The following is a 288358-nucleotide window of genomic DNA, read 5'->3' on the forward strand; positions in this document are numbered from 1 at the left end:
TCGATCTGGTGGAGCAACGCTCTAGAGTGAAGCCTAGGTTGCCGGAACGTAGAAATGATCATAACTTTCACACTGGTTGCTATTACACGTTTTATACTATGGAAAAACTGTTCTATTTATTTTGTATTTTATGCTTCGGGTGTTGACTTCTAAGGAACTAACTGTTTGATCTGGTGGAGCAACGCCATAGAGTAAAGCCTAGGATACCCGGAACGTAGAAATGACCAGTACTTTCACACTGTTTGCAGTTATTCCTGCTATACGATGGAAAAACTGTTGCATCCTTATTGAATTTTATGCTTCTGGCGTTGACTTCTAAGGCCCTAACTATTCTATCTGGTGGATCAACGCCCTAGTGTGAAGCCTAGGTTGCCCGGAACGTAGAAATGACGTTAACTTTCATACTGGTTGCAATTATTCGTTTTATACGACGGAAAAACAGTTCTATTTATTTTGTATTTTATGCTTCGGCCGTGGACTTCTAAGGCACTAACTATTCGATCTTTTGGAGCAACGCCCTAGGGTGTAGCCTGGGTTGCCCGGAAAGTAGAAATGACCACAACTTTCATACAGGTTGCAATTACTCGTTTTATATGATGGAAAAACTGTTGTATTTATATTGTATTTTATGCTTCTGGCGTTCACTTCTTAGGCCCTAACTATTCGATCTGGTGGAACAACGCCCTAGGGTAAAGCCTAGGTTGCCCGGAACGTAGAAATGACCATAACTTTTACACTGGTAGCAAGTGTTCGTTTTATACCATGGAAAAACTGTTCTATTTATTTTGTATTTTATGCATCGGGCGTTGACTTCTAAGGCCCTAACTATTCAATCTGTTGGAGCAACGCCCTAGGGTGAAGCCTAGGTTGCCCGGACAGTAGAAATGACGTTAACTTTCACACTGGATGCTATTATTCGTTCTATACGATGGCAAAACTGTTATATTTATATTGTATCTTATGCTTCTGGCGTTGACTTCTTACGCCCTAACAATTCGATCTTGTGGAACAACGCCCTAGAGTGAAGCCTAGGTTGCCTGGAACGTACAAATGACCATCACTTTCACACGGGTTGCAATTATTCCAGTTATAGGATGGAAAGACTGTTGTATTTTTATTGTATTCTATGCTTCTGGCGTTCACTTCTTAGGCCCTAACTATACGATCTGGTGGAACAACGCCCTAGGGTGAAGCCTAGGTTGCCCGGAACGTAGAAATGACCATAACTTTTACACGGGTAGCAAGTGTTCGTTTTATACCATGGAAAAACTGTTCTATTTATTTTGTATTTTATGCTCCGGGCGTTGACTTCTTAGGCCCTAACTATTCGATCTGGTGGAATAACGCCCTATGGTGAAGCCTGGGTTGCCCGGAACGTAGAAATGACCATAACTTTCATACTGGTTGCAATTATTCGTTTTATATGGTGGAAAAACTGTTGTATTTATATTGTATTTTATGCTTCGGGCGTTGACTTCTAAGGCCCTAACTGTTTGATCTGGTGGAGCAACGCCCCAGGCGTGAAGCCTACGTTGCCCGGAAAGTAGAAATGACCATAACTTTCACACTGGTTGCTATTATTCGTTCTATACGATGGAAAAACTGTTATATTTATATTGCATCTTATGCTTCTGGCGTTGACTTCTTAGGCCATAACAATTCGATCTGGTGGAACAACGCCCTAGAGTGATGCCTAGGTTGCCTGGAACGTACAAATGACCATCACTTTCACAATGGTTGCAATTACTCCTGTTATAGGATGGAAAGACTGTCGTATTTTTATTGTATTTTATGCTTCGGCCGTGGACTTCTAAGGCACTAACTATTCGATCTTTTGGAGCAACGCCCTAGGGTGTAGCCTGGGTTGCCCGGAAAGTAGAAATGACCACAACTTTCATACTGGTTGCAATTATTCGTTTTATATGATGGAAAAACTGTTGTATTTATATTGTATTTTATGCTTCTGGCGTTGACTTCTAAGGCACTAACTATTCGATCTGGTGGAGCAACGCTCTAGAGTGAAGCCTAGGTTGCCGGAACGTAGAAATGATCATAACTTTCACACTGGTTGCTATTACACGTTTTATACTATGGAAAAACTGTTCTATTTATTTTGTATTTTATGCTCCGGGCGTTGACTTCTTAGGCCCTAACTATTCGATCTGGTGGAATAACGCCCTATGGTGAAGCCTGGGTTGCCCGGAAAGTAGAAATGACAACAACTTTCATACTGGTTGCAATTACTCGTTCTATATGATGGAAAAACTGTTGTACTTATATTGTATTTTATGCTTCTGGCGTTCACTTCTTAGGCCCAACTATTCGATCTGTTGGAGCAACGCCCTAGGCTGTAGCCAGGGTTGCCCGCAAAGTAGAAATTACCACAACTTTCATACTGGTTGCAATTACTCATTTCATATGATGGAAAAACTGTTGTATTTATATTGTATTTTATGCTTCTGGCGTTCACTTCTTAGGCCCTAACTGTTCGATCTGGTGGAACAACGCCCTAGGGTGAAGCCTAGGTTGCCCGGAACGTAGAAATGGCCATAACTTTCACACGGGTTGCAATTATTCCTGTTATAGGACGGAAAGACTGTTGCATTTTTATTGTATTTTATGCTTCAGGCGGTGACTTCTGAGGCCGTTGCTATTCGATGTCGTGGAAGAACGCCATAGAATGAAGCCTAGGTTGCCCGGAACGTAGAAATGACCATAACTTTAATGCTGGTTGCAATTATTCGTTTTATATGATGGAAAAACTGTTGCATTTATATTGTATTTTATGCCGCTGGCGTTCACTTCTTAGGCCCTAATTATTCAGTCTGGTGGAACAACGCGCTAGAGTGAGGCCTAGGTTGCCCGAACGTAGAAATGATCATAACTTTCACACTGGTTGCTATTATTCCTTTTATACTAAGGAAAAACTGTTCTATTTATTTTGTATTTTATGCTTCGGGCGTTGACTTCTAAGGAACTAACTGTTTGATGTGGTGGAGCAACGCCCTAGAGTGAAGCCTAGGTTGCCCGGAACGTAGAAATGACCATAACTTTCACACTGGATGCTATTATTCGTTCTATACGATGGCAAAACTGTTATATTTATATTGTATCTTATGCTTCTGGCGTTGACTTCTTACGCCCTAACAATTCGATCTTGTGGAACAGCGCCCTAGAGTGAAGCCTAGGTTGCCTGCAACGTACAAATAACCATCACTTTCACACGGGTTGCAATTATTCCAGTTATAGGATGGAAAGACTGTTGTATTTTTATTGTATTCTATGCTTCTGGCGTTCACTTCTTAGGCCCTAACTATTCGATCTGGTGGAACAACGCCCTAGGGTGAAGCCTAGGTTGCCGGGAACGTAGAAAAGACCATAACTTTTACACGGGTAGCAAGTGTTTGTTTTATACCATGGAAGAACTGTTCCATTTATTTTGTATTTTATGCTCCGGGCGTAGACTTCTTAGGCCCTATCTATTCGATCTGGTGGAATAACGCCCTATGGTGAAGCCTGGGTTGCCCGGAACGTAGAAATGACCATAACTTTCATACTGGTTGCAATTATTCGTTTTATATGATGGAAAAACTGTTGTATTTATATTGTATTTTATGCTTCTGGCGTTGACTTCTAAGGCACTAACTATTCGATCTGGTGGAGCAACGCTCTAGAGTGAAGCCTAGGTTGCCGGAACGTAGAAATGATCATAACTTTCACACTGGTTGCTATTACACGTTTTATACTATGGAAAAACTGTTCTATTTATTTTGTATTTTATGCTTCGGGTGTTGACTTCTAAGGAACTAACTGTTTGATCTGGTGGAGCAACGCCATAGAGTAAAGCCTAGGATACCCGGAACGTAGAAATGACCAGTACTTTCACACTGTTTGCAGTTATTCCTGCTATACGATGGAAAAACTGTTGCATCCTTATTGAATTTTATGCTTCTGGCGTTGACTTCTAAGGCCCTAACTATTCTATCTGGTGGATCAACGCCCTAGTGTGAAGCCTAGGTTGCCCGGAACGTAGAAATGACGTTAACTTTCATACTGGTTGCAATTATTCGTTTTATACGACGGAAAAACAGTTCTATTTATTTTGTATTTTATGCTTCGGCCGTGGACTTCTAAGGCACTAACTATTCGATCTTTTGGAGCAACGCCCTAGGGTGTAGCCTGGGTTGCCCGGAAAGTAGAAATGACCACAACTTTCATACAGGTTGCAATTACTCGTTTTATATGATGGAAAAACTGTTGTATTTATATTGTATTTTATGCTTCTGGCGTTCACTTCTTAGGCCCTAACTATTCGATCTGGTGGAACAACGCCCTAGGGTAAAGCCTAGGTTGCCCGGAACGTAGAAATGACCATAACTTTTACACTGGTAGCAAGTGTTCGTTTTATACCATGGAAAAACTGTTCTATTTATTTTGTATTTTATGCATCGGGCGTTGACTTCTAAGGCCCTAACTATTCAATCTGTTGGAGCAACGCCCTAGGGTGAAGCCTAGGTTGCCCGGAAAGTAGAAATGACGTTAACTTTCACACTGGATGCTATTATTCGTTCTATACGATGGCAAAACTGTTATATTTATATTGTATCTTATGCTTCTGGCGTTGACTTCTTACGCCCTAACAATTCGATCTTGTGGAACAACGCCCTAGAGTAAAGCCTAGGTTGCCTGGAACGTACAAATGACCATCACTTTCACACGGGTTGCAATTATTCCAGTTATAGGATGGAAAGACTGTTGTATTTTTATTGTATTCTATGCTTCTGGCGTTCACTTCTTAGGCCCTAACTATACGATCTGGTGGAACAACGCCCTAGGGTGAAGCCTAGGTTGCCCGGAACGTAGAAATGACCATAACTTTTACACGGGTAGCAAGTGTTCGTTTTATACCATGGAAAAACTGTTCTATTTATTTTGTATTTTATGCTCCGGGCGTTGACTTCTTAGGCCCTAACTATTCGATCTGGTGGAGCAACGCTCTAGAGTGAAGCCTAGGTTGCCCGGAACGTAGAAATGACCATCACTTTAAAACTGGTTGCTATTATTCCTGTTATATGATGGAAAGACTGTTATATTTATATTGTATTTTATGATTCAGGCGTTGACTCCTAAGGCCCTAACTATTCAATCTGTTGGACCAACGCCCTAGAGTGAAGCCTAGGTTGCTCGGAATGTAGAAATGACCATACCATTCACACTGGTTGAAATTATTCGTTTAATACGATGGAAAAGCAGTTGCATCTTTAATGTATTTTATGATTCTGGCGTTGACTTCTAAGGCCCTAACTATTCGATCTGGTGGAGCAACGCCCTAGGGTGTAGCCTGGGTTGCCCGGAAAGTAGAAATGATAACAACTTTCATACTGGTTGCAATTACTCGTTTTATATGATGGAAAAACTGTTGTATTTATATTGTATTTTATGCTTCTGGCGTTCACTTCTTAGGCCCTAACTATTCGATCTGTTGGAGCAACGCCGTAGGGCGTAGCCAGGGTTGCCCGGAAAGTAGAAATGACCACAACTTTCATACTGGTTGCAATTACACGTTTTATATGATGGAAAAACTGTTGTATTTATATTGTATTTTATGCTTCTGGCGTTCACTTCTTAGGCCCTAACTATTCGATCTGGTGGAACAACGACCTAGGGTGAAGCCAAGGTTTCCCGGAACGTAGAAATGACCATAACCTTTACACTGGTAGCAAGTGTTCGTTTTATACCATGGAAGAACTGTTCTATTTATTTTGTATTTCAAGCTTCGGGCGTTGACTTCTTAGGCCCTAACTATTCGATCTGGTGGAACAACGCCCTATGGTGAAGCCTAGGTTGACCGGAACGTAGAAATGACCATAACTTTCACACCGGTAGCAATTATTCGTTTTACACGATGGAAAAACTGTTCTATTTATTTTGTATTTTATGCATCGGGCGTTGACTTCTAAGGCCCTAACTATTCAATCTGTTGGAGCAACGCCCTAGGGTGAAGCCTAGGTTGCCCGGAAAGTAGAAATGACGTTAACTTTCACACTGGATGCTATTATTCGTTCTATACGATGGCAAATCTGTTATATTTATATTGTATGTTATGCTTCTGGCGTTGACTTCTTACGCCCTAACAATTCGATCTTGTGGAACAACGCCCTAGAGTGAAGCCTAGGTTGCCTGGAACGTACAAATGACCATCACTTTCACACGGGTTGCAATTATTCCAGTTATAGGATGGAAAGACTGTTGTATTTTTATTGTATTCTATGCTTCTGGCGTTCACTTCTTAGGCCCTAACTATTCGATCTGGTGGAACAACGCCCTAGGGTGAAGCCTAGGTTGCCCGGAACGTAGAAATGACCATAACTTTTACACGGGTAGCAAGTGTTCGTTTTATACCATGGAAAAACTGTTCTATTTATTTTGTATTTTATGCTCCGGGCGTTGACTTCTTAGGCCCTAACTATTCGATCTGGTGGAATAACGCCCTATGGTGAAGCCTGGGTTGCCCGGAACGTAGAAATGACCATAACTTTCATACTGGTTGCAATTATTCGCTTTATATGATGGAAAAACTGTTCTATTTATTTTGTATTTTATGCTTCTGGCGTTGACTTCTAAGGCACTACCTATTCGATCTGTTGGAGCAACGCCCTAGGGTGTAGCCTGGGTTGCCCGGAAAGTAGAAATGACCACAACTTTCATACAGGTTGCAATTACTCGTTTTATATGATGGAAAAACTGTTGTATTTATATTGTATTTTATGCTTCTGGCGTTCACTTCTTAGGCCCTAACTATTCGATCTGGTGGAACAACGCCCTAGGGTAAAGCCTAGGTTGCCCGGAACGTAGAAATGACCATAACTTTTACACTGGTAGCAAGTGTTCGTTTTATACCATGGAAAAACTGTTCTATTTATTTTGTATTTTATGCATCGGGCGTTGACTTCTAAGGCCCTAACTATTCAATCTGTTGGAGCAACGCCCTAGGGTGAAGCCTAGGTTGCCCGGAAAGTAGAAATGACGTTAACTTTCACACTGGATGCTATTATTCGTTCTATACGATGGCAAAACTGTTATATTTATATTGTATGTTATGCTTCTGGCGTTGACTTCTTACGCCCTAACAATTCGATCTTGTGGAACAACGCCCTAGAGTGAAGCCTAGGTTGCCTGGAACGTACAAATGACCATCACTTTCACACGGGTTGCAATTATTCCAGTTATAGGATGGAAAGACTGTTGTATTTTTATTGTATTCTATGCTTCTGGCGTTCACTTCTTAGGCCCTAACTATTCGATCTGGTGGAACAACGCCCTAGGGTGAAGCCTAGGTTGCCCGGAACGTAGAAATGACCATAACTTTTACACGGGTAGCAAGTGTTCGTTTTATACCATGGAAAAACTGTTCTATTTATTTTGTATTTTATGCTCCGGGCGTTGACTTCTTAGGCCCTAACTATTCGATCTGGTGGAATAACGCCCTATGGTGAAGCCTGGGTTGCCCGGAACGTAGAAATGACCATAACTTTCATACTGGTTGCAATTATTCGCTTTATATGATGGAAAAACTGTTCTATTTATTTTGTATTTTATGCTTCTGGCGTTGACTTCTAAGGCACTACCTATTCGATCTGTTGGAGCAACGCCCTAGGGTGTAGCCTGGGTTGCCCGGAAAGTAGAAATGACCACAACTTTCATACAGGTTGCAATTACTCGTTTTATATGATGGAAAAACTGTTGTATTTATATTGTATTTTATGCTTCTGGCGTTCACTTCTTAGGCCCTAACTATTCGATCTGGTGGAACAACGCCCTAGGGTAAAGCCTAGGTTGCCCGGAACGTAGAAATGACCATAACTTTTACACTGGTAGCAAGTGTTCGTTTTATACCATGGAAAAACTGTTCTATTTATTTTGTAGTTTATGCTTCGGGCGTTGACTTCTTAGGCCCTATCTATTCGATCTGGTGGAATAACGCCCTATGGTGAAGCCTAGGTTGATCGGAACGTAGAAATGACCATAACTTTCACACCGGTAGCAATTATTCGTTTTACACGATGGAAAAACTGTTCTATTTATTTTGTATTTTATGCATCGGGCGTTGACTTCTAAGGCCCTAACTATTCAATCTGTTGGAGCAACGCCCTAGTGTGAAGCGTAGGTTGCCCGGAAAGTAGAAATGACGTTAACTTTCACACTGGATGCTATTATTCGTTCTATACGATGGCAAAACTGTTATATTTATATTGTATGTTATGCTTCTGGCGTTGACTTCTTACGCCCTAACAATTCGATCTTGTGGAACAACGCCCTAGAGTGAAGCCTAGGTTGCCTGGAACGTACAAATGACCATCACTTTCACACGGGTTGCAATTATTCCAGTTATAGGATGGAAAGACTGTTGTATTTTTATTGTATTCTATGCTTCTGGCGTTCACTTCTTAGGCCCTAACTATTCGATCTGGTGGAACAACGCCCTAGGGTGAAGCCTAGGTTGCCCGGAACGTAGAAATGACCATAACTTTTACACGGGTAGCAAGTGTTCGTTTTATACCATGGAAAAACTGTTCTATTTATTTTGTATTTTATGCTCCGGGCGTTGACTTCTAAGGCCCTAACTATTCTATCTGGTGGATCAACGCCCTAGTGTGAAGCCTAGGTTGCCCGGAACGTAGAAATGACGTTAACTTTCATACTGGTTGCAATTATTCGTTTTATACGACGGAAAAACAGTTCTATTTATTTTGTATTTTATGCTTCGGCCGTGGACTTCTAAGGCACTAACTATTCGATCTTTTGGAGCAACGCCCTAGGGTGTAGCCTGGGTTGCCCGGAAAGTAGAAATGACCACAACTTTCATACAGGTTGCAATTACTCGTTTTATATGATGGAAAAACTGTTGTATTTATATTGTATTTTATGCTTCTGGCGTTCACTTCTTAGGCCCTAACTATTCGATCTGGTGGAACAACGCCCTAGGGTAAAGCCTAGGTTGCCCGGAACGTAGAAATGACCATAACTTTTACACTGGTAGCAAGTGTTCGTTTTATACCATGGAAAAACTGTTCTATTTATTTTGTATTTTATGCATCGGGCTTTGACTTCTAAGGCCCTAACTATTCAATCTGTTGGAGCAACGCCCTAGGGTGAAGCCTAGGTTGCCCGGAAAGTAGAAATGACGTTAACTTTCACACTGGATGCTATTATTCGTTCTATACGATGGCAAAACTGTTATATTTATATTGTATCTTATGCTTCTGGCGTTGACTTCTTACGCCCTAACAATTCGATCTTGTGGAACAACGCCCTAGAGTGAAGCCTAGGTTGCCTGGAACGTACAAATGACCATCACTTTCACACGGGTTGCAATTATTCCAGTTATAGGATGGAAAGACTGTTGTATTTTTATTGTATTCTATGCTTCTGGCGTTCACTTCTTAGGCCCTAACTATACGATCTGGTGGAACAACGCCCTAGGGTGAAGCCTAGGTTGCCCGGAACGTAGAAATGACCATAACTTTTACACGGGTAGCAAGTGTTCGTTTTATACCATGGAAAAACTGTTCTATTTATTTTGTATTTTATGCTCCGGGCGTTGACTTCTTAGGCCCTAACTATTCGATCTGGTGGAGCAACGCTCTAGAGTGAAGCCTAGGTTGCCCGGAACGTAGAAATGACCATCACTTTAAAACTGGTTGCTATTATTCCTGTTATATGATGGAAAGACTGTTATATTTATATTGTATTTTATGATTCAGGCGTTGACTCCTAAGGCCCTAACTATTCAATCTGTTGGACCAACGCCCTAGAGTGAAGCCTAGGTTGCTCGGAATGTAGAAATGACCATACCATTCACACTGGTTGAAATTATTCGTTTAATACGATGGAAAAGCAGTTGCATCTTTAATGTATTTTATGATTCTGGCGTTGACTTCTAAGGCCCTAACTATTCGATCTGGTGGAGCAACGCCCTAGGGTGTAGCCTGGGTTGCCCGGAAAGTAGAAATGATAACAACTTTCATACTGGTTGCAATTACTCGTTTTATATGATGGAAAAACTGTTGTATTTATATTGTATTTTATGCTTCTGGCGTTCACTTCTTAGGCCCTAACTATTCGATCTGTTGGAGCAACGCCGTAGGGCGTAGCCAGGGTTGCCCGGAAAGTAGAAATGACCACAACTTTCATACTGGTTGCAATTACACGTTTTATATGATGGAAAAACTGTTGTATTTATATTGTATTTTATGCTTCTGGCGTTCACTTCTTAGGCCCTAACTATTCGATCTGGTGGAACAACGACCTAGGGTGAAGCCAAGGTTTCCCGGAACGTAGAAATGACCATAACCTTTACACTGGTAGCAAGTGTTCGTTTTATACCATGGAAGAACTGTTCTATTTATTTTGTATTTCAAGCTTCGGGCGTTGACTTCTTAGGCCCTAACTATTCGATCTGGTGGAACAACGCCCTATGGTGAAGCATAGGTTGACCGGAACGTAGAAATGACCATAACTTTCACACCGGTAGCAATTATTCGTTTTACACGATGGAAAAACTGTTCTATTTATTTTGTATTTTATGCATCGGGCGTTGACTTCTAAGGCCCTAACTATTCAATCTGTTGGAGCAACGCCCTAGGGTGAAGCCTAGGTTGCCCGGAAAGTAGAAATGACGTTAACTTTCACACTGGATGCTATTATTCGTTCTATACGATGGCAAAACTGTTATATTTATATTGTATGTTATGCTTCTGGCGTTGACTTCTTACGCCCTAACAATTCGATCTTGTGGAACAACGCCCTAGAGTGAAGCCTAGGTTGCCTGGAACGTACAAATGACCATCACTTTCACACGGGTTGCAATTATTCCAGTTATAGGATGGAAAGACTGTTGTATTTTTATTGTATTCTATGCTTCTGGCGTTCACTTCTTAGGCCCTAACTATTCGATCTGGTGGAACAACGCCCTAGGGTGAAGCCTAGGTTGCCCGGAACGTAGAAATGACCATAACTTTTACACGGGTAGCAAGTGTTCGTTTTATACCATGGAAAAACTGTTCTATTTATTTTGTATTTTATGCTCCGGGCGTTGACTTCTTAGGCCCTAACTATTCGATCTGGTGGAATAACGCCCTATGGTGAAGCCTGGGTTGCCCGGAACGTAGAAATGACCATAACTTTCATACTGGTTGCAATTATTCGCTTTATATGATGGAAAAACTGTTCTATTTATTTTGTATTTTATGCTTCTGGCGTTGACTTCTAAGGCACTACCTATTCGATCTGTTGGAGCAACGCCCTAGGGTGTAGCCTGGGTTGCCCGGAAAGTAGAAATGACCACAACTTTCATACAGGTTGCAATTACTCGTTTTATATGATGGAAAAACTGTTGTATTTATATTGTATTTTATGCTTCTGGCGTTCACTTCTTAGGCCCTAACTATTCGATCTGGTGGAACAACGCCCTAGGGTAAAGCCTAGGTTGCCCGGAACGTAGAAATGACCATAACTTTTACACTGGTAGCAAGTGTTCGTTTTATACCATGGAAAAACTGTTCTATTTATTTTGTATTTTATGCTTCGGGCGTTGACTTCTTAGGCCCTATCTATTCGATCTGGTGGAATAACGCCCTATGGTGAAGCCTAGGTTGACCGGAACGTAGAAATGACCATAACTTTCACACCGGTAGCAATTATTCGTTTTACACGATGGAAAAACTGTTCTATTTATTTTGTATTTTATGCATCGGGCGTTGACTTCTAAGGCCCTAACTATTCAATCTGTTGGAGCAACGCCCTAGTGTGAAGCGTAGGTTGCCCGGAAAGTAGAAATGACGTTAACTTTCACACTGGATGCTATTATTCGTTCTATACGATGGAAGCACTGTTATATTTATATTGTATTTTATGCTTCGGGCGTTGACTTCTAACGCCCTAGCTGTTTGATCTGGTGGAGCAACGCCCTAGAGTGAAGCCTAGGTTGCCCGGAAAGTAGAAATAACGTTAACTTTCACACTGGTTGCTATTATTCGTTCTATACGATGGAAGAACTGTTATATTTATATTGTATTTTATGCTTCGGGCGTCGACTTCTAACGCCCTAGCTGTTTGATCTGGTGGAGCAACGCCCTAGAGTGAAGCCTAGGTTGCCCGGAACGTAGAAATGACAATAACTTTCACACTGGTTGCTATTATTCGTTTTATACAATGGAAAAAATGTTCTATTTATTTTGTGTTTTATGCTTCGGGCGATGACTTCTAAGGCCTTATCTGTTTGATCTGGTGGAGCAACTCCCTAGTGTGAAGCCTAGGTTGCCTGGAACGTAGAAGTGACCATAACTTTCACACTGGTTGCTATTATTCGTTCTATACGATGGAAAAACTGTTATATTTATATACTATCTTATGCTTCTGGCGTTGACTTCTTAGGCCCTAACAATTCGATCTGGTGGAACAACGCCCTAGAGTGAAGCCTAGGTTGCCTGGAACGTACAAATGACCATCACTTTCACACGGGTTGCAATTATTCCAGTTATAGGATGGAAAGGCTGTTGTATTTTTATTGTATTCTATGCTTCAGGCGTTGACTTCTGAGGCCGTAGCTATTCGATGTGGTGGAAGAACGCAATAGAGTGAAGCCTAGGTTGCCCGGAACGTAGAAATGACCATAACCTTCATACTGGTTGCAATTACCCGTTTTATATGATGGAAGAACTGTTGTATTTATATTGTATTTAATGCTGCTGGCGTTCACTTCTTAGGCCCTAACTATTCGATCTGCTGGAACAACTACCTGGGGTGAAGCCTAGGTTGCCCGGAACGTAGAAATGACCATAACTTTCACACTGGTTGCTATTATTCGTTTTATACGATGGAAAAACTGTTATATTTATATTGTATTTTATGCTTCTGGCGTTGCCTTCTAAGGCCCTAACTGTTCGATCTGGTGGAACAACGCCCTAGAGTAAAGCCTAGGATACCCGGAACGTAGAAATGACCAGTACTTTCACACTGTTTGCAGTTATTCCTGCTATACGATGGAAAAACTGTTGCATCCTTATTGAATTTTATGCTTCTGGCGTTGACTTCTAAGGCCCTAACTATTCTATCTGGTGGATCAACGCCCTAGTGTGAAGCCTAGGTTGCCCGGAACGTAGAAATGACGTTAACTTTCATACTGGTTGCAATTGTTCGTTTTATACGACGGAAAAACAGTTCTATTTATTTTGTATTTTATGCTTCGGCCGTGGACTTCTAAGGCACTAACTATTCGATCTTTTGGAGCAACGCCCTAGGGTGTAGCCTGGGTTGCCCGGAAAGTAGAAATGACCACAACTTTCATACAGGTTGCAATTACTCGTTTTATATGATGGAAAAACTGTTGTATTTATATTGTATTTTATGCTTCTGGCGTTCACTTCTTAGGCCCTAACTATTCGATCTGGTGGAACAACGCCCTAGGGTAAAGCCTAGGTTGCCCGGAACGTAGAAATGACGTTAACTTTCATACTGGTTGCAATTACTCGTTCTATATGATGGAAAAACTGTTGTACTTATATTGTATTTTATGCTTCTGGCGTTCACTTCTTAGGCCCAACTATTCGATCTGTTGGAGCAACGCCCTAGGCTGTAGCCAGGGTTGCCCGCAAAGTAGAAATTACCACAACTTTCATACTGGTTGCAATTACTCATTTCATATGATGGAAAAACTGTTGTATTTATATTGTATTTTATGCTTCTGGCGTTCACTTCTTAGGCCCTAACTGTTCGATCTGGTGGAACAACGCCCTAGGGTGAAGCCTAGGTTGCCCGGAACGTAGAAATGGCCATAACTTTCACACGGGTTGCAATTATTCCTGTTATAGGACGGAAAGACTGTTGCATTTTTATTGTATTTTATGCTTCAGGCGGTGACTTCTGAGGCCGTTGCTATTCGATGTCGTGGAAGAACGCCATAGAATGAAGCCTAGGTTGCCCGGAACGTAGAAATGACCATAACTTTAATGCTGGTTGCAATTATTCGTTTTATATGATGGAAAAACTGTTGTATTTATATTGTATTTTATGCCGCTGGCGTTCACTTCTTAGGCCCTAATTATTCAGTCTGGTGGAACAACGCGCTAGAGTGAGGCCTAGGTTGCCCGAACGTAGAAATGATCATAACTTTCACACTGGTTGCTATTATTCCTTTTATACTAAGGAAAAACTGTTCTATTTATTTTGTATTTTATGCTTCGGGCGTTGACTTCTAAGGAACTAACTGTTTGATGTGGTGGAGCAACGCCCTAGAGTGAAGCTTAGGTTGCCCGGAACGTAGAAATGACCATAACTTTCACACTGGATGCTATTATTCGTTCTATACGATGGCAAAACTGTTATATTTATATTGTATCTTATGCTTCTGGCGTTGACTTCTTACGCCCTAACAATTCGATCTTGTGGAACAGCGCCCTAGAGTGAAGCCTAGGTTGCCTGCAACGTACAAATAACCATCACTTTCACACGGGTTGCAATTATTCCAGTTATAGGATGGAAAGACTGTTGTATTTTTATTGTATTCTATGCTTCTGGCGTTCACTTCTTAGGCCCTAACTATTCGATCTGGTGGAACAACGCCCTAGGGTGAAGCCTAGGTTGCCGGGAACGTAGAAAAGACCATAACTTTTACACGGGTAGCAAGTGTTTGTTTTATACCATGGAAGAACTGTTCCATTTATTTTGTATTTTATGCTCCGGGCGTAGACTTCTTAGGCCCTATCTATTCGATCTGGTGGAATAACGCCCTATGGTGAAGCCTGGGTTGCCCGGAACGTAGAAATGACCATAACTTTCATACTGGTTGCAATTATTCGTTTTATATGATGGAAAAACTGTTGTATTTATATTGTATTTTATGCTTCTGGCGTTGACTTCTAAGGCACTAACTATTCGATCTGGTGGAGCAACGCTCTAGAGTGAAGCCTAGGTTGCCGGAACGTAGAAATGATCATAACTTTCACACTGGTTGCTATTACACGTTTTATACTATGGAAAAACTGTTCTATTTATTTTGTATTTTATGCTTCGGGTGTTGACTTCTAAGGAACTAACTGTTTGATCTGGTGGAGCAACGCCATAGAGTAAAGCCTAGGATACCCGGAACGTAGAAATGACCAGTACTTTCACACTGTTTGCAGTTATTCCTGCTATACGATGGAAAAACTGTTGCATCCTTATTGAATTTTATGCTTCTGGCGTTGACTTCTAAGGCCCTAACTATTCTATCTGGTGGATCAACGCCCTAGTGTGAAGCCTAGGTTGCCCGGAACGTAGAAATGACGTTAACTTTCATACTGGTTGCAATTATTCGTTTTATACGACGGAAAAACAGTTCTATTTATTTTGTATTTTATGCTTCGGCCGTGGACTTCTAAGGCACTAACTATTCGATCTTTTGGAGCAACGCCCTAGGGTGTAGCCTGGGTTGCCCGGAAAGTAGAAATGACCACAACTTTCATACAGGTTGCAATTACTCGTTTTATATGATGGAAAAACTGTTGTATTTATATTGTATTTTATGCTTCTGGCGTTCACTTCTTAGGCCCTAACTATTCGATCTGGTGGAACAACGCCCTAGGGTAAAGCCTGGGTTGCCCGGAACGTAGAAATGACCATAACTTTCATACTGGTTGCAATTATTCGTTTTATATGGTGGAAAAACTGTTGTATTTATATTGTATTTTATGCTTCGGGCGTTGACTTCTAAGGCCCTAACTGTTTGATCTGGTGGAGCAACGCCCCAGGCGTGAAGCCTACGTTGCCCGGAAAGTAGAAATGACCATAACTTTCACACTGGTTGCTATTATTCGTTCTATACGATGGAAAAACTGTTATATTTATATTGCATCTTATGCTTCTGGCGTTGACTTCTTAGGCCATAACAATTCGATCTGGTGGAACAACGCCCTAGAGTGATGCCTAGGTTGCCTGGAACGTACAAATGACCATCACTTTCACAATGGTTGCAATTACTCCTGTTATAGGATGGAAAGACTGTCGTATTTTTATTGTATTTTATGCTTCAGGCGTTGACGTCTGAGGCCGCAGCTATTCGATGTGGTTGAAGAACGCCATAGAGTGAAGCCTAGGTTGCCTGGAACGTACAAATGACCATCACTTTCACACGGGTTGCAATTATTCCAGTTATAGGATGGAAAGACTGTTGTATTTTTATTGTATTCTATGCTTCTGGCGTTCACTTCTTAGGCCCTAACTATTCGATCTGGTGGAACAACGCCCTAGGGTGAAGCCTAGGTTGCCCGGAACGTAGAAATGACCATAACTTTTACACGGGTAGCAAGTGTTCGTTTTATACCATGGAAAAACTGTTCGATTTATTTTGTATTTTATGCTCCGGGCGTTGACTTCTTAGGCCCTAACAATTCGATCTGGTGGAATAACGCCCTATGGTGAAGCCTGGGTTGACCGGAACGTAGAAATGACCATAACTTTCATACTGGTTGCAATTATTCGTTTTATATGATGGAAAAACTGTTCTATTTATTTTGTATTTTATGCTTCTGGCGTTGACTTCTAAGGCACTACCTATTCGATCTGTTGGAGCAACGCCCTAGGGTGTAGCCTGGGTTGTCCGGAAAGTAGAAATGACCATAACTTTTACACTGGTAGCAAGTGTTCGTTTTATACCATGGAAAAACTGTTCTATTTATTTTGTATTTTATGCTTCGGGCGTTGACTTCTAAGGCCCTAACTATTCAATCTGTTGGAGCAACGCCCTACGGTGAAGCCTAGGTTGCCCGGAAAGTAGAAATGACGTTAACTTTCACAATGGATGCTATTATTCGTTCTATACGATGGCAAAACTGTTATATTTATATTGTATCTTATGCTTCTGGCGTTGACTTCTTACGCCCTAACAATTCGATCTTGTGGAACAACGCCCTAGAGTGAAGCCTAGGTTGCCTGGAACGTACAAATGACCATCACTTTCACACGGGTTGCAATTATTCCAGTAATAGGATGGAAAGACTGTTGTATTTTTATTGTATTCTATGCTTCTGGCGTTCACTTCTTAGGCCCTAACTATTCGATGTGGTGGAACAACGCCCTAGGGTGAAGCCTAGGTTGCCCGGAACGTAGAAATGACCATCACTTTCACACTGGTTGAAATTATTCGCTTTATACGACGGAAAAACAGTTCTATTTATTTTGTATTTTATGCTTCGGCCGTGGACTTCTAAGGCACTAACTATTCGATCTGTTGGAGCAACGCCCTAGGGTGTAGCCTGGGTTGCCCGGAACGTAGAAATGACCATAACTTTCATACTGGTTGCAATTATTCGTTTTATATGATGGAAAAACTGTTGTATTTATATTGTATTTTATGCCGCTGGCGTTCACTTCTTAGGCCCTAATTATTCAGTCTGGTGGAACAACGCGCTAGAGTGAGGCCTAGGTTGCCGGAACGTAGAAATGATCATAACTTTCACACTGGTTGCTATTATTCCTTTTATACTAAGGAAAAACTGTTCTATTTATTTTGTATTTTATGCTTCGGGCGTTGACTTCTAAGGAACTAACTGTTTGATGTGGTGGAGCAACGCCCTAGAGTGAAGCCTAGGTTGCCCGGAACGTAGAAATGACCATAACTTTCACACTGGATGCTATTATTCGTTCTATACGATGGCAAAACTGTTATATTTATATTGTATCTTATGTTTCTGGCGTTGACTTCTTACGCCCTAACAATTCGATCTTGGGGAACAGCGCCCTAGAGTGAAGCCTAGGTTGCCTGCAACGTACAAATAACCATCACTTTCACACGGGTTGCAATTATTCCAGTTATAGGATGGAAAGACTGTTGTATTTTTATTGTATTCTATGCTTCTGGCGTTCAGTTCTTAGGCCCTAACTATTCGATCTGGTGGAACAACGCCCTAGGGTGAAGCCTAGGTTGCCGGGAACGTAGAAAAGACCATAACTTTTACACGGGTAGCAAGTGTTCGTTTTATACCATGGAAGAACTGTTCCATTTATTTTGTATTTTATGCTCCGGGCGTTGACTTCTTAGGCGCTAACTATTCGATCTGGTGGAATAACGCCCTATGGTGAAGCCTGGGTTGCCCGGAACGTAGAAATGACCATAACTTTCATACTGGTTGCAATTATTCGTTTTATATGAAGGAAAAACTGTTGTATTTATATTGTATTTTATGCTTCTGGCGTTGACTTCTAAGGCACTAACTATTCGATCTGGTGGAGCAACGCTCTAGAGTGAAGCCTAGGTTGCCCGGAACGTAGAAATGACCATCACTTTCAAACTGGTTGCTATTATTCCTGTTATATGATGGAAAGACTGTTATATTTATATTGTATTTTATGCTTCGGGCGTTGACTTCTAAGGCACTAACTATTCGATCTGGTGGAGCAACGCTCTAGAGTGAAGCCTAAGTTGCCCGGAACGTAGAAATGACCATCACTTTCAAACTGGTTGCTATTATTCCTGTTATATGATGGAAAGACTGTTATATTTGTATTGTATTTTATGCTTCGGGCGTTGACTGCTAAGGCCCTAACTATTCAATCTGTTGGATCAACGCCCTAGAGTGAAGCCTAGGTTGCTCGGAATGTAGAAATGACCATAACATTCACACTGGTTGAAATTATTCGTTTTACATGATGGAAAAACTGTTGTATTTATATTGTACTTTATGCTTCTGGCGTTCACTTCTTAGGCCCTAACTATTCGATCTGTTGGAGCAACGCCCTAGGGAGTAGCCAGGGTTGCCCGGAAAGTAGAAATGACCACAACTTTCATACTGGTTGCAATTACTCGTTTTATATGATGGAAAAACTGTTGTATATATATTGTATTTTATGCTTCTGGAGTTCACTTCTTAGGCCCTAACTATTCGATCTGGTTGAACAACGCCCTAGGGTGAAGCGTAGGTTGCCCGGAACGTAGAAATGGCCATAACTTTTACACTGGTAGCAAGTGTTCGTTTTATACCATGGAAAAACTGTTCTATTTATTTTGTATTTTATGCTTCGGGCGTTGACTTCTTAGGCCCTAACTATTCGATCTGGTGGAATAACGCCCTATGGTGAAGCCTAGGTTGGCCGGAACGTAGAAATGACCATAACTTTCACACCGGTAGCAATTATTCGTTTTACACGATGGAAAAACTGTTCTATTTATTTTGTATTTTATGCATCGGGCGTTGACTTCTAAGGCCCTAACTATTCAATCTGTTGGAGCAACGCCCTAGGGTGAAGCCTAGGTTGCCCGGAAAGTAGAAATGACCATCACTTTCAAACTGGTTGCAATTATTCCTGTTATAGGATGGAAAGACTGTTGTATTTTTATTGTATTTTATGCTTCAGGCGTTGACTTCTGAGGCCGCAGCTATTCGATGTGGTGGAAGAACGCCATAGAGTGAAGCCTAGGTTGCCCGGAACGTAGGAATGACCATAACTTTCATACTGGTAGCAATTATTCGTTTTATATGATGGAAGAACTGTTGTATTTATATTGTATTTTATGCTGCTGGCGTTCACTTCTTAGCCCCTAACTATTCGATCTGGTGGAACAACGCCCTGGGGTGAAGCCTAGGTTGCCGGAACGTAGAAATGATCATAACTTTCACACTGGTTGCTATTATACGTTTTATACTATGGAAAAACTGTTCTATTTATTTTGTATTTTATGCTTCGGGTGTTGACTTCTAAGGAACTAACTGTTTGATCTGGTGGAGCAACGCCCTAGAGTGAAGCCTATGTTGCCCGGAACGTAGAAATGACCATAACTTTCACACTGGATGCTATTATTCGTTCTATACGATGGCAAAACTGTTATATTTATATTGTATCTTATGCTTCTGGCGTTGACTTCTTAGGCCCTAACAATTCGATCTGGTGGAACAACGCCCTAGAGTGAAGCCTAGGTTGCCTGGAACGTACAAATGACCATCACTTTCACACTGGATGCTATTATTCGCTCTATACGATGGCAAAACTGTTATATTTATATTGTATCTTATGCTTCTGGCGTTGACTTCTTAGGCCCTAACAATTCGATCTGGTGGAACAACGCCCTAGAGTGAAGCCTAGGTGGCCTGGAACGTACAAATGACCATCACTTTCACACGGGTTGCAATTATTCCAGTTATAGGATGGAAAGACTGTTGTATTTTTATTGTATTCTATGCTTCAGGCGTTGACTTCTGAGGCCGTAGCTATTCGATGTGGTGGAAGAACGTAATAGAGTGAAGCCTAGGTTGCCCGGAACGTAGAAATGACCATAACCTTCATACTGGTTGCAATTACCCGTTTTATATGATGGAAGAACTGTTGTATTTATATTGTATTTTATGCTGCTGGCGTTCACTTCTTAGGCCCTAACTATTCGATCTGCTGGAACAACGACCTGGGGTGAAGCCTAGGTTGCCCGGAACGTAGAAATGACCATAACTTTCACACTGGTTGCTATTATTCGTTTTATACGATGGAAAAACTGTTATATTTATATTGTATTTTATGCTTCTGGCGTTGCCTTCTTAGGCCCTAACTGTTCGATCTGGTGGAACAACGCCCTAGAGTAAAGCCTAGGTTACCCGGAACGTAGAAATGACCAGTACTTTCACACTGTTTGCAGTTATTCCTGCTATACGATGGAAAAACTGTTGCATCCTTATTGAATTTTATGCTTCGGGCCTTGACTTCTTAGGCCCTAACTATTCGATCTGGTGGAATAACGCCCTATGGTGAAGCCTGGGTTGACCGGAACGTAGAAATGACCATAACTTTCACACCGGTAGCAATCATTCGTTTTACACGATGGAAAAACTGTTCTATCTATTTTGTATTTTATGCATCGGGCGTTGACTTCTAAGGCCCTAACTATTCAATCTGTTGGAGCAACGCCCTGGGGTGAAGCCTAGGTTGCCCGGAAAGTGGAAATGACCATCACTTTCAGACTGGTTGCAATTATTCCTGTTATAGGATGGAAAGACTGTTGTATTTTTATTGTATTTTATGCTTCAGGCGTTGACTACTGACGCCGCAGCTATTCGATGTGGTGGAAGAACGCCATAGAGTGAAGCCTAGGCTGCCCGGAACGTAGAGATGACCATAACTTTCATACTGGTTGCAATTATTCGTTTTATATGATGGAAGAACTGTTGTATTTATATTGTATTTTATGCTGCTGGCGTTCACTTATTAGCCCCTAACTATTCGATCTGGTGGAACAACGCCCTGGGGTGAAGCCTAAGTTGCCGGAACGTAGAAATGATCATAACTTTCACACTGGTTGCTATTATTCGTTTTATACGACGGAAAAACAGTTCTATTTATTTTGTATTTTATGCTTCGGCCGTGGACTTCTAAGGCACTAACTATTCGATCTGGTGGAACAACGCCCTAGGGTGAAGCCTAGGTTTCCCGGAACGTAGAAATGACCATAACTTTAACACTGGTTGGTATTATTCGTTCTATACGATGGAAAAACTGTTATATTTATATACTATCTTATGCTTCTGGCGTTGACTTCTTAGGCCCTAACAATTCGATCTGGTGGAACAACGCCCTAGAGTGAAGCCTAGGTTGCCTGGAACGTACAGATGACCATCACTTTCACACGGGTTGCAATTATTCCAGTTATCGGATGGAAAGACTGTTGTATTTTTATTGTATTCTATGCTTCAGGCGTTGACTTATGAGGCCGTAGCTATTCGATGTGGTGGAAGAACGCAATAGAGTGTAGCCTAGGTTGCCCGGAACGTAGAAATGACCATAACCTTCATACTGGTTGCAATTACCCGTTTTATATGATGGAAGAACTGTTGTATTTATATTGTATTTTATGCTGCTGGCGTTCACTTCTTAGGCCCTAACTATTCGATCTGCTGGAACAACTACCTGGGGTGAAGCCTAGGTTGCCCGGAACGTAGAAATGACCATAACTTTCACACTGGTTGCTATTATTCGTTTTATACGATGGAAAAACTGTTATATTTATATTGTATTTTATGCTTCTGGCGTTGCCTTCTTAGGCCCTAACTGTTCGATCTGGTGGAACAACGCCCTAGAGTAAAGCCTAGGTTGCCCGGAACGTAGAAATGGCCATCACTTTCAAACTGGTTGCAATTATTCCTGTTATATGATGGAAAAACTGTTGTAATTATATTGTATTTTATGCTTCAGGCGTTGACTTCTGAGCCCGCAGCTATTCGATGTGGTGGAAGAACGCCATAGAGTGAAGCCTAGGTTGCCCGGAACGTAGAAATGACCATAACTTTCATACTGGTTGCAATTATTCGTTTTATATGATGGAACAACTGATGTATTTATATTGTATTTTATGCTGCTGGCGTTGACTTCTAAGGAACTAACTGTTTGATCTGGTGGAGCAACGCCCTAGAGTGAAGCCTAGGTTGCCCGGAACGTAGAAATGACCATAACTTTCACACTGGATGCTATTATTCGTTCTATACGATGGCAAATCTGTTATATTTATATTGTATCTTATGCTTCTGGCGTTGACTTTTTAGGCCCTAACAATTCGATCTGGTGGAACAACGCCCTAGAGTGAAGCCTAGGTTGCCTGGAACGTACAAATGACCATCACTTTCACACGGGTTGCAATTATTCCAGTTTTAGGATGGAAAGACTGTTGTATTTATATTGCATTTTATGCTTCTGGCGTTGACTTCTAAGGCACTAACTATTCGATCTGGTGGAGCAACGCTCTAGAGTGAAGCCTAGGTTGCCCGGAACGTAGAAATGACCATCACTTTCAAACTGGTTGCTATTATTCCTGTTATATGATGGAAAGACTGTTATATTTATATTGTATTTTATGCTTCGGGCGTTGACTCCTAAGGCTCTAACTATTCAATCTGTTGGATCAACGCCCTAGAGTGAAGCCTAGGTTGCTCGGAATGTAGAAATGACCATAACATTCACACTGGTTGAAATTATTCGTTTAATACGATGGAAAAGCTGTTGCATCTTTAATGTATTTTATGATTCTGGCGTTGACTGCTAAGGCCCTAACTATTCGATCTGGTGGAGCAACGCCCTAGAGTGAAGCCTAGGTTGCCCGGAACGTAGAAATGACGTTAACTCTCATACAGGTTGCAATTATTCGTTTTATACGACGGAAAAACAGTTCTATTTATTTTGTATTTTATGCTTCGGCCGTGGACTTCTAAGGCACTAACTATTCGATCTGTTGGAGCAACGCCCTAGGGTGTAGCCTGGGTTGCCCGGAAAGTAGAAATGACAACAACTTTCATACTGGTTGCAATTACTCGTTTTATATGATGGAAAAACTGTTGTATTTATATTGTATTTTATGCTTCTGGCGTTCACTTCTTAGGCCCTAACTATTCGATCTGTTGGAGCAACGACCTAGGGGGTAGCTAGGGTTGCCCGGAAAGTAGAAATGACCACAACTTTCATACTGGTTGCAATTACTCGTTTTATATGATGGAAAAGCTGTTGTATTTATATTGTATTTTATGCTTCTGGCGTTCACTTCTTAGGCCCTAACTATTCGATCTGGTGGAACAACGCCCTAGGGTGAAGCCTAGGTTTCCCGGAACGTAGAAATGACCATAACTTTTACACTGGTTAGTATTATTCGTTCTATACGATGGAAAAACTGTTATATTTATATACTATCTTATGCTTCTGGCGTTGACTTCTTAGGCCCTAACAATTCGATCTGGTGGAACAACGCCCTAGAGTGAAGCCTAGGTTGCCTGGAACGTACAGATGACCATCACTTTCACACGGGTTGCAATTATTCCAGTTATAGGATGGAAAGACTGTTGTATTTTTATTGTATTCTATGCTTCAGGCGTTGACTTATGAGGCCGTAGCTATTCGATGTGGTGGAAGAACGCAATAGAGTGAAGCCTAGGTTGCCCGGAACGTAGAAATGACCATAACCTTCATACTGGTTGCAATTACCCGTTTTATATGATGGAAGAACTGTTGTATTTATATTGTATTTTATGCTGCTGGCGTTCACTTCTTAGGCCCTAACTATTCGATCTGCTGGAACAACTACCTGGGGTGAAGCCTAGGTTGCCCGGAACGTAGAAATGACCATAACTTTCACACTGGTTGCTATTATTCGTTTTATACGATGGAAAAACTGTTATATTTATATTGTATTTTATGCTTCTGGCGTTGCCTCCTTAGGCCCTAACTGTTCGTTCTGGTGGAACAACGCCCTAGAGTAAAGCCTAGGTTACCCGGAACGTAGAAATGACTAGTACTTTCATACTGTTTGCAGTTATTCCTGCTATACGATGGAAAAACTGTTGCATCCTTAGTGAATTTTATGCTTCTGGCGTTGACTTCTAAGGCCCTAACTATTCTATCTGGTGGATCAACGCCCTAGTGTGAAGCCTAGGTTGCCCGGAACGTAGAAATGGCCATCACTTTCAAACTGGTTGCAATTATTCCTGTTATATGATGGAAAAACTGTTGTAATTATATTGTATTTTATGCTTCAGGCGTTGACTTCTGAGGCCGCAGCTATTCGATGTGGTGGAAGAACGCCATAGAGTGAAGCCTAGGTTGCCCGGAACGTAGAAATGGCGTTAACTCTCATACTGGTTGCAATTATTCGTTTTATACGACGGAAAAACAGTTCTATTTATTTTGTATTTTATGCTTCGGACGTGGACTTCTAAGGCACTAACTATTCGATCTGTTGGAGCAACGCCCTAGGGTGTAGCCTGGGTTGCCCGGAACGTAGAAATGACCATAACTTTCACACTGGATGCTATTATTCGTTCTATACGATGGAAAAACTGTTCTATCTATTTTGTATTTTATGCATCGGGCGTTGACTTCTAAGGCCCTAACTATTCAATCTGTTGGAGCAACGCCCTGGGGTGAAGCCTAGGTTGCCCGGAAAGTAGAAATGACCATCACTTTCAGACTGGTTGGAATTATTCCTGTTATAGGATGGAAAGACTGTTGTATTTTTATTGTATTTTATGCTTCAGGCGTTGACTTCTGACGCCGCAGCTATTCGATGTGGTGGAAGAACGCCATAGAGTGAAGCCTAGGCTGCCCGGAACGTAGAGATGACCATAACTTTCATACTGGTTGCAATTATTCGTTTTATATGATGGAAGAACTGTTGTATTTATATTGTATTTTATGCTGCTGGCGTTCACTTCTTAGCCCCTAACTATTCGATCTGGTGGAACAACGCCGTGGGGTGAAGCCTAAGTTGCCGGAACGTAGAAATGATCATAACTTTCACACTGGTTGCTATTATTCGTTTTATACGACGGAAAAACAGTTCTATTTATTTTGTATTTTATGCTTCGGCCGTGGACTTCTAAGGCACTAACTATTCGATCTGGTGGAACAACGCCCTAGGGTGAAGCCTAGGTTTCCCGGAACGTAGAAATGACCATAACTTTAACACTGGTTGGTATTATTCGTTCTATACGATGGAAAAACTGTTATATTTATATACTATCTTATGCTTCTGGCGTTGACTTCTTAGGCCCTAACAATTCGATCTGGTGGAACAACGCCCTAGAGTGAAGCCTAGGTTGCCTGGAACGTACAGATGACCATCACTTTCACACGGGTTGCAATTATTCCAGTTATAGGATGGAAAGACTGTTGTATTTTTATTGTATTCTATGCTTCAGGCGTTGACTTATGAGGCCGTAGCTATTCGATGTGGTGGAAGAACGCAATAGAGTGAAGCCTAGGTTGCCCGGAACGTAGAAATGACCATAACCTTCATACTGGTTGCAATTACCCGTTTTATATGATGGAAGAACTGTTGTATTTATATTGTATTTTATGCTGCTGGCGTTCACTTCTTAGGCCCTAACTATTCGATCTGCTGGAACAACTACCTGGGGTGAAGCCTGGGTTGCCCGGAACGTAGAAATGACCATAACTTTCATACTGGTTGCAATTATTCGTTTTATACGATGGAAAAGCTGTTGTATTTATATCGTACTTTATGCTTCTGGCATTGACTTCTTAGGACGTAACTATTCGATCTGGTGGAGCAACGCCCTGGAGTGAAGCCTAGGTTGCCCGGAACGTAGAAATGACCATAACTTTCATGCTGGTTGCAATTATTCGTTTTATATGATGGAAAAACTGTTGTATTTATATTGTATTTTATGCTGCTGGCGTTCACTTCTTAGGCCCTAATTATTCAGTCTGGTGGAACAACGCGCTAGAGTGAGGCCTAGGTTGCCCGGAACGTAGAAATGACCATCACTTCCATACTGATAGCAATTATTCGTTTTATACGATGGAAAAACTGTTGTATTTATATTGTGTTTTATGCTTCTGGCGTTGACTTCTAAGGCACTAAGTATTCGATCTGGTGGAGCAACGCCCTAGAGTGAAGCCTCGGTTGCCCGGAACGTAGAAATGACCATCACTTTCACACCGGTAGCAATTATTCGATTTACACGATGGAAAAACTGTTCTATTTATTTTGTATTTTATGCATCGGGCGTTGACTTCTTAGGCCCTAACAATTCGATTTGGTGGAACAACGCCCTAGAGTGAATCCTAGGTTGCCTGGAACGTACAAATGACCATCACTTTCACACGGGTTGCAATTATCCCTGTTATAGGACGGAAAGACTGTTGTATTTTTATTGTATTTTATGCTTCAGGCATTAACTTCTGAGGCCGTTGCTATTCGATGTAGTGGAGGAACGCCATAGAGTGAAGCCTAGGTTGCCCGGAACGTAGAAATGACCATAACTTTCATACTGGTTGCAATTATTCGTTTTATACGTCGGAAAAACTGTTGTGTTTATATTGTATTTAATGCTTCTGGCGATGACTTCTAAGGCACTAACTATTCGATCTGGTGGAGCAACGCCCTAGAGTGAAGCCTAGGTTGCCCGGAACGTAGAAATGGCCATCACTTTCAAACTGGTTGCAATTATTCCTGTTATATGATGGAAAAACTGTTGTGTTTATATTGTATTTAATGCTTCTGGCGATGACTTCTAAGGCACTAACTATTCGATCTGGTGGAGCAACGCCCTAGAGTGAAGCCTAGGTTGCCCGGAACGTAGAAATGGCCATCACTTTCAAACTGGTTGCAATTATTCCTGTTATATGATGGAAAAACTGTTGTAATTATATTGTATTTTATGTTTCGGGCGTTGACTGCTAAGGTCCGAACTATTCAATCTGTTGGAGCAACGCCCTAGAGTGAAGCATAGGTTGCCCGGAACGTAGAAATGGCCATCACTTTCAAACTGGTTGCAATTATTCCTGTTATATGATGGAAAAACTGTTGTAATTATATTGTATTTTATGTTTCGGGCGTTGACTGCTAAGGTCCGAACTATTCAATCTGTTGGAGCAACGCCCTAGAGTGAAGCATAGGTTGCCCGGAACGTAGAAATGACCATCACATTCAAACTGGTTGCAATTATTCCTGTTATAGGAGGGAAAGGCTGTTGTATTTTTATTGTATTTTATGCATCAGGCGTTGTCTTCTGAGGCCGTAGCTATTCGATGTGGTGGAAGAACGCCATAGAGTGAAGCCTCGGTTTCCCGGAACGTAGAAATGACCATAACTTTCATACTGGTTGCAATTATTCGTTTTATATGATGGAAGAACTGTTGTACTTATATTGTATTTTATGCTTCTGGCATTGACTTCTTAGGACGTAACTATTCGATCTGGAGGAGCAACGCCCTGGAGTGAAGCCTAGGTTGCCCGGAACGTAGAAATGACCATAACTTTCATGCTGGTTGCAATTATTCGTTTTATATGATGGAAAAACTGTTGTATTTATATTGTATTTTATGCTGCTGGCGTTCACTTCTTAGGCCCTAATTATTCAGTCTGGCGGAACAACGCGCTAGAGTGAGGCCTAGGTTGCCCGGAACGTAGAAATGACCATCACTTCCATACTGGTAGCAATTATTCGTTTTATACGATGGAAAAACTGTTGTATTTATATTGTATTTTATGCTTCTGGCGTTGACTTCTTAGGCCCTAACAATTCGATCTGGTGGAGCAACGCCCTAGAGTGAAGCCTAGGTTGCCTGGAACGTAGAAATGACCATCACTTTCAAACTGGTCGCAATTATTCCTGGCATATGATGGAAAAACTGTTGTATTTATATTGTATCTTATGCTTCTGGCGTTGACTTCTTAGGCCCTAACAATTCGATCTGGTGGAGCAACGCCCTAGAGTGAAGCCTAGGTTGCCTGGAACGTACAAATGACCATCACTTTCACACGGGTTGCAATTATTCCTGTTATAGGATGGAAAGACTGTTGTATTTTTATTGTATTTTATGCATCAGGCGTTGTCTTCTGAGGCCGTAGCTATTCTGTGTGGTGGAAGAACGCCATAGAGTGAAGCCTGGGTTGCCCGGAACGTAGAAATGACCATAACCTTCATACTGGTTGCAATTACCCGTTTTATATGATGGAAGAACTGTTGTATTTATATTGTATTTTATGCTGCTGGCGTTCACTTCTTAGGCCCTAACTATTCGATCTGCTGGAACAACTACCTGGGGTGAAGCCTGGGTTGCCCGGAACGTAGAAATGACCATAACTTTCATACTGGTTGCAATTATTCGTTTTATACGATGGAAAAGCTGTTGTATTTATATCGTACTTTATGCTTCTGGCATTGACTTCTTAGGACGTAACTATTCGATCTGGTGGAGCAACGCCCTGGAGTGAAGCCTAGGTTGCCCGGAACGTAGAAATGACCATAACTTTCATGCTGGTTGCAATTATTCGTTTTATATGATGGAAAAACTGTTGTATTTATATTGTATTTTATGCTGCTGGCGTTCACTTCTTAGGCCCTAATTATTCAGTCTGGTGGAACAACGCGCTAGAGTGAGGCCTAGGTTGCCCGGAACGTAGAAATGACCATCACTTCCATACTGATAGCAATTATTCGTTTTATACGATGGAAAAACTGTTGTATTTATATTGTGTTTTATGCTTCTGGCGTTGACTTCTAAGGCACTAAGTATTCGATCTGGTGGAGCAACGCCCTAGAGTGAAGCCTAGGTTGCCCGGAACGTAGAAATGACCATCACTTTCACACCGGTAGCAATTATTCGATTTACACGATGGAAAAACTGTTCTATTTATTTTGTATTTTATGCATCGGGCGTTGACTTCTTAGGCCCTAACAATTCGATTTGGTGGAACAACGCCCTAGAGTGAATCCTAGGTTGCCCGGAACGTAGAAATGACCATAACTTTCATACTGGTTGCAATTATTCGTTTTATACGTCGGAAAAACTGTTGTGTTTATATTGTATTTAATGCTTCTGGCGATGACTTCTAAGGCACTAACTATTCGATCTGGTGGAGCAACGCCCTAGAGTGAAGCCTAGGTTGCCCGGAACGTAGAAATGGCCATCACTTTCAAACTGGTTGCAATTATTCCTGTTATATGATGGAAAAACTGTTGTAATTATATTGTATTTTATGTTTCGGGCGTTGACTGCTAAGGTCCGAACTATTCAATCTGTTGGAGCAACGCCCTAGAGTGAAGCATAGGTTGCCCGGAACGTAGAAATGACCATCACATTCAAACTGGTTGCAATTATTCCTGTTATAGGAGGGAAAGGCTGTTGTATTTTTATTGTATTTTATGCATCAGGCGTTGTCTTCTGAGGCCGTAGCTATTCGATGTGGTGGAAGAACGCCATAGAGTGAAGCCTCGGTTTCCCGGAACGTAGAAATGACCATAACTTTCATACTGGTTGCAATTATTCGTTTTATATGATGGAAGAACTGTTGTACTTATATTGTATTTTATGCTGCTGGCGTTCACTTCTTAGGCCCTAACAATTCGATCTGGTGGAACAACGACCTGTGGTGAAGCCTAGGTTGCCCGGAACGTAGAAATGACCATAACTTTCACACTGGTTGCAATTATTCGTTTTATACGATGGAAAAGCTGTTGTATTTATATCGTATTTTATGCTTCTGGCATTGACTTCTTAGGACGTAACTATTCGATCTGGAGGAGCAACGCCCTGGAGTGAAGCCTAGGTTGCCCGGAACGTAGAAATGACCATAACTTTCATGCTGGTTGCAATTATTCGTTTTATATGATGGAAAAACTGTTGTATTTATATTGTATTTTATGCTGCTGGCGTTCACTTCTTAGGCCCTAATTATTCAGTCTGGCGGAACAACGCGCTAGAGTGAGGCCTAGGTTGCCCGGAACGTAGAAATGACCATCACTTCCATACTGGTAGCAATTATTCGTTTTATACGATGGAAAAACTGTTGTATTTATATTGTATTTTATGCTTCTGGCGTTGACTTCTTAGGCCCTAACAATTCGATCTGGTGGAGCAACGCCCTAGAGTGAAGCCTAGGTTGCCTGGAACGTAGAAATGACCATCACTTTCAAACTGGTCGCAATTATTCCTGGCATATGATGGAAAAACTGTTGTATTTATATTGTATCTTATGCTTCTGGCGTTGACTTCTTAGGCCCTAACAATTCGATCTGGTGGAGCAACGCCCTAGAGTGAAGCCTAGGTTGCCTGGAACGTACAAATGACCATCACTTTCACACGGGTTGCAATTATTCCTGTTATAGGATGGAAAGACTGTTGTATTTTTATTGTATTTTATGCATCAGGCGTTGTCTTCTGAGGCCGTAGCTATTCTGTGTGGTGGAAGAACGCCATAGAGTGAAGCCTGGGTTGCCCGGAACGTAGAAATGACCATAACCTTCATACTGGTTGCAATTACCCGTTTTATATGATGGAAGAACTGTTGTATTTATATTGTATTTTATGCTGCTGGCGTTCACTTCTTAGGCCCTAACTATTCGATCTGCTGGAACAACTACCTGGGGTGAAGCCTGGGTTGCCCGGAACGTAGAAATGACCATAACTTTCATACTGGTTGCAATTATTCGTTTTATACGATGGAAAAGCTGTTGTATTTATATCGTACTTTATGCTTCTGGCATTGACTTCTTAGGACGTAACTATTCGATCTGGTGGAGCAACGCCCTGGAGTGAAGCCTAGGTTGCCCGGAACGTAGAAATGACCATAACTTTCATGCTGGTTGCAATTATTCGTTTTATATGATGGAAAAACTGTTGTATTTATATTGTATTTTATGCTGCTGGCGTTCACTTCTTAGGCCCTAATTATTCAGTCTGGTGGAACAACGCGCTAGAGTGAGGCCTAGGTTGCCCGGAACGTAGAAATGACCATCACTTCCATACTGATAGCAATTATTCGTTTTATACGATGGAAAAACTGTTGTATTTATATTGTGTTTTATGCTTCTGGCGTTGACTTCTAAGGCACTAAGTATTCGATCTGGTGGAGCAACGCCCTAGAGTGAAGCCTAGGTTGCCCGGAACGTAGAAATGACCATCACTTTCACACCGGTAGCAATTATTCGATTTACACGATGGAAAAACTGTTCTATTTATTTTGTATTTTATGCATCGGGCGTTGACTTCTTAGGCCCTAACAATTCGATTTGGTGGAACAACGCCCTAGAGTGAATCCTAGGTTGCCCGGAACGTAGAAATGACCATAACTTTCATACTGGTTGCAATTATTCGTTTTATACGTCGGAAAAACTGTTGTGTTTATATTGTATTTAATGCTTCTGGCGATGACTTCTAAGGCACTAACTATTCGATCTGGTGGAGCAACGCCCTAGAGTGAAGCCTAGGTTGCCCGGAACGTAGAAATGGCCATCACTTTCAAACTGGTTGCAATTATTCCTGTTATATGATGGAAAAACTGTTGTAATTATATTGTATTTTATGTTTCGGGCGTTGACTGCTAAGGTCCGAACTATTCAATCTGTTGGAGCAACGCCCTAGAGTGAAGCATAGGTTGCCCGGAACGTAGAAATGACCATCACATTCAAACTGGTTGCAATTATTCCTGTTATAGGAGGGAAAGGCTGTTGTATTTTTATTGTATTTTATGCATCAGGCGTTGTCTTCTGAGGCCGTAGCTATTCGATGTGGTGGAAGAACGCCATAGAGTGAAGCCTCGGTTTCCCGGAACGTAGAAATGACCATAACTTTCATACTGGTTGCAATTATTCGTTTTATATGATGGAAGAACTGTTGTACTTATATTGTATTTTATGCTGCTGGCGTTCACTTCTTAGGCCCTAACAATTCGATCTGGTGGAACAACGACCTGGGGTGAAGCCTAGGTTGCCCGGAACGTAGAAATGACCATAACTTTCACACTGGTTGCAATTATTCGTTTTATACGATGGAAAAGCTGTTGTATTTATATCGTATTTTATGCTTCTGGCATTGACTTCTTAGGACGTAACTATTCGATCTGGAGGAGCAACGCCCTGGAGTGAAGCCTAGGTTGCCCGGAACGTAGAAATGACCATAACTTTCATGCTGGTTGCAATTATTCGTTTTATATGATGGAAAAAGTGTTGTATTTATATTGTATTTTATGCTGCTGGCGTTCACTTCTTAGGCCCTAATTATTCAGTCTGGTGGAACAACGCGCTAGAGTGAGGCCTAGGTTGCCCGGAACGTAGAAATGACCATCACTTCCATACTGATAGCAATTATTCGTTTTATACGATGGAAAAACTGTTGTATTTATATTGTATTTTATGCTTCTGGCGTTGACTTCTAAGGCACTAAGTATTCGATCTGGTGGAGCAACGCCCTAGAGTGAAGCCTAGGTTGCCCGGAACGTAGAAATGACCATCACTTTCACACCGGTAGCAATTATTCGATTTACACGATGGAAAAACTGTTCTATTTATTTTGTATTTTATGCATCGGGCGTTGACTTCTTAGGCCCTAACAATTCGATTTGGTGGAACAACGCCCTAGAGTGAATCCTAGGTTGCCTGGAACGTACAAATGACCATCACTTTCACACGGGTTGCAATTATCCCTGTTATAGGACGGAAAGACTGTTGTATTTTTATTGTATTTTATGCTTCAGGCATTAACTTCTGAGGCCGTTGCTATTCGATGTAGTGGAGGAACGCCATAGAGTGAAGCCTAGGTTGCCCGGAACGTAGAAATGACCATAACTTTCATACTGGTTGCAATTATTCGTTTTATACGTCGGAAAAACTGTTGTGTTTATATTGTATTTAATGCTTCTGGCGATGACTTCTAAGGCACTAACTATTCGATCTGGTGGAGCAACGCCCTAGAGTGAAGCCTAGGTTGCCCGGAACGTAGAAATGGCCATCACTTTCAAACTGGTTGCAATTATTCCTGTTATATGATGGAAAAACTGTTGTAATTATATTGTATTTTATGTTTCGGGCGTTGACTGCTAAGGTCCGAACTATTCAATCTGTTGGAGCAACGCCCTAGAGTGAAGCATAGGTTGCCCGGAACGTAGAAATGACCATCACATTCAAACTGGTTGCAATTATTCCTGTTATAGGAGGGAAAGGCTGTTGTATTTTTATTGTATTTTATGCATCAGGCGTTGTCTTCTGAGGCCGTAGCTATTCGATGTGGTGGAAGAACGCCATAGAGTGAAGCCTCGGTTTCCCGGAACGTAGAAATGACCATAACTTTCATACTGGTTGCAATTATTCGTTTTATATGATGGAAGAACTGTTGTACTTATATTGTATTTTATGCTGCTGGCGTTCACTTCTTAGGCCCTAACAATTCGATCTGGTGGAACAACGACCTGGGGTGAAGCCTAGGTTGCCCGGAACGTAGAAATGACCATAACTTTCACACTGGTTGCAATTATTCGTTTTATACGATGGAAAAGCTGTTGTATTTATATCGTATTTTATGCTTCTGGCATTGACTTCTTAGGACGTAACTATTCGATCTGGAGGAGCAACGCCCTGGAGTGAAGCCTAGGTTGCCCGGAACGTAGAAATGACCATAACTTTCATGCTGGTTGCAATTATTCGTTTTATATGATGGAAAAAGTGTTGTATTTATATTGTATTTTATGCTGCTGGCGTTCACTTCTTAGGCCCTAATTATTCAGTCTGGTGGAACAACGCGCTAGAGTGAGGCCTAGGTTGCCCGGAACGTAGAAATGACCATCACTTCCATACTGATAGCAATTATTCGTTTTATACGATGGAAAAACTGTTGTATTTATATTGTATTTTATGCTTCTGGCGTTGACTTCTAAGGCACTAAGTATTCGATCTGGTGGAGCAACGCCCTAGAGTGAAGCCTAGGTTGCCCGGAACGTAGAAATGACCATCACTTTCACACCGGTAGCAATTATTCGATTTACACGATGGAAAAACTGTTCTATTTATTTTGTATTTTATGCATCGGGCGTTGACTTCTTAGGCCCTAACAATTCGATTTGGTGGAACAACGCCCTAGAGTGAATCCTAGGTTGCCTGGAACGTACAAATGACCATCACTTTCACACGGGTTGCAATTATCCCTGTTATAGGACGGAAAGACTGTTGTATTTTTATTGTATTTTATGCTTCAGGCATTAACTTCTGAGGCCGTTGCTATTCGATGTAGTGGAGGAACGCCATAGAGTGAAGCCTAGGTTGCCCGGAACGTAGAAATGACCATAACTTTCATACTGGTTGCAATTATTCGTTTTATACGTCGGAAAAACTGTTGTGTTTATATTGTATTTAATGCTTCTGGCGATGACTTCTAAGGCACTAACTATTCGATCTGGTGGAGCAACGCCCTAGAGTGAAGCCTAGGTTGCCCGGAACGTAGAAATGGCCATCACTTTCAAACTGGTTGCAATTATTCCTGTTATATGATGGAAAAACTGTTGTAATTATATTGTATTTTATGTTTCGGGCGTTGACTGCTAAGGTCCGAACTATTCAATCTGTTGGAGCAACGCCCTAGAGTGAAGCATAGGTTGCCCGGAACGTAGAAATGACCATCACATTCAAACTGGTTGCAATTATTCCTGTTATAGGAGGGAAAGGCTGTTGTATTTTTATTGTATTTTATGCATCAGGCGTTGTCTTCTGAGGCCGTAGCTATTCGATGTGGTGGAAGAACGCCATAGAGTGAAGCCTCGGTTTCCCGGAACGTAGAAATGACCATAACCTTCATACTGGTTGCAATTATTCGTTTTATATGATGGAAGAACTGTTGTACTTATATTGTATTTTATGCTGCTGGCGTTCACTTCTTAGGCCCTAACAATTCGATCTGGTGGAACAACGACCTGTGGTGAAGCCTAGGTTGCCCGGAACGTAGAAATGACCATAACTTTCACACTGGTTGCAATTATTCGTTTTATACGATGGAAAAGCTGTTGTATTTATATCGTATTTTATGCTTCTGGCATTGACTTCTTAGGACGTAACTATTCGATCTGGAGGAGCAACGCCCTGGAGTGAAGCCTAGGTTGCCCGGAACGTAGAAATGACCATAACTTTCATGCTGGTTGCAATTATTCGTTTTATATGATGGAAAAACTGTTGTATTTATATTGTATTTTATGCTGCTGGCGTTCACTTCTTAGGCCCTAATTATTCAGTCTGGCGGAACAACGCGCTAGAGTGAGGCCTAGGTTGCCCGGAACGTAGAAATGACCATCACTTCCATACTGGTAGCAATTATTCGTTTTATACGATGGAAAAACTGTTGTATTTATATTGTATTTTATGCTTCTGGCGTTGACTTCTTAGGCCCTAACAATTCGATCTGGTGGAGCAACGCCCTAGAGTGAAGCCTAGGTTGCCTGGAACGTAGAAATGACCATCACTTTCAAACTGGTTGCAATTATTCCTGGCATATGATGGAAAAACTGTTGTATTTATATTGTATCTTATGCTTCTGGCGTTGACTTCTTAGGCCCTAACAATTCGATCTGGTGGAGCAACGCCCTAGAGTGAAGCCTAGGTTGCCTGGAACGTACAAATGACCATCACTTTCACACGGGTTGCAATTATTCCTGTTATAGGATGGAAAGACTGTTGTATTTTTATTGTATTTTATGCATCAGGCGTTGTCTTCTGAGGCCGTAGCTATTCTGTGTGGTGGAAGAACGCCATAGAGTGAAGCCTGGGTTGCCCGGAACGTAGAAATGACCATAACTTTCATACTGGTTGCAATTATTCCTGTTATATGATGGAAAAACTGTTGTATTTATATTGCATTTTATGCTTCGGGCGTTGACTGCTAAGGCCCTAACTATTCAATCTGTTGGATCAACGCCCTAGAGTGAAGGCTAGGTTGCTCGGAATGTAGAAATGACCATAACATTCACACTGGTTGAAATTATTCGTTTAATACGATGGAAAACCTGTTGCATCTTTATTGTATTTTATGATTCTGGCGTTGACTTCTAAGGCCCTAGCTATTCGATCTGGTGGAGCAACGCCCTAGGGTGTAGCCTAGGTTGCCCGGAAAGTAGAAATGACCATAACTTTCACACTGGTTGCAATTATTCGTTTTATACGATGGAAAAGCTGTTGTATTTATATCGTATTTTATGCTTCTGGCATTGACTTCTTAGGACGTAACTATTCGATCTGGAGGAGCAACGCCCTGGAGTGAAGCCTAGGTTGCCCGGAACGTAGAAATGACCATAACTTTCATGCTGGTTGCAATTATTCGTTTTATATGATGGAAAAAGTGTTGTATTTATATTGTATTTTATGCTGCTGGCGTTCACTTCTTAGGCCCTAATTATTCAGTCTGGTGGAACAACGCGCTAGAGTGAGGCCTAGGTTGCCCGGAACGTAGAAATGACCATCACTTCCATACTGATAGCAATTATTCGTTTTATACGATGGAAAAACTGTTGTATTTATATTGTATTTTATGCTTCTGGCGTTGACTTCTAAGGCACTAAGTATTCGATCTGGTGGAGCAACGCCCTAGAGTGAAGCCTAGGTTGCCCGGAACGTAGAAATGACCATCACTTTCACACCGGTAGCAATTATTCGATTTACACGATGGAAAAACTGTTCTATTTATTTTGTATTTTATGCATCGGGCGTTGACTTCTTAGGCCCTAACAATTCGATTTGGTGGAACAACGCCCTAGAGTGAATCCTAGGTTGCCTGGAACGTACAAATGACCATCACTTTCACACGGGTTGCAATTATCCCTGTTATAGGACGGAAAGACTGTTGTATTTTTATTGTATTTTATGCTTCAGGCATTAACTTCTGAGGCCGTTGCTATTCGATGTAGTGGAGGAACGCCATAGAGTGAAGCCTAGGTTGCCCGGAACGTAGAAATGACCATAACTTTCATACTGGTTGCAATTATTCGTTTTATACGTCGGAAAAACTGTTGTGTTTATATTGTATTTAATGCTTCTGGCGATGACTTCTAAGGCACTAACTATTCGATCTGGTGGAGCAACGCCCTAGAGTGAAGCCTAGGTTGCCCGGAACGTAGAAATGGCCATCACTTTCAAACTGGTTGCAATTATTCCTGTTATATGATGGAAAAACTGTTGTAATTATATTGTATTTTATGTTTCGGGCGTTGACTGCTAAGGTCCGAACTATTCAATCTGTTGGAGCAACGCCCTAGAGTGAAGCATAGGTTGCCCGGAACGTAGAAATGACCATCACATTCAAACTGGTTGCAATTATTCCTGTTATAGGAGGGAAAGGCTGTTGTATTTTTATTGTATTTTATGCATCAGGCGTTGTCTTCTGAGGCCGTAGCTATTCGATGTGGTGGAAGAACGCCATAGAGTGAAGCCTCGGTTTCCCGGAACGTAGAAATGACCATAACTTTCATACTGGTTGCAATTATTCGTTTTATATGATGGAAGAACTGTTGTACTTATATTGTATTTTATGCTGCTGGCGTTCACTTCTTAGGCCCTAACAATTCGATCTGGTGGAACAACGACCTGGGGTGAAGCCTAGGTTGCCCGGAACGTAGAAATGACCATAACTTTCACACTGGTTGCAATTATTCGTTTTATACGATGGAAAAGCTGTTGTATTTATATCGTATTTTATGCTTCTGGCATTGACTTCTTAGGACGTAACTATTCGATCTGGAGGAGCAACGCCCTGGAGTGAAGCCTAGGTTGCCCGGAACGTAGAAATGACCATAACTTTCATGCTGGTTGCAATTATTCGTTTTATATGATGGAAAAAGTGTTGTATTTATATTGTATTTTATGCTGCTGGCGTTCACTTCTTAGGCCCTAATTATTCAGTCTGGTGGAACAACGCGCTAGAGTGAGGCCTAGGTTGCCCGGAACGTAGAAATGACCATCACTTCCATACTGATAGCAATTATTCGTTTTATACGATGGAAAAACTGTTGTATTTATATTGTATTTTATGCTTCTGGCGTTGACTTCTAAGGCACTAAGTATTCGATCTGGTGGAGCAACGCCCTAGAGTGAAGCCTAGGTTGCCCGGAACGTAGAAATGACCATCACTTTCACACCGGTAGCAATTATTCGATTTACACGATGGAAAAACTGTTCTATTTATTTTGTATTTTATGCATCGGGCGTTGACTTCTTAGGCCCTAACAATTCGATTTGGTGGAACAACGCCCTAGAGTGAATCCTAGGTTGCCTGGAACGTACAAATGACCATCACTTTCACACGGGTTGCAATTATCCCTGTTATAGGACGGAAAGACTGTTGTATTTTTATTGTATTTTATGCTTCAGGCATTAACTTCTGAGGCCGTTGCTATTCGATGTAGTGGAGGAACGCCATAGAGTGAAGCCTAGGTTGCCCGGAACGTAGAAATGACCATAACTTTCATACTGGTTGCAATTATTCGTTTTATACGTCGGAAAAACTGTTGTGTTTATATTGTATTTAATGCTTCTGGCGATGACTTCTAAGGCACTAACTATTCGATCTGGTGGAGCAACGCCCTAGAGTGAAGCCTAGGTTGCCCGGAACGTAGAAATGGCCATCACTTTCAAACTGGTTGCAATTATTCCTGTTATATGATGGAAAAACTGTTGTAATTATATTGTATTTTATGTTTCGGGCGTTGACTGCTAAGGTCCGAACTATTCAATCTGTTGGAGCAACGCCCTAGAGTGAAGCATAGGTTGCCCGGAACGTAGAAATGACCATCACATTCAAACTGGTTGCAATTATTCCTGTTATAGGAGGGAAAGGCTGTTGTATTTTTATTGTATTTTATGCATCAGGCGTTGTCTTCTGAGGCCGTAGCTATTCGATGTGGTGGAAGAACGCCATAGAGTGAAGCCTCGGTTTCCCGGAACGTAGAAATGACCATAACTTTCATACTGGTTGCAATTATTCGTTTTATATGATGGAAGAACTGTTGTACTTATATTGTATTTTATGCTGCTGGCGTTCACTTCTTAGGCCCTAACAATTCGATCTGGTGGAACAACGACCTGTGGTGAAGCCTAGGTTGCCCGGAACGTAGAAATGACCATAACTTTCACACTGGTTGCAATTATTCGTTTTATACGATGGAAAAGCTGTTGTATTTATATCGTATTTTATGCTTCTGGCATTGACTTCTTAGGACGTAACTATTCGATCTGGAGGAGCAACGCCCTGGAGTGAAGCCTAGGTTGCCCGGAACGTAGAAATGACCATAACTTTCATGCTGGTTGCAATTATTCGTTTTATATGATGGAAAAACTGTTGTATTTATATTGTATTTTATGCTGCTGGCGTTCACTTCTTAGGCCCTAATTATTCAGTCTGGCGGAACAACGCGCTAGAGTGAGGCCTAGGTTGCCCGGAACGTAGAAATGACCATCACTTCCATACTGGTAGCAATTATTCGTTTTATACGATGGAAAAACTGTTGTATTTATATTGTATTTTATGCTTCTGGCGTTGACTTCTTAGGCCCTAACAATTCGATCTGGTGGAGCAACGCCCTAGAGTGAAGCCTAGGTTGCCTGGAACGTAGAAATGACCATCACTTTCAAACTGGTTGCAATTATTCCTGGCATATGATGGAAAAACTGTTGTATTTATATTGTATCTTATGCTTCTGGCGTTGACTTCTTAGGCCCTAACAATTCGATCTGGTGGAGCAACGCCATAGAGTGAAGCCTGGGTTGCCCGGAACGTAGAAATGACCATAACTTTCATACTGGTTGCAATTATTCCTGTTATATGATGGAAAAACTGTTGTATTTATATTGCATTTTATGCTTCGGGCGTTGACTGCTAAGGCCCTAACTATTCAATCTGTTGGATCAACGCCCTAGAGTGAAGGCTAGGTTGCTCGGAATGTAGAAATGACCATAACATTCACACTGGTTGAAATTATTCGTTTAATACGATGGAAAACCTGTTGCATCTTTATTGTATTTTATGATTCTGGCGTTGACTTCTAAGGCCCTAGCTATTCGATCTGGTGGAGCAACGCCCTAGGGTGTAGCCTAGGTTGCCCGGAAAGTAGAAATGACCACAACTTTCATACTGGTTGCATTTACTCGTTTTATATGATAGAAAAACTGTTGTATTTATATTGTATTTTATGCTTCTGGCGTTCACTTCTTAGGCCCTAACTATTCGATCTGGTGGAACGACGACCTGGGGTGAAGCCTAGGTTGCCGGAACGTAGAAATGACCATAACTTTCACACTGGTTGCTATTATTCGTTTTATACGATGGAAAAACTGTTCTATTTATTTTGTATTTTATGCTTCGCGTGTTGACTTCTAAGGAACTAACAGTTTGATCTGGTAGAGCAACGCCCTAGAGTGAAGCCTAGGTTGCCCGGAACGTAGAAATAACCATAACTTTCACACTGGATGCTATTATTCGTTCTATACGATGGAAAAACTGTTATATTTATATTGTATTTTATGCTTTTGGCGTTGCCTTCTTAGGCCCTAACAATTCGATTTGGTGGAACAACGCCCTAGAGTGAAGCCTAGGTTGCCTGGAACGTACAAATGACCATCACTTTCACACGGGTTGCAATTATCCCTGTTATAGGACGGAAAGACTGTTGTATTTTTATTGTATTTTATGCTTCAGGCATTAACTTCTGAGGCCGTTGCTATTCGATGTAGTGGAGGAACGCCATAGAGTGAAGCCTAGGTTGCCCGGAACGTAGAAATTACCATAACTTTCATACTGGTTGCAATTATTCGTTTTATACGTTGGAAAAACTGTTGTGTTTATATTGTATTTTATGCTTGTGGCGATGACTTCTAAGGCACTAACTATTCGATCTGGTGGAGCAACGCCCTAGAGTGAAGCCTAGGTTGCCCGGAACGTAGAAATGGCCATCACTTTCAAACTGGTTGCAATTATTCCTGTCATATGATGGAAAAACTGTTGTAATTATATTGTATTTTATGTTTCGGGCGTTGACTGCTAAGGTCCGAACTATTGAATCTGTTGGAGCAACGCCCTAGAGTGAAGCCTAGGTTACCCGGAACGTAGAAATGACCATCACTTTCAAACTGGTTGCAATTATTCCTGTTATATGATGGAAAAACTGTTGTATTTATATTGTATCTTATGCTTCTGGCGTTGACTTCTTAGGCCCTAACAATTCGATCTGGTGGAGCAACGCCCTAGAGTGAAGCCTAGGTTGCCTGGAACGTACAAATGACCATCTCTGTCACACGGGTTGCAATTATTCCTGTTATAGGATGGAAAGACTTTTGTATTTTTATTGTATTTTATGCATCAGGCGTTGTCTTCTGAGGCCGTAGCTATTCGATGTGGTGGAAGAACGCCATAGAGTGAAGCCTAGGTTGCCCGGAACGTAGAAATGACCATAACTTTCATGCTGGTTGCAATTATTCGTTTTATATGATGGAAGAACTGTTGTATTTATATTGTATTTTATGCTGCTGGCGTTCACTTCTTAGGACCTAACTATTCGATCTGGTGGAACAACAATCTGGGGTGAAGCCTAGGTTGCCCGGAACGTAGAAATGACCATAACTTTCACACTGGTTGCAATTATTCGTTTTACACGATGGAAAAGCTGTTGTATTTATATCGTATTTTATGCTTCTGGCATTGACTTCTTAGGACGTAACTATTCGATCTGGTGGAGCAACGCCCTGGAGTGAAGCCTAGGTTGCCCGGAACGTAGAAATGACCATAACTTTCATGCTGGTTGCAATTATTCGTTTTATATGATGGAAGAACTGTTGTATTTATATTGTATTTTATGCTGCTGGCGTTCACTTCTTAGGCCCTAATTATTCAGTCTGGTGGAACAACGCGCCAGAGTGAGGCCTACGTTGCCCGGAACGTAGAAATGACCATCACTTCCATACTGATAGCAATTATTCGTTTTATACGATGGAAAAACTGTTGTATTTATATTGTATTTTATGCTTCTGGCGTTGACTTCTAAGGCACTAACTATTCGATCTGGTGGAGCAACGCCCTAGAGTGAAGCCTAGGTTGCCCGGAACGTAGAAATGACCATCACTTTCACACCGGTAGCAATTATTCGTTTTACACGATGGAAAAACTGTTCTATTTATTTTGTATTTTATGCATCGGGCGTTGACTTCTTAGGCCCTAACAATTCGATTTGGTGGAACAACGCCCTAGAGTGAATCCTAGGTTGCCTGGAACGTACAAATGACCATCACTTTCACACGGGTTGCAATTATCCCTGTTATAGGACGGAAAGACTGTTGTATTTTTATTGTATTTTATGCTTCAGGCATTAACTTCTGAGGCCGTTGCTATTCGATGTAGTGGAAGAACGCCATAGAGTGAAGCCTAGGTTGCCCGGAACGTAGAAATGACCATAACTTTCATACTGGTTGCAATTATTCGTTTTATATGATGGAAGAACTGTTGTACTTATATTGTATTTTATGGTGCTGGCGTTCACTTCTTAGGCCCTAACTATTCGATCTGGTGGAACAACGACCTGGGGTGAAGCCTAGGTTGCCCGGAACGTAGAAATGACCATCACTTCCATACTGGTAGCAATTATTCGTTTTATACGATGGAAAAACTGTTGTGTTTATATTGTATTTTATGTTTCTGGCGTTGACATCTAAGGCACAAACTATTCGATCTGGTGGAGCAACGCCCTAGAGTGAAGCCTAGGTTCCCCGGAACGTAGAAATGACCATCACTATCAAACTGGTTGCAATTATTCCTGTTATAGGATGGAAAGACTGTTGTATTTTTATTGTATTTTATGCTTCAGGCGTTGACTTCTGAGGCCGTAGCTATTCGATGTAGTGGAAGAACGCCATAGAGTGAAGCCTAGGTTGCCCGGAACGTAGAAATGACCATAACTTTCATACTGGTTGCAATTATTCGTTTTATACGATGGAAAAACTGTTGTATTTATATTGTATTTAATGCTTCTGGCGTTGACTTCTAAGGCACTAACTATTCGATCTGGTGGAGCAACGCTCTAGAGTGAAGCCTAGGTTGCCCGGAACGTAGAAATGACCATCACTTTCAAACTGGTTGCAATTATTCCTGTTATGTGATGGAAAAACTGTTGTATTTATATTGTATTTTATGCTTCGGGCGTTGACTGCTAAGGCCCTAACTATTCAATCTGTTGGATCAACGCCCTAGAGTGAAGGCTAGGTTGCTCGGAATGTAGAAATGACCATAACATTCACACTGGTTGAAATTATTCGTTTAATACGATGGAAAACCTGTTGCATCTTTATTGTATTTTATGATTCTGGCGTTGACTTCTAAGGCCCTAACTATTCGATCTGGTGGAGCAACGCCCTAGGGTGTAGCCTAGGTTGCCCGGAAAGTAGAAATGACCACAACTTTCATACTGGTTGCATTTACTCGTTTTATATGATAGAAAAACTGTTGTGTTTATATTGTATTTTATGCTTCTGGCGTTCACTTCTTAGGCCCTAACTATTCGATCTGGTGGAACGACGACCTGGGGTGAAGCCTAGGTTGCCGGAACGTAGAAATGACCATAACTTTCACACTGGTTGCTATTATTCGTTTTATACGATGGAAAAACTGTTCTATTTATTTTGTATTTTATGCTTCGCGCGATGACTTCATAGGAAGTAACAGTTTGATCTGGTGGAGCAACGCCCTAGAGTGAAGCCTAGGTTGCCCGGAACGTAGAAATAACCATAACTTTCACACTGGATGCTATTATTCGTTCTATACGATGGAAAAACTGTTATATTTATATTGTATTTTATGCTTCTGGCGTTGCCTTCTTAGGCCCTAACTGTTCGATCTGGTGGAACAACGCCCTAGAGTCAAGCCTAGGTTGCCCGGAACGTAGAAATGACCATAACTTTCATACTGGTTGCAATTATTCGTTTTATACGATGGAAAAACTGTTATATTTATATAATATTTTATGCTTCTGGCGTTGATTTCTTAGGCCCTAACTATTCAATCTGGTGGAACAACGCCCTAGAGTGAGGCCTAGGTTGCCCGGAACGTAGAAATGACCATCACTTCCATACTGGTAGCAATTATTCGTTTTATACGATGGAAAAACTGTTGTGTTTATATTGTATTTTATGCTTCTGGCGTTGACTTCTAAGGTCCTAACTATTCAATCTGTTGGAGCAACGCCCTAGGGTGAAGCCTAGGTTGCGCGGAAAGTAGAAATGACAATAACTTTCACCCTGGGTGCAATTATTCGTTTTATACGATGGAAAAGCTGTTGCATCTTTATTGTATTTTATGCTTCTGTCGTTGACGTCTAAGGCCGTAGCTATTAGATGTGGTGGAGCAACGCACTAGAGTGACGCCTAGGTTGCCCGGAACGTAGAAATGACCATCACTTTCAAACTGGTTGCTATTAATCCTTTTATACTATGGAAAAACTGTTGTATTTTTATTGCATTTTATGCTTCGGGCATTAACTTCTAAGGCCCTAGCTATTCAATCTGTTAGAGCAACGCCCTAGGGTGTAGCCTAGGTTGCCCGTAAAGTAGAAATGACCCTAGCTTTCATACTGGTTGCAGTTATTCGTTTTGTATGATGGAAGAACTGTTGTATTTATATTGTATTTTATGCTGCTGGCGTTCACTTCTTAGCCCCTAACTATTCGATCTGGTGGAACAACGCCCTGGGGTGAAGCCTAAGTTGCCGGAACGTAGAAATGATCATAACTTTCACACTGGTTGCTATTATTCGTTTTATACGACGGAAAAACAGTTCTATTTATTTTGTATTTTATGCTTCGGCCGTGGACTTCTAAGGCACTAACTATTCGATGTAGTGGAAGAACGCCATAGAGTGAAGCCTAGGTTGCCCGGAACGTAGAAATGACCATAACTTTCATACTGGTTGCAATTATTCGTTTTATATGATGGAAGAACTGTTGTACTTATATTGTATTTTATGCTGCTGGCGTTCACTTCTTAGGCCCTAACTATTCGATCTGGTGGAGCAACGCTCTAGAGTGAAGCCTAGGTTGCCCGGAACGTAGAAATGACCATCACTTCCATACTGGTAGCAATTATTCGTTTTATACGATGGAAAAACTGTTGTGTTTATATTGTATTTTATGTTTCTGGCGTTGACATCTAAGGCACAAACTATTCGATCTGGTGGAGCAACGCCCTAGAGTGAAGCCTAGGTTCCCCGGAACGTAGAAATGACCATCACTATCAAACTGGTTGCAATTATTCCTGTTATAGGATGGAAAGACTGTTGTATTTTTATTGTATTTTATGCTTCAGGCGTTGACTTCTGAGGCCGTAGCTATTCGATGTAGTGGAAGAACGCCATAGAGTGAAGCCTAGGTTGCCCGGAACGTAGAAATGACCATAACTTTCATACTGGTTGCAATTATTCGTTTTATACGATGGAAAAACTGTTGTATTTATATTGTATTTAATGCTTCTGGCGTTGACTTCTAAGGCACTAACTATTCGATCTGGTGGAGCAACGCTCTAGAGTGAAGCCTAGGTTGCCCGGAACGTAGAAATGACCATCACTTTCAAACTGGTTGCAATTATTCCTGTTATGTGATGGAAAAACTGTTGTATTTATATTGTATTTTATGCTTCGGGCGTTGACTGCTAAGGCCCTAACTATTCAATCTGTTGGATCAACGCCCTAGAGTGAAGGCTAGGTTGCTCGGAATGTAGAAATGACCATAACATTCACACTGGTTGAAATTATTCGTTTAATACGATGGAAAACCTGTTGCATCTTTATTGTATTTTATGATTCTGGCGTTGACTTCTAAGGCCCTAACTATTCGATCTGGTGGAGCAACGCCCTAGAGTGAGGCCTAGGTTGCCCGGAACGTAGAAATGACCATAACTTTCATACTGGTTGCAATTGTTCGTTTTATACGATGGAAAAGCTGTTGTATTTATATCGTATTTTATGCTTCTGGCGTTGTCTTCTTAGGCCGTAACTATTCGATCTGGTGGAGCAGCGCCCTGGAGTGAAGCCTAGGTTGGGCGGAACGTAGAATTGGCCATCACTTTCAAACTGGTTGCTATTATTCCTGTTATATGATGGAAACACTGTTGTATTTTTATTGCATTTTCTGCGTCGGGCGTTGACTTCTAAGGCCCTAACTATTCGATCTGGTGGAGCAACGCCCTAGAGTGAAGCCTAGGTTGCCCGGAACGTAGACATGACCATCACTTTCAAACTGGTTGCAATTATTCCTGTTATATGATGGAAAAACTGTTGTATTTTTATTGCATTTTATGCTTCGGGCATTGACTTCTAAGGTCCTAACTATTCAATCTGTTCGAGCAACGCCCTAGGGTGAAGGCTAGGTTGCGCGGAAAGTAGAAATGACAATAACTTTCACACCGGTAGCAATTATACGTTTTATACGATGGAAAAGCTGTTGCATCTTCATTGTATTTTATGCTTCTGTCGTTGACGTCTAAGGCCGTAGCTATTAGATGTGGTGGAGCAACGCACTAGAGTGACGCCTAGGTTGCCCGGAACGTGGAATGACCATTACTTTCGGAATGTTTGCAATTATTCATTTCATACGATGGATAAACTGTTGTACTTATATTGTATTTTATGCTTCTGGCGTTGATTTCTTAGGCCCTAACTATTCAATCTGGTGGAACAACGCCCTAGAGTGAGGCCTAGGTTGCCCGGAACGTAGAAATGACCATAACTTTCATACTGGTTGCAATTATTCGTTTTATACGATGGAAATCTGTTATATTTATATAATATTTTATGCTTCTGGCGTTGATTTCTTAGGCCCTAACTATTCAATCTGGTGGAACAACGCCCTAGAGTGAGGCCTAGGTTGCCCGGAACGTAGAAATGACCATCACTTCCATACTGGTAGCAATTATTCGTTTTATACGATGGAAAAACTGTTGTGTTTATATTGTATTTTATGCTTCTGGCGTTGACTTCTAAGGTCCTAACTATTCAATCTGTTGGAGCAACGCCCTAGGGTGAAGCCTAGGTTGCGCGGAAAGTAGAAATGACAATAACTTTCACACTGGGTGCAATTATTCGTTTTATACGATGGAAAAGCTGTTGCATCTTTATTGTATTTTATGCTTCTGTCGTTGACGTCTAAGGCCGTAGCTATTAGATGTGGTGGAGCAACGCACTAGAGTGACGCCTAGGTTGCCCGGAACGTGGAATGACCATTACTTTCGCAATGTTTGCAATTATTCATTTTATACGATGGAAAAACTGTTGTACTAATATTGTATTTTATGCTTCTGGCGTTGACTTCTAAGGCCCTAACTGTTCGATCAGGTGGAGCAACGCCCTAGAGTGAAGCCTAGGTTGCCCGGAACGTAGAAATGACCATCACTTTCAAACTGGTTGATATTAATCCTTTTATACGATGGAAAAACTGTTGTATTTTTATTGCATTTTATGCTTCGGGCATTAACTTCTAAGGCCCTAGCTATTCAATCTGTTAGAGCAACGCCCTAGGGTGTAGCCTAGGTTGTCCGTAAAGTAGAAATGACCCTAGCTTTCATACTGGTTGCAGTTATTCGTTTTGTATGATGGAAAAACTGTTGTATTTATATTGTATTTTATGCTTCTGGCGTTCACTTCATAGGCCCTAACTATTCAATCTGTTGGAGCAACGGCCTAGGGTGAAGCCTAGGTTGCCCGGAAAGTAGAAATGACGTTAACTTTCATACTGGTTGCAATTATTCGTTTTATACGTTGGAAAAACTGTTGTGTTTATATTGTATTTTATGCTTCTGGCGATGACTTCTAAGGCACTAACTATTCGATCTGGTGGAGCAACGCCCTAGAGTGAGGCCTACGTTGCCCGGAACGTAGAAATGACCATAACTTTCATACTGGTTGCAATTGTTCGTTTTATACGATGGAAAAGCTGTTGTATTTATATCGTATTTTATGCTTCTGGCGTTGTCTTCTTAGGCCGTAACTATTCGATCTGGTGGAGCAGCGCCCTGGAGTGAAGCCTAGGTTGGGCGGAACGTAGAATTGGCCATCACTTTCAAACTGGTTGCTATTATTCCTGTTATATGACGGAAACACTGTTGTATTTTTATTGCATTTTCTGCGTCGGGCGTTGACTTCTAAGGCCCTAACTATTCGATCTGGTGGAGCAACGCCCTAGAGTGAAGCCTAGGTTGCCCGCAACGTAGAAATGGCCATCACTTTCAAACTGGTTGCAATTATTCCTGTTATATGATGGAAAAACTGTTGTAATTATATTGTATTTTATGTTTCGGGCGTTGACTTCTTAGGCCCTAACAATTCGATCTGGTGGAGCAACGCCCTAGAGTGAAGCCTAGGTTGCCTGGAACGTACAAATGACCATCACTTTCACACGGGTTGCAATTATTCCTGTTATAGGATGGAAAGACTGTTGTATTTTTATTGTATTTTATGCATCAGGCGTTGACTTATAAGGCCCTAACTATTCAATCTGTTGGAGCAACGGCCTAGGGTGAAGCCTAGGTTGCCCGGAACGTAGAAATGACCATAACTTTCATACTGGTTGCAATTATTCGTTTTATACGATGGAAAAACTGTTGTATTTATATTGTATTTTATGCGTCTGGCGTTGACTTCTAAGGCACTAACTATTCGATCTGGTGGAGCAACGCTCTAGAGTGAAGCCTAGGTCGCCCGGAACGTAGAAATGGCCATCACTTTCAAACTGGTTGCAATTATTCCTGTTATATGATGGAAAAACTGTTGTAATTATATTGCATTTTATGCTTCCGGCGTTGACTTATAAGGCCCTAACTATTCAATCTGTTGGAGCAACGGCCTAGGGTGAAGCCTAGGTTGCCCGGAACGTAGAAATGACCATAACTTTCATACTGGTTGCAATTATTCGTTTTATACGATGGAAAAACTGTTGTATTTATATTGTATTTTATGCGTCTGGCGTTGACTTCTAAGGCACTAACTATTCGATCTGGTGGAGCAACGCTCTAGAGTGAAGCCTAGGTCGCCCGGAACGTAGAAATGACCATCATCTTCAAACTGGTTGCAATTATTCCTGTTATATGATGGAAAAACTGTTGTATTTATATTGTATTTTATGCTTCGGGCGTTGACTGCTAAGGCCCTAACTATTCAATCTGTTGGATCAACGCCCTCGAGTGAAGCCTGGGTTGCTCGGAATGTAGAAATGACCATAACATTCACACTGGTTGAAATTATCCGTTTAATACGATGGAAAAGCTGTTGTATATTTATTGTATTTTATGATTCTGGCGTTGACTTCTAAGGCCCTAACTATTCGATCTGGTGGAGCAACGCCCTAGAGTGAGGCCTAGGTTGCCCGGAACGTAGAAATGACCATAACTTTCATACTGGTTGCAATTGTTCGTTTTATACGATGGAAAAGCTGTTGTATTTATATCGTATTTTATGCTTCTGGCGTTGTCTTCTTAGGCCGTAACTATTCGATCTAGTGGAGCAGCGCCCTGGAGTGAAGCCTAGGTTGGGCGGAACGTAGAATTGGCCATCACTTTCAAACTGGTTGCTATTATTCCTGTTATACGATGGAAACACTGTTGTATTTTTATTGCATTTTCTGCGTCGGGCGTTGACTTCTAAGGCCCTAACTATTCGATCTGGTGGAGCAACGCCCTAGAGTGAAGCCTAGGTTGCCCGGAACGTAGACATGACCATCACTTTCAAACTGGTTGCAATTATTCCTGTTATATGATGGAAACACTGTTGTATTTTTATTGCATTTTATGCTTCTAGCGTTGACTTCTGCGGCCCCAACTGTTCGATCTGGTGGAACAACTCCCTAGAGTGAAGCCTAGGTTGCCCGGAACGTAGAAATGACCACAACTTTCACACTGGTTGCTATTATTCGTTTTATACGATGGAAAAACTGTTATATTTATATTGTATTTTATGCTTCTGGCGTTGACCTCTGAGGCCGTTGCTATTCGATGTGGTGGAAGAACGCCATAGAGTGAAGCCTAGGTAGCCCGGAACGTAGTAATGTCCATATCTTTCGCACTGTTTGCAATTATTCATTTTATACGATGGCAAGGCTGTTGTATTTATATTGTATTTTATGCTTCTGGCGTTGACTTCTTTGGCCCTAACTATTCGACCTGGTGGAGCAATGCCTCAGAGATAAGTCTAGGATGCACGAAACGCCGAAATGATCATTACTATCACGCTTGTTGCAATTATTCCTGTTATACGATGAAAAGACTGTTGTATTTTTATTGTATTTTATGCTTCAGTCGTAGACTTCTAAGGCCGTAGCTATTCGATATGTTGGAGCACCGCCCTAGAGTGAAGCCTAGGTTGCCCGGTACGTAGAAATGACCACTACTACCACACTGGTTGCAAATTATTCCTGCTATACGATGGAAAAACTGTTGCATCTTTATTGTATTTTATGCTTCTGGCGTTGACTTCTAAGGACCTCACTATTCGATCTGGTGGAGCAACGCCCTAGAGTGAAGCCTAGGTTGCTCGGTATGTAGAAATGACCATAACTTTCACACTGGTTGCAATTATTCGTTTTATACGATGGAAAAACTGTTGCATCTTTATCGTATTTTATGCTTCTGGCGTTGACTTCTTAGGCCGTAACTATTCGATGTGGTGGAGCAACGCCCTGGAGTGAAACCTATATTGCCCGGTACGTAGAAATGACCACTACTATCACACTGGTTGCAAATTATTCCTGTTATACGATGGAAAAACAGTTACATCTTTATTGTATTTTATGCTTCTGGCGATGACTTCTAAGGCCCTAACTATTCGATCTGGTGGAGCAACGCCCTAGAGTGAAGCCTAGGTTGCTCGGAATGTAGAAATGACCATAACTTTCACACTGGTAGCAATTACTCGTTTTATACGATGGAAAAACTGTTGTATTTATATTGTATTTTATGCTTCTGGCGTTCAGTTCTTAGGCCCTAACTATTCGATTTGGTGGATCAACGCCCTAGGGTGAAGCCTAGGTTGCCCGGAACGTAGAAATGACCATAACTTTTACACTGGTAGCAATTATTCGTTTTATACAATGGAAAAACCGTTCTATATATTTTGCGTTTTATGCTTCGGGCGTTGACTTCTAAGGCCCTAACTGTTTGATCTGGTGGAACAACGCCCTAGAGTGAAGCCTAGGTTGCCCGGAACGTAGAAATGACCACAACTTTCACACTGGATGCTATTATTCGTTTTATACGATGGAAAAACTGTTATATTTATATTGTATTTTATGCTTCTGGCGTTGACCTCTGAGGCCGTTGCTATTCGATGTGGTGGAAGAACGCCATAGAGTGAAGCCTAGGTAGCCCGGAACATAGAAATGTCCATATCTTTCGCACTGTTTGCAATTATTCATTTTATACGATGGCAAGGCTGTTGTATTTATATTGTATTTTATGCTTCTGGCGTTGACTTATTAGGCCCTAACTATTCGGCCTGGTGGAGCAATGCCTCAGAGATAAGTCTAGGATGCACGAAACGCCGAAATGATCATTACTATCACGCTTGTTGCAATTATTCCTGTTTTACGATGAAAAGACTGTTGTATTTTTATTGTATTTTATGCTTCAGTCGTAGACTTCTAAGGCCGTAGCTATTCGATATGTTGGAGCACCGCCCTAGAGTGAAGCCTAGGTTGCCCGGTACGTAGAAATGACCACTACTACCACACTGGTTGCAAATTATTCCTGCTATACCATGGCAAAACTGTTGCACCTTTATTGTATTTTATGCTTCTGGCGTTGACTTCTAAGGAACTCACTATTCCATCTGGTCGAGCAACGCCCTAGAGTGAAGCCTAGGTTGCTCGGTATGTAGAAATGACCATAACTTTCACACTGGTTGCAATTATTCGTTTTATACGATGGAAAAACTGTTGCATCTTTATCGTATTTAATGCTTCTGGCGTTGACTTCTTAGGCCGTAACTATTCGATGTGGTGGAGCAACGCCCTGGAGTGAAAGCTATATTGCCCGGTACGTAGAAATGACCACTACTATCACACTGGTTGCAAATTATTCCTGCTATACGATGGAAAAACAGTTACATCTTTATTGTATTTTATGCTTCTGTCGTTGACTTCTAAGGCCCTAACTATACGATCTGGTGGAGCAACGCCCTAGAGTGAAGCCTAGGTTGCTCGGAATGTAGAAATGACCATAACTTTCACACTGGTAGCAATTATTCGTTTTATACACAGGAAAAACTGTTCTATTTATTTTGTATTTAATGCTTCGGGCGTTGACTTCTAAGGCCCTAACTGTTTGATCTGGTGGAGCAACGCCCTAGGGTGAAGCCAAGCTGGCTCGGAGCGTAGGACATACCATTACCTTCACACTGGTTGCAATTATTCCTGTTATACGATGGATAAACTGTTGCATCTTTATTGTATTTTATGCTTGTGGCGTTGCCTTCTAAGGATCTATCTATTCGATCTGGTGGAGCAACGCCCCAGAGTGAAGCCTAGGTTGCCCGGAACGTTGAAATGACCATTTCTTTCACACTGGTTGCAATTATTCTTCTTATACGATGGAAAAACTGTTGTATTTTTATTGTATTTTATGCTTCTGGCGTTGAATTCTAAGACCATACCTATTCGATTTGGTGGAGCAACACCCTACAGTGAAGCCTAGGTTGTCAGAAACGTAGAAATGAAGATAACATTCACACTGGTAGCAATTATTCGTTTTATACAATGGAAAAACTGTTCTATTTATTTTGTATTTTATGCTTCGGGCGTTGACTTCTAAGGCCCTAACTATTCGATCTGGTGGAGCAACGCCCTAGAGTGAAGCCCAGGTTGCCCGGAACGTAGAAATGACCATAACTTTCACACCGGTAGCAATTATTCGTTTTATATGATGGAACAACTGTTCTATTTATTTTGTATTTCATGCTTCGGGCGTTCACTACTAAGGCCCTAACTATTCAATCTGTTGGAACAACGCCCTAGGGTGAAGCCTAGGTTGCCCGGAAAGTAGAAATGACTATGACATTAATACTGGTTGCAATTATTCGTTTTATACGATGGAAAAGCTGTTGTATTTATATTGTATTTTATGCTTCTGGCGCTGACTTCTAGAGCACTAACTATTCGATCTGGTGGAGCAACGCCCTAGAGTGAAGCCTAGGTTGCCCGGAACGTAGAATTGGCCATCACTTTCAAACTGGTTGCAATTAATCCTTTTATACGATGGAAAAACTGTTGTATTTTTATTGAATTTTATGCTTCCGGCGTTGACTTCTAAGGCCCTAACTATTCAATCTGTTGGAGCAACGCCCTAGGGTGAAGCCTAGGTTGCCCGGAACGTAGAAATGACCATAACTTTCACACTGATTGCAATTACTCGTTTTATACAATGGAAGACTGTTGTATCTATATTGTATTTTATGCATCGGGCGTTGACTTCTAAGGCCCTAACTATTCGATCTGTTAGAGCAACGCCCTAGAGTGAAGCCTAGGTTGCCCGGAACGTAGAATTGTCCATCACTTTCAAACTGGTCGCAATTATTCCTGTTATATGATGGAAACACTGTTGTATTTTTTTTGCATTTTATGGTTCGGGCGTAGACTTCTAAGGCCCTAACTGTTCAATCTGTCGGAGCAACGCCCTAGGGTGAAGCCTAGGTTGCTCGGAAAGTAGAAATGACCATAAGTTTCATTCTGGTTGCAATTATTCGTTTTAAACGATGGAAAAGCTGTTGTATTTATATTGTATTTTACGCTTCTGGCGTTGACTTCTAAGGCACTAACTATTCGATCTGGTGGAGCAACGCCCTAGAGTGAAGCCTAGGTTGCCGGGAACATAGAACTGGCCATCACTTTCCAAATTGGTTGCAATTATTCCTGTTATATTATGGAAACACTGTTGTATTTTTTTTGCATTTTATGGTTCGGGCGTTGACTTCTAAGGCCCTAACTATTCAATCTGTTGGGTCAACGCCCTAGAGTGAAGCCTAGGTTGTTCGGAATGTAGAAATGACCATAACATTCACACTGGTTGAAATTATTCGTTTTATACGATGGAAAAGCTGTTGCATCTTTATTGTATTTTATGCTTCTGGCGTTGACTTCTAAGGCCCTAACTATTCGATCTGGCGGAGCAACACCCTAGAGTGAAGCCTAGGTTGCCCGGAACGTAGAATTGGCCATCACTTTCAAACTGGTTGCAATTAATCCTTTTATACGATGGAAAAACTGTTGTATTTTTATTGAATTTTATGCTTCCGGCGTTGACTTCTAAGGCCCTAACTATTCAATCTGTTGGAGCAACGCCCTAGGGTGAAGCCTAGGTTGCCCGGAAAGTAGAAATGACGTCACCCTTCATACTGGTTGCAATTATTCGTTTTATACGATGGAAAAAATGTTGTATTTATATTGTTTTTTATGCTTCTGGCGTTGACTTCTAAGGCACTAACTATTCGATCTGGTGGAGCAACGCCCTAGAGTGAAACCGAGGTTGCCCGGAACGTAGAAATGACCATCACTTTCAAACTGGTTGCAATTATTCCGGTTATATGATGGAAAAGCTGTTGTATTTATATTGTACCTTATTCTTCTGGCGTTGACTTCTAACGCACTAACTATTCGATCTGGTGGAGCTACGCCCTAGAGTGAAACCTAGGTTACCCGGAACGTAGAAATGACCATTACTTTCACACTCTTTGCAATTATTCATTTTATACGATGGAAAAGCTGTTGCATTTATATTGTATTTTATGCTTCTGGCGTTGACTTCTTAGGCCCTAACTATTCGATCTGGTGGAGCAACGCCTTAGAGTGAAGCCTTGGTTTCCCGGAACGTAGAAATGACCATCACTTTCATACTGGTTGCAATTATTCGTTTTATACGATGGAAAAACTGTTGTACTTATATTGTATTTTATGCTTGTGGCGTTGACTTCCAAGGCCGTAACTGTCCAATCTGTTGGAGTAACGCCCTAGGGTGAAGCCTAGGTTGCCCGGAAAGTAGAAATGACCATAACTTTCAAACTGGTTGCAATTATTCCTGTTATACGATGGAAAAACTGTTGTATTAATATTGTATTTTAGGCTTCTGGCGTTGACTTCTATGGCAATAAGTATTCGATATGGTGGAGGAACGCCCTGGAGTGAAGCCTAGGGTGCCCGGAACATAGAAATGACCATAACCTTCACAGTGGTGGCTATTATTCGTTTTATTCGATGGAAAAACTGTTATATTTATATTGTATTTTATGCTTCGGGCGCTGACTTCTAAGCCCCTAACTATTCGATCTGGTGGAACAACGCCCTAGAGTGAAGTCTAGGTTGCTCGAAACGTAGAAATGACCATCACTTTCACACTGGTTGCAATTATTCATATTATATAATGGAAAACCTGTTGTATTTATATTGTATTTTATGCTCCTGGTGTTGACTTCTTAGGCCCTAACTATTCGATCTGGTGGAGCAACGCCCTAGAGTGAAGCCTACGTTGCCCAGGAACGTAGAAATCACCATCACTTTCAAACTGGTTACAATTATTCCTGTTATACGATGGAAAAACTGTTGTATTTTTATTGCATTTTATGCTTCGGGCGTTGACTTCTAAGGCCCTAACTATTCGATCTGTTGGAGCAACGCCCTAGAGTGAAGCCTATGTTGCCCGGAACGTAGAAATGCCCATAACTTTCACACTGGTTGCAATTATTCGTTTTATACGATGGAAAAACTGTTGTATTTATACTGTATTTTATGCTTCTGACGTTGACTTCTAACGCACTATCTATTCGATCTGGTGGAGCAACGCCCTAGAGTGAAACCTAGGTTGCCCGGAACGTAGAAATGACCATAACTTTCATACTGGTTGCAAGTATTCGTTTTATACGATGGAAAAACTGTTGTATTTATATTGTATTTTTTGCTTCTGACGTTGACTTCTAAGGCACCAACTATTCGATCTGTTGGAGCAACGCCCTAGAGTGATGCCTAGGTTGCCCGGAACGTAGAAATGCCCATAACTTTCACACTGGTTGCAATTATTCGTTTTATACGATGGAAAAACTGTTGTATTTATATTGTATTTTATGCTTCTGGCGTTCACTTCTTAGGCCCTAACTATTCGATCTGTTGGAGCAACGCCCTAGAGTGAAGCCTATGTTGCCCGGAACGTAGAAGTGCCCATAACTTTCACACTGGTTGCAATTATTCGTTTTATACGATGGAAAAACTGTTGTATTTATACTGTATTTTATGCTTCTGACGTTGACTTCTAACGCACTATCTATTCGATCTGGTGGAGCAACGCCCTAGAGTGAAACCTAGGTTGCCCGGAACGTAGAAATGACCATTACTTTCACCCTCTTTGCAATTATTCATTTTATACGATGGAAAAGCTGTTGCATTTATATTGTATTTTATGCTTCTGGCGTTGACTTCTTGGGCCCTAACTATTCGATCTGGTGGAGCAACGCCTTAGAGTGACGCCTAGGTTGCCCGGAACGTAGAAATGACCATCACTTTCAAACTGGTTGCAACTATCCCTGTTATATGGTGGAAAAGCTGTTGCATTTTTGTGGCATTTTATGCTTCGGGCGTTGACTTCCAAGGCCCTAACTGTCCAATCTGTTGGAGCAACGCCATAGGGTGAAGCCTAGTTTGCCCGGAAAGTAGAAATGACCATAACCTTCATACTCGTTGCAATTATACGTTTTATACGATGGAAAAGCTGTTGTATTTATATTGTATTTTATGCTTCTTGCGCTCACTTCTTAGGCCCTAACTATTCGATCTGGTGGAACATCGCCCTAGGGTGAAGCATAGGTTCCTGGAACGTAGAGATGATCATAACTTTCACAGTTGCAGCAATTATTCGATTTATACAACGGAAAAACTGTTCTATTAATTTTGTTTTTTATGTTTCGGGCGTTGACTTCTAAGGCACTATCTACTCGATCTGGTGGAGCAACGCCCTAGAGTGAAGCCTAGGTTGCCCGGAACGTAGAAATGACCATAACTTTCACACTGGTAGCAATTATTCGATTTATACGATGGAAAAACTGTTCTATTTATTTTGTGTTTTATGTTTCGCCCGTTGACTTCTAAGGCCCTAACAATTCGATCTGGTGGAGCATCGCCCTAGGGTGAAGCCTAGGTTGAACGGAAAGTAGAAATGTCCATAACTTTCATACTGGTTGCAATTATTCGTTTTATACGATGGAAAAACTGTTGTATTTATACTGTATTTTATGCTTCTGACGTTGACTTCTAACGCACTAACTATTCGATCTGGTGGAGCAACGCCCTAGAGTGAAACCTAGGTTGCCCGAAACGTAGAAATGACCATTACTTTCACCCTCTTTGCAATTATTCATTTTATACGATGAAAAAGCTGTTGCATTTATATTGTATTTTATGCTTCTGGCGTTGACTTCTTGGGCCCTAACTTTTCGACCTGGTGGAGCAACGCCTTAGAGTGACGCCTAGGTTGCCCGGAACGTAGAAATGACCATCACTTTCAAACTGGTTGCAACTATCCCTGTTATATGGTGGAAAAGCTGTTGCATTTTTGTTGCATTTTATGCTTCGGGCGTTGACTTCCAAGGCCCTAACTGTCCAATCTGTTGGAGCAACGCCCTAGGGTGAAGCCTTGTTTGCCCGGAAAGTAGAAATGACCATAACTTTCATACTCGTTGCAATTATACGTTTTATACGATGGAAAAGCTGTTGTATTTATATTGTATTTTATGCTTCTGGCGTTCACTTCTTAGGCGTTAACCATTCGATCTGGTGGAACAACGCACTAGAGTGAAGTGTAGATTGCCCGGAACGAAGAAATGACCATCACTTTCACACAGGTTGCAATTATTCATATTATAGGATGGAAAACCTGTTGTATTTATATTGTATTTTATGCTTCTGGCGCTGACTTCTTAGGCCCTAACTATTCGATCTGGTGGAGCAACGCCCTAGGGTGATGCCTTGGTTGCCCGGATAGTAGAAATGACCATAACTTTCATTGTGGTTGCAATTATTCGTTTCTTAGGATGGAAAAACTGTTGTATTTATATTGTATTTTATGCTTCTGGCGCTGACTTCTTAGGCCCTAACTATTCGATCTGGTGGAGCAACGCCCTAGGGTGATGCCTTGGTTGCCCGGATAGTAGAAATGACCATAACTTTCATTGTGGTTGCAATTATTCGTTTCTTAGGATGGAAAAACTGTTGTATTTTTATTGTATTTTATGCTTCTGGCGTTGACTTCTGTGGCCCTAACTATCCGATCTGTTGGAGCAACGCCCTAGAGTGAAGCCTTGGTTTCCCGGAACGTAGAAATGACCATCAGTTTCAAACTGGTTGCAATTATCCGGTTTATACGATGGAAAACCTGTTGTATTTATATTGTATTTTATGCGCCTGGTGTTGACTTCTTGGGCCCTAACTATTCGATCTGGTGGAGCAACGCCCTAGAGTGAAGACTAGGTTGCCCGGAACGTAGAAATGACCATCACTTTCAAACTGGTTACAATTATTCCTGCTTTACGATGGAAAAACTGTTGTATTTTTATTGCATTTTATGCTTCTGACGTTGACTTCTAAGGCACCAACTATTCGATCTGTTGGAGCAACGCCCTAGAGTGAAGCCTACATTGCCCGGAACGTAGAAATGACCATAACTTTCACACTGGTTGCAATTATTCGTTTTATACGATGGAAAAACTGTTGTATTTATATTGTATTTTATGCTTCTGGCGTTCACTTCTTAGGCCCTAACTATTCGATCGGGTGGAACAACGTCCTAGGGTGAAGCCTAGGTTGCCCGGAAAGTAGAAATGACCATAACCTTCATACTCGTTGCAATTATACGTTTCATACGATGGAAAAGCTGTTGTATTTATATTGTATTTTATGCTTCTTGCGCTCACTTCTTAGGCCGTAACTGTTCGATCTGGTGGAACATCGCCCTAGGGTGAAGCCTAGGTTTCCCGGAACGTAGAGATGACCATAACTTTCACAGTTGTAGCAATTATTCGATTTATACAATGGAAAAACTGTTCTATTAATTATGTTTTTTATGTTTCGGGCTTTGACTTCTAAGGCACTAACTACTCGATCTGGCGGAGCAACGCCCTAGAGTGAAGCCTAGGTTGCCCGGAACGTAGAAATGACCATAACTTTCACACTGGTAGCAATTATTCGATTTATACGATGGAAAAACTGTTCTATTTATTTTGTGTTTTATGTTTCGCCCGTTGACTTCTAAGGCCCTAAAAATTCGATCTGGTGGAGCATCGCCCTAGGGTGAAGCCTAGGTTGAACGGAAAGTAGAAATGTCCATAACTTTCATACTGGTTGCAATTATTCGTTTTATACGATGGAAAAGCTGTTGTATTTCTATTGTATTTTATGATTCTGGTGTTGACTTCTTAGGCCATATCTATTCGATCTGGTGGAGCAACGCCCTAGAGTGAAGCCTAGGTTGCCCGGAACGCAGAAATGACCTTCACTTTCAAACTGGTTACAATTATTCCTGTTATACGATGGAAAAACTGTTGTATTCTTATCGCATTTTATGCTTCGGGCGTTGACTTCTAAGGCCCTAACTATTCAATCTGTTGGAGCAACGCCCTAGGGTGAAGCCTAGGTTGCCCGGAAAGTAGAAATGTCCATAACTTTCATACTTGTTGCAATTATTCGTTTTATACGATGGAAAAACTGTTGTATTTATATTGTATTTTTTGCTTCTGGCGTTCACTTCTTAGGCCTTAGCTATTCGATCTGGTGGAACAATGCACTAGGGTGAAGCCTAGGTTGCCCGGAACGTAGAAATGACCATAACTTTCACACTGCTAGCAATTATTCGATTTATACAATGGAAAAACTGTTCTATTTATTTTGTGTTTTATGTTTCGCACGTTGACTTCTAAGGCCCTAACTATTCGATCTGGTGGAGCATCGCCCTTGGGTGAAGTCTAGGTTGCCCGGAAAGTAGAAATGTCCATAACTTTCATACTGGTTGCAATTATTCGTTTTATACGATGGAAAAGCTGTTGTATTTATACTATATTTTATGCTTCTGACGTTGACTTCTAACGCACTAACTATTCGATCTGGTGGAGCAACGCCCTAGAGTGAAACCTAGGTTGCCCGGAACGTAGAAATGATCATCACTTTCAAACTGGTTACAATTATTCCTGTTATTCGATGGAAAAACTGTTGTATTTTTATTGCATTTGATGCTTCGGGCGTTGACTTCTAAGGCACTAACTATTCAATCTGTTGGAGCAACGCCCTAGGGTGAATCCCAGGTTGCCCGGGAAGTAGAAATGACCATAACTTTCATACTGGTTGCAATTATCCGGTTTATACGATGGAAAAACTGTTGTATTTATATTGTATTTTATGCTTCTGGCGTTCACTTCTTAGGCACCAACTTTTCAATCTGTTGGAGCAACGCCCTAGAGTGAAGCCTTGGTTTCCTGGAACGTAGAAATGACCATGACTTTCAAACTGGTTGCAATTATTCGTTTTATACGACGGAAAAACTGTTGCATTTATATTGTATTTTATGCTTCTGGCGATGACTTCTAAGGCACTAACTGTTCGATCTGGTGGAGCAGCGCCCTAGGGTGACGCCTAGGTTGCCCGGAACGTAGAAATGACCATAACTTTCAAACTGGTTGCAATTATACCTGTTATACGATGGAAAAACTGTTGTAGTTATATTGTATTTTATGCTCCTGGTGTTGACTTCTTAGGCCCTAACTATTCAATCTGTTGGAGCAACGCCCTAGGGTGAAGCCTAGGTTGCACGGAAAGTAGAAATGTCCATAACTTTCATACTGGTTGCAATTATTCGTTTTATACGATGGAAAAACTGTTGTATTTATATTGTATTTTATGCTTCTGACGTTGACTTCTAAGGCACCAACTATTCGATCTGTTGGAGCAACGCCCTAGAGTGGAGCCTACATTGCCCAAAACGTAGAAATGACCATAACTTTCACACTGGTTGCAATTAATCGTTTTATACGATGGAAAAACTGTTGTATTTATATTGTATTTTATGCCTCTGGCTTTCACTTCTTAGGCCGTAACTATTCGATCGGGTGGAGCAACGCCTTAGAGTGACGCCTAGGTTGCCCGGAACGTAGAAATGACCATATCTTTCACACTGGTTGGTATTGTTCCTGTTATACGATGGAAAAGCTGTTGTATTTATATTGTACCTTATGCTTCTGGCGTTGACTTCTAAGGCCCTAACTATTCGATCTGGTGGAGCAACGCCCTAGGGTGAAGCCTTGGTTGCCCGTATAGTAGAAATGACCATAACTTTCATAGTGGTTGCAATTATTCGTTTTATAGGATGGAAAAACTGTTGTATTTATATTGTATTTTATGCTTCTGGCGTTGACTTCTGAGGCCCTAACTATCCGATCTGTTGGAGCAACGCCCTAGAGTGAAGCCTTGGTTTGCTGGAACGTAGAAATGACCATGACTTTCAAACTGGTTGCAATTATTCGTTTTGTACGATGGAAAAACTGTTGTATTTATATTGTATTTTATGCTTCTGGCGTTGACTTCTAAGGCACTAACTGTTCGATCTGGTGGAGCAACGCCCTAGAGTGAAGGTTAGGTTGCCCGGAACATAGAAATGACCATAACCTTCACACTGGTGGATATTATTCATATTATAGGATGGAAAACTTGTTGTATTTATATTGTATTTTATGCTCCTGGTGTTGACTTCTTAGGCCCTAACTATTCGATCTGGTGGAGCAACGCCCTAGAGTGAAGCCTAGGTTGCCCGGAACGTAGAAATGACCATCACTTTCAAACTGGTTACAATTATTCCTGTTATACGTGGAAAAACTGTTGTATTTTTATTGCATTTTATGCTTCGGGCGTTGGCTTCTAAGGCCCTAACTATTCAATCTGTTGCAGCAACGCCCTATAGTGAAGCCTAGGTTGCACGGAAAGTAGAAATGTCCATAACTTTCATACTGGTTGCAATTATTCGTTTTATACGATGGAAAAGCTGTTGTATTTATATTGTATTTTATGCTTCTTGCGCTCACTTCTTAGGCCCTAACTATCCGAACTGGTGGAACATCGCCCTAGGGTGAAGCATAGGTTTCCCGGAACGTAGAGATGACCATAACTTTCACAGTTGTAGCAATTATTCGATTTATACAACGGAAAAACTGTTCTATTAATTTTGTTTTTTATGTTTCGGGCGTTGACTTCTAAGGCACTAACTATTCGACCTGGTGGAGCAACGATCTAGAGTGAAGCCTAAGATGCCCGGGACGTAGAAATGACCATAACTTTCACACTGGTTGCAATTATTCGTTTTATACGATGGAAAAGCTGTTGTATTTCTATTGTATTTTATGATTCTGGTGTTGACTTCTTAGGCCATATCTATTCGATCTGGTGGAGCAACGCCCTAGAGTGAAGCCTAGGTTGCCCGGAACGCAGAAATGACCTTCACTTTCAAACTGGTTACAATTATTCCTGTTATACGATGGAAAAACTGTTGTATTCTTATCGCATTTTATGCTTCGGGCGTTGACTTCTAAGGCCCTAACTATTCAATCTGTTGGAGCAACGCCCTAGGGTGAAGCCTAGGTTGCCCGGAAAGTAGAAATGTCCATAACTTTCATACTTGTTGCAATTATTCGTTTTATACGATGGAAAAACTGTTGTATTTATATTGTATTTTTTGCTTCTGGCGTTCACTTCTTAGGCCTTAGCTATTCGATCTGGTGGAACTATGCACTAGGGTGAAGCCTAGGTTGCCCGGAACGTAGAAATGACCATAACTTTCACACTGCTAGCAACTATTCGATTTAAACAATGGAAAAACTGTTCTATTTATTTTGTGTTTTATGTTTCGCGCGTTGACTTCTAAGGCCCTAACTATTCGATCTGGTGGAGCATCGCCCTTGGGTGAAGCCTAGGTTGCCCGGAAAGTAGAAATGTCCATAACTTTCATACTGGTTGCAATTATTCGTTTTATACGATGGAAAAGCTGTTGTATTTATACTATATTTTATGCTTCTGACGTTGACTTCTAACGCACTAACTATTCGATCTGGTGGAGCAACGCCCTAGAGTGAAACCTAGGTTGCCCGGAACGTAGAAATGACCATCACTTTCAAACTGGTTACAATTATTCCTGTTATATGTTGGAAAAACTGTTGCATTTTTGTTGCATTTTATGCTTCGGGCGTTGACTTCCAAGGCCCTAACTGTCCAATCTGTTGGAGCAACGCCCTAGGGTGAAGCCTTGTTTGCCCGGAAAGTAGAAATGACCATAACTTTCATACTCGTTGCAATTAATCGTTTTATACGATGGAAAAACTGTTGTATTTATATTGTATTTTAAGCTTCTGGCGTTCACTTCTTAGGCCCTAACTATTCGATCTGTTGGAGCAACGCCCTAGAGTGAAGCCTAGGTTGCCCGGAACGTAGAAATGCCCATAACTTTCACACTGGTTGCAATTATTCGTTTTATACAATGGAAAAACTGTTGTATTTATACTGTATTTTATGCTTCTGACGTTGACTTCTAACGCACTATCTATTCGATCTGGTGGAGCAACGCCCTAGAGTGAAACCTAGGTTGCCCGGAACGTAGAAATGACCATTACTTTCACCCTCTTTGCAATTATTCATTTTATACGATGGAAAAGCTGTTGCATTTATATTGTATTTTATGCTTCTGGCGTTGACTTCTTGGGCCCTAACTATTCGATCTGGTGGAGCAACGCCTTAGAGTGACGCCTAGGTTGCCCGGAACGTAGAAATGACCATCACTTTCAAACTGGTTGCAACTATCCCTGTTATATGTTGGAAAAGCTGTTGCATTTTTGTGGCATTTTATGCTTCGGGCGTTGACTTCCAAGGCCCTAACTGTCCGATCTGTTGGAGCAACGCCATAGGGTGAAGCCTAGTTTGCCCGGAAAGTAGAAATGACCATAACTTTCATACTCGTTGCAATTATACGTTTTATACGATGGAAAAGCTGTTGTATTTATATTGTATTTTATGCTTCTGGCGTTCACTTCTTAGGCGTTAACCATTCGATCTGGTGGAACAACGCACTAGAGTGAAGTCTAGATTGCCCGGAACGAAGAAATGACCATCACTTTCACACAGGTTGCAATTATTCATATTATAGGATGGAAAACCTGTTGTATTTATATTGTATTTTATGCTTCTGGCGCTGACTTCTTAGGCCCTAACTATTCGATCTGGTGGAGCAACGCCCTAGGGTGATGCCTTGGTTGCCCGGATAGTAGAAATGACCATAACTTTCATTGTGGTTGCAATTATTCGTTTCTTAGGATGGAAAAACTGTTGTATTTTTATTGTATTTTATGCTTCTGGCGTTGACTTCTGTGGCCCTAACTATCCGATCTGTTGGAGCAACGCCCTAGAGTGAAGCCTTGGTTTCCCGGAACGTAGAAATGACCATCAGTTTCAAACTGGTTGCAATTATCCGGTTTATACGATGGAAAACCTGTTGTATTTATATTGTATTTTATGCTTCTGGCGTTCACTTCTTAGGCCCTAACTATTCGATCGGGTGGAACAACGTCCTAGGGTGAAGCCTAGGTTGCCCGGAAAGTAGAAATGACCATAACTTTCATACTCGTTGCAATTATACGTTTCATACGATGGAAAAGCTGTTGTATTTATATTGTATTTTATGCTTCTTGCGCTCACTTCTTAGGCCGTAACTGTTCGATCTGGTGGAACATCGCCCTAGTGTGAAGCCTAGGTTTCCCGGAACGTAGAGATGACCATAACTTTCACAGTTGTAGCAATTATTCGATTTATACAATGGAAAAACTGTTCTATTAATTATGTTTTTTATGTTTCGGGCTTTGACTTCTAAGGCACTAACTACTCGATCTGGCGGAGCAACGCCCTAGAGTGAAGCCTAGGTTGCCCGGAACGTAGAAATGACCATAACTTTCACACTGGTAGCAATTATTCGATTTATACGATGGAAAAACTGTTCTATTTATTTTGTGTTTTATGTTTCGCCCGTTGACTTCTAAGGCCCTAAAAATTCGATCTGGTGGAGTATCGCCCTAGAGTGAAGCCTACGTTGAACGGAAAGTAGAAATGTCCATAACTTTCAAACTGGTAGCAATTATTCCTGTTTTACGATGGAAAAACTGTTGCATTTATATTGTATTTCATGCTTCTGGCGTTGACTTCTTAGGCTCTAACTATTCGATCTGGTGGAGCAACGCCTTAGAGTGACGCCTAGGTTGCCCGGAACGTAGAAATGACCATATCTTTCACACTGGTTGGTATTGTTCCTGTTATACGATGGAAAAGCTGTTGTATTTATATTGTACCTTATGCTTCTGGCGTTGACTTCTAAGGCCCTAACTATTCGATCTGGTGGAGCAACGCCCTAGGGTGAAGCCTTGGTTGCCCGTATAGTAGAAATGACCATAACTTTCATAGTGGTTGCAATTATTCGTTTTATAGGATGGAAAAACTGTTGTATTTATATTGTATTTTATGCTTCTGGCGTTGACTTCTGAGGCCCTAACTATCCGATCTGTTGGAGCAACGCCCTAGAGTGAAGCCTTGGTTTCCTGGAACGTAGAAATGTCCATAACTTTCATACTTGTTGCAATTATTCGTTTTATACGATGGAAAAACTGTTGTATTTATATTGTATTTTTTGCTTCTGGCGTTCACTTCTTAGGCCTTAGCTATTCGATCTGGTGGAACTATGCACTAGGGTGAAGCCTAGGTTGCCCGGAACGTAGAAATGACCATAACTTTCACACTGCTAGCAACTATTCGATTTAAACAATGGAAAAACTGTTCTATTTATTTTGTGTTTTATGTTTCGCGCGTTGACTTCTAAGGCCCTAACTATTCGATCTGGTGGAGCATCGCCCTTGGGTGAAGCCTAGGTTGCCCGGAAAGTAGAAATGTCCATAACTTTCATACTGGTTGCAATTATTCGTTTTATACGATGGAAAAGCTGTTGTATTTATACTATATTTTATGCTTCTGACGTTGACTTCTAACGCACTAACTATTCGATCTGGTGGAGCAACGCCCTAGAGTGAAACCTAGGTTGCCCGGAACGTAGAAATGACCATCACTTTCAAACTGGTTACAATTATTCCTGTTATATGTTGGAAAAACTGTTGCATTTTTGTTGCATTTTATGCTTCGGGCGTTGACTTCCAAGGCCCTAACTGTCCAATCTGTTGGAGCAACGCCCTAGGGTGAAGCCTTGTTTGCCCGGAAAGTAGAAATGACCATAACTTTCATACTCGTTGCAATTATTCGTTTTATACGATGGAAAAACTGTTGTATTTATATTGTATTTTAAGCTTCTGGCGTTCACTTCTTAGGCCCTAACTATTCGATCTGTTGGAGCAACGCCCTAGAGTGAAGCCTAGGTTGCCCGGAACGTAGAAATGCCCATAACTTTCACACTGGTTGCAATTATTCGTTTTATACGATGGAAAAAACTGTTGTATTTATACTGTATTTTATGCTTCTGACGTTGACTTCTAACGCACTATCTATTCGATCTGGTGGAGCAACGCCCTAGAGTGAAACCTAGGTTGCCCGGAACGTAGAAATGACCATTACTTTCACCCTCTTTGCAATTATTCATTTTATACGATGGAAAAGCTGTTGCATTTATATTGTATTTTATGCTTCTGGCGTTGACTTCTTGGGCCCTAACTATTCGATCTGGTGGAGCAACGCCTTAGAGTGACGCCTAGGTTGCCCGGAACGTAGAAATGACCATCACTTTCAAACTGGTTGCAACTATCCCTGTTATATGTTGGAAAAGCTGTTGCATTTTTGTGGCATTTTATGCTTCGGGCGTTGACTTCCAAGGCCCTAACTGTCCGATCTGTTGGAGCAACGCCATAGGGTGAAGCCTAGTTTGCCCGGAAAGTAGAAATGACCATAACTTTCATACTCGTTGCAATTATACGTTTTATACGATGGAAAAGCTGTTGTATTTATATTGTATTTAATGCTTCTGGCGTTCACTTCTTAGGCGTTAACCATTCGATCTGGTGGAACAACGCACTAGAGTGAAGTCTAGATTGCCCGGAACGAAGAAATGACCATCACTTTCACACAGGTTGCAATTATTCATATTATAGGATGGAAAACCTGTTGTATTTATATTGTATTTTATGCTTCTGGCGCTGACTTCTTAGGCCCTAACTATTCGATCTGGTGGAGCAACGCCCTAGGGTGATGCCTTGGTTGCCCGGATAGTAGAAATGACCATAACTTTCATTGTGGTTGCAATTATTCGTTTCTTAGGATGGAAAAACTGTTGTATTTTTATTGTATTTTATGCTTCTGGCGTTGACTTCTGTGGCCCTAACTATCCGATCTGTTGGAGCAACGCCCTAGAGTGAAGCCTTGGTTTCCCGGAACGTAGAAATGACCATCAGTTTCAAACTGGTTGCAATTATCCGGTTTATACGATGGAAAACCTGTTGTATTTATATTGTATTTTATGCTTCTGGCGTTCACTTCTTAGGCCCTAACTATTCGATCGGGTGGAACAACGTCCTAGGGTGAAGCCTAGGTTGCCCGGAAAGTAGAAATGACCATAACTTTCATACTCGTTGCAATTATACGTTTCATACGATGGAAAAGCTGTTGTATTTATATTGTATTTTATGCTTCTTGCGCTCACTTCTTAGGCCGTAACTGTTCGATCTGGTGGAACATCGCCCTAGGGTGAAGCCTAGGTTTCCCGGAACGTAGAGATGACCATAACTTTCACAGTTGTAGCAATTATTCGATTTATACAATGGAAAAACTGTTCTATTAATTATGTTTTTTATGTTTCGGGCTTTGACTTCTAAGGCACTAACTACTCGATCTGGCGGAGCAACGCCCTAGAGTGAAGCCTAGGTTGCCCGGAACGTAGAAATGACCATAACTTTCACACTGGTAGCAATTATTCGATTTATACGATGGAAAAACTGTTCTATTTATTTTGTGTTTTATGTTTCGCCCGTTGACTTCTAAGGCCCTAAAAATTCGATCTGGTGGAGTATCGCCCTAGAGTGAAGCCTAGGTTGAACGGAAAGTAGAAATGTCCATAACTTTCAAACTGGTAGCAATTATTCCTGTTTTACGATGGAAAAACTGTTGCATTTATATTGTATTTCATGCTTCTGGCGTTGACTTCTTAGGCTCTAACTATTCGATCTGGTGGAGCAACGCCTTAGAGTGACGCCTAGGTTGCCCGGAACGTAGAAATGACCATATCTTTCACACTGGTTGGTATTGTTCCTGTTATACGATGGAAAAGCTGTTGTATTTATATTGTACCTTATGCTTCTGGCGTTGACTTCTAAGGCCCTAACTATTCGATATGGTGGAGCAACGCCCTAGGGTGAAGCCTTGGTTGCCCGGATAGTAGAAATGACCATAACTTTCATAGTGGTTGCAATTATTCGTTTTATAGGATGGAAAAACTGTTGTATTTATATTGTATTTTATGCTTCTGGCGTTGACTTCTGAGGCCCTAACTATCCGATCTGTTGGAGCAACGCCCTAGAGTGAAGCCTTGGTTTCCTGGAACGTAGAAATGTCCATAACTTTCATACTTGTTGCAATTATTCGTTTTATACGATGGAAAAACTGTTGTATTTATATTGTATTTTTTGCTTCTGGCGTCAACTTCTTAGGCCTTAGCTATTCGATCTGGTGGAACTATGCACTAGGGTGAAGCCTAGGTTGCCCGGAACGTAGAAATGACCATAACTTTCACACTGCTAGCAACTATTCGATTTAAACAATGGAAAAACTGTTCTATTTATTTTGTGTTTTATGTTTCGCGCGTTGACTTCTAAGGCCCTAACTATTCGATCTGGTGGAGCATCGCCCTTGGGTGAAGCCTAGGTTGCCCGGAAAGTAGAAATGTCCATAACTTTCATACTGGTTGCAATTATTCGTTTTATACGATGGAAAAGCTGTTGTATTTATACTATATTTTATGCTTCTGACGTTGACTTCTAACGCACTAACTATTCGATCTGGTGGAGCAACGCCCTAGAGTGAAACCTAGGTTGCCCGGAACGTAGAAATGACCATCACTTTCAAACTGGTTACAATTATTCCTGTTATATGTTGGAAAAACTGTTGCATTTTTGTTGCATTTTATGCTTCGGGCGTTGACTTCCAAGGCCCTAACTGTCCAATCTGTTGGAGCAACGCCCTAGGGTGAAGCCTTGTTTGCCCGGAAAGTAGAAATGACCATAACTTTCATACTCGTTGCAATTATTCGTTTTATACGATGGAAAAACTGTTGTATTTATATTGTATTTTATGCTTCTGGCGCTGACTTCTTAGGCCCTAACTATTCGATCTGGTGGAGCAACGCCCTAGGGTGATGCCTTGGTTGCCCGGATAGTAGAAATGACCATAACTTTCATTGTGGCTGCAATTATTCGTTTCTTAGGATGGAAAAACTGTTGTATTTTTATTGTATTTTATGCTTCTGGCGTTGACTTCTGAGGCCCTAACTATCCGATCTGTTGGAGCAACGCCCTGGAGTGAAGCCTTGGTTTCCCGGAACGTAGAAATGACCATCAGTTTCAAACTGGTTGCAATTATCCGGTTTATACGATGGAAAGCCTGTTGTATTTATATTGTATTTTATGCTCCTGGTGTTGACTTCTTAGGCCCTAACTATTCGATCTGGTGGAGCAACGCCCTAGAGTGAAGACTAGGTTGCCCGGAACGTAGAAATGACCATCACTTTCAAACTGGTTACAATTATTCCTGCTTTACGATGGAAAAACTGTTGTATTTTTATTGCATTTTATGCTTCCGACGTTGACTTCTAAGGCACCAACTATTCGATCTGTTGGAGCAACGCCCTAGAGTGAAGCCTACATTGCCCGGAACGTAGAAATAACCATAACTTTCACACTGGTTGCAATTATTCGTTTTATACGATGGAAAAACTGTTGTATTTATATTGTATTTTATGCTTCTGGCGTTCACTTCTTAGGCCCTAACTATTCGATCGGGTGGAACAACGTCCTAGGGTGAAGCCTAGGTTGCCCGGAAAGTAGAAATGACCATAACTTTCATACTCGTTGCAATTATACGTTTCATACGATGGAAAAGCTGTTGTATTTATATTGTATTTTATGCTTCTTGCGCTCACTTCTTAGGCCGTAACTGTTCGATCTGGTGGAACATCGCCCTAGGGTGAAGCCTAGGTTTCCCGGAACGTAGAGATGACCATAACTTTCACAGTTGTAGCAATTATTCGATTTATACAATGGAAAAACTGTTCTATTAATTATGTTTTTTATGTTTCGGGCTTTGACTTCTAAGGCACTAACTACTCGATCTGGCGGAGCAACGCCCTAGAGTGAAGCCTAGGTTGCCCGGAACGTAGAAATGACCATAACTTTCACACTGGTAGCAATTATTCGATTTATACGATGGAAAAACTGTTCTATTTATTTTGTGTTTTATGTTTCGCCCGTTGACTTCTAAGGCCCTAAAAATTCGATCTGGTGGAGCATCGCCCTAGAGTGAAGCCTAGGTTGAACGGAAAGTAGAAATGTCCATAACTTTCAAACTGGTAGCAATTATTCCTGTTATACGATGGAAAAACTGTTGCATTTATATTGTATTTCATGCTTCTGGCGTTGACTTCTTAGGCTCTAACTATTCGATCTGGTGGAGCAACGCTTTAGAGTGACGCCTAGGTTGCCCGGAACGTAGAAATGACCATATCTTTCACACTGGATGGTATTGTTCCTGTTATACGATGGAAAAGCTGTTGTATTTATATTGTACCTTATGCTTCTGGCGTTGACTTCTAAGGCCCTAACTATTCGATCTGGTGGAGCAACGCCCTAGGGTGAAGCCTTGGTTGCCCGGATAGTAGAAATGACCATAACTTTCATAGTGGTTGCAATTATTCGTTTTATAGGATGGAAAAACTGTTGTATTTATATTGTATTTTATGCTTCTGGCGTTGACTTCTGAGGCCCTAACTATCCGATCTGTTGGAGCAACGCCCTAGAGTGAAGCCTTGGTTTCCTGGAACGTAGAAATGACCATGACTTTCAAACTGGTTGCAATTATTCGTTTTGTACGATGGAAAAACTGTTGTATTTATATTGTATTTTATGCTTCTGGCGTTGACTTCTAAGGCACTAACTGTTCGATCTGGTGGAGCAACGCCCTAGAGTGAAGGTTAGGTTGCCCGGAACATAGAAATGACCATAACCTTCACACTGGTGGATATTATTCATATTATAGGATGGAAAACTTGTTGTATTTATATTGTATTTTATGCTCCTGGTGTTGACTTCTTAGGCCCTAACTATTCGATCTGGTGGAGCAACGCCCTAGAGTGAAGTCTAGGTTGCCCGGAACGTAGAAATGACCATCACTTTCAAACTGGTTACAATTATTCCTGTTATACGTGGAAAAACTGTTGTATTTTTATTGCATTTTATGCTTCGGGCGTTGGCTTCTAAGGCCCTAACTATTCAATCTGTTGGAGCAACGCCCTATAGTGAAGCCTAGGTTGCACGGAAAGTAGAAATGTCCATAACTTTCATACTGGTTGCAATTATTCGTTTTATACGATGGAAAAGCTGTTGTATTTATATCCTATTTTATGCTTCTTGCGCTCACTTCTTAGGCCCTAACTATCCGATCTGGTGGAACATCGCCCTAGGGTGAAGCATAGGTTTCCCGGAACGTAGAGATGACCATAACTTTCACAGTTGTAGCAATTATTCGATTTATACAACGGAAAAACTGTTCTATTAATTTTGTTTTTTAAGTTTCGGGCGTTGACTTCTAAGGCACTAACTATTCGACCTGGTGGAGCAACGATCTAGAGTGAAGCCTAAGATGCCCGGGACGTAGAAATGACCATAACTTTCACACTGGTTGCAATTATTCGTTTTATACGATGGAAAAGCTGTTGTATTTCTATTGTATTTTATGATTCTGGTGTTGACTTCTTAGGCCATATCTATTCGATCTGGTGGAGCAACGCCCTAGAGTGAAGCCTAGGTTGCCCGGAACGCAGAAATGACCTTCACTTTCAAACTGGTTACAATTATTCCTGTTATACGATGGAAAAACTGTTGTATTCTTATCGCATTTTATGCTTCGGGCGTTGACTTCTAAGGCCCTAACTATTCAATCTGTTGGAGCAACGCCCTAGGGTGAAGCCTAGGTTGCCCGGAAAGTAGAAATGTCCATAACTTTCATACTTGTTGCAATTATTCGTTTTATACGATGGAAAAACTGTTGTATTTATATTGTATTTTTTGCTTCTGGCGTTCACTTCTTAGGCCTTAGCTATTCGATCTGGTGGAACAATGCACTAGGGTGAAGCCTAGGTTGCCCGGAACGTAGAAATGACCATAACTTTCACACTGCTAGCAATTATTCGATTTATACAATGGAAAAACTGTTCTATTTATTTTATGTTTTATGTTTCGCGCGTTGACTTCTAAGGCCCTAACTATTCGATCTGGTGGAGCATCGCCCTTGGGTGAAGCCTAGGTTGCCCGGAAAGTAGAAATGTCCATAACTTTCATACTGGTTGCAATTATTCGTTTTATACGATGGAAAAGCTGTTGTATTTATACTATATTTTATGCTTCTGACGTTGACTTCTAACGCACTAACTATTCGATCTGGTGGAGCAACGCCCTAGAGTGAAACCTAGGTTGCCCGGAACGTAGAAATGACCATCACTTTCAAACTGGTTACAATTATTCCTGTTATTCGATGGAAAAACTGTTGTATTTTTATTGCATTTGATGCTTCGGGCGTTGACTTCTAAGGCACTAACTATTTAATCTGTTGGAGCAACGCCCTAGGGTGAATCCCAGGTTGCCCGGGAAGTAGAAATGACCATAACTTTCATACTGGTTGCAATTATCCGGTTTATACGATGGAAAAACTGTTGTATTTATATTGTATTTTATGCTTCTGGCGTTCACTTCTTAGGCACCAACTTTTCAATCTGTTGGAGCAACGCCCTAGAGTGAAGCCTTGGTTTCCTGGAACGTAGAAATGACCATGACTTTCAAACTGGTTGCAATTATTCGTTTTATACGATGGAAAAACTGTTGTATTTATATTGTATTTTATGCTTCTGGCGATGACTTCTAAGGCACTAACTGTTCGATCTGGTGGAGCAGCGCCCTAGGGTGACGCCTAGGTTGCCCGGAACGTAGAAATGACCATAACTTTCAAACTGGTTGCAATTATACCTGTTATACGATGGAAAAACTGTTGTAGTTATATTGTATTTTATGCTCCTGGTGTTGACTTCTTAGGCCCTAACTATTCAATCTGTTGGAGCAACGCCCTAGGGTGAAGCCTAGGTTGCACGGAAAGTAGAAATGACCATAACTTTCATACTGGTTGCAATTATTCGTTTTATACGATGGAAAAACTGTTGTATTTATATTGTATTTTATGCTTCTGACGTTGACTTCTAAGGCACCAACTATTCGATCTGTTGGAGCAACGCCCTAGAGTGAAGCCTACATTGCCCAAAACGTAGAAATGACCATAACTTTCACACTGGTTGCAATTAATCGTTTTATACGATGGAAAAACTGTTGTATTTATATCGTATTTTATGCCTCTGGCGTTCACTTCTTAGGCCCTAACTATTCGATCGGGTGGAGCAACGCCTTAGAGTGACGCCTGGGTTGCCCGGAACGTAGAAATGACCATATCTTTCACACTGGTTGGTATTGTTCCTGTTATACGATGGAAAAGCTGTTGTATTTATATTGTACCTTATGCTTCTGGCGTTGACTTCTAAGGCCCTAACTATTCGATCTGGTGGAGCAACGCCCTAGGGTGAAGCCTTGGTTGCCCGGATAGTAGAAATGACCATAACCTTCACACTGGTGGCTATTATTCGTTTTATTCGATGGAAAAACTGTTATATTTATATTGTATTTTATGCTTCCGGCGCTGACTTCTTAGGCCCTCACTATTCGATCTGGTGGAACAACGCCCTAGTGTGAAGTCTAGGTTGCCCGAAACGTAGAAATGACCATCACTTTCACACTGGTTGCAATTATTCATATTATGGGATGGAAAACCTGTTGTATTTATATTGCATTTTATGCTCCTGGTGTTGACTTCTTAGGCCCTAACTATTCGATCTGGTGGAGCAACGCCCTAGAGTGAAGCCTAGGTTGCCCGGAACGTAGACATGACCATCACTTTCAAACTGGTTACAATTATTACTGTTATACGATGGAAAAACTGTTGTATTTTTATTGCATTTTATGCTTCGGGCGTTGACTTCTAAGGCCCTAACTATTCAATCTGTTGGAGCAACGCCCTAGGGTGAAGCCTAGGTTGCACGGAAAGTAGAAATGTCGATAACTTTCATACTGGTTGCAATTATTCGTTTTATACGATGGAAAAAGTGTTGTATTTATATTGTATTTTATGCTTCTGACGTTGACTTCTAAGGCACAAACTATTCGATCTGTTGGAGCAACGCCCTAGAGTGAAGCCTACGTTGCCCGGAACGTAGAAATGACCATTACTTTCACACTCTTTGCAATTATTCATTTCATACGATGGAAAAGCTGTTGTATTTTTATTGTATTTTATGCTTCTGGCGTTGACTTCTTGGGCCCTAACTATTCGATCTGGTAGAGCTACGCCTTAGAGTGACGCCTAGGTTGCCCGGAACGTAGAAATGACCATATCTTTCACACTGGTTGCTATTGTTCCTATTATACGATGGAGAAGCTGTTGTATTCATATTGTACCTTATGCTTCTGGCGTTGACTTCTAAGGCCCTAACTATTCGATCTGGTGGAGCAACGCCCTAGGGTGAACCCTAGGTTGCCCGGATAGTAGAAATGACCATAACTTTCATAGTGGTTGCAATTATTCGTTTTATGCGATGGAAAAACTGTTGTATTTATACTGCATTTTATGCTTCTGGCGTTGACTTCTGAGACCATAACTATTCGATCTGTTGGAGCAACGCCCTAGAGTGAAGCCTTGGTTTCCCTGAACGTAGAAATGACCATGACTTTCGTACTGGTTGCAATTATTCGTTTTATACGATGGAAAAACTGTTGTATTTATATTGTATTTTATGCTTCTGGCGTTGACTTCTAAGGCACTAACTGTTCGATCTGGTGGAGCAACGCCCTAGAGTGAAGCTTAAGTTGCCCGGAACATAGAAATGACCATAACCTTCACACTGGTGGCTATTATTCGTTTTATTCGATGGAAAAACTGTTATATTTATATTGTATTTTATGATTCTGGCGCTGACTTCTTAGGCCCTAACTATTCGATCGGGTGGAACAGCGCCCTAGGGTGAAGCCTAGGTCGCCCGGAAAGTAGAAACGACAATAACTTTCAAACTGGTTGCAATTATTCCTGTTATACGATGGAAAAACTGTTGTATTTATATTGTATTTTATGCTTCTGGCGTTGACTTCTGAGGCACTAAGTATTCGATATGGTGGAGCAACGCCCTAGAGTGAAGCCTAGGGTGCCCGGAACGTAGAAATGACCATCACTTTCATACTGGTTGCAATTATTCGTTTTATACGATGGAAAAACTGTTGTATTTATATTGTATTTTATGCTTCTGACGTTGACTTCTAAGGCACCAACTATTCGATCTGTTGGAGCAACGCCCTAGAGTGAAGCCTAGGTTGCCCGGAACGTAGAAATGACCATAACTTTCACACTGGTTGCAATTATTCGTTTTATACGACGGAAAAACTGTTGTATTTATATTGTATTTTATGCTTCTGGCGTTCACTTCTTAGGCCCTAACTATTCGATCGGGTGGAACAACGCCCTAGGGTGAAGCCTAGATTGCCCGGAAAGTTGAAATGACCGTAACTTTCAAACTGGTTGCAATTATTCCTGTTATACGATGGAAAAACTGTTGTATTTATATTGTATTTTATGCTTCTGACGTTGACTTCTAAGGCACTAAGTATTCGATCTGTTGGGGCAACGCCCTAGAGTGAAGCCTAGGTTGCCCGGAACGTAGAAATGACCATAACTTTCACACTGGTTGCAATTATTCGTTTTATACGATGGAAAAACTGTTGTATTTATATTGTATTTTATGCTTCTGGCGTGCACTTCTTAGGCCCTAACTATTCGATCTGGTGGAGCATCGTCCTAGGGTGTAGCCTAGGTTGCCCGGAAAGTAGAAATGTCCATAACTTTCATACTGGTTGCAATTACTCGTTTTATACGATGGAAAAGCTGTTGTATTTATACTGTATTTTATGCTTCTGACGTTGACTTCTAACGCACTAACTATTCGATCTGGTGGAGCAACGCCATAGAGTGAAATCTAGGTTGCCCGGAACGTAGAAATGACCATTACTTTCACACTCTTTGCAATTATTCATTTTATGCGATGGAAAAGCTGTTGCATTTATATTGTATTTTATGCTTCTGGCGTTGACTTCTTGGGCCCTAACTATTCGATCTGGTGGAGCAACGCCCCAGGGTGAATCCTAGGTTGCCCGGGAAGTAGAAATCACCATTACTTTCATACTGGATGCAACTATCCGTTTTATACGATGGAAAAACTGTTGTATTTATATTGCATTTTATGCTTCTGGCGCTCACTTCCAAGGCCTTAACTATTCGATCTGGTGGAAGAACGCACTAGGGTGAAGCCTAGGTTGCCCGGAACGTAGAAATGACCATAACTTTCACACTGGTATCAATTATTCGATTTATACAACGGAAAAACTGTTCTGTTTATCTTGTGTTTTATGTTTCGCGCGTTGACTTCTAAGGCCGGGCAATCTGGGCTTCACCCTAGGGCGTTCCTCCACTAGATCGAATAGTTAGGGCCTTAAAAGACAACGCCAGAAGCATAAAATACAATAAAAATACAACAGTTTTTCCATCGTATAACAGGAATAATTGCAAGCAGCGTGAAAGTAATGGTTACTTCTACCTTCCGTGCAACCTAGGCTCCACTCTAGAGCGTTGCTCCACCAGATGGAATAGTTAGGGCCTTAGAAGTCAACGCACAAAGCATAAAATACAATAAAGATACAACAGCTTTTCCATCGTATAACTGGAATAATTCCAACCAGTGTGAATGTGATAGTCGTTTCCACGTTCCGGGCAGCCTAGGCTTCAATCTAGGTCGTTCTTCCACCAGATCGAATAGTTAGGGTCTAAGAAGTCAACGCCAGAAGCATAAAATACAATAAAGATTCAACAGTTTTTCCATCGTATAACCGGAGTAATTGCAGCCAGCGTGAAAGTTATGGTCATTTCTACGTTCCCGGCAACCTAGGCTACACTCTAGGGAGTTGTTCCACCAGATCGAATAGATACGGAGTTAGAAGTCAACGCCAGAAGCAAAAAACACAATGTAAATACAACAACTTTTCCATCGTATAAAATGAATAATTGCAAACAGTGTGAAAGTAATGGTCATTTCTACATTCCATGCAACCTAGGGCCCACTCTAGGGCGTTGCTCCACCAGATCGAATAGTTAGGACCTAAGAAGTAAACGCCAGAAGCATAAAATACAATAAAAATTCAACAGCTTTTCCATCGTATAACAGGAATAATTGCAACCACTGTGAAGCTAATGGTCATTTCTACGTTCCGAGCAACCGAGGCTTCACTCTAGGACGTTGCCCCACCAGATCGAATAGTTAGGGCCTTTGAAGTCAACGCCTGAAGCATAAAATACAATAAAGGTACAACAGCTATTCCATCGTATAACAGGGAATAACTGCATCCAGTGTGAAAGTGATGGTCATTTCTACGTTCCGGGCAACCTAGGCTTCACTATATGGCGTTGCTCCACCAGATAGAATTGTTAGGGCCTTAGAATCCACGCCAGCAGCATAAAATGTAATAAAAATACAACAGTTTTTCCATTGTATAAAAGGAATGATTGCCACCAGTGTGAACGTTATGATCATTTCTACGTTCTGGGCAACCTAGGCTTGACTCTTTGGCGTTGCTCCACCAGATCGAATATTTAGCGCTTCAGAAGTCAACGCCGGAGGCATAAAATACAAAATAAATAGAACAGTTTTTCCATTGTATAAAACGAATTATTGCAACCAGTGTGAAAGTTACGGTCATTTCTACGTTCCGTGCAACCTAGGCTTCACTCTACGGCGTTGGACCACCAGCTCGAATAGCAACGACCTTAGAACTCAACGCCAGAAGCATAAAATACAATATAAATACAACAGCTTTTCCATCGTATAAAATGAATAATTGCAATCTCAGTGATTGTAATGGTCATTTCTACGCTCCAGTCAACCTAGGCTCGACTCCAGGGCGTTGCTCCATCAGATCGCATAGCTATGGCCTAAGAGAGTCAGCGCCAGAAGCATAAAATACAAAATAAATAGAACAGTTTTTCCATCGTATAGAACGAATAATTGCATCCAGTGTGAAAGCAATGGCCATTTCTACGGTCCGGGTAACCTAGGCTTCACTCTAGTGCGTTGCTCCAAAAGATCGAATAGTTAGGGCCTTAGATGTCAACGCCCGAAGCATAAAATACAATAAAGATACAACAGTTTTTCCATCGTATAACAGGAGTAATTGCAACCAGTGTGAAAGGGATGGTCATTTCTACGTTCCGGGCAACCTACGCTTCACTCTATGGCGTTGTTCCACCAGATCGAATTGTTAGGGCCTTAGAAGTCAACGCCAGAAGTAGAAAATACAAAACAAGTACAACAGTCTTTCCAACGTATAGAACGAATAATTGCAACCAGTGTGAAAGTTATGGCCACTTCTACGTTCCGGGCAACCTAGGCGTCACTCTAGTGCGTTGCTCCAACACATCGAATAGTTAGGGCCTTAGAAGTCAAAGCTCGAAGCATAAAATACAATAAAGATACACAGTGTTTCCATCGTATAACAGGAGTAATTGCAACCAGTGTGAAATGGATGGTCATTTCTACGTTCCGAGCAACCTAGGCATCACTCTATGGCGTTGCTCCACCAGATCCAATTGTTAGGGCCTTAGAAGTCAATGCAAGAAGCATAAAATACAATATAAATACAACAGTTTGTCCATCGTATAGCATTAATAATTGCAACCAGTGTGAAGGTAATGGTCATTTCTACTATTCGGGCAACAGAGGCTTCACTCTATGGCGTTGTTCCACCAGATCGAATTGATAGGGCCTTAGAAGTCAACGCCAGAAATATAAAGTACAAAACAAATACAACAGACATTCCATCGTATAAATTGAATAATTGCAAACAGTGTGAAAGTACCGTTCATTTCTACGTTCCTGGCAACTTCTGCTTGACTCCAGGGCGTTGCTCCACCAGATCGAATAGTTAGGGCTTTAGAAGTCAACGCCAGAAGCATAAAATACAATATAAATACAACAGTTTTTCCATCGTATGAAACGAATAATTGAATCCAATGTGAACGTAATGGCCCTTTCTACGTCCCGGGCGACCTAGGCTTCAGCCTATTACGTGGCTCCGCCAGGTCGATTTGTTAGGGCCTAACATGTCAGCGCCAGAAGCATAAAATACAATATAAATACAACAGTTTTTCCATTGTATAAAACGAATAATTGCAACCAGTGTGAAAGTGATGGTCATTTCTACGTTTCGGGCAGCCTAGGCTTCACTCTAGGGCGTTGCTCCACCAGAAGAATAGATAGGGCCTAAGAAGTCAACGCTAGAAGCATAAAATACAATATAAATACAACAGATTTTCCATCGTATAAAACGAATAATAGCAACCAGTGAGAAAGTTATGGTCATTTCTACGGTCCTGGCCACCTAGGCTTCACTCTAGGGCGTTGCTCCGACAGATCGAATAGTTAGGGCCTCATAAGGCAACGCCCGAGGCATAAAATACAGAATAAATAGAACAGTTTTTCCATTGTATAAAACGAATAATTGCAACCAGTGTGAAGCTAATGGTCTTTTCTACGCTCCGGGCAACCTAGGCTTCACTCTAAGGCGTTGCCACACCAGATCGAATAGTTAGGGCCTAAAAAGTCAACGCCAGAAGCATAAAATACAATAAAAATACAACACTTTTTCCATCGTATAACAGGAATAATTGCAAGCAGCGTGAAAGTAATGGTTACTTCTACCTTCCGTGCAACCTAGGCTCCACTCTAGGGCGTTGCTCCACCAGATGGAATAGTTAGGGCCTTAGAAGTCAACGCACAAAGCATAAAATACAATAAAGATACAACAGCTTTTCCATCGTATAACTGGAATAATTCCAACCAGTGTGAATGTGATAGTCGTTTCCACGTTCCGGGCAGCCTAGGCTTCAATCTAGGTCGTTCTTCCACCAGATCGAATAGTTAGGGCCTAAGAAGTCAACGCCAGAAGCATCAAATACAATAAAGATTCAACAGTTTTTCCATCGTATAACCGGAGTAATTGCAGCCAGCGTGAAAGTTATGGTCATTTCTACGTTCCCGGCAACCTAGGCTACACTCTAGGGAGTTGTTCCACCAGATCGAATAGATACGGAGTTAGAAGTCAACGCCAGAAGCAAAAAACACAATATAAATACAACACCTTTTCCATCGTATAAAATGAATAATTGCAAACAGTGTGAAAGTAATGGTCATTTCTACATTCCATGCAACCTAGGGCCCACTCTAGGGCGTTGCTCCACCAGATCGAATAGTTAGGACCTAAGAAGTCAACGCCAGAAGCATAAAATACAATAAAAATTCGACAACTTTTCCATCGTATAACAGGAATAATTGCAGCCACTGTGAAGGTAATGGTCATTTCTACGTCCCGAGCAACCGAGGCTTCACTCTAGGACGTTGCTCCACAAGATCGAATAGTTAGGGCCTTTGAAGTCAACGCCTGAAGCATAAAATACAATAAAGGTACAACAGTTATTCCATCGTATAACAGGAATAACTGCATCCAGTGTGAAAGTGATGGTCATTTCTACGTTTCGGGCAGCCTAGGCTTCACCATAGGGCGTTGCTCCACCAGAAGAATAGATAGCTCCTAAGAAGTCAACGCTGGAAGCATAAAATACAATATAAATACAACAGATTTTCCATCGTATAAAACGAATAATAGCAACCAGTGAGAAAGTTATGGTCATTTCTACGGTCCGGGCCACCTAGGCTTCACTCTAGGGCGTTGCTCCGACAGATCGAATAGTTAGGGCCTCATAAGGCAACGCCCGAGGCATAAAATACAGAATAAATAGAACAGTTTTTCCATTGTGTAAAACGAATAATTGCAACCAGTGTGAAAGTAATGGTCATTTCTACGTTCCGTGCAACCTAGGCTCCACTCTAGGGTGTTGCTCCACAAGATCGAATAGTTAGTGCCTTAGATGTCAACGCACGAAGCATAAAATACAATTTAAATACAGCAGTTTTTCCATCGTATAACTGGAATAATTCCAACCAATGTGAATGTGATAGTCGTTTCCACGTTCCGGGCAACCTAGGCTTCAATCTAGGTCGTTGTTCCACCAGATCGAATAGTTAGGGCCTAAGACGTCAACGCCAGAATCATAAAATACAATGTATATACAACAGTTTTTCGATCGTATCAAACGAATAATTGCAACCAGTGTGAAGGTAATGGTCTTTTCTACGCTCCGGGCAACCTAGGCTTCACTCTAAGGCGTTGCCACACCAGATCGAATAGTTAGGGCCTAAAAAGTCAACGCCAGAAGCATAAAATACAATAAAAATACAACAGTTTTTCCATCGTATAACAGGAATAATTGCAGGCAGCGTGAAAGTAATGGTTACTTCTACCTTCCGTGCAACCTAGGCTCCACTCTAGGGCGTTGTTCCACCAGATCGAATAGATACGGAGTTAGAAGTCAAAGCCAGAAGCATAAAATACAATATAAATACAACAACTTCTCCATCGTATAAAATGAATAATTGCATCAACTGTGAAGGTAATGGTCATTTCTACGTTCCGGGCAACCTAGGCTTCACTCTGGGGCGTTGCTCCTCCAGATCGAATAGTTATGGCCTAAGAAGTCAGCGCCAGAAGCATAAAATACAAAATAAATGCAACAGTCTTTCCATCGTGTAAAACTAATAACAGCAACCAGTGTGAAACTTATTGACATATCTACGTTCCGGGCAACCTAGGCTTCACTGTAGAGCTTCGCTCCACCAGATCGAATGGGTAGGGCCTTAGAAGTCAACGCCAGAAGAATAAAATACAATATAAATACAAGAGTTTTTCCATTGTATAAAATGAATAATTGTAAACAGCGTGAAAGTGATGGTCATTTCTACGTTCCGTGCAACCTTGGCTTCGCTCTAGGGCGTTGGTCCACGAGATCGAATGGCTATGGACTTAGAATTCAACGCCAGAGGCAAAAAACACAATAAAAATACAACAGTCATTCCATCGTATGACAGGAATAATTGCAAACATTGTGAAGGTAATGATCATTTCTACGCTCCGGGCAACCTAGGCTTCACTCTAGGGTGTTGCTCCACCAGATCGAATAGTTGTGGCCTTAGAAGTCAACGCCCGAAGCATAAAATACAAAATAAATAGAACAGTTTTTCCATCGTATAAAACGAATAATAGCAATCAGTGTGAAAGTTATGGTCATTTCTACGTGCCGGGCAACCTAGGCTTCAGCCTAGTACGTGGCTCCACCATATCGAATTGTTAGGTCCTAAGAAGTAAGCGCCCGAAGCATAAAATACAATAAAGATACAACAGTTTTTCCATCGTATAACAGGAGTAATTGCAACCAGTGTGAAATGGATGGTCATTTCTACGTTCCGAGCTACCTAGGCATCACTCTATGGCGTTGCTCCACTAGATCGAATTGTTAGGGCCTTAGAAGTCAACGCAAGAAGCATAAAATACAATATAAATACAACAGTTTGTCCATCGTGTAACAGGAATAAATGCAACCAGTGTGAAGGTAATGGTCATTTCTACGTTCCGGGCAACCTAGGCTTCACTCGAGGGCGTTGGTCCACCAGATCGAATACCTACGACCTTAGAAGTCGACGCCAGAAGCATAAAATACAATGTAAATACAACAGCTTTTCCATCGTATAAAATTAATAATTGCAATCAGTGTGAATGTAATGGTCATTTCTACGCTCCGGTCAACCTAGGCTTCACTCTAGGGCGTTGCTCCACCAGATCGAAGAGCTAGGGCCTTAGAAGACAACGCCCGAAGCATAAAATACAAAATAAATAGAACAGTCTTTCCATCGTATAAAACGAATAATTGCAGACAGTGTGAAAGTTATGGTCATTTCTACGTCCCGGGCGACCTAGGCTTGAGCCTATTACGTGGCTCCGCCAGGTCGATTTGTTAGGGCCTAACAAGTCAGCGCCAGAAGCATAAAATACAATATAAATACAACAGTTTTTCCATTGTATAAAACGAATAATAGCAACCAGTGTGAAAGTGATGGTCATTTCTACGTTTCGGGCAGCCTAGGCTTCACTCTAGGGCGTTGTTCCACAAGATCGAATATTTAGGGCCTAAGAAGTTAACGCCAGAAGCATAAAATACAATATAAATAGAACAGTTTTTCCATTGTATAAAACGAATAATTGCAACCAGTGTGAAGGTAATGGTCTTTTCTACGCTCCGGGCAACCTAGGCTTCACTCTAAGGCGTTGCCACACCAGATCGAATAGTTAGGGCCTAAAAAGTCAACGCCAGAAGCATAAAATACAATAAAAATACAACAGTTTTTCCATCGTATAACAGGAATAATTGCAAGCAGCGTGAAAGTAATGGTTACTTCTACCTTCCGTGCAACCTAGGCTCCACTCTAGAGCGTTGCTCCACTAGATGGAATAGTTAGGGCCTTAGAAGTCAACGCACAAAGCATAAAATACAATAAAAATTCAACAACTTTTCCATCGTATAACAGGAATAATTGCAACCACTATGAAGGTAATGGTCATTTCTACGTCCCGAGCAATCGAGGCTTCACTCTAGGACGTTGCTCCACAAGATCGAATAGTTAGGGCCTTTGAAGTCAACGCCTGAAGCATAAAATACAATAAAGGTACAACAGTTATTCCATCGTATAACAGGAATAACTGCATCCAGTGTGAAAGTGATGGTCATTTCTACGTTTCGGGCAGCCTAGGCTTCACCCTAGGGCGTTGCTCCACCAGAAGAATAGATAGGGCCTAAGAAGTCAACGCTGGAAGCATAAAATACAATATAAATACAACAGATTTTCCATCGTATAAAACGAATAATAGCAACCAGTGAGAAAGTTATGGTCATTTCTACGTTCCGTGCAACCTAGGCTCCACTCTAGGGCGTTGCTCCACAAGATCGAATAGTTAGTGCCTTAGATGTCAACGCACGAAGCATAAAATACAATTTAAATACAGCAGTTTTTCCATCGTATAACTGGAATAATTCCAACCAATGTGAATGTGATAGTCGTTTCCACGTTCCGGGCAACCTAGGCTTCAATCTAGGTCGTTGTTCCACCAGATCGAATAGTTAGGGCCTAAGACGTCAACGCCAGAATCATAAAATACAATGTATATACAACAGTTTTTCGATCGTATCAAACGAATAATTGCAACCAGTGTGAAGGTAATGGTCTTTTCTACGCTCCGGGCAACCTAGGCTTCACTCTAAGGCGTTGCCACACCAGATCGAATAGTTAGGGCCTAAAAAGTCAACGCCAGAAGCATAAAATACAATAAAAATACAACAGTTTTTCCATCGTATAACAGGAATAATTGCAGGCAGCGTGAAAGTAATGGTTACTTCTACCTTCCGTGCAACCTAGGCTCCACTCTAGGGCGTTGTTCCACCAGATCGAATAGATACGGAGTTAGAAGTCAAAGCCAGAAGCATAAAATACAATATAAATACAACAACTTCTCCATCGTATAAAATGAATAATTGCATCAACTGTGAAGGTAATGGTCATTTCTACGTTCCGGGCAACCTAGGCTTCACTCTGGGGCGTTGCTCCTCCAGATCGAATAGTTATGGCCTAAGAAGTCAGCGCCAGAAGCATAAAATACAAAATAAATGCAACAGTCTTTCCATCGTGTAAAACTAATAACAGCAACCAGTGTGAAACTTATTGCCATATCTACGTTCCAGGCAACCCAGGCTTCACTGTAGAGCTTCGGTCCACCAGATCGAATGGGTAGGGCCTTAGAAGTCAACGCCAGAAGAATAAAATACAATATAAATACAAGAGTTTTTCCATTGTATAAAATGAATAATTGTAAACAGCGTGAAAGTGATGGTCATTTCTACGTTCCGTGCAACCTTGGCTTCGCTCTAGGGCGTTGGTCCACGAGATCGAATGGCTATGGACTTAGAATTCAACGCCAGAGGCAAAAAACACAATAAAAATACAACAGTCATTCCATCGTATGACAGGAATAATTGCAAACATTGTGAAGGTAATGATCATTTCTACGCTCCGGGCAACGTAGGCTTCACTCTAGGGTGTTGCTCCACCAGATCGAATAGTTGTGGCCTTAGAAGTCAACGCCCGAAGCATAAAATACAAAATAAATAGAACAGTTTTTCCATCGTATAAAACGAATAATAGCAATCAGTGTGAAAGTTATGGTCATTTCTACGTGCCGGGCAACCTAGGCTTCAGCCTAGTACGTGGCTCCACCATATCGAATTGTTAGGTCCTAAGAAGTAAGCGCCCGAAGCATAAAATACAATAAAGATACAACAGTTTTTCCATCGTATAACAGGAGTAATTGCAACCAGTGTGAAATGGATGGTCATTTCTACGTTCCGAGCTACCTAGGCATCACTCTATGGCGTTGCTCCACTAGATCGAATTGTTAGGGCCTTAGAAGTCAACGCAAGAAGCATAAAATACAATATAAATACAACAGTTTGTCCATCGTGTAACAGGAATAAATGCAACCAGTGTGAAGGTAATGGTCATTTCTACGTTCCGGGCAACCTAGGCTTCACTCTAGGGCGTTGGTCCACCAGATCGAATAGCTACGACCTTAGAAGTCGACGCCAGAAGCATAAAATACAATGTAAATACAACAGCTTTTCCATCGTATAAAATTAATAATTGCAATCAGTGTGAATGTAATGGTCATTTCTACGCTCCGGTCAACCTAGGCTTCACTCTAGGGCGTTGCTCCACCAGATCGAAGAGCTAGGGCCTTAGAAGACAACGCCCGAAGCATAAAATACAAAATAAATAGAACAGTCTTTCCATCGTATAAAACGAATAATTGCAGACAGTGTGAAAGTTATGGTCATTTCTACGTCCCGGGCGACCTAGGCTTGAGCCTATTACGTGGCTCCGCCAGGTCGATTTGTTAGGGCCTAACAAGTCAGCGCCAGAAGCATAAAATACAATATAAATACAACAGTTTTTCCATTGTATAAAACGAATAATTGCAACCAGTGTGAAAGTGATGGTCATTTCTACGTTTCGGGCAGCCTAGGCTTCACTCTAGGGCGTTGTTCCACAAGATCGAATATTTAGGGCCTAAGAAGTTAACGCCAGAAGCATAAAATACAATATAAATAGAACAGTTTTTCCATTGTATAAAACGAATAATTGCAACCAGTGTGAAGGTAATGGTCTTTTCTACGCTCCGGGCAACCTAGGCTTCACTCTAAGGCGTTGCCACACCAGATCGAATAGTTAGGGCCTAAAAAGTCAACGCCAGAAGCATAAAATACAATAAAAATACAACAGTTTTTCCATCGTATAACAGGAATAATTGCAAGCAGCGTGAAAGTAATGGTTACTTCTACCTTCCGTGCAACCTAGGCTCCACTCTAGAGCGTTGCTCCACTAGATGGAATAGTTAGGGCCTTAGAAGTCAACGCACAAAGCATAAAATACAATAAAAATTCAACAACTTTTCCATCGTATAACAGGAATAATTGCAACCACTATGAAGGTAATGGTCATTTCTACGTCCCGAGCAACCGAGGCTTCACTCTAGGACGTTGCTCCACAAGATCGAATAGTTAGGGCCTTTGAAGTCAACGCCTGAAGCATAAAATACAATAAAGGTACAACAGTTATTCCATCGTATAACAGGAATAACTGCATCCAGTGTGAAAGTGATGGTCATTTCTACGTTTCGGGCAGCCTAGGCTTCACCCTAGGGCGTTGCTCCACCAGAAGAATAGATAGGGCCTAAGAAGTCAACGCTGGAAGCATAAAATACAATATAAATAAAACAGATTTTCCATCGTATAAAACGAATAATAGCAACCAGTGAGAAAGTTATGGTCATTTCTACGGACCGGGCCACCTAGGCTTCACTCTAGGGCGTTGCTCCGACAGATCGAATAGTTAGGGCCTCATAAGGCAACGCCCGAGGCATAAAATACAGAATAAATAGAACAGTTTTTACATTGTATAAAACGAATAATTGCAACCAGTGTGAAAGTAATGGTCATTTCTACGCTCCGTACAACCTAGGCTTCACTCTAGGGCGTTGGTCCACCAGATCGAATAGTTATGGCCTAAGAAGACAACGCCAGAAGCATAAAATAAAATACTAATGGAACAGTTTTTCCATTGCATAGAACGAATAATTCCAACCAGTATGAACGTTATGGTCATTTCTACGTTCCGGGCCACCTAGGCTTCAATCTAGGGCGTTGCTCCACCATATCGAATAGTTAGGGCCTATTAAGTCAACGCCAGAAGCATAAAATACAAAATAAATTCAACAGTTTTTCCATCGTATAAAACGAATAATTGCAACCAGTGTGAAAGTGAAGGTCATTTCTACGTTTCGGGCAGCCTAGGCGTCACTCGAGGGCGATGCTCCACCAGAAGCATAGATAGGGCCTAAGAAGTCAACGCTAGAAGCATAAAATACAATATAAATATAACAGATTTTCCATCGTATAAATCGAATAATAGCAACCAGTGTGAAAGTTATGGTCATTTCTACGGTCCGGGCCACCTAGGCTTCACTCCAGGGCGTTGCTCCGACAGATCGAATAGTTAGGGCCTCATAAGGCAACGCCGGAGGCATAAAATACAAAATAAATAGAACAGTTTTTCCATTGTATAAAACGAATTATTGCAACCAGTGTGAAAGTTATGGTCATTTCTACGCTCCGTACAACCTAGGCTTCACTCTAGGGCGTTGGTCCACCAGATCGAATAGTTATGGCCTAAGAAGTCAGCGCCAGAAGCATAAAATACAATATAAATACAACAGTTTTTCCATTGTACAAAACGAATAATTGCAACCAGTATGAACGTTATGGTCATTTCTACGTTCTGGGAAACCTAGGCTTCACCCTAGGATGTGGCTCCACCATATCGAATATTCAGGGCCTTAGAAGTCAACGCCCGAAGCATAAAATACAATATAAATACAACAGCTTTTCCATCGTATAAAATGAATAATAGCAATCAGTTTGAATGTAATGGACATTTCTACACTCCGGTCAACCTAGGCTTCACTCTAGGGCGTTGCTCCACCAGATCGAAGAGTTAGGGCCTTAGAAGACAACGCCAGACGCATAAAATACAAAATAAATGGAACAGTCTTTCCATCGTATAAAACGAATAATTGCTGCCAGTGTGAAAGTTATGGTCATTTCTACGTTCTGGGCAACCTAGGCTTCAGCCTATTACGTGGCTCCACCATATCGAATTGTTAGGGCCTAAGAAGTCAGCGCCAGAAGCATAAAATACAATATAAATACAACAGTTTTACCATCGTATAAAACGAATAATTGCAACCAGTGTGAAGGTAATGGTCTTTTCTACGCTCCGGGTAACCTAGGCTACACTCTCGGGCGGTGCTCCACCAGATCAATTGGTTAGGGACTTAGAAGACAACGCCAGAAATATAAAATACAAAACAAATACAACAGTTTTTCTATCGTATAAAACGAATAATTGCAACCAGTGTGAAAGTTATGGTCATTTCTACGTTCCGTGCAACCTAGGCTACACTATAGGGCGTTGCTCCACCAGATGGAAATGTTAGGGCCTTCGAAGCAACGCAAGAAGCATAAAATACAATGTAAATACAACAGTTTGTCCATCGTATAACAGGTATAATTGCAACCAGTGTGAAGGTAATGGTCATTTCTACGTTCGGGGCAACCTAGGCTTCACTCTAGGGCGTTGCTCCACCAGATCGAATACCTAGGGACTTAGAAGTCGACGCCAGAAGCATACAATAAAATACAAATACAACAGTTTTTCATCGTATAACGGGAATAACTCCAAGCAGCGTGAAAGTAATGGCCACTTCTACCTTCCGTGCAACCTAGGCTCAACTCTAGGGCGTTGCTCCTCCAAATCGAATAGTTAGGGCCTTAGAAGTCAACGCACGAAGCATAAAATACAATAAAGATACAACAGTTTTACCACCGTATAACTTGAATAATTCCAACCAGTGTGAAGGGGATGGTCATTTCTACGTTCCGAGCAACCTAGGCTTCACTCTATGGCGCTGTTCCACCAGATCGAATTTTAGGGTCTTAGAAGTCAACGCCAGAAGTATAAATTTCAAAACAAGTACAACTGTTTTTACATCGTATAAAACGAATAATTGCAACCATTGCGAAAGTTGTGGTCATTTCTACGTTCCGGGCAGCCTAGGCTTCACTATAGGGCGTAGCTCCTCCACATCGAATAGCTACGGACTTAGAAGCCAACGCCAGAAGCAAAAAATACAATTTAAATACAACAGTTTTTCCATCGTATAGAACGAATAATTGCATCCAGTGTGAAAGCAATGGCCATTTCTACGATCCGGGCAACCTAGGCTTCACTCTAGTGCGTTGCTCCAACAGATCGAATAGTTAGGGCCTTAGAAATCAACGCCCGAAGCATAAAATACAATGAAGATACAACAGTTTTTCCATCGTATAACAGGAGTAATTGCAACCAGTGTGAAGGTAATGGTCATTTCTACGTTCCGGGCAACCTAGGCTTCACCCCAGGGCGTTGGTCCACCAGATCGAATAGCTACGACCTTAGAAGTCAACGCCAGAAGCATAAAATACAATGTAAATACAACAGCTTTTCCATCGTATAAAATGAATAATTGCAATCAGTGTGAATGTAATGGTCATTTCTACGCTCCGGTCAACCTAGGCTTCACTCTAGGGCGTTGCTCCACCAGATCGAAGAGCTAGGGCCTTATAAGACAACGCCCGAAGCATAAAATACAAAATAAATGGAACAGTCTTTCCACCGTATAAAACGAATAATTGCAGACAGTGTGAAAGTTATGGTCATTTCTACGTTCCGTGCAACCTAGGCTTCAATCCAGGGCGTTGCTCAACCGGATCGAATAGTTATGGCCTAAGAAGACAACGCCAGAAGCATAAAATACAATATTAATGGAACAGTTTTTCCATTGCATAGAACGAATAATTCCAACCAGTATGAACGTTATGGTCATTTCTACGTTCTGGGAAACCTAGGCTTCACCCTAGGATGTGGCTCCACCATATCGAATATTCTGGGCCTTAGAAGTCAACGCCCGAAGCATAAAATACAGTATAAATACAACAGCTTTTCCATCGTATAAAATGAATAATTGCAATCAGTGTGAATGTAATGGTCATTTCTACGCTCCGGTCAACCTAGGCTTCACTCTAGGGCGTTGCTCCACCAGATCGAAGAGCTAGGGCCTTATAAGACAACGCCCGAAGCATAAAATACAAAATAAATGGAACAGTCTTTCCATCGTATAAAACGAATAATTGCTGCCAGTGTGAAAGTTATGGTCATTTCTACGTTCCGGGCAACCTAGGCTTCAGCCTATTACGTGGCTCCACCATATCGAATTGTTAGGGCCTAAGAAGTCAGCGCCAGAAGCATAAAATACAATATAAATACAACAGTTTTACCATCGTATAAAACGAATAATTGCAACCAGTGTGAAGGTAATGGTCTTTTCTACGCTCCGGGTAACCTAGGCTACACTCTCGGGCGGTGCTCCACCAGATCAATTAGTTAGGGACTTAGAAGACAACGCCAGAAATATAAAATACAAAACAAATACAACAGTTTTTCTATCGTATAAAACGAATAATTGCAACCAGTGTGAAAGTTATGGTCATTTCTACGTTCCGTGCAACCTAGGCTACACTATAGGGCGTTGCTCCACCAGATGGAAATGTTAGGGCCTTCGAAGCAACGCAAGAAGCATAAAATACAATGTAAATACAACAGTTTGTCCATCGTATAACAGGTATAATTGCAACCAGTGTGAAGGTAATGGTCATTTCTACGTTCGGGGCAACCTAGGCTTCACTCTAGGGCGTTGCTCCACCAGATCGAATACCTAGGGACTTAGAAGTCGACGCCAGAAGCATACAATAAAATACAAATACAACAGTTTTTCATCGTATAACGGGAATAACTCCAAGCAGCGTGAAAGTAATGGCCACTTCTACCTTCCGTGCAACCTAGGCTCAACTCTAGGGCGTTGCTCCTCCAAATCGAATAGTTAGGGCCTTAGAAGTCAACGCACGAAGCATAAAATACAATAAAGATACAACAGTTTTACCACCGTATAACTTGAATAATTCCAACCAGTGTGAAGGGGATGGTCATTTCTACGTTCCGAGCAACCTAGGCTTCACTCTATGGCGCTGTTCCACCAGATCGAATTTTAGGGTCTTAGAAGTCAACGCCAGAAGTATAAATTTCAAAACAAGTACAACTGTTTTTACATCGTATAAAACGAATAATTGCAACCATTGCGAAAGTTGTGGTCATTTCTACGCTCCGGGCAACCTAGGCTTCACTCTAGGGTGTTGCTCCACCAGATCGAATAGTTGTGGCCTTAGAAGTCAACGCCCGAAGCATAAGATACAAAATAAATAGAACAGTTTTTCCATCGTATAAAACGAATAATAGCAATCAGTGTGAAAGTTATGGTCATTTCTACGTGCCGGGCAACCTAGGCTTCAGCCTATTACGTGGCTCCACCATATCGAATTGTTAGGGCCTATGAAGTCAACGCCAGAAGCATAAAATACAAAATAAATTCAACAGTTTTTCCATCGTATAAACGAATAATTGCAACCAGTGTGAAAGTGAAGGTCATTTCTACGTTTCGGGCAGCCTAGGCTTCACTCGAGGGCGTTGCTCCACCAGGTCGAACAGCTATGGCATCAGAAGTCAACGCCAGAAGCATAAAATACAATATAAATGAAACAGATTTTCCATTGTATAAAACGAATAATTGCAGCCAGTGTGAAAGTTATGGTCATTTCTACGTTCCGTGCAACCTAGGTTTCAATCTAGAGCGTTGCTCCACCAGGTCGAACAGCTATGGCATCAGAAGTCAACGCCAGAAGCATAAAATACAATATAAATGAAACAGATTTTCCATTGTATAAAACGAATAATTGCAAGCAGTATGAACGTTATGGCCATTTCTGCGTCCCGGGCCACCTAGGCTTCACACTAGGGCGTTGCTCCACCAGATCGAACAGCTATGGCCTAAGAAGTCAACGCCAGAAGCATAAAATACAAAATAAATACAACAGTTTTTCCATGGTGTAAAACGGATAATAACAACCAGTGTGAAAGTAATGATCATTTCGACGTTTCGGGCATCCTAGACTTAACTCTGGGGCATTGCTCCACCAGATCGAAGACTTAGGGCCTTAGAAGTCAACGCCAGAAGCATAAAATACAAAATAAATTGAACAGTTTTTCCATCGTATAAAACGAATGATTGCAACCAGTGTGAAAGTTATAGTCATTTCTACGTTCCGTGCAGCCTAGGCTTCACTCTAGGGCGCTGGTCCACCAGATCGAATATATAGGGCCTAAGAAGTCAACGCCAGAAGCATAGAATACAATATAAATACAACAGTTTTTCCATTGTATAAAACGAATAATTGCAACGAGTATGAACGTTATGGTCATTTCTACGTACCGGGCAACCTAGGCTTCACCCTAGGACGTGGCTCCACCATATCGAATAGTTAGGGCCTTAGAAGTAAACGCCCGAAACATAAAATACAATAAAAGTACAACAGTTTTTCCATCCTATAACAGGAATAATTGCAACCAGTGTGAAAGTAATGGTCGTTTCTACGTTCCCGCCAACATAGGCTTTACTCCAGGACGTGGCTCCACCATATCGAATAGTTAGGGCCTATGAAGTCAACGCCAGAACCATAAAATACAATATAAATTCAACAGTTTTTCCATCGTATAAAACGAATAATTGCAACCAGTGTGAAAGTGAAGGTCATTTCTGCGTTTCGGCAGCCTAGGCTTCACTCGAGGGCGTTGCTCCACCAGAAGAATAGATAGAGCCTAAGAAGTCAACGCTGGAGGCATAAAATACAATATAAATACAACAGATTTTCCATCGTATAAATCGAATAATAGCAACCAGTGTGAAAGTTATGGTCATTTCTACGGTCCGGGCCACCTAGGCTTCACTCCAGGGCGTTGCTCCGACAGATCGAATAGTTAGGGCCTCATAAGGCAACGCCCGAGGCATAAAATACAAAATAAATTCAACAGTTTTTCCATCGTATAAAACGAATAATTGCAACCAGTGTGAAAGTGAAGGTCATTTCTACGTTTCGGCAGCCTAGGCTTCACTCGAGGGCGTTGCTCCACCAGAAGAATAGATAGGGCCTAAGAAGTCAACGCTGGAGGCATAAAATACAATATAAATACAACAGATTTTCCATCGTATAAATCGAATAATAGCAACCAGTGTGAAAGTTATGGTCATTTCTACGGTCCGGGCCACCTAGGCTTCACTCCAGGGCGTTGCTCCGACGGATCGAATAGTTAGGGCCTCATAAGGCAACGCCCGAGGCATAAAATACAAAATAAATAGAACAGTTTTTCCATTGTATATAACGAAGTATTGCAACCAGTGTGAAAGTTATGGTCATTTCTACGCTCCGTACAACCTTGGCTTCACTCTAGGGCGTTGGTCCACCAGATCGAATAGTTATGGCCTAAGAAGTCAACGCCAGAAGCATAAAATACAATGTAAATACAACAGTTTTTCCATTGTACAAAACGAATAATTGCAACCAGTATGAACGTTATGGTCATTTCTACGTTCGGGGAAACCTAGGCTTCACCCTAGGATGTGGCTCCACCATATCGAATATTTAGGGCCTTAGAAGTCAACGCCCGAAGCATAAAATACAATATAAATACAGGGTGTAACAAAAATGTCGCAGTTCCTTAAAAGGGGTGATTCAGGGGGTGATTTGAAACAACTTTTTCCTTTGCGAAAATGTAAGATGAGGCTTGGTTAACGAGTTATTAATGAAAAACACCGGCCAATGAGAGCGCGAGTTTGCCGTCCGGGCGACTGCGGTAGCGTTGGGTACGCGCTGGGCGCTACGGTTGTACTCCGAACAAGAAAGTCGACATGCGTCGAAGGAAATAGCATTAGTGTGAAAATATTTGCATAACGTATAAACGAAAAAGCAATGCAACAAAAGAAATGAACGGAGAATTGGAGAATTAACGTTGAAGATAGAAACGTTGAAAGTAGTCTGCGTTAGATTTAGAAAATAATAATCATTAATGAATTAAATGCAATTCATCTATAGTTTGCAAATCTGTGTCACTGGGTCACTGTACCGATACTGGTCGTCGACCTCTGGAATGGTTTATGGCAGAGTAGAATTTTTCCAAAGAAGCTCCTTGTACCCCCCACGTAGTTTAAGCACCTCAGACCTTCTTTGTTCGGACACTCCGAGATCATGTCTCCTTCGAAACCAAAGCAATAAAGCCATAAATTACCTAAACACGTGCCCTAGCATAAACCATTTCGACGGTCGATGACCAGGATCGGTACAGTGACCCAGTGACACATGTTTACAAACTACAGGTGAAGTTTGTTCTCTTCTTCCTTTATTTTTCGTTGTATTACTTTTTCGTTTATACGTTATGCGAATAAGAGATTTACATATTCGTATCTTTGCGTTGCACGTAGTTTTCCTCGATTTTAAGTAATTATTCACTTCAAGTGATAAACAAAAAAAGGACTCGGTGTTATTTATTATGTCGCTTTCAGTTTTCATACTAATGCTATTTTCTTCGATGTATGACGACTTTCTTGTTCGGAGTACAACTGAAGCATCTAGCGCGCGTACCCAACGCTACCGCGGTCGCTCGGGCGGCAAACTCGCGCTCTCATTGGCTGGTGTTTTTCGTTAATAACTCGTTAACGAAGCCTCATCTCACATTTTCGCTAAGGAAAAAGTTGTTTCAAATCACCCCCTAAATCACCCCTTTTAAGGAACTGCGACATTTTTGTTACACCCTGTATAACAGCTTTTCCATCGTATAAAATGAATAATTGCAATCAGTTTGAATGTAATGGTCATTTCTACGCTCCGGTCAACCTAGGCTTCACTCTAGGGCGTTGCTCCACCAGATCGAAGAGTTAGAGCCTTAGAAGACAACGCCTGAAGCATAAAATACAAAATAAATAGAACAGTCTTTCCATCGTATAAAACGAATAATTGCAGCCAGTGTGAAAGTTATGGTCATTTCTATGTTCCATGCAACCTAGGTTTCAATCTAGAGCGTTGCTCCACCAGGTAGAACAGCTATGGCCTCAGAAGCCAACGCCAGAGGCATAAAATACAATATAAATGGAACAGATTTTCCATTGTATAAAACGAATAATTGCAACCAGTATGAACGTTATGGCCATTTCTACGTTCCGGGCCACCTAGGCTTCACACTAGGGCGTTGCTCCACCAGATCGAGCAGCTATGGCCTAAGAAGTCAACGCCACAAGCATAAAATACATTATAAATACAACAGTTTTTCCATGGTGTAAAACGGATAATAACAACCAGTGTGAAAGTAATGACCATTTCGACGTTTCGGGCATCCTAGACTTAACTCTGGGGCATTGCTCCACCAGATCGAAGACTTAGGGCCTTAGAAGTCAACGCCAGAAGCATAAAATACAAAATAAATTCAACAGTTTTTCCATCGTATAAAACGAATGATTGCAACCAGTGTGAAAGTTATGGTCATTTCTACGTTCCGTGCAACCTAGGCTTCAATCTAGGGCGTTGCTCAACCAGATCGAATAGTTATGGCCTAAGAAGACAACGCCAGAAGCATAAAATACAATATTAATGGAACAGTTTTTCCATTGCATAGAACGAATAATTCCAACCAGTATGAACCTTATGGTCATTTCTACGTTCCGGGACACCTAGGCTTCACCGTGGGACGTGGCTCCACCATATCGAATAGTTAGGGCCTCATAAGGCAACGCCCGAGGCATAAAATACAAAATAAATAGAACAGTTTTTCCTTTGTATAAAACGAATTATTGCAACCAGTGTGAAAGTTATGGTCATTTGTACGTTCCAGGCAACCTAGGCTTCACCCTAGGATGTGGCTCCACCATATCGAATAGTTAGGGCCTTAGAAGTCAACGCCCGAAGCATAGAATCCAATAAAAATACAACAGTTTTTCCATCGTATGACAAGAGTAATTGCAACCAGTGTCAAAGTGATGGTCATTTCTACGTTCCGGGCAACCTAGGCTTCACCCTAGGATGTGGCTCCACCATATCGAATAGTTAGGGCCTTAGAAGTCAACGCCCGAAGCATAAAGTACAATGAAAATACAACACTTTTTCCACCGTATAACAGGAATAATTGGAAACAGTGTGAAGGTAATGGTCATTTTACGCTCCGGTCAACCTAGGCTTCACTCTAGGGCGTTGCTCCACCAGATCGAAGAGTTAGGGCCTTAGAAGACAACGCCCGAAGCAAAAAATACAAAATGAATAGAACAGTTTTTCCATCGTATAAAACGAATAATTGCGGCCAGTCTGTAAGTTATGGTCATTTCTACGTTCCGTGCAACCTAGGCTTCAATCTAGGGCGTTGCTCCACCAGATCGAATCGTTATGGCCTAAGAAGAAAACGCCAGAAGCATAAAATACAATATAAATACAACAGTTTTTCCATTGTATAAAACGAGTAATTGCAACCAGTGTGAAAGTTATGGTCATTTCTACTTTCCCGGCAACCTAGGCTTCACCCTAGGGCGTTGCTCCACCAGGTCGAATAGCTAGGGCCTAAGAAGTCAACGCCAGAAGTATAAAATACGATATAAATAAAACAGCTTTTACTTCGTATAAAACGAATAATAGCAACGAGTGTGAAAGTTATGGTCATTTCAACGTTCCGGGCAATCTAGGCTTCACTCTAGGGCGTTGCTCCACCAGATCAATCAGTTAGGGCCTTAGAAGTCAACGCCAGAAGCTTAAAATACAATATAAATATAACAGTCTTTCCATCGTAAAAAACGAAAGATAGCAACCAGTGTGAAAGTTATGGTCATTTCTACGTTCCGGGCAACCTAGGCTTCACTCTAGGGCGTTGCTCCACCAGATCGAATAGTTAGGGCCTCAGAAGTCAACGCCCGAAGCATAAAATACGAAATAAATAAAACAGTTTTTCCATCGTATAAAACGAATAATTGCTACCAGTGTGAAAGTTATGGTCATTTCTACGTTCCGCGCAACCTGGGCTTTACCCTAGGGCGTTGTTCCACCAGATGGAATAGTTAGGGCCTAAGAAGTCAACGCCAGAAGCATAAAATACGATATAAATACAACAGCTTTTCCATCGTATTAAACGAATAATTGCAACCAGTGTGGAAGTTATGGTCATTTCTACGCTCCGGGCAACATAGGCTTCACTCTAGGGCGGTGCTCCACCAGATCAAATAGTTAGGGCCTAAGAAGTCAACGCCAGAAGCATAAAATACAACTTAAATACAACAGATTTTCCATCCTATATAATGTATATTTGCAAACAGTGTGAAAGTAATGGTCACTTCTACGTACCGGGCAACCTAGGCTCCACTCTAGGGCGTTGCTCCACCAGACCGAATAGCTTGGGCCTTAGAATTCAACGCCAGAAGGATAAAATACAATATAAGTACAACAGTTTTTCCATCGTATAAAATGAATAATTGCAACCAGAGTGAAACTTATGGTCATTTCTACATTCCGAGCCACCTAGGCTTCACTCTAGGGCGTTGCTCCACCTGATCGAATAGTTAGGGCGTAAGAAGTCAACGCCAGGAGCATAAACTACAATATAAATACAACAGCTTTTCCATCGTATATAATGTATATTTGCAAACAGTGTGAAAGTAATGGTCATTTCAACGTTCCGGGCAACGTTGGTTTCACTCTAGGGCGTTGATCCACCATAGGGAATAGTTAGGGCCTAAGAAGTCAACGCCAGAAGCATAAAATACAATATAAATACAACAGCTGTTCAATCGTATAAAACGAATAATTGCAACCAGTGTGAAAGTTATGGACATTTCTACATTCCGGCCAACCTAGGCTTCACTCTAGGGCGTTGCTCCACCAGTTCGAATAGCTACGGCCTGAGAAGTCAACGCGAGAGGCATAAAATACAATATAAATACAACAGCTTTTCCATCGTACAAAATGAATAATAGCAAACAGTGTGAAAGTAATTGTCATTTCTACGTTCCGGGCAACCTAGGCTTCACACTAGGTCGTTGCTCCACCTGATCAAATATCTAGCGACTTAGAATTAAACGCCAGAAGCATAGAATACAATAAAAATACAACAGTTTTTCCATCGTATAACAGGAATAATTGCAACCAGTGTGAATGTAATGGCCATTTCTACGTTCGGGGCAACCTAGGTTTCACCCTAGGCCGTTGTTCCACCAGATCGAATAGTTAGGGCCTAAGAAGTGAACGCCAGAAGCATAAAATGCAATAAAAATACAACAGTTTTTCCATCGTATAGCAGGAATAATTTGCAACCAGTGTGATAGTAGTGGTCATTTCTACGTTCCGGGCAACCTAGGCTTCACTCTAGGGCGTTGCTCCACCAGATCAAACAGTTAGGGCCTTAGATGTCAACGCCCGAAGCATTAAACACAAAATAAATAGAACAGTTTTTCCATTGTATAAAACGAATAATTGATACCAGTGTGAAAGTTATGGTCATTTCTACGTTCCGGGCAACCTAGGCTTCACCCTAGTCCGTTGTTCCACCAGATCGAATAGTTAGGGCCTAAGAAGTGAACGCCAGAAGCATAAAATGCAATAAAAATACAACAGTTTTTCCATCGTATAGCAGGAATAATTTGCAACCAGTGTGATAGTAGTGGTCATTTCTACGTTCCGGGCAACCCAGGTTTCACTCCAGGGCGTTGCTCCACCAGATCGAATGGTTACGGCCTAAGAAGTCAACGCCAGAAGCATAAAATACGATAAAGACGCAACGGTTTTTCCAGAGTATAAAACGAATAATTGCAATCAGTGTGAAAGTTATGGCCATTTCTACATTCCCAGCAACCTCGGCTTCACACTAGGGCGTTGCTCCACCAGATCGAATAGTTAGGTCCTTAGAAGTCAACGACAGAAGCATAAAATACGATATAAATACAACAGCTGTTCCATCGTATAAAAGGAATAATTGCAAACAGTGTGAAAGTAATGGTCATTTCTACGTTCCGTGCAACCTAGGCTTCACTCTAGGGCGTTGCTTCACCAGATCAAACAGTTAGGGCCTTAGAAGCCAACGCCCGAAGCATTAAACACAGAATAAATAGAACAGTTTTTCCTTTGTATAAAACGAATAATTGCTACCAGTGTAAAAGTTAAGGTCATTTCTACGTTCCGGGCAACCTAGGCTTCACCCTAGGCCGTTGTTCCACCAGATCGAATAGTTAGGGCCTAAGAAGTGAACGCCAGAAGCATAAAATGCAATAAAAATACAACAGTTTTTCCATCGCATAGCAGGAATAATTTGCAACCAGTGTGATAGCAGAGGTCATTTCTACGTTCCGGGCAACCTAGGTTTCACTCCAGGGCGTTGCTCCACCAGATCGAATAGTTACGGCCTAAGAGGTCAACGCCCGAAGCATAAAATACGATATAAATACAACAGCATTTCCATCGTATTAAATGAATAATTGCAAACAGTGTGAAAGTAGTGGCCATTTCTACGTTCCGGGCAACCTAGGCTTCACTGTATGGCGTTCTTCCACCACATGGAATAGCTACGGCCTCAGAAGTCCACGCCTGAAGCATAAAATACAATAAAAATACAACAGCCTTTCCATCGTATAACAGGAATAATTGCAACAAGCGTGAAAGTAATGATCATTTCGGCGTTTCGGGCATCCTAGACTTAACTCTGAGCCATTGCTCCACCAGATCGAATATTTAGGGCCTTAGAAGTCAACGCCAGAAGCATAAAATACAATATAAATACAACAGCTGTTCCATCGTATAAAAGGAATAATTGCAAACAGTGTGAAAGTAATGGTCATTTCTACGTTACGGGCAACCTAGGCTTCACTCTACGGCGTTGTTCCACCAAATCGAGTAGTTAGGGCCTAAGAAGTCAACACCAGAAGAATAAAATACAATAAAGATACAACAGTCTTTCCATCTTATAACAGGAATAATTGCAACCCTTGTGAAAGTGATGGTCATTTCTACGTTCCAGGCAACCTAGGCTTCACTCTATGTCGTTGTTCCTCAAGATCGAATAGTTAGGGCCTAAGAAGTCAACGCCAGAAGCATAAAATTCAATAAAAATACAACAGTTTTTCCATCGTACAGCAGGAATAATTTGCAACCAGTGTGATAGTAGTGGTCATTTCTACGTCCCGGGCACCCCAGGTTTCACTCCAGGGCGTTGCTCCACCAGATCGAATAGTTACGGCCTAAGAAGTCATAGCCAGAAGCATAAAATACGATAAAGATGCAACAGCTTTTCCATCGTATAAAACGAATAATTGCAACCTGTGTGAAGGTTATCGTCATATCTACGTTCCGGGCAACCTAGGCTGCACTCTAGGGCGTTGCTCCACCAGATGGAATAGTTAGGGCCTTAGAAGTCAACGCCCGAAGCATAAAATACAAAATAAATAGAACGGTTTTTCCATTGTATAAAACGAATATTTGCTACGAGTGTAAAAGCTATGGTCATTTCTACGTTCCGGGCAACCTAGGCTTCACCCTAGGGCGTTCTTCCACCAGATCGAATAGTTAGGGCCTAAGAAGTGAACGCCAGAAGCATAAAATGCAATAAAAATACAACAGTTTTTCCATCGTATAGCAGGAATAATTTGCAACCAGTGTGATAGTAGTGGTCATTTCTACGTTCCGGGCAACCCAGGTTTCACTCCAGGGCGTTGCTCCACCAGATCGAATAGTTACGGCCTAAGAAGTCAACGCCAGAAGCATAAAATAGGATAAAGATGCAACAGTTTTTCCATCGTATAAAACGAATAATTGCAATCAGTGTGAAAGTTATGGTCATTTCTACATTCCGAGCAACCTAGGCTTCACTCTAGGGCGTTGCTCCACCAGATCGAATAGTTAGGTCCTTAGAAGTCAACGCCAGAAGCATAAAATACGACATAAATACAACAGCTGTTTCATCGTATAAAAGGAATAATTGCAAACCGTGTGAAAGTAATGGTCATTTCTACGTTCCGGGCAACCTAGGTATCACTCTAAGGCGTTGTTCCACCAGATCGAATAGTTAGGGCCTAAGAAGTCAACACCAGAAGAATAACATACAATAAAAATACAACAGTCTTTCCATCCTATAACAGGAATAATTGCAACCAGTGTGAAAGTGATGTTCATTTCTACGTTCCAGGCAACCTAGGCTTCACTCTAGGGTGTTGTTCCACAAGATCGAATAGTTAGGGCCTAAGAAGTTAACGCCAGAAGCATAAAATACAATATAAATAGAACAGTTTTTCCATTTTATAAAACGAATAATTGCTACCTGTGTGAAAGTTATGGTCATTTCTACGTTCCGCGCAACCTGGGCTTTACTCTAGGGCGTTGTTCCACCAGATGGAATAGTTAGGGCCTAAGAAGTCAACGCCAGAAGCATAAAATACAAAATAAATAAAACAGTTTTTCCATCGTATAAAACGAAAAATTGCTACCAGCGAGAAAGTTATGGTCATCTCTACGTTCAGCGCAATCTGGGCTTTACCCTAGGGCGTTGTTCCTCCAGATGGTATAGTTAGGGCCTAAGAAGTCAACGCCAGAAGCATAAAAAGCGATATAAATACGACAGCTTTTCCATCGTATAAAACGAATAATTGCAACCAGTGTGGAAGTTATGGTCATTTCTACCTTCCGGGCAACCTAGACTTCACTCTAGGGCGGTGCTCCTCCAAATCGAGTAGTTAGGGCCTTAGAAGTCAATGCCCGAAGCATAAAATACAAAATAAATAGAACAGTTTTTCCATCGTATAGAACGAATAATTGCTACCAGTGTGAAAGTTATGGTCATTTCTACATTCCGATCAAACTAGGCTTCACTCTAGGGCGTTGCTCCACCAGATCGAATAGTTAGGTCCTTAGAAGTCAACGCCAGAAGCATAAAATACGATATAAATACAACACCTGTTCCATCGTATAAAAGGAATAATTGCAATCAGTGTGAAAGTTATGGTCATTTCTACATTCCGAGCAACCTAGGCTTCACTCTAGGGCGTTGCTCCACCAGATAGAATAGTTAGGTACTTAGAAGTCAACGCCAGAAGCATAAAATATGAAATAAATACAACAGCTGTTCCATCTTATAAAAGGGATAATTGCAAACAGTGTGAAAGTAATGGTCATTTCTACGTTCCGGGCAACCTAGGCTTCACTCTACGGCGTTCTTCCACCACATCGAATAGCTACGGCCTCAGATGTCAACGCCTGAAGTATAAAGTACAATAACAATACAACAGTCTTTCCATCCTATAACAGGAATAATTGCAACCGGTGTGAAAGTGATGGTCATTTCTACGTTCCAGGTAACCTAGGCTTCACTCCAGGGCGTTCCTCCACCAGATCAAACAGTTAGGGCCTTAGAAGACAACGCCCGAAGCATTAAATACAAAATAAATAGAACAGTTTTTCCATTGTATAAAACGAATAATTGCTACCAGTGTAAAAGTTATGGTCATTTCTACGTTCCGGGCAACCTGGGCTGCACTCTAGGGCGTTGCTCCACCAGATGGAATAGTTAGGGCCTTAGAAGTCAACGCCTGAAGCATAAAATACAAAATAAATAAAACAGTTTTTCCATCGTATAAAACGAAAAATTGCTACCAGCGTGAAAGTTAAGATCATTTCTACGTTCAGCGCAATCTGGGCTTTACCCTAGGGCGTTGTTCCACCAGATGGAATAGCTAGGGCCTAAGAAGTCAACGCCAGAAGCATAAAAAGCGATATAAATACGACAGCTTTTCCATCGTATAAAACGAATAATTGCAACCAGTGTGGAAGTTATGGTCATTTCTACCTTCCGGGCAACCTAGACTTCACTCTAGGGCGGTGCTCCTCCAAATCGAATAGTTAGGGCCTTAGAAGTCAATGCCCGAAGCATAAAAGACAAAATAAATAGAACAGTTTTTCCATCGTATAGAACGAATAATTGCTACCAGTGTGAAAGTTATGGTCATTTCTACATTCCGAGCAACCTAGGCTTCACTCTAGGGCGTTGCTCCACCAGATCGAATAGTTAGGTCCTTAGAAGTCAACGCCAGAAGCATAAAATACGATATAAATACAACACCTGTTCCATCGTATAAAAGGAATAATTGCAAACAGTGTGAAAGTAATGGTTATTTCTACGTTCCGGGCAACCTAGGCTTCACTCTAGGGCGTTGCTCCACCAGATCAAACAGTTAGGGCCTTAGAAGTCAACGCCCGAAGCATTAAACACAAAATAAATAGAACAGTTTTTCCATTGTATAAAACGAATAATTGATACCAGTGTGAAAGTTATGGTCATTTCTACGTTCCGGGCAACCTAGGCTTCACCCTAGGCCGTTGTTCCACCAGATCGAATAGTTAGGGCCTAAGGAGTGAACGCCAGAAGCATAAAATGCAATAAAAATACAACAGTTTTTCCATCGCATAGCAGGAATAATTTGCAACCAGTGTGATAGTAGTGGTCATTTCTACGTTCCGGGCAACATAGGTTTCACTCCAGGGCGTTGCTCCACCAGATCGAATAGTTACGGCCTAAGAAGTCAACGCCAGAAGCATAAAATACGATAAAGATGCAACAGTTTTTCCATCGTATAAAACGAATAATTGCAACCAGTGTGAAAGTTATGGTCATTTCTACGGTCCGGGCCACCTAGGCTTCACTCCAGGGCGTTGCTCCGACAGATCGAATAGTTAGGGCCTCATAAGGCAACGCCCGAGGCATAAAATACAAAATAAATTCAACAGTTTTTCCATCGTATAAAACGAATAATTGCAACCAGTGTGAAAGTGAAGGTCATTTCTACGTTTCGGCAGCCTAGGCTTCACTCGAGGGCGTTGCTCCACCAGAAGAATAGATAGGGCCTAAGAAGTCAACGCTGGAGGCATAAAATACAATATAAATACAACAGATTTTCCATCGTATAAATCGAATAATAGCAACCAGTGTGAAAGTTATGGTCATTTCTACGGTCCGGGCCACCTAGGCTTCACTCCAGGGCGTTGCTCCGACGGATCGAATAGTTAGGGCCTCATAAGGCAACGCCCGAGGCATAAAATACAAAATAAATAGAACAGTTTTTCCATTGTATATAACGAAGTATTGCAACCAGTGTGAAAGTTATGGTCATTTCTACGCTCCGTACAACCTTGGCTTCACTCTAGGGCGTTGGTCCACCAGATCGAATAGTTATGGCCTAAGAAGTCAACGCCAGAAGCATAAAATACAATATAAATACAACAGTTTTTCCATTGTACAAAACGAATAATTGCAACCAGTATGAACGTTATGGTCATTTCTACGTTCGGGGAAACCTAGGCTTCACCCTAGGATGTGGCTCCACCATATCGAATATTTAGGGCCTTAGAAGTCAACGCCCGAAGCATAAAATACAATATAAATACAGGGTGTAACAAAAATGTCGCAGTTCCTTAAAAGGGGTGATTCAGGGGGTGATTTGAAACAACTTTTTCCTTTGCGAAAATGTAAGATGAGGCTTGGTTAACGAGTTATTAATGAAAAACACCGGCCAATGAGAGCGCGAGTTTGCCGTCCGGGCGACTGCGGTAGCGTTGGGTACGCGCTGGGCGCTACGGTTGTACTCCGAACAAGAAAGTCGACATGCGTCGAAGGAAATAGCATTAGTGTGAAAATATTTGCATAACGTATAAACGAAAAAGCAATGCAACAAAAGAAATGAACGGAGAATTGGAGAATTAACGTTGAAGATAGAAACGTTGAAAGTAGTCTGCGTTAGATTTAGAAAATAATAATCATTAATGAATTAAATGCAATTCATCTATAGTTTGCAAATCTGTGTCACTGGGTCACTGTACCGATACTGGTCGTCGACCTCTGGAATGGTTTATGGCAGAGTAGAATTTTTCCAAAGAAGCTCCTTGTACCCCCCACGTAGTTTAAGCACCTCAGACCTTCTTTGTTCGGACACTCCGAGATCATGTCTCCTTCGAAACCAAAGCAATAAAGCCATAAATTACCTAAACACGTGCCCTAGCATAAACCATTTCGACGGTCGATGACCAGGATCGGTACAGTGACCCAGTGACACATGTTTACAAACTACAGGTGAAGTTTGTTCTCTTCTTCCTTTATTTTTCGTTGTATTACTTTTTCGTTTATACGTTATGCGAATAAGAGATTTACATATTCGTATCTTTGCGTTGCACGTAGTTTTCCTCGATTTTAAGTAATTATTCACTTCAAGTGATAAACAAAAAAAGGACTCGGTGTTATTTATTATGTCGCTTTCAGTTTTCATACTAATGCTATTTTCTTCGATGTATGACGACTTTCTTGTTCGGAGTACAACTGAAGCATCTAGCGCGCGTACCCAACGCTACCGCGGTCGCTCGGGCGGCAAACTCGCGCTCTCATTGGCTGGTGTTTTTCGTTAATAACTCGTTAACGAAGCCTCATCTCACATTTTCGCTAAGGAAAAAGTTGTTTCAAATCACCCCCTAAATCACCCCTTTTAAGGAACTGCGACATTTTTGTTACACCCTGTATAACAGCTTTTCCATCGTATAAAATGAATAATTGCAATCAGTTTGAATGTAATGGTCATTTCTACGCTCCGGTCAACCTAGGCTTCACTCTAGGGCGTTGCTCCACCAGATCGAAGAGTTAGAGCCTTAGAAGACAACGCCTGAAGCATAAAATACAAAATAAATAGAACAGTCTTTCCATCGTATAAAACGAATAATTGCAGCCAGTGTGAAAGTTATGGTCATTTCTATGTTCCATGCAACCTAGGTTTCAATCTAGAGCGTTGCTCCACCAGGTAGAACAGCTATGGCCTCAGAAGCCAACGCCAGAGGCATAAAATACAATATAAATGGAACAGATTTTCCATTGTATAAAACGAATAATTGCAACCAGTATGAACGTTATGGCCATTTCTACGTTCCGGGCCACCTAGGCTTCACACTAGGGCGTTGCTCCACCAGATCGAGCAGCTATGGCCTAAGAAGTCAACGCCACAAGCATAAAATACATTATAAATACAACAGTTTTTCCATGGTGTAAAACGGATAATAACAACCAGTGTGAAAGTAATGACCATTTCGACGTTTCGGGCATCCTAGACTTAACTCTGGGGCATTGCTCCACCAGATCGAAGACTTAGGGCCTTAGAAGTCAACGCCAGAAGCATAAAATACAAAATAAATTCAACAGTTTTTCCATCGTATAAAACGAATGATTGCAACCAGTGTGAAAGTTATGGTCATTTCTACGTTCCGTGCAACCTAGGCTTCAATCTAGGGCGTTGCTCAACCAGATCGAATAGTTATGGCCTAAGAAGACAACGCCAGAAGCATAAAATACAATATTAATGGAACAGTTTTTCCATTGCATAGAACGAATAATTCCAACCAGTATGAACCTTATGGTCATTTCTACGTTCCGGGACACCTAGGCTTCACCGTGGGACGTGGCTCCACCATATCGAATAGTTAGGGCCTCATAAGGCAACGCCCGAGGCATAAAATACAAAATAAATAGAACAGTTTTTCCTTTGTATAAAACGAATTATTGCAACCAGTGTGAAAGTTATGGTCATTTGTACGTTCCAGGCAACCTAGGCTTCACCCTAGGATGTGGCTCCACCATATCGAATAGTTAGGGCCTTAGAAGTCAACGCCCGAAGCATAGAATCCAATAAAAATACAACAGTTTTTCCATCGTATGACAAGAGTAATTGCAACCAGTGTCAAAGTGATGGTCATTTCTACGTTCCGGGCAACCTAGGCTTCACCCTAGGATGTGGCTCCACCATATCGAATAGTTAGGGCCTTAGAAGTCAACGCCCGAAGCATAAAGTACAATGAAAATACAACACTTTTTCCACCGTATAACAGGAATAATTGGAAACAGTGTGAAGGTAATGGTCATTTTACGCTCCGGTCAACCTAGGCTTCACTCTAGGGCGTTGCTCCACCAGATCGAAGAGTTAGGGCCTTAGAAGACAACGCCCGAAGCAAAAAATACAAAATGAATAGAACAGTTTTTCCATCGTATAAAACGAATAATTGCGGCCAGTCTGTAAGTTATGGTCATTTCTACGTTCCGTGCAACCTAGGCTTCAATCTAGGGCGTTGCTCCACCAGATCGAATCGTTATGGCCTAAGAAGAAAACGCCAGAAGCATAAAATACAATATAAATACAACAGTTTTTCCATTGTATAAAACGAGTAATTGCAACCAGTGTGAAAGTTATGGTCATTTCTACTTTCCCGGCAACCTAGGCTTCACCCTAGGGCGTTGCTCCACCAGGTCGAATAGCTAGGGCCTAAGAAGTCAACGCCAGAAGTATAAAATACGATATAAATAAAACAGCTTTTACTTCGTATAAAACGAATAATAGCAACGAGTGTGAAAGTTATGGTCATTTCAACGTTCCGGGCAATCTAGGCTTCACTCTAGGGCGTTGCTCCACCAGATCAATCAGTTAGGGCCTTAGAAGTCAACGCCAGAAGCTTAAAATACAATATAAATATAACAGTCTTTCCATCGTAAAAAACGAAAGATAGCAACCAGTGTGAAAGTTATGGTCATTTCTACGTTCCGGGCAACCTAGGCTTCACTCTAGGGCGTTGCTCCACCAGATCGAATAGTTAGGGCCTCAGAAGTCAACGCCCGAAGCATAAAATACGAAATAAATAAAACAGTTTTTCCATCGTATAAAACGAATAATTGCTACCAGTGTGAAAGTTATGGTCATTTCTACGTTCCGCGCAACCTGGGCTTTACCCTAGGGCGTAGTTCCACCAGATGGAATAGTTAGGGCCTAAGAAGTCAACGCCAGAAGCATAAAATACGATATAAATACAACAGCTTTTCCATCGTATTAAACGAATAATTGCAACCAGTGTGGAAGTTATGGTCATTTCTACGCTCCGGGCAACATAGGCTTCACTCTAGGGCGGTGCTCCACCAGATCAAATAGTTAGGGCCTAAGAAGTCAACGCCAGAAGCATAAAATACAACTTAAATACAACAGATTTTCCATCCTATATAATGTATATTTGCAAACAGTGTGAAAGTAATGGTCACTTCTACGTACCGGGCAACCTAGGCTCCACTCTAGGGCGTTGCTCCACCAGACCGAATAGCTTGGGCCTTAGAATTCAACGCCAGAAGGATAAAATACAATATAAGTACAACAGTTTTTCCATCGTATAAAATGAATAATTGCAACCAGAGTGAAACTTATGGTCATTTCTACATTCCGAGCCACCTAGGCTTCACTCTAGGGCGTTGCTCCACCTGATCGAATAGTTAGGGCGTAAGAAGTCAACGCCAGGAGCATAAACTACAATATAAATACAACAGCTTTTCCATCGTATATAATGTATATTTGCAAACAGTGTGAAAGTAATGGTCATTTCAACGTTCCGGGCAACGTTGGTTTCACTCTAGGGCGTTGATCCACCATAGGGAATAGTTAGGGCCTAAGAAGTCAACGCCAGAAGCATAAAATACAATATAAATACAACAGCTGTTCAATCGTATAAAACGAATAATTGCAACCAGTGTGAAAGTTATGGACATTTCTACATTCCGGCCAACCTAGGCTTCACTCTAGGGCGTTGCTCCACCAGTTCGAATAGCTACGGCCTTAGAAGTCAACGCGAGAGGCATAAAATACAATATAAATACAACAGCTTTTCCATCGTACAAAATGAATAATAGCAAACAGTGTGAAAGTAATTGTCATTTCTACGTTCCGGGCAACCTAGGCTTCACACTAGGTCGTTGCTCCACCTGATCAAATATCTAGCGACTTAGAATTAAACGCCAGAAGCATAGAATACAATAAAAATACAACAGTTTTTCCATCGTATAACAGGAATAATTGCAACCAGTGTGAATGTAATGGCCATTTCTACGTTCGGGGCAACCTAGGTTTCACCCTAGGCCGTTGTTCCACCAGATCGAATAGTTAGGGCCTAAGAAGTGAACGCCAGAAGCATAAAATGCAATAAAAATACAACAGTTTTTCCATCGTATAGCAGGAATAATTTGCAACCAGTGTGATAGTAGTGGTCATTTCTACGTTCCGGGCAACCTAGGCTTCACTCTAGGGCGTTGCTCCACCAGATCAAACAGTTAGGGCCTTAGATGTCAACGCCCGAAGCATTAAACACAAAATAAATAGAACAGTTTTTCCATTGTATAAAACGAATAATTGATACCAGTGTGAAAGTTATGGTCATTTCTACGTTCCGGGCAACCTAGGCTTCACCCTAGTCCGTTGTTCCACCAGATCGAATAGTTAGGGCCTAAGAAGTGAACGCCAGAAGCATAAAATGCAATAAAAATACAACAGTTTTTCCATCGTATAGCAGGAATAATTTGCAACCAGTGTGATAGTAGTGGTCATTTCTACGTTCCGGGCAACCCAGGTTTCACTCCAGGGCGTTGCTCCACCAGATCGAATGGCTACGGCCTAAGAAGTCAACGCCAGAAGCATAAAATACGATAAAGACGCAACGGTTTTTCCATCGTATAAAACGAATAATTGCAATCAGTGTGAAAGTTATGGCCATTTCTACATTCCCAGCAACCTCGGCTTCACACTAGGGCGTTGCTCCACCAGATCGAATAGTTAGGTCCTTAGAAGTCAACGACAGAAGCATAAAATACGATATAAATACAACAGCTGTTCCATCGTATAAAAGGAATAATTGCAAACAGTGTGAAAGTAATGGTCATTTCTACGTTCCGTGCAACCTAGGCTTCACTCTAGGGCGTTGCTTCACCAGATCAAACAGTTAGGGCCTTAGAAGCCAACGCCCGAAGCATTAAACACAGAATAAATAGAACAGTTTTTCCTTTGTATAAAACGAATAATTGCTACCAGTGTAAAAGTTAAGGTCATTTCTACGTTCCGGGCAACCTAGGCTTCACCCTAGGCCGTTGTTCCACCAGATCGAATAGTTAGGGCCTAAGAAGTGAACGCCAGAAGCATAAAATGCAATAAAAATACAACAGTTTTTCCATCGCATAGCAGGAATAATTTGCAACCAGTGTGATAGCAGAGGTCATTTCTACGTTCCGGGCAACCTAGGTTTCACTCCAGGGCGTTGCTCCACCAGATCGAATAGTTACGGCCTAAGAGGTCAACGCCCGAAGCATAAAATACGATATAAATACAACAGCATTTCCATCGTATTAAATGAATAATTGCAAACAGTGTGAAAGTAGTGGCCATTTCTACGTTCCGGGCAACCTAGGCTTCACTGTATGGCGTTCTTCCACCACATGGAATAGCTACGGCCTCAGAAGTCCACGCCTGAAGCATAAAATACAATAAAAATACAACAGCCTTTCCATCGTATAACAGGAATAATTGCAACAAGCGTGAAAGTAATGATCATTTCGGCGTTTCGGGCATCCTAGACTTAACTCTGAGCCATTGCTCCACCAGATCGAATATTTAGGGCCTTAGAAGTCAACGCCAGAAGCATAAAATACAATATAAATACAACAGCTGTTCCATCGTATAAAAGGAATAATTGCAAACAGTGTGAAAGTAATGGTCATTTCTACGTTACGGGCAACCTAGGCTTCACTCTACGGCGTTGTTCCACCAAATCGAGTAGTTAGGGCCTAAGAAGTCAACACCAGAAGAATAAAATACAATAAAGATACAACAGTCTTTCCATCTTATAACAGGAATAATTGCAACCCTTGTGAAAGTGATGGTCATTTCTACGTTCCAGGCAACCTAGGCTTCACTCTATGTCGTTGTTCCTCAAGATCGAATAGTTAGGGCCTAAGAAGTCAACGCCAGAAGCATAAAATTCAATAAAAATACAACAGTTTTTCCATCGTACAGCAGGAATAATTTGCAACCAGTGTGATAGTAGTGGTCATTTCTACGTCCCGGGCACCCCAGGTTTCACTCCAGGGCGTTGCTCCACCAGATCGAATAGTTACGGCCTAAGAAGTCATAGCCAGAAGCATAAAATACGATAAAGATGCAACAGCTTTTCCATCGTATAAAACGAATAATTGCAACCTGTGTGAAGGTTATCGTCATATCTACGTTCCGGGCAACCTAGGCTGCTCTCTAGGGCGTTGCTCCACCAGATGGAATAGTTAGGGCCTTAGAAGTCAACGCCCGAAGCATAAAATACAAAATAAATAGAACGGTTTTTCCATTGTATAAAACGAATATTTGCTACGAGTGTAAAAGCTATGGTCATTTCTACGTTCCGGGCAACCTAGGCTTCACCCTAGGGCGTTCTTCCACCAGATCGAATAGTTAGGGCCTAAGAAGTGAACGCCAGAAGCATAAAATGCAATAAAAATACAACAGTTTTTCCATCGTATAGCAGGAATAATTTGCAACCAGTGTGATAGTAGTGGTCATTTCTACGTTCCGGGCAACCCAGGTTTCACTCCAGGGCGTTGCTCCACCAGATCGAATAGTTACGGCCTAAGAAGTCAACGCCAGAAGCATAAAATAGGATAAAGATGCAACAGTTTTTCCATCGTATAAAACGAATAATTGCAATCAGTGTGAAAGTTATGGTCATTTCTACATTCCGAGCAACCTAGGCTTCACTCTAGGGCGTTGCTCCACCAGATCGAATAGTTAGGTCCTTAGAAGTCAACGCCAGAAGCATAAAATACGACATAAATACAACAGCTGTTTCATCGTATAAAAGGAATAATTGCAAACCGTGTGAAAGTAATGGTCATTTCTACGTTCCGGGCAACCTAGGTATCACTCTAAGGCGTTGTTCCACCAGATCGAATAGTTAGGGCCTAAGAAGTCAACACCAGAAGAATAACATACAATAAAAATACAACAGTCTTTCCATCCTATAACAGGAATAATTGCAACCAGTGTGAAAGTGATGTTCATTTCTACGTTCCAGGCAACCTAGGCTTCACTCTAGGGTGTTGTTCCACAAGATCGAATAGTTAGGGCCTAAGAAGTTAACGCCAGAAGCATAAAATACAATATAAATAGAACAGTTTTTCCATTTTATAAAACGAATAATTGCTACCTGTGTGAAAGTTATGGTCATTTCTACGTTCCGCGCAACCTGGGCTTTACTCTAGGGCGTTGTTCCACCAGATGGAATAGTTAGGGCCTAAGAAGTCAACGCCAGAAGCATAAAATACAAAATAAATAAAACAGTTTTTCCAACGTATAAAACGAAAAATTGCTACCAGCGAGAAAGTTATGGTCATCTCTACGTTCAGCGCAATCTGGGCTTTACCCTAGGGCGTTGTTCCTCCAGATGGTATAGTTAGGGCCTAAGAAGTCAACGCCAGAAGCATAAAAAGCGATATAAATACGACAGCTTTTCCATCGTATAAAACGAATAATTGCAACCAGTGTGGAAGTTATGGTCATTTCTACCTTCCGGGCAACCTAGACTTCACTCTAGGGCGGTGCTCCTCCAAATCGAGTAGTTAGGGCCTTAGAAGTCAATGCCCGAAGCATAAAATACAAAATAAATAGAACAGTTTTTCCATCGTATAGAACGAATAATTGCTACCAGTGTGAAAGTTATGGTCATTTCTACATTCCGATCAACCTAGGCTTCACTCTAGGGCGTTGCTCCACCAGATCGAATAGTTAGGTCCTTAGAAGTCAACGCCAGAAGCATAAAATACGATATAAATACAACACCTGTTCCATCGTATAAAAGGAATAATTGCAATCAGTGTGAAAGTTATGGTCATTTCTACATTCCGAGCAACCTAGGCTTCACTCTAGGGCGTTGCTCCACCAGATAGAATAGTTAGGTACTTAGAAGTCAACGCCAGAAGCATAAAATATGAAATAAATACAACAGCTGTTCCATCTTATAAAAGGGATAATTGCAAACAGTGTGAAAGTAATGGTCATTTCTACGTTCCGGGCAACCTAGGCTTCACTCTACGGCGTTCTTCCACCACATCGAATAGCTACGGCCTCAGATGTCAACGCCTGAAGTATAAAGTACAATAACAATACAACAGTCTTTCCATCCTATAACAGGAATAATTGCAACCGGTGTGAAAGTGATGGTCATTTCTACGTTCCAGGTAACCTAGGCTTCACTCCAGGGCGTTCCTCCACCAGATCAAACAGTTAGGGCCTTAGAAGACAACGCCCGAAGCATTAAATACAAAATAAATAGAACAGTTTTTCCATTGTATAAAACGAATAATTGCTACCAGTGTAAAAGTTATGGTCATTTCTACGTTCCGGGCAACCTGGGCTGCACTCTAGGGCGTTGCTCCACCAGATGGAATAGTTAGGGCCTTAGAAGTCAACGCCTGAAGCATAAAATACAAAATAAATAAAACAGTTTTTCCATCGTATAAAACGAAAAATTGCTACCAGCGTGAAAGTTAAGATCATTTCTACGTTCTGCGCAATCTGGGCTTTACCCTAGGGCGTTGTTCCACCAGATGGAATAGCTAGGGCCTAAGAAGTCAACGCCAGAAGCATAAAAAGCGATATAAATACGACAGCTTTTCCATCGTATAAAACGAATAATTGCAACCAGTGTGGAAGTTATGGTCATTTCTACCTTCCGGGCAACCTAGACTTCACTCTAGGGCGGTGCTCCTCCAAATCGAATAGTTAGGGCCTTAGAAGTCAATGCCCGAAGCATAAAAGACAAAATAAATAGAACAGTTTTTCCATCGTATAGAACGAATAATTGCTACCAGTGTGAAAGTTATGGTCATTTCTACATTCCGAGCAACCTAGGCTTCACTCTAGGGCGTTGCTCCACCAGATCGAATAGTTAGGTCCTTAGAAGTCAACGCCAGAAGCATAAAATACGATATAAATACAACACCTGTTCCATCGTATAAAAGGAATAATTGCAAACAGTGTGAAAGTAATGGTTATTTCTACGTTCCGGGCAACCTAGGCTTCACTCTAGGGCGTTGCTCCACCAGATCAAACAGTTAGGGCCTTAGAAGTCAACGCCCGAAGCATTAAACACAAAATAAATAGAACAGTTTTTCCATTGTATAAAACGAATAATTGATACCAGTGTGAAAGTTATGGTCATTTCTACGTTCCGGGCAACCTAGGCTTCACCCTAGGCCGTTGTTCCACCAGATCGAATAGTTAGGGCCTAAGGAGTGAACGCCAGAAGCATAAAATGCAATAAAAATACAACAGTTTTTCCATCGCATAGCAGGAATAATTTGCAACCAGTGTGATAGTAGTGGTCATTTCTACGTTCCGGGCAACATAGGTTTCACTCCAGGGCGTTGCTCCACCAGATCGAATAGTTACGGCCTAAGAAGTCAACGCCAGAAGCATAAAATACGATAAAGATGCAACAGTTTTTCCATCGTATAAAACGAATAATTGCAACCAGTGTGAAAGTTATGGTCATTTCTACGTTCCGGGCAACCTAGGCTTCACTCTACGGCGTTATTCCACCAGATCGAATAGTTAGGGCCTAAGAAGTCAACACCAGAAGAATAAAATACAAAATAAATACAACAGCCTTTACACCGTATAAAACGAATAATTGCAACCTGTGTGAAGGTTATCGTCATATCTACGTTCCGGGCAACCTAGGCTTCACTGACCGGCGTGCTCCACCAGGTCGAAATCTTAGGGCCTAAGAAGTCAACGCCCGAAGCATAAAATACGATATAAATACAACAGCATTTCCACCGTATTAAATGAATAATTGCAAACAGTGTGAAAGTAGTGGTCATTTCTACGTTCCGGGCAACCTAGGCTTCACTGTATGGCGTTCTTCCACCACATCGAATAGCTACGGCCTCAGAAGTCCACGCCTGAAGCATAAAATACATTAAAAATACAACAGTCTTTTCATCGTATGACAGGAATAATTGCAACAAGCGTGAAAGTAATGATCATTTCGGCGTTTCGGGCATCCTAGACTTAACTCTGAGGCATTGCTCCACCAGATCGAATATTTAGGGCCTTAGAAGTCAACGCCAGAAGCATAAAATACAATATAAATACAACAGTTTTTCCATCGTATAAAACGAATAATTGCAACCAGTATGCAACTTATGGTCATTTCTACATTCCGAGCAACCTAGGCTTCACTCTAGGACGTTGCTCCACCAGATAGAATAGTTAGGTACTTAGAAGTCAACGCCAGAAGCATAAAATACGACATAAATACAACAGCTGTTCCATCGTATAAAAGGGATAATTGCAAACAGTGTGAAAGTAATGGTCATTTCTACGTTCCGGGCAACCTAGGCTTCACTCTACGGCGTTCTTCCACCACATCGAATAGCTACGGCCTCAGATGTCAACGCCTGAAGTATAAAGTACAATAACAATACAACAGTCTTTCCATCCTATAACAGGAATAATTGCAACCGGTGTGAAAGTGATGGTCATTTCTACGTTCCAGGTAACCTAGGCTTCACTCCAGGGCGCTGCTCCACCAGATCAAACAGTTAGGGCCTTAGAAGACAACGCCCGAAGCATTAAATACAAAATAAATAGAACAGTTTTTCCATTGTATAAAACGAATAATTGCTACCAGTGTAAAAGTTATGGTCATTTCTACGTTCCGGGCTACCTAGGCTGCACTCTAGGGCGTTGCTCCACCAGATGGAATAGTTAGGGCCTTAGAAGTCAACGCCTGAAGCATAAAATACAAAATAAATAAAACAGTTTTTCCATCGTATAAAACGAAAAATTGCTACCAGCGTGAAAGTTAAGATCATTTCTACGTTCAGCGCAATCTGGGCTTTACCCTAGGGCGTTGTTCCACCAGATGGAATAGCTAGGGCCTAAGAAGTCAACGCAAGAAGCATAAAAAGCGATATACATACGACAGCTTTTCCATTGTATAAAACGAATAATTGCAACCAGTGTGGAAGTTATGGTCATTTCTACCTTCCGGGCAACCTAGACTTCACTCTAGGGCGGTGCTCCTCCAAATCGAATAGTTAGGGCCTTAGAAGTCAATGCCCGAAGCATAAAATACAAAATAAATAGAACAGTTTTTCCATCGTATAGAACGAATAATTGCTACCAGTGTGAAAGTTATGGTCATTTCTACATTCCGAGCAACCTAGGCTTCACTCTAGGGCGTTGCTCCACCAGATCCAATAGTTAGGTCCTTAGAAGTCAACGCCAGAAGCATAAAATACGATATAAATACAACAGCTGTTCCATCGTATAAAAGGAATAATTGCAAACAGTGTGAAAGTAATTTTCATTTCTACGTTCCGGGCAACCTAGGCTTCACTCTACGGCGTTGTTCCACCAGATCGAGTAGTTAGGGCCTAAGAAGTCAACACCAGAAGAATAAAATACAATAAAGATACAACAGTCTTTCCATCCTATAACAGGAATAATTGCAACCCTTGTGAAAGTGATGGTCACTTCTACGTTCCAGGCAACCTAGGCTTCACTCTAGGGCGTTGTTCCTCAAGTTCGAATAGTTATGGCCTAAGAAGTCAACGCCAGAAGCATAAAATGCAATAAAAATACGACAGCCTTTCCATCGTACAGCAGGAATAATTTGCAACCTGTGTGATAGTAGTGGTCATTTCTACGTTCCGGGCAACCCAGGTTTCACTCCAGGGCGTTGCACCACCAGATCGAATAGTTACGGCCTAAGAAGTCAAAGCCAGAAGCATAAAATACGATAAAGATGCAACAGCTTTTCCATCGTATAAAACGAATAATTGCTACCAGTGTGAAAGTTATGGTCATTTCTACGTTCCGCGCAACCTGGGCTTTACTCTAGGGCGTTGTTCCACCAGATGGAATAGTTAGGGCCTAAGAAGTCAACGCCAGAAGCATAAAATACGATATAAATACAACAGCTTTTCCATCGTATAAAACAAATAATTGCAACCAGTGTGAAAGTTATGGCCATTTCTACGTTCCGGGCAACCTAGGCTTTACCCTAGGCCGTTGTTCCACCAGATCGAATAGTTAGGGCCTAAGAAGTGAACGCCAGAAGCATAAAATGCAATAAAAATACAACAGTTTTTCCATCGTATAGCAGGAATAATTTGCAACCAGTGTGATAGTAGTGGTCATTTCTACGTTCCGGTCAACCCAGGTTTCACTCCAGGGCGTTGCTCCACCAGATCGAATAGTTACGGCCTAAGAAGTCAACGCCAGAAGCATAAAATACGATAAAGATACAACAGTTTTTCCATCGTATAAAACGAATAATTGCAATCAGTGTGAAAGTTATGGTCATTTCTACATTCCGAGCAACCTAGGCTTCACTCTAGGGCGTTGCTCCACCAGATAGAATAGTTAGGTACTTAGAAGTCAACGCCAGAAGCATAAAATACGACATAAATACAACAGCTGTTCCATCGTATAAAAGGGATAATTGCAAACAGTGTGATAGTAGTGGTCATTTCTACGTTCCGGGCAACCTATGTTTCACTCCAGGGCGTTGCTCCACCAGATCGAATAGTTACGGCCTAAGAAGTCAACGCCAGAAGCATAAAATACGATAAAGATGCAACAGTTTTTCCATCGTATAAAACGAATAATTGCAACCAGTGTGAAAGTTATGGTCATTTCTACGTTCCGGGCAACCTAGGCTTCACTCTACGGCGTTATTCCACCAGATCGAATAGTTAGGGCCTAAGAAGTCAACACCAGAAGAATAAAATACAAAATAAATACAACAGCCTTTACACCGTATGAAACGAATAATTGCAACCTGTGTGAAGGTTATCGTCATATCTACGTTCCGGGCAACCTAGGTTTCACTGACTGGCGTGCTCCACCAGGTCGAAACCTTAGGGCCTAAGAAGTCAACGCCCGAAGCATAAAATACGATATAAATACAACAGCATTTCCATCGTATTAAATGAATAATTGCAAACAGTGTGAAAGTAGTGGTCATTTCTACGATCCGGGCAACCTAGGCTTCACTGTATGGCGTTCTTCCACCAAATCGAATAGCTACGGCCTCAGAAGTCCACGCCTGAAGCATAAAATACATTAAAAATACAACAGTCTTTTCATCGTATGACAGGAATAATTGCAACAAGCGTGAAAGTAATGATCATTTCGGCGTTTCGGGCATCCTAGACTTAACTCTGAGGCATTGCTCCACCAGATCGAATATTTAGGGCCTTAGCAGTGAACGCCAGAAGCATAAAATACAATATAAATACAACAGTTTTTCCATCGTATAAAACGAATAATTGCAACCAGTACGCAACTTATGGTCATTTCTACATTCCGAGCAACCTAGGCTTCACTCTAGGACGTGGCTCCTCCAGATCGAATAGTTAGGTCCTTAGAAGTCATCGCCAGAAGCACAAAATACGATATAAATACAACAGCTGTTCCATCGTATAAAAGGAATAATTGCAAACAGTGTGAAAGTAATGGTCAGTTCTACGTTCCGGGCAACCTAGGCTTCACTCTACGGCGTTGTTCCACCAGATCGAGTAGTTAGGGCCTAAGAAGTCAACACCAGAAGAATAAAATACAATAAAGATACAACAGTCTTTCCATCCTATAACGGGAATAATTGCAACCCTTGTGAAAGTGATGGTCACTTCTACGTTCCAGGCAACCTAGGCTTCACTCTAGGGCGGTGCTCCTCCAAATCGAATAGTTAGGGCCTTAGAAGTCAATGCCCGAAGCATAAAATACAAAATAAATAGAACAGTTTTTCCATCGTATAGAACGAATAATTGCTACCAGTGTGAAAGTTATGGTCATTTCTACATTCCGAGCAACCTAGGCTTCACTCTAGGGCGTTGCTCCACCAGATCGAATAGTTAGGTCCTTAGAAGTCAACGCCAGAAGAAGAAAATACGATATAAATACAACACCTGTTCCATCGTATAAAAGGAATAATTGCAAACAGTGTGAAAGTAATGGTTATTTCTACGTTCCGGGCAACCTAGGCTTCACTCTAGGGCGTTGCTCCACCAGATCAAACAGTTAGGGCCTTAGAAGTCAACGCCCGAAGCATTAAACACAAAATAAATAGAACAGTTTTTCCATTGTATAAAACGAATAATTGATACCAGTGTGAAAGTTATGGTCATTTCTACGGTCCGGGCAACCTAGGCTTCACCCTAGGCCGTTGTTACACCAGATCGAATAGTTAGGGCCTAAGAAGTGAACGCCAGAAGCATAAAATGCAATAAAAATACAACGGTTTTTCCATCGCATAGCAGGAATAATTTGCAACCAGTGTGATAGTAGTGGTCATTTCTACGTTCCGGGCAACCTAGGTTTCACTCCAGGGCGTTGCTCCACCAGATCGAATAGTTACGGCCTAAGAAGTCAACGCCAGAAGCATAAAATACGATAAAAATGCAACAGTTTTTCCATCGTATAAAACGAATAATTGCAACCAGTGTGAAAGTTATGGTCATTTCTACGTTCCGGGCAACCTAGGCTTCACTCTACGGCGTTATTCCACCAGATCGAATAGTTAGGGCCTAAGAAGTCAACACCAGAAGAATAAAATACAAAATAAATACAACAGCCTTTACACCGTATAAAACGAATAATTGCAACCTGTGTGAAGGTTATCGTCATATCTACGTTCCGGGCAACCTAGGCTTCACTGACGGGCGTGCTCCACCAGGTCGAAATCTTAGGGCCTAAGAAGTCAACGCCCGAAGCATAAAATACGATATAAATACAACAGCATTTCCATCGTATTAAATGAATAATTGCAAACAGTGTGAAAGTAGTGGTCATTTCTACGTTCCGGGCAACCTAGGCTTCACTGTATGGCGTTCTTCCACCAAATCGAATAGCTGCGGCCTCAGAAGTCCACGCCTGAAGCATAAAATACATAAAAAATACAACAGTCTTTTCATCGTATGACAGGAATAGTTGCAACAAGCGTGAAAGTAATGATCATTTCGGCGTTTCGGGCATCCTAGACTTAACTCTGAGGCATTGCTCCACCAGATCGAATATTTAGGGCCTTAGAAGTCAACGCCAGAAGCATAAAATACAATATAAATACAACAGTTTTTCCATCGTATAAAACGAATAATTGCAACCAGTATGCAACTTATGGTCATTTCTACATTCCGAGCAACCTAGGCTTCACTCTAGGGCGTTGCTCCTCCAGATCGAATAGTTAGGTCCTTAGAAGTCAACGCCAGAAGCATAAAATACGATATAAATACAACAGCTGTTCCATCGTATAAAAGGAATAATTGCAAACAGTGTGAAAGTAATGGTCAGTTCTACGTTCCGGGCAACCTAGGCTTCACTCTACGGCGTTGTTCCACCAGATCGAGTAGTTAGGGCCTAAGAAGTCAACACCAGAAGAATAAAATACAATAAAGATACAACAGTCTTTCCATCCTATAACGGGAATAATTGCAACCCTTGTGAAAGTGATGGTCACTTCTACGTTCCAGGCAACCTAGGCTTCACTCTAGGGCGGTGCTCCTCCAAATCGAATAGTTAGGGCCTTAGAAGTCAATGCCCGAAGCATAAAATACAAAATAAATAGAACAGTTTTTCCATCGTACAGAACGAATAATTGCTACCAGTGTGAAAGTTATGGTCATTTCTACATTCCGAGCAACCTAGGCTTCACTCTAGGGCGTTGCTCCACCAGATCGAATAGTTAGGTCCTTAGAAGTCAACGCCAGAAGCATAAAATACGATATAAATACAACACCTGTTCCATCGTATTAAATGAATAATTGCAAACAGTGTGAAAGTAGTGGTCATTTCTACGTTCCGGGCAACCTAGGCTTCACTGTATGGCGTTCTTCCACCACATCGAATAGCTACGGCCTCAGAAGTCCACGCCTGAAGCATAAAGTACGTTAAAAATACAACAGTCTTTTCATCGTATGACAGGAATAATTGCAACAAGCGTGAAAGTAATGATCATTTCGGCGTTTCGGGCATCCTAGTCTTAACTCTGAGGCATTGCTCCACCAGATCGAATATTTAGGGCCTTAGAAGTCAACGCCAGAAGCATAAAATACAATATAAATACAACAGTTTTTCCATCGTATAAAACGAATAATTGCTACCAGTGTGAAAGTTATGGTCATTTGTACGTTCCGGGCTACCTAGGCTTCACTGTATGGTGTTCTTCGACCACATCGAATAGCTACGGCCTCAGAAGTCAACGCCCGAAGTATAAAGTACAATAAAAATACAACAGTCTTTCCATCCTATAACAGGAATAATTGCAACCCGTGTGAAAGTGATGGGCATTTCTAGGTTCCAGGTAACCTAGGCTTCACTCCAGGGCGTTGCTCCACCGGATGGAATAGTTAGGGCCTACGAAGTCAACGCCAGAAGCATAAAAAGCGATATAAATACGACAGCTTTTCCATCATATAAAACGAATAATTGCAACCAGTGTGGAAGTTATGGTCATTTCTACGTTCCGGGCAACCTAGGCTTCACTCTAGGGCGGTGCTCCACCAAATCGAGTAGCTAGGGCCTTAGAAGTCAACGCCAGAAGCATAAAATACAATAAAGATGCAAAAGTTTTTCCATCGTATAACAGGAATAACTGCAAACAGTATGAAAGTACTTGTCATTTCTACGTTCCGGGTAACCTAGGTTTCACTCTAGGGCGTAGCTCCACCGTATCGAATAGCCAGGTACTTAGAATTCAACGCCATAAGAATAAAACACAATATAAGTACAACAGTTTTTCCATCGTATAAAATGAATAATTGCAGCCAGTGTGAAAGTTATGGTCATTTCTACATTTCGAGCAACCTAGGCTTCATTCTAGGGCGTTGCTCCACCTGATCGAATAGTTAGGGCTTTAGAAGTCCACGCCCGAAGCATTAAATACAAAATAAATACAACAGCTTTTTCATCGTATAAAACTGATAATAGCAACCAGTGTGAAAGTTATGGTCATTTCTACGTTCCGGGCAACCTAGGCAACACTGTATGGTGTTCTTCCACCACAACGAATAGCTACGGCCTCAGAAGTCAACGACTGAAGTATAAAATACAATAAAAATACAACAGTCTTTCCATCCTATAACAGGAATAATTGCAACCCGTGTGAAAGTGATGGTCATTTCTACGTTCCAGGCAACCTAGGCTTCACTCTAGGGCGTTGCTCCACCAGATCAAACAGTTAGGGCCTTAGAAGTCAACGCCCGAAGCATTAAATACAAAATAAATAGAACAGTTTTTCATTGTATAAAACAAATAATTGCTACCAGTGTAAAAGTTATGGTCATTTCTACGTTCCGGGCAACCTAGGCTTCACCATAGGCCGTTGTTCCACCAGATCGAATAGTTATGGCCTAAGAAGTGAACGCCAGAAGCATATAATACAATATAAATACAACAGTTTTTCCATCATATAAAACGAATGATAGCAGCCAGTGTGAAAGTTATGGTCATATCTACGTTCCGGGCAACCTAGGCTGCACTCTAGGGCGTTGCTCCACCAGATCGAGTAGCTAGGGCCTTAGAAGTCAACGCCCGAAGCATAAAATACAAAATAAATAAAACAGTTTTTCCGTCGTAGAAAACGAAAAATTGCAATCAGTGTGAAAGAAATGGACATTTCTACGATCCGGGCTACCTAGGCTTCACTCTATGGCGTTCTTCCACCACATCGAATAGCAACGGGCTCAGAAGTCAACGCCAGAAGCTTAAATACAATATAAATATTACAGTTTTTCCATCGTATAAAACGAATAATAGCAACCCGTGTGAAAGTTATGGTCATTTCTACGTTCCGAGCAACCTAGGCTTCACTCTACGGCGATGCTCCACCAGATCAAACTGTTAGGGCCTTAGAAGTCAACGCCCGAAGCATAAAATACAAAATAAATAGAACGGTTTTTCCATTGTATAAAACGAATAATTGCTGCCAGTGTAAAAGTTATGGTCATTTCAACTTTCCGGGCAATCTACGCTTCCCCCGAGGGCGTTGATCCAGCAGATTGAATAGTTAGGGCCTAAGAAGTCAACGCCAGAAGCATAAAATACAATATAAATACAACAGTTTTTCCATCGTATAAAACGAATAATTGCAACCAGTGTGAAAGTTATGGTCATTTCTACATTCCGAGCAACCTAGGCTTCACTCTAGGGCGTTGTTCCACCAGATGGAATAGTTAGGGCCTAAAAAGTCAACGCCAGAAGCATAAAATACGATATAAATTCAACAGCTTTTCCATCGTATAAAACGAATAATTGTCAACCAGTGTGAAGGTTATGGTCGTATCTACGTTCCGGGCAACCTAGGCATCAGAGTAGGGCGTTGCTCCGCCAAACCGAATAGTTAGGGCCTTAGAAGTCAACGCCAGAAGCATAAAATACAATATAAGTACCACAGCTTTTCCATCGTATAAAATGAATAATTGCAAACAGTGTGAAGGTAATGGTCATTTCTACGTTCCGAGCAACCTAGGCTTCACTCTAGGTCGTTGCTCCACCAGGTCGAATAGTTAGGGCCTAAGAAATGAACGCCAGCAGCATAAAATACGATATAAATACAACAGTTCTTCCATCATATAAAACGAATGATTGCAACCAGTATGAAAGTTATGGTCATTTCTACGTTCCAGGCAACCTAGGCTTCACTCTAGGGCGTTGCTCCACCAGATCAAACAGTTAGGGCCTTAGAAGTCAACGCCCGAAGCATTAAATACAAAATAAATAGAACAGTTTTTCATTGTATAAAACAAATAATTGCTACCAGTGTAAAAGTTATGGTCATTTCTACGTTCCGGGCAACCTAGGCTTCACCATAGGCCGTTGTTCCACCAGATCGAATAGTTAGGGCCTAAGAAGTGAACGCCAGAAGCATATAATACAATATAAATACAACAGTTTTTCCATCATATAAAACGAATGATAGCAGCCAGTGTGAAAGTTATGGTCATATCTACGTTCCGGGCAACCTAGGCTGCACTCTAGGGCGTTGCTCCACCAGATCGAGTAGCTAGGGCCTTAGAAGTCAACGCCCGAAGCATAAAATACAAAATAAATAAAACAGTTTTTCCGTCGTAGAAAACGAAAAATTGCAATCAGTGTGAAAGAAATGGACATTTCTACGATCCGGGCTACCTAGGCTTCACTCTATGGCGTTCTTCCACCACATCGAATAGCAACGGGCTCAGAAGTCAACGCCAGAAGCTTAAATACAATATAAATATTACAGTTTTTCCATCGTATAAAACGAATAATAGCAACCCGTGTGAAAGTTATGGTCATTTCTACGTTCCGAGCAACCTAGGCTTCACTCTACGGCGATGCTCCACCAGATCAAACTGTTAGGGCCTTAGAAGTCAACGCCCGAAGCATAAAATACAAAATAAATAGAACGGATTTTCCATTGTATAAAACGAATAATTGCTGCCAGTGTAAAAGTTATGGTCATTTCAACTTTCCGGGCAACCTACGCTTCCCCCGAGGGCGTTGATCCAGCAGATTGAATAGTTAGGGCCTAAGAAGTCAACGCCAGAAGCATAAAATACAATATAAATACAACAGTTTTTCCATCGTATAAAACGAATAATTGCAAACAGTGTGAAGGTAATGGTCATTTCTACGTTCCGAGCAACCTAGGCTTCACTCTAGGTCGTTGCTCCACCAGGTCGAATAGTTAGGGCCTAAGAAATGAACGCCAGCAGCATAAAATACGATATAAATACAACAGTTCTTCCATCATATAAAACGAATGATTGCAACCAGTATGAAAGTTATGGTCATTTCTACGTTCTGGGCAACCTAGGCTTCACTCTATGGCGTTCTTCCACCACATGGAATAGCTACGTCCTCAGAAGTCAATGCCCGAAGCATAAAATGCAATAAAAATACAACAGTTTTTCCATCATATAACAGGAATAATTGCACCCAGTTTGAAAGTTATGGTCATTTCTACGTTCCGGGCAACCTAGGCTGCACTCTAGGGTGTTGCTCCACCAGATGGAATAGCTAGGGCCTTAGAAGTCAACGCCCGAACCATAAAATGCAAAATAAATATAACAGTTTTTCCATCGTATAAAACTAATAATTGCAACCAATGTGAATGTTATGGTCATTTCTACACTTCGAGCAACCTAGGCTTCACTCTAGGGCGTTGTTCCACCTGATCGAATAGTTAGGGCCTTAGAAGTCAACGCCAGAATAATAAAATACAGTATAAATACAACAGTTTTTCCACCATATAAAACGAATAATTGCTACCAGTGTGAAAGTTATGGTCATTTCTACTTTCCGGGCAACCTACGCTTCCCCCTAGGGCGTTGATCCACCAGATGGAATAGTTAGGGCCTAAGAAGTCAACGCCAGAAGCATAAAATACGATATAAATACAACAGCTTTTCCATCGTATAAATCGAATAATTGCAACCAGTGTGGAAGTTATGGTCATTTCTACGTTCCGGGCAACCTAGGCTTCACTCTAGGGCGGTGCTCCACCAAATCGAGTAGCTAGGGCCTTAGAAGTCAACGCCAGAAGCATAAAATACAATAAAGATGCAAAACTTTTTCCATCGTATAACAGGAATAACTGCAAACAGTATGAAAGTACTTGTCATTTCTACGTTCCGGGTAACCTAGGTTTCACTCTAGGGCGTAGCTCCACCGTATCGAATAGCTAGGTACTTAGAATTCAACGCCATAAGAATAAAATACAATATAAGTACAACAGTTTTTCCATCGTATAAAATGAATAATTGCAACCAGTGTGAAAGTTATGGTCATTTCTACATTTCGAGCAACCTAGGCTTCATTCTAGGGCGTTGCTCCACCGGATCGAATAGTTAGGGCTTTAGAAGTCCACGCCCGAAGCATTAAATACAAAATAAATACAACAGCTTTTTCATCGTATAAAACTGATAATTGCAACCAGTGTGAAAGTTATGGTCATTTCTACGTTCCGGGCAATCTAGGCTTCACCATAGGCCGTTGTTCCACCAGATCGAATAGTTAGGGCCTAAGAAGTGAACGCCAGAAGCATATAATACAATATAAATACAACAGTTTTTCCATCATATAAAACGAATGATAGCAACCAGTGTGAAAGTTATGGTCATATCTACGTTCCGGGCAACCTAGGCTGCACTCTAGGGCGTTGCTCCACCAGATCGAATAGCAAGGGGCTTTGAATTCAACGCCAGAAGGATAAAATACAATATAAGTACAACAGTTTTTCCATCGTATAAAATGAATAATTGCAGACATTGTGAAAGTAATGGTCATTTCTACGTTCCGGTCAACCTAGGCGTCACTCTAATGCGTTGCTCCACCACATCTAATAGCTACGGCCTTAGAAGTCAACGCCAGGAGCATAAAATACAATATAAATACAACAGCTTTTCCATCGTATAAAATGAATCATTGCAAACAGTGTGAAAGTAATAGTCATGTCTACGTTCCGGGTAACCTAGGTTTCACTCTAGGGCGTTGCTCCACCAGTTAGAATAGCAAGGGACTTAGACTTCAACGCCAGAAGATTAAAATACAATATAAGTACAACAGTTTTTCCATCGCATAAAATGAATATTTGCAAACATTGTGAAAGTAATGGTCATTTCTACGTTCCGGGCAACCCATGCGACACTCTAGGGCGTTGCTGCACTACATCTAATAGCTACGGCCTTCAAAGTCAATGCCAGAAGCATAAATTACAATATAAGTACAACAGCTTTTCCATCGTATATAATGTATATTTGCAAACAGTGTGGAAGTTATGGACACTTCTACGTTCCGGGCAACCTAGGCTTCACTCTAGGGTGTTGCCACACCAGAGGGAATTGCTAGGGACTTAGAATCCAATGCCAGAAGCATAAAATGCAATATAAATTTTACAAGTTTTACATCGTATAAAATGTATAATAGCAATCAGTGTGAAAGTTATGGTCATTTCAACGTTCCGGGAAACCTAGGCTTCACACTAGGGCGTTGCTCCTCCAGATCAAGTAGTTAGGGCCTAAGAAGTCAACGCCAGAAGCATAAATTACAATATAAGTACAACCGCTTTTCCATCGTATGTAATGTATATTTACAAACAGTGTGGAAGTTATGGACACTTCTACGTTCCGGGCAACCTAGGCTTCACTCTAGGGTGTTGCCACACCAGATGGAATTGCTAGGGACTTAGAATCCAATGCCAGAAGCATAAAATGCAATATAAATTTTACAAGTTTTACATCGTATAAAAGGTATAATAGAAATCAGTGTGAAAGTTATGGTCATTTCAACGTTCCGGGAAACCTAGGCTTCACACTAGGGCGTTGCTCCTCCAGATCAAGTAGTTAGGGCCTAAGAAGTCAACGCCAGAAGCATAAATTACAATATAAGTACAACCGCTTTTCCATCGTATGTAATGTATATTTACAAACAGTGTGGAAGTAATGGTCATTTCTACGTTCCGGGCAACCTAGGCTTCACGCTAGGGTGTTGCTCCACCAGATGGAATAGCTAGGGACTTAGAATTCAATGCCAGAAGCATAATATGCAATATAAATATAACAGCTTTTCCATCGTATAAAACGAATAATAGCAACCAGTGTGAAGGTTATGGTCATTTCTACTTACCGGGCAACCTATGCTTCACTCTAGGGCGCTGCTCCACCAGATCGAATAGTTAGGGCCTTAGAAGTCAACGCCCGAAGCATAAAATGCAAAATACATAGATCAGTTTTTCCATTGTATAAAACGAATAACTGCAACCAGTGTGAAAGTTATGGTCATTTCTACGTTCCGGGCAACCTAGGCTTCACGCTAGGGCGGTGCTCCACCAGATCAAAGAGTTAGGGCCTAAGAAGTCAACGCCAGAAGCATAAATTACAATATAAGTACAACAGCTTTCCCATCGTATATAATGTATATTTGCAAACAGTGCGGAAGTTATGGACACTTCTACGTTCCGGGCAACCTAGGCTTCACTCTAGGGTGTTGCCACACCAGATGGAATTGCTAGGGACTTAGAATCCAATGCCAGAAGCATAAAATGCAATATAAATTTTACAGCTTTTCCATCGTATAAAAGGTATAATAGAAATCAGTGTGAAAGTTATGGTCATTTCAACGTTCCGGGAAACCTAGGCTTCACACTAGGGCGTTGCTCCTCCAGATCAAATAGTTAGGGCCTAAGAAGTCAACGCCAGAAGCATAAATTACAATATAAGTACAACTGCTTTTCCATCGTATGTAATGTATATTTACAAACAGTGTGGAAGTAATGGTCATTTCTACGTTCCGCGCAACCTAGGCTTCACGCTAGGTTGTTGCTCCACCAGATGGAATAGCTAGGGACTTAGAATTCAATGCCATAAGCATAATATGCAATATAAATATAACAGCTTTTCCATCGTATAAAACGAATAATAGCAACCAGTGTGAAAGTTATGGTCATTTCTACACTTCGAGCAACCTAGGCTTCACTCTATGGCGTTCTTCCACCACATGGAATAGCTACGTCCTCAGAAGTCAATGCCCGAAGCATAAAATGCAATAAAAATACAACAGTTTTTCCATCATATAACAGGAATAATTGCAACCAGTTTGAAAGTTATGGTCATTTATACGTTCCGGGCAACCTAGGCTGCACTCTAGGGTGTTGCTCCACCAGATGGAATAGCTAGGGCCTTTGAAGTCAACGCCCGAAGCATAAAATGCAAAATAAATATAACAGCTTTTCCATCGTATAAAACTAATAATTGCAACCAATGTGAAAGTTATGGTCATTTCTACACTTCGAGCAACCTAGGCTTCACTCTAGGGCGTTGTTCCACCTGATCGAATAGTTAGGGCCTTAGAAGTCAACGCCAGAATAATAAAATACAGTATAAATACAACAGTTTTTCCACCATATAAAACGAATAATTGCTACCAGTGTGAAAGTTATGGTCATTTCTACTTTCCGGGCAACCTACGCTTCCCCTTAGGGCGTTGATCCACCAGATGGAATAGTTAGGGCCTAAGAAGTCAATGCCAGAAGCATAAAATACGATATAAATACAACAGCTTTTCCATCGTATAAAACGAATAATTGCAACCAGTGTGGAAGTTATGGTCATTTCTACGTTCCGGGCAACCTAGGCTTCACTCTAGGGCGGTGATCCACCAAATCGAGTAGCTAGGGCCTTAGAAGTCAACGCCAGAAGCATAAAATACAATAAAGATGCAAAAGTTTTTCCTTCGTATAACAGGAATAACTGCAAACAGTATGAAAGTACTTGTCATTTCTACGTTCCGGGTAACCTAGGTTTCACTCTAGGGCGTAGCTCCACCGTATCGAATAGCTAGGTACTTAGAATTCAACGCCATAAGAATAAAATACAATATAAGTACAACAGTTTTTCCATCCTATAACAGGAATAATTGCAACCCGTGTGAAAGTGATGGTCATTTCTACGTTCCAGGCAACCTAGGCTTCACTCTAGGGCGTTGCTCCACCAGATCAAACAGTTAGGGCCTTAGAAGTCAACGCCCGAAGCATTAAATACAAAATAAATAGAACAGTTTTTCATTGTATAAAACAAATAATTGCTACCAGTGTAAAAGTTATGGTCATTTCTACGTTCCGGGCAACCTAGGCTTCACCATAGGCCGTTGTTCCACCAGATCGAATAGTTAGGGCCTAAGAAGTGAACGCCAGAAGCATATAATACAATATAAATACAACAGTTTTTCCATCATATAAAACGAATGATAGCAGCCAGTGTGAAAGTTATGGTCATATCTACGTTCCGGGCAACCTAGGCTGCACTCTAGGGCGTTGCTCCACCAGATCGAGTAGCTAGGGCCTTAGAAGTCAACGCCCGAAGCATAAAATACAAAATAAATAAAACAGTTTTTCCATCGTATAAAACGAATAATAGCAACCCGTGTGAAAGTTATGGTCATTTCTACGTTCCGAGCAACCTAGGCTTCACTCTACGGCGATGCTCCACCAGATCAAACTGTTAGGGCCTTAGAAGTCAACGCCCGAAGCATAAAATACAAAATAAATAGAACGGTTTTTCCATTGTATAAAACGAATAATTGCTGCCAGTGTAAAAGTTATGGTCATTTCTACTTTCCGGGCAACCTACGCTTCCCCCGAGGGCGTTGATCCAGCAGATTGAATAGTTAGGGCCTAAGAAGTCAACGCCAGAAGCATAAAATACAATATAAATACAACAGTTTTTCCATCGTATAAAACGAATAATTGCAACCAGTGTGAAAGTTATGGTCATTTCTACATTCCGAGCAACCTAGGCTTCACTCTAGGGCGTTGTTCCACCAGATGGAATAGTTAGGGCCTAAAAAGTCAACGCCAGAAGCATAAAATACGATATAAATTCAACAGCTTTTCCATCGTATAAAACGAATAATTGTCAACCAGTGTGAAGGTTATGGTCGTATCTACGTTCCGGGCAACCTAGGCATCACAGTAGGGCGTTGCTCCACCAAACCGAATAGTTAGGGCCTTAGAAGTCAACGCCAGAAGCATAAAATACAATATAAGTACCACAGTTTTTCCATCGTATAAAATGAATGATTGCGAACATTGTGAAAGTAATGGTCATTTCTACGTGCCTGGCAACCTACGTGTCACTCTAGGGCGTTGCTGCTCCACATCTGATAGCTACGGCCTTAGAAGTTAACGCCGGAAGCATAAAATACATTATAAATACAACAGCTTTTCCATCGTATAAAATGAATAATTGCAAACAGTGTGAAGGTAATGGTCATTTCTACGTTCCGAGCAACCTAGGCTTCACTCTAGGTCGTTGCTCCACCAGATCGAATAGTTAGGGCCTAAGAAATGAACGCCAGCAGCATAAAATACGATAGAAATACAACAGTTCTTCCATCATATAAAACGAATGATTGCAACCAGTATGAAAGTTATGGTCATTTCTACGTTCCGGGCAACCTAGGCTTCACTCTATGGCGTTCTTCCACCACATGGAATAGCTACGTCCTCAGAAGTCAATGCCCGAAGCATAAAATGCAATAAAAATACAACAGTTTTTTCATCATATAACAGGAATAATTGCAACCAGTTTGAAAGTTATGGTCATTTCTACGTTCCGGGCAACCTAGGCTGCACTCTAGGGTGTTGCTCCACCAGATGGAATAGCTAGGGCCTTAGAAGTCAACGCCCGAACCATAAAATGCAAAATAAATATAACAGCTTTTCCATCGTATAAAACTAATAATTGCAACCAATGTGAAAGTTATGGTCATTTCTACACTTCGAGCAACCTAGGCTTCACTCTAGGGCGTTGTTCCACCTGATCGAATAGTTAGGGCCTTAGAAGTCAACGCCAGAATAATAAAATACAGTATAAATACAACAGTTTTTCCGACATATAAAACGAATAATTGCTACCAGTGTGAAAGTTATGGTCATTTCTACTTTCCGGGCAACCTACGCTTCCCCCTAGGGCGTTGATCCACCAGATGGAATAGTTAGGGCCTAAGAAGTCAACGCCAGAAGCATAAAATACGATATAAATACAACAGCTTTTCCATCGTATAAAACGAATAATTGCAACCAGTGTGGAAGTTATGGTCATTTCTACGTTCCGGGCAACCTAGGCTTCACTCTAGGACGGTGCTCCACCGTATCGAATAGCTAGGTACTTAGAATTCAACGCCATAAAATAAAATACAATATAAGTACAACAGTTTTTCCATCGTATAAAATGAATAATTGCAACCAGTGTGAAAGTTATGGTCATTTCTACATTTCGAGCAACCTAGGCTTCATTCTAGGGCGTTGCTCCACCGGATCGAATAGTTAGGGCTTTAGAAGTCCACGCCCGAAGCATTAAATACAAAATAAATACAACAGCTTTTTCATCGTATAAAACTGATAATTGCAACCAGTGTGAAAGTTATGGTCATTTCTACGTTCCGGGCAACCTAGGCTACACTGTATGGTGTTCTTCCACCACAACGAATAGCTACGGCCTCAGAAGTCAACGACTGAAGTATAAAATACAATAAAAATACAACAGTCTTTCCATCCTATAACAGGAATAATTGCAACCCGTGTGAAAGTGATGGTCATTTCTACGTTCCAGGCAACCTAGGCTTCACTCTAGGGCGTTGTTCCACCAGATGGAATAGTTAGGGCCTAAGAAATCAACACCAGAAGAATAAAATACAAAATAAGTAAAACAGCCTTTACACCGTATAAAACGAATAATTGCAACCTGTGTGATGGTTATGGTCGTATCTACGTTCCGGGCAACCTAGGCATCACTGTAGGGCGTTGCTCCACCAGATCGAATAGTTAGATCCTTAGAAGTCAACGCCAGAAGCATAAAATACGATATAAATACAACAGCTTTTCCATCGCATAAAAGGAATAATTGCAAACAGTGTGAAAGTAATGGTCATTTCTACGTTCCGTGCAACCTAGGCTTCACTCTACGGCGTTGTTCCACCATATCGAATAGTTAGGGCCTAAGAAATCAACACCAGAAGAATAAAATACAAAATAAGTAAAACAGCCTTTACACCGTATAAAACGAATAATTGCAACCTGTGTGAAGGTTATGGTCATATCTACGTTCCGGGCAACCTAGGCTTCACCCTATGGCGTTGTACCACCAGATCGAATAGTTAGGGCCTAAGAAGTGAACGCCAGAAGCATAAAATACCATATAAATACAACAGTTTTTCCATCGTATAAAACGAATAATTGCAACCAGTGTGAAAGTTATGGTCACTTCTACATTTCGAGCAACCTAGGCTTCACTCTATGGCGCTGCTCCACCTGATCGAATAGTTAGGGCCTTAGAAGTCAACGCCAGAAGCATAAAATACGATATAAATTCAACAGCTTTTCCATCGTATAAAACGAATAATTGCAACCAGTGTGAAAGTTATGGTCATTTCAACGTTCCGGGAAACCTAGGCTTCACACTAGGGCGTTGCTCCTCCAGATCAAGTAGTTAGGGCCTAAGAAGTCAACGCCAGAAGCATAAATTACAATATAAGTACAACAGCTTTTCCATCGTATATAATGTATATTTGCAAACAGTGTGGAAGTTGTGGACACTTCTACGTTCCGGGCAACCTAGGCTTCACTGTAGGGTGTTGCCACACCAGATGGAATTGCTAGGGACTTAGAATCCAATGCCAGAAGCATAAAATGCAATATAAATTTTACCAGTTTTTCATCGTATAAAAGGTATAATAGAAATCAGTGTGAAAGTTATGGTCATTTCAACGTTCCGGGAAACCTAGGCTTCACACTAGGCCGTTGCTCCTCCAGATCAAGTAGTTAGGGCCTAAGAAGTCAACGCCAGAAGCATAAATTACAATATAAGTACAAATGCTTTTCCATCGTATGTAATGTTTATTTACAATCAGTGTGGAAGTAATGGTCATTTCTACGTTCCGGGCAACCTAGGCTTCACGCTAGGGTGTTGCTCCACCAGATGGAATAGCTAGCGACTTAGAATTCAATGCCAGAAGCATAATATGCAATATAAATATAACAGCTTTTCCATCGTATAAAACGAATAATAGCAACCAGTGTGAAAGTTATGGTCATTTCTACTTCCCGGGCAACCTATGCTTCACTCTAGGGCGCTGCTCCACCAGATCGAATAGTTAGGGCCTTAGAAGTCAACGCCCGAAGCATAAAATGCAAAATACATAGATCAGTTTTTCCATTGTATAAAACGAATAACTGCAACCAGTGTGAAAGTACTGGTCATTTCTGCGTTCCGGGCAACCTAGGCTTCACCCTAGGGCGCTGTTCCACCAGATGGAATAGTTAGGGCCTAAGAAGTCAACGCCAGAAGCATAAAATACGATATAAATACAACAGCTTTTCCATCGTATAAAACGAATAATGGTAACCAGTGTGAAAGTTATGGTCATTTCTACGTTCCTGGCAACCTAGGTTTCACTCTAGGGCGTTGCTCCACCAGATCGAATAGCTAGGGGCTTAGAATTCAACGCCAGAAGGATAAAATACAATATAAGTACAACAGTTTTTCCATCGTATAAAATGAATAATTGCACACATTGTGAAAGTAATAGTCATTTCTACGTTCCGTTCAACCTAGGCGTCACTCTAATGCGTTGCTCCACCACATCTAATAGCTACGGCCTTAGAAGTCAACGCCAGGAGCATAAAATACAATATAAATACAACAGCTTTTCTATCGTATAAAATGAATAATTGCAAACAGTGTGAAAGTAATGGTCATGTCTACGTTCCGGGTAACGTAGGTTTCACTCTAGGGCGTTGCTCCACCAGATAGAATAGCTAGGGACTTAGAATTCAACGGCAGAAGAATAAAATACAAGATAAGTACAACAGTTTTTCCATCGTATAAAATGAATATTTGCAAACATTGTGAAAGTAATGGTCATTTCTACGTTCCGGGTAACCCATGCGACACTCTAGGGCGTTGCTCCACCACATCTAATAGCTACGGCCTACAAAGTCAACGCCAGAAGCATAAAATACGATATAAGTACAACAGCTTGTCCATCATATAAAACGAGTAATGGTAACCAGTGTGAAAGTTATGGTCATTTCTACGTTCCGGTCAACCTAGGCTTCACTCTAGGACGTTGGTCCACCAGATCGAATGGTTTGGGCCTATGAAGTCAACGCCAGAAGCATAAAATGCAATAAAGGTGCAACAGTCTTTCCATCGTATAACAGGAATAATTGCAACCAGTGTGAAAGTAATGGTGTGTTCTACGTTCCGGGCAACCTAGGCTTCACACTAGGGCGGTGCTCCACCAGATCAAATAGTTAGGGCCTAAGAAGTCAACGCCAGAAGCATAAATTACATTATAAGTACAACAGCTTTTCCATCGTGTATAATGTATATTTGCAAACAGTGTGGAAGTAATGGACACTTCTACGTTCCGGGCAACCTAGGCTTCACTCTAGGGTGTTGCCACACCAGATGGAATTGCTAGGGACTTAGAATCCAATGCCAGAAGCATAAAATGCAATATAAATTTTACAGCTTTTCCATCGTACAAAAGGTATAATAGAAATCAGTGTGAAAGTTATGGTCATTTCAACGTTCCGGGAAACCTAGGCTTCACTCTAGGGCGCTGCTCCACCAGATCGAATATTTAGGGGCTTAGAAGTCAACGCCCGAAGCATAAAATTCAAAATACGTAGATCAGTTTTTCCATTGTATAAAACGGATAACTGCGACCAGTGTGAAAGTACTGGTCATTTCTGCGTTCCGGGCAACCTAGTCTTCACCCTAGGGCGCTGTTCCACCAGATGGAATAGTTAGGGCCTAAGAAGTCAACGCCAGAAGCATAAAATACGACATAAATACAACAGCTTTTCCATCGTATAAAACGAATAATGGTAACCAGTGTGACAGTTATGGTCATTTCTACGTTCCTGGCAACCTAGGCTTCACCCTAGGGCGTTGTTCCACCAGATGGAATAGTTAGGGCCTAAGAAGTCAACGCCAGAAGCATAAAATACGATATAATTTCAACAGCTTTTCCATCGTATAAAACGAATAATGGTAACCAGTGTGAAAGTTGTGGTCATTTCTACGTTCCGGTCAACCTAGGCTTCAGTCTAGGACGTTGCCCCACCAGATGGAATAGTTAGGGCCTACGAAGTCAACGCCAGAAGCATAAAATACAATATAAGTACAACAGCTTTTCCATCGTATATAATGTATATTTGCAACCAGTGTGAAAGTTATGGTCATTTCTACTTCCCGGGCAACCTAGGCTTCACTCTAGGGCGTTGCTCCACCAGATCGAATAGTTAGGGCCTTAGAAGTCAACGCCCGAAGCATAAAATGCAAAATACATCGAACAGTTTTTCCATTGTATAAAACGAATAACTGCAACCAGTGTGAAAGTACTGGTCATTTCTGCGTTCCGGGCAGCCTAGGCTACACCCTAGGGCGCTGTTCCACCAGATGGAATAGTTAGGGCCTAAGAAGTCAACGCCAGAAGCATAAACTACAAAACAAATACAACAGTCTTTCCATCGTATAAAACGAATAACTGCAACCAGGGTGATGGTTATGGACATATCTATGTTCTGGGCAATCTAGGCTTCACTCTAGGGCGTTGCTCCACCAGATCGAATAGTTAGGGCCTTAGAAGTCAACGCCAGAAGCATAAAATACAATAAAGATGCAACAGTTTTTCCATCGTATAACAGGAATAATTGCAAACAGTGTGAAGGTAATGGTATGTTCTACGTTCCGGGCAAACTAGGCTTCACGCTAGGGTGTTGCTCCACCAGATGGAATAGCTAGGGCCTTAGAAGTCAACGCCCGAAGCATAAAATGCAAAATAAATAGAACAGTTTTTCCATTGTATAAAACGAATAACTGCAACCAGTGTGAAAGTACTGGTCATTTCTGCGTTCCGGGCTACCTAGGCTTCACACTAGGGCGCTGTTCCACCAAATGGAATAGTTAGGGCATAAGAAGTCAACGCCAGAAGCACAAACTACAAAATAAATACAACAGTCTTTCCATCGTATAAAACGAATAATAGCAACCAGTGTGAAAGTTATGGTCATTTCTACTCCCGGGCAACCCAGGCTTCACTCGAGGGCGTTGCTCCACCAGATCGAATAGTTAGGACCTTAGAAGTCAACGCCCGAAGCATAAAATGCAAAATACACAGAACAGTTTTTCCATTGTATAAAACGAATAACTGCAACCAGTGTGAAAGTACTGGTCATTTCTGCGTTCCGGGCAACCTAGGCTTCACGCTAGGGTGTTGCTCCACCAGATGGAATAGCTAGGGACTTAGAATTCAATGCCAGAAGCATAATATGCAATACAAATAGAACAGTTTTTCCATTGTATAAAACGAATAACTGCAACCATTGTGAAAGTACTGGTCATTTCTACGTTCCGGGTAACCTAGGTTTCACTCTAGGGCGTTGCTCCACCAGATCGAATAGCTAGGGGCTTAGAATTCAATGCCAGAAGTATAAAATACAATATAAGTACAAATGCTTTTCCATCGTATGTAATGTTTATTTACAATCAGTGTGGAAGTAATGGTCATTTCTACGTTCCGGGCAACCTAGGCTTCACTCTAGGGTGTTGCCACACCAGATGGAATTGCTAGGGACTTAGAATCCAATGCCAGAAGCATAAAATGCAATATAAATTTTACAAGTTTTCCATCGTATAAAAGGTATAATAGCAATCAGTGTGAAAGTTATGGTCATTTCAACGTTCCGGGAAACCTAGGCTTCACACTAGGCCGTTGCTCCTCCAGATCAAGTAGTTAGGGCCTAAGAAGTCAACGCCAGAAGCATAAATTACAATATAAGTACAAATGCTTTTCCATCGTATGTAATGTTTATTTACAATCAGTGTGGAAGTAATGGTCATTTCTACGTTCCGGGCAACCTAGGCTTCACGCTAGGGTGTTGCTCCACCAGATGGAATAGCTAGGGACTTAGAATTCAATGCCAGAAGCATAATATGCAATATAAATATAACAGCTTTTCCATCGTATAAAACGAATAATAGCAACCAGTGTGAAAGTTATGGTCATTTCTACTTCCCGGGCAACCTATGGTTCACTCTAGGGCGCTGCTTCACCAGATCGAATAGTTAGGGGATTAGAAGTCAACGCCCGAAGCATAAAATGCAAAATACATAGATCAGTTTTTCCATTGTATAAAACGAATAACTGCAACCAGTGTGAAAGTACTGGTCATTTCTGCGTTCCGGGCAACCTAGGCTTCACCCTAGGGCGCTGTTCCACCAGATGGAATAGTTAGGGCCTAAGAAGTCAACGCCAGAAGCATAAAATACGATATAAATAAAACAGCTTTTCCATCGTATAAAACGAATAATGGTAACCAGTGTGAAAGTTATGGTCATTTCTACGTTCCTGGCAACCTAGGTTTCACTCTAGGGCGTTGCTCCACCAGATCGAATAGCTAGGGGCTTAGAATTCAACGCCAGAAGGATAAAATACAATATAAGTACAACAGTTTTTCCATCGTATAAAATGAATAATTGCAGACATTGTGAAAGTAATAGTCATTTCTACGTTCCGGTCAACCTAGGCGTCACTCTAATGCGTTGCTCCACCACATCTAATAGCTACGGCCTTAGAAGTCAACGCCAGGAGCATAAAATACAATATAAATACAACAGCTTTTCCATCGTATAAAATGAATAATTGCAAACAGTGTGAAAGTAATGGTCATGTCTACGTTCCGGGTAACGTAGGTTTCACTCTAGGGCGTTGCTCCACCAGATAGAATAGCTAGGGACTTAGAATTCAACGGCAGAAGAATAAAATACAATATAAGTACAACAGTTTTTCCATCGTATAAAATGAATATTTGCAAACATTGTGAAAGTAATGGTCATTTCTACGTTCCGGGTAACCCATGCGACACTCTAGGGCGTTGCTCCACCACATCTAACAGCTACGGCCTACAAAGTCAACGCCAGAAGCATAAAATATGATATAAGTACAACAGCTTGTCCATCATATAAAACGAGTAATGGTAACCAGTGTGAAAGTTATGGTCATTTCTACGTTCCGGTCAACCTAGGCTTCACTCTAGGACGTTGGTCCACCAGATCGAATAGTTTGGGCCTATGAAGTCAACGCCAGAAGCATAAAATACAATAAAGGTGCAACAGTTTTTCCATTGTATAACAGGAATAATTGCAACCAGTGTGAAGGTAATGGTGTGTTCTACGTTCCGGGCAACCTAGGCTTCACACTAGGGCGGTGCTCCACCAGATCAAATAGTTAGGGCCTAAGAAGTCAACGCCAGAAGCATAAATTACATTATAAGTACAACAGCTTTTCCATCGTGTATAATGTATATTTGCAAACAGTGTGGAAGTAATGGACACTTCTACGTTCCGGGCAACCTAGGCTTCACTCTAGGGTGTTGCCACACCAGATGGAGTTGCTAGGGACTTAGAATCCAATGCCAGAAGCATAAAATGCAATATTAATTTTACAGCTTTTCCATCGTACAAAAGGTATAATAGAAATCAGTGTGAAAGTTATGGTCATTTCAACGTTCCGGGAAACCTAGGCTTCACTCTAGGGCGCTGCTCCACCAGATCGAATATTTAGGGCCTTAGAAGTCAACGCCCGAAGCATAAAATGCAAAATACATAGATCAGTTTTTCCATTGTATAAAACGGATAACTGCCACCAGTGTGAAAGTACTGGTCATTTCTGCGTTCCGGGCAACCTAGTCTTCACTCTAGGGCGCTGTTCCACCAGATGGAATAGTTAGGGCCTAAGAAGTCAACGCCAGAAGCATAAAATACGATATAAATACAACAGCTTTTCCATCGTATGAAATGAATGATTGCGAACATTGTGAAAGTAATGGTCATTTCTACGTGCCTGGCAACCTACGCGTCACTCTAGGGCGTTTCTACTCCACATCTGATAGCTACGGTCTTAGAAGCTAACGCCGGAAGCATAAAATACAATATAAATACAACAGCTTTGCCATTGTATAAGATGAATAATTGCAAACAGTGTGAAAGTACTGGTCATTTCTGCGTTCCGGGCAACCTAGTCTTCACCCAAGGGCGCTGTTCCACCAGATGGAATAGTTAGGGCCTAAGAAGTCAACGCCAGAAGCATAAAATACGATATAAATACAACAGCTTTTCCATCGTATAAAACGAATAACTGCAACCAGTGTGAAAGTACTGGTCATTTCTGCGTTCCGGGCTACCTAGGCTTCACCCTAGGGCGCTGTTCCACCAGATGGAATAGTTAGGGCACAAGAAGTCAACGCCAGAAGCATAAACTACAAAATAAATACAACAGTCTTTCCATCGTATAAAACGAATAATTGCAACCTGTGTGATGATTATGGACATATCTACGTTCTGGGCAATCTAGGCTTCACTCTAGGGCGTTGCTCCACCAGATCGAATAGTTAGGGCCTTAGAAGTCAACGCCAGAAGCATAAAATACAATAAAGATGCAACAGTTTTTCCATCGTATAACAGGAATAATTGCAAACAGTGTGAAGGTAAAGGTATGTTCTACGTTCCGGGAGAACTAGGCTTCACGCTAGGGTGTTGCTCCACCAGATGGAATAGCTAGGGCCTTAGAAGTCAACGCCCGAAGCATAAAATGCAAAATAAATAGAACTGTTCTTCCATTGTATAAAACGAATAACTGCCACCAGTGTGAAAGTCCTGGTCATTTCTGCGTTCCGGGCTACCTAGGCTTCACCCTAGGGCGCTGTTCCACCAGATGGAATAGTTAGGGCATAAGAAGTCAACGGCAGAAGCACAAACTACAAAATAAATACAACAGTCTTTCCATCGTATAAAACGAATAATTGCAACCTGTGTGATGGTTATGGACATATCTACGTTCTGGGCAAACTAGGCTTCACTCTAGGGCGTTGCTCCACCAGATCGAATAGTTAGGGCCTTAGAAGTCAACGCCAGAAGCATAAAATACAATAAAGATGCAACAGTTTTTCCATCGCATAACAGGAATAATTGCAAACAGTGTGAAGGTAATGGTATGTTCTACGTTCCGGGCAAACTATGCTTCACGCTAGGGATTGTTCCACCAGATGGAATAGCTAGGGCCTTAGAAGTCAACGCCCGAAGCATAAAATGCAAAATAAATAGAACAGTTTTTCCATTGTATAAAACGAATAATAGCAACCAGTGTGAAAGTTATGGTCATTTCTACGTTCCCGGCAACCTAGGCTTCACTCTAGGGCGTTGTTCCACCAGATCGAATTGTTAGGGCCTAAGAAGTCATCGCCAGAAGCATAAAATACGATATAAATACAACAGCTTTTCCGTCGTATAAAACGAATAATTGCAACCAGTGTGAAAGTTATGGTCATTTCTACGTTCTGGGCAACCTAGGCTTCAGCCTAGGGCATTGCTCCAACAGATTGAATAGTTAGTGCCTTAGAAGTCAACGCCAGAAGCATAAAATACAATAAAGATGCAACAGTTTTTCCATCGTATAGCAGGAGTAATTGCAACCAGTGTGAAGGTAATGGTATGTTCTACGTTCCGGGCAACCTATGCTTCACTCTAGGGCGGTGCACTACCAGATTAAGTAGTTAGGTCGTAAGAAGTCAGCGCCAGAAGCATAAAATACAATATAAATACAACAGCTTTTCCATCGTATATAATGTATATTTGCAAACAGTGTGAAAGTAATGGTCATTTCCATGTTCCGGGCAACCTGGGCTTCACTCTAGGGCGTTGTTCCACCAGATCGAATAGTTAGGGCCTAAGAGGTCAACGCCAGAAGCATAAAATATGATATAAATACAACAGCTTTTCCATCGTATAAAACGAATAATTGCAACCAGTGTGGAAGTTATGGTCATCTCTATGTTCCGGGCAACCTAGGCTTCACTCTAGGGCGTTGCTCGACCAGATCGAATAGCTAGGGCCTTAGAAGTCAACGCCCGAAGCATAAAACACAAAATAAATAGAACAGCTTTTCCATCGTATAAAACGAATAATTGCTACCAGTGTGAAAGTTATAGCCATTGCTACGTACCGCGCAGCCTAGGCTTCATCCAAGGGCGTTGTTCCACCAGATGGAATAGTTAGGGCCTAAGAAGTCAACGCCAGAAGCATAAAATACGATATAAATACAACAGCTTTTCCATCGTATAAGACGAATAATTGCAACCAGTGTGAATGTAATGGTCATTTCTTCGTTCCGGGCGACCTAGGCTTCACTCTAGGGCGTTGCTCTACCAGATCGAATAATTAGGGCCTTAGAAATCAACGCCAGAAGCATAAAATACAATAAAGGTGCAACAGTTTTTCCATCGTAAAACAGGAATAATTGCAACCAGTGTGAAGATAATGGTCTTTTCTACGTTCCGGGCAACCTAGGCTTCACTCTACGGCGTTGTTCCGCCAGATCGAATAGTTAGGGCCTAAGAAGTCAACGCCAGAAGCATAAAATACGATATAAATACAACAGCTTTTCCGTCGTATAAAACGAATAATTGCAACCAGTGTGAAAGTTGTGGACATTTATACATTCCGAGCAACCTAGTGTTCACTCTAGGGAGTTGCTCCACCAGATCGAACATTTAGGGCCTTAGAAGTCAACGCCAGAAGCATAAAATACAATAAAGATGCAAAAGTTTTTCCATCGTATAACAGGAATAACTGCAAACAGTGTGAAAGTAATGGTCATTTCTACGTTCCGGGCAACATTGGCTTCACTCTAGGGCGTTGCTCCACCAGATCGAATAGTTAGGTCCTTAGAAGTCAACGCCAGAAGCATAAAATACGATATAAATACAACAGCTTTTCCATCGTATAAAACGAATAATGGTAACCAGTGTGAAAGTTATGGTCATTTCTACGTTCCTGGCAACCTAGGCTTCACCTTAGGGCGTTGTTCCACCAGATGGAATAGTTAGGGCCTACGAAGTCAACGCCAGAAGCATAAAATACGATATAATTTCAACAGCTTTTCCATCGTATAAAACGAATAACTGCAACCAGTGTGAAAGTACTGGTCATTTCTGCGTTCCGGGCTACCTAGGCTTCACCCTAGGGCGCTGTTCCACCAGATGGAATAGTTAGGGCACAAGAAGTCAACGCCAGATGCATAAACTACAAAATAAATACAACAGTCTTTCCATCGCATAAAACGAATAATAGCAACCAGTGTGAAAGTTATGGTCATTTCTACGTTCCCGGCAACCTAGGCTTCACTCTAGGGCGTTGTTCCACCAGATCGAATTGTTAGGGCCTAAGAAGTCATCGCCAGAAGCATAAAATACGATATAAATACAACAGCTTTTCCGTCGTATAAAACGAATAATTGCAACCAGTGTGAAAGTTATGGTCATTTGTACGTTCTGGGCAACCTAGGCTTCAGCCTAGGGCATTGCTCCAACAGATTGAATAGTTAGTGCCTTAGAAGTCAACGCCAGAAGCATAAAATACAATAAAGATGCAACAGTTTTTCCATCGTATAACAGGAGTAATTGCAACCAGTGTGAAGGTAATGGTATGTTCTACGTTCCGGGCAACCTATGCTTCACTCTAGGGCGGTGCTCTACCAGATTAAGTAGTTAGGTCGTAAGAAGTCAACGCCAGAAGCATAAAATACAATATAAATACAACAGCTTTTCCATCGTATATAATGTATATTTGCAAACAGTGTGAAAGTAATGGTCATTTCCATGTTCCGGGCAAGCTGGTCTTCACTCTAGGGCGTTGTTCCACCAGATCGAATAGATAGGGCCTAAGAGGTCAACGCCAGAAGCATAAAATATGATATAAATACAAAAGCTTTTCCATCGTATAAAACGAATAATTGCAACCAGTGTGGAAGTTATGGTCATCTCTACGTTCCGGGCAACCTAGGCTTCACTCTAGGGCGTTGCTCGACCAGATCGAATAGCTAGGGCCTTAGAAGTCAACGCCCGAAGCATAAAACACAAAATAAATAGAACAGTTTTTCCATCGTATAAAACGAATAATTGCTACCAGTGTGAAAGTTATAGCCATTGCTACGTACCGCGCAGCCTAGGCTTCATCCAAGGGCGTTGTTCCACCAGATGGAATAGTTAGGGCCTAAGAAGTCAACGCCAGAAGCATAAAATACGATATAAATACAACAGCTTTTCCATCGTATAAGACGAATAATTGCAACCAGTGTGAATGTAATGGTCATTTCTTCGTACCGGGCGACCTAGGCTTCACTCTAGGGCGTTGCTCCACCAGATCGAATAATTAGGGCCTTAGAAATCAACGCCAGAAGCATAAAATACAATAAAGGTGCAACAGTTTTTCCATCGTAAAACAGGAATAATTGCAACCAGTGTGAAGATAATGGTCTTTTCTACGTTCCGGGCAGCCTAGGCTTCACTCTACGGCGTTGTTCCGCCAGATCGAATAGTTAGGGCCTAAGAAGTCAACGCCAGAAGCATAAAATACGATATAAATACAACAGCTTTTCCGTCGTATAAAACGAATAATTGCAACCAGTGTGAAAGTTGTGGACATTTATACATTCCGAGCAACCTAGTGTTCACTCTAGGGAGTTGCTCCACCAGATCGAACAGTTAGGGCCTTAGAAGTCAACGCCAGAAGCATAAAATACAATAAAGATGCAAAAGTTTTTCCATCGTATAACAGGAATAACTGCAAACAGTGTGAAAGTAATGGTCATTTCCATGTTCCGGGCCTCCTAGTCTTCACTCTGGGGCGTTGTTCCACAAGATCGAATACTTAGGGCCTAAGAAGTCAACGCCAGAAGCATAAAATACAATATAAATATAACAGTTTTTCCATCGTCTAAAAGGAATAATAGCAACCAGTGTGAAAGTTATGGTCATTTCTACGTTCCGGGCAACATTGGCTTCACTCTAGGGCGTTGCTCCACCAGATCGAATAGTTAGGTCCTTAGAAGTCAACGCCAGAAGCATAAAATACGATATAAATACAACAGCTTTTCCATCGTATAAAACGAATAATGGTAACCAGTGTGAAAGTTATGGTCATTTCTACGTTCCTGGCAACCTAGGCTTCACGCTAGGGCGTTGTTCCACCAGATGGAATAGTTAGGGCCTACGAAGTCAACGCCAGAAGCATAAAATACGATATAATTTCAACAGCTTTTCCATCGTATAAAACGAATAACTGCAACCAGTGTGAAAGTACTGGTCATTTCTGCGTTCCGGGCTACCTAGGCTTCACCCTAGGGCGCTGTTCCACCAGATGGAATAGTTAGGGCACAAGAAGTCAACGCCAGATGCATAAACTACAAAATAAATACAACAGTCTTTCCATCGCATAAAACGAATAATAGCAACCAGTGTGAAAGTTATGGTCATTTCTACGTTCCCGGCAACCTAGGCTTCACTCTAGGGCGTTGTTCCACCAGATCGAATTGTTAGGGCCTAAGAAGTCATCGCCAGAAGCATAAAATACGATATAAATACAACAGCTTTTCCGTCGTATAAAACGAATAATTGCAACCAGTGTGAAAGTTATGGTCATTTCTACGTTCTGGGCAACCTAGGCTTCAGCCTAGGGCATTGCTCCAACAGATTGAATAGTTAGTGCCTTAGAAGTCAACGCCAGAAGCATAAAATACAATAAAGATGCAACAGTTTTTCCATCGTATAACAGGAGTAATTGCAACCAGTGTGAAGGTAATGGTATGTTCTACGTTCCGGGCAACCTATGCTTCACTCTAGGGCGGTGCTCTACCAGATTAAGTAGTTAGGTCGTAAGAAGTCAACGCCAGAAGCATAAAATACAATATAAATACAACAGCTTTTCCATCGTATATAATGTATATTTGCAAACAGTGTGAAAGTAATGGTCATTTCCATGTTCCGGGCAAGCTGGGCTTCACTCTAGGGCGTTGTTCCACCAGATCGAATAGTTAGGGCCTAAGAGGTCAACGCCAGAAGCATAAAATATGATATAAATACAACAGCTTTTCCATCGTATAAAACGAATAATTGCAACCAGTGTGGAAGTTATGGTCATCTCTACGTTCCGGGCAACCTAGGCTTCACTCTAGGGCGTTGCTCGACCAGATCGAATAGCTAGGGCCTTAGAAGTCAACGCCCGAAGCATAAAATACAAAATAAATAGAACAGTTTTTCCATCGTATAAAACGAATAATTGCTACCAGTGTGAAAGTTATAGCCATTGCTACGTACCGCGCAGCCTAGGCTTCATCCAAGGGCGTTGTTCCTCCAGATGGAATAGTTAGGGCCTAAGAAGTCAACGCCAGAAGCATAAAATACGATATAAATACAACAGCTTTTCCATCGTATAAGACGAATAATTGCAACCAGTGTGAATGTAATGGTCATTTCTTCGTTCCGGGCGACCTAGGCTTCACTCTAGGGCGTTGCTCCACCAGATCGAATAATTAGGGACTTAGAAATCAACGCCAGAAGCATAAAATACAATATAAATATAACAGTTTTTCCATCGTCTAAAAGGAATAATAGCAACCAGTGTGAAAGTTATGGTCATTTCTACGTTCCGGGCAACATTGGCTTCACTCTAGGGCGTTGCTCCACCAGATCGAATAGTTAGGTCCTTAGAAGTCAACGCCAGAAGCATAAAATACGATATAAATACAACAGCTTTTCCATCGTATAAAACGAATAATGGTAACCAGTGTGAAAGTTATGGTCATTTCTACGTTCCTGGCAACCTAGGCTTCACCCTAGGGCGTTGTTCCACCAGATAGAATAGTTAGGGCCTACGAAGTCAACGCCAGAAGCATAAAACACGATATAATTTCAACAGTTTTTCCATCGTATAACAGGAGTAATTGCAACCAGTGTGAATGTAATGGTCATTTCAACGTTCCGGGCAACCTAGGCTTCACTCTAGGGCGTTGCTCCACCAGATCGAATAGTTAGTGCCTTAGAAGTCAACGCCAGAAGCATAAAATACAATAAAAATACATCAGTTTTTCCATCGTATAAAACGAATAATTGCAACCAGTTTGAAAGTGACGGCCAATTCTACGTTCCGGGCAACCTAGGTTTCACTCCAGGGCGTTGCTACTCCAGATCGAATAGTTACGGCCTAAGAAGTCAACGCCAGTAGCATAAAATACGATAAAGATGCAACAGTTTTTCCATCGTATAAAACGAATAATTGCAACCAGTGTGAAAGTTATGGTCATTTCTACATTCCGAGCAACCTAGGCTTCACTCTAGGGCGTTGCTCCACCAGATCGAATAGTTAGGGCCTAAGAAGTGAACGCCAGAAGCATAAAATACAATATAAATACAACAGCTTTTCCATCGTATAAAACGAATAATTGCAACCAGTTTGAAAGTAATGGTCATTTCTACGTTCCGAGCACACTAGGCGTCACTCTAGGGCGTTGCTCCACTAGATCGAATAGCTAGGGCCTTAGAAGTCAACGCCAGAAGCATAAAATACAATATAAATACACCAGTTTTTCCATCGTATAAAACGAATAATTGCAACCAGTATGAAACCTATGGTCATTTCTACTTTCCGAGCAACCTAGGCTTCACCCTAGGGCGTTGCTCCAACAGATTGAATAGTTAGGGCCTTAGATGTCAATGCCAGAAGCATAAAATACAATATACATACAACAGTTTTTCCATCGCATAAAACGAATAATTGCAACCAGTATGAAACTTATGGACATTTCTACTTTCCGAGCAACCACGGCTTCACTCTAGGGCGTTGCTCCAACAGATTGAATAGTTAGGGCCTCAGAAGTCAACGCCCGAACCATAAAATGCAAAAAAAATACAACAGTGTTTCCATCATATAACAGGAATAATTGCTACCAGTTTGAAAGTGATGGCCAATTCTACGTTCCGGGCAAGCTAGGCTTCACTCTAGGGCGTTGCTCCACCAGATCAAACAGTTAGGGCCTTAGAAGTCAACGCCCGAAGCATAAAATACAAAATAAATGGAACAGTTTTTCCATTGCATAAAACGAATAATTGCTGCCAGTGTAAAAGTTATGGTCATTTCTACGTTCCGGGCAACCTAGGCTTCACCATAGGGCGTTGCTCCACCAGATCGAATAGTTAGTGCCTTAGAAGTCAACGCCAGAAGCATAAAATTCAATAAAGATGCAACAGTTTTTCAATCGTATAGCAGGAGTATCTGCAAACAGTGTGAAAGTACTGGTCATTTCTACGTTCCGGGTAACCTAGGCTTCACTCTAGGGCGTTGTTCCACTAGATCGAACTGTTAGGGCCTAAGAAGGCAACGCCAGGAGCATAAAATACAATATAAATACAACAGCTTTTCCATTGTATAAAACGAATAACTGTAACCAGTGTGAAGGTACTGGTCATTTCTACGTTCCGGGCAACCTAGGCTTCACTGTAGGGCGTTGCTCCACCAAATCGAATAGTTAGGGCCTTAGAAGTCAACGCCCGAAGCATAAAATACAATATAAGTACAACAGTTTTTCCATCGTATAAAATGAATGTTTGCGAACATTGTGAAAGTAATGGTCATTTCTACGTGCCTGGCAACCTACGTGTCACTCTAGGGCGTTGCTGCTCCACATCTGATAACTACGGCCTTAGAAGTTAACGCCGGAAGCATAAAATACAGTATAAATACAACAGCTTTGCCATCGTATAAAATGAATGATACCAAACAGTGTGAAGGTAATGGCCATTTCTACGTTCCGAGCAACCTAGGCTTCACTCTAGGTCGTTGCTTCACCAGATCGAATAGTTAGGGCCTAACAAGTCAACGCCAGAAGCATAAAATACGATATAAATACAACAGCTTTTCCATCGTAGAAAACGATTAATGGCAACCAGTATGAAAGTTCTGGTCATTTCTACGTTCCGGGCAACCTAGGCTTCACTCTATGGCGTTCTTCCACCACATCGAATAGCTACGGCCTCAGAAGTCAACGCCTGAAGCATAAAGTACAATAAAAATACAACAGTCATTCCATCATATAACAGGAATAATTGCAACCCGTTTGAAAGTGGTGGTCATTTCTACGTTCCGGGCAACCTAGGCTTCACCCTAGGGCATTGTTCCATCAGACCGAATAGTTAGGGCCTAGGAAGTGAACATCAGAAGCATAAAATGCAATATAAATGCAACAGTTTTTCCATCATATAAAACGAGTAATTGCAACCAGTATGAAAGTTATGGTCATTTCTACTTTCCGGGCAACCTAGGCTACGCCCTAGGGCGTTGCTCCAGCAGATTGAATAGTTAGGGCCTTAGAAATCAACGCCAGAAGCATAAAATGCAATATAAATACAACAGCTTTTCCATCGTATAAAACGTATAATTGCAACCAGTTTGAAAGTAATGGTCATTTCTACGTTCCGAGCATCCTAGGCGTCACTCTAGGGCGTTGCTCCACTAGATCGAATAGCTAGGGCCTTATAAGTCAACGCCAGAAGCATAAAATACAATATAAATATCAACAGCTTTTCCATCGTATAAAACGAATAATTGCAACCAGTATGAAACCTATGGTCATTTCTACTTTCCGAGCAACCTAGGCTTCACCCTAGGGCGTTGCTCCAACAGATTGAATAGTTAGGGCCTTAGATGTCAATGCCAGAAGCATAAAATACAATATAAATACAACAGTTTTTCCATCGCATAAAACGAATAATTGCAACCAGTATGAAACTTATGGACATTTCTACTTTCGGAGCAACCAAGGCTTCACTCTAGGGCGTTGCTCCAACAGATTGAATAGTTAGGGCCTTAGAAGTCAACGCCCGAACCATAAAATGCAAAAAAAATACAACAGTGTTTCCATCATATAACAGGAATAATTGCTACCAGTTTGAAAGTGATGGCCAATTCTACGTTCCCGGCAACCTAGGCTTCACTGTAGGGCGTTGCTCCACTAGATCGATATGTTAGGGCCTAAGAAGTCAACGCCCGAAGCATAAAATACGATATAAATACAACAGCTTTTCCATCGTATTAAATGAATAATTGCAAACAGTGTGAAAGTAGTGGTCATTTCTACGTTCCGAGCAACCTAGGCTTCACTCTAGGGTGGTGCACCACCATATCGAATAGCTACGGATTAAGAAGCCTACGCCTGAAGCATAAAATACAATAGAAATACAACAGTGTTTCCATCATATAACAGGAATAATTGCAACCAGTTTGAGAGTGATGGCCAATTCTACGTTCCGGGCATCCTAGGCTTCACTCTAGGGCGTTGCTCCACCATATCGAATAGTTAGTGCCTTAGAAGTCAACGCCAGAAGCATAAAATACAATATAAATACAACAGTTTTTCCATCATATAAAACGAATGATTGCAACCAGTATGAAAGTTATGGTCATTTTTACGTTCCGGGCAACCTAGGCTTCACTCTATGGCGTTCATCCACCACATCGAATAGCTACGGCCTCAGAAGTCAACACCCGAAGCATAAAATGCAATAAAAGTACAACCGTGTTTCCATCATATAACAGGAATAATTGCAACCAGTTTGAAAGTGATGGCCGATTCTACGTTCCGGGCAACCTAGGCTTCACTCTAGGGCGTTGCTCCACCAGATCGAATAGTTAGTGCCTTAGAAGTCAACGCAAGAAGCATAAAATACGATATAAATGCAACAGCTTTTCCATCGTATAAAACGAATAATTTTAACCAGTGTGAAAGTAATGGTCATTTCTACGTTCAGAGCACCCTAGGCGTCACTATGGGGCGTTGCTCCACCACATCTAATAGCTACGGCCTTAGAAGTCAACGCCAGAGGCATAAAATACAATATAAATACAACAGCTTTTCCATCGTACAAAATGATTAATTGCAACCAGTGTGAAAGTAATGGTCATTCCGACGTACCGGGCAACCTAGGCTTCACTCTAGGGCGTTGCTCCACCAGATCGAATAGTTAGGGCCTTAGAAGTGAACGCCAGAAGCGTAAAACACAATAAAAATACAACAGTTTTTCCATCGTATGGCCTGACTAATTGCAACCAGTGCGAAAGTAATGATCATATCGACGATTCGGGCATCCTAGTCTTCACTCTGGGGCGTTGTTCCACAAGATCGAATAGTTAGGGCCTAAGAAGTCAACGCCAGAAGCATAAAATACAATATAAATATAACAGCTTTCCATCGTCTAAAAGGAATAATAGCAACCAGTGTGAAAGTTATGGTCATTTCTACGTTCCGGGCAACATTGGCTTCACTCTAGGGCGTTGTTCCACCAGATCAAACAGTTAGGGCCTTAGAAGTCAACGCCCGAAGCGTTAAATACAAAATAAACAGAACAGTTTTTCCATTGTATAAAACGAATAATTGCTAGCAGTTTAAAAGTTATGGTCATTTCTACGTCCCGGGCAACCTAGGTTTCACTCCAGGGCGTTGCTCCGCCAGATCGAATAGTTAGGTCCTTAGACGTCAACGCCAGAAGCATAAAATACGATATAAATACAACAGCTTTTCCATCGTATAAAAGGAATAATTGCAAACAGCGTGAAAGTAATGGTCATTTCTACGTTCCCGGCAACCTAGGCTTCACCCTACGGCGTTGTTCCACCAGATCGAATAGTTAGGGCCTAAGAAGTCAACGCCAGAAGCATAAAATACGATATAAATACAACAGCTTTTCCATCGTATAAGACGAATAATTGCAACCAGTGTGAATGTAATGGTCATTTCTACGTTCCGGGCAACCTAGGCTTCACTCTAGGGCGTTGCTCCACCAGATCCAATAATTAGGGCCTTAGAAATCAACGCCAGAAGCATAAAATACAATATAAATACAACAGTCTTTCCATCCTATAACAGGAACAATTGCGACCCGTGTGAAAGTGATGGTCATTTCTACGTTCCAGGCAACCTAGGCTTCACTCTAGGGCGTTGTTCCACCAGATCGAATACCTAGGGCCTAAGAAGTCAACGCCAGAAGCATAAAATACAATATAAATATAACAGTTTTTCCACCGCATAAAACGAATAATAGCAACCAGTTAGAAAGTTATGGTCATTTCTACGTTCCAGGCAACCTAGGCTTCACTCTAGGGCGTTGTTCCACCAGATCGAATTGTTAGGGCCTAAGAAGTCAACGCCAGAAGCATAAAATACGATATAAATACAACAGCTTTTCCATCGTATAAAACGAGTAATTGCAACCAGTGTGAAAGTTATGGTCATTTCTACGTTCCAGGCAACCTAGGCTTCACTCTAGGGCGTTGCTCCACCACATCTAATAGCTACGGCCTTAGAAGTCAACCCCACATGAATAAAATACAATCAAGGTGCAACAGCTTTTCCATAGTATAAAACGAATAATTGCAACCAGTGTGAAAGTTATGGTCATTTATACTTTCCAGGCAACCTAGGCTTCACCCTTGGCCGTTGTTCCACCAGATCGGATAGTTAGGGCCCAGGAAGTGAACACCAGAAGCATAAAATACAATATAAATACAACAGTATTTCCATCATATAAAACGAATGATAGCATCCAGTGTGAAAGTTATGGTCATTTCTACGTTCCGGGCAACATAGGCTTCACTCTAGGGCGTTACTCCACCGGATCGAATAGTTAGTGCCTTAGAAGTCAACGCCAGAAGCATAAAATACAATATAAATACATCAGTTTTTCCATCGTATAAAACGAATAATTGCAACCAGTTTGAAAGTGACGGCCAATTCCAGCTTCCGGGCAATCTAGGCTTCACTCTACGGCGTTGCTCCACCATATCGAATAGTTAGTGCCTTAGAAGTCAACGCCAGAAGCATATAATACAATATAAATACAACAGTATTTCCATCGTATAAAACGAATAATTGCAGCCAGTATGAAACTTATGGTCATTTCTACTTTCCGAGCAACCTAAGCTTCACCCTAGGGCGTTGCTCCAACGGATTGAATAGTTAGGGCCTTAGAAGTCAACGCCCGAACCATAAAATGCAAAAAAAATACAACAGTGTTCCCAACATATAACAGGAATAATTGCAACCAGTTTGATAGTGATGGCCAATTCTACGTTCCGGGCAACCTAGGCTTCACTCTATTGCGTTGCTCCAACAGATTGAATAGTTAGGGCCTTAGAAGTCAACGCCCGATGCATAAAATACAAAATAAATATAACAGTTTTTCCATCGTGTAAAACGAATAATTGCTACCGGTGTGAAAGTCATGGTCATTTCTACGTTCCGGTCAACCTAGGCTTCACCATAGGGCGTTGTTCCACCAGATCGAATAGTTAGGGCCTAAGCAGTGAACGCCAGAAGCATAAAATACAATATATATACAACAGTTTTTCCATCATATAAAACGAATAATTGCAACCAGTGTGAAAGTTATGGTCATTTCTACGTTCCGGGCAAACTAGGCTTCACCCCAGGTCGTTGTTCCACCAGATCGAATAGTTAGGGCCTCAGAAGTGAACGCCAGCAGCATAAAATCCAATATAAATACAACAGCTCTTCCATCATATAAAACGAATAATTGCAACCAGTATGAAAGTTATGGTCATTTCTACGTTCCGGGCAACCCAGGCTTCACTCTAGGGCGTTGCTCCGACAGATCGAATAGTTAGGTCCTTAGAAGTCAACGCCAGAAGCATAAAATACGATATAAATACAACAGTTTTCCATCGTATAAAACGAATAATTGCAACCAGTAAGAAACTTATGGTCATTTCTACTTTCCGAGCAACCTAGGCTTCACCCTAGGGCGTTGCCCCAACAGATTGAATAGCTAGGGCCTTAGAAATCAACGCCAGAAGCATAAAATACAATAAAGATGCAAAGGTTTTTCCATCGTATAACAGGAATAACTGCAAACAGTGTGAAAGTAATGGTCATTTCCATGTTCCGGGCCTCCTAGTCTTCACTCTGGGGCGTTGTTCCACAAGATCGAATAGTTAGGGCCTAAGAAGTCAACGCCACAAGCACAAAATACAGTATAAATATAACAGTTTTTCCATCGTCTAAAACGAATAATAGCAACCAGTGTGAAAGTTATGGTCATTTCTACATTCCGAGCAACCTAGGCTTCACTCTAGGGCATTGCTCCACCAGATCGAATAGCTAGCGCCTTAGAAGTCAACGCCCGAAGCATAAAATACAAAATAAATAGAACAGGTTTTCCATCGTATAAAAGGAATAATTGCAAACAGTGTGAAACTAATGGTCCTTTCTACGTTCCGGGCAACCTAGGCTTCACTCTACGGCGTTGTTCCGCCAGATCGAAAAGTTAGGGCCTAAGAAGTCAACACCAGAAGAATAAAATACAAAATAAATACAACAGCCTCTACACCGTATAAAACGAATAATTGCAACCTGTGTGAAGGTTATGGTCATATCTACGTTCCGGGCAACCTAGGTTTCACTGTAGGGCGTTGCTCCACTAGATCGAAATGTTAGGGCCTAAGAAGTCAACGCCCGAAGCATAAAATGCGATATAAATACAACAGCCTTTCCATCGTATTAAATGAATAATTGCAAACAGTGTGAAAGTAGTGGTCATTTCTACGTTGCGAGCAACCTAGGCTTCACTCTAGGGCGGTGCTCCACCATATCGAATAGCTACGGATTAAGAAGCCTACGCCTGAAGAATAAAATACAATAGAAATACAACAGTGTTTCCATCATATAACAGGAATAAATGCAACCAGTTTGAGAGTGATGGCCACTTCTACGTTCCGGGCATCCTTGGCTTCACTCTAGGGCGTTGCTCCACCATATCGAATAGTTAGTGCCTTAGAAGTCAACGCCAGAAGCATATAATACAATATAAATACAACAGTATTTCCATCGTATAAAACGAATAATTGCAGCCAGTATGAAACTTATGGTCATTTCTACTTTCCGAGCAACCTAAGCTTCACCCTAGGGCGTTGCTCCAACGGATTGAATAGTTAGGGCCTTAGAAGTCAACGCCCGAACCATAAAATACAAAATAAATATAACAGTTTTTCCATCGTGTAAAACGAATAATTGCTACCGGTGTGAAAGTCATGGTCATTTCTACGTTCCGGTCAACCTAGGCTTCACCATAGGGCGTTGTTCCACCAGATCGAATAGTTAGGGCCTAAGCAGTGAACGCCAGAATCATAAAATACAATATATATACAACAGTTTTTCCATCATATAAAACGAATAATTGCAACCAGTGTGAAAGTTATGGTCATTTCTACGTTCCGGGCAAACTAGGCTTCACCCCAGGTCGTTGTTCCACCAGATCGAATAGTTAGGGCCTCAGAAGTGAACGCCAGCAGCATAAAATCCAATATAAATACAACAGCTCTTCCATCATATAAAACGAATAATTGCAACCAGTATGAAAGTTATGGTCATTTCTACGTTCCGGGCAACCCAGGCTTCACTCTATGTCGTTCTTCCACCACATCGAATAGCTGCGGCCTCAGAAGTCAACGCCTGAAGCATAAAATACAATAAAAGTACAACAGTTTTTCCATCATATAAAACGAGTAATTGCAACCAGTATGAAAGTTGTGGTCATTTCTACGTTCCGGGCAACCTAGGCTACACCCTAGGGCGTTGCTCCACCAGATCGAATAGTTAGTGCCTTAGAAAGCAACGCCAGAAGCATAAAATACAGTATCAATACAACAGTTTTTCCATCGTATAAAACGAATAATTGCAACCAGTATGAAAGTTATGGTCATTTCTACTTTCCGGGCAACCTAGGATCCATCCTAGCGCGTTGCTGTAACCGATTGAATAGTTAGGGCCTTAGAAGTCAACGCCCGAAGCATAAAGTACAAAATAAATAGAACAGTTTTTCCATCGTATAAAACGAATAATTGCTACCGATGTGAAAGTTATGGTCATTTCTACGTTCCGGGCAACCTAGGCATCACCCCAGGGCGCTGTTCCACCAGATCGAATAGTTAGGGCCTAAGAAGTTAACGCCGGAATCATAAAATACAATATAAATCCAACAGCTTTTCCATCGTAGAAAACGTATAATTGCAACCAGTGTGAAAGTTATGGACATTTCTACATTCCGAGCAACCTAGGCTTCACTCTAGTGCGTTGCTCCACCAGATCGAATAGTTAGGGACTTAGAGGTCAACGCCAGAAGCATAAAATACAATAAAGATGCAACAGTTTTTCCATCGTATAACAGGAATAATTGCAACCAGTGTGAAAGTAATGGTCTGTTCTACGTTCCGGGCAAACTAGGTTTCACTCTAGGGCGTTGCTCCACCAGATCGAACAGTTAGGGCCTAAGAAGTCAACGCCAGAAGCATAAAATACGATATAAATACCACAGCTTTTCCATCGTATAAAACGAATAATTGCAACCAGTGTGAAAGTAATGGTCATTTCTACGTTCCGAGCACCCTAGGCGTCACTCTAGGGCGTTGCTCCACCACAGCTAATAGCTACGGCCTTAGAAGTCAACGCCAGAGGCATAAAATACAATATAAATACAACAGCTTTTCCATCGTATAAAACGAATGATTGCAACCAGTGTGAAAGTAATGGTCATTTCTACATTCCGAGCAACCTAGGCTTCACTCTAGGGCGCTGCTCCACCAGATCGAATAGTTAGGGCCTCAGAAGTGAACGCCAGCAGCATAAAATCCAATATAAATACAACAGCTCTTCCATCATATAAAACGAATAATTGCAACCAGTATGAAAGTTAAGGTCATTTCTACGTTCCGGGCAACCCAGGCTTCACTCTATGTCGTTCTTCCACCACATCGAATAGCTGCGGCCTCAGAAGTCAACGCCTGAAGCATAAAATACAATAAAAGTACAACAGTTTTTCCATCATATAAAACGAGTAATTGCAACCAGTATGAAAGTTGTGGTCATTTCTACGTTCCGGGCAACCTAGGCTACACCCTAGGGCGTTGCTCCACCAGATCGAATAGTTAGTGCCTTAGAAAGCAACGCCAGAAGCATAAAATACAGTATCAATACAACAGTTTTTCCATCGTATAAAACGAATAATTGCAACCAGTATGAAAGTTATGGTCATTTCTACTTTCCGGGCAACCTAGGATCCATCCTAGCGCGTTGCTGTAACCGATTGAATAGTTAGGGCCTTAGAAGTCAACGCCCGAAACATAAAGTACAAAATAAATAGAACAGTTTTTCCATCGTATAAAACGAATAATTGCTACCGATGTGAAAGTTATGGTCATTTCTACGTTCCGGGCAACCTAGGCATCACCCCAGGGAGCTGTTCCACCAGATCGAATAGTTAGGGCCTAAGAAGTTAACGCCGGAAGCATAAAATACAATATAAATCCAACAGCTTTTCCATCGTAGAAAACGTATAATTGCAACCAGTGTGAAAGTTATGGACATTTCTACATTCCGAGCAACCTAGGCTTCACTCTAGTGCGTTGCTCCACCAGATCGAATAGTTAGGGACTTAGAGGTCAACGCCAGAAGCATAAAATACAATAAAGATGCAACAGTTTTTCCATCGTATAACAGGAATAATTGCAACCAGTGTGAAAGTAATGGTCTGTTCTACGTTCCGGGCAAACTAGGTTTCACTCTAGGGCGTTGCTCCACCAGATCGAACAGTTAGGGCCTAAGAAGTCAACGCCAGAAGCATAAAATACGATATAAATACCACAGCTTTTCCATCGTATAAAACGAATAATTGCAACCAGTGTGAAAGTAATGGTCATTTCTACGTTCCGAGCACCCTAGGCATCACTCTAGGGCGTTGCTCCACCACAGCTAATAGCTACGGCCTTAGAAGTCAACGCCAGAGGCATAAAATACAATATAAATACAACAGCTTTTCCATCGTATAAAACGAATGATTGCAACCAGTGTGAAAGTAATGGTCATTTCTACATTCCGAGCAACCTAGGCTTCACTCTAGGGCGCTGCTCCACCAGATCGAATAGTTAGGTCCTTAGGTGTCAACGCCATAAGCATAAAATACGATATAAATACAACAGCTTTTCCATCGTATAAAAGGAATAATTGCAAACAGTGTGAAAGTAATGATCATTTCTACGATCCGAGCACCCTAGGCGTCACTCTAGGGCGTTGCTCCACCACATCTAATAGCTACGGCCTTAGAAGTCAACGCCAGAAGCATAAAATACATTATAAATATAACAGTTTTTCCATCGTATAAAACGAATAATAGCAAGCAGTGTGAAAGTTATGGTCATTTCTACGTTCCGGGCAACCTAGGCATCACTCTAGGGCGTTGCTCCACCAGATCAAACAGTTAGGGCCTTAGAAGTCAACGCCCGAAGCATAAAATACAAAATAAATAGAACAGTTTTTCCATTGTATAAAACGAATAATTGCTACCAGTGTAAAAGTTATGGTCATTTCTACGTTCCGGGCAAGCTAGGCTTCACTCTACGGTGTTGCTCCACCAGATCGAATAGTTAGGGCCTAAGAAGTGAACGCCAGAAGCATAAAATACAATATAAATATAACAGTTTTTCCATCGTATAAAACGAATAATAGCAACCAGTGTGAAAGTTATGGCCATTTCTACGTACCGGGCAACCTAGGCTTCACTCTACGGTGTTGTTCCACCAGATCGAATAGTTAGGGCCCAAGAAGTCAACGCCCAAAGCATAAAATGCAGTAAAAATACAACAGTGTTTCCATCATATAACAGGAATATTTGCAACCAGTTTGAAAGTGATGGCCAATTCTACGTTCCGCGCAACCTAGGCTTCACTGCAGGGCGTTGCTCCACCAGATCGAATAGGTACGGCCTAAGAAGTCAACGCCAGAAGCATAAAATACGATATAAATACAACAGCTTTTCCATCGTATAAAACGAATAATTGCAACCAGTGTGTAAGTTATGGTCATTTCTACGTTCCGGGTAACCTAGGCTTCAATCTAGGGCGTTGTTTCACCAGATCGAACAGTTAGGGCCTAAGAAGGCAACGCCAGAAGCATAAAATACGATATAAATACAACAGCTTTTCCATCGTATAAGACGAATAATTGCAACCAGTGTGAATGTAATGGTCATTTCTACGTTCCGGGCAACCTAGGCTTCACTCTAGGGCGTTGCTCCACCAGATCCAATAATTAGGGCCTTAGAAATCAACGCCAGAAGCATAAAATACAATATAAATACAACAGTCTTTCCATCCTATAACAGGAACAATTGCGACCCGTGTGAAAGTGATGGTCATTTCTACGTTCCAGGCAACCTAGGCTTCACTCTAGGGCGTTGTTCCACCAGATCGAATACCTAGGGCCTAAGAAGTCAACGCCAGAAGCATAAAATACAATATAAATATAACAGTTTTTCCACCGCATAAAACGAATAATAGCAACCAGTTAGAAAGTTATGGTCATTTCTACGTTCCAGGCAACCTAGGCTTCACTCTAGGGCGTTGTTCCACCAGATCGAATTGTTAGGGCCTAAGAAGTCAACGCCAGAAGCATAAAATACGATATAAATACAACAGCTTTTCCATCGTATAAAACGAGTAATTGCAACCAGTGTGAAAGTTATGGTCATTTCTACGTTCCAGGCAACCTAGGCTTCACTCTAGGGCGTTGCTCCACCACATCTAATAGCTACGGCCTTAGAAGTCAACCCCACATGAATAAAATACAATCAAGGTGCAACAGCTTTTCCATAGTATAAAACGAATAATTGCAACCAGTGTGAAAGTTATGGTCATTTATACTTTCCAGGCAACCTAGGCTTCACCCTTGGCCGTTGTTCCACCAGATCGGATAGTTAGGGCCCAGGAAGTGAACACCAGAAGCATAAAATACAATATAAATACAACAGTATTTCCATCATATAAAACGAATGATAGCATCCAGTGTGAAAGTTATGGTCATTTCTACGTTCCGGGCAACATAGGCTTCACTCTAGGGCGTTACTCCACCGGATCGAATAGTTAGTGCCTTAGAAGTCAACGCCAGAAGCATAAAATACAATATAAATACATCAGTTTTTCCATCGTATAAAACGAATAATTGCAACCAGTTTGAAAGTGACGGCCAATTCCAGCTTCCGGGCAATCTAGGCTTCACTCTACGGCGTTGCTCCACCATATCGAATAGTTAGTGCCTTAGAAGTCAACGCCAGAAGCATATAATACAATATAAATACAACAGTATTTCCATCGTATAAAACGAATAATTGCAGCCAGTATGAAACTTATGGTCATTTCTACTTTCCGAGCAACCTAAGCTTCACCCTAGGGCGTTGCTCCAACGGATTGAATAGTTAGGGCCTTAGAAGTCAACGCCCGAACCATAAAATGCAAAAAAAATACAACAGTGTTCCCAACATATAACAGGAATAATTGCAACCAGTTTGATAGTGATGGCCAATTCTACGTTCCGGGCAACCTAGGCTTCACTCTATTGCGTTGCTCCAACAGATTGAATAGTTAGGGCCTTAGAAGTCAACGCCCGATGCATAAAATACAAAATAAATATAACAGTTTTTCCATCGTGTAAAACGAATAATTGCTACCGGTGTGAAAGTCATGGTCATTTCTACGTTCCGGTCAACCTAGGCTTCACCATAGGGCGTTGTTCCACCAGATCGAATAGTTAGGGCCTAAGCAGTGAACGCCAGAAGCATAAAATACAATATATATACAACAGTTTTTCCATCATATAAAACGAATAATTGCAACCAGTGTGAAAGTTATGGTCATTTCTACGTTCCGGGCAAACTAGGCTTCACCCCAGGTCGTTGTTCCACCAGATCGAATAGTTAGGGCCTCAGAAGTGAACGCCAGCAGCATAAAATCCAATATAAATACAACAGCTCTTCCATCATATAAAACGAATAATTGCAACCAGTATGAAAGTTATGGTCATTTCTACGTTCCGGGCAACCCAGGCTTCACTCTAGGGCGTTGCTCCGACAGATCGAATAGTTAGGTCCTTAGAAGTCAACGCCAGAAGCATAAAATACGATATAAATACAACAGTTTTCCATCGTATAAAACGAATAATTGCAACCAGTAAGAAACTTATGGTCATTTCTACTTTCCGAGCAACCTAGGCTTCACCCTAGGGCGTTGCCCCAACAGATTGAATAGCTAGGGCCTTAGAAATCAACGCCAGAAGCATAAAATACAATAAAGATGCAAAGGTTTTTCCATCGTATAACAGGAATAACTGCAAACAGTGTGAAAGTAATGGTCATTTCCATGTTCCGGGCCTCCTAGTCTTCACTCTGGGGCGTTGTTCCACAAGATCGAATAGTTAGGGCCTAAGAAGTCAACGCCACAAGCACAAAATACAGTATAAATATAACAGTTTTTCCATCGTCTAAAACGAATAATAGCAACCAGTGTGAAAGTTATGGTCATTTCTACATTCCGAGCAACCTAGGCTTCACTCTAGGGCATTGCTCCACCAGATCGAATAGCTAGCGCCTTAGAAGTCAACGCCCGAAGCATAAAATACAAAATAAATAGAACAGGTTTTCCATCGTATAAAAGGAATAATTGCAAACAGTGTGAAACTAATGGTCCTTTCTACGTTCCGGGCAACCTAGGCTTCACTCTACGGCGTTGTTCCGCCAGATCGAAAAGTTAGGGCCTAAGAAGTCAACACCAGAAGAATAAAATACAAAATAAATACAACAGCCTCTACACCGTATAAAACGAATAATTGCAACCTGTGTGAAGGTTATGGTCATATCTACGTTCCGGGCAACCTAGGTTTCACTGTAGGGCGTTGCTCCACTAGATCGAAATGTTAGGGCCTAAGAAGTCAACGCCCGAAGCATAAAATGCGATATAAATACAACAGCCTTTCCATCGTATTAAATGAATAATTGCAAACAGTGTGAAAGTAGTGGTCATTTCTACGTTGCGAGCAACCTAGGCTTCACTCTAGGGCGGTGCTCCACCATATCGAATAGCTACGGATTAAGAAGCCTACGCCTGAAGAATAAAATACAATAGAAATACAACAGTGTTTCCATCATATAACAGGAATAAATGCAACCAGTTTGAGAGTGATGGCCACTTCTACGTTCCGGGCATCCTTGGCTTCACTCTAGGGCGTTGCTCCACCATATCGAATAGTTAGTGCCTTAGAAGTCAACGCCAGAAGCATATAATACAATATAAATACAACAGTATTTCCATCGTATAAAACGAATAATTGCAGCCAGTATGAAACTTATGGTCATTTCTACTTTCCGAGCAACCTAAGCTTCACCCTAGGGCGTTGCTCCAACGGATTGAATAGTTAGGGCCTTAGAAGTCAACGCCCGAACCATAAAATACAAAATAAATATAACAGTTTTTCCATCGTGTAAAACGAATAATTGCTACCGGTGTGAAAGTCATGGTCATTTCTACGTTCCGGTCAACCTAGGCTTCACCATAGGGCGTTGTTCCACCAGATCGAATAGTTAGGGCCTAAGCAGTGAACGCCAGAATCATAAAATACAATATATATACAACAGTTTTTCCATCATATAAAACGAATAATTGCAACCAGTGTGAAAGTTATGGTCATTTCTACGTTCCGGGCAAACTAGGCTTCACCCCAGGTCGTTGTTCCACCAGATCGAATAGTTAGGGCCTCAGAAGTGAACGCCAGCAGCATAAAATCCAATATAAATACAACAGCTCTTCCATCATATAAAACGAATAATTGCAACCAGTATGAAAGTTATGGTCATTTCTACGTTCCGGGCAACCCAGGCTTCACTCTATGTCGTTCTTCCACCACATCGAATAGCTGCGGCCTCAGAAGTCAACGCCTGAAGCATAAAATACAATAAAAGTACAACAGTTTTTCCATCATATAAAACGAGTAATTGCAACCAGTATGAAAGTTGTGGTCATTTCTACGTTCCGGGCAACCTAGGCTACACCCTAGGGCGTTGCTCCACCAGATCGAATAGTTAGTGCCTTAGAAAGCAACGCCAGAAGCATAAAATACAGTATCAATACAACAGTTTTTCCATCGTATAAAACGAATAATTGCAACCAGTATGAAAGTTATGGTCATTTCTACTTTCCGGGCAACCTAGGATCCATCCTAGCGCGTTGCTGTAACCGATTGAATAGTTAGGGCCTTAGAAGTCAACGCCCGAAGCATAAAGTACAAAATAAATAGAACAGTTTTTCCATCGTATAAAACGAATAATTGCTACCGATGTGAAAGTTATGGTCATTTCTACGTTCCGGGCAACCTAGGCATCACCCCAGGGCGCTGTTCCACCAGATCGAATAGTTAGGGCCTAAGAAGTTAACGCCGGAATCATAAAATACAATATAAATCCAACAGCTTTTCCATCGTAGAAAACGTATAATTGCAACCAGTGTGAAAGTTATGGACATTTCTACATTCCGAGCAACCTAGGCTTCACTCTAGTGCGTTGCTCCACCAGATCGAATAGTTAGGGACTTAGAGGTCAACGCCAGAAGCATAAAATACAATAAAGATGCAACAGTTTTTCCATCGTATAACAGGAATAATTGCAACCAGTGTGAAAGTAATGGTCTGTTCTACGTTCCGGGCAAACTAGGTTTCACTCTAGGGCGTTGCTCCACCAGATCGAACAGTTAGGGCCTAAGAAGTCAACGCCAGAAGCATAAAATACGATATAAATACCACAGCTTTTCCATCGTATAAAACGAATAATTGCAACCAGTGTGAAAGTAATGGTCATTTCTACGTTCCGAGCACCCTAGGCGTCACTCTAGGGCGTTGCTCCACCACAGCTAATAGCTACGGCCTTAGAAGTCAACGCCAGAGGCATAAAATACAATATAAATACAACAGCTTTTCCATCGTATAAAACGAATGATTGCAACCAGTGTGAAAGTAATGGTCATTTCTACATTCCGAGCAACCTAGGCTTCACTCTAGGGCGCTGCTCCACCAGATCGAATAGTTAGGGCCTCAGAAGTGAACGCCAGCAGCATAAAATCCAATATAAATACAACAGCTCTTCCATCATATAAAACGAATAATTGCAACCAGTATGAAAGTTAAGGTCATTTCTACGTTCCGGGCAACCCAGGCTTCACTCTATGTCGTTCTTCCACCACATCGAATAGCTGCGGCCTCAGAAGTCAACGCCTGAAGCATAAAATACAATAAAAGTACAACAGTTTTTCCATCATATAAAACGAGTAATTGCAACCAGTATGAAAGTTGTGGTCATTTCTACGTTCCGGGCAACCTAGGCTACACCCTAGGGCGTTGCTCCACCAGATCGAATAGTTAGTGCCTTAGAAAGCAACGCCAGAAGCATAAAATACAGTATCAATACAACAGTTTTTCCATCGTATAAAACGAATAATTGCAACCAGTATGAAAGTTATGGTCATTTCTACTTTCCGGGCAACCTAGGATCCATCCTAGCGCGTTGCTGTAACCGATTGAATAGTTAGGGCCTTAGAAGTCAACGCCCGAAACATAAAGTACAAAATAAATAGAACAGTTTTTCCATCGTATAAAACGAATAATTGCTACCGATGTGAAAGTTATGGTCATTTCTACGTTCCGGGCAACCTAGGCATCACCCCAGGGAGCTGTTCCACCAGATCGAATAGTTAGGGCCTAAGAAGTTAACGCCGGAAGCATAAAATACAATATAAATCCAACAGCTTTTCCATCGTAGAAAACGTATAATTGCAACCAGTGTGAAAGTTATGGACATTTCTACATTCCGAGCAACCTAGGCTTCACTCTAGTGCGTTGCTCCACCAGATCGAATAGTTAGGGACTTAGAGGTCAACGCCAGAAGCATAAAATACAATAAAGATGCAACAGTTTTTCCATCGTATAACAGGAATAATTGCAACCAGTGTGAAAGTAATGGTCTGTTCTACGTTCCGGGCAAACTAGGTTTCACTCTAGGGCGTTGCTCCACCAGATCGAACAGTTAGGGCCTAAGAAGTCAACGCCAGAAGCATAAAATACGATATAAATACCACAGCTTTTCCATCGTATAAAACGAATAATTGCAACCAGTGTGAAAGTAATGGTCATTTCTACGTTCCGAGCACCCTAGGCATCACTCTAGGGCGTTGCTCCACCACAGCTAATAGCTACGGCCTTAGAAGTCAACGCCAGAGGCATAAAATACAATATAAATACAACAGCTTTTCCATCGTATAAAACGAATGATTGCAACCAGTGTGAAAGTAATGGTCATTTCTACATTCCGAGCAACCTAGGCTTCACTCTAGGGCGCTGCTCCACCAGATCGAATAGTTAGGTCCTTAGGTGTCAACGCCATAAGCATAAAATACGATATAAATACAACAGCTTTTCCATCGTATAAAAGGAATAATTGCAAACAGTGTGAAAGTAATGATCATTTCTACGATCCGAGCACCCTAGGCGTCACTCTAGGGCGTTGCTCCACCACATCTAATAGCTACGGCCTTAGAAGTCAACGCCAGAAGCATAAAATACATTATAAATATAACAGTTTTTCCATCGTATAAAACGAATAATAGCAAGCAGTGTGAAAGTTATGGTCATTTCTACGTTCCGGGCAACCTAGGCATCACTCTAGGGCGTTGCTCCACCAGATCAAACAGTTAGGGCCTTAGAAGTCAACGCCCGAAGCATAAAATACAAAATAAATAGAACAGTTTTTCCATTGTATAAAACGAATAATTGCTACCAGTGTAAAAGTTATGGTCATTTCTACGTTCCGGGCAAGCTAGGCTTCACTCTACGGTGTTGCTCCACCAGATCGAATAGTTAGGGCCTAAGAAGTGAACGCCAGAAGCATAAAATACAATATAAATATAACAGTTTTTCCATCGTATAAAACGAATAATAGCAACCAGTGTGAAAGTTATGGCCATTTCTACGTACCGGGCAACCTAGGCTTCACTCTACGGTGTTGTTCCACCAGATCGAATAGTTAGGGCCCAAGAAGTCAACGCCCAAAGCATAAAATGCAGTAAAAATACAACAGTGTTTCCATCATATAACAGGAATATTTGCAACCAGTTTGAAAGTGATGGCCAATTCTACGTTCCGCGCAACCTAGGCTTCACTGCAGGGCGTTGCTCCACCAGATCGAATAGGTACGGCCTAAGAAGTCAACGCCAGAAGCATAAAATACGATATAAATACAACAGCTTTTCCATCGTATAAAACGAATAATTGCAACCAGTGTGTAAGTTATGGTCATTTCTACGTTCCGGGTAACCTAGGCTTCAATCTAGGGCGTTGTTTCACCAGATCGAACAGTTAGGGCCTAAGAAGGCAACGCCAGAAGCATAAAATACAATATAAATATAACAGTTTTTCAATCGTATAAAGCGAATAATAGCAACCAGTGTGAAAGTTATGGTCATTTCTACGTTCCGGGCAACCTAGGCTTCACCACAGGGCGTTGTTCCACCAGATTGAATAGCTAGGACCTTAGAAGTCAATGCCCGAAGCATAAAATGCATTAAAAATACAACAGTTTTTTATCATATAACAGGAATAATTGCAACCAGTTTGAAAGTGATGGTCATTTCTACGTTCCGGGCAACCTAGGCTTCACTCTAGGGCGTCGCTCCATCAGATCGAATAGTAGGAGCCTTAGAAGTCAACGCCAGAAGCATAAAATACAATATAAATTAAACAGTTTTTCCATCGTATAAAACGAATAATTGCTACCAGTATGGAAGTGATGGTCATTTCTACGTTCCGGGCTACCTAGGCCTCACTCTAGGTCGTTGTTCCACCAGATCGAATTGTTAGGGCCTAACAAGTCAACGCCAGAAGCATAAGATAAAATATAAATATAACAGTTTTTCCATCGTATAGAACGAATAATAGCAACCAGTGTGAAAGTTATGGTCGTTTCTACGTTCCGGGCAATCTAGGCTTCACTCTAGGGCGTTGCTCCACCAGATCAAACAGTTAGTGCCTTAGAAGTCAACGCCCGAAGCATATAATACAAAATAAACAGAACAGTTTTTCCATTGTATAAAACGAATAATTGCTACCAGTGTGAAAGTTATGGTCATTTCTACGTTCCGGGCAACCTAGGCCTCACTCTAGGGTGTTGTTCCACCAGCATGAACAGTTAGGGCCTAAGAAATCAACGCCAGAAGCATAAAATACAATATAAATATAACAGTTTTCCCATCGTATAAAACGAATAATTACAACCAGTGTGAATGTTATGGTCATTTTTACATTCCGAGCAACCTAGGCTTCTCTCTAGGGCGTTGATCCACCAGATAGAATAGTTAGGGCCTTAGAAGTCAACGACAGAAGCATAAAATTCAATAAAGATGCAACAGTTTTTCCATCGTATAACAGGAGTAACTGCAGACAGTGTGAAAGTACTGGTCACTTCTACTTTCCGGGCAACCTAGGCTACACCCTAGGGCGTTGCTCCAACAGATTGAATAGTTAGGGCCTTAGAAGTCAATGCCCGAAGCATAAAATGCAATAAAAATACAACAGTTTTTCCATCATATAACAGGAATAATTGCAACCAGTTTGAAAGTGATGGTCATTTCTACGTCCCGGGAAACCTCGGCTTCACTTTAGGGCGATGCTCCGCCAGATCGAATAGTTAGTGCATTAGAAGTCAACGCCAGAAGCATAAAATACAATATAAATACAACAGTTTTTCCATCGTACAAAACGAATAATTGCAACCAGTGAGAATGTTATTGTCATTTCTACATTCCGAGCAACCTAGGCTTCACTCTAGGGCGTTGATCCAACAGATTGAATAGTTAGGGCCTTAGAAGTCAACGCCCGAAGCATAAAATACAATATAAATACAACAGCTTTTCCATCGTATAAAACGAATAATTGCTACCAGTATGTAAGTGATGGTCATTTCTACGTTCCGGGCAACCTAGGCCTCACTCTAGGGCGTTGTTCCTCCAGATTGAATAGTTAGGGCCTAAGAAATCAACGGCAGAAGCATAAAATACAATCTAAATATAACAGTTTTTCCATCGTGTAAAACGAATAATTTCAACCAGTGTGAAAGTTATGGTCATTTCCACATTCCGAGCAAGCTAGGCTTCTCTCTAGGGCGTTGATCCACCAGATAGAATAGTTAGGGCCTTAGAAGTCAACGACAGAAGCATAAAATTCAATAAAGATGCAACAGTTTTTCCATCGTATAACAGGAGTAACTGCAGACAGTGTGAAAGTACTGGTCACTTCTACGTTCCGGGCAACCTAGGTCTCACTCTAGGTCGTTTTTCCACCAGATCGAATTGTTAGGGCCTAAGAAGTCAACGCCAGAAGCTTAAGATACATAATAAATATAACAGTTTTTCCATCGTATAGAACGAATAATAGCATCCAGTATGAAAGCTATGGTCATTTCTACTTTACGGGCAATCTAGGCTACACCCTAGGGCGTTGCTCCACCAGATCGAATAGTTAGTGCCTTAGATGTCAACGCCAGAAGCATAAAATACAATAAAAATACAACAGTTTTTCCATCGTATAAAACGAATAATTGCAACCAGTATGAAATTATGGTCATTTCTACTTTCCGAGCAACCTAGGCTTCAACCCTAGGGCGTTGCACCAACAGATTGAATAGTTAGGGCCTTAGAAGTCAACGCCCGAAGCATAAAATGCAATAAAAATACAACAGTGTTTCCATCATATAACAGGAATAATTGCAACCAGTTTGAAAGTTATGGCTAATTCTACGTTCCGTGCAACCTAGGCTTCACTCTATTTCGTTGCTCCACCAGATCGAATAGTTAGTGCCTTAGAAGTCGACGCCAGAAGCTTAAAATACAATATAAATACAACAGTTTTTCCATCGTATAAAACGAATTATTGCAACCAGTATGAAACTTATGGTCATTTCTACTTTCCGGGCAACCTAGGCTTCACCCTCGGGCGTTGCTCCAACTGATTGAATAGTTAGGGACTTAGAAGTCATCGCCCGATGCATAAAATACAAAATAGGTAGAACAGTTTTACCATCGTGTAAAACGAATAATTGCTACCGGTGTGAAAGTTATGGTCATTTCTACGTACGGGTCAACCTAGGCTTCACCATAGGGCGTTGTTCCACGAGATCGAATAGTTTGGGCCTAAGAAGTGAACGCCAGAAGAATAAAATACAATATAAATACAACAGTTTTTCCATCATATAAAACGAATAATTGCAACCGGTATGAAAGCTATGGTCATTTCTACTTTACGGGCAACCTAGGCTACACCCTAGGGCGTTCCTACACCAGATCGAATAGTTAGTGCCTTAGAAGTCAACGCCCGAAGCATATAATACAAAATAAACAGAACAGTTTTTCCATTGTATAAAACGAATAATTGCTACCAGTGTGAAAGTTATGGTCATTTCTACGTTCCGGGCAACCTAGGCCTCACTCTAGGGTGTTGTTCCACCAGCATGAATAGTTAGGGCCTAAGAAATCAACGCCAGAAGCATAAAATACAATATAAATATAACAGTTTTCCCATCGTATAAAACGAATAATTACAACCAGTGTGAATGTTATGGTCATTTTTACATTCCGAGCAACCTAGGCTTCTCTCTAGGGCGTTGGTCCACCAGATAGAATAGTTAGGGCCTTAGAAGTCAACGACAGAAGCATAAAATTCAATAAAGATGCAACAGTTTTTCCATCGTATAACAGGAGTAACTGCATACAGTGTGAAAGTACTGGTCACTTCTACGTTCCGGGCAACCTAGGTCTCACTCTAGGTCGTTTTTCCACCAGATCGAATTGTTAGGGCCTAAGAAGTCAACGCCAGAAGCATAAGATACATAATAAATATAACAGTTTTTCCATCGTATAGAACGAATAATAGCATCCAGTGTGAAAGTTATGGTCATTTCTACGTTCAGAGCAACCTAGGCTTCACCGTATGTCGTTGTTCCACCAGATCGAATAGTTAGGGCCTAAGAAGTGAGCGCCAGAAGCATAAAATACAATATAAATACAACAGTTTTTCCATCATATAAAACGAGTAATTGCAACCAGTATGAAAGTTGTGGTCATTTCTACTTTCCGGGCAACCTTGGCTTCACCCTAGGGCGTTGCTCCAAAGATTGAATAGTTAGGGCCTAAGAAGTGAACGCCAGCAGCATAAAATAGAATATAAATACAACAGTTTTTCCACCATATAAAACGAATAATTGCAACCAGTATGAAAGTTATGGTCATTTCTACTTTCCGGGCAACCTAGGCTACACCCTAGGGCGTTGCTCCAACAGATTGAATAGTTAGGGCCTTAGAAGTCAATGCCCGAAGCATAAAATGCAATAAAAATACAACAGTTTTTCCATCATATAACAGGAATAATTGCAACCAGTTTGAAAGTGATGGTCATTTCTACGTCCCGGGAAACCTCGGCTTCACTTTAGGGCGATGCTCCGCCAGATCGAATAGTTAGTGCATTAGAAGTCAACGCCAGAAGCATAAAATACAATATAAATACAACAGTTTTTCCATCGTACAAAACGAATAATTGCAACCAGTGAGAATGTTATTGTCATTTCTACATTCCGAGCAACCTAGGCTTCACTCTAGGGCGTTGATCCAACAGATTGAATAGTTAGGGCCTTAGAAGTCAACGCCCGAAGCATAAAATACAATATAAATACAACAGTTTTTCCATCATATAACAGGAATAATTGCAACCAGATTGAAAGTGATGGTCATTTCTACGTTCCGGGCAACCTAGGTTTCACTCTAGGGCGTTGCTCCACCAGATCGAATAGTTAGTGCCTTAGAAGTCAACGCCAGAAGCATAAAATACAATATAAATACAACAGCTTTTCCATCGTATAAAACGAATAATTGCTACCAGTATGTAAGTGATGGTCATTTCTACGTTCCGGGCAACCTAGGCCTCACTCTAGGGCGTTGTTCCTCCAGATTGAATAGTTAGGGCCTAAGAAATCAACGGCAGAAGCATAAAATACAATCTAAATATAACAGTTTTTCCATCGTGTAAAACGAATAATTTCAACCAGTGTGAAAGTTATGGTCATTTCCACATTCCGAGCAAGCTAGGCTTCTCTCTAGGGCGTTGATCCACCAGATAGAATAGTTAGGGCCTTAGAAGTCAACGACAGAAGCATAAAATTCAATAAAGATGCAACAGTTTTTCCATCTTATAACAGGAGTAACTGCAGACAGTGTGAAAGTACTGGTCACTTCTACGTTCCGGGAAACCTAGGTCTCACTCTAGGTCGTTTTTCCACCAGATCGAATTGTTAGGGCCTAAGAAGTCAACGCCAGAAGCATAAAATGCAATAAAAATACAACAGTGTTTCCATCATATAACAGGAATAATTGCAACCAGTTTGAAAGTTATGGCTAATTCTATGTTCCGGGCAACCTAGGCTTCACTCTATTTCGTTGCTCCACCAGATCGAATAGTTAGTGCCTTAGAAGTCGACGCCAGAAGCTTAAAATACAATATAAATACAACAGTTTTTCCATCGTATAAAACGAATTATTGCAACCAGTATGAAACTTATGGTCATTTCTACGTTCCGGGCAACCTAGGCTTCACTCTAGGGCGTTGCTCCACCAGATCAAACAGCTAGGGCCTTAGAAGTCAACGCCCGAAGCATAAAATACAAAATAAATAGATCAGTTTTTCCATTGTATAAAACGAATAATTGCTACCAGTGTAAAAGTTATGGTCAGTTCTACGTTCCGGGCAACCTAGGCCTCACTCTAGGTCGTTTTTCCACCAGAGCGAATTGTTAGGGCCTAAGAAGTCAACGCCAGAAGCATAAGATACAATATAAATATAACAGACTTTCCATCGTATAGAACGAATAATAGCAACCAGTGTGAAAGTTAACGTCATTTCTACTTTCCGGGCAACCTAGGCTTCACCCTCGGGCGTTGCTCCAACTGATTGAATAGTTAGGGACTTAGAAGTCATCGCCCGATGCATAAAATACAAAATAGGTAGAACAGTTTTACCATCGTGTAAAACGAATAATTGCTACCGGTGTGAAAGTTATGGTCATTTCTACGTACGGGTCAACCTAGGCTTCACCATAGGGCGTTGTTCCACCAGATCGAATAGTTAGGGCCTAAGCAGTGAACGCCAGAAGCATAAAATACAATATAAATACAACAGTTTTTCCATCATATAAAACGAATAATTGCAACCGGTATGAAAGCTATGGTCATTTCTACTTTACGGGCAACCTAGGCTACACCCTAGGGCGTTCCTACACCAGATCGAATAGTTAGTGCCTTAGAAGTCAACGCCAGAAGCATAAAATACAATAAAAATACAACAGTTTTTCCATCGTATAAAACGAATAATTGCAACCAGTATGAAACTTATGGTCATTTCTACTTTCCGAGCAACCTAGGCTTAAACCCTAGGGCGTTGCACCAACAGATTGAATAGTTAGGGCCTTAGAAGTCAACGCCCGAAGCATAAAATACAATAAAAATACAACAGTTTTTCCATCGTATAAAAGGATTAATTGCAACCAGTTTGAAAGTGATGGTCATTTCTACGTTCCGAGCAACCTAGGCTTCACTCTAGGGCGTTGCTCCACCAGATCGAATAGTAAGGGCCTTAGAAGTCAACGCCAGAAGCATAAAATACAATAAAGATGCAAAAGCTTTTCCATCGTATAAAACGAATAATTTCAACCAGTGTGAATGTTATGGTCATTTTTACATTCCGAGCAACCTAGGCTTCACTCTAGGGCGTTGACCCCCCAGATAGAACAGTTAGGGCCTTAGAAGTTAACGCCGGAAGCATAAAATTCAATAAAGATGCAACAGTTTTTCCATCGTATAACAGGAGTAACTGCAAACAGTGTGAAAGTACTGGCCATTTCTACGTTCCGGGAAACCTAGGCTTCACTCTAGGGCGTTGTTCCACCAGATCGAACATTTAGGGCCTAAGAAGGCAACTCCAGAAGCATAAAATACAATATAAATACAACAGTTTGTCAATCGTATAAAACGAGTAATTGCAACCAGTGCGAAAGTTAACGTCATTTCTACGTTCCGGGCAACCTAGGCTTCACCCTAGGGCGTTGCTCCAACAGATTGAATAGTTAGGGCCTTAGAAGTCAACGCCGGAAGCATAAAATGCAATAAAAATACATCAGTTTTTCCATCGTATAAAAGGATTAATTGCAACCAGTTTGAAAGTGATGGTCACTTCTACGTTCCGGGCATACTAGACTTAACTCTGAGGCGTTGTTCCACCAGAACGAAGAGTTAGGGTCTAAGAAGTCAACACCGGAAGCATAAAGTACAATATAGAAACAACAGCTTTTCCATCGTAGAAAACGAATAATTGCAACCTGTGTGAAGGTTATGGTCATATCTACTTTCCGGGCAACCTTGGCTTCACTGTAAGGTGTTGCTCCACCAGATCGAATAGGTGGGGCCATAGAAGTCTACACCCGAAGCATAAAATAAAATAAATATACAAGAGTTTTACCATCGTATATCAGGAATAATTGCAACCAGTGTGAAAGTGATGGTCACTTCTACGTTCCGGGCAACCTAGGCTTCACCCTAGGGCGTTTTTCCACCAGATCGAATAGTTAGGGCATAAGAAGTCAACGCCAGAAGCATAAAATACGGTATAACTACAACAGTTTTTCCATCGCCTAAAACGAATAATTGCAACGAGTATGAAAGTTAACGTCATTTGTACTTTCCGGGCAACCTAGGCTTCACCCTTGCGCGTTGCTCCAACAGATTGAATAGTTAGGGCCTTAGAAGTCAACGCCGGAAGCATAAAATGCAATAAAAATACAACAGTTTTTCCATCGTATAAAAGGATTAATTGCAACCAGTTTGATAGTGATGGTCATTTCTATGTTCCGGGCAACCTAGGCTTCTCTCTAGGGCGTTGCTCCACCAGATCGAATAGTTAGTGCCTTAGAAGTCAATGCCAGAAGCATAAAATACAATATAAATACAACAGTTTTTCCATCGTATAAAACGAATAATTGCAACCAGTATGAAAGATAACGTCATTTCTACTTTCCGGGCAACCTAGGCATCACCCTAGGGCGTTGCTGCAACAGATTGAATATTTAGGGCCTATGAAGTCAACGCCCGAAGCATAAAATACAAAATAAATAGAACAGTTTTTCCATCGTATAAAACGAATAATTGCTACCGGTGTGAAAGTTATGGTCATTTCTACGTTCCGGGCAACCTAGGCTTTACCATAGGGCGTTGTTCCACCAGATGGAATAGTTAGGGCATAAGAAGTCAATGCCAGAAGCATAAAATACAATATAAATACAACAGTTTTTCAATCGTATAAAACGAGTAATTGCAACCAGTACGGAAGTTAACGTCATTTCTACGTTCCGGACAACCTAGGCTTCACCCTAGGGCGTTGCTCCAACAGGTTGAATAGTTAGGGCCTTAGAAGTCAATGCCGGAAGCATAAAATGCAATATAAACACAGCAGTTTTTCCATTGTATAAAACGAATAATTGCTACCAGTATGGAAGTGATGGTCATTTCTACGTTCCGGGCAACGTAGGCTTCACTCTAGGGCGTTGTTCCACCAGATCGAACACTTAGGGCTTAAGAAGGCACCGCCAGAAGCATAAAATACGGTATAAATACAACAGCATTTCAATCGTATAAAACGAATAATTGCTACCGGTGTGAAAGCTATTTCCATTTCTACGTTCCGGGCAACCTAGGGTTCTCCACAGGGCGTTCTTCCACCGTATTGAATAGTTAGGGCCTACGAAGTCAGCGCCAGAAGCATAAAATACAATATAAATATAACAGCTTTTCCATCGTAGAAAACGAATAATTGCAACCTGTGTGAAGGTTATGGTCATATCTACTTTCCGGGCAACCTTGGCTTCACTGTAAGGTGTTGCTCCACCAGATCGAATAGGTGGGGCCATAGAAGTCTACACCCGAAGCATAAAATAAAATAAATATACAAGAGTTTTACCATCGTATATCAGGAATAATTGCAACCAGTGTGAAAGTGATGGTCATTTCTACGTTCCGCGCAACGTAGGCTTCACTCTAGGGCGTTGTTCCACCAGATCGAACACTTAGGGCTTAAGAAGGCACCGCCAGAAGCATAAAATACAATATAAATATAACAGTTTTTCCATCGTATAAAACGGATAATAGCAATCAGTGTGAAAGTTATGGTCATTTCTAAGTTCCGGGCAACCTCGGCTTCACCCAAGGGCGTCGCTCCAACAGATTGAATAGTTAGGGCCTTAGAAGACAACGCCCGACGCATAAAATGCAATAAAAATGCAACAGCTTTTCCATCGTATAAAAGGATTAATTGCAACCAGTTTGAAAGTGATGGTCACTTCTACGTTCCGGGCAACCTAGGCTTCACCCTAGGGCGTTTTTCCACCAGATCGAATAGTTAGGGCATAAGAAGTCAACGCCAGAAGCATAAAATACGGTATAACTACAACAGTTTTTCCATCGCATAAAACGAATAATTGCAACGAGTATGAAAGTTAACGTCATTTGTACTTTCCGGGCAACCTAGGCTTCACCCTTGCGCGTTGCTCCAACAGATTGAATAGTTAGGGCCTTAGAAGTCAATGCCGGAAGCATAAAATGCAATATAAACTCAGCAGTTTTTCCATTGTATAAAACGAATAATTGCTACCAGTATGGAAGTGATGGTCATTTCTACGTTCCGGGCAACGTAGGCTTCACTCTAGGGCGTTGTTCCACCAGATCGAACACTTAGGGCTTAAGAAGGCACCGCCAGAAGCATAAAATACGGTATAAATACAACAGCATTTCAATCGTATAAAACGAATAATTGCTACCGGTGTGAAAGCTATTTCCATTTCTACGTTCCGGGCAACCTAGGGTTCTCCACAGGGCGTTCTTCCACCGTATTGAATAGTTAGGGCCTACGAAGTCAGCGCCAGAAGCATAAAATACAATATAAATATAACAGTTTTTCCATTATATAAAACGAATAATAGCAATCAGTGTGAAAGTTATGGTCATTTCTAAGTTCCGGGCAACCTAGGCTTCACACTAGGGCGTCGCTCCAACAGATTGAATAGTTAGGGCCTTAGAAGTCAACGCCCGACGCATAAAGTGCAATAAAAATGCAACAGTTTTTCCATCGTATAAAAGGATTATTTGCAACCAGTTTGAAAGTGATGGTCATTTCTACATTCCGGGCAACCTAGGCTTCACCCTAGGGCGTTGTTCCACCAGATGGAATAGTTAGGGCATAAGAAGTCAACGCCAGAAGCATAAAATACGGTATAAATACAACAGCTTTTCCATCGTATAAAACGTATAATAGCAACCAGTGTGAAATTTATGGGCATTTCTACGTTCCGGGCAACCTAGGCTTCCCTCTACGGCGTTGTTCCACCAGTTCGAATAGTTGGGGCCTTAGTAGTCAATGCCCGAAGCATAAAATGCAATAAAAATACAACAGTTTTTCCATCATATAACAGGAATATTTGCAACCAGTTTGAAAGTGATGGTAATTGCTACGTTCCGGGCAACTTAGGCTTCACACTAGGGCGTTGCTCCACCAGATCGATTAGTTAGTGCCTTAGAAGTCAATGCCAGAAGCATAAAATACAATATAAATACAACAGTTTTTCCATCGTACAAAACGAATAATTGCAACCAGTATGAAAGATAACGTCATTTCTACTTTCCGGGCAACCTAGGCTTGACCCTAGGGCGTTGCTCCAACAGATTGAATAGTTAGGGCCTTAGAAGTCAACGCCGGAAGCATAAAATGCAATAAAAATACAAGAGTTTTTCCATCGTATAAAAGGATTAATTGCAACCAGTTTGAAAGTGATGGCCATTTCTACGTTCCGGGCAACCTAGGCTTCACCCTAGGGCGTTGTTCCACCAGATGGAGTAGTTAGGGCATAAGAAGTCAACGCCCGACGCATAAAATGCAATAAAAATGCAACAGTTTTTCCATCGTATAAAAGGATTAATTGCAACCAGTTTGAAAGTGATGGTCACTTCTACGTTCCGGGCAACAGAGGCTTCACCCTAGGTCGTTGTTCCACCAGATGGAATAGTTAGGGCATAAGAAGTCAACGCCAGAAGCATAAAAGTCGATATAAGTGCAACAGTTTTTCCACCGTATAAAACGTATAATTGCAAACATTGCGAAAGTAATGGTCATTTCTACGTTCCGGGCAACCTAGGCGTCACTCTAGTGCGTTGCTCCACCACATCTAATAGCTACGGCCTTAGACGTCAACGACAGAAGCATAAAATACAATATAAATAGAACAGTTTTTCCATCATATAAAACGAATAATTGCAACCAGTATGAAAGCTATGGTCATTTCTACTTTACGGGCAACCTAGGCTACACCCTAGGGCGTTGCTCCTACAGATTGAATAGTTAGGGCCTTAGAAGTCAACGCCGGAAGCATAAAATGCAATAAAAATGGAACAGTTTTTCCATCGTATAAAAGGATTAATTGCAACCAGTTTGAAAGTGATGGTCATTTCTACGTTCCGGGCAACCTAGGCTTCACCCTACGGCGTTGTTCCACCAGATGGAGTAGTTAGGGCATAAGAACTCAACGCCCGACGCATAAAATGCAATAAAAATGCAACAGTTTTTCCATCGTATAAAAGGATTAATTGCAACCAGTTTGAAAGTGATGGTCATTTCTACGTTCCGGGCAACCTAGGCTTCACCCTAGGGCGTTGGTCCACCAGATGGAATAGTTAGGGCATAAGAAGTCAACGCCAGAAGCATAAAATACAATATAAATATAAAAGTTTTTCCAACGTATAAAACGAATAATAGCTACCAGTGTGAAAGTTATGGTCATCTCTACGTTCCGGGCAACCTAGGCTTCACCCTAGGGCGTTGCTCCAACAGATCGAATAGTTAGTGCCTTAGCAGTCAACGGCCGAAGCATAAAATACAAAATAAATAGAACTGTTTTTCCATTGTATAAAACGAATAATTGCTACCGGTGTGAAAGTTATTTCCATTTCTACGTTCCGGGCAACCTAGGCTTCACCCTAGGGCGTTGTTCCACCAGATGGAATAGTTATGGCGTAAGAAGTCAACGCCAGAAGCATAAAAGACGATATAAGTACTACAGTTTTTCCATCGTATAAAATGTATAATTGCAAACATTGCGAATGTAATGGTCATTTCTACGTTCCGGGCAACCTAGGCGTCACTCTAGTGCGTTGCTCCACCACATCTGATAGCTACGGCCTTAGACGTCAACGACAGAAGCATAAAATACAATATAAATACAACAGTTTTTCCATCATATAAAACGAATAATTGCAGCCAGTATGAAAGCTATGGTCATTTCTACTTTTCGGGCAACCTAGGCTACACCCTAGGGCGTTGCTCCTACAGATTGAATAGTTAGGGCCTTAGAAGTCAACGCCGGAAGCATAAAATGCAATAAAAATACAAGAGTTTTTGCATCGTATAAAAGGATTAATTGCAACCAGTTTGAAAGTGATGGCCATTTCTACGTTCCGGGCAACCTAGGCTTCACTCTAGGGCGTTGCTCCACCAGATCGAATAACTAGGGCCTCAGAAGTCAACGGCAGAAGCATAAAATACAATATAAATACAACAGTTTTTCCAACGTATAAAACGAATAATTGCAACCAGTATGAAAGTTATGGTCATTTCTACGTTTCGGGCAACCTAGGCTTCACTCTATGGCGTTCTTCCACTACATCGAATAGCAACAGCCTCAGAAGTCAACGCCTGAAGCATAAAATACAAAAAAAATACAACAGTCTTTCCGTCCTATAACAGGAATAATTGCAACCCGTGTGAAAGTGATGGTCATTTGTACGTTCCTGGCAACCTAGGCTTCACTCTAGGGCGTTGTTCCACCAGATCGAATTGTTAGGGCCTAAGAAGCCAACGCCAGAAGCATAAGATACAATATAAATATAACAGTTTTTCCATCGTATAGAACGAATAATAGCAACCAGTGTGAAAGTTATGGTCACTTCTATGTTCCGGGCAACCTAGGCATCACTCTAGGGCGTTGTTCCACCAGATTGAATAGTTAGGGCCTAAGAAATCGACGCCAGAAGCATAAAATACAATATAAATATAACAGTTTTTCCATCGTATAAAACGAATAATTTCAACCAGTGTGAATGTTATGGCCATTTCTACATTCCGAGCAACCTAGGCTACACTCTAGAGCGTTGATCCACCACATCGAATAGCGACGGCCTCAGAAGTCAACGCCAGAAGCATAAAATACAATATAAGTACAACAGTTTTTCCATCGTATAAAATGAATAATTGCAAACATTCCGAAAGTAATGGTCATTCCACGTTCCGGGCAACCTAGGCGTCACTCTAGTGCGTTGCTCCACCACATCTAATAGCTACGGCCTCAGACGTCAACGACAGAAGCATAAAATACAATAAAGATGCAACAGCTTTTCCATCGTATAAAACGAATAATTGCACCGAGTGTGAAAGTTATTGTCATTTCTACTTTCCGCGCATCCTAGGCTTCACCCTAGGGCGTTGCTCCAACAGATTGAATAGTTAGGACCTTAGAAGTCAATGCCCGAAGCATAAAATGCATTAAAAATACAACAGTTTTTCCATCATATAACAGGAATAATTGCAACCAGTTTGAAAGTGATGATCATTTCTACGTTCCGGGCAACCTAGGCTTCACTCTAGGGCGGTGCTCCACCAGATCGAATAGTTAGGGCCTTAGAAGTCAACGCCCGAAGCATAAAATGCAATAAAAATACAACAGTGTTTCCATCATATAACAGGAATAATTGCAACCAGTTTGAAAGTGATGTCCAATTCTACGTTCCGCGCAACCTAGGCTTTACTCAAGGGCGTCGCTCCACCAGATCGAAAAGTTACGGCCTAAGAAGTCAACGCCAGAGGCATAAAATACGATATAAATACAACAGCTTTTCCATCGTATGAAACGAATAATTGCAACCAGTGTGAAACTTATGGTCATTTCTACGTTCCGGGCAACCTAGGCTTCACTGTACGGCGGTGCTCCAACAGATCAAACAGTTAGGGCCTCAGAAGTCAACGCCAGAAGCTTAAATACAATATAAATATAACAGTTTTTCCATCGTGTAAAACGAATAATAGCAACCAGTGTGAAAGTTATGGTCATTTCTACGTTCCGGGCAACCTAGGCTTCACCCTACGGCGGTGCTCCACCAGATCAAACACTTAGGGCCTTAGAAGTCAACGCCCGAAGCATAAAATACAAAATAAATAGAACGGATTTTCCATTGTATAAAACGAATAAATGCTGCCAGTGTAAAAGTTATGGTCATTCCTACGTTCCGGGCAACCTAGGCGTCACCCTAGTGCGTTGTACCACCAGATCGTATAGTTAGGGCCTAAGAAGTGAACGCCAGAAGCATAAAATACAATATAAATGCAACAGTTTTTCCATCGTATAAAACGAATAATTGCTACCAGTGTGAAAGTTATGGTCATTTCTACTTTCCGGGCAACCTAGGCTTCACCCTAAGGAGTTGTTCCACCAGATGGAATAGTTAGGGCCTAAGAACTCAACGCCAGAAGCATAAAATACGATATAAATACAACAGCTTTTCCATCGTATAAAACAAATAATTGCAACCAGTTTGATAGTGATGGTCATTTCTACGTACCGGGCAACCTAGGCTTCACTCTAGGGCGTTGCTCCACCAGACCGAATAGTTATGTCCTTAGAAGTCAACGCCAGAAGAATAAAATACGATATAAATACAACAGCTTTTCCATCGTGTAAAAGGAATAATTGCAAACAGTGTGAAAGTAATGGTCATTTCTACGTTCCGGGCAATCTAGGCTGCACGCTAGGGCGTTGCTGCACCAGATCGAATAGTTAGGGCCTTAGAAGTCAACGCCCGAAGCATAAAATACAAAATAAATAGAACGGTTTTTCCACTGTATAAAACGAATAATTGCTGCCAGTGTGAAAGTTATGGTCATTTCTACCTTCCGGTCAACCTAGGCTTCACCCTAGGGAGTTGTTCCACCAGATGGAATAGTTAGGGCCTAAGAAGTCAACGCCAGATGCATAAAATACGATATAAATACAACAGCTTTTCCATCGTATAAAACAAATAATTGCAACCAGTTTGATAGTGATGGTCATTTCTACGTACCGGGCAACCTAGGCTTCACTCTAGGGCGTTGCTCCACCAGATCGAATAGTTAGGGCCTTAGAAGTCATCGCCCGAAGCATAAAATATAAAATAAATAGAACAGTTTTTCCATCGTATAAAACGAATAATTGCTACCAGTGTGAAAGTTATGGTCATTTCTACTTTCCGGGCAACCTAGACTTCACCCTAGGGCGTTGTTCCACCAGATGGAATAGTTTGGGCCTAAGATGTCAACGCCAGAAGCATAAAATACGATATAAATACAACAGATTTTCCATCGTATAAAACGAATAATTGCAACAAGTATGAAAGTTATGGTCATTTCTACATTCCGAGCAACCTAGGCTTCACTCTAGGGCATTGCTCCACCTGATCGAATAGTTAGGTCCTTAGAAGTAAACGCCAGCAGCATAAAATAGGATATAAATACAACAGCTTTTCCATCGTATAAAAGGATTAATTGCAACCAGTTTGAAAGTGATGGTCATTTCTACGTTCCGAGCAAGCTAGGCGTCACTCTAGGGCGTTGCTCCACCAGACCGAATAGCTAGGGACTTAGAATTCATCGCGAAAAGCATAAAATACAATTAAAATACAACAGTTTTTCCATCTTATAAAAGGAGTAATTGCAACCAGTGTGAAAGGGATGGGCATTTCTACGTTCAGGGCAACCTAGGCTTCAGTCTATGGCGTTGTGCCACCAGATCGAATTGTTAGGGCCTAAGAAGTCAACGCCAGAAGCATAAAACACAATAAAAATACAACGGTTTTTCCATTGTATAAAACGAATAATTGCACCCAGTGTGAAAGCAATAGCCATTTCTACGTTCCGGGCAACCTAGACGTCACTCTAGTGCGTTGCTCCAACAGATCGAATAGCTAGCGCCTTAGAAGTCAACGCCCGAAGCATAAAATACAATAAAGATACAACAGTTTTTCCATCGTATAACAGGAGTAATTGCAACCAGTGTGAAAGGGATTGTCATTTCTACGTTCTGGTCAACCTAGGCTTCACTCTATGGCGTTGTGCCACCAGGTCGAATTGTTAGGGCCTTTGAAGTCAACGCCAGAAATATAAAACACAAAACAAATTCAACAGTTTTTCCATCGTATAAAACGAATAATTGCAACCAGTGTGAAGGTAATGGTCTTTTGTACGTTCCGGTCAACCTAGGCTTCAATCTAGGTCGTTGTTCCACCAGATCGAACATTTAGGGCCTAAGAAGTCAACGCAAGAAGCATAAAATACAATATAAATACGACAGTTTGTCCATCGTATAAAACGAATAATTGCATCCAGTGTGAAAGTAATGGCCATTTCTACGTTCCGGGCAACCTAGGCGTCACTCTAGGACGTTGCTCCACCGGATCGAATAGTTAGGGCTTTAGAAGTCAACGCCAGAAGCATAAAATACAATATAAATACAGCAGTTTTTCCATCGTATAAAACGCATAATTGCATCCAATGTGAACGTAATGGCCACTTCTACGTTCCGGGCAACCTAGGCTTCACTCTAGGGCGTTGCTCCATCGGATCGAATAGTTAGCGCCTTAGAAGTCAAAGCTCGAAGCATAAAGTACAATAAAGATACAACAGTTTTTCAATCGCATAACAGGAGTAATTGCAGCCAGCGTGAAGGTTATGGTCATTTCTACGTTCCGGGCAATCTAGGTTTCACTCTAGGTCGTTGCTACACCAGATCGAATACCTAGGGACTTAGAAGTCAACGCCAGAAGCATAAAATACAATAAAAGTACAACAGTTTTTCATCGTATAACTAGAATAATTGCAAGCAGCGTGAAAGTAATGGTCACTTCTACATTCCGTGCAACCTAGGCTCCACTCTAGGGCGTTGCTCCACCAGCTCAAGTAGTTAGGGCCTTTGAAGTCAACGCACGAAGCATAAAACACTATAAAGATACAACAGTTTTTCCATCGTATACATGGAATGATTCGAACCATTGTGAATGTGATAGTCGTTTCTACGTTCCGGGCAACATAGGCTTCAATCTAGGTCGTTGTTCCACCAGATCGAATAGTTAGGGCCTAAGACGTCAACGCCAGAGGCATAAAATACAATATAAATACAACAGTTTTTCCATCGTATAAAACGAATAATTGCATCCAGTGTGAAAGCAATGGCCATTTCTACGTTCGGGGCAACCTAGGCGTCACTCTAGTGCGTTGCTCCGACAGATCGAATAGTTAGGGCATTAGAAGTCAACGCCCGATGCATAAAATACAATAATGATACAACAGTTTTTCCATCGTATAACAGGAGTAATTGCAACCAGTGTGAAAGGGATGGTCATTTCTACGTTCCGGGCAACCTAGGATTCACTCTATGGCATTGTGCCACCAGATCGAATTGCTAGGACCTTTGAAGTCAACGCCAGAAATATAAAATACAAAACAAATACAGCAGTCTTTCCATCGTATAAAACGAATAATTGCAAACAGTGTGGAAGTTATGGTCATTTCTATTCTCCGGGCAACCTAGGCTTCACTATAGGGCGTTGCTCCAACACATCGAATAGCTACGGCCTTAGAAGCCAACGTCAGAAGCATAAAATACAACATAAATACAACAGCTTGTCCAGCGTACAAATTGAATAATTGCAAACAGTGTGAAAGTAACGTTCATTTCTACGTTCCGGGCAACTTAGGCTTGACTCTAGGGCGTTGTCCCACCAGCTCGAATAGTTAGGGCTTTAGAAGTCAACGCCCGAAGCATTAAATACAAAATAAATAGAACAGTTTTTCCATTGTATAAAAAGAATAATTGCTACCAGTGTAAAAGTTATGGTCATTTCTACGTTCCGGGCAACCTAGGCTTCACCCTAGGCCGTTGTTCGACCAGATCGAATAGTTAGGGCCTAAGAAGTGAACGCCAGAAGCATAAAATACAATATAAATACAACAGTTATTCCATCATATAAAACGAATGATAGCAACCAGTGTGAAAGTTATGGTCATTTCTACGTTCCGGGCAATCTAGGCTGCACTCTAGGGCGTTGCTCCACCAGATCGAATAGTTAGGGCCTTAGAAGTCAACGCCCGAAGCATAAAATACAAAATAAATAAAACAGTTTTTCCATCGTATAAAACGAATAATTGCTACCAGTGTGAAAGATAGGGACATTTCTACGATCCGGGCTACCTAGGCTTCACCCTAGGGCGTTGTTCCACCAGATGGAATAGTTAGGGCCTAAGAAGTCAACGCCAGAAGCATAAAATACGATATAAATACAACAGCTTTTCCATCGTATAAAACAAATAATTGCAACCAATTTGATAGTGATGGTCATTTCTACGTACCGGGCAACCTAGGCTTCACTCTAGGGCGTTGCTCCACCAGATCGAATAGTTAGGGCCTTAGAAGTCATCGCCCGAAGCATAAAATATAAAATAAATAGAACAGTTTTTCCATCGTATAAAACGAATAATTGCTACCAGTGTGAAAGTTATGGTCATTTCTACTTTCCGGGCAACCTAGACTTCACCCTAGGGCGTTGTTCCACCAGATGGAATAGTTTGGGCCTAAGAAGTCAACGCCAGAAGCATAAAATACAATATAAATACAACAGTTTTTCCATCATATAACAGGAATAATTGCAACCAGATTGAAAGTGATGGTCATTTCTACGTTCCGGGCAACCTAGGCTTCACTCTAGGGCGTTGCTCCACCAGATCGAATAGTTAGTGCCTTAGAAGTGAACGCCAGAAGCATAAAATACAATATAAATACAACAGCTTTTCCATCGTATAAAACGAATAATTGCTACCAGTATGTAAGTGATGGTCATTTCTACGTTCCGGGCAATCTAGGCTGCACTCTAGGGCGTTGCTCCACCAGATCGAATAGTTAGGGCCTTCGAAGTCAACGCCCGAAGCATAAAATACAAAATAAATAGAACGGTTTTTCCATTGTATAAAACGACTAATTGCTGCCAGTGTAAAAGTTATGGTCATTTCTACGTTCCGGGCAACCTAGGCGTCACCCTAGTGCGTTGTACCACCAGATCGAATAGTTAGGGCCTAAGAAGTGAACGCCAGAAGCATAAAATACAATATAAATACAACAGTTTTTCCATCATATAAAACGAATAATTCCAACCAGTATGAAACTTATGGTCCTTTCTACGTACCGGGCAATCTAGGCTTCACTCTAGGGCGTTGCTCTACCAGATCGAATAGTTAGGGCCTTAGAAGTCAACGCCCGAAGCATAAAACACAAACTAAATACAACAGTTTTTCCATCGTATAAAACGAATAATTGCTACCAGTGTGAAAGTTATGGTCATTTCTACCTTCCGGGCAACCTAGGCTTCACCCTAGGGAGTTGTTCCACCAGATAGAATAGTTAGGGCCTAAGAAGTCAACGCCAGAAGCATAAAATACGATATAAATACAACAGCTTTTCCATCGTATAAAACAAATAATTGCAACCAGTTTGATAGTGATGGTCATTTCTACGTACCGGGCAACCTAGGCTTCACTCTAGGGCGTTGCTCCACCAGATCGAATAGTTAGGGCCTTAGAAGTCATCGCCCGAAGCATAAAATATAAAATAAATAGAACAGTTTTTCCATCGTATAAAACGAATAATTGCTACCAGTGTGAAAGTTATGGTCATTTCTACTTTCCGGGCAACCTAGACTTCACCCTAGGGCGTTGTTCCACCAGATGGAATAGTTTGGGCCTAAGAAGTCAACGCCAGAAGCATAAAATACGATATAAATACAACAGATTTTCCATCGTATAAAACGAATAATTGCAACCATTATGAAAGTTATGGTCATTTCTACGTTCCGGGCAACCTAGGCTTCACCCTAGGGCGTTGCTCCAACAGATTGAATATTCAGGGCCTTAGAAGTCAATGCCCGAAGCATAAAATACGATAAAGATGCAACAGTTTTTCCATCGTATAACAGGAGTAATTGCAACCAGTGTGAAAGGGATTGTCATTTCTACGTTCTGGTCAACCTAGGCTTCACTCTATGGCGTTGTGCCACCAGGTCGAATTGTTAGGGCCTTTGAAGTCAACGCCAGAAGTATAAAACACAAAACAAATTCAACAGTTTTTCCATCGTATAAAACGAATAATTGCAACCAGTGTGAAGGTAATGGTCTTTTGTACGTTCCGGTCAACCTCGACTTCAATCTAGGTCGTTGTTCCACCAGATCGAACATTTAGGGCCTAAGAAGTCAACGCAAGAAGCATAAAATACAATATAAATACGACAGTTTGTCCATCGTATAAAACGAATAATTGCATCCAGTGTGAAAGTAATGGCCATTTCTACGTTCCGGGCATCCTAGGCGTCACTCTAGGACGTTGCTCCACCAGATCGAACATTTAGGGCCTAAGAAGTCAACGCAAGAAGCATAAAATACAATATAAATACGACAGTTTGTCCATCGTATAAAACGAATAATTGCATCCAGTGTGAAAGTAATGGCCATTTCTACGTTCCGTGCAACTAGGCTCCACTCTAGGGCGTTGCTCCACCAGATCGAATTGTTAGGGCCTAAGAAGTCAACGCCAGAAGCATAAAATACAATAAAAATACAACGTTTTTTCCATCGTATAAAACGAATAATTGCTACCAGTGTGAAAGTTATGGTCATTTCTACTTTCCGGGCAACCTAGACTTCACCCTAGGGCGTTGTTCCACCAGATGGAATAGTTTGGGCCTAAGAAGTCAACGCCAGAAGCATAAAATACGATATAAATACAACAGATTTTCCATCGTATAAAACGAATAATTGCAACCAGTATGAAAGTTATGGTCATTTCTACGTTCCGGGCAACCTAGGCTTCACCCTAGGGCGTTGCTTCAACAGATTGAATATTCAGGGCCTTAGAAGTCAATGCCCGAAGCATAAAATACGATAAAGATGCAACAGTTTTTCCATCGTATAAAACGAATAATTGCAACCAGTGTGAAAGCTATGGTCATTTCTACATTCCGAGCAACCTAGGCTTCACTCTAGGGCGTTGCTCCACCAGACCGAATAGTTAGGTCCTTAGAAGTCAACGCCCGAAGCATAAAATACAAAATAAATAATACAGTTTTTCCATCGTATAAAACGAAAAATTGCAAACAGTGTGAAAGATATGGACATTTCTACGATCCGGGCTACCTAGGCTTCACTCTATGGCGTTCTTCCACCACATCGAATAGCAACGGACTCAGAAGTCAACGTCAGAAGCTTAAATACAATATAAATATAACAGTCTTTCCATCTTATAAAACGAATAATAGCAACCAGTGTGAAAGTTATGGTCATTTCTACGTTCCGGGCAACCTAGGCTTCACTCTACGGCGGTGCTCCAACAGATCAAACAGTTAGGGCCTCAGAAGTCAATGCCAGAAGCTTAAATACAATATAAATATAACAGTTTCTCCATCGTATAAAGCGAATAATAGCAACCAGTGTGAAAGTTATGGTCATTTCTACGTTCCGGGCAACCTAGGCTTCACTCTACGGCGGTGCTCCACCAGATCAAACACTTAGGGCCTTAGAAGTCAACGCCAGAAGCATAAAATACGATATAAATACAACAGATTTTCCATCGTATAAAACGAATAATTGCAACCAGTATGAAAGTTATGGTCATCTCTACGTTCCGGGCAACCTAGGCTTCACCCTAGGGCGTTATTCCAACAGATTGAATATTCAGGGCCTTAGAAGTCAATGCCCGAGGCATAAACTACGATAAAGATGCAACAGTTTTTCCATCGTATAAAACGAATAATTGCAACCAGTGTGAAAGCTATGGTCATTTCTACATTCCGAGCAACCTAGGCTTCACTCTAGGGCGTTGCTCCACCAGACCGAATAGTTAGGTCCTTAGAAGTCAACGCCCGAAGCATAAAATACAAAATAAATAATACAGTTTTTCCATCGTATAAAACGAAAAATTGCAAACAGTGTGAAAGATATGGACATTTCTACGATCCGGGCTACCTAGGCTTCACTCTATGGCGTTCTTCCACCACATCGAATAGCAACGGCCTCAGAAGTCAACGTCAGAAGCTTAAATACAATATAAATATAACAGTTTTTCCATCTTATAAAACGAATAATAGCAACCAGTGTGAAAGTTATGGTCATTTCTACGTTCCGGGCAACCTAGGCTTCACTCTACGGCGGTGCTCCAACAGATCAAACAGTTAGGGCCTCAGAAGTCAACGCCAGAAGCTTAAATACAATATAAATATAACAGTTTCTCCATCGTATAAAGCGAATAATAGCAACCAGTGTGAAAGTTATGGTCATTTCTACGTTCCGGGCAACCTAGGCTTCACTCTACGGCGGTGCTCCACCAGATCAAACACTTAGGGCCTTAGAAGTCAACGCCAGAAGCATAAAATACGATATAAATACAACAGATTTTCCATCGTATAAAACGAATAATTGCAACCAGTATGAAAGTTATGGTCATTTCTACGTTCCGGGCAACCTAGGCTTCACCCTAGGGCGTTGCTCCAACAGATTGAATAGTTAGGGCCTTAGAAGTCAACGCCCGAAGCATAAAATACAAAATAAATAGAACGATTTTTCCATTGTATAAAACGAATAATTGCTGCCAGTGTAAAAGTTATGGTCATTTCTACGTTCCGGGCAACCTAGGCGTCACCCTAGTGCGTTGTACCACCAGATCGAATAGTTAGGGCCGAAGAAGTGAACGCCAGAAGCATAAAATACAATATAAATACAACAGTTTTTCCATCGTATAAAACGAATAATTGCAACCAGTATGAAACTTATGGTCCTTTCTACGTACCGGGCAACCTAGGCTTCACTCTAGGGCGTTGCTCTACCAGATCGAATAGTTAGGGCCTTAGAAGTCAACGCCCGAAGCATAAAATACAAAATAAATACAACAGTTTTTCCATCGTATAAAACGAATAATTGCTACCAGTGTGAAAGTTATGGTCATTTCTACCTTCCGGGCAACCTAGGCTTCACCCTAGGGAGTTGTTCCACCAGATGGAATAGTTAGGGCCTAAGAAGTCAACGCCAGATGCATAAAATACGATATAAATACAACAGATTTTCCATCGTATAAAACGAATAATTACATCCAGTGTGAAAGTAATGGCCATTTCTACGTTCCGGGCAACCTAGGCGTCACTCTAGGGCGTTGTTCCACCACATCAAACAGTTAGGGCCTTAGAAGTCAACGCCCGAAGCATAAAATACAATATATATATAACAGTCTTTCCATCGCATAAAACGAGAGATAGCAACCAGTGTGAAAGTTATGGTCATTTCTACGTTCCGGGCAACCCAGGTTTCACTCCAGGGCGTTGCTCTACCAGATCGAACAGTTAGGGCCTCAGAAGTCAACGCCCGAAGCATAAAATACAAAATAAATAAAACAGTTTTTCCATCGTATAAAACGAATAATTGCTACCCGTGTGAAAGTTATGGTCATTTCTACGTTCCGCGCAACCTGGGCTTTACCCTAGGGCGTTGTTCCAGCAGATGGAGTTGCTAGGGACTTAGAATTCAACGCCATAAGTATAAAATACAATATAAGTGTAACAGCTTTTCCATAGTACAAAATGAATAATAGCAAACAGTGTGAAAGTAATTGTCATTTCTACGTTCCGGGCAACCTAGGCGTCACTCAAGGTCGTTGCTCCACCGCATCTAATAGCTACGGCCTTAGAAGTCAGCGCCAGAGGAATAAAATACAATATAAATTCAACAGCTTTTCCATCGTACAAAATGAATAATACCAAACAGTGTGAAAGTAATTGTCATTTCTACGTTCCGGGCAACCTAGGCATCACTCTAGGTCGTTGCTCCACCAGATCAAATAGCTAGCGACTTAGAATTAAACGCCAGATGCATAGAATACAATAAAAATACAACAGTTTTTCCATCGTATAACAGGAATAATTGCAACCAGTGTGAATGTAATGGTCATTTCTACGTTCCGGGCAACCTAGGTTTCACTCTAGGGCGTTGCTCCACCAGGTCGAATAGTCAGGGCCTAAGAAGTCAACGCCAGAAGCATACAAGACGATATTAATACAACAGCTTTTACATCGTATAAAACGAATAATTGCAACCAGTGTGAGAGTTCTGGTCATTTCCACGTTCCGCGTAACCTAGGCTTCACTCCAGGGTGCTGCTCCACCAGATCGAATAGTTAGGGCCTTAGGAGTTAACGCCAGGAGCATAAGATACAATAAAAATACAACAGTCTTTTCATCGTATTACAGGAATAATTGCAATAAGCGTGAAAGTAATGATCATTTCGGTGTTTCGGGCATCCTAGACTTAACTCTGAGGCATTGCTCCTCCAGATCGAATAGTTGGGGCCTAAGAAGTCAATGCCAGAAGCATAAAATACAATATAAATACAAGAGCTTTGGCATCGAATAAATTAATAATTGCAAACAGTGTGAAAGATATGGTCATTTCTACGTTCCAGGCAACCTAGGCTTCATTATAGGGCGTTGGTCCACCAGATCAAACAGCTAGGGCCTTAGAAGTCAACGCCCGAAACATAAAATATAAAATAAATCGAACAGGATTTCCATTGTATAAAACGAATAATTGCAGCCAGTGTGAAAGTTATGGTCATTTCTACATTCCGAGCAACCTAGGCTTCACTCTAGGGCGTTACTCCACCAGATCGAATAGTTAGGTCCTTAGAAGTAAACGCCATAAGCATAAAATAGGATATAAATACAACAGCTTTTCCATCGTATAAAAGGATTAATTGCAACCAGTTTGAAAGTGATGGTCATTTCTCCTTTCCGGGCAACCTCAGCTTCACTCTAGGGCGTTGCTCCACTAGATCGAACAGCTAGGGCCATAGAAGTCAACGCCAGAAGCATAAAATACGATATAAATGAAACAGCTTTTACATCGTATAAAACGAATAATAGGAACCGGTGTGAAAGTTATGGTCATTTCAACGTTCCGAGCAAGCTAGGCGTCACTCTAGGGCGTTGCTCAATCAGATCGAATAGCTAGGGACTTAGAATTCATCGCTAAAAGCATAAAATACAATTAAAATACAACCGTTTTTCAATCGTATAAAACGAATAATTGCAACCAGTGTGAAAGTTATGGACAATTCTACATTCCGGCCAACCTAGGCTTCACCCTAGGGCGTTGCACCACCAGATCGAATAGTTAGGGCCTTAGAAGTCAACGCCAGAAACATAAAATACAATAAAGATGCAACAGTTTTTCCATTGTTTTACAGGAGTAACTGCAACCAGTGTGAATGTACTGGTCATTTCTACGTTCCGGATAACCTAGGCTTCACTCTAGGGCGTTGTTCCACCAGATGGAACAGTTAGGGCCTAAGAAGTCAACGCCAGAAGCAAAAAATACAATATAAATATAACAGTTTTTCCATCGTATAAGACGAATGCTAGCAACCAGTGTGAAAGTTATGGTCATTTCTACGTTCCGGGCAACCTAGGCGTCACTCTAGGGCGTTGATCCACTGCATCTAATAGCTACGGCCTTAGAAGTCAACGCCAGAGGCATAAAATACAATATAAATACAACAGCTTTTCCATCGTACAAAATGAATAATACCAAACCGTGTGAAAGTAATTGTCATTTCTACGTTCCGGGCAACCTAGGCATCACTCTAGGTCGTTGCTCCACCAGATCAAATAGCTAGCGACTTAGAATTAAACGCCAGAAGCATAGAATACAATAAAAATACAACAGTTTTTCCATCGTATAACAGGAATAACTGCTACCAGTGTGAATGTAATTGTCATTTCTACGTTCCGGGCACCCTAGGTTTCACTCAAGGGCGTTGCTCCACCAGGTCGAATAGTTAGGGCCTAAGAAGTCAACGCCAGATGCATAAAATACGATATAAATAAAACAGCTTTTACATCGTATAAAACGTATAATTGCAACCAGTGTGAGAGTTCTGGTCATTTCCACGTTCCGGGCAACCTAGGCTTCACTCCAGGGTGTTGCTCCACCAGATCGAATAGTTAGGGCCTTAGAAGTCAACGCCAGGAGCATAAGATACAATAAAAATACAACAGTCTTTTCATCGTATTACAGGAATAATTGCAATAAGCGTGAAAGTAATGATCATTTCGGCGTTTCGGGCATCCTAGACCTAACTCTGAGGCATTGCTCTTCCAGATCGAATAGTTGGGGCCTAAGAAGTCAATGCCAGAAGCATAAAATACAATATAAATACAACAGCTTTGGCATCGAATAAATTAATAATTGCAAACAGTGTGAAAGATATGGTCATTTCTACGTTCCGGGCAACCTAGGCTTCATTCTAGGGCGTTGGTGCAGCAGATCAAACAGTTAGGGCCTTAGAAGTCAACGCCCGAAACATAAAGTACAAAATAAATCGAACAGGTTTTCCATTGTATAAAACGAATAATTGCAACCAGTGTGAAAGTTATGGTCATTTCTACATTCCGAGCAACCTAGGCTTCACTCTAGTGCGTTGCTCCACCAGATCGAATAGTTAGGTCCTTAGAAGTAAACGCCAGAAGCATAAAATAGGATATAAATACAACAGCTTTTCCATCGTATAAAAGGATTAATTGCAACCAGTTTGAAAGTGATGGTCATTTCTCCTTTCCGGGCAACCTCAGCTTCACTCTAGGGCGTTGCTCCACTAGATCGAACTGCTAGGGCCTTAGAAGTCAACGCCAGAAGCATAAAATACGATATAAATACAACAGCTTTTCCATCGTATAAAAGGAATAATTGCAAACAGTGTGAAAGTAATGGTCATTTCTACGTTCCGGGCAACCTAGGCTTCACACTAGGGCGTTGCTCCACCAGATCAAACAGTTAGGGCCTTAGAAGTCAACGCGCGAAGCATAAAATACAATATAAATATAACAGTCTTTCCATCGTATAAAACGATAGATAGCAACCAGTGTGAAAGTTATGGTCATTTCTACGTTCCGGGCAACCCAGGTTTCACTCCAGGGCGTTGATCCACCGCATCTAATAGCTACGGCCTTAGAAGTCAACGCCAGAGGAATAAAATACAATATAAATACAACAGCTTTTCCATCGTACAAAATGAATAATACCAAACAGTGTGAAAGTAATTGTCATTTCTACGTTCCGGGCAATCTAGGCATCACTCTAGGTCGTTGCTCCACCAGATCAAATAGCTAGCGACTTAGAATTAAACGCCAGAAGCATAGAATACAATAAAAATACAACAGTTTTTTCATCGTATAACAGGAATAATTGCAACCAGTGTGAATGTAATGGTCATTTCTACGTTCCGGGCAACCTAGGTTTCACTCTAGGGCGTTGCTCCACCAGGTCGAATAGTTAGGGCCTAAGAAGTCAACGCCAGAAGCATAAAGGACGATATTAATACAACAGCTTTTACAACGTATAAAACGAATAATTGCAACCAGTGTGAGAGTTCTGGTCATTTCCACGTTCCGGGTAACCTAGGCTTCACTCCAGGGTGCTGCTCCACCAGATCGAATAGTTAGGGCCTTAGGAGTCAACGCCAGGAGCATAAGATACAATAAAAATACAACAGTCTTTTCAACATATTACAGGAATAATTGCAATAAGCGTGAAAGTAATGATAATTTCGGCGTTTCGGGCATCCTAGACTTAACTCTGAGGCATTGCTCCTCCAGATCGAATAGTTGGGGCCTAAGAAGTCAATGCCAGAAGCATAAAATACAATATAAATACAACAGCTTTGGCATCGAATAAATTAATAATTGCAAACACTGTGAAAGATATGGTCATTTCTACGTTCCGGGCAACCTGGGCTTCATTCTAGGGCGTTAGTCCACCAGATCAAACAGTTAGGGCCTTAGAAGTCAACGCCAGAATCATAAAATACAATATAAATACAACTGTTTTTCCATCGTATAAAACGAATGATTGCAACCAGTATGAAACTTATGGTCATTTCTACTCTCCGAGCAACCTAGGCTTCACACTAGGGCGTTGCCCCAACAGATTGAACAGTTAGGGCCTTAGAAGTCAACGCCCGAACCATAAAATGCAAAAAAAATACGACAGTGTTTCCAACATATAACAGGAATAATTGCAGCCAGTTTGAAAGTGATGGCCAATTGTACGTTCCGGGCAACCTGGGTTTCACTCCAGGGCGTTGCTCCACCAGACCGAATAGTTACGGCCTAAGAAGTCAACGCCAGAAGCATAAAATACGATATAAATAAAACAGCTTTTACATCGTATAAAACGAATAATAGCAACCGGTGTGAAAGTTATGGTCATTTCAACGTTCCGAGCAAGCTAGGCGTCACTCTAGGGCGTTGTTCCACCAGATCGAATAGCTAGGGACTTAGAATTCATCGCTAAAAGCATAAAATACAATTAAAATACAACCGTTTTTCAATCGTATAAAACGAATAATTGCAACCAGTATGAAAGTTATGGACATTTCTACATTCCGGCCAACCTAGGCTTCACCCTAGGGCGTAGCACCACAAGATCGAATAGTTAGGGCTTTAGAAGTCAACGCCAGAAGCATAAAATACAATAAAGATGCAACAGTTTTTCCATTGTTTTACAGGAATAACTGCAACCAGTGTGAATGTACTGGTCATTTCTACGTTCCGGATAACCTAGGCTTCACTCTAGGGCGTTGTTCCACCAGATCGAACAGTTAGGGCCTAAGAAGTCAACGCCAGAAGCATAAAATACAATATAAATATAACAGTTTTTCCATCGTATAAGACGAATGCTAGCAACCAGTGTGAAAGTTATGGTCATTTCAACGTTCCGGGCAACCTAGGCGTCACTCTAGGGCGTTGCTCCACCGCATCTAATGGCTACGGCCTTAGAAGTCAACGCCAGAGGCATAAAATACAATATAAATACAACAGCTTTTCCATCGTACAAAATGAATAATACCAAACAGTGTGAAAGTAATTGTCATTTCTACGTTCCGGGCAACCTAGGCTCCACTCAAGGTCGTTGCTCCACCTCATCAAATAGCTAGCGACTTAGAATTAAACGCCAGAAGCATAGAATACAATAAAAATACAACAGTTTTTCCTTCGTATAACAGGAATAATTGCAACCAGTGTGAATGTAATGGTCATTTCTACGTTCAGGGCAACCTAGGTTTCACTCTAGGGCGTTGCTCCACCAGGTCGAGTAGTTAGGTCCTAAGAAGTCAACGCCAGAAGCATAAAATACGATATAAATAAAACAGCTTTTACATCGCATAAAACGTATAATAGCAACCAGTGTGAAAGTTATGGTCATTTCAACGTTCCGAGCAAGCTAGGCGTCACTCTACGGCGTTGCTCCACCAGATCGAATAGTTAAGGCCTTAGATGTCAACGCCAGAAGCATAAAATACAATAAAGATGCAATAGTTTTTCCATTGTTTTACAGGAATAACTGCAACCAGTGTGAATGTACTGGTCATTTCTACGTTCCGGATAACCTAGGCTTCACTCTAGGGCGTTGTTCCACCAGATCGAACAGTTAGGGCCTAAGAAGTCAACGCCAGAAGCATAAAATACAATATAAATATAACAGTTTTTCCATCGTATAAAACGAGTGATAGCAACCAGTGTGAAAGTTATGGTCATTTCTACGTTCCGGGCAACCTAGGCGTCACTCTAGGGCGTTGCTCCACCGCATCTAATAGCTACGGCCTTAGAAGTCAACGCCAGAGGAATAAAATACAATATAAATACAACAGCTTTTCCATCGTACAAAATGAATAATACCAAACAGTGTGAAAGTAATTGTCATTTCTACGTTCCGGGCAACCTAGGCATCACTCTAGGTCGTTGCTCCACCAGATCAAATAGCTAGCGACTTAGAATTAAACGCCGGAAGCATAGAATACAATAAAAATACAACAGTTTTTCCATCGTATAACAGGAATAATTGCAACCAGTGTGAATGTAATGGTCATTTCTACGTTCCGGGCAACCTAGGTTTCACTCTAGGGCGTTGCTCCACCAGGTCGAATAGTTAGGGCCTTAGAAGTCAACGCCAGAAGCATAAAATACAATAAAGATGCAACAGTTTTTCCATCGTATAAAACGAATGATTGCAACCAGTATGAAACTTATGGTCATTTCTACTTTCCGAGCAACCTAGGCTTCACACTAGGGCGTTGCCCCAACAGATTGAACAGTTAGGGCCTTAGAAGTCAACGCCCGAACCATAAAATGCAAAAAAAATACAACAGTGTTTCCAACATATAACAGGAATAATTGCAGCCAGTTTGAAAGTGATGGCCAATTGTACGTTCCGGGCAACCTGGGTTTCACTCCAGGGCGTTGCACGACCAGACCGAATAGTTACGGCCTAAGAAGTAAACGCCAGAAGCATAAAATACGATATAAATAAAACAGCTTTTACATCGTATAAAACGAATAATAGCAACCGGTGTGAAAGTTATGGTCATTTCAACGTTCCGGGCAACCTAGGCTTCACTCTAGGGCGTTGCTCCACCAGATCGAATAGCTAGGGACTTAGAATTCATCACTAAAAGCATAAAATACAATTAAAATACAACCGTTTTTCAATCGTATAAAACGAATAATTGCAACCAGTGTGAAAGTTATGGACATTTCTACATTCCGGCCAACCTAGGCTTCACCCTAGGGCGTAGCACCACAAGATCGAATAGTTAGGGCTTTAGAAGTCAACGCCAGAAGCATAAAATACAATAAAGATGCAACAGTTTTTCCATTGTTTTACAGGAATAACTGCAACCAGTGTGAATGTACTGGTCATTTCTACGTTCCGGATAACCTAGGCTTCACTCTAGGGCGTTGTTCCACCAGATCGAACAGTTAGGGCCTAAGAAGTCAACGCCAGAAGCATAAAATACAATAGAAATATAACAGTTTTTCCATCGTATAAGACGAATGCTAGCAACCAGTGTGAAAGTTATGGTCATTTCTACGTTCCGGGCAACCTAGGCGTCACTCTAGGGCGTTGCTCCACCGCATCTAATGGCTACGGCCTTAGAAGTCAACGCCAGAGGCATAAAATACAATGTAAATACAACAGCTTTTCCATCGTACAAAATGAATAATACCAAACAGTGTGAAAGTAATTGTCATTTCTACGTTCCGGGCAACCTAGGCATCACTCTAGGTCGTTGCTCCACCAGATCAAATAGCTAGCGACTTAGAATTAAACGCCTGAAGCATAGAATACAATAAAAATACAACAGTTTTTCCATCGTATAACAGGAATAATTGCAACCAGTGTGAATGTAATGGTCATTTCTACGTTCCGGGCAACCTAGTTTTCACTCTTGGGCGTTGCTCCACCAGGTCGAATAGTTAGGGCTTAAGAAGTCAACGCCAGAAGCATAAAATACGATATAAATAAAAAAGCTTTTACATCGTATAAAACGTATAATAGCAACCAGTGTGAAAGTTATGGTCATTTCAACGTTCCGAGCAAGCTAGGCGTCACTCTACGGCGTTGCTCCACCAGATCGAATAGCTCGGGACTTAGAATTCATCGCTAAAAGCATAAAATACAATTAAAATACAACTGTTTTTCCATCGTATAGCAGAAATAATTCCAACCAGTGTGAAAGGAATGGTCACTTCTACGTTCCGGGCAACGTAGGTTTCACTCTAGCGTGTTGATCCACCAGAGGGAATAGTTAGGGCCTAAGAAGTCAACGCCAGAAGCATAAAATAGGATATAAATACAACAGCTTTTCCATCGTATAAAAGGATTAATTGCAACCAGTTTGAAAGTGATGGTCATTTCTCCTTTCCGGGCAACCTCAGCTTCACTCTAGGGCGTTGCTCCACTAGAACGAACAGCTAGGGCCTTAGAAGTCAACGCCAGAATCATAAAATACAATATAAATACAACAATTTTTCCATCGTATAAAACGAATGATTGCAACCAGTATGAAACTTATGCTCATTTCTACTTTCCGAGCATCCTACGCTTCACCCTAGGGCGTTGCTCCAACAGATTGAATAGTTAGGGCCTTAGAAGTCAACGCCCGAAGCATAAAATGCAATAAAAATACAACAGTGTTTCCATCATATAACAGGAATAATTGCAACCAGTTTGAAAGGGATGGCCAATTCTACGTTCCGGGCAACCTAGGCTTCACTCTAGGGCGTTGCTCCACCAAATCGAATAGTTAGTGCCTTAGAAGTCAACGCCAGAAGCATAAAATACAATATAAATACAACAGCTTTTCCATCGTATAAAACGAATAATTGCAACCAGTATGAAACTTATGGTCATTTCTACTTTCCGAGCAACCTAGGCTTCACTCTAGGGCGTTGCTCCACTAGATCGAATAGCTAGGGCCTTAGAAATCAACGCCAGAAGCATAAAATACGATATAAATACAACAGCTTTTCCATCGTATAAAAGGAATAATTGCAAACAGTGTGAAAGTAATGGTTATTTCTACGTTCCGGGCAACCTAGGCTTCACTCTAGGGCGTTGCTCCACCAGATCGAACAGTCAGGGCCTTAGAAGTCAACGCCCGAAGCATAAAATACAATATAAATATAACAGTCTTTCCATCGTATAAAACGAAAGATAGCAACCAGTGTGAAAGTTATGGTCATTTCTACGTTCCGGCAACCCAGGTTTCACTCTAGGGTGTTGCTCCACTAGATCGAATAGCTAGGGCCTTAGAAGTCAACGCCAGAAGCATAAAATGCGATATAAATACATCAGCTTTTCCATCGTATAAAAGGAATAATTGCAAACAGTGTGAAAGTAATGGTTATTTCTACGTTCCGGGCAACCTAGGCTTCACTCTAGGGCGTTGCTCCACCAGATCAAACAGTCAGGGCCTTAGAAGTCAACGCCCGAAGCATAAAATACAATATAAATATAACAGTCTTTCCATCGTATAACAGGAATAATTGCAACCAGTGTGAATGTAATGGTCATTTCTACGTTGCGGGCATCCTAGGTTTCACTCTAGGGCGTTGCTCCACCAGGTCGAATAGTTAGGGCCTAAGAAGTCAACGCCAGAAGCATAAAGGACGATATTAATACAACAGCTTTTACAACGTATAAAACGAATAATTGCAACCAGTGTGAGAGTTCTGGTCATTTCCACGTTCCGGGTAACCTAGGCTTCACTCCAGGGTGCTGCTCCACCAGATCGAATAGCTGGGCCTTAGGAGTCAACGCCACGAGCATAAGATACAATAAAAATACAACAGTCTTTTCATCATATTACAGGAATAATTGCAATAAGCGTGAAAGTAATGATAATTTCGGCGATTCGGGCATCCTAGACTTAACTCTGAGGCATTGCTCCTCCAGATCGAATAGTTGGGGCCTAAGAAGTCAATGCCAGAAGCATAAAATACAATATAAATACAACAGCTTTGGCATCGAATAAATTATTAATTGCAAACACTGTGAAAGATATGGTCATTTCTACGTTCCGGGCAACCTGGGCTTCATTCTAGGGCGTTAGTCCACCAGATCAAACAGTTAGGGCCTTAGAAGTCAACGCCAGAATCATAAAATACAATATAAATACAACAGTTTTTCCATCGTATAAAACGAATGATTGCAACCAGTATGAAACTTATGGTCATTTCTACTTTCCGAGCAACCTAGGCTTCACACTAGGGCGTTGCCCCAACAGATTGAACAGTTAGGGCCTTAGAAGTCAACGCCCGAACCATAAAATGCAAAAAAAATACAACAGTGTTTCCAACATATAACAGGAATAATTGCAGCCAGTTTGAAAGTGATGGCCAATTGTACGTTCCGGGCAACCTGGGTTTCACTCCAGGGCGTTGCACGACCAGACCGAATAGTTACGGCCTAAGAAGTAAACGCCAGAAGCATAAAATACGATATAAATAAAACAGCTTTTACATCGTATAAAACGAATAATAGCAACCGGTGTGAAAGTTATGGTCATTTCAACGTTCCGGGCAACCTAGGCTTCACTCTAGGGCGTTGCTCCACCAGATCGAATAGCTAGGGACTTAGAATTCATCACTAAAAGCATAAAATACAATTAAAATACAACCGTTTTTCAATCGTATAAAACGAATAATTGCAACCAGTGTGAAAGTTATGGACATTTCTACATTCCGGCCAACCTAGGCTTCACCCTAGGGCGTAGCACCACAAGATCGAATAGTTAGGGCTTTAGAAGTCAACGCCAGAAGCATAAAATACACTAAAGATGCAACAGTTTTTCCATTGTTTTACAGGAATAACTGCAACCAGTGTGAATGTACTGGTCATTTCTACGTTCCGGATAACCTAGGCTTCACTCTAGGGCGTTGTTCCACCAGATCGAACAGTTAGGGCCTAAGAAGTCAACGCCAGAAGCATAAAATACAATATAAATATAACAGTCTTCCCATCGTATAAAACGAAAGATAGCAACCAGTGTGAAAGTTATGGTCATTTCTACGTTCCGGCAACCCAGGTTTCACTCTAGGGTGTTGCTCCACTAGATCGAATAGCTAGGGCCTTAGAAGTCAACGCCAGAAGCATAAAATGCGATATAAATACATCAGCTTTTCCATCGTATAAAAGGAATAATTGCAAACAGTGTGAAAGTAATGGTTATTTCTACGTTCCGGGCAACCTAGGCTTCACTCTAGGGCGTTGCTCCACCAGATCAAACAGTCAGGGCCTTAGAAGTCAACGCCCGAAGCATAAAATACAATATAAATATAACAGTCTTTCCATCGTATAACAGGAATAATTGCAACCAGTGTGAATGTAATGGTCATTTCTACGTTGCGGGCATCCTAGGTTTCACTCTAGGGCGTTGCTCCACCAGGTCGAATAGTTAGGGCCTAAGAAGTCAACGCCAGAAGCATAAAAGACGATATTAATACAACAGCTTTTACATCGTATAAAACGAATAATTGCAACCAGTGTGAGAGTTCTGGTTATTTCTACGTTCCGGGCAACCTAGGCTTCACTCTAGGGCGTGGCTCCACTAGATCGAACAGCTAGGGCCTTAGAAGTCAACGCCAGAATCATAAAATACAATATAAATACAACAGTTTTTCCATCGTATAAAACGAATAATTGCAACCAGTATGAAACTCATGGTCATTTCTACGTTCCGGGCAACCTAGGCTTCACTCTAGGGCGTTGCTCCACCAGATCAAACAGTTAGGGCCTTAGAAGTCAACGCGCGAAGCATAAAATACAATATAAATATAACAGTCTTTCCATCGTATAAAACGATAGATAGCAACCAGTGTGAAAGTTATGGTCATTTCTACGTTCCGGGCAACCCAGGTTTCACTCCAGGGCGTTGATCCACCGCATCTAATAGCTACGGCCTTAGAAGTCAACGCCAGGGGAATAAAATACAATATAAATACAACAGCTTTTCCATCGTACAAAATGAATAATACCAAACAGTGTGAAAGTAATTGTCATTTCTACGTTCCGGGCAATCTAGGCATCACTCTAGGTCGTTGCTCCACCAGATCAAATAGCTAGCGACTTAGAATTAAACGCCAGAAGCATAGAATACAATAAAAATACAACAGTTTTTTCATCGTATAACAGGAATAATTGCAACCAGTGTGAATGTAATGGTCATTTCTACGTTCCGGGCAACCTAGGTTTCACTCTAGGGCGTTGCTCCACCAGGTCGAATAGTTAGGGCCTAAGAAGTCAACGCCAGAAGCATAAAGGACGATATTAATACAACAGCTTTTACAACGTATAAAACGAATAATTGCAACCAGTGTGAGAGTTCTGGTCATTTCCACGTTCCGGGTAACCTAGGCTTCACTCCAGGGTGCTGCTCCACCAGATCGAATAGTTAGGGCCTTAGGAGTCAACGCCAGGAGCATAAGATACAATAAAAATACAACAGTCTTTTCATCATATTACAGGAATAATTGCAATAAGCGTGAAAGTAATGATAATTTCGGCGTTTCGGGCATCCTAGACTTAACTCTGAGGCATTGCTCCTCCAGATCGAATAGTTGGGGCCTAAGAAGTCAATGCCAGAAGCATAAAATACAATATAAATACAACAGCTTTGGCATCGAATAAATTATTAATTGCAAACACTGTGAAAGATATGGTCATTTCTACGTTCCGGGCAACCTGGGCTTCATTCTAGGGCGTTAGTCCACCAGATCAAACAGTTAGGGCCTTAGAAGTCAACGCCAGAATCATAAAATACAATATAAATACAACAGTTTTTCCATCGTATAAAACGAATGATTGCAACCAGTATGAAACTTATGGTCATTTCTACTTTCCGAGCAACCTAGGCTTCACACTAGGGCGTTGCCCCAACAGATTGAACAGTTAGGGCCTTAGAAGTCAACGCCCGAACCATAAAATGCAAAAAAAATACAACAGTGTTTCCAACATATAACAGGAATAATTGCAGCCAGTTTGAAAGTGATGGCCAATTGTACGTTCCGGGCAACCGGGGTTTCACTCCAGGGCGTTGCACGACCAGACCGAATAGTTACGGCCTAAGAAGTAAACGCCAGAAGCATAAAATACGATATAAATAAAACAGCTTTTACATCGTATAAAACGAATAATAGCAACCGGTGTGAAAGTTATGGTCATTTCAACGTTCCGGGCAACCTAGGCTTCACTCTAGGGCGTTGCTCCACCAGATCGAATAGCTAGGGACTTAGAATTCATCACTAAAAGCATAAAATACAATTAAAATACAACCGTTTTTCAATCGTATAAAACGAATAATTGCAACCAGTGTGAAAGTTATGGACATTTCTACATTCCGGCCAACCTAGGCTTCACCCTAGGGCGTAGCACCACAAGATCGAATAGTTAGGGCTTTAGAAGTCAACGCCAGAAGCATAAAATACAATAAAGATGCAACAGTTTTTCCATTGTTTTACAGGAATAACTGCAACCAGTGTGAATGTACTGGTCATTTCTACGTTCCGGATAACCTAGGCTTCACTCTAGGGCGTTGTTCCACCAGATCGAACAGTTAGGGCCTAAGAAGTCAACGCCAGAAGCATAAAATACAATAGAAATATAACAGTTTTTCCATCGTATAAGACGAATGCTAGCAACCAGTGTGAAAGTTATGGTCATTTCTACGTTCCGGGCAACCTAGGCGTCACTCTAGGGCGTTGCTCCACCGCATCTAATGGCTACGGCCTTAGAAGTCAACGCCAGAGGCATAAAATACAATGTAAATACAACAGCTTTTCCATCGTACAAAATGAATAATACCAAACAGTGTGAAAGTAATTGTCATTTCTACGTTCCGGGCAACCTAGGCATCACTCTAGGTCGTTGCTCCACCAGATCAAATAGCTAGCGACTTAGAATTAATCGCCTGAAGCATAGAATACAATAAAAATACAACAGTTTTTCCATCGTATAACAGGAATAATTGCAACCAGTGTGAATGTAATGGTCATTTCTACTTTCCGAGCAACCTAGGCTTCACCCTAGGGCGTTGCTCCAACAGATTGAATAGATAGGGCCTAAGAAGTCAACGCCCGAACCATAAAATGCAAAAAAAATACAACAGCGTTTCCATCATATAACAGGAATAATTGCAACCAGTTTGAAAGTGATGGCCAATTCTACGATCGGGGCAACCTAGGTTTCACTCCAGGGCGTTGCTCCACCAGACCGAATAGTTACGGCCTAACAAGTCAACGCCAGGAGCATAAAATACGATATAAATACAACAGCTTTTCCATTGCATAAAACGAATAATTGCAACCAGTGTGAAAGTTATGGTCATATCAACATACCGAGCAACCTAGGATTCACTCTAGGGCGTTGCTTCACCAGATCGAATAGTTAGGTCCTTAGAAGTAAACGCCAGAAGCATAAAAGACGATATAAATACAACAGCTTTTCCATCGTATAAAAGGATTAATTGCAACCAGTTTGAAAGTGATGGTCATTTCCCCTTTCCGGGCAACCTCGGCTTCACTCTAGGGCGTTGCACCACTAGATCGAACAGCTAGGGCCTTAGAAGTCAACGCCAGAAGCATAAAATACAATATAAATACAACAGTTTTTCCATCGTATAAAACGAATAATTGCAACCAGTTTGAAAGTGATGGCCAATTCTACGTTCCCTGCAACCTAGGTTTCACTCCAAGGCGTTGCTCCACCAGACCGAATAGTTACGGCCTAAGAAGTCAACGCCAGAAGCATAAAATACGATATAAATACAACAGCTTTTCCATCGTATAAAACGAATAACTGCAACCAGTATGAAACTTATGGTCATTTCTACTTTCCGAGCAAGCCAGGCTTCACCCTAGGGCGTTGGTCCAACAGATTGAATAGTTAGGGCCTTAGAAGTCAACGCCCGAAGCATAAAATGCAATAAAAATACAACAGTGTATCCATCATATAACAGGAATAATTGCAACCAGTTTGAAAGCGATGTCCAATTCTACGTTCCGGTCTACCTAGGCTTCACTCTAGGGCGTTGCTCCACCAGATCGAATAATTAGTGCCTTAGAAGTCAACGCCAGAAGCATAAAATACAATATAAATACAACAGTTTTTCCATCGTATAAAACGAATAACTGCAACCAGTATGAAACTTATGGTTATTTCTACTTTCCGAGCAACCTAGGCTTCACCCTAGGGCGTTGCTCCAACAGATTGAATAATTAGGACCTTAGAAGTCAACGACCGGACCATAAAATGCAAAAAAAATACAACAGTGTTTCCATCATATAACATGAATAATTGCAACCAGTTTGAAAGTGATGGCCAATTCTACGTTCCGGGCAACCTAGGCTTCACTCTAGGACGTTGCTCCACCAAACCGAATAGTTAGGGCCTTAGAAGTCAACGCCCGAAGCATAAAATACAATATAAGTACAACAGTTTTTCCATCGTATAAAATGAATGATTGCGAACATTGTGAAAGTAATAGTCATTTCTACGTGCCTGGCAACCTACGTGTCACTCTAGGGCGTTGCTGCTCCACATCTGATAGCTACGGCCTTAGAAGTTAACGCCGGAAGCATAAAATACAATATAAATACAACAGCTTTGCCAACGTATAAAATGAATAATTGCAAACAGTGTGAAGGTAATGGTCATTTCTACGTTCCGGGCAACCTAGGCTTCTCGCTAGGGTGTTGCTCCACCAGATGGAATAGCTAGGGCCATAGAAGTCAACGCCCGAAGCATAAAATGCAAAATAAATAGAACAGTTTTTCCATTGTATAAAACGGATAACTGCAACCAGTGTGAAGGTAATGGTCATTTCTACGTTCCGGGCAACCTAGGCATCTCCCTAGGGCGGTGCTCTACCAGATCAAACAGTTACGGCCTAAGAAGTTAACGCCAGAAGCGTAAACTACAATATATGTACAACAGCTTTTCCATCGTATATAATGTATATTTGCAAACAGTGTGGAAGTAATAGTCATTTCTACGTTCCGGGCAAACTAGGCTTCTCGCTAGGGTGTTGCTCCACCAAATGGAATAGCTAGGGCCATAGAAGTCAACGCCCGGAGCATAAAATGCAAAATAAATAGAACAGTTTTTCCATTGTATAAAACGGATAACTGCAACCAGTGTGAAAGTACTGGTCATTTCCACGTTCCGGGTAACCTAGGTTTCACTCTAGGGCGTTGCTCCACCAGATCGAATAGCTAGGGGCTTAGAATTCAACGCCAGAAGGATAAAATACAATATAAATACAACAACTTTACCATCGTATAAAATGAATAATTGAAAACAGTGTGAAAGTAATGGTCATTTCTACGTTCCGGGCAACCTAGGCTGCACACTAGGGTGTTGCTCCACCAGTTGGAATAGATAGGGACTTAGAATTCAATGCCAGAAGCATAAAATGCAAAATAAAAAGAACAGTTTTTCCATCGTATAAAACGAATAATTGCTACCAGTGTGAAAGTTATGGTCATTTCTACGTTCCGGGCTACCTGGGCTTCAGTCTAAGGTGTTGCCCGACCAGATCGAATAGCTAGGGCCTTAGAACTCAACGCCGGAAGCATAAAATACGAAATAAATAGAACAGTTTTTCCATCGTATAAAATGAATAATTGCAAACATTGTGAAAGTAATGGTCATTTCTACGTTCCGGGCATCCTAGGCGTCACTCTAGGGCGTTGCTCCACCACATCTAATCGCTACGGCCTTAGAAGTCAACGCCAGAAGCATAAAATACAATATAAATACAACAGCTTTTACATCGTATAAAATGAATAATTGCTACCAGTGTGAAAGGTATGGTCATTTCTACGTTCTGGGCAGCCTAGGCTTCACTGTAGAGTGATGCTCCACCAGATCGAATAGGTAGGGCCATAGAAGTCAACACCCGAAGCATAAAATACCATATAAATACAACAGCTTTTCCATCGTATATAATGTGTATTTGCAAACAGTGTGAAAGTAATGGACATTTCTACATTCCGGGCAACCTAGGCTTCACTCTAGGGCGTTGCTCCACCAGATCGAATAGCTAGGGACTTAGAATTCAGTGCCTGAAGCATAAAATGCAATATAAACATAACAGCTTTTCAATCGTATAAAACGAATAATTGCAACCAGTGTGATAGTTATGGTCATTTCTACGTTTCGGGCAACCTTGGCTTCACACAAGGGCGTTGTTCCACCAGATCGAATAGTTAGGGCCTAAGAAGTGAACGCCAGAAGCATAAAATGCAATAAAAATACAACAGCTTTTCCATCGTATAAAACGAATAATTGCTACCAGTGTGAAAGTTATGGTCATTTCTACGTTCCGGGCAAACTAGGCTTCACCCTAGGGCGTTGTTCCACCAGATGGAATAGTTAGGGCCTAAGAAGTCAGCGCGAGAAGCATAAAATGCAAAATAAATAGAACATTTTTTCCATCGTATAAAACGAATAACTTCAACCAGTGTGAAAGTACTGGTCATTTCTACGTTCCGCGCAACCTAGGCTTCACCCTAGGGCGATGTTCCACCAGATGGAATAGTTAGGGCCTAAGATGTCAACGCCAGAAGAATAAATTACAATATAAGTACAACTGCTTTTCCATCGTATGTAATGTATATTTACAAACAGTGTGGAAGTAATGGTCATTTCTACGTTCCGGGGAACCTAGGCTTCACGCGAGGGTGTTGCTCCACCAGATGGAATAGCTAGGGACTTAGAATTCAATGCCAGAAGCATAAAATGAAATATAAATATAACAGCTTTTCCATCATATAAAACGAATAATAGCAACCAGTGTGAAAGTTATGGTCATTTCTACTTCCCGGGCAACCTAGGCTTCACTCTAAGGCGTTGCTCCTCCAGGTCAAATAGTTAGGGCCTTAGAAGTCATCGCCCGAAGCATAAAATGCAAAATAAATATAACAGTTTTTCCATCGTATAAAACGAATAACTGCAACCAGTGTGAAAGTACTGGTCATTTCTACGTTCCGCGCAACCTAGGCTTCACCCCACGGCAATGTTCCACCAGATGGAATAGCTAGGGCCTTAGAAGTCAACGCCCGAAGCATAAAATGCAAAATAAATAGAACAGTTTTTCCATTGTATAAAACGAATAACTGCAACCAGTGTGAAAGTACTGGTCATTTCCACGTTCCGGGCATCCTAGGCTTCACCCTAGGCCGTCGTTCCACCAGATGGAATAGTTAGTGCCTTAGAAGTCAACGCCAGAAGCATAAACTACAAAATAAATACAACAGTCTTTCCATCGTATAAAACGAATAATTGCAACCTGCGTGATGGTTATGGTCATATCTACGTTCCGGGCAATCTAGGCTTCACTGTAGGGCGTTGCTCCACCAAATCGAATAGTTAGGGCCTTAGAAGTCAACGCCCGAAGCATAAAATACAATATAAGTACAACAGTTTTTCAATCGTATAAAATGAATGATTGCGAACATTGTGAAAGTAATGGTCAATTCTACGTGCCTGGCAACCTACGCGTCACTCTAGGGCGTTGCTGCTCTACATCTGATAGCTACGGCCTTAGAAGCTAACGCCGGAAGCATAAAATACAATATAAATACAACAGCTTTGCCATCGTATAAAACGAATAATGGTAACCAGTGTGAAAGTTATGGTCATTTCTACGTTCCGGTCAACCTAGGCTTCACTCTAGGGCGTTGCTTCACCAGATCAAATAGTTAGGGCCTAAGAAGTCAACGCCAGAAGCATAAAATACAATAAAGGTTCAACAGTTTTTCCATCGTATAACAGGAATAATTGCAACCAGTGTGAAGGTAATGGTATGTTCTACGTTCCGGGCAACCTAGGCATCTCCCTAGGGCGGTGCTCTACCAGATCAAACAGTTACGGCCTAAGAAGTTAACGCCAGAAGCATAAATTACAATATATGTACAACAGCTTTTCCATCGTATATAATGTATATTTGCAAACAGTGTGGAAGTAATAGTCATTTCTACGTTCCGGGCAACCTAGGCTTCTCGCTAGGGTGTTGCTCCACCAGATGGAATAGCTAGGGCCATAGACGTCAACGCCCGAAGCATAAAATGCAAAATAAATAGAACAGTTTTTCCATTGTATAAAACGGATAACTGCAACCAGTGTGAAAGTACTGGTCATTTCTACGTTCCGGGTAACCTAGGTTTCACTCTAGGGCGTTGCTCCATCAGATCGAATAGCTAGGGGCTTAGAATTCAACGCCAGAAGGATAAAATACAATATAAATACAACAACTTTACCATCGTATAAAATGAATAATTGCAAACAGTGTGAAAGTAATGGTCATTTCTACGTTCCGGGCAACCTAGGCTGCACTCTAGGGTGTTGCTCCACCAGTTGGAATAGATAGGGACTTAGAATTCAATGCCAGAAGCATAAAATGCAAAATAAATAGAACAGTTTTTCCATTGTATAAAACGAATAACTGTAACCAGTGTGAAAGTACTGGTCATTTCTACGTGCCGGGCAACCTAGGCTTCACTGTAGGGCGTTGCTCCACCAAACCGAATAGTTAGGGCCTTAGAAGTCAACGCCCGAAGCATAAAATACAATATAAGTACAACAGTTTTTCCATCGTATAAAATGAATGATTGCGAACATTGTGAAGGTAATGGTCATTTCTACGTGCCTGGCAACCAACGTGTCACTCTAGGGCGTTGCTGCTCCACATCTGATAGCTACGGCATTAGAAGTTAACGCCGGAAGCATAAAATACAATATAAATACAACAGCTTTGCCATCGTATAAAATGAATAATTGCAAACAGTGTGAAGGTAATGGTCATTTCTACGTTCCGGGCAACCTAGGCTTCTCGCTAGGGTGTTGCTCCACCAGATCGAATAGCTAGGGACCTAGAAGTCAACGCCAGAAGCATAAACTACAAAATAAATACAACAGTCTTTCCATCGTATAAAACGAATAATTGGAACCTGCGTGATGGTTATGGTCATATCTACGTTCAGGGCAATCTAGGCTTCACTGTAGGGCGTTGCTCCACCAAATCGAATAGTTAGGGCCTTAGAAGTCAACGCCCGAAGCATAAAATACAATATAAGTACAACAGTTTTTCCATCGTATAAAATGAATGATTGCGAACATTGTGAAAGTAATGGTCACTTCTACGTGCCTGGCAACCTACGCGTCACTCTAGGGCGTTGCTGCTCTACATCTGATAGCTACGGCCTTAGAAGCTAACGCCGGAAGAATAAAATACAATATAAATACAACAGCTTTGCCATCGTATAAAACGAATAATGGTAACCAGTGTGAAAGTTATGGTCATTTCTACGTTCCGGTCAACCTAGGCTTCACTCTAGGGCGATGCTCCACCACATCAAATAGTTAGGGCCGAAGAAGTCAACGCCAGACGCATAAATTACAACATAAGTACAACAGCTTTCCCATCGTATGTAAGGTATATTTGCAAACAGTGTGGAACTAATGGTAATTTCTACGTTCCGGGCAACCTAGACTTCACGCGAGGGTGTTGCTCCACCAGATGGAATAGCTAGGGTCTTAGAATTCAATGCCAGAAGCATAATATGCAATATAAATATAACAGCTTTTGCATCGTATAAAACGAATAATAGCAACCAGTGTGAAAGTTATGGTCATTTCTACTTCCCGCACAACCTAGGCTTCACTCTAGGGCGTTGCTCCACCAGATCGAATAGTTAGGGCCTTAGAAATCAACGCCCGAACCATAAAATGCAAAATACATAGAACAGTTTTTCCATTGTATAAAACGAATAACTGCAACCAGTGGGAAAGCACTGGTCATTTCTGCGTTCCGGGCAACCTAGGCTTCACTCTAGGGCGTTGCTCCACCAGATCGAATAGTTAGTGCCTCAGAAGTCAACGCCAGAAGCATAAAATATAATATAAATACAACAGCTTTTCATCGTATAAAACGAATAATTGCAACCAGTATGAAATTTATGGTCATTTCTACTTTCCGAGCAACCTAGGCTTCACCCTAGGGCGTTGCTCCAACAGATTGAATAGATAGGGCCTAAGAAGTCAACGCCCGAACCATAAAATGCAAAAAAAATACAACAGCGTTTCCATCATGTAACAGGAATAATTGCAACCAGTTTGAAAGTGATGGCCAATTCTACGATCGGGGCAACCTAGGTTTCACTCCAGGGCGTTGCTCCACCAGACCGAATAGTTACGGCCTAAGAAGTCAACGCCAGGAGCATAAAACACGATATAAATACAACAGCTTTTCCATTGCATAAAACGAATAATTGCAACCAGTGTGAAAGTTATGGTCATTTCTACATTCCGAGCAACCTAGGATTCACTCTAGGGCGTTGCTTCACCAGATCGAATAGTTAGGTCCTTAGAAGTAAACGCCAGAAGCATAAAAGACGATATAAATACAACAGCTTTTCCATCGTATAAAAGGATTAATTGCAACCAGTTTGAAAGTGATGGTCATTTCCCCTTTCCGGGCAACCTCGGCTTCACTCTAGGGCGTTGCACAACTAGATCGAACAGCTAGGGCCTTAGAAGTCAACGCCAGAAGCATAAAATACAATATAAATACAACAGTTTTTCCATCGTATAAAACGAATAATTGCAACCAGTTTGAAAGTGATGGCCAATTCTACGTTCCCTGCAACCTAGGTTTCACTCCAAGGCGTTGCTCCACCAGACCGAATAGTTACGGCCTAAGAAGTCAACGCCAGAAGCATAAAATACGATATAAATACAACAGCTTTTCCATCGTATAAAACGAATAATTGCAACCAGTATGAAACTTATGGTCATTTCTACTTTCCGAGCAAGCCAGGCTTCACGCTAGGGCGTTGGTCCAACAGATTGAATAGTTAGGGCCTTAGAAGTCAACGCCCGAAGCATAAAATGCAATAAAATTACAACAGTGTATCCATCATATAACAGGAATAATTGCAACCAGTTTGAAAGCGATGTCCAATTCTACGTTCCGGTCTACCTAGGCTTCACTCTAGGGCGTTGCTCCACCAGATCGAATAGTTAGTGCCTTAGAAGTCAACGCCAGAAGCATAAAATACAATATAAATACAACAGTTTTGCCATCGTATAAAACGAATAATTGCAACCAGTATGAAACTTATGGTCATTTCTACTTTCCGGTCAACCTAGGCTTCACTCTAGGGCGTTGCTCCACCAGATCAAATAGTTAGGGCCTAAGAAGTCAACGCCAGAAGCATAAATTACAATATAAGTACAACAACTTTCCCATCGTATGTAAGGTATATTTGCAAACAGTGTGGAACTAATGGTCATTTCTACGTTCCGGGCAACCTAGACTTCACGCGAGGGTGTTGCTCCACCAGATGGAATAGCTAGGGTCTTAGAATTCAATGCCAGAAGCATAATATGCAATATAAATATAACAGCTTTTGCATCTTATAAAACGAATAATAGCAACCAGTGTGAAAGTTATGGTCATTTCTACTTCCCGCACAACCTAGGCTTCACTCTAGGGCGTTGCTCCACCAGATCGAATAGTTAGGGCCTTAGAAATCAACGCCCGAAGCATAAAATGCAAAATACATAGAACAGTTTTTCCATTGTATAAAACGAATAACTGCAACCAGTGGGAAAGCACTGGTCATTTCTGCGTTCCGGGCAACCTAGGCTTCACCCTAGGGCGTTGCTCCACCAGATGGAATAGTTAGGGCCTAAGAAGTCAACGCCAGAAGCATAAAATACAATATAAATACAACAGCATTTCCATCGTATAAAACGAATAATGATAACCAGTGTGAAAGTTATGGTCATTTCTACGTTCCGGTCAACCTAGGCTTCACTCTAGGACGTTGCTCCACCAAACCGAATAGTTAGGGCCTTAGAAGTCAACGCCCGAAGCATAAAATACAATATAAGTACAACAGTTTTTCCATCGTATAAAATGAATGATTGCGAACATTGTGAAAGTAATAGTCATTTCTACGTGCCTGGCAACCTACGTGTCACTCTAGGGCGTTGCTGCTCCACATCTGATAGCTACGGCCTTAGAAGTTAACGCCGGAAGCATAAAATACAATATAAATACAACAGCTTTGCCAACGTATAAAATGAATAATTGCAAACAGTGTGAAGGTAATGGTCATTTCTACGTTCCGGGCAACCTAGGCTTCTCGCTAGGGCGTTGCTTCACCAGATCAAATAGTTAGGGCCTAAGAAGTCAACGCCAGAAGCATAAAATACAATAAAGGTTCAACAGTTTTTCCATCGTATAACAGGAATAATTGCAACCAGTGTGAAGGTAATGGTATGTTCTACGTTCCGGGCAACCTAGGCATCTCCCTAGGGCGGTGCTCTACCAGATCAAACAGTTACGGCCTAAGAAGTTAACGCCAGAAGCATAAATTACAATATATGTACAACAGCTTTTCCATCGTATATAATGTATATTTGCAAACAGTGTGGAAGTAATAGTTATTTCTACGTTCCGGGCAACCTAGGCTTCTCGCTAGGGTGTTGCTCCACCAGATGGAATAGCTAGGGCCATAGACGTCAACGCCCGAAGCATAAAATGCAAAATAAATAGAACAGTTTTTCCATTGTATAAAACGGATAACTGCAACCAGTGTGAAAGTACTGGTCATTTCTACGTTCCGGGTAACCTAGGTTTCACTCTAGGGCGTTGCTCCACCAGATCGAATAGCTAGGGGCTTAGAATTCAACGCCAGAAGGATAAAATACAATATAAATACAACAACTTTACCATCGTATAAAATGAATAATTGCAAACAGTGTGAAAGTAATGGTCATTTCTACGTTCCGGGCAACCTAGGCTGCACTCTAGGGTGTTGCTCCACCAGTGGGAATAGATAGGGACTTAGAATTCAATGCCAGAAGCATAAAATGCAAAATAAATAGAACAGTTTTTCCATTGTATAAAACGAATAACTGTAACCAGTGTGAAAGTACTGGTCATTTCTACGTGCCGGGCAACCTAGGCTTCACTGTAGGGCGTTGCTCCACCAAACCGAATAGTTAGGGCCTTAGAAGTCAACGCCCGAAGCATAAAATACAATATAAGTACAACAGTTTTTCCATCGTATAAAATGAATGATTGCGAACATTGTGAAGGTAATGGTCATTTCTACGTGCCTGGCAACCAACGTGTCACTCTAGGGCGTTGCTGCTCCACATCTGATAGCTACGGCCTTAGAAGTTAACGCCGGAAGCATAAAATACAATATAAATACAACAGCTTTGCCATCGTATAAAATGAATAATTGCAAACAGTGTGAAGGTAATGGTCATTTCTACGTTCCGGGCAACCTAGGCTTCTCGCTAGGGTGTTGCTCCCCCAGATCGAATAGCTAGGGCCTTAGAAGTCAACGCCAGAAGCATAAAATACAATATAAATACAACAGCTTTGCCATCGTATAAAACGAATAATGGTAACCAGTGTGAAAGTTATGGTCATTTCTACGTTCCGGTCAACCTAGGCTTCACTCTAGGGCGTTGCTCCACCAGATCGAATAGTTAGTGCCTTAGAAGTCAACGCCAGAAGCATAAAATACAATATAAATACAACAGTTTTTCCATCGTATAAAACGAATAACTGCAACCAGTATGAAACTTATGGTCATTTCAACTTTCCGAGCAACCTAGGCTTCACCCTAGGGCGTTGCTCCAACGGATTGAATAGTTAGGGCCTTAGAAGTCAACGCCCGAACCATATAATGCAAAAAAAATACAGCAGTGTTTCCATCATATAACAGATATAATTGCAACCAGTTTGAAATTGATGGCCAATTCTACGTTCCGGGCAACCTAGGCATCACTCTATTGCGTTGCTCCACCAGATCGAATAGTTAGTGCCTTAGAAGTCAACGCCAGAGGCATAAAATACAATATAAATACAACAGTTTTTCCATCGTATAAAACGAATAATTGCAACCAGTATGAAACTTATGGTCATTTCTACTTTCCGAGCAACCTAGGCTTCAGCCTAGGGCGTTGCTCCAACTGATTGAATAGTTAGGGCCTTAGAAGTCAACGCCCGAACCATAAAATGCAAAAAAAATACAACAGTGTTTCCATCATATGTCAGGAATAATTGCAACCATTTTGAAAGTGATGACCAATTCTACGTTCCGGGCAACCTAGGTTTCACTACAGGGCGTTGCTCCACCAGACCGAATAGTTACGGCCTAAGAAGTCAACGCCAGAAGCATAAAATGCGATATAAATGCAACAGCTTTTCCATCGTATAAAACGAATAATTGCAACCAGTATGAAACTTATGGTCATTTCTGCTTTCCGAGCAAGCTGGGCTTCACCCTATGGCGTTGCTCCAACAGATTGAATAGTTAGGGCCTTAGAAGTCTACGCCCGAAGCATAAAATGCAATAAAAATACAACAGTGTATCCATCATATTACAGCAATAATTGCAACCAGTTTGAAAGTGATGGCCAATTCTACGTTCCGGGCAACCTAGGCTTCACTCTAGGGCGTTGCTCCACTAGATCGAATTGCTAGGGCCTTAGAAGTCAACGCCAGAAGCATAAAATACAATATAAATACAACAGCTTTGCCATCGTATAAAACGAATAATGGTAACCAGTGGAAAGTTATGGTCATTTCTACGTTCCGGTCAACCTTGGCTTCACTCTAGGGCGTTGGTCCACCAGATCGAATAGTTAGTGCCTTAGAAGTCAACGCCAGAAGCATAAAATACAATATAAATACAACAGTTTTTCCATCGTATAAAACGAATAACTGCAACCAGTATGAAACTTATGGTTATTTCTACTTTCCGAGCAACCTAGGCTTCACCCTAGGGCGTTGCTCCAACAGATTGAATAATTAGGACCTTAGAACTCAACGACCGGACCATAAAATGCAAAAAAAATACAACAGTGTTTCCATCATATAACATGAATAATTGCAACCAGTTTGAAAGTGATGGCCAATTCTACGTTCCGGGCAACCTAGGCTTCACTCTAGGGCGTTGTTCCACCAGATCGAATAGTTAGTGCCTTAGAAGTCAACGCCAGAAGCATAAAATACAATATAAATACAACAGTTTGTCCATCGTATAAAACGAATAATTGCAACCAGTATGAAACTTATGGTCATTTCAACTTTCCGAGCAACCTAGGCTTCACCCTAGGGCGTTGCTCCAACGGAATGAATAGTTAGGGCCTTAGAAGTCAACGCCCGAACCATATAATGCAAAAAAAATACAGCAGTGTTTCCATCATATAACAGATATAATTGCAACCAGTTTGAAATTGATGGCCAATTCTACGTTCCGGGCAACCTAGGCATCACTCTATTGCGTTGCTCCACCAGATCGAATAGTTAGTGCCTTAGAAGTCAACGCCAGAAGCATAAAATACAATATAAATACAACAGTTTTTCCATCGTATAAAACGAATAATTGCAACCAGTATGAAACTTATGGTCATTTCTACTTTCCGAGCAACCTAGGCTTCAGCCTAGGGCGTTGCTCCAACTGATTGAATAGTTAGTGCCTTAGAAGTCAACGCCCGAACCATAAAATGCAAAAAAAATACAACAGTGTTTCCATCATATGTCAGGAATAATTGCAACCATTTTGAAAGTGATGACCAATTCTACGTTCCGGGCAACCTAGGTTTCACTACAGGGCGTTGCTCCACCAGACCGAATAGTTACGGCCTAAGAAGTCAACGCCAGAAGCATAAAATGCGATATAAATGCAACAGCTTTTCCATCGTATAAAACGAATAATTGCAACCAGTATGAAACTTATGGTCATTTCTGCTTTCCGAGCAAGCTGGGCTTCACCCTATGGCGTTGCTCCAACAGATTGAATAGTTAGGGCCTTAGAAGTCTACGCCCGAAGCATAAAATGCAATAAAAATACAACAGTGTATCCATCATATTACAGCAATAATTGCAACCAGTTTGAAAGTGATGGCCAATTCTACGTTCCGGGCAACCTAGGCTTCACTCTAGGGCGTTGCTCCACTAGATCGAATTGCTAGGGCCTTAGAAGTCAACGCCAGAAGCATAAAATACAATATAAATACAACAGCTTTGCCATCGTATAAAACGAATAATGGTAACCAGTGTGAAAGTTATGGTCATTTCTACGTTCCGGTCAACCTAGGCTTCACTCTAGGGCGTTGCTCCACCAGATCGAATAGTTAGTGCCTTAGAAGTCAACGCCAGAAGCATAAAATACAATATAAATACAACAGTTTTTCCATCGTATAAAACGAATAACTGCAACCAGTATGAAACTTATGGTTATTTCTACTTTCCGAGCAACCTAGGCTTCACCCTAGGGCGTTGCTCCAACAGATTGAATAATTAGGACCTTAGAAGTCAACGACCGGACCATAAAATGCAAAAAAAATACAACAGTGTTTCCATCATATAACATGAATAATTGCAACCAGTTTGAAAGTGATGGCCAATTCTACGTTCCGGGCAACCTAGGCTTCACTCTAGGGCGTTGTTCCACCAGATCGAATAGTTAGTGCCTTAGAAGTCAACGCCAGAAGCATAAAATACAATATAAATACAACAGTTTGTCCATTGTATAAAACGAATAATTGCAACCAGTATGAAACTTATGGTCATTTCAACTTTCCGAGCAACCTAGGCTTCACCCTAGGGCGTTGCTCCAACGGATTGAATATTTAGGGCCTTAGAAGTCAACGCCCGAACCATATAATGCAAAAAAAATACAGCAGTGTTTCCATCATATAACAGATATAATTGCAACCAGTTTGAAATTGATGGCCAATTCTACGTTCCGGGCAACCTAGGCATCACTCTATTGCGTTGCTCCACCAGATCGAATAGTTAGTGCCTTAGAAGTCAACGCCAGAAGCATAAAATACAATATAAATACAACAGTTTTTCCATCGTATAAAACGAATAATTGCAACCAGTATGAAACTTATGGTCATTTCTACTTTCCGAGCAACCTAGGCTCCAGCCTAGGGCGTTGCTCCAACTGATTGAATAGTTAGGGCCTTAGAAGTCAACGCCCGAACCATAAAATGCAAAAAAAATACAACAGTGTTTCCATCATATGTCAGGAATAATTGCAACCATTTTGAAAGTGATGACCAATTCTACGTTCCGGGCAACCTAGGTTTCACTACAGGGCGTTGCTCCACCAGACCGAATAGTTACGGCCTAAGAAGTCAACGCCAGAAGCATAAAATGCGATATAAATGCAACAGCTTTTCCATCGTATAAAACGAATAATTGCAACCAGTATGAAACTTATGGTCATTTCTACTTTCCGAGCAAGCTGGGCTTCACCCTAGGGCGTTGCTCCAACAGATTGAATAGTTAGGGCCTTAGAAGTCAACGCCCGAAGCATAAAATACAATATAAATACAAGAGTTTTTCCATCGTATAAAACGAATAATTGCAACCAGTGTGAAACTTATGCTCATTTCTACTTTCCGAGCAAGCTAGGCTTCACCCTAGGGCGTTGGCCCAACAGATTGAATAGTTAGGGCCTTAGAAGTCAACGCCCGAAGCATAAAATGCAATAACAATACAACAGTGTTTCCACCATATATCAGGAATAATTGCAACCAGTTTGAAAGTGATGGCCAATTCTACGTTCCGGGCAACCTAGGTTTCACTCCAGGGCGTTGCTCCACCAGATCGAATAGTTAGTGCCTTAGAAGGCAAAGCCAGAAGCATAAAATACAATATAAATACAACAGTTTTTCCATCGTGTAAAACGAATAATTGCAACCAGTATGAAACTTATGGTCATTTCTACTTTCCGAGCAACCTAGGCTTCACTCTAGGGCGTTGCTCCAACAGATTGAATAGTTAGGACCTTAGAAGTCAACGCCCGAACCATAAAATGCAATAGCAATACAACAGTGTTTCCACCATATATCAGGAATAATTGCAACCAGTTTGAAAGTGATGGCCAATTCTACGTTCCGGGCAACCTAGGTTTCACTCCAGGGCGTTGCTCCACCAGATCGAATAGTTAGTGCCTTAGAAGTCAACGCCAGAAGCATAAAATACAATATAAATACAACAGTTTTTCCATCGTATAAAACGAATAATTGCAACCAGTATGAAACTTATGGTCATTTCTACTTTCCGAGCAACCTAGGCTTCACTCCAGGGCGTTGCTCCAACAGATTGAATAGTTAGGACCTTAGAATTCAACGCCCGAACCATAAAATGCAAGAAAAATACAACAGTGTTTCCATCATATAACAGGAATAATTGCAACCAGTTTGAAAGTGATGGCCAATTCTACGTTCCGGGCAACTTAGGCTTCGCTCTAGAGCGTTGCTCCACCAGATCGAATAGATAGTGCCTTAGAAGTCAACGCCAGAAGCATAAAATACGATATAAATACAACAGTTTTTCCATCGTATAAAACGAATAATTGCAACCAGTATGAAACTTATGGTCATTTCTACTTTCCGAGCAAGCCAGGCTTCACCCTAGGGCGTTCGTCCAACAGATTGAATAGTTAGGGCCTTAGAAGTCAACACCCGAAGCATAAAATGCAATAAAAATACAACAGTGTATCCATCATATAACAGGAATAATTGCAACCAGTTTGAAAGCGATGTCCAATTCTACGTTCCGGTCTACCTAGGCTTCACTCTAGGGCGTTGCTCCACCAGATCGAATAGTTAGTGCCTTAGAAGTCAACGCCAGAAGCATAAAATACAATATAAATACAACAGTTTTTCCATCGTATAAAACGAATAACTGCAACCAGTATGAAACTTTTGGTTATTTCTACTTTGCGAGCAACCTAGGCTTCACCCTAGGGCGTTGCTCCAACAGATTGAATAATTAGGACCTTAGAAGTCAACGACCGGACCATAAAATGCAAAAAAAATACAACAGTGTTTCCATCATATAACAGGAATAATTGCAACCAGTTTGAAAGAGATGGCCAATTCTACGTTCCGGGCAACCTAGGCTTCGCTCTAGGGCGTTGCTCCACCAGATCGAATAGATAGTGCCTTGGAAGTCAACGACAGAGGCATAAAATACGATATAAATACAACAGTTTTTCCATCGTATAAAACGAATAATTGCAACCAGTATGAAACTTATGGTCATTTCAACTTTCCGAGCAACCTAGGCTTCACCCTACGGCGTTGCTCCAACGGACTGAATAGTTAGGGCCTTAGAAGTCAACGCCCGAACCATAAAATGCAAAAAAAATACAGCAGTGTCTCCATCATATAAGAGGTATAATTGCAACCAGTTTGAAATTGATGGCCAATTCTACGTTCCGGGCAACCTAGGCATCACTCTATTGCGTTGCTCCACCAGATCGAATAGTTAGAGCCTTAGAAGTCAACGCCAGAAGCATAAAATACAATATAAATACAACAGTTTTTCCATCGTATAAAACGAATAATTGCAGCCAGTATGAAACTTATGGACATTTCTACTTTCCGAGCAACATAGGCTTCACCCTAGGGCGTCGCTCCAACAGATTGAATAGTTAGGGCCTTAGAAGTCAACGCCCGAACCATAAAATGCAAAAAGAATACAACAGTGTTTCCATCATATATCAGGAATAGTTGCAACCAGTTTCATAGTGATGGCCAATTCTACGTTCCGGGCAACCTAGGTTTCACTACAGGGCGTTGCTCCTCCAGACCGAGTAGTTACGGCCTAAGAAGTCAACGCCAGAAGCATAAAATACGATATAAATGCAACAGCTTTTCCATCGTATAAAACGAATAATTGCAACCAGTATGAAACTTATGGTCATTTCTACTTTCCGAGCAAGCTGGGCTTCACCCTAGGGCGTTGCTCCAACAGATTGAATAGTTAGGGCCTTAGAAGTCAACGCCCGAAGCATAAAATACAATATAAATACAAGAGTTTTTCCATCGTATAAAACGAATAATTGCAACCAGTGTGAAACTTATGCTCATTTCTACTTTCCGAGCAAGCTAGGCTTCGCCCTAGGGCGTTGGCCCAACAGATTGAATAGTTAGGGCCTTAGAAGTCAACGCCCGAAGCATAAAATGCAATTACAATACAACAGTGTTTCCACCATATATCAGGAATAATTGCAACCAGTTTGAAAGTGATGGCCAATTCTACGTTCCGGGCAACCTAGGTTTCACTCCAGGGCGTTGCTACACCAGATCGAATAGTTAGTGCCTTAGAAGGCAACGCCAGAAGCATAAAATACAATATAAATACAACAGTTTTTCCATCGTGTAAAACGAATAATTGCAACCAGTATGAAACTTATTGTCATTTCTACTTTCCGAGCAACCTAGGCTTCACCCTAGGGCGTTGCTCCAACAGATTGAATAGTTAGGACCTTAGAAGTCAACGCCCGAACCATAAAATGCAAGAAAAATACAACAGTGTTACCATCATATAACAGGAATAGTTGCAACCAGGTTGAAAGTGATGGCCAATTCTACGTTCCGGCCAACCTTGGCTTCGCTCTAGGGCGTTGCTCCACCAGATCGAATAGTTAGTGCCTTAGAAGGCAACGCCAGAAGCATAAAATACAATATAAATACAACAGTTTTTCCATCGTGTAAAACGAATAATTGCAACCAGTATGAAACTTATGGTCATTTCTACTTTCCGAGCAACCTAGGCTTCACCCTAGGGCGTTGCTCCAACAGACTGAATAGTTAGGACCTTAGAAGTCAACGCCCGAACCATAAAATGCAAGAAAAATACAACAGTGTTTCGATCATATAACAGGAATAGTTGCAACCAGGTTGAAAGTGATGGCCAATTCTACGTTCCGGGCAACCTTGGCTTCGCTCTAGGGCGTTGCTCCACCAGATCGAATAGATAGTGCCTTAGAGGTCAACGCCAGAAGCATAAAATACGATATAAATACAACAGTTTTTCCATCGTATAAAACGAATAATTGCAACCAGTATGAAACTTATGGTCATTTCTACTTTCCGAGCAACCTAGGCTTCACCCTAGGGCGTTGCTCCAACAGATTGAATAGTTAGGACCTTAGAAGTCAACGCCCGAAACATAAAATGCAAGAAAAATACAACAGTGTTTCAATCATATAACAGGAATAGTTGCAACCAGTTTGAAAGTGATGGCCAATTCTACGTTCCGGGCAACCTAGGCTTCGCTCTAGGGCGTTGCTCCACCAGATCGAATAGATAGTGCCTTAGAGGTCAACGCCAGAAGCATAAAATACGATATAAATACAACAGTTTTTCCATCGTATAAAACGAATAATTGCAACCAGTATGAAACTTATGGTTATTTCTACTTTCCGAGCAAGCTAGGCTTCACCGTAGGGCGTTGCTCCATCAGATTGAATAGTTAGGGCCTTAGAAGTCAACGCCCGAAGCATAAAATGCAATAAAAATACAACAGTGTATCCATCATATAACAGGAATAATTGCAACCAGTTTGAAAGCGATGGCCAATTCTACGTTCCGGTCAACCTAGGCTTCACTCTAGGGCGTTGCTCCACCAGATCGAATAGCTAGTGCCTTAGAAGTCAACGCCAGAAGCATAAAATACAATATAAATACAACAGTTTTTCCATCGTATAAAACGAATAATTGCAAGCAGTGTGAAAGTTATGGACATTTCTACATTCCGAGCAACCTAGGCTTCACTCTAGGGCGTTGCTCCACCAGATCCAATAGTTAGGTCCTTAGAAGTAGACGCCAGAAGCATAAAAGACGATATAAATACAACAGCTTTTCCATCGTATAAAAGGATTAATTGCAACCAGTTTGAAAGTGATGGTCATTTCTCCTTTCCGGGCAACCTCGGCTTCACTCTAGGGCGTTGCTCCACTAGATCGAACAGCTAGGGCCTTAGAAGTCAACGCCAGAAGCATAAAATACAATATAAATACAACAGTTTTTCCATCGTATAAAACGAATAATTGCAACCAGTATGAAACTTATGGTCATTTCTACTTTCCGAGCTACCTAGGCTTCACCCCAGGGCGTTGCTCCAACAGATTGAATAGTTAGAGCCTTAGAAGTCAACGTCAGAAGCATAAAATACAATATAGATACAACAGCTTTTCCATCGTATAAAACGAATAATTGCAACCAGTATGAAACATATGGTCACTTCTACTTTCCGAGCAAGCTAGGCTTCACCCTAGGGCGTTGGTCCAACAGATTGAATAGTTAGGGCCTTAGAAGTCAACGCCCGAAGCATAAAATGCAATAACAATACAACAGTGTTTCCACCATATATCAGGAATAATTGCAACCAGTTTGAAAGTGATGGCCAATTCTACGTTCCGGGCAACCTAGGTTTCACTCCAGGGCGTTGCTCCACCAGATCGAAAAGTTAGTGCCTTAGAAGTCAACGCCAGAAGCATAAAATACAATATAAATACAACAGTTTTTCCATCGTATAAAACGAATAATTGCAACCAGTATGAAACTTATGGTCATTTCTACTTTCCGAGCAACCTAGGCTTCACCTGAGGGCGTTGGTCCAACAGATTGAATAGTTAGGACCTTAGAATTCAACGCCCGAACCATAAAATGCAAGAAAAATACAACAGTGTTTCCATCATATAACAGGAATAATTGCAACCAGTTTGAAAGTGATGGCCAATTCTACGTTCCGGGCAACTTAGGCTTCGCTCTAGAGCGTTGCTCCACCAGATCGAATAGATAGTGCCTTAGAAGTCAACGCCAGAAGCATAAAATACGATATAAATACAACAGTTTTTCCATCGTATAAAACGAATAATTGCAACCAGTTTGAAACTTATGGTCATTTCTACTTTCCGAGCAAGCCAGGCTTCACCCTAGGGCGTTGGTCCAACAGATTGAATAGTTAGGGCCTTAGAAGTCAACGCCCGAAGCATAAAATGCAATAAAAATACAACAGTGTATCCATCATATAACAGGAATAATTGCAACCAGTTTGAAAGCGATGTCCAATTCTACGTTCCGGTCTACCTAGGCTTTGCTCTAGGGCGTTGCTCCACCAGATCGAATAGATAGTGCCTTGGAAGTCAACGACAGAAGCATAAAATACGATATAAATACAACAGTTTTTCCATCGTATAAAACGAATAATTGCAACCAGTATGAAACTTATGGTCATTTCAACTTTCCGAGCAACCTAGGCTTCACCCAACGGCGTTGCTCCAACGGACTGAATAGTTAGGGCCTTAGAAGTCAACGCCCGAACCATAAAATGCAAAAAAAATACAGCAGTGTTTCCATCATATAAGAGGTATAATTGCAACCAGTTTGAAATTGATGGACAATTCTACGTTCCGGGCAACCTAGGCATCACTCTATTGCGTTGCTCCACCAGATCGAATAGTTAGTGCCTTAGAAGTCAACGCCACAAGCATAAAATACAATATAAATACAACAGTTTTTCCATCGTATAAAACGAATAATTGCAACCAGTATGAAACTTATGGTCATTTCTACTTTCTGAGCAACCTAGGCTTCAGCCTAGGGCGTTGCTCCAACTGATTGAATAGTTAGGGCCTTTGATGTCAACGCCCGAACCATAAAATGCAAGAAAAATACAACAGTGTTTCCATCATATAACAGGAATAATTGCAACCAGTTTGAAAGTGATGGCCAATTCTACGTTCCGGGCAACTTAGGCTTCGCTCTAGAGCGTTGCTCCACCAGATCGAATAGATAGTGCCTTAGAAGTCAACGCCAGAAGCATAAAATACGATATAAATACAACAGTTTTTCCATCGTATAAAACGAATAATTGCAACCAGTTTGAAACTTATGGTCATTTCTACTTTCCGAGCAAGCCAGGCTTCACCCTAGGGCGTTGGTCCAACAGATTGAATAGTTAGGGCCTTAGAAGTCAACGCCCGAAGCATAAAATGCAATAAAAATACAACAGTGTATCCATCATATAACAGGAATAATTGCAACCAGTTTGAAAGCGATGTCCAATTCTACGTTCCGGTCTACCTAGGCTTCGCTCTAGGGCGTTGCTCCACCAGATCGAATAGATAGTGCCTTGGAAGTCAACGACAGAAGCATAAAATACGATATAAATACAACAGTTTTTCCATCGTATAAAACGAATAATTGCAACCAGTATGAAACTTATGGTCATTTCAACTTTCCGAGCAACCTAGGCTTCACCCTACGGCGTTGCTCCAACGGACTGAATAGTTAGGGCCTTAGAAGTCAACGCCCGAACCATAAAATGCAAAAAAAATACAGCAGTGTTTCCATCATATAAGAGGTATAATTGCAACCAGTTTGAAATTGATGGACAATTCTACGTTCCGGGCAACCTAGGCATCACTCTATTGCGTTGCTCCACCAGATCGAATAGTTAGTGCCTTAGAAGTCAACGCCACAAGCATAAAATACAATATAAATACAACAGTTTTTCCATCGTATAAAACGAATAATTGCAACCAGTATGAAACTTATGGTCATTTCTACTTTCTGAGCAACCTAGGCTTCAGCCTAGGGCGTTGCTCCAACTGATTGAATAGTTAGGGCCTTAGATGTCAACGCCCGAACCATAAAATGCAAAAACAATACAACAGTGTTTCCATCATATGTCAGGAATAATTGCAACCATTTTGAAAGTGATGACCAATTCTACGTTCCGGGCAACCTAGGTTTCACTACAGGGCGTTGCTCCACCAGACCGAATAGTTACGGCCTAAGAAGTCAACGCCAGAAGCATAAAATGCGATATAAATGCAACAGCTTTTCCATCGTATAAAACGAATAATTGCAACCAGTATGAAACTTATGGTCATTTCTACTTTCCGAGCAAGCTGGGCTTCACCCTATGGCGTTGCTCCAACAGATTGAATAGTTAGGGCCTTAGAAGTCTACGCCCGAAGCATAAAATGCAATAAAAATACAACAGTGTATCCATCATATTACAGCAATAATTGCAACCAGTTTGAAAGTGATGGCCAATTCTACGTTCCGGGCAACCTAGGCTTCACTCTAGGGCGTTGCTCCACTAGATCGAATTGCTAGGGCCTTAGAAGTCAACGCCAGAAGCATAAAATACAATATAAATACAACAGTTTTTCCATCGTATAAAACGAATAATTGCAAACAGTGTGAAAGTTATGGACATTTCTACATTCCGAGCAACCTAGGCTTCACTCTAGGGCGTTGCTCCACCAGATCCAATAGTTAGGTCCTTAGAAGTAAACGCCAGAAGCATAAAAGACGATATAAATACAACAGCTTTTCCATCGTATAAAAGGATTAATTGCAACCAGTTTGAAAGTGATGGTCATTTCTCCTTTCCGGGCAACCTCGGCTTCACTCTAGGGCGTTGCTCCACTAGATCGAACAGCTAGGGCCTTAGAAGTCAACGCCAGAAGCATAAAATACAATATAAATACAACAGTTTTTCCATCGTATAAAACGAATAATTGCAACCAGTATGAAACTTATGGTCATTTCTACTTTCCGAGCTACCTAGGCTTCACCCCAGGGCGTTGCTCCAACAGATTGAATAGTTAGAGCCTTAGAAGTCAACGTCAGAAGCATAAAATACAATATAAATACAACAGCTTTTCCATCGTATAAAACGAATAATTGCAACCAGTATGAAACATATGGTCACTTCTACTTTCCGAGCAAGCTAGGCTTCACCCTAGGGCGTTGGTCCAACAGATTGAATAGTTAGGGCCTTAGAAGTCAACGCCCGAAGCATAAAATGCAATAACAATACAACAGTGTTTCCACCATAGATCAGGAATAATTGCAACCAGTTTGAAAGTGATGGCCAATTCTACGTTCCGGGCAACCTAGGTTTCACTCCAGGGCGTTGCTCCACCAGATCGAAAAGTTAGTGCCTTAGAAGTCAACGACAGAAGCATAAAATACAATATAAATACAACAGTTTTTCCATCGTATAAAACGAATAATTGCAACCAGTATGAAACTTATGGTCATTTCTACTTTCCGAGCAACCTAGGCTTCACCCGAGGGCGTTGGTCCAACAGATTGAATAGTTAGGACCTTAGAATTCAACGCCCGAACCATAAAATGCAAGAAAAATACAACAGTGTTTCCATCATATAACAGGAATAATTGCAACCAGTTTGAAAGTGATGGCCAATTCTACGTTCCGGGCAACTTAGGCTTCGCTCTAGAGCGTTGCTCCACCAGATCGAATAGATAGTGCCTTAGAAGTCAACGCCAGAAGCATAAAATACGATATAAATACAACAGTTTTTCCATCGTATAAAACGAATAATTGCAACCAGTTCGAAACTTATGGTCATTTCTACTTTCCGAGCAAGCCAGGCTTCACCCTAGGGCGTTGGTCCAACAGATTGAATAGTTAGGGCCTTAGAAGTCAACGCCCGAAGCATAAAATGCAATAAAAATACAACAGTGTATCCATCATATAACAGGAATAATTGCAACCAGTTTGAAATTGATGGACAATTCTACGTTCCGGGCAACCTAGGCATCACTCTATTGCGTTGCTCCACCAGATCGAATAGTTAGTGCCTTAGAAGTCAACGCCACAAGCATAAAATACAATATAAATACAACAGTTTTTCCATCGTATAAAACGAATAATTGCAACCAGTATGAAACTTATGGTCATTTCTACTTTCTGAGCAACCTAGGCTTCAGCCTAGGGCGTTGCTCCAACTGATTGAATAGTTAGGGCCTTAGATGTCAACGCCCGAACCATAAAATGCAAAAAAAATACAACAGTGTTTCCATCATATGTGAGGAATAATTGCAACCATTTTGAAAGTGATGACCAATTCTACGTTCCGGGCAACCTAGGTTTCACTACAGGGCGTTGCTCCACCAGACCGAATAGTTACGGCCTAAGAAGTCAACGCCAGAAGCATAAAATGCGATATAAATGCAACAGCTTTTCCATCGTATAAAACGAATAATTGCAACCAGTACGAAACTTATGGTCATTTCTACTTTCCGAGCAAGCTGGGCTTCACCCTATGGCGTTGCTCCAACAGATTGAATAGTTAGGGCCTTAGAAGTCTACGCCCGAAGCATAAAATGCAATAAAAATACAACAGTGTATCCATCATATTACAGCAATAATTGCAACCAGTTTGAAAGTGATGGCCAATTCTACGTTCCGGGCAACCTAGGCTTCACTCTAGGGCGTTGCTCCACTAGATCGCATTGCTAGGGCCTTAGAAGTCAACGCCAGAAGCATAAAATACAATATAAATACAACAGTTTTTCCATCGTATAAAACGAATAATTGCAAGCAGTGTGAAAGTTATGGACATTTCTACATTCCGAGCAACCTAGGCTTCACTCTAGGGCGTTGCTCCACCAGATCCAATAGTTAGGTCCTTAGAAGTAAACGCCAGAAGCATAAAAGACGATATAAATACAACAGCTTTTCCATCGTATAAAAGGATTAATTGCAACCAGTTTGAAAGTGATTGTCATTTCTCCTTTCCGGGCAACCTCGGCTTCACTCTAGGGCGTTGCTCCACTAGATCGAACAGCTAGGGCCTTAGAAGTCAACGCCAGAAGCATAAAATACAATATAAATACAACAGTTTTTCCATCGTATAAAACGAATAATTGCAACCAGTATGAAACTTATGGTCATTTCTACTTTCCCAGCTACCTAGGCTTCACCCCAGGGCGTTGCTCCAACAGATTGAATAGTTAGAGCCTTAGAAGTCAACGTCAGAAGCATAAAATACAATATAAATACAACAGCTTTTCCATCGTATAAAACGAATAATTGCAACCAGTATGAAACATATGGTCACTTCTACTTTCCGAGCAAGCTAGGCTTCACCCTAGGGCGTTGGTCCAACAGATTGAATAGTTAGGGCCTTAGAAGTCAACGCCCGAAGCATAAAATGCAATAACAATACAACAGTGTTTCCACCATATATCAGGAATAATTGCAACCAGTTTGAAAGTGATGGCCAATTCTACGTTCCGGGCAACCTAGGTTTCACTCCAGGGCGTTGCTCCACCAGATCGAAAAGTTAGTGCCTTAGAAGTCAACGCCAGAAGCATAAATACAATATAAATACAACAGTTTTTCCATCGTATAAAACGAATAATTGCAACCAGTATGAAACTTATGGTCATTTCTACTTTCCGAGCAACCTAGGCTTCACCCGAGGGCGTTGGTCCAACAGATTGAATAGTTAGGACCTTAGAATTCAACGCCCGAACCATAAAATGCAAGAAAAATACAACAGTGTTTCCATCATATAACAGGAATAATTGCAACCAGTTTGAAAGTGATGGCCAATTCTACGTTCCGGGCAACTTAGGCTTCGCTCTAGAGCGTTGCTCCACCAGATCGAATAGATAGTGCCTTAGAAGTCAACGCCAGAAGCATAAAATACGATATAAATACAACAGTTTTTCCATCGTATAAAACGAATAACTGCAACCAGTATGAAACTTATGGTTATTTCTACTTTGCGAGCAACCTAGGCTTCACCCTAGGGCGTTGCTCCAACAGATTGAATAATTAGGACCTTAGAAGTCAACGACCGGACCATAAAATGCAAAAAAAATACAACAGTGTTTCCATCATATAACAGGAATAATTGCAACCAGTTTGAAAGAGATGGCCAATTCTACGTTCCGGGCAACCTAGGCTTCGCTCTAGGGCGTTGCTCCACCAGATCGAATAGATAGTGCCCTAGAAGTCAACGCCAGAAGCATAAAATACGATATAAGTACAACAGTCTTTCCATCGTGTAAAACGAATAATTGCAACCAGTATGAAACTTATGGTCATTTCTACTTTCCGAGCAAGCTAGGCTTCACCCTAGGGCGTTGCTCCAACAGATTGAATAGTTAGGGCCTTAGAAGTCAACGCCCGAAGCATAAAATGCAAAAAAATACAATAGTGTATCCATCATATAACAGGAATAATTGCAACCAGTTTGAAAGTGATGGCCAATTCTACGTTCCGGGCAACCTAGGCTTCACTCTAGGGCGTTGCTCCACCAGATCGAATAGTTAGTGCCTTAGAAGTCAACGCCAGAAGCATAAAAGACGATATAAATACAACAGTTTTTCCATCGAATAAAACGAATAGTTGCAACCAGTATGAAACTTATGGTCATTTCTACTTTCCGAGCAAGCTAGGCTCCACCCTAGGGCGTTGCTCCAACAGATTGAATAGTTAGTGCCTTAGAAGTCAACGCCAGGAGCATAAAATACAATATAAATACAACAGTTCTTCCATCGTATAAAACGAATAATTGCAACCAGTTTGAAAGTGATGGCCAATTCTACCTTCCAGGCAACCTAGGCTTCACTCTACGGCGTTGCTCCACTAGATCGTATAGTTAGTGCCTTAGAAGTCAACGCCAGAAGCATAAAATACAATATAAATACAACAGCTTTTCCATCGTATAAAACGAATAATTGCAACCAGTATGAAACTTATGGTCATTTCAACTTTCCGAGCAACCTAGGCTTCACCCTAGGGCGTTGCTCCAACGGATTGAATAGTTAGGGCCTTAGAAGTCAACGCCCGAACCATAAAATGCAAAAAAAATACAGCAGTGTTTGTATCATATAAGAGGTATAATTGCAACCAGTTTGAAATTGATGGCCAATTCTACGTTCCGGGCAACCTAGGCAACACTCTATTGCGTTGCTCCACCAGATCGAATAGTTAGTGCCTTAGAAGTCAACGCCAGAAGCATAAAATACAATATAAATACAACAGTTTTTCCATCGTATAAAACGAATAATTGCAACCAGTATGAAACTTATGGACATTTCTACTTTCCGAGCAACATAGGCATCACCCTAGGGCGTCGCTCCAACAGATTGAATAGTTAGGGCCTTAGAAGGCAACGCCCGAACCATAAAATGCAAAAAGAATACAACAGTGTTTCCATCATATATCAGGAATAGTTGCAACCAGTTTCATAGTGATGGCCAATTCTACGTTCCGGGCAACCTAGGTTTCACTACAGGGCGTTGCTCCACCAGACCGAATAGTTACGGCCTAAGAAGTCAACGCCAGAAGCATAAAATACGATATAAATACAACAGCGTTTCCATCGTATAGAACGAATAATTGCAAGCAGTGTGAAAGTTATGGACATTTCTACATTCCGAGCAACCTGGGCTTCACTCTAGGGCGTTGCTCCACCAGATCGAATAGTTAGATCCTTAGAAGTAAACGCCAGAAGCATAAAATGCAAAAAGAATACAACAGTGTTTCCATCATATATCAGGAATAGTTGCAACCAGTTTCATAGTGATGGCCAATTCTACGTTCCGGGCAAGCTAGGCTTCACTCTAGGGCGTTGCTCCACCAGATCGAATAGTTAGTGCCTTAGAAGTCAACGCCAGAAGCATAAAATAGAGTATAAATACAACAGTTTGTCCATCGTATAAAACGAATAATTGCAACCAGTATGAAACTTATGGTCATTTCAACTTTCCGAGCAACCTAGGCTTCACCCTAGGGCGTTGCTCCAACGGATTGAATAGTTAGGGCCTTAGAAGTCAACGCCCGAACCATAAAATGCAAAAAAAATACAGCAGTGTTTCCATCATATAACAGATATAATTGCAACCAGTTTGAAATTGATGGCCAATTCTACGTTCCGGGCTACCTAGGCATCACTCTATTGCGTTGCTCCACCAGATCGAATAGTTAGTGCCTTAGAAGTCAACGCCAGAAGCATAAAATACAATATAAATACAACAGTTTTTCCATCGTATAAAACGAATAATTGCAACCAGTATGAAACTTATGGTCATTTCTACTTTCCGAGCAACCTAGGCTTCACCCTAGGGCGTTGCTCCAACTGATTGAATAGTTAGGGCCTTAGAAGTCAACGCCCGAACCATAAAATGCAAAAAAAATACAACAGTGTTTCCATCATATGTCAGGAATAATTGCAACCAGTTTGAAAGTGATGGCCAATTCTACGTTCCGGGCAACCTAGGTTTCACTACAGGGCGTTGCTCCACCAGACCGAATAGTTACGGCCTAAGAAGTCAACGCCAGAAGCATAAAATACGATATAAATGCAACAGCTTTTCTATCGTATAAAACGAATAATTGCAACCAGTATGAAACTTATGGTCATTTCTACTTTCCGAGCAAGCTGGGCTTCACCCTAGGGCGTTGCTCCAACAGATTGAATAGTTAGGGCCTTAGAAGTCTACGCCCGAAGCATAAAATGCAATAAAAATACAACAGTGTATCCATCATATAACAGGAATAGTTGCTACCAGTTTGAAAGCGATGTCCAATTCTACGTTCCGGTCAACCTAGGCTTCACTCTAGGGCGTTGCTCTACCAGATCGAATAGTTAGTGCCTTAGAAGTCAACGCCAGAAGCATAAAATACAATATAAATACAACAGTTTTTCCATCGTATAAAACGAATAACTGCAACCAGTATGAAACATATGATTATTTCTACTTTCCGAGCAACCTAGGCTTCACCCTAGGGCGTTGCTCCAACGGATTGAATAGTTAGGGCCTTAGAAGTCAACGCCAGAAGCATAAAATACAATATAAATACAACAGCGTTTCCATCGTATAAAAGGATTAATTGCAACCAGTTTGAACGTGATGGTCATTTCTCCTTTCCGGGCAACCTAGGCTTCACTCTAGGGCGTTGCTCCACTAGATCGAACAGCTAGGGCCTTAGAAGTCAACGCCAGAAGCATAAAACGCAATAAAAATACAACAGTTTTTCCATCGTATAAAACGAATAATTGCAACCAGTATGAAACTTATGGTCATTTCTACTTTCCGAGAACCTAGGATTCACTCTAGGGCGTTGCTCCACCAGATCGAATAGTTAGGTCCTTAGAAGTAAACGCCAGAAGCATAAAATACGATATAAATACAACAGCTTTTCCATCGTATAAAAGGAATAATTGCAAACAGTGTGAAAGTAATGGTCATTTCTACGTTCCGGGCAAGCTAGGCTTCACCCTAGGCCGTTGTTCCACCAGATCGAATAGCTAGGGCCTAAGAAGTGAACGCCAGAAGCATAAAATGTAATAAAGATACAACAGTGTTTCCATCATATATCAGGAATAGTTGCAACCAGTTTCATAGTGATGGCCAATTCTACGTTCCGGGCAAGCTAGGCTTCACTCTAGGGCGTTGCTCCACCAGATCGAATAGTTAGTGCCTTAGAAGTCAACGCCAGAAGCATAAAATACAGTATAAATACAACAGTTTGTCCATCGTATAAAACGAATAATTGCAACCAGTATGAAACTTATGGTCATTTCAACTTTCCGAGCAACCTAGGCTTCACCCTAGGGCGTTGCTCCAACGGATTGAATAGTTAGGGCCTTAGAAGTCAACGCCCGAACCATAAAATGCAAAAAAAATACAGCAGTGTTTGTATCATATAAGAGGTATAATTGCAACCAGTTTGAAATTGATGGCCAATTCTACGTTCCGGGCAACCTAGGCAACACTCTATTGCGTTGCTCCACCAGATCGAATAGTTAGTGCCTTAGAAGTCAACGCCAGAAGCATAAAATACAATATAAATACAACAGTTTTTCCATCGTATAAAACGAATAATTGCAACCAGTATGAAACTTATGGACATTTCTACTTTCCGAGCAACATAGGCATCACCCTAGGGCGTCGCTCCAACAGATTGAATAGTTAGGGCCTTAGAAGGCAACGCCCGAACCATAAAATGCAAAAAGAATACAACAGTGTTTCCATCATATATCAGGAATAGTTGCAACCAGTTTCATAGTGATGGCCAATTCTACGTTCCGGGCAACCTAGGTTTCACTACAGGGCGTTGCTCCACCAGACCGAATAGTTACGGCCTAAGAAGTCAACGCCAGAAGCATAAAATACGATATAAATACAACAGCGTTTCCATCGTATAGAACGAATAATTGCAAGCAGTGTGAAAGTTATGGACATTTCTACATTCCGAGCAACCTAGGCTTCACTCTAGGGCGTTGCTCCACCAGATCGAATAGTTAGGTCCTTAGAAGTAAACGCCAGAAGCATAAAATGCAAAAAGAATACAACAGTGTTTCCATCATATATCAGGAATAGTTGCAACCAGTTTCATAGTGATGGCCAATTCTACGTTCCGGGCAAGCTAGGCTTCACTCTAGGGCGTTGCTCCACCAGATCGAATAGTTAGTGCCTTAGAAGTCAACGCCAGAAGCATAAAATACAGTATAAATACAACAGTTTGTCCATCGTATAAAACGAATAATTGCAACCAGTATGAAACTTATGGTCATTTCAACTTTCCGAGCAACCTAGGCTTCACCCTAGGGCGTTGCTCCAACGGATTGAATAGTTAGGGCCTTAGAAGTCAACGCCCGAACCATAAAATGCAAAAAAAATACAGCAGTGTTTCCATCATATAACAGATATAATTGCAACCAGTTTGAAATTGATGGCCAATTCTACGTTCCGGGCTACCTAGGCATCACTCTATTGCGTTGCTCCACCAGATCGAATAGTTAGTGCCTTAGAAGTCAACGCCAGAAGCATAAAATACAATATAAATACAACAGTTTTTCCATCGTATAAAACGAATAATTGCAACCAGTATGAAACTTATGGTCATTTCTACTTTCCGAGCAACCTAGGCTTCACCCTAGGGCGTTGCTCCAACTGATTGAATAGTTAGGGCCTTAGAAGTCAACGCCCGAACCATAAAATGCAAAAAAAATACAACAGTGTTTCCATCATATGTCAGGAATAATTGCAACCAGTTTGAAAGTGATGGCCAATTCTACGTTCCGGGCAACCTAGGTTTCACTACAGGGCGTTGCTCCACCAGACCGAATAGTTACGGCCTAAGAAGTCAACGCCAGAAGCATAAAATACGATATAAATGCAATAGCTTTTCTATCGTATAAAACGAATAATTGCAACCAGTATGAAACTTATGGTCATTTCTACTTTCCGAGCAAGCTGGGCTTCACCCTAGGGCGTTGCTCCAACAGATTGAATAGTTAGGGCCTTAGAAGTCTACGCCCGAAGCATAAAATGCAATAAAAATACAACAGTGTATCCATCATATAACAGGAATAGTTGCTACCAGTTTGAAAGCGATGTCCAATTCTACGTTCCGGTCAACCTAGGCTTCACTCTAGGGCGTTGCTCTACCAGATCGAATAGTTAGTGCCTTAGAAGTCAACGCCAGAAGCATAAAATACAATATAAATACAACAGTTTTTCCATCGTATAAAACGAATAACTGCAACCAGTATGAAACATATGATTATTTCTACTTTCCGAGCAACCTAGGCTTCACCCTAGGGCGTTGCTCCAACGGATTGAATAGTTAGGGCCTTAGAAGTCAACGCCCGAACCATAAAATGCAAAAAAAATACAGCAGTGTTTCCATCATATAAGAGGTATAATTGCAACCAGTTTGAAATTGATGGCCAATTCTACGTTCCGGGCAACCTAGGCAACACTCTATTACGTTGGTCCACCAGACCGAATAGTTAGTGCCTTAGAAGTCAACGCCAGAAGCATAAAATACAATATAAATACAACAGTTTTTCCATCGTATAAAACGAATAATTGCAACCAGTATGAAACTTATGGACATTTCTACTTTCCGAGCAACATAGGCATCACCCTAGGGCGTTGCTCCACCAGATCGAATAGTTAGGTCCTTAGAAGTAAACGCCAGAAGCATAAAATGCAAAAAAAATACAACAGTGTTTCCATCATATAACAGGAATAATTGCAACCAGTGTGAAAGTAATGGTCACTTCTACGTTCCGAGCAACCTAGGCGTCACTCTAGGGCGTTGCTCCACCACATCTAATAGCTACGGCCTTAGAAGTCAACGCCAGAGGCATAAAATACAATATAAATACAACAGCGTTTCCATGGTATAAAACGAATAATTGCAACCAGTGTGAAAGTTAAGGTCATTTCCACATTCCGAGCAACCTAGGCTTCACTCTAGGGCGTTGCTCCACCAGATCGAATAGTTAGGTCCTTAGAAGAAAACGCCAGAAGCATAAAATACCATATAAATACAACAGCTTTTCCATGGTATAAAAGGATTAATTGCAACCAGTTTGAACGTGATGGTCATTTCTCCTTTCCGGGCAACCTAGGCTTCACTCTAGGGCGTTGCTCCACTAGATCGAACAGCTAGGGCCTTAGAAGCCAACGCCAGAAGCATAAAATACAATATAAATACAATAGTTTTTCCATCGTATAAAACGAATAATTCCAACCAGTATGAAACTTATGGACATTTATACTTTCCGAGCAACCTAGGCTTCCCCCTAGGGCTTTGGTCCAACAGATTGAATAGTTAGGGCCTTTAGAAGTCTACGCCCGAACCATAAAATGCAAAAAAAATACGACAGTGTTTCCATCATGTAACAGGAATAATTGCGACCAGTTTGAAAGTGATGGCCAATTCTACGTTCCGGGCAACCTAGGCTTCACTCTAGGGCGTTGCTCCACCAGACCGAATAGTTACGGCCTAAGAAGTCAACGCCAGAAGCATAAAATACGATATAAACACAACAGCTTTTCCATAGTATAAAACGAGTAATTGCAACCAGTGTGAAAGTAATGGTCATTTCTACGTTCCGAGCACCCTAGGCGTCACTCTAGGGCGTTGCTCCACCACATCTAATAGCTACGGCCTTAGAAGTCAACGCCAGAAGCATAAAATACAATATAAATACAACAGCGTTTCCATCGTATAAAAGGATTAATTGCAACCAGTTTGAACGTGATGGTCATTTCTCCTTTCCGGGCAACCTAGGCTTCACTCTAGGGCGTTGCTCCACTAGATCGAACAGCTAGGGCCTTAGAAGTCAACGCCAGAAGCATAAAACGCAATAAAAATACAACAGTTTTTCCATCGTATAAAACGAATAATTGCAACCAGTATGAAACTTATGGTCATTTCTACTTTCCGAGAACCTAGGATTCACTCTAGGGCGTTGCTCCACCAGATCGAATAGTTAGGTCCTTAGAAGTAAACGCCAGAAGCATAAAATACGATATAAATACAACAGCTTTTCCATCGTATAAAAGGAATAATTGCAAACAGTGTGAAAGTAATGGTCATTTCTACGTTCCGGGCAAGCTAGGCTTCACCCTAGGCCGTTGTTCCACCAGATCGAATAGCTAGGGCCTAAGAAGTGAACGCCAGAAGCATAAAATGTAATAAAGATACAACAGTTCTTCCATCGTATAACAGGATTAATTGCAACCAGTTTGAAAGTGATGGTCATTTCTCCTTTCCGGGCAACCTAGGCTTCACTCTAGGGCGTTGCTCCACTAGATCGAATAGCTAGGGCCTTAGAAGTCAACGCCAGATGCATAAAATACACTATAAATACAACAGTTTTTCCATCGTATAAGACGAATAATTGCAACCAGTATGAAACTTATGGTCATTTCTACTTTCCGAGCAACCTAGGCTTCTCCCGAGGGCGTTGCTCCAACAGATTGAATAGTTAGGGCCTTTGAAGTCAACGCCCGAACCATAAAATGCAAAAAAAAATACAGCAGTGTTTCCATCATATAACAGATATAATTGCAACCAGTTTGAAATTGATGGCCAATTCTACGTTCCCGGCAACCTAGGCATCACTCTATTGCGTTGCTCCACCAGATCTAATAGTTAGTGCCTTAGAAGTCAACGCCAGAAGCATAAAATACAATATAAATACAACAGTTTTTCCATCGTATAAAACGAATAATTGCAACCAGTATGAAACTTATGGACATTTCTACTTTCCGAGCAACATAGGCATCACCCTAGGGCGTCGCTCCAACAGATTGAATAGTTAGGGCCTTAGAAGTCAACGCCCGAACCATAAAATGCAAAAAGAATACAACAGTGTTTCCATCATATATCAGGAATAGTTGCAACCAGTTTCATAGTGATGGCCAATTCTACGTTCCGGGCAACCTAGGTTTCACTACAGGGCGTTGCTCCAACAGACCGAATAGTTACGGCCTAAGAAGTCAACGCCAGAAGCATAAAATACGATATAAATGCAACAGCTTTTCCATCGTATAAAACGAATAATTGCAACCAGTATGAAACTTATGGCCACTTCTACTTTCCGAGCAAGCTGGGCTTCACCCTAGGGCGTTGCTCCAACAGATTGAATAGTTAGGGCCTTAGAAGTCAACGCCCGAAGCATAAAATACAATATAAATACAAGAGTTTTTCCATCGTATAAAACGAATAATTGCAACCAGTATGAAACTTATGCTCATTTCTGCCTTCCCAGCAACCTAGGCTTCACCCTAGGCCGTTGCTCCAACAGATTGAATAGTTAGGGCCTTAGAAGTCTACGCCCGAAGCATAAAATGCAATAAAAATACAACAGTGTATCCATCATATAACAGGAATAATTGCTACCAGTTTGAAAGCGATGTCCAATTCTACGTTCCGGTCAACCTAGGCTTCACTCTAGGGCGTTGCTCTACCAGATCGAATAGTTAGTGCCTTAGAAGTCAACGCCAGAAGCATAAAATACAATATAAATACAACAGTTTTTCCATCGTATAAAACGAATAACTGCAACCAGTATGAAACATATGATTATTTCTACTTTCCGAGCAACCTAGGCTTCACCCTAGGGCGTTGCTCCAACGGATTGAATAGTTAGGGCCTTAGAAGTCAACGCCCGAACCATAAAATGCAAAAAAAATACAGCAGTGTTTGTATCATATAAGAGGTATAATTGCAACCAGTTTGAAATTGATGGCCAATTCTACGTTCCGGGCAACCTAGGCAACACTCTATTGCGTTGCTCCACCAGATCGAATAGTTAGTGCCTTAGAAGTCAACGCCAGAAGCATAAAATACAATATAAATACAACAGTTTTTCCATCGTATAAAACGAATAATTGCAACCAGTATGAAACTTATGGACATTTCTACTTTCCGAGCAACATAGGCATCACCCTAGGGCGTCGCTCCAACAGATTGAATAGTTAGGGCCTTAGAAGGCAACGCCCGAACCATAAAATGCAAAAAGAATACAACAGTGTTTCCATCATATATCAGGAATAGTTGCAACCAGTTTCATAGTGATGGCCAATTCTACGTTCCGGGCAACCTAGGTTTCACTGCAGGGCGTTGCTCCACCAGACCGAATAGTTACGGCCTAAGAAGTCAACGCCAGAAGCATAAAATACGATATAAATACAACAGCGTTTCCATCGTATAGAACGAATAATTGCAAGCAGTGTGAAAGTTATGGACATTTCTACATTCCGAGGAACCTAGGCTTCACTCTAGGGCGTTGCTCCACCAGATCGAATAGTTAGGTCCTTAGAAGTAAACGCCAGAAGCATAAAATGCAAAAAGAATACAACAGTGTTTCCATCATATATCAGGAATAGTTGCAACCAGTTTCATAGTGATGGCCAATTCTACGTTCCGTGCAAGCTAGGCTTCACTCTAGGGCGTTGCTCCACCAGATCGAATAGTTAGTGCCTTAGAAGTCAACGCCAGAAGCATAAAATACAGTATAAATACAACAGTTTGTCCATCGTATAAAACGAATAATTGCAACCAGTATGAAACTTATGGTCATTTCAACTTTCCGAGCAACCTAGGCTTCACCCTAGGGCGTTGCTCCAACGGATTGAATAGTTAGGGCCTTAGAAGTCAACGCCCGAACCATAAAATGCAAAAAAAATACAGCAGTGTTTCCATCATATAACAGATATAATTGCAACCAGTTTGAAATTGATGGCCAATTCTACGTTCCGGGCTACCTAGGCATCACTCTATTGCGTTGCTCCACCAGATCGAATAGTTAGTGCCTTAGAAGTCAACGCCAGAAGCATAAAATACAATATAAATACAACAGTTTTTCCATCGTATAAAACGAATAATTGCAACCAGTATGAAACTTATGGTCATTTCTACTTTCCGAGCAACCTAGGCTTCACCCTAGGGCGTTGCTCCAACTGATTGAATAGTTAGGGCCTTAGAAGTCAACGCCCGAACCATGAAATGCAAAAAAAATACAACAGTGTTTCCATCATATGTCAGGAATAATTGCAACCAGTTTGAAAGTGATGGCCAATTCTACGTTCCGGGCAACCTAGGTTTCACTACAGGGCGTTGCTCCACCAGACCGAATAGTTACGGCCTAAGAAGTCAACGCCAGAAGCATAAAATACGATATAAATGCAACAGCTTTTCTATCGTATAAAACGAATAATTGCAACCAGTATGAAACTTATGGTCATTTCTACTTTCCGAGCAAGCTGGGCTTCACCCTAGGGCGTTGCTCCAACAGATTGAATAGTTAGGGCCTTAGAAGTCTACGCCCGAAGCATAAAATGCAATAAAAATACAACAGTGTATCCATCATATAACAGGAATAGTTGCTACCAGTTTGAAAGCGATGTCCAATTCTACGTTCCGGTCAACCTAGGCTTCACTCTAGGGCGTTGCTCTACCAGATCGAATAGTTAGTGCCTTAGAAGTCAACGCCAGAAGCATAAAATACAATATAAATACAACAGTTTTTCCATCGTATAAAACGAATAACTGCAACCAGTATGAAACATATGATTATTTCTACTTTCCGAGCAACCTAGGCTTCACCCTAGGGCGTTGCTCCAACGGATTGAATAGTTAGGGCCTTAGAAGTCAACGCCCGAACCATAAAATGCAAAAAAAATACAGCAGTGTTTCCATCATATAAGAGGTATAATTGCAACCAGTTTGAAATTGATGGCCAATTCTACGTTCCGGGCAACCTAGGCAACACTCTATTACGTTGGTCCACCAGACCGAATAGTTAGTGCCTTAGAAGTCAACGCCAGAAGCATAAAATACAATATAAATACAACAGTTTTTCCATCGTATAAAACGAATAATTGCAACCAGTATGAAACTTATGGACATTTCTACTTTCCGAGCAACATAGGCATCACCCTAGGGCGTTGCTCCACCAGATCGAATAGTTAGGTCCTTAGAAGTAAACGCCAGAAGCATAAAATGCAAAAAAAATACATCAGTGTATCCATCATGTAACAGGAATAATTTCGACCAGTTTGAAAGTGATGGCCAATTCTACGTTCCGGGCAACCTAGGCTTCACTCTAGGGCGTTGCTCCACCAGATCGAATAGTTAGTGCCTTAGAAGTTATCGCCAGAAGCATAAAATACAGTATAAATACAACAGTTTTTCCATCGTATGAAACAAATAAATGCAACCAGTATGAAACATATGGTCATTTCTACTTTCCGAGCAACCTAGGCTTCACACTAGGGCGTTGCTCCAACGGATTGAATAGTTAGGGCCTTAGAAGTCAACGCCCGAACCATAAAATGCAAAAAAAATACAACAGTGTTTCCATCATATAACAGGAATAATTGCAACCAGTGTGAAAGTAATGGTCACTTCTACGTTCCGAGCAACCTAGGCGTCACTCTAGGGCGTTGCTCCACCACATCTAATAGCTACGGCCTTAGAGGTCAACGCCAGAGGCATAAAATACAATATAAATACAACAGCGTTTCCATGGTATAAAACGAATAATTGCAACCAGTGTGAAAGTTAAGGTCATTTCCACATTCCGAGCAACCTAGGCTTCACTCTAGGGCGTTGCTCCACCAGATCGAATAGTTAGGTCCTTAGAAGAAAACGGCAGAAGCATAAAATACCATATAAATACAACAGCTTTTCCATGGTATAAAAGGATTAATTGCAACCAGTTTGAACGTGATGGTCATTTCTCCTTTCCGGGCAACCTAGGCTTCACTCTAGGGCGTTGCTCCACTAGATCGAACAGCTAGGGCCTTAGAAGCCAACGCCAGAAGCATAAAATACAATATAAATACAACAGTTTTTCCATCGTATAAAACGAATAATTCCAACCAGTATGAAACTTATGGACATTTATACTTTCCGAGCAACCTAGGCTTCACCCTAGGGCTTTGGTCCAACAGATTGAATAGTTAGGGCCTTTAGAAGTCTACGCCCGAACCATAAAATGCAAAAAAAATACGACAGTGTTTCCATCATGTAACAGGAATAATTGCGACCAGTTTGAAAGTGATGGCCAATTCTACGTTCCGGGCAACCTAGGCTTCACTCTAGGGCGTTGCTCCACCAGACCGAATAGTTACGGCCTAAGAAGTCAACGCCAGAAGCATAAAATACGATATAAACACAACAGCTTTTCCATAGTATAAAACGAGTAATTGCAACCAGTGTGAAAGTAATGGTCATTTCTACGTTCCGAGCACCCTAGGCGTCACTCTAGGGCGTTGCTCCACCACATCTAATAGCTACGGCCTTAGAAGTCAACGCCAGAAGCATAAAATACAATATAAATACAACAGCGTTTCCATCGTATAAAAGGATTAATTGCAACCAGTTTGAACGTGATGGTCATTTCTCCTTTCCGGGCAACCTAGGCTTCACTCTAGGGCGTTGCTCCACTAGATCGAACAGCTAGGGCCTTAGAAGTCAACGCCAGAAGCATAAAACGCAATAAAAATACAACAGTTTTTCCATCGTATAAAACGAATAATTGCAACCAGTATGAAACTTATGGTCATTTCTACTTTCCGAGAACCTAGGATTCACTCTAGGGCGTTGCTCCACCAGATCGAATAGTTAGGTCCTTAGAAGTAAACGCCAGAAGCATAAAATACGATATAAATACAACAGCTTTTCCATCGTATAAAAGGAATAATTGCAAACAGTGTGAAAGTAATGGTCATTTCTACGTTCCGGGCAAGCTAGGCTTCACCCTAGGCCGTTGTTCCACCAGATCGAATAGCTAGGGCCTAAGAAGTGAACGCCAGAAGCATAAAATGTAATAAAGATACAACAGTTCTTCCATCGTATAACAGGATTAATTGCAACCAGTTTGAAAGTGATGGTCATTTCTCCTTTCCGGGCAACCTAGGCTTCACTCTAGGGCGTTGCTCCACTAGATCGAATAGCTAGGGCCTTAGAAGTCAACGCCAGATGCATAAAATACACTATAAATACAACAGTTTTTCCATCGTATAAGACGAATAATTGCAACCAGTATGAAACTTATGGTCATTTCTACTTTCCGAGCAACCTAGGCTTCTCCCGAGGGCGTTGCTCAAACAGATTGAATAGTTAGGGCCTTTGAAGTCAACGCCCGAACCATAAAATGCAAAAAAAATTCAACAGTGTTTCCATCATATAACAGGAATAATTGCAACCAGTTTGAAAGTGATGGCCAATTCTACGTTCCGGGCAACCTAGGTTTCAGACCAGGGAGTTGCTCCACCAGACGGAATAGTTACGGCCTAAGAAGTCAACGCCAGAAGCATAAAATACGATATAAATACAACAGCTTTTCCATCGTATAAAACGAACAATTGCAACCAGTATGAAACTTATGGTCATTTCTACTTTCCGAGCAAGCTAGGCTTCACCCCAGGGCGTTGCTCCAACAGACTGAATAGTTAGGGCCTTAGAAGTCAACGCCCGAACCATAAAATGCAAAAAAAATACAACAGTGTTTCCCTCATATAACAGGAATAATTGCAACCAGTTTGAAAGTGATGGCCAATTCTACGTTCCGGGCAACCTAGGCTTCACTCTGGGGCGTCGCTCCAACAGATCGAATCGTTAGTGCCTTAGAAATCAACGCCAGAAGCATAAAATACAATATAAATACAACAGTTTTTCCACCGTATAAAACGAATAATTGCAACCAGAATGAAACTTATGGTCATTTCTACTTTCCGAGCAACCTAGGCTTCACCCTTGGGCGTTGCTCCAACGGATTGAATAGTTACGGCCTTAGAAGTCAACGCCCGAACCATAAAATGCAAAAAAAATACAGCAGTGTTTCCATCATATAACAGGTATAATTGCAACCACTTTGAAATTGATGGCCAATTCTACGTTCCGGCAACCTAGGCATCACACTATTGCGTTGCTCCACTAGATCGAATTGTTAGTGCCTTAGAAGTCAACGCCAGATGCATAAAATACAATATAAATACAACTGTTCTTCCATCGTATAAAACGAATAATTGCAACCAGTATGAAACTTATGGACATTTCTACTTTCCGAGCAACCTAGGCTTCACCCTAGGGCGTTGCTCCAACAGATTGAATAGTTAGGGCCTTAGAAGTCAACGCCTGAACCATAAAATGCAAAAAAAATACAACAGTGTTTCCATCATATATCAGGAATAATTGCAACCAGTTTGAAAGTGATGGTCAATTCTACGTTCCGGGCAACCTAGGCTTCACTCTAGGGCGTTGCTCCACCAGATCGAATAGTTAGTGCCTTAGAAGTCAACGCCAGAAGCATAAAATACAGTATAAATACAACAGTTTGTCCACCGTATAAAACGAATAATTGCAACCAGTATGAAACTTATGGTCATTTCAACTTTCCGAGCAACCTAGGCTTCACCCTAGGGCGTTGCTCCAACGGATTGAATAGTTAGGGCCTTAGAAGTCAACGCCCGAACCATAAAATGCAAAAAAAATACAGCAGTGTTTCCATCATATAACAGATATAATTGCAACCAGTTTGAAATTGATGGCCAATTCTACGTTCCGGGCAACCTAGGTTACACTCCAGGGCGTTGCTCCACCAGACCGAGTAGTTACGGCCTAAGGAGTAAACGCCAGAAGCATAAAATACGATATAAATACAACAGCTTTTCCATCGTATAAAACGAACAATTGCAACCAGTGTGAAAGTAATGGTCATTTCTACGTTCCGAGCAACCTAGGCGTCACTCTAGGGCGTTGCTCCACCAGACCGAATGGTTAGGTCCTTAGAAGTCAACGCCAGAAGCATAAAATACGATATAAATACAACAGCTTTTCCATCGTATAAAAGGAATAATTGCAAACAGTGTGAAAGTAATGGTCATTTCTACGTTCCGGGCAACCTAGGCTTCACTGTATGGCGTTCTTCCACCACATCGAATAGCTACGGCCTCAGAAGTCAACGCCTGAAGTATAAAATACAATAAAAATACAACAGTCTTTCCATCCTATAACAGGAATAATTGCAACCCGTGTGAAAGTGATGGTCATTTCTACGTTCCAGGCAACCTAGGCTTCACTCTAGGGCGTTGCTCCACCAGATCAAACAGTTGGGGCCTTAGAAGTCAACGCCCGAAGCATTAAATACAAAATAAATAGAACAGTTTTTCCATTGTATAAAACGAATAATTGCTACCAGTGTAAAAGTTATGTTCATTTATGCGTTCTGGGCAACCTAGGCTTCACTCTAGGCTGTTGTTCCACCAGATCGAATAGTTAGGGCCTAAGAAGTGAACGCCAGAAGCATAAAATACAATATAAATACCACAGTTTTTCCATCATATAAAACGAATGATAGTAACCAGTGTGAAAGATATGACCATTTCTACGTTCCGGGCATCCTAGGCTGCACTCTAGGGCGTTGCTGCACTAGATCGAATAGTTAGGGCCTTACAAGTCAACGCCCGAAGCATAAAATAGAATAAAAATACAACAGTCTTTCCATCCTATAACAGGAATAATTGCAACCCGTATGAAAGTGATGGTCATTTCTACGTTCCAGGCAACCTAGGCTTCACTCTAGGGCGTTGCTCCACCAGATCAAACAGTTGGGGCCTTAGAAGTCAACGCCCGAAGCATTAAATACAAAATAAATAGAATAGTTTTTCCATTGTATAAAACGAATAATTGCTACCAGTGTAAAAGTTATGGTCATTTCTACGTTCCGGGCAACCTAGGCTTCACCCTAGGCCGTTGTTCCACCAGATCGAATAGTTAGGGCCTAAGAAGTGAACGCCAGAAGCATAAAATACAAAATAAATAAATCAGTTTTTCCATTGTATAAAACAAATAATTGCTACCAGTGTAAAAGATATGGTCATTTCTACGTTCTGGGCAACCTAGGCTTCACCCTAGGACGTTGTTCCACCAGATCGAATAGTTAGGGCCTAAGAAGTGAACGCCAGAAGCATAAAATACAATATAAATACAACAGTTTTTCCATCATATAAAACGAATGATAGCAACCAGTGTGAAAGTTATGGTCATTTCTACGTTCCGGGCAACCTAGGCTGCACTCTAGGGCGTTGCTCCACTAGATCGAATAGTTAGGGCCTTAGAAGACAACGCCCGAAGCATAAAACACAAAATAAATAGAACAGTTTTTCCATCGTATAAAACGAATAATTGCTACCAGTGTGAAAGTTATGCTCACTTCTACGTTCTGGGAAACCTAGGCTTCACCCTAGGATGTTGTTCCACCAGATCGAATAGTTAGGGCCTAAGAAGTGAACGCCAGAAGCATAAAATACAATATAAATACAACAGTTTTTCCATCATATAAAACGAATGATAGCAACCAGTGTGAAAGTTATGGTCATTTCTACATTTCGAGCAACCTAGGCTTCACTCTATGGCGTTCTTCCACCACATCGAATAGCAACGGCCTCAGAAGTCAACGCCAGAAGCATAAAATACGATATAAATACAACAGCTTATCCATCGTATAAAACAAATAATTGCAACCAGTGTGAAAGTTATGGTCATTTCTACGTTCCGGGAAACCTAGGCTTCACTGTATAGCTTTCTTCCACCACATCGAATAGCTACGGCCTCAGAAGTCAGCGCCTGAAGTATAAAATACAATAAAAATACAACAGTCTTTCCATCCTATAACAGGAACAATTGCAGCAAGCGTGAATGTAATGATCATTTCGGCGTTTCGGGCATCCTAGACTTAACTCTGAGGCATCGCTCCACTAGATCGAATAGTTAGGGCCTTAGAAGCCAACGCCCGAAACATAAAATACGATATAAATACAACAGCTTTTCCATCGTATAAAACAAATAATTGCAACCAGTGTGAAAGTTATGGTCATTTCTACGTTCCGGGAAACCTAGGCTTCACTGTATGTCGTTCTTCCACCACATCGAATAGCTACGGCCTCAGAAGTCAGCGCCTGAAGTATAAAATACAATAAAAATACAACTGTCTTTCCATCCTATAACAGGAATAATCGCAACCCGTGTTAAACAGCTTTTCCATCGTATAAAACAAATAATTGCAAGCAGTGTGAAAGTTATGGTTATTTCTACGTTCCGGGCTACCTAGGCTTCACCCTAGGGCGTTGTTCCACCAGATGGAATAGTTAGGGCCTAAGAAGTCAACGCCAGAAGCATAAAATACGATATAAATACAACAGCTTTTCCACCGTATAAAACGAATAATTGCAACCAGAATGAAACTTATGGTCATTTCTACTTTCCGAGCAACCTAGGCTTCACCCTTGGGCGTTGCTCCAACGTATTGAATAGTTACGGCCTTAGAAGTCAACGCCCGAACCATAAAATGCAAAAAAAATACAGCAGTGTTTCCATCATATAACAGGTATAATTGCTACCAGTTTGAAATTGATGGCCAATTCTACGTTCCGGCAACCTAGGCATCACACTATTGCGTTGCTCCACCAGATCGAATTGTTAGTGCCTTAGAAGTCAACGCCAGATGCATAAAATACAATATAAATACAACTGTTCTTCCGTCGTATAAAACGAATAATTGCAACCAGTATGAAACATATGATTATTTCTACTTTCCGAGCAACCTAGGCTTCACCCTAGGGCGTTGCTCCAACGGATTGAATAGTTAGGGCCTTAGAAGTCAACTCCCGAGCCATAAAATGCAAAAAAAATACAGCAGTGTTTCCATCATATAAGAGGTATAATTGCAACCAGTTTGAAATTGATGGCCAATTCTACGTTCCGGGCAACCTAGGCAACACTCTATTACGTTGCTCCACCAGATCGAATAGTTAGTGCCTTAGAAGTCAACGCCAGAAGCATAAAATACAATATAAATACAACAGTTTTTCCATCGTATAAAACGAATAATTGCAACCAGTATTAAACTTATGGACATTTCTACTTTCCGAGCAACATAGGCATCACCCTAGGGCGTCGCTCCAACAGATTGAATAGTTAGGGCCTTAGAAGTCAACGCCCGAACCATAAAATGCAAAAAGAATACAACAGTGTTTCCATCATATATCAGGAATAGTTGCAACCAGTTTCATAGTGATGGCCAATTCTACGTTCCGGGCAACCTAGGTTTCACTACAGGGCGTTGCTCCACCAGACCGAATAGTTACGGCCTAAGAAGTCAACGCCAGAAGCATAAAATACGATATAAATGCAACAGCTTTTCCATCGTATAAAACGAATAATTGCAACCAGTATGAAACTTATGGCCACTTCTACTTTCCGAGCAAGCTGGGCTTCACCCTAGGGCGTTGCTCCAACAGATTGAATAGTTAGGGCCTTAGAAGTCAACGCCCGAAGCATAAAATACAATATAAATACAAGAGTTTTTCCATCGTATAAAACGAATAATTGCAACCAGTATGAAACTCATGCTCATTTCTGCCTTCCCAGCAACCTAGGCTTCACCCTAGGGCGTTGCTCCAACAGATTGAATAGTTAGGGTCTTAGAAGTCAACGCCCGAACCATAAAATGCAAAAAAAATACAACAGTGTTTCCATCATATATCAGGAATAATTGCAACCAGTTTCAAAGTGATGGCCTATTCTACGTTCCAGGCAACCTAGGCTTCACTCTAGGGCGTTGTTTCACCACATCGAATAGTTAGGGCCTAAGAAGTCAACGCCAGAAGCATAAAATACAATATAAATATAACAGTTTTTCCATCGTATAAAACGAATAATAGCCACCAGTGTGAAAGTTATGGTCATTTCTACGTTCCGGGCAACCTAGGTTTCACTCTAGGGCGTTGCTCCACCAGATCAAACAGTTAGGGCCTTAGAAGCCAACGCCCGAAGCATTAAATACAAAATAAATAGAACAGTTTTTCCACAGTATAAAACGAAAAATTGCTACCAGTGTAAAAGTTATGGTTATTTCTACGTTCCGGGCAACCTAGGCTTCACCCTAGGCCGTTGTTCCACCAGATCGAATAGTTAGGGCCTAAGAAGGGAACGCCAGAAGCATAAAATACAATATAAATACAACAGTTTTTCCATCATATAAAACGAATAATTGCAACCAGTATGAAAGTTATGGTCATTTCGACTTTCCGGGCAACCTAGGCTTCACTCTAGGGCGCTGCTCCAACAGATTGAATAGATAGGGCCTTAGAAGTCAATGCCCGAAGCATAAAATGCAACAAAAATACAACAGTTTTTCCATCGTATAACAGGATTAATTGCTACCAGTTTGAAAGTGATGGTCATTTTTATGTTCCGGGCAACCTAGGCTTCACTCTAGGGCGTTGTTTCACCACATCGAATAGTTAGGGCCTAAGAAGTCAACGCCAGAAGCATAAAATACAATATAAATATAACAGTTTTTCCATCGTATAAAACGAATAATAGCCACCAGTGTGAAAGTTATGGTCATTTCTACGTTCCGGGCAACCTAGGTTTCACTCTAGGGCGTTGCTCCACCAGATCAAACAGTTAGGGCCTTAGAAGCCAACGCCCGAAGCATTAAATACAAAATAAATAGAACAGTTTTTCCACAGTATAAAACGAAAAATTGCTACCAGTGTAAAAGTTATGGTTATTTCTACGTTCCGGGCAACCTAGGCTTCACCCTAGGCCGTTGATCCACCAGATCGAATAGTTAGGGCCTAAGAAGGGAACGCCAGAAGCATAAAATACAATATAAATACAACAGTTTTTCCATCATATAAAACGAATAATTGCAACCAGTATGAAAGTTATGGTCATTTCGACTTTCCGGGCAACCTAGGCTTCACTCTAGGGCGCTGCTCCAACAGATTGAATAGATAGGGCCTTAGAAGTCAATGCCCGAAGCATAAAATGCAACAAAAATACAACAGTTTTTCCATCGTATAACAGGATTAATTGCTACCAGTTTGAAAGTGATGGTCATTTTTATGTTCCGGGCAACCTAGGCTTCACTCTAGGGCGTTGCTCCACTAGATCGAATTGCTAGGGCCTTAGAAGTCAACGCCCGAACCATAAAATGCAAAAAAAATACAACAGTGTTTCCATCATATATCAGGAATAATTGCAACCAGTTTGACAGTGATGACCAATTCTACGTTCCGGGCAACCTAGGTTTCACTCCAGGGCGTTGCTCCACCAGACCGAATAGTTACGGCCTAAGAAGTCAACGCCAGAAGCATAAAATACGATATAAATACAACAGCGTTTCCATCGTATAGAACGAATAATTGCAAGCAGTGTGAAAGTTATGGACATTTCTACATTCCGAGCAACCTAGGCTTCACTCTAGGGCGTTGCTCCACCAGATCGAATAGTTAGGTCCTTAGAAGTAAACGCCAGAAGCATAAAATACGATATAAATACAACAGCTTTTCCATCGTATAAAAGGATTAATTGCAACCAGTTTGAAAGTGATGGTCATTTCTCCTTTCCGGGCAACCGTGGCTTCACTCTAGGGCGTTGCTCCACTAGATCGAACAGCTAGGGCCTTAGAAGTCAACGCCAGAAGCATAAAATACAATATAAATACAACAGTTTTTCCATCGTATAAAACGAATAATTGCAACCATTATGAAACTTATGGTCATTTCTACTTTCCGAGCTACCTAGGCTTCACCCTAGGGCGTTGCTGCAACAGATTGCATAGTTAGAGCCTTAGAAGTCGACGCCAGAAGCATAAAATACAATATAAATACAACAGCTTTTCCATCGTATAAAACGAATAATTGCTACCAGTGTGAAAGTTATGCTCACTTCTACGTTCTGGGAAACCTAGGCTTCACCCTAGGATGTTGTTCCACCAGATCGAATAGTTAGGGCCTAAGAAGTGAACGCCAGAAGCATAAAATACAATATAAATACAACAGTTTTTCCATCATATAAAACGAATGATAGCAACCAGTGTGAAAGTTATGGTCATTTCTACATTTCGAGCAACCTAGGCTTCACTCTATGGCGTTCTTCCACCACATCGAATAGCAACGGCCTCAGAAGTCAACGCCAGAAGCATAAAATACGATATAAATACAACAGCTTATCCATCGTATAAAACAAATAATTGCAACCAGTGTGAAAGTTATGGTCATTTCTACGTTCCGGGAAACCTAGGCTTCACTGTATAGCTTTCTTCCACCACATCGAATAGCTACGGCCTCAGAAGTCAGCGCCTGAAGTATAAAATACAATAAAAATACAACAGTCTTTCCATCCTATAACAGGAACAATTGCAGCAAGCGTGAATGTAATGATCATTTCGGCGTTTCGGGCATCCTAGACTTAACTCTGAGGCATCGCTCCACTAGATCGAATAGTTAGGGCCTTAGAAGCCAACGCCCGAAACATAAAATACGATATAAATACAACAGCTTTTCCATCGTATAAAACAAATAATTGCAACCAGTGTGAAAGTTATGGTCATTTCTACGTTCCGGGAAACCTAGGCTTCACTGTATGGCGTTCTTCCACCACATCGAATAGCTACGGCCTCAGAAGTCAGCGCCTGAAGTATAAAATACAATAAAAATACAACAGTCTTTCCATCCTATAACAGGAATAATCGCAACCCGTGTTAAACAGCTTTTCCATCGTATAAAACAAATAATTGCAAGCAGTGTGAAAGTTATGGTTATTTCTACGTTCCGGGCTACCTAGGCTTCACCCTAGGGCGTTGTTCCACCAGATGGAATAGTTAGGGCCTAAGAAGTCAACGCCAGAAGCATAAAATACGATATAAATACAACAGCTTTTCCATCGTATAAAACGAACAAATGCAACCAGTATGAAACTTATGGTCATTTCTACTTTCCGAGCAAGCTAGGCTTCACCCCAGGGCGTTGCTCCAACAGACTGAATAGTTAGGGCCTTAGAAGTCAACGCCCGAACCATAAAATGCAAAAAAAATACAACAGTGTTTCCCTCATATAACAGGAATAATTGCAACCAGTTTGAAAGTGATGGCCAATTCTACGTTGCGGGCAACCTAGGCTTCACTCTAGGGCGTCGCTCCAACAGATCGAATCGTTAGTGCCTTAGAAATCAACGCCAGAAGCATAAAATACAATATAAATACAACAGTTTTTCCACCGTATAAAACGAATAATTGCAACCAGAATGAAACTTATGGTCATTTCTACTTTCCGAGCAACCTAGGCTTCACCCTTGGGCGTTGCTCCAACGTATTGAATAGTTACGGCCTTAGAAGTCAACGCCCGAACCATAAAATGCAAAAAAAATACAGCAGTGTTTCCATCATATAACAGGTATAATTGCTACCAGTTTGAAATTGATGGCCAATTCTACGTTCCGGCAACCTAGGCATCACACTATTGCGTTGCTCCACCAGATCGAATTGTTAGTGCCTTAGAAGTCAACGCCAGATGCATAAAATACAATATAAATACAACTGTTCTTCCGTCGTATAAAACGAATAATTGCAACCAGTATGAAACATATGATTATTTCTACTTTCCGAGCAACCTAGGCTTCACCCTAGGGCGTTGCTCCAACGGATTGAATAGTTAGGGCCTTAGAAGTCAACTCCCGAGCCATAAAATGCAAAAAAAATACAGCAGTGTTTCCATCATATAAGAGGTATAATTGCAACCAGTTTGAAATTGATGGCCAATTCTACGTTCCGGGCAACCTAGGCAACACTCTATTACGTTGCTCCACCAGATCGAATAGTTAGTGCCTTAGAAGTCAACGCCAGAAGCATAAAATACAATATAAATACAACAGTTTTTCCATCGTATAAAACGAATAATTGCAACCAGTATTAAACTTATGGACATTTCTACTTTCCGAGCAACATAGGCATCACCCTAGGGCGTCGCTCCAACAGATTGAATAGTTAGGGCCTTAGAAGTCAACGCCCGAACCATAAAATGCAAAAAGAATACAACAGTGTTTCCATCATATATCAGGAATAGTTGCAACCAGTTTCATAGTGATGGCCAATTCTACGTTCCGGGCAACCTAGGTTTCACTACAGGGCGTTGCTCCACCAGACCGAATAGTTACGGCCTAAGAAGTCAACGCCAGAAGCATAAAATACGATATAAATGCAACAGCTTTTCCATCGTATAAAACGAATAATTGCAACCAGTATGAAACTTATGGCCACTTCTACTTTCCGAGCAAGCTGGGCTTCACCCTAGGGCGTTGCTCCAACAGATTGAATAGTTAGGGCCTTAGAAGTCAACGCCCGAAGCATAAAATACAATATAAATACAAGAGTTTTTCCATCGTATAAAACGAATAATTGCAACCAGTATGAAACTCATGCTCATTTCTGCCTTCCCAGCAACCTAGGCTTCACCCTAGGGCGTTGCTCCAACAGATTGAATAGTTAGGGTCTTAGAAGTCAACGCCCGAACCATAAAATGCAAAAAAAATACAACAGTGTTTCCATCATATATCAGGAATAATTGCAACCAGTTTCAAAGTGATGGCCTATTCTACGTTCCAGGCAACCTAGGCTTCACTCTAGGGCGTTGTTTCACCACATCGAATAGTTAGGGCCTAAGAAGTCAACGCCAGAAGCATAAAATACAATATAAATATAACAGTTTTTCCATCGTATAAAACGAATAATAGCCACCAGTGTGAAAGTTATGGTCATTTCTACGTTCCGGGCAACCTAGGTTTCACTCTAGGGCGTTGCTCCACCAGATCAAACAGTTAGGGCCTTAGAAGCCAACGCCCGAAGCATTAAATACAAAATAAATAGAACAGTTTTTCCACAGTATAAAACGAAAAATTGCTACCAGTGTAAAAGTTATGGTTATTTCTACGTTCCGGGCAACCTAGGCTTCACCCTAGGCCGTTGTTCCACCAGATCGAATAGTTAGGGCCTAAGAAGGGAACGCCAGAAGCATAAAATACAATATAAATACAACAGTTTTTCCATCATATAAAACGAATAATTGCAACCAGTATGAAAGTTATGGTCATTTCGACTTTCCGGGCAACCTAGGCTTCACTCTAGGGCGCTGCTCCAACAGATTGAATAGATAGGGCCTTAGAAGTCAATGCCCGAAGCATAAAATGCAACAAAAATACAACAGTTTTTCCATCGTATAACAGGATTAATTGCTACCAGTTTGAAAGTGATGGTCATTTTTATGTTCCGGGCAACCTAGGCTTCACTCTAGGGCGTTGTTTCACCACATCGAATAGTTAGGGCCTAAGAAGTCAACGCCAGAAGCATAAAATACAATATAAATATAACAGTTTTTCCATCGTATAAAACGAATAATAGCCACCAGTGTGAAAGTTATGGTCATTTCTACGTTCCGGGCAACCTAGGTTTCACTCTAGGGCGTTGCTCCACCAGATCAAACAGTTAGGGCCTTAGAAGCCAACGCCCGAAGCATTAAATACAAAATAAATAGAACAGTTTTTCCACAGTATAAAACGAAAAATTGCTACCAGTGTAAAAGTTATGGTTATTTCTACGTTCCGGGCAACCTAGGCTTCACCCTAGGCCGTTGTTCCACCAGATCGAATAGTTAGGGCCTAAGAAGGGAACGCCAGAAGCATAAAATACAATATAAATACAACAGTTTTTCCATCATATAAAACGAATAATTGCAACCAGTATGAAAGTTATGGTCATTTCGACTTTCCGGGCAACCTAGGCTTCACTCTAGGGCGCTGCTCCAACAGATTGAATAGATAGGGCCTTAGAAGTCAATGCCCGAAGCATAAAATGCAACAAAAATACAACAGTTTTTCCATCGTATAACAGGATTAATTGCTACCAGTTTGAAAGTGATGGTCATTTTTATGTTCCGGGCAACCTAGGCTTCACTCTAGGGCGTTGCTCCACTAGATCGAATTGCTAGGGCCTTAGAAGTCAACGCCCGAACCATAAAATGCAAAAAAAATACAACAGTGTTTCCATCATATATCAGGAATAATTGCAACCAGTTTGACAGTGATGACCAATTCTACGTTCCGGGCAACCTAGGTTTCACTCCAGGGCGTTGCTCCACCAGACCGAATAGTTACGGCCTAAGAAGTCAACGCCAGAAGCATAAAATACGATATAAATACAACAGCGTTTCCATCGTATAGAACGAATAATTGCAAGCAGTGTGAAAGTTATGGACATTTCTACATTCCGAGCAACCTAGGCTTCACTCTAGGGCGTTGCTCCACCAGACCGAATAGTTAGGTCCTTAGAAGTAAACGCCAGAAGCATAAAATACGATATAAATACAACAGCTTTTCCATCGTATAAAAGGATTAATTGCAACCAGTTTGAAAGTGATGGTCATTTCTCCTTTCCGGGCAACCGTGGCTTCACTCTAGGGCGTTGCTCCACTAGATCGAACAGCTAGGGCCTTAGAAGTCAACGCCAGAAGCATAAAATACAATATAAATACAACAGTTTTTCCATCGTATAAAACGAATAATTGCAACCATTATGAAACTTATGGTCATTTCTACTTTCCGAGCTACCTAGGCTTCACCCTAGGGCGTTGCTGCAACAGATTGCATAGTTAGAGCCTTAGAAGTCGACGCCAGAAGCATAAAATACAATATAAATACAACAGCTTTTCCATCGTATAAAACGAATAATTGCAAGTAGTATGAAACATATGGTCATTTCTACTTTCCGAGCAAGCTAGGCTTCACCCTAGGGCGTTGGCCCAACAGATTGAATAGTTAGGGCCTCAGAAGTTAACGCCCGAAGCATAAAATGCAATAACAATACACCAGTGTTTCCACCATATATCAGGAATAATTGCAACCAGTTTGAAAGTGATGGCCAATTCTACGTTCCGGGCAACCTAGGTTTCACTCCAGGGCGTCGCTCCACCAGATCGAATAGTTAGTGCCTTAGAAGTCAACGCCAGAAGCATAAAATACAAAATAAATAGAACAGTTTTTCCATTGTATAAAACGAATAATTGCTACCAGTGTAAAAGTTATGGTCATTTCTACGTTCCGGGCAACCTAGGCTTCACCCTAGGCCGTTGTTCCACCAGATCGAATAGTTAGGGCCTAAGAAGTGAACGCCAGAAGCATAAAATACAAAATAAATAAATCAGTTTTTCCATTGTATAAAACAAATAATTGCTACCAGTGTAAAAGTTATGGTCATTTCTACGTTCTGGGCAACCTAGGCTTCACCCTAGGACGTTGTTCCACCAGATCGTATAGTTAGGGCCTAAGAAGTGAACGCCAGAAGCATAAAATACAATATAAATACAACAGTTTTTCCATCATATAAAACGAATGATAGCAATCAGTGTGAAAGTTATGGTCATTTCTACGTTCCGGGCAACCTAGGCTGCACTCTAGGGCGTTGCTCCACTAGATCGAATAGTTAGGGCCTTACAAGTCAACGCCCGAAGCATAAAATACAAAATAAATAAAACACTTTTTCCGTCGTATAAAACGAGAAATTGCAAACAGTGTGAAAGATATGGTCATTTCCACGATCCGGGCAACCTAGGCTTCACTCTAGGGCGTTGCTCTACCAGATCGAATAGTTAGGGCCTTAGAAGACAACGCCCGAAGCATAAAACACAAAATAAATAGAACAGTTTTTCCATCGTATAAAACGAATAATTGCTACCAGTGTGAAAGTTATGCTCACTTCTACGTTCTGGGAAACCTAGGCTTCACCCTAGGATGTTGTTCCACCAGATCGAATAGTTAGGGCCTAAGAAGTGAACGCCAGAAGCATAAAATACAATATAAATACAACAGTTTTTCCATCATATAAAACGAATGATAGCAACCAGTGTGAAAGTTATGGTCATTTCTACATTTCGAGCAACCTAGGCTTCACTCTATGGCGTTCTTCCACCACATCGAATAGCAACGGCCTCAGAAGTCAACGCCAGAAGCATAAAATACGATATAAATACAACAGCTTATCCATCGTATAAAACAAATAATTGCAACCAGTGTGAAAGTTATGGTCATTTCTACGTTCCGGGAAACCTAGGCTTCACTGTATGGCGTTCTTCCACCACATCGAATAGCTACGGCCTCAGAAGTCAGCGCCTGAAGTATAAAATACAATAAAAATACAACAGTCTTTCCATCCTATAACAGGAATAATCGCAACCCGTGTTAAACAGCTTTTCCATCGTATAAAACAAATAATTGCAAGCAGTGTGAAAGTTATGGTTATTTCTACGTTCCGGGCTACCTAGGCTTCACCCTAGGGCGTTGTTCCACCAGATGGAATAGTTAGGGCCTAAGAAGTCAACGCCAGAAGCATAAAATACGATATAAATACAACAGTTTTTTCATCGTATAAAACAATTAATTGCAACCAGTTTGAAAGTGATGGTCATTTCTACGTTCCGGGCAACCTAGGCTGCACTCTAGGGCGTTGCTCCACTAGATCGAATAGTTAGGGCCTTACAAGTCAACGCCCGAAGCATAAAATACAAAATAAATAAAACACTTTTTCCGTCGTATAAAACGAGAAATTGCAAACAGTGTGAAAGATATGGTCATTTCCACGATCCGGGCAACCTAGGCTTCACTCTAGGGCGTTGCTCTACCAGATCGAATAGTTAGGGCCTTAGAAGACAACGCCCGAAGCATAAAACACAAAATAAATAGAACAGTTTTTCCATCGTATAAAACGAATAATTGCTACCAGTGTGAAAGTTATGCTCACTTCTACGTTCTGGGAAACCTAGGCTTCACCCTAGGATGTTGTTCCACCAGATCGAATAGTTAGGGCCTAAGAAGTGAACGCCAGAAGCATAAAATACAATATAAATACAACAGTTTTTCCATCATATAAAACGAATGATAGCAACCAGTGTGAAAGTTATGGTCATTTCTACATTTCGAGCAACCTAGGCTTCACTCTATGGCGTTCTTCCACCACATCGAATAGCAACGGCCTCAGAAGTCAACGCCAGAAGCATAAAATACGATATAAATACAACAGCTTATCCATCGTATAAAACAAATAATTGCAACCAGTGTGAAAGTTATGGTCATTTCTACGTTCCGGGAAACCTAGGCTTCACTGTATGGCGTTCTTCCACCACATCGAATAGCTACGGCCTCAGAAGTCAGCGCCTGAAGTATAAAATACAATAAAAATACAACAGTCTTTCCATCCTATAACAGGAATAATCGCAACCCGTGTTAAACAGCTTTTCCATCGTATAAAACAAATAATTGCAAGCAGTGTGAAAGTTATGGTTATTTCTACGTTCCGGGCTACCTAGGCTTCACCCTAGGGCGTTGTTCCACCAGATGGAATAGTTAGGGCCTAAGAAGTCAACGCCAGAAGCATAAAATACGATATAAATACAACAGCTTTTCCATCGTATAAAACAAATAATTGCAACCAGTTTGATAGTGATGGTCATTTCTACGTACTGTGCAACCTAGGCTTCACTCTAGGGCGTTGCTCCACCAGATCGAATAGTTAGGGCCTTAGAAGTCAACGCCCGAAGCATAAAATATAAAATAAATAGAACAGTTTTTCCATCGTATAAAACGAATGATAGCAACCAGTGTGAAAGTTATGGTCATTTCTACGTTCCGGGCAACCTAGGCTGCACTCTAGGGCGTTGCTCCACTAGATCGAATAGTTAGGGCCTTAGAAGTCAACGCCCGAAGCATAATATACAAAATAAGTAAAACAGTTTTTCCATCGTATAAAACGAAAAATTGCAGACAGTGTGAAAGTTATGATCATTTCTACTTTCGGGGCAACCTAGGCTTCAACCTAGGACGTTGTTCCACCAGATGGAATAGTTAGGGCCTAAGAAGTCAACGCCAGAAGCATAAAATACGATATAAATACAACAGCTTTTCCATCGTATAAAACAAATAATTGCAACCAGTTTGAAAGTGATGGTTTTTTCTACGTACCGGGCAACCTAGGCTTCACTCTAGGGCGATGCTCCACCAGATCGAATAGTTAGGGCCTTAGAAGTCAACGCCCGAAGCATAAAATATAAAATAAATAGAACAGTTTTTCCATCGTATAAAACGAATAATTGCTACCAGTGTGAAAGTTATGGTCATTTCTACCTTCCGGGCAACCTAGACTTCACCCTAGGGCGTTGTTCCACCAGATGGAATAGTTAGGGCCTAAGAAGTCAACGCCAGAAGCATAAAATACGATATAAATACAACAGTTTTTCCATCATATAAAACGAATGATAGCAACCAGTGTGAAAGTTATGGTCATTTCTACGTTCCGGGCAACCTAGGCTTCACTCTACGGCGATGCTCCACCAGATCAAACAGTTAGGGCCTTAGAAGTCAACGCCCGAAGCATAAAATACAAAATAAATAGAACGGTTTTTCCATTGTATAAAACGAATAATTGCTGCCAGTGTAAAAGTTATGGTCATTTCTACGTTCCGGGCAACCTAGGCTTCACTCTAGGGCGTTGCTCCACCAGATCAAACAGTTAGGGCCTTAGAAGTCAACGCCCGAAGCATTAAATACAAAATAAATAGAACAGTTTTTCCATTGTATAAAACGAATAATTGCTACCAGTGTAAAAGTTATGGTCATTTCTACGTTCCGGGCAAACTAGGCTTCACCCTAGGCCGTTGTTCCACCAGATGGAATAGTTAGGGCCTAAGAAGTGAACGCCAGAAGCATAAAATACAATATAAATACAACAGCTTTTCCATTGTATAAAACGAACAATTGCTACCAGTGTAAAAGTTATGGTCATTTCTACGTTCCGGGCAACCTAGGCTTCACCCTAGGCCGTTGTTCCACCAGATCGAATAGTTAGGGCCTAAGAAGTGAACGCCAGAAGCATAAAATACAATATAAATACAACAGCTTTTCCATCATATAAAACGAATGATAGCAACCAGTGTGAAAGTTATGGTCATTTCTGCGTTCCGGGCAACCTAGGCTGCACTCTAGGGCGTTGCTCCTCTAGATCGAATAGTTAGGGCCTTAGAAGTCAACGCCCGAAGCATAATATACAAAATAAGTAAAACAGTTTTTCCATCGTATAAAACGAATAATTGCTGCCAGTGTAAAAGTTATGGTCATTTCTACGTTCCGGGCAACCTAGGCTTCACTCTAGGGCGTTGCTCCACCAGATCAAACAGTTAGGGCCTTAGAAGTCAACGCCCGAAGCATTAAATACAAAATAAATAGAACAGTTTTTCCATTGTATAAAACTAATAATTGCTACCAGTGTAAAAGTTATGGTCATTTCTACATTCCGGGCAAACTAGGCTTCACCCTAGGCCGTTGTTCCACCAGATGGAATAGTTAGGGCCTAAGAAGTGAACGCCAGAAGCATAAAATACAATATAAATACAACAGTTTTTCCATCATATAAAACGAATGATAGCAACCAGTGTGAAGGTTATGGACATTTATAAGTTCCGGGCAACCTAGGCTGCACTCTAGGGCGTTGCTCCACTAGATCGAATAGTTAGGGCCTTAGAAGTCAACGCCCGAAGCATAAAATACAAAATAAATAAAACAGTTTTTCCATCGTATAAAACGAAAAATTGCAAACAGTGTGAAAGATATGGACATTTTTACGATCCGGGCTACCTAGGCTTCACTCTATGGCGTTCTTCCACCACATCGAATAGCAACGGCCTAAGAAGTGAACGCCAGAAACATAAAATACAATATAAATACAACAGTTTTTCCATCATATAAAACGAATGATAGCAACCAGTGTGAAAGTTATGGTCATTTCTACGTTCCGGGCAACCTAGGCTTCACTCTACGGCGATGCTTCACCAGATCAAACAGTTAGGGCCTTAGAAGTCAACGCCCGAAGCATAAATTACAAAATAAATAGAACGGTTTTTCCATTGTATAAAACGAATAATTGCTGCCAGTGTAAAAGTTATGGTCATTTCTACGTTGCGGGCAACCTAGGCTTCACTCCAGGGCGTTGTACCACCAGATCGAATAGCTAGGGTCTAAGAAGTCAACGCCAGAATCATAAAATACGATATAAATACAACAGCTTTTCCATCGTATAAAACAAATAATTGCAACCAGTTTGAAAGTGATGGTCATTTCTACGTACCGGGCAACCTAGTCTTCACTCTAGGGCGTTGCTCCACCAGATCGAATAGTTAGGGCCTTAGAAGTCAACGCCCGAAGCATAAAATATAAAATAAATGGAACAGTTTTTCCATCGTATAAAACGAATAATTGCTACCAGTTTGAAAGTTATGGTCATTTCTACCTTCCGGGCAACCTAGGCTTCACCCTAGGGCGTTGTTCCACCAGATGGAATAGTTAGGGCCTAAGAAGTCAACGCCAGAAGCATAAAATACGATATAAATACAACAGCTTTTCCATCGTATAAAACGAATAATTGCTACCAGTGTAAAAGTTATGGTCATTTCTACGTTCCGGGCAACCTAGGCTTCACTCCAGGGCGTTGTACCACCAGATCGAATAGTTAGGGTCTAAGAAGTGAACGCCTGAAGCGTAAAATACAATATAAACACAACAGTTTTTCCATCGTATAAAACGAATAATTGCAACCAGTATGAAACTTATTGTCATTTCTACGTTCCGGGCAACCTAGGCTTCACTGTATGTCGTTCTTCCACCGCATCGAATAGCTACGGCCTCAGAAGTCAACGCCTGAAGTATAAATTAAAATAAAAATACAACAGTATTTCCATCCTATAACAGGAATAATTGCAACCCGTGTGAAAGTGATGGTCATTTCTACGTTCCAGGCAACCTAGGCTTCACTCTAGGGCGTTGCTCCACCAGATCAAACAGTTGGGGCCTTAGAAGTCAACGCCCGAAGCATTAAATACAAAATAAATACAACAGCTTTTCCATCGTATAAAACAAATAATTGCAACCAGTTTGAAAGTGATGGTCATTTCTACGTACCGGGCAACCTAGTCTTCACTCTAGGGCGTTGCTCCACCTGATCGAATAGTTAGGGCCTAAGAAGACAACGCCAGAAGCATAAAATACGATATAAATACAATAGCTTTTCCATCGTATAAAACAAATAATTGCAACCAGTTTGAAAGTGATGGTCATTTCTACGTACCGGGCAACCTAGTCTTCACTCTAGGGCGTTGCTCCACCTGATCGAATAGTTAGGGCCTTAGAAGTCAACGCCCGAAGCATAAAATATAAAATAAATGGAACAGTTTTTCCATCGTATAAAACGAATAATTGCTACCAGTTTGAAAGTTATGGTCATTTCTACCTTCCGGGCAACCTAGGCTTCACCCTAGGGCGTTGTTCCACCAGATGGAATAGTTAGGGCCTAAGAAGTCAACGCCAGAAGCATAAAATACGATATAAATACAACAGCTTTTCCATCGTATAAAACGAATAATTGCTACCAGTGTAAAAGTTATGGTCATTTCTACGTTCCGGGCAACCTAGGCTTCACTCCAGGGCGTTGTACCACCAGATCGAATAGTTAGGGCCTAAGAAGTGAACGCCAGAAGCGTAAAATACAATATAAATACAACAGTTTTTGCATCGTATAAAACGAATAATTGCAACCAGTATGAAACTTATGGTCATTTTTACGTTCCGGGCAACCTAGGCTTCACTGTATGTCGCTCTTCCACCGCATCGAATAGCTACGGCCTCAGAAGTCAACGCCTGAAGTATAAAATACAATAAAAATACAACAGTATTTCCATCCTATAACAGGAATGATTGCAACCCGTGTGAAAGTGATGGTCATTTCTACGTTCCAGGCGACCTAGGCTTCACTCCAGGGCGTTGTCCCACAAGATCGAATAGTTAGGGCCTAAGAAGTCAACGCCAGAAGCATAAAATACAATATAAATATAACAGTTTCTCCATCGTATAAAACGAATAATAGCAACCAGTGTGAAAGTTATGATCATTTCTACGTTCCGGGCAACCTAGGCTTCACTCTAGGGCGTTGATCCACCAGATCAAACAGTTAGGGCCTTAGAAGACAACGCCCGAAGCATTAAATACAAAATAAATAGAACAGTCTTTCCATTGTATAAAACGAATAATTGCTACCAGTGTAAAAGTTATGGTCCTTTCTATGTTCCGGGCAACCTAGGCTTCACTCTAGGGCGGTGCTCCACCTGATCGAATAGTTAGGGCCTTAGAAGGCAACCCCAGATGAATAAAATACATTAATGATGCAACAGCTTTTCAATCATATAAAACGAATAATTGCAACCAGTATGAAAGTTATGGTCATGTCTACTTTCCGGGCACCCTAGGCTTCACCCTAGGGCGTTGCTCCAACAGATTGAATGGTTAGGGCCTTAGAAGTCTATGTCCGAAGCATAAAATGCGATATAAATATAACAGTTCTTCCATCGTATAAAACGAATAATTGCTACCAGTGTGAAAGTTATGGTCATTTCTACATTCCGCGCAACCTGGGCTTTACCCTAGGTCGTTGTTCCACCAGATGGAATAGTTAGGGCCTAAGAAGTCAGCGCCAGAAGCATAAAATACGATATAAATACAACAGCTTTTCCATCGTATAGAATAAATAATTGCAACCAGTGTGAAAGTTATGGTCATTTCTACGTTCCCTGCAACCTAGGCTTCCCTCTAGGGCGTTGCTCCACCTGATCGAATAGTTAGGGCCTTAGAAGTCAACCCCAGATGAATAAAATACATTAATGATGCAACAGCTTTTCCATCATATAAAACGAATAATTGCAACCAGTATGAAAGTTATGGTCATGTCTACTTTCCGAGCAACCTAGGCTTCACCCTAGGGCGTTGCTCCAACAGATTGAATAGTTAGGGCCTTAGAAGTCAATGCCCGAAGCATAAAATGCAATATAAATTTAACAGTTCTTCCAACGTATAAAACGAATAATTGCTACCAGTGTGAAAGTTATTGTCATTTCTACGTTCCGCGCAACCTGGGCTTTACCCTAGGGCGTTGTTCCACCAGATGGAATAGTTAGGGCCTAAGAAGTCAACGCCAGAAGCATAAAATACGATATAAATACAACAGCTTTTCCATCGTATAAAATAAATAATTGCTACCAGTGTAAAAGTTATGGTCATTTCTACGCTCAGGGAAACCTAGTCTTCACCCTAGGCCGTTGTTCCACCAGATCGAATAGTTAGGGCCTAAGAAGTGAACGCCAGAAGCATAAAATGCAATAAAAATACAACAGCTTTTCCATCGTATAGCGGGAATAATTTGCAACCAGTGTGATAGTAGTGGTCATTTCTACGTTCCAGGCAACCTAGGTTTCACTCCAGGGCGTTGCTCCACCAGGTCGAATAGTTACGGCCTAAGAAGTCAACGCCAGAAGCATAAAACACGATAAAGATGCAACAGTTTTTCCATCGTATAAAACGAATAATTGCAACGAGTGTGAAAGTGATGGTCATTTCTACGTTCCGGGCAACCTAGGCTTCACCCTAGGCCGTTGTTCCACCAGATCGAATAGTTAGGGCCTAAGAAGTGAACGCCAGAAGCATAAAATACAATATAAATACAACAGTTTTTCCATCATATAAAACGAATGATAGCAACCAGTGCGAAAGTTATGGTCATTTCTACATTTCGAGCAACCTAGGCTTCACTCTAGGGCGTTGCTCCACCTGATCGAATAGTTAGGGCCTTAGAAGTCAACGCCCGAAGCATTAAATACAAAATAAATAGAACAGTTTTTCCATTGTATCAAACGAATAATTGCTACCAGTGTGAAAGTTATGGTCATTTCTACGTTTCGCGCAACCTGGGCTTTACTCTAGGGCGTTGTTCCACCAGATGGAATAGTTAGGGCCTAAGAAGTCAACGCCAGAAGCATAAAATACGATATAAATACAACAGCTTTTCCATCGTATAAAACAAATAATTGCAACCAGTGTGAAAGTTATGGTCATTTCTACGTTCCGGGCAACCTAGGCTTCACTGTATGGCGTTCTTCCACCACATCGGATAGCTACGGCCTCAGAAGTCAACGCCTGAAGTATAAAGTACAATAAAAATACAACTGTCTTTCCATCCTATAACAGGAATAATTGCAACCCGTGTGAAAGTGATTGTCATTTCTACGTTCCAGGCAACCTACGCTTCACTCTAGGGCGTTGCTCCTCCAGATCAAACAGTTAGGGCCTTAGAAGTCAACGCCCCAAGTATTAAATACAAAATAAATAGAACAGTTTTTCCATTGCATAAAACGAATAATTGCTACCAGTGTGAAAGTTATGGTCATTTCTACGTTTCGGGCAACCTAGGCTTCACTCCAGGGCGTTGTACCACCAGATCGAATAGTTAGGGCCTAAGAAGTGAACGCCAGAAGCGTAAAATACAATATAAATACAACAGTTTTTCCATCGTATAAAACGAATAATTGCAACCAGTATGAAACATATGGTCATTTCTACGTTCCGGGCAACCTAGGCTTCACTGTATGTCGTTCTTCCACCGCATCGAATAGATACGGCCTCAGAAGTCAACGCCTGAAGTATAAAATACAATAAAAATACAACAGTATTTCCATCCTATAACAGGAATGATTGCAACCCGTGTGAAAGTGATGGTCATTTCTACGTTCCAGGCAACCTAGGCTTCACTCCAGGGCGTTGTCCCACAAGATCGAATAGTTAGGGCCTAAGAAGTCAACGCCAGAAGCATAAAATACAATATAAATATAACAGTTTCTCCATCCTATAAAACGAATAATAGCAACCAGTGTGAAAGTTATGATCATTTCCACGTTCCGGGCAACCTAGGCTTCACTCTAGGGCGTTGCTCCACCAGATCAAACAGTTAGGGCCTTAGAAGACAACGCCCGAAGCATTAAATACAAAATAAATAATACAGTTTTTCCATTGTATAAAACGAATAATTGCTACCAGTGTAAAAGTTATGGTCATTTCTATGTTCCGGGCAACCTAGGCTTCACTCTAGGGCGGTGCTCCACCTGATCGAATAGTTAGGGCCTTAGAAGTCAACCCCAGATGAATAAAATACATTATTGGTGCAACAGCTTTTCCATCATATAAAACGAATAATTGCAACCAGTATGAAAGTTATGGTCATGTCTACTTTCCGGGCAACCTAGGCTTCACCCTAGGGCGTTGCTCCAACAGATTGAATAGTTAGGGCCTTAGAAGTCTATGCCCGAAGCATAAAATGCAATATAAATATAACAGTTCCTCCATCGTATAAAACGAATAATTGCTACCAGTGTGAAAGTTATGGTCATTTCTACGTTCCGCGCAACCTGGCCTTTACCCTCGGGCGTTGTTCCACCAGATGGAATAGTTAGGGCCTAAGAAGTCAACGCCAGAAGTATAAAACACGATATAAATACAACAGCTTTTCCATCGTATAAAATAAATAATTGCAACCAGTGTGAAAGTTATGGTCATTTCTACGTTCCGGGCAACCTAGGCTTCCCTCTAGGGCGTTGCTCCACCTGATCGAATAGTTAAGGCCTTAGAAGTCAACCCCAGATGAATAAAATACATTCATGATGCAACAGCTTTTCCATCATATAAAACGAATAATTGCAACCAGTATGAAAGTTATGGTCATGTCTACTTTCCGGGCAACCTGGGCTTCACCCTAGGGCGTTGCTCCAACAGATTGAATAGTTAGGGCCTTAGAAGTCAATGCCCGAAGCATAAAATGCAATATAAATATAACAGTTCTTCCAACGTATAAAACGAATAATTGCTACCAGTGTGAAACTTATGGTCATTTCTACGTTCCGCGCAACCTGGGCTTTACCCTAGGGCGTTGTTCCACCAGATGGAATAGTTAGGGCCTAAGAAGTCAACGCCAGAAGCATAAAATACAATATAAATACAACAGTTTTTCCATCATATAAAACGAATGATAGCAACCAATGTGAAAGTTATGGTCATTTCTACGTTCCGGGCAACCTAGGCTGCACTCTAGGGCGTTGCTCCACTAGATCGAATAGTTAGGGCCTTAGAAGTCAATGCCCGAAGCATAAAATGCAATATAAATATAACAGTTCTTCCAACGTATAAAACGAATAATTGCTACCAGTGTGAAAGTTATAGTCATTTCTACGTTCCGCGCAACCTGGGCTTTACCCTAGGGCGTTGTTCCACCAGATGGAATAGTTAGGGCCTAAGCAGTCAACGCCAGAAGAATAAAATACGATATAAATACAACAGCTTTTCCATCTTATAAAATAAATAATTGCTACCAGTGTAAAAGTTATGGTCATTTCTACGTTCCGGGCAACCTAGTCTTCACCCTAGGCCGTTGTTCCACCAGATCGAATAGTTAGGGCATAAGAAGTGAACGCCAGAAGCATAAAATGCAATAAATATAAAACAGCTTTTCCATCGTATACCAGGAATAATTTGCAACCAGTGTGATAGTAGTGGTCATTTCTACGTTCCAGGCAACCTAGGTTTCACTCCAGGGCGTTGCTCCACCAGGTGGAATAGTTACGGCCTAAGAAGTCAACGCCAGAAGCATAAAATACGATAAGGATGCAACAGTTTTTCCATCGTATAAAACGAATAATTGCAACCAGTGTGAAAGTGATGGTCATTTCTACGTTCCGGGCAACCTAGGCTTCACCCTAGGCCGTTGTTCCACCAGATCGAATAGTTAGGGCCTAAGAAGTGAACGCCAGAAGCATAAAATACAATATAAATACAACAGTTTTTCCATCGTATAAAACGAATAATTGCAACCAGTATGAAACTTATGGTCATTTCTAAGCACCCGGCAACATAGGCTTCACTCTAGGGCGTTGCTCTACCAGATCGAATAGTTAGGGCCTTAGAAGTGAACGCCCGAAGCATAAAATACAAAATAAATAGAACAGTTTTTCCATCGTATAAAACGAATAATTGCTACCAGTGTGAAAGTTATGGTCATTTCTACTTTCCGGGCATCCTAGGCTTCACCCTAGGGCGTTGTTCCACCAGATGGAATAGTTAGGGCCTAAAAAGTCAACGCCAGAAGCATAAAATACGATATAAATACAACAGCTTTTCCATCGTATTAAACAAATAATTGCAACCAGTTTGAAAGTGATGGTCATTTCTACGTACCGGGCAACCTAGGCTTCACTATAGGGCGTTGCTCCACCAGATCGAATAGTTAGGGCCTTAGAAGGCAACCCCAGATGAATAAAATACATTAATGATGCAACAGCTTTTCAATCATATAAAACGAATAATTGCAACCAGTATGAAAGTTATGGTCATGTCTACTTTCCGGGCACCCTAGGCTTCACCCTAGGGCGTTGCTCCACCTGATCGAATAGTTAGGGCCTTAGAAGTCAACGCCCGAAGCATTAAATACAAAATAAATAGAACAGTTTTTCCATTGTATCAAACGAATAATTGCTACCAGTGTGAAAGTTATGGTCATTTCTACGTTTCGCGCAACCTGGGCTTTACTCTAGGGCGTTGTTCCACCAGATGGAATAGTTAGGGCCTAAGAAGTCAACGCCAGAAGCATAAAATACGATATAAATACAACAGCTTTTCCATCGTATAAAACAAATAATTGCAACCAGTGTGAAAGTTATGGTCATTTCTACGTTCCGGGCAACCTAGGCTTCACTGTATGGCGTTCTTCCACCACATCGGATAGCTACGGCCTCAGAAGTCAACGCCTGAAGTATAAAGTACAATAAAAATACAACTGTCTTTCCATCCTATAACAGGAATAATTGCAACCCGTGTGAAAGTGATTGTCATTTCTACGTTCCAGGCAACCTACGCTTCACTCTAGGGCGTTGCTCCTCCAGATCAAACAGTTAGGGCCTTAGAAGTCAACGCCCCAAGTATTAAATACAAAATAAATAGAACAGTTTTTCCATTGCATAAAACGAATAATTGCTACCAGTGTGAAAGTTATGGTCATTTCTACGTTTCGGGCAACCTAGGCTTCACTCCAGGGCGTTGTACCACCAGATCGAATAGTTAGGGCCTAAGAAGTGAACGCCAGAAGCGTAAAATACAATATAAATACAACAGTTTTTCCATCGTATAAAACGAATAATTGCAACCAGTATGAAACATATGGTCATTTCTACGTTCCGGGCAACCTAGGCTTCACTGTATGTCGTTCTTCCACCGCATCGAATAGATACGGCCTCAGAAGTCAACGCCTGAAGTATAAAATACAATAAAAATACAACAGTATTTCCATCCTATAACAGGAATGATTGCAACCCGTGTGAAAGTGATGGTCATTTCTACGTTCCAGGCAACCTAGGCTTCACTCCAGGGCGTTGTCCCACAAGATCGAATAGTTAGGGCCTAAGAAGTCAACGCCAGAAGCATAAAATACAATATAAATATAACAGTTTCTCCATCCTATAAAACGAATAATAGCAACCAGTGTGAAAGTTATGATCATTTCCACGTTCCGGGCAACCTAGGCTTCACTCTAGGGCGTTGCTCCACCAGATCAAACAGTTAGGGCCTTAGAAGACAACGCCCGAAGCATTAAATACAAAATAAATAATACAGTTTTTCCATTGTATAAAACGAATAATTGCTACCAGTGTAAAAGTTATGGTCATTTCTATGTTCCGGGCAACCTAGGCTTCACTCTAGGGCGGTGCTCCACCTGATCGAATAGTTAGGGCCTTAGAAGTCAACCCCAGATGAATAAAATACATTATTGGTGCAACAGCTTTTCCATCATATAAAACGAATAATTGCAACCAGTATGAAAGTTATGGTCATGTCTACTTTCCGGGCAACCTAGGCTTCACCCTAGGGCGTTGCTCCAACAGATTGAATAGTTAGGGCCTTAGAAGTCTATGCCCGAAGCATAAAATGCAATATAAATATAACAGTTCCTCCATCGTATAAAACGAATAATTGCTACCAGTGTGAAAGTTATGGTCATTTCTACGTTCCGCGCAACCTGGGCTTTACCCTAGGGCGTTGTTCCACCAGATGGAATAGTTAGGGCCTAAGAAGTCAACGCCAGAAGTATAAAACACGATATAAATACAACAGCTTTTCCATCGTATAAAATAAATAATTGCAACCAGTGTGAAAGTTATGGTCATTTCTACGTTCCGGGCAACCTAGGCTTCCCTCTAGGGCGTTGCTCCACCTGATCGAATAGTTAGGGCCTTAGAAGTCAACCCCAGATGAATAAAATACATTCATGATGCAACAGCTTTTCCATCATATAAAACGAATAATTGCAACCAGTATGAAAGTTATGGTCATGTCTACTTTCCGGGCAACCTGGGCTTCACCCTAGGGCGTTGCTCCAACAGATTGAATAGTTAGGGCCTTAGAAGTCAATGCCCGAAGCATAAAATGCAATATAAATATAACAGTTCTTCCAACGTATAAAACGAATAATTGCTACCAGTGTGAAACTTATGGTCATTTCTACGTTCCGCGCAACCTGGGCTTTACCCTAGGGCGTTGTTCCACCAGATGGAATAGTTAGGGCCTAAGAAGTCAACGCCAGAAGCATAAAATACAATATAAATACAACAGTTTTTCCATCATATAAAACGAATGATAGCAACCAATGTGAAAGTTATGGTCATTTCTACGTTCCGGGCAACCTAGGCTGCACTCTAGGGCGTTGCTCCACTAGATCGAATAGTTAGGGCCTTAGAAGTCAATGCCCGAAGCATAAAATGCAATATAAATATAACAGTTCTTCCAACGTATAAAACGAATAATTGCTACCAGTGTGAAAGTTATAGTCATTTCTACGTTCCGCGCAACCTGGGCTTTACCCTAGGGCGTTGTTCCACCAGATGGAATAGTTAGGGCCTAAGCAGTCAACGCCAGAAGAATAAAATACGATATAAATACAACAGCTTTTCCATCTTATAAAATAAATAATTGCTACCAGTGTAAAAGTTATGGTCATTTCTACGTTCCGGGCAACCTAGTCTTCACCCTAGGCCGTTGTTCCACCAGATCGAATAGTTAGGGCATAAGAAGTGAACGCCAGAAGCATAAAATGCAATAAATATAAAACAGCTTTTCCATCGTATACCAGGAATAATTTGCAACCAGTGTGATAGTAGTGGTCATTTCTACGTTCCAGGCAACCTAGGTTTCACTCCAGGGCGTTGCTCCACCAGGTGGAATAGTTACGGCCTAAGAAGTCAACGCCAGAAGCATAAAATACGATAAGGATGCAACAGTTTTTCCATCGTATAAAACGAATAATTGCAACCAGTGTGAAAGTGATGGTCATTTCTACGTTCCGGGCAACCTAGGCTTCACCCTAGGCCGTTGTTCCACCAGATCGAATAGTTAGGGCCTAAGAAGTGAACGCCAGAAGCATAAAATACAATATAAATACAACAGTTTTTCCATCGTATAAAACGAATAATTGCAACCAGTATGAAACTTATGGTCATTTCTAAGCACCCGGCAACATAGGCTTCACTCTAGGGCGTTGCTCTACCAGATCGAATAGTTAGGGCCTTAGAAGTGAACGCCAGAAGCATAAAATACAATATAACTACAACAGTTTTTCCATCATATAAAACGAATGATAGCAACCAGTGTGAAAGTTATGGTCATTTCTACGTTCCGGGCAATCTAGGCTACACTCTAGGGCGTTGCTCCACCAGGTCGAATAGTTAGGGCCTTAGAAGTCAACGCCCGAAGCATAAAACACAAAATAAATAAAACAGTTTTTCCATCGTACAAGACGAAAAATTGCAAACAGTGTGAAAGATATGGACATTTCTACGATCCGGGCTACCTAGGCTTCACTCTATGGCGTTCTTCCACCACATCAAATAGCAACGGCCTCAGACGTCAACGCCAGAAGCTTAAATACAATATAAATATAACAGTTGTTCCTTCGTATAAAACGAATAATAACAACCAGTGTGAAAGTTATGGTCATTTATACGTTCCGGGCAACCTAGGCTTCACTCTACGGCGATGCTCCACCAGATCAAACAGATAGGGCATTAGAAGTCAACGCCCGAAGCATGAAATACAAAATAAATAGAACGGTTTTTCCATTGTATAAAACGAATAATTGCTGCCAGTGTAAAAGTTATGGTCATTTCTACGTTCCGGGCAACCTAGGCTTCACCCTAGGGCGTTGTACCACCAGATCGAATAGTTAGGGCCTATGAAGTGAACGCCAGAAGCATAGAATACAAAATAAATACAACAGTTTTTCCATCGTATAAAACGGATAATTGCTACCAGTGTGAAAGTTATGGTCATTTCCACGTTCCGGGCAACCTAGGCTTCACTCTACGGCGATGCTCCACCAGATCAAACAGATAGGGACTTAGAATTCATCGCTAAAAGCATAAAATACAATTAAAATACAACAGTTTTTCCATCGTATAACAGGAATAATTGCAACCAGTGTGAAACGAATGGTCATTTCTACGTTCCGGGCAACGTAGGTTTCACTCTAGCGTGTTGATCCACCAGAGGGAATAGTTAGGGCCTAAGAAGTCAACGCCAGAAGCATAAAATACAATATAAATACAACAGCTTTTCAATCGTATAAAACGAATAATTGCAACCAGTGTGAAAGTAATTGTCATTTCTACGTTCCGGGCAACCTAGGCTTCGCTCTAGGTCGGTGCTCCACCTGATCAAATAGCTAGCGACTTAGAATTAAACGCTAGAAGCATAGAATACAATAAAAATACAACAGTTTTTCCATCGTATAACAGGAACAATTGTAACCAGTGTGAATGTAATGGTCATTTCTACGTTCCGGGCAACCTAGGTTTCACTCTAGGGCGTTGCTCCACCAGGTCGAATAGTTAGGCCCTAAGAAGTCAACGCCAGAAGCATAAAATACGATATAAATAAAACAGCTTTTACATCGTATAAAACGAATAATAGCAACCAGTGTGAAAGCTATGGTCATTTCTACATTCCGAGGAACCTAGGCTTCACTCTAGGGCGTTGCTCCACCAGGTCGAATAGTTAGGCCCTAAGAAGTCAACGCCAGAAGCATAAAATACGATATAAATAAAACAGCTTTTACATCGTATAAAACGAATAATAGCAACCAGTGTGAAAGTTATGGTCATTTCAACGTTTCGAGCAAGCTAGGCGTCACTCTAGGGCGTTGCTCCACCAGATCGAATAGTTAGTGCCTTAGAAGTCAACGCCGGAAGCATAAAATATAAAATAAATACAACAGCTTTTCCGTCGTATAAAACAAATAATTGCAACTAGTGTGAAAGTTATGGTCATTTCTACGTTCCGGGCGACCTAGGCTTCACTGTATGGCGTTCTTCCACCACATCGGATAGCTACGGCCTCAGAAGTCAACGCCTGAAGTATAAAATACAATAAAAATACAACTGTCTTTCCATCCTATAACAGGAATAATTGCAACCCGTGTGAAAGTGATGGCCATTTCTACGCTTCAGGCAACCTACCCTTCACTCTAGGGCGTTGCTGTACCAGATCAAACAGTTAGGGCCTTAGAAGTCAACGCCCGAAGCATTAAATACAAAATAAATAGAACAGTTTTTCCATTGTATAAAACGAGTAATTGCTACCAGTGTAAGAGTTATGGTCATTTCTACGTTCCGGGCAAACTAGGCTTCACCCTAGGCCGTTGTTCCACCAGATCGAATAGTTAGGGCCTAAGAAGTGAACGCCAGAAGCATAAAATACAATATAACTACAACAGTTTTTCCATCATATAAAACGAATGATAGCAACAAGTGTGAAAGTTATGGTCATTTCTACGTTCCGGGCAATCTAGGCTGCACTCTAGGGCGTTGCTCCACCAGGTTGAATAGTTAGGGCCTTAGAAGTCAACGCCCGAAGCATAAAACACAAAATAAATAAAACAGTTTTTCCATCGTACAAAACGAAAAATTGCAAACAGTGTGAAAGATATGGACATTTCTACGATCCGGGCTACCTAGGCTTCACTCTATCGCGTTCTTCCACCACATCGAATAGCAACGGCCTCAGAAGTCAACGCCAGAAGCTTAAATACAATATAAATATAACAGTTTTTCCATCGTATAAAACGAATAATTGTAACCAGTGTGAAAGTTATGGTCATTTCTACGTTCCGGGCAACCCAGGCTTCACTCTACGGCGATGCTCCACCAGATCAAACAGATAGGGCATTAGAAGTCAACGCCCGAAGCATAAAATACAAAATAAATAGAACGGTTTTTCCATTGTATAAAACGAATAATTGCTGCCAGTGTAAAAGTTATGGTCATTTCTACGTTCCGGGCAACCTAGGCTTCACCCTAGGGCGTTGCTCTACCAGATCGAATAGTTAGGGCCTTAGAAGTCAACGCCTGAAGTATAAAATACAATAAAAATACAACAGTCTTTCCATCCTATAACAGGAATAATTGCAACCCGTGTGAAAATGATGGTCATTTCTACGTTCCAGGCAACCTAGGCTTCACTCTAGGGCGTTGCTCCACCAGATCAAACAGTTAGGGCCTTAGAAGTCAACCCCCGAAGCATTAAATACAAAATAAATAGTACAGTTTTTCCATTGTATAAAACGAATAATTGCTACCAGTGTAAAAGTTATTGTCATTTCTACGTTCCGGGCAACCTAGGCTTCACCCTAGGCCGTTGTTCCACCAGATGGAATAGTTAGGGCCTAAGAAGTGAACGCCAGAAGCATAAAATACAATATAAATACAACAGTTTTTCCATCATATAAAACGAATGATACCAACCAGTGTGAAAGTTATGGTCATTTCTACGTTCCGGGCAACCTAGGCTGCACTCTAGGGCGTTGCTCCACTAGATCGAATAGTTAGGGCCTTAGAAGTCAAAGCGCGAAGCATAAAAAACAAAATAAATAAAACAGTTTTTCCATCGTATAAAACGAAAAATTGCAAACAGTGTGAAAGATATGGGCATTTCTACGATCCGGGCTACCTAGGCTTCACTCTATGGCGTTCTTCCACCACATCGTATAGCAACGGCCTCAGAAGTCAACGCCAGAAGCTTAAATACAATAGAAATATAACAGTTTTTCCATCGTATAAAGGGAATAATAGCAACCAGTGTGAAAGTTATGGTCATTTCTACGTTCCGGGCAACCTAAGCTTCACTCTACGGCGATGCTCCGCCAGATCAGACAGTTAGGGCCTTAGAAGTCAACGCCCGATGCATAAAATACAAAATAAATAGAACGGTTTTTCCATTGTATAAAACGAATAATTGCTGCCAGTGTAAAAGCTATGGTCATTTCTACGTTCCGGGCAACCTAAGCTTCACCCTAGGGCGTTGTTCCACCAGGCGGAATAGTTAGGGCCTAAGAAGTCAACGCGAGAAGCATAAAATACGATATAAATACAACAGCTTTTCCATCGTATAAAACAAATAATTGCAACCAGTGTGAAAGATATGGTCATTTCTACGTTCCGGGCAACCTAGGCTTCACTGTATGGCGTTCTTCCACCACATCGGATAGCTACGGCCTCAGAAGTCAACGCCTGAAGTATAAAATACAATAAAAATACAACAGTCTTTCCATCCTATAACAGGAATAATTGCAACCCGTGTGAAAGTGATGGTCATTTCTACGTTCCAGGCAACCTACGCTTCACTCTAGGGCGTTGCTCTACCAGATCAAACAGTTATGGCCTTAGAAGTCAACGCCCGAAGCATTAAATACAAAATAAATAGAACAGTTTTTCCATTGTATAAAACGAATAATTGCTACCAGTGTAAAAGTTATGCTCATTTCTACGTTCCGGCAACCTGGGCTTCACCCTAGGCCGTTGTTCCACCAGATCGAATGGTTAGGGCCTAAGAAGTGAACGCCAGAAGCATAAAATACAATATAAATACAACAGTTTTTCCATCATATAAAACGAATGATAGCAACCAGTGTGAAAGTAATGGTCATTTCTACGTTCCGGGCAACCTAGGCTTCACCCTAGGCCGTTGTTCCACCAGATGGAATAGTTAGGGCCTAAGAAGTGAACGCCAGAAGCATAAAATACAATATAAATACAACAGTTTTTCCATCATATAAAACGAATGATACCAACCAGTGTGAAAGTTATGGTCATTTCTACGTTCCGGGCAACCTAGGCTGCACTCTAGGGCGTTGCTCCACTAGATCGAATAGTTAGGGCCTTAGAAGTCAAAGCGCGAAGCATAAAAAACAAAATAAATAAAACAGTTTTTCCATCGTATAAAACGAAAAATTGCAAACAGTGTGAAAGATATGGGCATTTCTACGATCCGGGCTACCTAGGCTTCACTCTATGGCGTTCTTCCACCACATCGAATAGCAACGGCCTCAGAAGTCAACGCCAGAAGCTTAAATACAATAGAAATATAACAGTTTTTCCATCGTATAAAGGGAATAATAGCAACCAGTGTGAAAGTTATGGTCATTTCTACGTTCCGGGCAACCTAGGCTTCACTCTACGGCGATTCTCCGCCAGATCAGACAGTTAGGGCCTTAGAAGTCAACGCCCGATGCATAAAATACAAAATAAATAGAACTGTTTTTCCATTGTATAAAACGAATAATTGCTGCCAGTGTAAAAGCTATGGTCATTTCTACGTTCCGGGCAACCTAAGCTTCACCCTGGGGCGTTGTTCCACCAGACGGAATAGTTAGGGCCTAAGAAGTCAACGCGAGAAGCATAAAATACGATATAAATACAACAGCTTTTCCATCGTTTAAAACAAATAATTGCAACCAGTGTGAAAGATATGGTCATTTCTACGTTCCGGGCAACCTAGGCTTCACTGTATGGCGTTCTTCCACCACATCGGATAGCTACGGCCTCAGAAGTCAACGCCTGAAGTATAAAATACAATAAAAATACAACAGTCTTTCCATCCTATAACAGGAATAATTGCAACCCGTGTGAAAGTGATGGTCATTTCTACGTTCCAGGCAACCTACGCTTCACTCTAGGGCGTTGCTCTACCAGATCAAACAGTTATGGCCTTAGAAGTCAACGCCCGAAGCATTAAATACAAAATAAATAGAACAGTTTTTCCATTGTATAAAACGAATAATTGCTACCAGTGTAAAAGTTATGGTCATTTCTACGTTCCGGCAACCTGGGCTTCACCCTAGGCCGTTGTTCCACCAGATCGAATAGTTGGGGCCTAAGAAGTGAACGCCAGAAGCATAAAATACAATATAAATACAACAGTTTTTCCATCATATAAAACGAATGATAGCAACCAGTGTGAAAGTTATGGTCATTTCTACGTTCCGGGCAATCTAGGCTGCACTCTAGGGCGTTGCTCCACCAGATCGAATAGTTAGGGCCATAGAAGTCAACGCCCGAAGCATAAAATACAAAATAAATAAAACAGTTTTTCCATCGTACAAGACGAAAAATTGCAAACAGTGTGAAAGATATGGACATTTCTGCGATCCGGGCTACCTAGGCTTCACTCTATGGCGTTCTTCCACCACATCGAATAGCAACGGCCTCAGACGTCAACGCCAGAAGCTTAAATACAATATAAATATAACAGTTTTTCCTTCGTATAAAACGAATAATAACAACCAGTGTGAAAGTTATGGTCATTTCTACGTTCCGGGCAACCTAGGCTTCACTCTAAGGCGATGCTCCACCAGATCAAACAGATAGGGCATTAGAAGTCAACGCCCGAAGCATAAAATACAAAATAAATAGAACGGTTTTTCCATTGTATAAAACGAATAATTGCTGCCAGTGTAAAAGCTATGGTCATTTCTACGTTCCGGGCAACCTAAGCTTCACCCTAGGGCGTTGTTCCACCAGACGGAATAGTTAGGGCCTAAGAAGTCAACGCGAGAAGCATAAAATACGATATAAATACAACAGCTTTTCCATCGTTTAAAACAAATAATTGCAACCAGTGTGAAAGATATGGTCATTTCTACGTTCCGGGCAACCTAGGCTTCACTGTATGGCGTTCTTCCACCACATCGGATAGCTACGGCCTCAGAAGTCAACGCCTGAAGTATAAAATACAATAAAAATACAACAGTCTTTCCATCCTATAACAGGAATAATTGCAACCCGTGTGAAAGTGATGGTCATTTCTACGTTCCAGGCAACCTACGCTTCACTCTAGGGCGTTGCTCTACCAGATCAAACAGTTATGGCCTTAGAAGTCAACGCCCGAAGCATTAAATACAAAATAAATAGAACAGTTTTTCCATTGTATAAAACGAATAATTGCTACCAGTGTAAAAGTTATGGTCATTTCTACGTTCCGGCAACCTGGGCTTCACCCTAGGCCGTTGTTCCACCAGATGGAATAGTTAGGGCCTAAGAAGTGAACGCCAGAAGCATAAAATACAATATAAATACAACAGTTTTTCCATCATATAAAACGAATGATACCAACCAGTGTGAAAGTTATGGTCATTTCTACGTTCCGGGCAACCTAGGCTGCACTCTAGGGCGTTGCTCCACCAGATCGAATAGTTAGGGCCATAGAAGTCAACGCCCGAAGCATAAAATACAAAATAAATAAAACAGTTTTTCCATCGTACAAGACGAAAAATTGCAAACAGTGTGAAAGATATGGACATTTCTGCGATCCGGGCTACCTAGGCTTCACTCTATGGCGTTCTTCCACCACATCGAATAGCAACGGCCTCAGACGTCAACGCCAGAAGCTTAAATACAATATAAATATAACAGTTTTTCCTTCGTATAAAACGAATAATAACAACCAGTGTGAAAGTTATGGTCATTTCTACGTTCCGGGCAACCTAGGCTTCACTCTAAGGCGATGCTCCACCAGATCAAACAGATAGGGCATTAGAAGTCAACGCCCGAAGCATAAAATACAAAATAAATAGAACGGTTTTTCCATTGTATAAAACGAATAATTGCTGCCAGTGTAAAAGCTATGGTCATTTCTACGTTCCGGGCAACCTAAGCTTCACCCTAGGGCGTTGTTCCACCAGACGGAATAGTTAGGGCCTAAGAAGTCAACGCGAGAAGCATAAAATACGATATAAATACAACAGCTTTTCCATCGTTTAAAACAAATAATTGCAACCAGTGTGAAAGATATGGTCATTTCTACGTTCCGGGCAACCTAGGCTTCACTGTATGGCGTTCTTCCACCACATCGGATAGCTACGGCCTCAGAAGTCAACGCCTGAAGTATAAAATACAATAAAAATACAACAGTCTTTCCATCCTATAACAGGAATAATTGCAACCCGTGTGAAAGTGATGGTCATTTCTACGTTCCAGGCAACCTACGCTTCACTCTAGGGCGTTGCTCTACCAGATCAAACAGTTATGGCCTTAGAAGTCAACGCCCGAAGCATTAAATACAAAATAAATAGAACAGTTTTTCCATTGTATAAAACGAATAATTGCTACCAGTGTAAAAGTTATGGTCATTTCTACGTTCCGGCAACCTGGGCTTCACCCTAGGCCGTTGTTCCACCAGATCGAATAGTTAGGGCCTAAGAAGTGAACGCCAGAAGCATAAAATACAATATAAATACAACAGTTTTTCCATCATATAAAACGAATGATAGCAACCAGTGTGAAAGTTATGGTCATTTCTACGTTCCGGGCAATCTAGGCTGCACTCTAGGGCGTTGCTCCACCAGATCGAATAGTTAGGGCCATAGAAGTCAACGCCCGAAGCATAAAATACAAAATAAATAAAACAGTTTTTCCATTGTATAAAACGAAAAATTGTACAGTGTGAAAGATATGGACATTTCTACGATCCGGGCTACCTAGGCTTCACTCTATGGCGTTCTTCCACCACATCGAATAGCAACGGCCTCAGAAGTCAACGCCAGAAGCTTAAATACAATATAAATATAACAGTTTTTCCATCGTATAAAGGGAATAATAGCAACCAGTGTGAAAGTTATGGTCATTTCTACGTTCCGGACAACCTAGGCTTCACTCTACGGCGATGCTCCGCTAGATCAAACAGTTAGGGCCTTAGAAGTCAACGCCCGATGCATAAAATACAAAATAAACAGAACGGTTTTTCCATTGTATAAAACGAATAATTGCTGCCAGTGTAAAAGCTATGGTCATTTCTACGTTCCGGGCAAGCTAAGCTTCACCCTAGGGCGTTGTTCCACCAGACGGAATAGTTAGGGCCTAAGAAGTCAACGCGAGAAGCATAAAATACGATATAAATACAACAGCTTTTCCATCGTATAAAACAAATAATTGCAACCAGTGTGAAAATTATGGTCATTTCTACGTTCCGGGCAACCTAGGCTTCACTGTATGGCGTTCTTCCCCCACATCGGATAGCTACGGCCTCAGAAGTCAACGCCTGAAGTATAAAATACAATAAAAATACAACTGTCTTTCCATCCTATAACAGGAATAATTGCAACCCGTGTGAAAGTGATGGTCATTTCTACGTTCCAGGCAACCTACGCTTCACTCTAGGGCGTTGCTCTACCAGATCAAACAGTTATGGCCTTAGAAGTCAACGCCCGAAGCATTAAATACAAAATAAATAGAACAGTTTTTCCATTGTATAAAACGAATAATTGCTACCAGTGTAAAAGTTATGGTCATTTCTACGTTCCGGCATCCTAGGCTTCTCCCTAGGCCGTTGTTCCACCAGATCGAATAGTTAGGGCCTTAGAAGTCAACGCCCGAAGCATAAAACACAAAATAAATAAAACAGTTTTTCCATCGTACAAGACGAAAAATTGCAAACAGTGTGAAAGATATGGACATTTCTACGATCCGGGCTACCTAGGCTTCACTCTATGGCGTTCTTCCACCACATCAAATAGCAACGGCCTCAGACGTCAACGCCAGAAGCTTAAATACAATATAAATATAACAGTTGTTCCTTCGTATAAAACGAATAATAACAACCAGTGTGAAAGTTATGGTCATTTCTACGTTCCGGGCAACCTAGGCTTCACTCTACGGCGATGCTCCGCCAGATCAAACAGATAGGGCATTAGAAGTCAACGCCCGAAGCATGAAATACAAAATAAATAGAACGGTTTTTCCATTGTATAAAACGAATAATTGCTGCCAGTGTAAAAGTTATGGTCATTTCTACGTTCCGGGCAACCTAGGCTTCACCCTAGGGCGTTGTACCACCAGATCGAATAGTTAGGGCCTATGAAGTGAACGCCAGAAGCATAGAATACAAAATAAATACAACAGTTTTTCCATCGTATAAAACGGATAATTGCTACCAGTGTGAAAGTTATGGTCATTTCCACGTTCCGGGCAACCTAGGCTTCACTCTACGGCGATGCTCCACCAGATCAAACAGATAGGGACTTAGAATTCATCGCTAAAAGCATAAAATACAATTAAAATACAACAGTTTTTCCATCGTATAACAGGAATAATTGCAACCAGTGTGAAACGAATGGTCATTTCTACGTTCCGGGCAACGTAGGTTTCACTCTAGCGTGTTGATCCACCAGAGGGAATAGTTAGGGCCTAAGAAGTCAACGCCAGAAGCATAAAATACAATATAAATACAACAGCTTTTCAATCGTATAAAACGAATAATTGCAACCAGTGTGAAAGTAATTGTCATTTCTACGTTCCGGGCAACCTAGGCTTCGCTCTAGGTCGGTGCTCCACCTGATCAAATAGCTAGCGACTTAGAATTAAACGCTAGAAGCATAGAATACAATAAAAATACAACAGTTTTTCCATCGTATAACAGGAACAATTGTAACCAGTGTGAATGTAATGGTCATTTCTACGTTCCGGGCAACCTAGGTTTCACTCTAGGGCGTTGCTCCACCAGGTCGAATAGTTAGGCCCTAAGAAGTCAACGCCAGAAGCATAAAATACGATATAAATAAAACAGCTTTTACATCGTATAAAACGAATAATAGCAACCAGTGTGAAAGCTATGGTCATTTCTACATTCCGAGGAACCTAGGCTTCACTCTAGGGCGTTGCTCCACCAGGTCGAATAGTTAGGCCCTAAGAAGTCAACGCCAGAAGCATAAAATACGATATAAATAAAACAGCTTTTACATCGTATAAAACGAATAATAGCAACCAGTGTGAAAGTTATGGTCATTTCAACGTTTCGAGCAAGCTAGGCGTCACTCTAGGGCGTTGCTCCACCAGATCGAATAGTTAGTGCCTTAGAAGTCAACGCCGGAAGCATAAAATATAAAATAAATACAACAGCTTTTCCGTCGTATAAAACAAATAATTGCAACTAGTGTGAAAGTTATGGTCATTTCTACGTTCCGGGCGACCTAGGCTTCACTGTATGGCGTTCTTCCACCACATCGGATAGCTACGGCCTCAGAAGTCAACGCCTGAAGTATAAAATACAATAAAAATACAACTGTCTTTCCATCCTATAACAGGAATAATTGCAACCCGTGTGAAAGTGATGGCCATTTCTACGCTTCAGGCAACCTACCCTTCACTCTAGGGCGTTGCTGTACCAGATCAAACAGTTAGGGCCTTAGAAGTCAACGCCCGAAGCATTAAATACAAAATAAATAGAACAGTTTTTCCATTGTATAAAACGAGTAATTGCTACCAGTGTAAGAGTTATGGTCATTTCTACGATCCGGGCTACCTAGGCTTCACTCTATGGCGTTCTTCTACCACATCGAATAGCAACGGCCTCAGAAGTCAACGCCAGAAGCTTAAATACAATATAAATATAACAGTTTTTCCATCGTATAAAACGAATAATTGTAACCAGTGTGAAAGTTATGGTCATTTCTACGTTCCGGGCAACCCAGGCTTCACTCTACGGCGATGCTCCACCAGATCAAACAGATAGGGCATTAGAAGTCAACGCCCGAAGCATAAAATACAAAATAAATAGAACGGTTTTTCCATTGTATAAAACGAATAATTGCTGCCAGTGTAAAAGTTATGGTCATTTCTACGTTCCGGGCAACCTAGGCTTCACCCTAGGGCGTTGCTCTACCAGATCGAATAGTTAGGGCCTTAGAAGTCAACGCCTGAAGTATAAAATACAATAAAAATACAACAGTCTTTCCATCCTATAACAGGAATAATTGCAACCCGTGTGAAAATGATGGTCATTTCTACGTTCCAGGCAACCTAGGCTTCACTCTAGGGCGTTGCTCCACCAGATCAAACAGTTAGGGCCTTAGAAGTCAACCCCCGAAGCATTAAATACAAAATAAATAGTACAGTTTTTCCATTGTATAAAACGAATAATTGCTACCAGTGTAAAAGTTATTGTCATTTCTACGTTCCGGGCAACCTAGGCTTCACCCTAGGCCGTTGTTCCACCAGATGGAATAGTTAGGGCCTAAGAAGTGAACGCCAGAAGCATAAAATACAATATAAATACAACAGTTTTTCCATCATATAAAACGAATGATACCAACCAGTGTGAAAGTTATGGTCATTTCTACGTTCCGGGCAACCTAGGCTGCACTCTAGGGCGTTGCTCCACTAGATCGAATAGTTAGGGCCTTAGAAGTCAAAGCGCGAAGCATAAAAAACAAAATAAATAAAACAGTTTTTCCATCGTATAAAACGAAAAATTGCAAACAGTGTGAAAGATATGGGCATTTCTACGATCCGGGCTACCTAGGCTTCACTCTATGGCGTTCTTCCACCACATCGTATAGCAACGGCCTCAGAAGTCAACGCCAGAAGCTTAAATACAATAGAAATATAACAGTTTTTCCATCGTATAAAGGGAATAATAGCAACCAGTGTGAAAGTTATGGTCATTTCTACGTTCCGGGCAACCTAAGCTTCACTCCACGGCGATGCTCCGCCAGATCAGACAGTTAGGGCCTTAGAAGTCAACGCCCGATGCATAAAATACAAAATAAATAGAACGGTTTTTCCATTGTATAAAACGAATAATTGCTGCCAGTGTAAAAGCTATGGTCATTTCTACGTTCCGGGCAACCTAAGCTTCACCCTAGGGCGTTGTTCCACCAGACGGAATAGTTAGGGCCTAAGAAGTCAACGCGAGAAGCATAAAATACGATATAAATACAACAGCTTGTCCATCGTATAAAACAAATAATTGCAACCAGTGTGAAAGATATGGTCATTTCTACGTTCCGGGCAACCTAGGCTTCACTGTATGGCGTTCTTCCACCACATCGGATAGCTACGGCCTCAGAAGTCAACGCCTGAAGTATAAAATACAATAAAAATACAACAGTCTTTCCATCCTATAACAGGAATAATTGCAACCCATGTGAAAGTGATGGTCATTTCTACGTTCCAGGCAACCTACGCTTCACTCTAGGGCGTTGCTCTACCAGATCAAACAGTTATGGCCTTAGAAGTCAACGCCCGAAGCATTAAATACAAAATAAATAGAACAGTTTTTCCATTGTATAAAACGAATAATTGCTACCAGTGTAAAAGTTATGGTCATTTCTACGTTCCGGCAACCTGGGCTTCACCCTAGGCCGTTGTTCCACCAGATCGAATAGTTAGGGCCTAAGAAGTGAACGCCAGAAGCATAAAATACAATATAAATACAACAGTTTTTCCATCATATAAAACGAATGATAGCAACCAGTGTGAAAGTAATGGTCATTTCTACGTTCCGGGCAATCTAGGCTGCACTCTAGGGCGTTGCTCCACCAGATCGAATAGTTAGGGCCATAGAAGTCAACGCCCGAAGCATAAAATACAAAATAAATAAAACAGTTTTTCCATTGTATAAAACGAAAAATTGCAAACAGTGTGAAAGATATGGACATTTCTACGATCCGGGCTACCTAGGCTTCACTCTATGGCGTTCTTCCACCACATCGAATAGCAACGGCCTCAGAAGTCAACGCCAGAAGCTTAAATACAATATAAATATAACAGTTTTTCCATCGTATAAAGGGAATAATAGCAACCAGTGTGAAAGTTATGGTCATTTCTACGTTCCGGACAACCTAGGCTTCACTCTACGGCGATGCTCCGCTAGATCAAACAGTTAGGGCCTTAGAAGTCAACGCCCGATGCATAAAATACAAAATAAACAGAACGGTTTTTCCATTGTATAAAACGAATAATTGCTGCCAGTGTAAAAGCTATGGTCATTTCTACGTTCCGGGCAACCTAAGCTTCACCCTAGGGCGTTGTTCCACCAGACGGAATAGTTAGGGCCTAAGAAGTCAACGCGAGAAGCATAAAATACGATATAAATACAACAGCTTTTCCATCGTATAAAACAAATAATTGCAACCAGTGTGAAAATTATGGTCATTTCTACGTTCCGGGCAACCTAGGCTTCACTGTATGGCGTTCTTCCCCCACATCGGATAGCTACGGCCTCAGAAGTCAACGCCTGAAGTATAAAATACAATAAAAATACAACTGTCTTTCCATCCTATAACAGGAATAATTGCAACCCGTGTGAAAGTGATGGTCATTTCTACGTTCCAGGCAACCTACGCTTCACTCTAGGGCGTTGCTCTACCAGATCAAACAGTTATGGCCTTAGAAGTCAACGCCCGAAGCATTAAATACAAAATAAATAGAACAGTTTTTCCATTGTATAAAACGAATAATTGCTACCAGTGTAAAAGTTATGGTCATTTCTACGTTCCGGCATCCTAGGCTTCTCCCTAGGCCGTTGTTCCACCAGATCGAATAGTTAGGGCCTAAGAAGTGAACGCCAGAAGCATAAAATACAATATAAATACAACAGTTTTTCCATCATATAAAACGAATGATAGCAACCAGTGTGAAAGTTATGGTCATTTCTACGTTCCGGGCAATCTAGGCAGCACTCTAGGGCGTTGCTCCACCAGATCGAATAGTTAGGGCCATAGAAGTCAACGCCCGAAGCATAAAATACAAAATAAATAAAACAGTTTTTCCATCGTACAAGACGAAAAATTGCAAACAGTGTGAAAGATATGGACATTTCTACGATCCGGGCTACCTAGGCTTCACTCTATGGCGTTCTTCCACCACATCGAATAGCAACGGCCTCAGACGTCAACGCCAGAAGCTTAAATACAATATAAATATAACAGTTTTTCCTTCGTATAAAACGAATAATAACAACCAGTGTGAAAGTTATGGTCATTTCTACGTTCCGGGCAACCTAGGCTTCACTCTAAGGCGATGCTCCACCAGATCAAACAGATAGGGCATTAGAAGTCAACGCCCGAAGCATAAAATACAAAATAAATAGAACGGTTTTTCCATTGTATAAAACGAATAATTGCTGCCAGTGTAAAAGTTATGGTCATTTCTACGTTCCGGGCAACCTAGGCTTCACCCTAGGGCGTTGTACCACCAGATCGAATAGTTAGGGCCTATGAAGTGAACGCCAGAAGCATAAAATACAATATAAATACAACAGTTTTTCGATCATATAAAACGAATGATATCAACCAGTGTGAAAGTTATGGTCATTTCTAAGTTCCGGGCAACCTAGGCTGCACTCCAGGGCGTTGCTCCACTAGATCGAATAGTTAGGGCCTTAGAAGTCAAAGCCCGAAGCATAAAATACAAAATAAATAAAACAGTTTTTCCATTGTATAAAACGAAAAATTGCAAACAGTGTGAAAGATATGGACATTTCTACGATCCGGGCTACCTAGGCTTCACTCTATGGCGTTCTTCCACCACATCGAATAGCAACGGCCTCAGAAGTCAACGCCAGAAGCTTAAATACAAAATAAATATAACAGTTTTTCCATCGTATAAACGGAATAATAGCAACCAGTGTGAAAGTTAAGGTCATTTCTACGTTCCGGGCAACCTAGGCTTCACTCTACGGCGATGCTCCGCTAGATCAAACAGTTAGGGCCTTAGAAGTCAACGCCCGATGCATAAAATACAAAATAAATAGAACGGTTTTTCCATTGTATAAAACGAATAATTGCTGCCAGTGTAAAAGCTATGGTCATTTCTACGTTCCGGGCAACCTAAGCTTCACCCTAGGGCGTTGTTCCACCAGACGGAATAGTTAGGGCCTAAGAAGTCAACGCGAGAAGCATAAAATACGATATAAATACAACAGCTTTTCCATCGTATAAAACAAATAATTGCAACCAGTGTGAAAGTTATGGTCATTTCTACGTTCCGGATAACCTAGGCTTCACTGTATGGCGTTCTTCCCCCACATCGGATAGCTACGGCCTCAGAAGTCAACGCCTCAAGTATAAAATACAATAAAAATACAACTGTCTTTCCATCCTATAACAGGAATAATTGCAACCCGTGTGAAAGTGATGGTCATTTCTACGTTCCAGGCAACCTACGCTTCACTCTAGGGCGTTGCTCTACCAGATCAAACAGTTATGGCCTTAGAAGTCAACGCCCGAAGCATTAAATACAAAATAAATAGAACAGTTTTTCCATTGTATAAAACGAATAATTGCTGCCAGTGTAAAAGTTATGGTCATTTCTACGTTCCGGCAACCTAGGCTTCTCCCTAGGCCGTTGTTCCACCAGATCGAATAGTTAGGGCCTAAGAAGTGAACGCCAGAAGCATAAAATACAATATAAATACAACAGTTTTTCCATCATATAAAACGAATGATAGCAACCAGTGTGAAAGTTATGGTCATTTCTACGTTCCGGGCAATCTAGGCTGCACTCTAGGGCGTTGCTCCACCAGATCGAATAGTTAGGGCCATAGAAGTCAACGCCCCAAGCATAAAATACAAAATAAATAAAACAGTTTTTCCATCGTACAAGACGAAAAATTGCAAACAGTGTGAAAGTTATGGTCATTTCTACGTTCCGGGCAACCTAGGCTTCACTCTACGGCGATGCACCACCAGTTCAAACAGATAGGGCATTAGAAGTCAACGCCCGAAGCATGAAATACAAAAAAAATAGAACGGTATTTCCATTGTATAAAACGAATAATTGCTGCCAGTGTAAAAGTTATGGTCATTTCTACGTTACGGGCAACCTAGGCTTCACACTAGGGCGTTGTACCACCAGATCGAATAGTTAGGGCCTATGAAGTGAACGCCAGAAGAATAGAATACAATATAAATACAACAGTTTTTCCATCGTATAAAACGAATAATTGCAACCAGTATGAAACTTATGGTCATTTCTACGTACCGGGAAACCTAGGCTTCACTCTAGGCCGTCGTTCTACCAGATCGAATAGTTAGGGCATTAGAAGTCAACGCCCGAAGCATAAAATACAAAATAAATAGAACAGCTTTTCCATCGTATAAAACGGATAATTGCCACCAGTGTGAAAGTTATGGTCATTTCCACGTTCCGGGCAACCTAGGCTTCACTCTACGGCGATGCTCCACCAGATCAAACAGATAGGGACTTAGATTTAAACGCCAGAAGCATAGAATACAATAAAAATACAACAGTTTTTCCATCGTATAACAGGAATAATTGCAACCAGTGTGAATGTAATGGTCATTTCTACGTTCCGGGCAACCTAGGTTTCACTCTAGGGCGTTGCTCCACCAGGTCGAGTAGTTAGGCCCTAAGAAGTCAACGCCAGAAGCATAAAATACGATATAAATAAAACAGCTTTTACATCGTATAAAACGAATAATAGCAACCAGTGTGAAAGTTATGGTCATTTCTACATTCCGAGGAACCTAGGCTTCACTCTACGGCGTTGCTCCACCAGGTCGAATAGTTAGGCCCTAAGAAGTCAACGCCAGAAGCATAAAATACGATATAAATAAAACAGCTTTTACATCGTATAAAACGAATAATAGCAACCAGTTTGAAAGTTATGGTCATTTCAACGTTTAGAGCAAGCTAGGCGTCACTCTAGGGCGTTGCTCCACCAGATCGAATAGCTAGGGACTTAGAATTCATTGCTAAAAGCATAAAATACAATTAAAATACAACAGTTTTTCCATCGTATAACAGGAATAATTGCAACCAGTGTGAAAGGAATGGTCATTTCTAC

Source organism: Calliopsis andreniformis, unplaced genomic scaffold, assembly GCF_051401765.1.
Source record: "Calliopsis andreniformis isolate RMS-2024a unplaced genomic scaffold, iyCalAndr_principal scaffold0019, whole genome shotgun sequence".
Lineage (NCBI taxonomy): Eukaryota > Metazoa > Arthropoda > Insecta > Hymenoptera > Andrenidae > Calliopsis > Calliopsis andreniformis.